This window comes from Pectinophora gossypiella, chromosome 18 (assembly GCF_024362695.1).
Source record: "Pectinophora gossypiella chromosome 18, ilPecGoss1.1, whole genome shotgun sequence".
Lineage (NCBI taxonomy): Eukaryota > Metazoa > Arthropoda > Insecta > Lepidoptera > Gelechiidae > Pectinophora > Pectinophora gossypiella.
The window spans coordinates 1,777,853-2,021,645 of NC_065421.1; the positions used below are offsets into that span (position 1 = coordinate 1,777,853).

The window sequence follows — 243,793 nt, forward strand, 5'->3', positions numbered from 1 at the left end:
TTTCATAGGTTTCGTATTTTGTTAAATGAGTCATTTTTATTCCGTATGGAGTATAAAGGAAATGAATAAAACAACACACGTAAATGAAAAAAAAAGCTAAAAAACGTTTATTTAATAACTTGTATTCCCTCCCCGAGCTCTAATTACTGCTTCCATACGGTTCTTCATCGATCGGATGAGAGTCACGATCACATGCTGTGGTATATTGTCCCATTCCTCTTGGATTGCATCTTGCAGCTGGCTAAGTGTTTCTGGGGCAGGATCTCTTGCTCGAATTCGTCTCTTTAATTCATCCCACAGATGTTCAATGGGATTCATGTCCGGGCTTCTTGCTGGCCATTCCATAATAGAGATATCGACTTCGTTAAGATAATCTCGTACGACGCCCGCGGTGTGAGCCCTAGCATTGTCCTGCATGAATATGAAGCCGTTGCCAATAAAATGTGCATAGGGCATCACATGAGGCTCGAGACACTCTTCGACGTACCGATGACAGTTTAGTGCAGGCAGACGTGGCCCAGACACGAAAGCAAGCTCTGTCTTACCGTCGGAGCTGATTCCTCCCCAAACCGTCCACGAACCGCCACCATAGCTGACCTTTTCTTCAATGCAGCATTGTGCATAGCGTTCTCCGTCTCTTCTGTAGACCTTGTTCCTTCCGTCGTTACCATACAGCATAATTTTACACTCATCAGAAAAGAGAACTTTGCTCCACTGTAGGTATGACCAATTTAGGTGCTCACGTGCAAAGTTAAGGCGCGCTCTTCGATGGTCTGCAGTTAATTTCGGCCCATTTGCTGGCTTATGCGGTACCAGTCCACGATCCTTCAACCTTCTTCTAATTGTAGAGTCACTTACAGCCACCCTTCGTACAACACGAAGCCGCTGCTGCAGTTGAAAAGCGTTAAGGCGTCGATTTCTTAAAGAAGTTGTTACAATAAATCGATCATCTCGCTCAGAAGTGACCCGATTCCTGCCAGATCCTGAACGGCGCGTGAACAAACCAGTCTCCCGATAACGTTTATAGACTCTATGAACAGATGACAGGCTTAGATGCAGTCTTGCAGCCACAACACGCTGACTAAGGCCAGAATCCAGCAATGCCACAACTTGGGCGGCTTCTGTGGGCGAAGTATCCATACGTTTTAGAAAATAAACCTTTTTTCAGACGTCCCAAAGTCACAGTATTGAAATAAAAAACAAAAAGTTTAAGGATAGGCGCCAATTTTTAGTTTTTAAACGCTAAATGTACTCCAACCCTAAACACACATTTGTCTCAAAACAGTGATTCATTTCGTTTATAAGATAAACAAATGAAATTCTAATTTTGAATTTAGAATTTTCGCTTATTACTGTAATGGCCAAACTGCCAGCTATACATTTATGTATTTTTTTTCATCGTATGAATTCTTTTTTGTGTTAAATTCGGACAGAAACAATGAAAACGGAAGTGTTTCGATTTTTTTGATGAGAAGTGTAAATTGAGGCGGCTTACTTGTCGACACCCCAATTCTGCTTCTATTCAGACGTCACAAACGTCGTTCAACCCTGGCAACACATTAGTTATCTGTCAAACACCAACTGTCAATAGGCCATCTATAAAAATGTCACCGGTAGACGAGTTTTAAAAAGTAGTCTAAACTTTTTAAAAATGGAAGTCAGGTTCCGTAGATAAAAAATAAATAACGCGAGATACAATCACAGTCTTCGAATTAAATATCGTGCCCAAAATGATCGCCCATGTAGAATGGTTTAATAATTATTTATACATATAATAAGTATAATAAGTGTAAAGAGACAAATACTGAGAATTATTGAGGACAGAAGAGGCAAGATGATTGGACACCTAATAAGACACGACGAATTCATTAAAAACATCATAGAAGGAAAGCTAGAAGGAAAGAGAGGAAGGGGAAGACCAAGAAGAGCTTACATGGAACAGATTAAAGAAAAGGTTAACGTCGTGTCTTATAGGGAAGTCAAGGAATTGGCCTTTGATAGACTGGAATGGAAAATGCTACACCGACAAGAGCGTGGCTCTTAAATTGATGATGATGATAATAAGTATTGTTTTCGTCGCACACAGCCTCCGTGGTCTAGTGGTTAGAGAATTAGGTTCACGATCTGGAGGTCCGGGTTCGATTGATGAGGACATTGGCGAAATCACTTTGTGAGACTGTCCTTTGTTTGGTAAGTATTTTGGCGGAGAGTAACCATTCTATTTTTTTCTACGTTTATAACTCTTCCAGCTTATCAAGGATCACCAGTGTCGTGGGACAGAAGAAAGGGTTTTTAATTCTGATAACGGATCCCGAATCCCTGCTAAATAATATATTAGGCTAAACATTGACTGTGATGGACTATACCGCTACTGACAGATTGTCAAAACTCCCTAATGGCCGAAGTTGGCGGGCCGTGCCTATAATTAATCGTTTCATGTATTCAGATTCATAGGCAGATATTAGATAAGATATTCACAGACGAATATTTATAGGTACGATGTTGGATGTTGTTAGGTGTGATAAAAAAAAATACAGTCGAATTGGGTACCTCCTTTTTTAAGTCGGTTAATATAATACTAGTTGTTGTCCGCGGTTTCGCGCGCGTTGTTTTTGGTAGCCGCGACGAGTCCGTCACTGGAAAATGTGTCTGTTTTCTTTTTACGTGACTTATGATGACAGGCACTACTTGGCCGGACCAATGGGGCGCTGCCCCCCCCTCCCGCCTCGGGCGCGAACCTAGACTCAGAGTGTCGCCTGAGAAGATTGCATTTGAACCTAATGGGTGCATAGCGATAAGTGCTGAATCTTCTTCTATCGTGTGGGTTGTGAGGTGGATTACCAAACTCATCAACCCTGGTGTCATGGTTGCTATTGAGCCGCCAAAGCCCCTTAACATGACTCATATAACATATAATATATAAGTAGTAACCGGGACTAACGGGTTGACGTGCCTTCCGAAGCATGGATTGTCTTACTTTCGGACAATCAGGTGATCAGCCTGCAATGTCCTAACCAAACCGGGATTCGAACCCGGGACCTTCGGATCGTGAGCCCAACACTCAACCACTGGACCACGGACGCTGTTAGTGCTGGATGATTGCCGTGGACCACGTTGGCGCACTCGTTATCGATATTCTGATGTATATTTCTGTGCCTGTCTATTGTAAATGCAAGGACCCCATCTTTACTATTAGCCTGCCGCCATCGCCATATTACATGGCGCGAACCCTGTCATTACAACAAAAACCCCAACCCAGTTTTTACTTTTTAAAATAAAACTATGGCAACGATGCATCTCAGTTAGTCATTATGTAATTAATACGTACGCTACCCTTTCAGCCCGCCAACGAACGAAGTTAATTTGAATTTGGAATAATTAACGTATGCGCGCGCAGCTTGCGGGCACCTGCGATTTTCCCGCCCGCCGCCATAATACTTTAATATATTTTTTCTTTTTATTTTTTTATTACCTGAATGGGACTGCAAGTTTAAAATATTAAATTAAATTAGTTAAGATCGTTTTGTTAAGCGATCAGATGTTAATTATTACGTTAATTGGCAACAAGCTGCAAGTTCTGTCGTAAATAAATGTCCTGTAGATATTTTCCTCGATGCACACGTTGTAATGGAATAGATTAGTACTTACTTAATAATGACTTATATTCTTAAGCGATATAATTTTATTGTTAAGTAGGTAATTAACGTATTTCTGTACTTAATGGGCTAGAAATATAAAGTGCTTGGAATAAGATTGGAAGCCGTTTTAGCCAAGTTGCAAAGCTTTATAGCCTTGCATTCCCAAGCCTATTATTATTTCCGATTGGGGTTAGAAGTAACCACAGAATTGACCATGTACCCTGAGTCACCACTTGTTTCTTCCATTCATATAAAAGTCTTCGCCGGAATACCACGCGGCCTACATAAAGTCTGTAAAGACGAATCACACACATAGCATTAACCTAAAGGTCAAGTTCCTAGTAATACCATGACATTTTGACAAACGTAGAATAAATTTCAAAGAAAAAAGTAACCAGTTAAATTTATGGTCAAACGGCAGCCATATTGTTTTAAAGGGCGCGGAGGTGCGTTCAACAGTGTACTGCAATTTGTCAGCGAAGGGCGTTCCGAACACCATAATTGGTGGTCAACGCTTGTAAAAAAAAATGTTTATTCGTAACTTATGCTGGAACGCCCTTGCCAATTATTTATTCCCCCAATTGATACCTCTATGGTACGCGTAAATGAATGATTACACATCGTATGTCATAAAACGAAATGTTATTTAACATCATCTTATCATCTCATCCTTCTTATCGTGTGGGTTGTGAGGTGGAATACCAAACTCATCAACCCTGGTGTCAGGGTTACTGTTGAGCCGCCAAAGGCCTCTGACATTACTCGACATGGTTTAATATTGGTTGATGAGATCGGCCATTGACCTCACAACATCGAAAATATATTTATTCAGTGGGTAACGTAGTTATAATTTGAATCGTCAACTTTTACGTAAATACCTATTGTCGAGAGTCTTATCTGCCAGTAACAACTGTAGTTTGAGTTTGAGTTTACGTATATATTACGTCGGTTTAATGACGATACATGATCGAACGAATTTCGCATGGTCAGGAGGAGGACCCGGTGGTGTAATGGTTAACACGCTCGTCCCGGCTTGACAACAGCTACGGGTCCAAGTCCCGTCCGAGTCAGAAAAAAACCATTTAATTTTCGCTTTACGTATGTATGTATGAGTTATGTATGGTTTAGTAGTGGATCAAGATACAACGACACCTGCAAGAACTTGTTTTCGTGAAAAAAAAACACAGCCAGTTTATAAATGTCCATTGACATCGGACCTACATGGACGTACTACTCGAAGGTATTTAAAAGTACAAACTAAACGGCTTTTAATTAAAACTTTATTAATAGTTTTTGATAGCATATCGATTACTTTAAGGTCACGATTGAAATTGAAGAAATGGTCGTAACTAGTGAATGAAAAATTACAGGCAATTTGAAATAATATCTGTTCAACAAATGTACATCCAAGACAATTACAGTAAATATAAATTACAAAAAAAAATATACGGAAATAGTAATTTTAAACACCTTTCATTATATACTTAATAAAGAGGTTCAGGACGATAGCAAAATAACGTATTTCCTTCAGTAGCTGTCAACCATTATATCAAATTATACTAAAAATCTTTGAATAAGTATATTTTATTTATTATAAACGGCGATATGAGTCACCAACTCGCCACCTAGGCATTCTCTATTCTTCTTCTCTTCTAATCTAATAATAGAATGTTGGGATGTGGGGATCTTTCACAAAAACAGTTTTTCATGCCTCGCGATCTTTTGCAGCCTCTGTAGCTACTTACCACCTATTATTGCATCCAAAATTGTCAACTCCCGAGCTGAGTTATGATATTAGAGTTTTCAATTACGGAGTTGAAATATTGGAAAAGATCGTACATGACTCCGGAATCCCGGATTGGTCGCCCTACCATCTATCTATCACATTGGTCTAACAAAAAGCGCAGATGACGCGTGGATAGAGTACTTAGTTCATCTTACTGTGGATGTACTGGCGGCCAATTGGTGGCCTTATTGCATTAGAAAAATCCCAATAATTATTACAAGTTTTTGAAAGTGAGTAGGTACATCTTACCTAAATAGAAAAAAGTTGCAAGTAAGACAAGGCTGAAACAACTTACGAACTTTACTTTAAAACAAAAAAGTTTTTGAACATCGCCGCGGCAGGCAGAACAAGTCCGCAGCGTACACCTTTCCTTTTAAAAAAAATATCAGTTTTAAATTAGGTGCTTCCTATCTTAGGGCGACATCTAAACTGCGCAGTGGCAGTAAATTACACGCGAATCTGGAGCGTCTGCGCATCTCATTGTATGCAGATGTGTCGTTCCGAACGCACCTCACCCATCTATTTTGCATCAAGTTTCGGCTCCGATATTTGCAAATAAGCGCTACTTGTACCTAATTATATAATATATAAGAACTCCGTCAGCTCCGCCACAAAAACGTTGAGATTATTATCGATTGCAAAATAAGGAGCTGATTTCATTTGAGGTTAGCTAGCTTACTCTAAAGCTCAGCGCTTTATGTAAATAAATGACAGCTAAGGCTAGACCACTTGAGCTACCACAGTATTATGCTATTATTGACAATAGTAGAAAACAATGGGTATCGAACCAGCCATTGTTCAAATCACAATAGCGTCGCTCATTACTCAGCGGCTCGTTAACGTGCCGCCCGAAGCGAAACACTAACTTTATCAGTCCCTTACGTCAAATATCTGCCGATCTCCTACTATATCTCTCTTGGACACAATCGACGGAAAATAAAAGCAAAATCGCAACATGACTTCTGAACGCACCGTGCCAGATGCGTATCGGCGGCCAAAAAACAAAGTTCGAATTTCGAATCTCGGTTGATATGACCAATGACAGGCGAGTTCCTTTTTCGAAATGCCCGCGTTGTCAACGCATAGACAAGAGAGGATTTGAATAAAGTTTCTTCATGTCTGATTTGAATGGCTGCATTTGAATATAAAGGTTGCTTATGTGTCGCCGCCATGCATCAAGCGCGGGGCTTTAAGTCTTCCGAGCGCTTTTTGGACACAAATAAGCGTCTGATAGCCGACGGTGCATAATGCGGGCTCATTTTGCACGGTCCTGGGGCAGAGGCGTTACGATTTTGGCGAATATCGCCTTGTATCTGATCGACGATTCGAAGGAGGTTGCGATGAAACTGGAATTAAATTCTCGTTTTGAAAACAACCCGGACAAGGAAAATGTGACTATTTAGTAATCTGTGATAAAATACTACAGATCACACACCTAATTAATGCCTTACAACAATGGATTAGGTACATACAAGTCAATACGACGTATTCTCCGCCACCGGGCGGTAATCACTCGCCCTATTCGCAAAGCGCTCCCTATTTGTCCGGCCAAGTAGTTAACGCCATCTAAAGCAACAAAAATCACCACCAACCGCGTCAGTGCGCGGGGCCGTGTGGAAATGAATGAGGCCTGAAACGCGCTAGTGAAGTTTTCTAAATCGGTTTCTTATTAGGTATGTTTTGAAATTACCAAACAGATAAGCCTAGAATGTTCTTTGCTGCTTACAGCAGGAGTCTTTTAAAAAGGGTTTTTAGTACAAGCATAGAATAAGGAATAATACTACGTATAGAACGGCAACCCTCCGCTCGCCACCAGCGGCTGAGATAGGTTTACCTCACCCCCCTCGAACGAACATAGTTTAGTCTTCAATCGTATGACGTCACACACACAGATACGCATGTAAGTACAATGACGTCAATGTGTGGTGTCTGTGTAAAACGAAGTTGTTTGTATGAAGTGTCCGGGGTGTGGTACAAGCACAGAATAACGAATAATACCGACTATATACAAAGTTAAAGAGCATGTCTGCAAGTGCCATTTGCGGCAAGAATATAAAAAACTAGCTTTTGCCCGCGACTTCGTCCGCGTGGCGTGTTATAAAAGAGAGATCTTTGTGTGTGTGGGAGAAAGGTTAAGAAATGCTTCATTTAATTACAGCCATAATTAAACTTTATATTTACTAAGTTATGCATGCATGCTAGATTGAAAACATCTATCTTACGCGGTTTAGATTTTTTCATACTTACAAATGTTCTTTCCCGCTAACTCCCGTTTCCGTACGAATTTTGCAATGTCCTGTTGCAACTAAGCTTTAAGTTTACTAAGGTACCTGCATGCCAAATTTCAAGCGTCTAAATTAAGCGGTTTAGATTTTTCATACAAAAGGATTTTCCCGCTAATTCCCGTTCCCGTGGGAATTTCGGGAATTCCTTTCTTAGTGCACCTCTACGGTACCTAAGCTGCGTCCCTTAGAAATTTCAAGTGCCTACGTTTAGCCGTTTAGGCTGTGCGTTGATATGTCAGTCAGTCAGTTTCTCCTTTTATATATTTAAAGATAATTTGTTCTTTTTTTATAGGTACGTGACAAAAACATTGCAGGATCTCTTGTGGGGTGACACAGTTTGTGGGGAGACACCTAAGCACTTCTATTCTTTTCACACTACTAATCATTCATAATTAGCTACTTACTACAAAATCTAGAGTGATCAACCCCTCTGGCCTTCCATCCCGTGACATCTATGGACTAAGAACCACATTAAGATAATAAAATAATTTAGAATATTTATAGCGTGTAAACGTCGATATGGGCAGGAGACGCCCACGACACCGAAACGAGGTATATACATTCAGTATGATAGCTTAACGTCTTGGATAATAACAATTTTATGTCCCCAGATAGGCTTTCGAATACATCCCGCTTAGGGACGGTACTGAAAAGTATCGGCGCCTGAAGGACGTAATATACGATCCCGATCACTCTAGCCATAGAGGCGGCCAATCAGCTCGCGACAACAAACACTTCAGAACCCCGATACCGAACCCGCCGGCGGGCGGCGTAGGCCTCGTTTTCCCGATACACCGCTTATGGCTATCGACCAACTAGGGTTGATTCATTCTTTCAAATAGAATCCTATCAGACGACGCCCTGAGCCAAGGTTCGTGCCCGACTGGGCACCTTCAGGCCTGTTGTCTAAAATTTTGTACCGGGTGGGAGTCCTCAGCGCTCCCCATTCCGTCCGGCCAAGTACTAAATGCCAATCCAACTACTATCGGTCTAATTTTAGCTATCCAAATAGCCGTCATTAGACGTAAATCATTATACGTTTGGGTATTTATCGCACAAACACAGAATATATAACTTTTTATTTTTACTTTATATTTTCGTGTCTTATTAAGTGTCCAGTCATCTTGCCTCTTCTGTCCTCAATAACTCTCATGGCCCCGATTCCTGCAGGCACCTCCTAATTTTATTTTAAGTTACACCCGTAATTTTCTTATCCGCCGAAAATGAGAGGGACGGATGATTGTCAACAAGTTAATTTTAAAACGAATGAATAACCCGGGCGAATAAAATAGTTTGACGTGCTGTCTACTTAACTCCGTCGGGTTATTGGCCGATGTAAAATTTTTAGACGGTTGTTTTAGATTTCTGCTTATAAGTAAAGTGTGTTCCATTTTCGTGCCTGTCGATTACCCGTCCCTTTCTTTTTCAGCGGATAAGAAAATGACAGGTGTAACTTAAAATAAAATTAGATGGCGTCTGCAGGAATTAGCACCAATATTTGCCTTAATGTTACAAGCACTTCCTCAATATTATTCTAAACTATAATTTTGGACACGTAGTACTAGCTGCAGTTGTAACTCTCGAATTAGTTATTGATGTTTATAGCACAGGAATAAATTTTCCTATTTTAAGCATCAGCAGCACGTTAATTTCCCTGTAATCTAGCTGTACAACATAGTGTTAAGTTTATTATACCCCTTTTGTATGTAAGTACAATAAATATCGCTTCTATGCTGTTCTGGGAGCAAATAAAAAACATAGAACACGTTCAGCTGCTTGTCTTCCCGGGCATGTCGTAAAAACCGACAGAGGGATTGCGTCCTCTAACATGATGGACTAATGTTATGGGCGATAGGCTGATCCCTTATCACCATAAGGTTCATCATATCCATCTTAGGACTTCGTATCAACAGTGGCTGCAAGTTGTCTTTGATTGCTTGTGGCTCTGCCCACCCCGTTTGGGATTGCGGGCGTGAGTTTATGTATGTATGTATGTACAATAAATAAATAAAGTTAAAAAATAAAGTAACACTTTCTGTCCAACTTAGGTACTTTTCCAACCTACCTAACTGCCAATATACACCACAGTGACACAGGTACCGCTCCATATTTCATACGGGCACAATTACACCCATTAAACGGGGCGCAACTCTTTGATATCATTTTTTTATTTATTATAGCAAACTTATTAGGATCCTCTGGCATTAATGATGACAGATGAGGCCCGGTCTCGTCGGTAAAGCGATCTGTGGATCCTTCGATTAAAATATATATGTCGGAGTTAGTTATGAATAAAGAAGAGAAATTGATCAAATTAGACACTATAATGAAGTTGCAACACTTCCATCATGAAGTTGCAACGCTCCGACGTCAGGTGGCGTACGAGCAGAGCGGAGTGAAGTCGGGAGTCACTACAGAGTCGTCGTGTCGAGCGGACGTGTACTGCCGTTCTAGTCGGGCAGTCTACCGCGAACCATCGTCGTGAACGGACGTGTCGAATAATTACGATCGGAACGTGGAGTGATATAGTCGCTCACCTATAACTTGTAGGGACGTCAAGAAAGTGTGATCGGAAAAGAGTACCTAGCAAGTACGTTCACATGTCCCGATGATTCGGTCCGAATATAGGAACCATGGGTGGTGGAGGGCAAGTAGAGGGCGAGTAGCCCCTTCGCGCTAACGTCCTTATGCGCACTAGATAACGAGAGACTGTGTAACCGTTACGAATACCGTGACGTTGCCGTGAGTGTGTACCTTATGCTGTGACTTTATTTAATCGTGATACAAAAACTATGTGGAAGTAAATAAAATGATTGTGATACTGATGACGGCCATTATTGTCTTCTAACGCCCACCCTCCATTCTGATGATGATGTTACGACCGACACCCGACCCACACTGTTACGACATCAGAAGCGGGATTAGTGGACTAGGATGAAGACAACGTGATGTGACGTTCACAACAAGACAATGCAAGTTTCGATTATCACAATCAGAAGAAGATTATGATGATTATCACATTCGTGTGACTACGTGATGAAGATGTAGTGTCATGCCTGACTTTGGAGATGAACCTGAATTTGAAGTGACCTGGACCTTGTTAATGATCGGCATCACTACATGCCGTAATGATGGGGTGAACATCACAATATTTCCGTAATGTATGCAGTCGTGTTTGGAAATTATGGTACCTCAACTTGGAAACTGTTATTACGGTGAGTCGTTTTCATACTGGAACCTTATTGTTATTGACTTCATTGCTATGTGAATGTTCGTTTCTAATAATGAGGAAATTGATTTAAAATTAACTTGGAAATTATTATTTCCGTTTGTTTAAAAAGAAAATTGACGAGACATATTGTGTCAATCCGTGTCAATCATACCGCGTTTTCCAATCTGTTTTCATCATCGTCAAATCTTTGTATTTTGGTCTAAAAATATTTCGAATTGGTGCAGACACGCTTAACCTGCGTGATTAAAGTTGTATTTTCTCAATCCAAGCAAAAAGAAATTAATCATGACACGATAATTAAGTCTCGTTAAATAACGTGTTTTGTAATCTACCGTCGTTCATCGAATCTTTTTAAACCGATTGAAAGAAAGTCATGAGAATACAATAACACAGTGAATTCTTTTGTTTCATGTCATAACTTGGTTCGGCAATTGGTGGATTGCAAGCGGAGATGAAAATGGCGCGGGCTGAGCTGTAGCCGTGTAAAGTGACGACATCATGGCAGCGAGTTGTATACCAGCCGGACTTGCTGCGCTGGTGCTGTTGAAGACCTAAACCATGTCACAAGACCAGTGGTTGATCTTTTATTGGAAATTCTTATAAGTCCTGGTGAGTCGTATCTGTTTTACCTGATTTGAAATATGGAAAGTTTTAATAGGATACAAACGAATATGGTGCAGAAAGTTGTCTTTTGTTAACTTTAGTTAAATTGGAAATCGTAATGAAGTGAAGTAAACATTGCGAAGTAAAATGATTTGGATTATGATTAAATGAAATAGGCTTAGAAAATGCCCGAAACAGAGTAAATCATTAGTGAGAAAATTGGAGCAAAACATTCTAAATAATGATAATACCGAATTGGTAATTGTTTAAGTGCGGTAATATTTCCTCGAGGTGTTGGTCGCTACATTGTGACTTTATGACTTGTATGTGTGAGAGCAGGGTGCTCTGTCGTTTTGTGGTCGTGGACCATGGTGGCCATCCCGGGAGGGGATGTTGTGACTCATGACTGTTTTGTAGCGTAACCGCAGTTTGGGGAGGAATATTACAGTCTGTTGTGCTTTGCAGTAGATGTGTAATGTTGGTTGATTTAATTGAGTAATGAAAGCTATGATTGACCTGTTTCGGAGCAACTCTGATAGGAAGCTGCGCACTTGTAGCGTTCGGGGCTGCAGCCACTTTTGTGCTGCTCGTCTTAGAAACTACAGGTATGCGGTCGAAGCCCAGATTTCATGTTGACTTTGTATTTGGTCATGACGTTGTACCTGAATCTAAGTCATGTTGAACTCCGGTAGAATTAGTCAAACGAATTAGAAATTAGTGATGTAGAAGAAATTGTGTAACCCATTGACCTGTTTCGGAGCAACTCTGATAGGGAGCTGCGCACTTGTAGTGTTCGGGGCTGCAGCCACTTTTGTGCTGCTCGTCTTAGAAACTACAGGTATGCGGTCGAGGCCCGGATGTCGTGTTGACTTTGTATTTGGTCATGACATTGTACCTGAATCTAAGTCAAGTTGACCTCCGGTAGAATTAGTCGAACTACACAAATTAGAAATTAGTGATATAAAAGAAATTGTGTAACGCATTGACCACTATTCTACCAACTACAATGTAAAGTTTGTGTGCTAGCTGTGTTGAGATATCGTCACTTGGTGTAAGTGGCATGAGTTGCTGTCGCTCGATTTAGGTGGCAGTGACGACTGTGTTGAGATATCGTCACTTAGTGTAAGTGGCATGAGTTGCTACCGCTCGATTTAGGTGGTAGTGACGCCTGGTTGTGAGATATCGTTACTCAGCTGATTTTAGTGTAAAGAATAATTGGATTTTCAAGATTGGTTGTTTATAGTGTGTGAATACTGGTCAATGGTCCGTTTACCGTGTCGGAGTAGTTGATTTATCATGATGTAATGTGAACTCGTGTAGAGTCACGAGTAGAGCTCATGTAGAGTCACGAGTAGAGCTCATGTAGAGTCACGAGTAGAGCTCGTGTAGAGTCACGAGTAGAGCTCATGTAGAGTCACAAGTAGAGCTCATGTAGAGTCACAAGTAGAGCTCATGTAGAGTCACAAGTAGAGCTCATGTAGAGTCACAAGTAGAGCTCATGTAGAGTCACAAGTAGAGCTCATGTAGAGTCTCATGTTAGGTCAGGAATGACCGAGCGAACTTGGATACTGTGCTGTGGTATGTTGTTTCAGATTCACACACGAGGACGTGTGTCGCGCAGGATGGCCGTGTCGGAGTTAGTTATGAATAAAGAAGAGAAATTGATCAAATTAGACACTATAATGAAGTTGCAACACTTCCATCATGAAGTTGCAACGCTCCGACGTCAGGTGGCGTACGAGCAGAGCGGAGTGAAGTCGGGAGTCACTACAGAGTCGTCGTGTCGAGCGGACGTGTACTGCCGTTCTAGTCGGGCAGTCTACCGCGAACCATCGTCGTGAACGGACGTGTCGAATAATTACGATCGGAACGTGGAGTGATATAGTCGCTCACCTATAACTTGTAGGGACGTCAAGAAAGTGTGATCGGAAAAGAGTACCTAGCAAGTACGTTCACATGTCCCGATGATTCGGTCCGAATATAGGAACCATGGGTGGTGGAGGGCAAGTAGAGGGCGAGTAGCCCCTTCGCGCTAACGTCCTTATGCGCACTAGATAACGAGAGACTGTGTAACCGTTACGAATACCGTGACGTTGCCGTGAGTGTGTACCTTATGCTGTGACTTTATTTAATCGTGATACAAAAACTATGTGGAAGTAAATAAAATGATTGTGATACTGATGACGGCCATTATTGTCTTCTAACGCCCACCCTCCATTCTGATGATGATGTTACGACCGACACCGACACCCACTGTTACGACATATATATACTTAGAACTTGTCTTTTGGGTGCGCGTGCGCTAGTTTTTTGTGAAGATAACATAACACAACATAAGCTCATCACTATACACCCGGGTGAGAGCCTTCAGCGCTCCCTATTTGGCCGGCCAAGTAGTTAAATGCCATCTGCGGCAAATTTACAATAAGCTACGTCAAAAAAAAACATGACAATACTTTCAAATACTACTATCCGAGTCGAGGTTTGCGCCTAACTGGGCAACCTCACGCCTGTTGTCTTAAATTTCGTCTGTACTGGGAGTACCAACCTCATCAACCCTAGTGTCAGAGTTACTATAGAACCGCCAAAGGCATGACATGGCTTATGTAACGACTACTTACTTACACCAGTAAGTAGTAACCGGGACCAACGGCTTAACGTGCCTTCCGAAGCACGGATCATCTTACTTTCGGACAATCTGGTGATCAGCCAGTAATTTCCTAACCAAACTAGGGACCACAAAGTAATTTTTGTGATATGTCCCACCGGGAATCAAACCGAGACCTTTGGATCGTGAGCCCAACGCTCAACCACCCACTGATGTCGTTAGCGGTCCTGTTGAATCTGTGCAATCAGCCAGCCCCCGCGGCCTTCATCATCAAATTATACCCTAATTACAACAATCAATCTCTCAGATATTGTCAATCGCAATTGATAGTCTGTGACGCCCCAAAAGTGACGTCAACCGGACACTTGAAACAGCCATAATTTGTAAACCGCTCGTTTTAAAGAAATAACGGATTTATAACAGCCGTACAGAAAGCAATCGAATATTTTACTTAACTGCATTTTATCTACATTTTATCGCGTTTAAGGGCTGCTAATTAATGGACTGTCTGATAATCCGCGTAAAGAACAAAATGTTATTGTGGTTGGACAAATGTGGTTCATTACCGCGCGATATTTAATTATCAAACCATTATTCTAGTGGCGACCGTTCCGAGAAGACTGCGTGAACTTCGACAAATGGTGGAAACTTTGGGTCGGACACGAATAATTTGGTTATTAGGGTTCTCCAAGTTGATGGTAGGGCTGGCAGAGGAAGACCGAGAAGGACTTACATTGACCAAATTGGAGATGTCCTTAGAAAAGGTTTAATACTATCTACTCTGAACCGGCGTGCGTGTATGAAGCGATTGATGAATGTGGAAGAAGCAAGAGAAGTGTGTCAGGATCGAAGCAAATAGAATTCTGTAGTCTCTGCTTACCCCGGTGGGAAATAGGCGTGAGTTTATGTATGGTTCTTTAAACAAAATCACGTTACTAATTTAAGAGCCACGCTCTTGTCGGTGTAACATTCTCCATGGTACTTTTTACGGAAAAATAGGGCAGTGGGTTCCTTATTGCCTTCCGCCCCGCAGTCCTCTATCTGAAGCGAGTGGAATGACTAAATAGTATAGGAAATTTCGTTATAATACTTTGTAAGTATAAATAGATAGATTTGTATGTTTCAAACTCACGGACATACCCGCACAACTAACTCCCATACGATCCTAACGATCCGATTGCTTTAACCATAGAGGCGGTCAATCATGTCGCCACTACAAACACTTTAAGACTTCGATACCGACCGCGCCGGCGTGGACGATGATTTCGCATATCGCTATCAGCCTACTAGAGTCGATTAGATTAAATCCTTTAAATGTAATCCAGGCTGGGCTGACACCCTCAGGCCTGTTGTCTTAAATTATGTAGCGGATGAGAGCCTTCAGCGCCCATTTGTCCAGCAAATAGTTAATGCCACATACGGCAAATCTACTATATGTCAACTTAAAAAAAAATAGCAGCTTATGTTTCAAGAAGTAATTTGTTCCAAGCAACATTAACTAAAAAAACCTGCATTTTAGTTGATCGATAAGGTCGATACGGAACCTTTAAAACTAAACAAAGTAGTGGCCAGTATTTTTCTAACAAAGACAATTAGGTAACCCGAACCCTGAGTTTTTACATTTCGAACGCACTGGTCATAGACAAATTAGCAAGATGCCATCTTGCCCAATTTGAATAGCGAACCAGGCAACGGAACTGTAGGAATAACTTCAGCTCTACCGTTACATTTTCAATTAACTTTTTTAAATGAGTACCTACATACATACCGACGTGCTCAGCGGTAAAGGAAAACATCGTGAGGAGACCCATATTCCCGAGAAATGCATTTTCAGAGATATGTGACTTAACCTATTGGGCTGGTTTTCCCTTTGCGGGTTGGAAGGTAAGATAGGCAGTAGGTTTTGTAAAAAAAACGGACCTGTCAAATCTTCTGGTTAGGTAAGCGGGCTCTGTGAAAAATGGGATAATGATGACCACTTACATACATTGCAGAGCCGCAAGTAATCAGAAGCTAGCTTGCAGCCACTTTTGGTACGAAGTCCTTATCCTAATATGGATATTAATAATGATTAACCATTATGTTAGAAAAGATACAATTCCTCTGTCGGCTTTTACGACATGTCCGATAAGATACTCTGCTGAACTTGTTCTACACAAGCAATAATACTTACTTTTGAATATTACTTTAACTTAGAAATAAACTTGCCAAAAGGAACCAACGTAAGTTATGCGCGCGAAGGAAACACGTTGTTTTTACCGCGTTTTAATTTAATTTTGAATTTGGAATGTCGCTGCGCGCGCCTCCCCGCTGCGTTCACAAATGACGCCTATACATCACTCCGATGATATCTCTTTCGGTTTCTGAACGAAGGCAAATGGCCGGTCGAAAAAAAAATTAACCCCACAAGGAATATTTTAAGATTATACGAATTCGATGGGAAATAGAACTGATTAATTCGGGTCATTTCCGATACTGATTCAATGATTATGATTCGAAATTCGAAGATCCGAATGTTTAATTCCGAGTAGAATTTGTGTACTCCTCTGTGCTTTAGAGAGCACGGCAATCTAATATAATAATTTCAACGCCCGCAGTTCATAAGCGGATGATCGTTCTAGCAAAATTATTTTTAAATACCCGACGGAGAGCAAGGGCTCTTCTTCTTATCGTGTGGGTTGTGAGGTGGATTACCAACCTCACCAACCCTGGTGTCAGGGTTATTATTGAGCCGCCAAAGGCATGACTCATGTAACGACTACATACTTAGATCAGTAAGTAGTAACCGGGACCAACAGCTTAACATACCTTCCGAAGCACGGATCATCTTAGCATCGGACAATCAGGTGAACAGCCTGTAATGTCCTAACCAAACTAGGGATCACAAAGTGACTTTTGTGATAAGTCCCCACCGGGATTCGAACCCGGGGCCTCCGGATCGTGAGACCAACGCTCAACCACTGGACTAGGGAAGCGGTTCAAGCCGCAGCAAGGGATGATGATGGGCCATCATAATGGGCCACGTGCTAGTCACCTCATATCCCTCTTAGGACTTCGTGTTCGTACCTATCAAAAGTATTGCAGGTTATTTACGGATTACTTGTGGCTCTGCCCACTCCATTAAGAATAAAAAAAAATCACATAAACACATACCTACATAAACAGCCTATATACATAATACGTCCCACTGCTGGGCTATTAGCTTCCAAACGTTTTTTCGATTCTGCTCCGCACCACCCAAATCCCCTGGTAGTTGCGGCTTCCGAGTACATTCCGTTTAGGGACGGTACTGAAAAGTATCGGCGTCCGAAGGACGTAATATACGACCCCGACGACCCGATTACTCTAGCCATAGAGGCAGCCAATCAGCTCGCGACACCAAACACTTCAGGGCCCCGATACCGACCCCGCCGGCGTGGTCGACGATTTCCCTCATTCAGCGCTTATCGCTATCGACCCACTAGGGTCGATTAATTCTTTCAAATATTTTTCCTCTCAGACAACGCCCTGAGCCGGGGTTCGCGCCCAACTGGGCACCCTCAGGCCTGTTGTCTAAAACGTTGTACCGGGTGAGAGCCTTCAGCGCTCCCCATTTGTCCGGCCAAGTAGTTAATGCCATCTGCGGCAAATCTACAATAAGTCACGTCAAAAAAAAACCACTGCTGGGCACAGGCCTCCCCTCATTCAACCGGAGGGGGTACGAAGCATACTCCACCACGCTGCTCCAATGCGGGTTGGTGGAGGTGTTTTTACCGGGACCAACGGCTTAACGTGCCCTCCGAAGCACGGAATCATCTTACTTTTTCGGACAATCAGGTGATTCAAGCCTGAAAAGTCCTTACCAAACAAAGGACAGTCTCACAAAGTGATTTCGACAATGTACCCATCGGGGCAGGTTATTTACGGATTACTTGTGGCTCTGCCCACCCCATTAAGAATTATGAGTGTGAGTTTATGAACTATATAAATAAAAAATCATCAAAAATTAATTAGCATATCGGTCTATCATTGAGTTATCTAATGCTACATTAAAATGCGATTAACCTCATCATATAAATGTATTCTACTAGGACAAAAATTCAGTTTATCAAAATGTCTCACAAAATCCAAATTTTTTTCTTAATTGTGGCTATCATTGCTTCTGGGCATGGTAAGGCAGAAATTTATATTTTCCATAAAAGTACAAACTTACATTAAATAAACTTATGCTTGGTTCGTAAGCAAAGACTTATGGGTTCATATTTGCTTCGATTTACGCAGATACTTCTCGTTTCCCTCACATTAATTATATCAATTCTAGTATACTATAAGATTAATATTTTAAACACTGGTTGGTGGTGTTTGCACCGGGACGCAAATAGGAAATAGGTATTTTATATTGTATAATTATTTTAATTCAATTTATGTATTAATGTGTGTCAGTCCTATTGACTTTTAATAAAGAAAATTATTAATTATTATTACATTATTAATTAATTTAATTAATTTGTATCACTTGCATCAAAGGCATTTGTTTTCCGAAATAACACTCAACAGTATCAAACTATAATAATGCTAGTACTTAAAAAAACTGGTATGTTACTAGAATTATCAAAAAAATCCTTTATTTATACTTTTTCAATTATATTTTCAGGTATAGGTAGTCGATGTGACTGCGTGCTCCCGCAACAAAAAGGACCATGTAGAGGTCGATACCACAGGTAAAATAAACATTACAATAACCATTGATGTGTGATATGTTATTATATTAACCAAATTGACAATAAGTAATTATTTTTCCCGGGAGTTAAAACTCGGTGTATAGTAAACGCCTACACACAATTTGTTAGCAATAACGTTCAACTCAAACCCTTCATGTGTTAAGCTTCAGGCGTTTTAAGTTTCTCTACTACAGACGCAATATTTTATCTATTTTCAGAGATGTCTTCAGGGTAGAGGAGAAAGGAATTATTGTTTTAATCATTATTTATAATTTTCAGCTTCTACTTCGACATGAAGACTAGGGACTGCAAGCCGTTCATCTGGTCAGGCTGCGGCGGCAATGGTAATCGGTTTTACAGCCTTGATGAATGTGAATTTGCTTGCAGTTATTATATGAAGTTAAATAAATAAATATTGACCCTCTTGATGTTGCTTATTTTAGTATTTTAATAATAAACCTTTCTCAAAACATATTATTTTATCTAGATCGTTGTTCGTAAATGAGAATTAAACAATGGAGCACACTGATTCTTGTGGCGAGAGCATAGAATATTTTAATATACATTGAAATGTATAAAATATTTTCTGAAAACTATAAAGAAAGATAACAAAAATATTTATTTTTGATTAGATTGAATATCCTATAGCCCAAAACTTGAAATTGCTTTTTAAAAAGAGTCCCTACTGTCAGTTTGACATTGACACTATTGACAGCCTGTCAGAGGCTTTTTGGCGGGAGGCGGGAACGGGACAGTTGCTTTCTTCATTGAATAATCTAAATAATTAATACGAAGTGGTGTTTTGTGGTTAATGATCGCATTAAGTTAGTCGGAAGACATTCGCGAGTGTTATTATATTGGAGTATTCAATAAACAAAGTGTATCTGCCTATTTTCGCTTCGTGTCAGGAAGCCGCTTCATAACTCAAAAGTTTATGCGGACTTTTGAGTTAATTCGTTTGGGGTTCGGAGTAGGAGTTAGGGGGCTTAGGTTTCATCATCATCACCTTTCATCATTTCATTAATCATCAAGAAAAAAAAATACGTCAGACATGGCTGTATGGGCATAGTTCCCTTTGCCTTACCCTTCGGGGAAAACCAAACCAAAAAAAAAAATGACAGCCTGTCACAAATGTCACAACATTCGAAAACGTAAGAGGATCCTCGCGAGGCTTATTCAAATTCGCTCCCCACCACGAAGATCAGCCAGCTTTCACCATGGTAGGAATCCGTTCCAACGGCACAGCCGTGTATCGCGCAGCCCGAGGCGCCGGCCGCGTCGTAACATAACTGTTTCTGTGTGTAACTTAGCTGTGGTTTGTTCAGGGCACCGCGATGTTTGCTAGGGTGACCTTCTACCCGTCTCTCCTGTACAATGTGTTCATGGAAAAGGTAACCAGCAGACGATGGTACGACAGGATGGACGACACCGTCATTCTCGGGGCTCTTCCCTTTCAGGGAATGACAAAACAGGTAAGTTTTGAGGTTATTTATAAAGTGAAATTTTGGTCTCGTTTTATAGGGTTTCATGTATGGAATAAGGGTCAAAAAGTTGGTACGAGTGTTCAGTAAATAATAATTAGTGTTAAAATATAATGTTTATGTTATAAAGTATGAGAACTGGACCAAAATAATAACTTTTTTTTATTAGTAGGTCAACTAAGTTACTACTTGTGTTATCGTTATTATATACTGTTTTATAACAAAAAGACACTAAATAAATTATCATATTTGCCGTCATAATTTTCTCAGTTTTTTTTTATTTAGTTATAGCCATTGTTTTAAAAATAAAGACAATGAAGACTATAAAATTAAAGAAGTATCCCAAAAAATATGGCTGGCCAAAGTACACACAAGAGTACATACAGGTCATAATGAAAAAAACAACATTTTTGCTGCATTTTCCTTTCTTCTAGTCTTTTAAACTTTTATTAAAAATGTTGTCTAAATTGGTGTAAAAAAAAACAGGTGTTTGATTTTTTTGTGTAAAAAAGAATGTTTCTAAAAAGTTTTTTTTTTTCAGTTGGTGGAAGAAGAGAATGTTAAAGGTGTAGTCTCCATGAATGAGGCTTATGAGCTGAAGATATTCTCCAATGACGCTGAGGTAATTACTCAAAATAAAAAGCATTTTTTTTTAATCTGGGAATCATCATAGAGCATATCTTATTGATAGCCGAAAGACTATGTTAGCTTTCATTTTAATTTATCATTTATATAATTTATATTTTTTTTATCTATCCACTTACCTACTACCAATTCGAAACATGTTATGGCTGAGGAGAATAAGTGGTGCATAAACCTTTTTTTCAGTGTACAATTATTTTTTTTATAATGCTTATTTGCAACACCTTAATAACAATGATAATTTAATTGCCAACAATCTAGTTTACCACTCTATCTCAAATTTTTTGTTTATAATACATAACACATAAACAGCCTATATACTCATTTTTATATACTCATTATCTCATTGGTCATCATTTATTAATTTATTACCTACCTTCATCATGGCAATGGTAATGTTTATACAGGTTAGTGACACCGTAACGAATACTGAGGCAGATGATTCAGACCACGATTCTGAGTATATATCAAGTAGAATTGTCCATTGCAAAACTCATGAAAAATTTAATGGTTTTTTTTATTTTCAGTTTCAAACTTTATCGATGGACAATTCCACTTGCTATCAACTCAGAATCATGGTCTGAATAATCCCTCAAAGTGTTCGTTACGATATCACTAACACCCTGTATATGCCTCTGCCATTGTACCCAAAGTTATTATGTAACCAGGCAATGAGAAAACTAGTAATGGTGCTAATTCCTGTAAATACCATCTAATTTTATTTTAAGTTATATCTGTCATTTTCTTATCCGCCGAAAAGGAAAGGGACGGGTAATCGACAAGCATAAAATTTATGGAACACACGTCAATTTTAAGCACAAATCTAAACCAACCGTCTAAAAATTTTACATCAGTCAATAACCCGACACGTTCATTTACTCATTCTTCCTAAAATTAAGAGCTGTGAATCATCCGTCCCTTTCCTTTTCGACGGATATGAAAATGACAGATATAACTTAAAATAAAATTAGACGGTGTTTCCAGGAATCGGGGCCAATATCACGTTAAATCTGTACAACGCCATCTGTATTGTTTTTGGGGAACATAGCCAAAAATGTTTCGCATTAAGTCGTGGTTCTGCTCACGTAAACTACCGTCCTACGTTTCAAAACACATGTACTTAGGCCCTATTTATAGAAAGGAGATTTACAATCAGAACTATTGTGCCTGTATCAGTTAGACACAAATATGGATCATCTTTTGCCCCCAACACAATGACACATCACACTGAATAACAAGGCATACATTATTCGGGTTTTGTAAAGGCGTAGCTATTGACAATATTCAAAGATTAACTCTCGCGATTACGATTTTTCCAACGTCTTTTCCTGAAGACACTGTAAGGTCAACTCTAATCGGGTAAAATATTTACGAGAAATTGCAACACTGGCGGGAATTTTAAAAACAGAATAGAAGAAGAAAAACGTTTTTAGGCGGGAAAATGTACTGAAGACTAGGCAGCATGGTCTTATGATCTTAGCCTGACCCACAAATGGGCAAAAAAAAAATGAGGCGGGAAATTCATTCGACGATGTGAAAAATGTTGGCTTGGCTGTTGTAGAATTATAAAATTGTTTTGTATGCTGGTAAACGGATAAAACTAGAAAAAAATATAAGGCGTTTGATTGTAACTATATTTAGAGGAGGTTTATACATGTTATAAAATTAACAAAGGTAAGTTTTATTATAATACAAAGTCATCTATAACATGGCAATTTAATTAAAACACAATGACGGGTTTTTACCGTATTTAAAGCAGGAACATCGGGTTAATATCGGGAGTCTCATATCCCTGCTTTAAACGAGGTAAGAACCCGTTATTATGTGTTTTAATTATGATAATATCCGCGTAACCTTAAAACAATGGCAATTTAAATCGGGGTGTTAGTGATTTTTCAATAAGGCGCTAACGTGGTTATCGCTCAACATATACATCAGTGGCCTTTACTTTGACGATATTCAATAGATAGATAAAATAATTTATTGAACACAATGGACACAATATACAGAAATAAGGCCAACAGATACAGGAAGGCACAACATGCTGCTTTAACAAAACAATCAATAATTGTTTGCTGTTAAAGTTTTAATTAAAGCCACATGCGAGCATACTCTGATGCAGTTACCGTAGCCGAAACCGGCTGGATCACATCATTAAGGAAGGCGTCGATTTTTCTGGCTTTTTTGTATGTGACCTTCCCAAAAAATGTTTTGTATTCCGTTTCCAGAAATGGCGCGAACACGGTGTCGAGTTCCTTCAGTTGGCGACAACAGACATCTTCGAGACACCAGACCAGGACAAGTTGTATGAGGGAGTCAAGTTCATCAACAGGTGAGCTGGCGTAATTTTATTTGCAGTGGAGCAGCGTGGTGGAGTATGCTGCATCCCCCCTCCGGTTGATTGAAGGGAGGCCTGTGCCCAGCAGTGGGACGTATAGGCTGTTTATGTTGTATGTTATTTGTAATGTAGAAGGAGGTTTATACGATCCTGACGACTCGATTACTCTAGCTATAGAGGCGGCCAAGCAGCTCGCGACAACAAACACCTGAGGACCCTGATACCGACCCCGCCTTCGTGGTCGACGATTTCCTTCATTCAGCGCTTATCGCTATCGGCCCACTAAGGTCGATTAATTCTTTCAAATATAATCCTCTCGCGCTCAACTGACGAACCTCAAGCCTGTTGTCTTAAATTTTGTACCGAGTGAGATCCCACAGCGCTCCCCATTTGTCCGGTCAAGTAGTAGGAAGTCACGTCAAAAGAAGGCTCGCATGAAGCCTGAAGAGGTCCAAGGACCTTATAACATTTGCGACTTGGCGAAGGCCAAAATGAGTAATGATAATATTTTTGTCTCCCAGGTTCCTGCCCCCGGGCAACAAGCTGCCCCGGCTGCCGGCGGAGCGCCAGGCTTCCGGCTGCGTGTACGTGCACTGCAAGGCGGGCCGCACGCGAAGCGCCACCCTCGTCGGCTGCTACCTCATGATGGTAACTATACTCTCTCTTTTATCGTATGGGTTGTGAGGTGGATTACCAACCCCATCAACCCTGGTGTCAGGGTTACTATTGAGCCGTCAAAGGCCCCTGACATGGCTCATGTAACGACTACGTACTTACATCAGTAAGTAGTAAACGGGACCAACGGCTAAATCAAAGCACGTATCATCTTTCTTTCGGACAATCAGGTGATCAGCCTGTAATGTCCTATAACCAAACTAGGGATCACAGACTAGGGGTAACTATACTGACGTCACAAAAACACCCCATTGAAACGACATCCGTGCTCCCATACAAGGTGTTAGTGACACCATACCTAATATGGGAGAGGATTCAGAACATTATTCTAAGAGTTAATATCAAGTGGATCCGATATGTGCCATGTCAGGCTCGATAATAACCCTGATACCAGGGTTGCTGATGCCACCTCACACCACACACGATATGAGAAGACTCAACCCTACAAACAAGACATTAAACCTTCACCACAATTCACAGAAACACGGCTGGTCACCCAAAGAGACAGTTGATTACATGAAGGCGCGACGACCACACATACTGCTCCACACCAAACAGTGGGAGGCTTTACAGATATTCCACAAACAACACATCGATACGTAGAACAATAAATGTATATAGTTTGTACCAATAATCTATATAAATTATACCAATAATCTATGTAGATTGTACCAATAATCTTTGTAGATTGTACCAATAATCTATGTAGATTGTACCAATAATCTATGTAGATTATACCAATAATCTTATATGGATCCCTATCTAGTTATGTAGGGTGTACCAATAAAATAACTGCTATAGATAGAACTTAAAGACGACTACGAAAATTAACATTTATACACCTTCAGTACCATGTCACATTAAACTTATTTGAAAAATTTAACCAAGTCAAAATGAAAGAATGTTAATGGTACATGTCTGTACGTATTAATATAAATTAATATTTACATTTTATAACTGCTGTTACTAAAGTATCCGAATTGTTCTAATGTTAAAATGAATTTTTAATTTATCATTGTTGTATCGGCGAGGGTATAGAGTTTAGGCAGAGAATAAAATATAATATGTACTCTTTCAGTCCCGCACCAATGAGGCTAAAAACTGGAAGCTCAAATGTAGGCGGCAGCACTGTTGAGTGTTCCTAAATTTTGACAGTTCTCCATACTGCCCAGCTAAAATTCGTGATAAATTGCTATAAAATGTGGGGGAACATGGAGTGTATCCCGTCTGAAAAATCAGGTACAAAGAAACAGCAGCCACTTGGATTCTTCTTTCCGATCTTTAAATATAACACTATATTTTTGCAGTTAAACTACGCGCAAAGGGTTATAGTGTAAAAATATATCCGAAACAATGTTTGTTGGGGAACTGTCAAAATTTAAGAACACTTAACAGTAGCGCCACCTGATGGGAGAAATAGGCAGTTTTTATCCACAATATTCGTATCGGATGCAGAGATAGATTTACTAGACGTCATTTGTCGGGAGAAGTTGTCGTTTCACCTCCCCTTACGTTCGTTGCGCGATCGAAACATTGGCCCCGATTCCTGCAGACACCGCCTAATTTTATTTAAAGTTATATCCGTCATTTTCATATCCGTCGAAAAGGAAAGGGACGGATGATTCACAGCTCTTAATTTTAGGAAGAATGAGTGAATGAATGAATAACCCGGGCGAATCAAAAGGTACGTCGCTGGTATGCAATCCGTTTGACGTGCTGTCTACTTAACTGTGTCGGGTTATTGACGGATGTAAAATTTTTAGACGGTTGGTTTAGATTTGTGCTTAAAATTGACGTGTGTTCCATAAATTTTATGCTTGTCGATTACCCGTCCCTTTCCTTTTCGGCAGATAAGAAAATGACAGATATAACTTAAAATAAAATTAGATGGTATTTACAGGAATTAGCACCATTATCCACCTTACAAATAAAAAATAAACCAGGGATGAACGTGAGGAGCGCGGTAGCGCAGCGGTAAACGCGCTCGGTCTGCGATTGTCGAAGTTAAGCAACTTTCGCAAAGGCCAGTCATAGGATGGGTGACCACAAAAAAAAGTTTTCATCTCGAGCTCCTCCGTGCTTCGGAAGGCACGTTAAGCCGTTGGTCCCGGCTGCATTAGCAGTCGTTAATACCCATCAATCCGCACTGGGCCCGCGTGATGGTTTAAGGCCCGATCTCCCTATCCGTCCATAGGGAAGGCCCGTGCCCCAGCAGTGGGGACGTTAATGGGCTGGTGATGATGAACGTGGGTTTCAGCCAAGCAAAATTCAATCGAATTGTATGATAATTGGATTCAATTTTGCTTGGCTGTCAAATACTTAAACCCACGTTCATCCCTGGTTTATTTTTTATTTGTAAGGTGGTAAACTTTCAACTTAACGAACCTCTGATCTGTCGGGATAAGTGTGTGATAGCAATACCCTTCAAATTAATTATTGTTTAATTGCCTTCTGGGCGAGCGAGCTCCATCTTAGGCCTCGTCAATGCCTTCGAGCAAGTCTGGAGCCAAGAGGAAACCCATCAAAGATAAAAAAAAAAACATATTAAACTACCAAAACAATTATCAGTGAGTAGTTCTTTCTGTGATGAGCTTTTAGTTCATGTTTTAATGTTACCTTCTTTTAAAAATGTTAAGCAACTAACTGAGGAAAGTAATGGTGTTGATTCCTGTACAGTCATGAGCAATCATGTACCCACTTTAGAACCCTGTCGCACTATCATATTTGTCATTTAATTAGACTTCGGTTTAAATTGACAAAAAAGTGAATGTGACATGGTTTCAAAGTGTATACATATTAGTACCCGTGACCGTAGACACCATCTAATTTTATTTTAAGTTATACCTGTCATTTTCTTATCCGCTTAAGAAGAAAGGGACGGGTAATCAACAGGCATTAATATGCAACACACGTAAATTCTAGGTAGAAATTTAAAAACTGCCAAAATTTTATATCGGCCAATAACCCGACAGAGTTAAGTTGACACACGTCAAACGGGTTGCACATAAGCGAGATGCCTATTTTATTCGCCCGGGTTATTCTTTCATTTTAAAATTGACAGTAGTCAATCATCCATCCCTTTCGGTTTCGGCGGATAAAAAAGTATAGGTGTACCTAACTTAAATTAAAATTAGGATGTGTCTGCAGGACTTGGGACCATTATCTGTGAGAGGTAAGTAGCCCTGGGCATTAAAGATTACTACGTATAGAACGGTCAGTCTGCGCCCCGCACCAATTAGTATCGGGCGCCGATTTCACCCCCTCTAGGTCTTAAAACGCCGTAGAGAATTAGAGAGAGAAGTGTGGACTATGTGTCTCGCTCACACTTACGCCGGGCTTCCACTGATGCGGAGATAGGCGGAGAAGAGCGGAGATGTGCGGATTTGACCAATCACAGCGTTCGAGAGAGCGAAAAACGAAGACGCTCTGTCACTCTCTCCCTCACAGTGATTGGTCGATTCCTGCACATCTCCGCGTCAATGGAAACGCAGCCTTATGCGTTAGGTGGCACCCGATGAGAATAAAATTTTTCTTTGTAGTGCCCGAGTTGTGACTAGGCGTCAGAAATGAATATGAATTTACAAAGTTATGAATTCTTTGATCGTGATTTTAATTCAATGACCAAATACGTATTTTTATTTGTTTAGTTAAAATTTTAAAATGCATAACTACGTAGATGACGAAGTAACTTATATAATTGAAAATATGACATCTTTTTGGCCTAAAGGTCTATGTAACCAGGCCAAAAATTCCAAAAAAAAAATGAAAATATGACGGATCGAATGTTGCCAAGTCTAAATAATTATAAAAATAGGAATTCGTTTTTGTAATAAATTATTTAACTAGTATCAAATGCCAATAATAGGCTAGTTTCCAACTAGTCAAATTAGTTACTTTTTTTTGACACGAAACACGAATTTACCATGGAATTTGCATGAAAAAGCACAGAACGTGATAATTATTATTATGTTTTTCTTGATAAAAATTCATAAATAAGTTTAAAAGAAAATGTTTTTCGACAGGTTTAGATTTGTCTTTATTTAGTAATCAGAATTTCATAATTTATCTTTGACCTAGGAAACTACCCAATTTATCACGTAATATTTTTACGGTATTAGTATTTATATTATGTACAGTCATAAGTAATACCATGTACCCACTTTCGAACCCTGTCGCACTATCATATTTGACATTTAATGAAACTTATGGTTTAATTTGTCAAAAAAGTTAATGTGACATGGTATCAAAGTGTATACATATTAGTACTCGTGACCGTACTGTGTGTTTGTAAATAAAAGGTATTTATTGAAATACAATGTTGAATATTTTTTTTTATATTAATAAAATATTTTACTTGTATGGAATCTTTTATTTCATAAAAAACCGGCCAAGTGCGAGTCAGCCTCGCGCACAAAAGGTTCCGTACCATTGACTTGGTGCACAACAGTAGATACACAAGTATTGTCTACCTGTTGTCATTATTGATATCTAGCAAAAAGGACAAAAAAAACGGTTTATGGGAGTCCCCCTTTTTTTAGTATTTGTTGTTATAGGGGCAACAGAAATACATAATTTGTGAAAATTTAAACTGTGTATCGCGGTTCCTTGAGATACGTGTAGGCTATTTAACAACCACTTATATTTTCTTGTTTATTATGTTAGTAATATGTGTGGGCTATATTTATGTTTAGTCTACCAGAAAAAGGATTTCTAGGGTAGATAAATAAAAATCTGGAATAACTTCATCATTTTATTTGTATAATAAATATTTCACAGCTAAACCTGCGCGCGGCACTTCACAGCACATTCAAATAAATTACTGCCGAACTACAAACGAGTAGCCAAATATCTCGGCAAACTAATACTTTTGTTATAAAACGAAAATAAATTAATTTTCAAATTGTGCTTCGCATTAAGTACCTGACATAGGGCGCGATTCTGGCAGACGAATATTTTTTAGTCTGGCAACTCTATAATAGTGTCGTCCTTCACTTATGACAAGTGCAAGACAGAGATAGAACTAGTTTTAGAACTGTCAACATTAAAATCACTTGTGTCTGCAGGAATCGGCACCGCTATCGCCCTAAATACATCTTACTATGCCATTTTTTTATTTGAAGACCCGATTTTCGCCGTAACAAATATCAATTTACGATGCCTACTTTTTTATTGATTACTAAAAAGTATAGAAAAAGTGGAAGTTAGTAAAGAAAGTGTTCGGATACACGCAAGGCGATTAACTCGATCTTGAAATAAAAAATCTGGCGTCTCATACTTCATAATCAGATGTTATTCTTATCAGTTACCGAGAATCTACTTTATTCCCTTAACATTTCATGAAAAAATATTAAAAATGCTAAAATCGACTTTTGTATAAAAATATGCATTATTAAAAAGTTAAAAGCTTTTTGGAATTACTAAATGTACGGGGCCCACGGTAGTGGTTTGAGTTCGGTTTTGAATATCTAGTAACAGATATTATCTCTTTGTAATCATTCCCTTTAAACCCCCTCCCTCGAAGCGCGCTTGATTTACCTCCCACGACGGGGCCACTTTAGTACAATTTAAGCCGTTAAGGAGTGAGCGAGAGAGCGCGGACTGTCTGTCTCGTACGTACGGGGCAAGGCGGCATTAACTCAAATTCTTTCTATTAAGGTCGCCTCTTTCCACATTTGTTCTGTATTTAAAAACTTCCTGTTTGTGCAATCAAGTATTTGTTAAGGGAATAAAGCAGACCATAGCTTAAGGATCCTTACGCCTTCTGCTCGGACTTGATCGCCCAGAAATTCCTAATCGTGTTTGAGATGCCCACATCGTGCGTGATGATGTAGAAGAGACCGCCCAGGGTCGCGATGGAGATGGCATACACCAGTCCGATGGCAATTTTGGGAATGACCGGCCCGAAAATGCTCGCGCGCACGTAATCAACTGCTATCGCCTCCAGACCCCTGGAAAAATAAGGTTAGTTTAAAAGCTGTCAAATTATACTTAAATTATGTATTAACCCCGATTCCTGAAGACACCTAATTTTATTTAAATTTTACTGTCATTTTCTTATTCGCCGAAAAGGAAAGGGACGCATGATTGACAACTGTTAATTTCATAATGAAGGAATAACCCAGCCGAATAAAATGGCGTCTCGCTTATATGCAACTCGCCTAGAATTAATTTCTGCCTAGAATTGACGTGTGTTGCATAAATACGCCTGTAGATGGCCCGTCTCTTTCCTTTTCGGCGAATAAGAAACTGACAGGTATAACTTAGAATAAAACTCGGATGTGTCTGCAGGAACCGGGTAGGCAAAGGCCTACACTGAAGATTTGACAGGTCCGGTTTTTTGCAAAACCTACCCTCCAACTCGAAGTGAAAACCAGCCCAACACAGGTTAGGTCACATTCCTCCGAAATTTCCCGGGAATGTGGGTTCCTCACCATATTTTCCTTCACCGCTGAGCACATTATACCTCTGACCCAATACGGTAGACGGCTGGGTCAAAACGGAATTATAAAATGCTAATCTAGAAATAGAAGCCAGTCTTATCTCCCTAACATTATCCCGTTTTTCACAGGGTCCGCTAACCTAACCTGAAGATTTTACAGGTCTGATCAGAAGCCAATCTGAGATGATCAAAAACCAATCTTAATTTTCGATTTCTGATGTCGTTGTAAAAAGTTCCTGTATCTGAGGCTTTAACATAAAAAGAAGAGAACCTTCTAACAAGGGGGCTCGCCTTTGCCCCCGTGGGCTTTGCCTCCGTGGGCTCCATCGTGGCCTCCGTGGCCACCATCCGAGTGGCTAGCCGACGGGGAACTAGACTTCGGTCGCTCCATGTTAAGCCACAACTTCCAAAACCCGGCCGATAGCCCAATATCGTTGAAGATCAAGTAGTAAAGTCCAGCCAGCTGCAATATTGTCAACGCGTAGACTACCAACATGGCTATTTTCGGCAAAAAGTGACCGAATAGGATAACTCTCACGTATTCCACCACCATAGCTTCAAGACCCCTAGGAAAGGAGAGGGGATGGGTTAGGTTCCGGGAAAGGAAATAGGTATTGGCATAGAATAAAGGAACGCCAGGCCTCCACGGTCCAGTGGTTGAGCGTTAGGCTCACGATCCGGGGGTCCCGTTTTTGTGATCACTAGTTTGGTTTGGATTAGGACATTACAGGCTGATCACCTGATTGTCCGAAAGTAAGATGATCCATGCTTCGGAAGGCACGAATAAGCCGTTCGTCCCGGTTACTACTTACTAGTGTAAGTAAGTAGTCGTTACATGAGTCATGTCTGGGGTCTTTGGCGGCTCAATAGTAACCCTGACACCAGGGTTGATGAGGTTGGTAATCTACCTCACAACCCACACGAGAGAAGAACGCCAGGGGCCTTTGAGGCTCAATGACAACCCTGACACCAGGGTTGAATAAGTCGAAATCCAAATCAGAAGAACTCTGACCGCGGCAGGCGCTGACGTGTGGGTTGTCATGTGGAATACCAACCTCATCAACCCTGATGTCAGGGTTATTACTGAGCTGCCAAAGGCCCCCGGCTTAACGTGCCTTCCGTAGCACGGATCATCTTACTTTCGGACAATCAGGCGATCAGCCTGTTATGTCCTAACCTCACTAGGGATCACAAAGTGATTTTTGCGCCTGGCGCAGAAGGGCCCTTTTAATTTGGATTGTCACCAATTATTAAAAAAAACTCACCAGAAACTATGGGCTGTGATGAGGATAGCCATAGCCGAGTCTAAGATCTTGTTGGGCACAGCGAGGGCGAGCGGGATGAGCACAATCAGGATGGCTGACGTGGTCTTCTCAATGACCCACATCTTGGCGTGGTCGTGCGGCGTCTCATCGCTCAGCCGGGCTGGGGACGTGCTGAAGGAACGCATCTGGGTGGTCACAGAACAGGGGGGTTAAAATGGCCACATCGAAGCAATTCATGATTGCAATTTCAATCAATTTACCTGTAATAAGTTTAATTCAATTTCTATATAATTATAATTTGCATTATTTTTCAATAATTGTTAATGCATTTACATTCAATTGGGTGGTTTACATTTCTTCTAATACAATTCTAACAGTTTCTAATTGTAACAGTTTACATTTAATAAAAAAAAAACTGGATTTTGTACTAAACATTAAAACAAGATTTTTTTACTTTGTAGATTTGCCGCAGATGGCATTAACTACTTGGCTGGACAAATGGAGAGCGCTGAAGGCTCTCAGCCGTTACAACGTTTAGGACAACAGGCCTGAGGGTGCCCAATTGGGCGCGTACCTCCGCTCAGAGCGTCATCTGAGAAGCAAAATATTTGAAAGGATTATGGGTCGATAGCGATAAGCGCTGATTGAGGGAAATCGTCGACCACGCCGGTGGGGTCGGTATTGGGGTCCTGAAGTAATTAAAAGAAGAAATTAGTATGGAATTTGTTTGAAAACATACCAGTGTATGTGTGTAGTTAATCATGCTTTCATGATTAGCTGCCCAAATAACAATGTTTAAGATCACTGCACTATCAAAGTTCACTTACAGCATCAAAGATAGGCGTCATCTTAGCATCCTTCAAGGCGACGGTGGAGGCGGGTAGGCAGGCAGACATAGAGCGGGGCACGGTCTGCGCGGCCAGACGCGCCATCTGCTGGCTGAACACTCGGCTGAAGCATGAACTGGGGGCCGCTAGTCGGGCTGCAATATTAATGGAAAATTAATAAACTCTACACATGATGTCCAAAATCCAAGTGCAAATCAATACTACTGCTATGAATAAAACCTATCTGATGAAGGATAATAATCGGCAAAATCATCAGTGGTGCTAATTCCTGCAGACGCCATCTAATTTTATTTTAAGTTATACCTGTCATTTTCTTGTCGGTTGGAAAAGTAAGGGAGGGGTAATCAACAGGCTTTCAGATCAGCCAATAACCCAACAGAGTTAAGTAGACAACACGTCAAACGGATTACATACCAGCGAGATGCCTATTTTATTCGCCCGGGTTATTCATTTGTTTTAAAATTAACTTGTTGACAATCATCCATCGCTTTCCTTTTCGAAGGATAAGAAAATGATGGATATAACTTTAAATAAAATTAGGCTGTGTCTACAGGAATCGGGGCCAGTATCTCCGTAGCATAACATAAAAATATATTTTTCGTAACAATTACATCAAATCAAATCAAATATACTTTATTGCACACAACATACAAAACAAATTAACACAGATGATGATAGATACAGTACAATCTGGCGGCCTTACTGCTAAGCAGCAATTTCTTCCAGGCAACCAGTGGATAGGAAACATTATTACAATTTGGTACGGGACAGTGCAACATCTTGTATAAAATAATAAATTCTATCAATAAAAAAAAACAAACAAATAAAAGTAAAATAAATAAATAAAATAGAAATATATAAATATAAATACATACATACATATACCCATTTATATCAGACGTATATATTTTAATTAAATATGACATTACATGTAGATATGACAATAGTTTCCTAACAATTAAAAAGGATATGTGAAAGGTGTGAGTACTGAAATGACAGCTGACAGAAATGAATGGAAGAGGAATACATGTTGTACCGACCACACCTACACTCAGATAAGGGCAGGAGGATGACTTATAGTACAGAAGCACCAATATGCCAGTGCAGAAGTGAAACTTTCACAATATAATATGGATGCCAATATAATAATAATAATCGTTCTTAACTCTATTACATGATTGGAACCACCTTTTAAGCTCAATAGCCAGTGCCAGGTGGCCCCAAGTATTTAAATAGTTCTTATAGAAAAAATAAAACTGTTACTGGCAATAAATACATTTTATTCTTATTCTTAACTTCTTAAGGTGACTACAAAAATCATATTCAATTTTTTTTTCATTACTTTTGTTATTAGGCAGTATGTCATAAGTTCAGAACCCAACTGATTTGTATAATATATTATAATAATTTTAATATGCACTGAGATTAAAATATTTAACCTATATTTCTATACAAAACAATGTTTTTAACCGGTCCTGCGATACACCTGTACGTACACTGCAATTTAGTAGACAGACAGACGTATGGTAACCAAATTTCTAACCATTACAAGATTCTCCGTTTAAATGTATATTTCATTTTTTCAAAATCCAGCGGCAGGATTGTACACAGCACACTAATTTATAATTTTGTAATTGCATAAAGAAGGTCATAGAAAGTCAATGTGAATCAATATAATGGTAAAATCTGGAGCACTAAAAGGTCTGCAAGTCCTAACCTAACCTACAAATTCATTAACAATAATACAAAGAGGCGCATGAAAAGGTAAGAAAATAATCGGGTCTACGGTAATTAACATACGACAACAGTAATTACTTCTTCATTAATTGCATTCCATTGAGAACAAGACAACAAAACATCTATTATGTAATGATAAATAAAACCCCTTTATTACCTGGCGCACGCAAAAACATGGATAAAGCCATGGTTTAAAAATATATCTCACAAATCACAGGCACAAATTGTATAGGAAAATGGGTAAATTATATTTTTGAAACACAAGATTCGATTTCGAAAATTCGAAATTCGCGAATGAAACGTCAATAGTCACGTTTCAGCTTCAATTTCTCGTGCTCATTGTAAATTATAAGAACGGATCATCAATAATACTGCTTTGTCTCTTTCGCACAAATAAATGTGAAAACAAACTGTGTCTAAAAAACATCAAACCATAAATGTTGCACTGTAAAATGTTTAAAATTCTACTATTTTTTAATTAAAATATGTTTCTTGCACACAGGATGCGCGATGCTCACCTGTAAAAAAAAAACATTGTTTATTATTTACTGTATTTATAAATGACTGTTTAAATGACTGCATTCTTAAATCAATACACGTACAAGCAAAATAAATTATATACATAATATTACTAAAAAACTTAATGTTTTTTACAATGGTATTGCAGTTTGGTTTGCCATGATAAAATATATTAAATACAGTGTAGTAATTAGTTTTGTACAGAATAAAACAAAATGTTAAATTCTTTATAAATCTCGTGCCAAATATATGTTTAATAAAATTTTATATACATTTAGTCATAAAATTAAGTCATTCTTAAATTTTAAAAAAAAAATACCTACTTCTGTAAAATTTGTATAAAATGATCGATGCATTGTAATCAAATTGGCAGTAATCATTAACTAAGTAATGGCAACTCGCACAGAATGACAATACATTTCGGTGATTTTGTTTGAAGAATTGCAGTTTTGTTTTCACATAAAAATAGGATAAATAGGGTTTAATTCCCTCATAAATTGAAATAAATACACAATGGCTACAACGCTGGAAGATAAGTCAATTTGGGAGGATGGCGAGGAGGCGCTGAGCGAGGAAGTACTCCGCATGCCAACAGACGAGATCATTAGCCGCACGAGACTCCTGGACAATGAAATCAAGATCATGAAGAGCGAGGTGATGAGGATCTCCCACGAGTTGCAGGCACAGAACGAGAAAATCAGAGAAAACACGGAGAAAATCAAAGTGAACAAAACATTGCCCTATTTGGTATCAAACGTCATCGAATTATTGGACGTGGACCCTCAGGAGGAGGAGGAAGATGGTGCTGTAGTGGACCTGGACTCGCAGCGTAAAGGCAAGTGCGCCGTCATCAAGACTTCCACCCGACAGACATATTTCTTGCCAGTCATCGGTCTGGTTGATGCTGAGAAATTGAAGCCTGGAGACTTGGTGGGCGTTAACAAGGACTCGTACTTGATCCTGGAGACTCTACCGGCGGAGTACGATGCGAGGGTGAAGGCTATGGAGGTGGACGAGAGGCCCACAGAACAGTATTCTGACATTGGTGGCCTCGATAAACAAATTCAGGTTAGTTTATTGTTTTTGTAATGGACTGTATTTTAAGTGATAAATACGAATTTTGAGCAAAACTGTTTGGAACATTACTCTTAAAAAAACTAAAACAACAGGTATAAAAGATTGTTTTCATCATTCTTAAAGCAGTTGGTATGAAAAAAGAGCCAGGTGTTCAATCCTATTGACACAAGTGCTTTTTTATTGTGTTACTGTCTGTTTACGGACACAAAACTCACATCTTTGTCCCTTAATGGGGCGGATAGAGCTGCAGGTTATCAGAAGACAAGTTGCAGCCACCTTTCATGCAAACTCTGAATTTGTGGAACTATGAGGTCTATGGTGTAAGTCAGTTTCTATATTGCCATATACAAATCCTATCCTGTGATTGGTTGAGACTGGCAACTCCTGTAGATTCATTGAAGTTTTAGCCAATCATAGAGTAGAATTTTATCTGTCAAGACAGAAACCGAATTACATGAACACCCCCTATTAATTGCCACTGATATACAATATTTATATTTATTAATTGTCAAGGGAGTGGAAAAAATTGGGATGAGGCCTTGCACTTTGATACCTGCTGACCAATGGAGGCAATGGAATTTGTTCTTTCTTATAAATGTATTGTATCTGGAATGGACTATTAAATATAAATAAAAATGTAACTCCACGAGGTAACTCGTGAGACTGAGATTTCGAGAACATTTGGTCTTACTAATTTACAAAAATCATTTTATGAAATATTCTAGGAACTAATCGAAGCAGTAGTCCTCCCCATGACGCACAAGGAGAAGTTTGTCAACCTGGGCATCCACCCTCCAAAGGGAGTGCTGCTGTATGGCCCTCCCGGCACTGGCAAGACCCTGCTGGCCAGGGCATGCGCTGCGCAGACCAAGTCCACCTTCTTGAAGCTCGCTGGACCTCAGTTAGTGCAGATGTTTATCGGTGGGTACTTTCTCAGGGCTTTACATCTTAAAATGAAAAATAAAATTAAAAAGAAGTCTCTTATAAGAGTTATATGTAATTTTTTTCTATATAAGTTTTCTTTAGTAAACTAATTAATAAATGGATTTTTTACATTATACAAAAAAAAAATACACAATACTAGAATAGAAATACATGACACATAGACTCAAACAAGAGTAAGCATTACTAGACACTCAATACAAAAAGTACAGGCAGGCAAAAAGACCACATCTTTGAAGCAAATAATCTAAATAAAGCAATACTTCCATCACAGTCCTACCCTTTGTTGAGTGTGCAGATTTACTTTTATATGCACAAATGTCAATATTGTAATTATGTCAACATTGCTTGAATGTGGACTTTCTGAAACCCCCTCCCCCCAATTCTTCTATATTCGTTCCTTCTTCTTCTACTTCGATACATCAACACAGGGGGTCTAAAAAGACCATGTTGTTGCAATTAATCTAAAAAAGCAACCCAGCAATTTGATATTAAAGTAAGTGTAAATGTCAATAAAAACAGGAATATTGCTTTTTAAATTGAATTGATTCAATGTGGCCTTTTTAACTCCCCAGTTTTACGTTCACTTATCTGTGTGAACGAGATTCAGTTGACAACAAACTCATTGTACAGGTGACGGTGCAAAGCTGGTTCGCGACGCGTTCGCGCTCGCCAAAGAGAAGGCCCCCGCCATCATCTTCATCGACGAGCTGGACGCCATCGGTACCAAGCGGTTTGACTCTGAGAAAGCCGGTGACCGTGAAGTGCAGCGTACTATGTTGGAGCTCCTCAACCAACTGGATGGGTTCACTTCTACTGCTGATATCAAGGTTAGTTGAGTAAACATTTGCCCCCGTAACATGCTGCCCGTATCATCCGCGACGCGATAAATAAACCAATAGTCTATTTTGTTTTAATTTGCATCCTCATCAAATAAGATACTTTTTAAAAAAGTCAAAACGAAAATTTTCTACTGAATTTGTATGGAAATACTGTCCTAGTGACCTCATCAATAAAAGTCATCATCATCAATTTAAGAGCTACGCTCTTATCGGTGCAGCATTTTCCATGCTACTTTTTTTAGGGAAAAATAGTGCAGTGGTTTCCCTCTTGCCTTCCGCCCTGCAGTACTCTGTCTGATGCAAGTGGGATGGCGCCCAGAGTAGTCAACCAAAAATTCGACAATAAATGAAAAAGAATTATGACATTGATTTTTGATCATCTTAGACAACAGTCTAAAATAGAAGACATTCTATTTCTAAATGAGCATTTCATAATTTATCTTTGCTCCAGTGCAATACCCTATTCTATTGGTTTATTAGGGCTGCCTGATGTTCATTTCTTATATTTTTTGACTAATATCTGTAAGGTATATTATTTATGCTCAATAAAGTATATTTATTTTTATCTATAAATGTATCTATAAATGTATAACCTTTTCAAAAAAAATGTGTATCATATGTGTTTTAAATTGATATTTTAAAATATCCAGGTTATCGCAGCAACCAACAGGGTAGACATCCTGGACCCGGCCCTGCTGCGCTCGGGGCGTCTCGACAGGAAGATCGAGTTCCCCCACCCCAACGAGGAGGCCCGCGCCAGAATCATGCAAATTCATTCCCGGTATGAATCCGATCATATTTTTAACAAACTACAATCAAACTCACGTGTCTCTGTAAGTGAAAAAGATACTTAAATCTTAAAATAACAGTCCACAGCAGTCCAAATACTGCAGACACAGAAACAATGAAAACAAAGAAAAAGTTAAATACTTCTTTATAAAAATATATAAACAAAGAAAAGAAAATGTTGTTACTTCCTACCACCGCGGTACGGTGTAGTACACCATCATATTAGTTGAGATAGAACTATACAGGGTGTTAGTAACATCATAACGAAAACTTTGAGGGATGATTGAGACCATGATTCTGAGTTAATATCAAGTGGAATTTAACGTCGCAAAAGTATGGAACCGACAATAATTTAAAAAGATACAAAAATTTTCGCGTCTATATCGACAGTAAACACCGTACCGCGAAAGCTAAGTAATCATATTGTAGATAAGTTTAAATAATCACTTGATAAATTTTGCCTTTCAGTAAAATGAACGTAAGCCCAGACGTGAACTTCGAAGAATTATCGCGGTCGACGGACGACTTCAACGGCGCGCAGTGCAAGGCGGTGTGCGTGGAGGCCGGCATGATCGCGCTACGGCGCTCCGCCACCGCCGTCACGCACGAGGACTTCATGGACGCCATCCTCGAGGTGCAGGCCAAGAAGAAGGCCAACCTCTCCTACTACGCATAGTGGCTGCACTCTAGATTTATTGTATACTTATATCTATCTATGTAATAAAAGTTTTTAATTATTTTCCTGGTTTTTATTTACCCGCAAAGAGAACACCACGCTAGATAAGTTCTGGGGTAGTTCTTTGAACACGGGAAGGCAATAATATCATTAGTAAACTCAAAAATACAAGGTGATAAATATAAGGTGATAAAGCCCTACTGAAGAACTACAGACCTATCTCGCTTCTGAGCCATGTCTACAAGTTGTTTTCGAGGGTCATTACGAATCGTCTCGCTTGCAGGTTTGACGACTTCCAGCCTCCCGAACAAGCCGGTTTCCGGAAAGGCTTTAGCACCATAGACCACATCCATACGCTGCGGCAGGTTATACAGAAGACCGAAGAGTATAATCTGCCACTTTGCTTGGCGTTTGTGGACTATGAGAAAGCCTTTGATTCGATCGAGACCTGGGCTGTGTTGCAGTCTCTTCAGAGGTGCCAAGTGGACCATAGGTACATCGAGGTGCTAAGGGACCTCTACCAAAATGCCACTATGTCAGTTCGAGTACAGAACTAGAGCTCTAATCCGATCCAACTGCAGCGAGGAGTGAGACAGGGAGATGTCATCTCTCCGAAACTGTTCACTGCTGCATTGGAGGATATTTTTAAGCTTCTGGACTGGAAAGGATTTGGCATCAACATCAACGGCGAGTACCTGACGCACCTTCGATTTGCCGATGATATAGTCCTAATGGCTGAGACCCTGGAAGACCTGAACACCATGCTCGAGCATCTCAGTAACGCATCCCAACGAGTGGGTCTTAGCATGAACATGGCAAAGACAAAAATTATGTCCAACGACCATGTCGCACCCACTCCAGTTCAGGTTGGGAACGTTACACTCGAAGTTGTAGACCAGTACATTTACCTAGGACAAATAATCCAGTTAGGTAAGTCCAACTTCGAGAAAGAGATCTCTCGTCGGATCCAACTCGGATGGGCAGCGTTCGGGAAGCTGCGGAATATCTTCTCGTCCAGAATACCTCAGTGTCTCAAGACGAAAGTCTTTGACCAATGCGTGTTGCCAGTGATGACCTACGGCAGTGAGACGTGGCCGCTTACTATGGGTCTCGTGAGGAGGCTCGGTGTTGCTCAGCGGGCAATGGAGAGAGCTATGCTTGGTATTTCCCTGCTGGATCGAATCAGAAATGAGGAGATCCGCAGGAGAACTAAAGTCACCGACATAGCTCGGAGAATTGCAAAGCTGAAGTGGCAGTGGGCAGGACACATAGCGAGGAGAACCGATGGCCGATGGGGCGGAAAGGTTCTGGAGTGGCGACCACGTGTCGGACGACGCTCAGTGGGTAGGCCCGCTACAAGGTGGACCGACGATCTGGTGAAGGTCGCGGGAAGCCGCTGGATGCGGGCAGCGCAGGACCGATCGTCGTGGAGATCCTTGGGGGAGGCCTATGCCCAGCAGTGGGCGTCATACGGCTGATGATGAAACTCAAAAATATCCAAGAATCTTTTGTAATTTTTTTTTTTAATATTTTATTTTTCAAAATAATCTGGGATATTGATTTCGGTAATGATTTTGACTTCCGATGTTCGAAGAACCACCCTCTTGAGTAAAAGAGCAATTATGGTATAAGTTAAGTTTTCTGTAACTGTGGCCGTGGAGCCAAGTAGACATCGCCATTAAATTAGAAATACCTATATGAGGTCTCCATGCTGATATGCTGGAGCTTAATTTTTTCTGTTTTTTATGTAAACCTTTGTGTATATATTTTTTTAGTCAAAATTTTATAACATTCTTTCAAAAAATTACGGGGTAAAATTAGCAAAATCCGTATTACGGGGAACTCCTGGTTCGAAATGGCAACACAAACTGTCATATGTGCAATGAAAAAAAAACTGTTTGAAAAATTGGGAAAATGCCTCTGTCAAAATTTTAGTTTGGTTGGTTTTGGTAGTAGTAGAAATAAACAAAATTTATTAGAATTATTAAAATGTGACTTTATTTGGTTTGAAGATACATCACAGACAAATTACCAAAAAGAGAAATTAGCCCTAAGTCGTGAGTAGAAGTGCATTTTATTAGACTTTTTGAATGACATTGGTGTTAAATAATTTGTGTATAATACCGCATTATGTTATCGATTTACGATTGTTATACAGAATGCGGTGTATTTCTGTTGTTGCTTCACGCTTCGACTGTCTTTCCTGCTTGTGGGATGAACATTTTAACTTCATAGATATTGGCTACTATGTAAAATTCTTTGTCTTTCATTCTTCTATATTCAAACCTATTTATTACACAAAAATTATATACTGTAATTATATTATATATCGCATATAACCCTTGGAAAATTCCTATAACATACTATTACAAAGTCTTTTAGATACCTATACTTAGTTTGTGTATTTTATGTATGAATGTGTATTTAAAAGTTTGTGTTTTCTGTTGGTTTGTGCGTAAGAGTCATGGAGGCGGAGCCGTGCGCGCGGTACAGTCAGGTATCGCCCGCAGACATTCCCAAAGTCCACACTAAACGCAACCAATCCCGTCCACACACCAGGTTTACTTATAAACTTGTACACTTATTTATTAAACATACTTACACAAGATCAGGCCTACCAATGACATCGTGAACCAAGAAGTCTTTGATGAACGTGGAATTAACGAAAGTAGTTTGTCAGGATTCTAGTAATTCCGTGGTCTCTGCCTACCCCAAAGGGAAATAGGCGTGATCTTGTGTATGCTTATTTATTTATTTATACAATCATCAATTTAAGTTTTGAAATCGAAATAAATACTAATCTTATTAGATTTAATATTTATGCAGATTTCACAACTTAGCACACTTTACTTTCACTTTAAACTAATAGAATATTAAAATAATTTTAATAATATTAATATTTACATTCTAATTAAACCTCTTGCTTTGCTGATTATAAAAATTTCCATAATTTCATGTCATTTTAAATAATTTTATCTAACTTAAAATTTTACTAAAAGGTTTTTGTTGAACCTATTAATATCATGATATCATCTTTTAATAATACTATAGTTATTATATAACATGCTAAAATCACTTTGACATTATAAGTTTATTTCCCACAATATTCATTCATCCTTTAGTTCCCACAAATCTAATCAGCCGGGTCTGCATGACAACCGCGCCGCGCGCGTTGCGTATTATATTGAGCGCGTCGACCAATAGCCGTTTGACGTACTTACACAAGATACTACGTAGATAGCATTCGTGCCATTTATTGCTCGATATAATTCGCGCCGCGCCCGGCGCGGTTGTCATGCAGACCCAGCAGGCATACATTATGTTGAACATACACAATATAAGCTCCCTACACATTATAGCTCAAGTACCTACCTACCTATACATATACATATTGATTCCTGCAGACACCTCCTAACTTTAATTTAAGTTATATATACCTGTCATTTTCTAATCCGCCGAAAAGCAAAGTGGCGGATAATCGACAGACTTTCAAAAACCCTTTAAAATTTTTATATATATTGGCCAATAACCCGACAGAATTAAGTTGACAGCACACGTCAAACAGGGTTGCATATCAGCGAGGTGCCTATTTTATTCGCCCAGGTTATTAATTAATTTTAACATTAATAATTGTCAATAATTCGTCCCTTTCCTTTTCATTAAAATAAAATAAAGAGGTGTCTGCAGGAATCGATAGTATAATAGCTTAATTTTCACCAGTGTTAGAATTTAGAATATGTTTCTGTATGCTTGGTTTATGCTAAAATGCTTGGCGAGGGCCAAGGCACAATTTCAAGGTGCCTATACCATACGTGCGTAGGAATCGCCATTTACGATTTCTCATTTCCGACAGAGCCGATTGTGATATCCGAACATATTGTACCCCTATCGATATACTCGATCGCAAATTTTCTATAGCTGCGTTATTTTGTGCAGAATTACATTTAGAAGGCAATTAAACAGAAACTTTGTAAAAAAAATATTATAAGGTTAGTGATTATTTAGAAGATATGAATGCATGGGATTAACTTTTTGGAAACTGATATTAGGCAGCCAAATTACTAAATTGTATAACAATATTTAATGTTATTTTTGAAGAATGTCTAGGGCCCTGTGCCATGGTTTTTCTTGCAGCTTCTTTTCCCCGGCTATACATATAGGTTGTGAGAAGCTGCAGTGGTTTTAGGCGAATGAGACGTTTGTTATGTAAAAGATGACAATTCAAAGTGCAACTACTTATGCTACCTACTGAATAAAGATATTTTTGAATTTGAATTGAAGAGAACATAATGCTATATGTATCTGATCCAAATATCAAGCTGCAATTATTTTTATTATATATGCCATGAGAAAATACGTAATTATCACGTTCTTCTTCTTTGCGAGTCGATGGCGATCGAAACTAAATTTTTGCTGACCAATAATTGGCCACGCTTACGGCATTGTCAGTGGCTTCGTACAGGTCTTTAATAATGCAGGGGCCTGTTTAATAAAACTTACAATTGTAAATTACAATGACAATTTGATGTACATTGCGGAGTGTGTGATCACGAATATTTTGCATATTTTGCTACGTAATGAACACCAAATTGTCGTTGTAATTTACAATTGTAAGTTTTATTAAACAGGCCCCAGGTGTTAGGGCACGTATTATCACGTTAAATCACAGAGCTATCTATATTCATTTGGGTAACGTGAACTGGAAAGTCTTTGATTACTCTTTTGCGGTAATAATATGCCTATGGATTTCAAAAACTAAACCCTCAGTGCCACCCTATAACGTAATGTAATAATGTATTTAGGGCTCTGTTTAGGCTCCTTCGTTACTGCAGCGCCTCAGGCATGTTTGCCGATGCTGGAGTCGACGACATTTACGCGGTAATTCGCAAAAAAGGTGGCTCATTAGTACGCATAGTGTAGTCTATGGTCTATGGACTGTAGTCTGAAAATAAATGTTTTTTATTATTATTTATTTATTTTATTATTATAACATCACGTCACTATGGGCGTTGCGGCTATTATTCAATACCTTGGTTACCTTGGTCGGACTATGGGTTGGACAGTGCCGAGCACACGTCTCGTGCTCGTCAAGTCGTCAGTCGCTCGTCGGCGTTCGTCCGTGACTGGCGGCCTGTAGACCTCTCCACTACCAATATTTACGGCGACATTACTCTCGCGAGTTAAATGATCAGTACTGTTTACTGATTAAATATTTGCGTCTTAATTCCTGGCGAATTTGAAATGGGAAAAGTTTTTGTGTGAGTTTTTTCTTGTTTATATATTTTTTTATTATAAGTAGTCGTTTTTTCTAATTTCTTTGGACGGAGTTTAATTACGGTAACAAAATACTTATATACTTTTTGTTATCTAATAAGAAATTGTATGAAAAGTAATAGTAGGTGTTGGTTTGCTATGATTTCTTATAATTTAATTGCTGATTATTTTATGTAGTAGTAGTAGTGTACTTTCTTGACAAAAAAAGTTTTTTTTTACTGACGATTTTTTTTATAAACGTTCAAAAATATAAACAATCTCTCCTTGGTCACCACCTTAACCCTACCTGAGTCATCATTACCGGGAAGACCATTAATTTCCACAACACAATCGTATGAACATACAATATGTACGTATGTATATGTATACACAGTACACACCCTTACTCCCTTGAGGGGTGAATTTCGAGAAACCCTTAACGACATACACCCCTACATTCTTCTAGCCCATATGTGATGTCCATCAAAATTTATAATAAACTGCCTAACAAATTAAAAGAAGAAAAAAGTGACAAAATCTTTATTAAAAAAATAAAAGAACTTCTAATTAATAAATGTTACTACAGCACTAGTCAATACCTTAATGATACTGATTTTACTATTTGAAAAGCTTCCTTCTCTCTTTTAAACATCTATTCTGTTGTGCCCGAAAGGGTCTATGATGTGAAACTCATATGTAACTTACAAACTTGTACACCATCATAGTATGCAAATAAAGAATATTGAATATATTGAACGAACACAAAAACAAAACAAATGAAGAATATATACACACAAAACACACATACATACATACAACACACACACACAACAACATAAACACAAAATACGTAATACAAAAACAACACACAAACAACACAAACACAAAACACATACAACACACACACACACAAACACAACACAAACACACACACGAATACATTTGTGTGGACATTTGTCCAATAGGTATGCTAGTTTCCAAGTAGTCAAATCAGTTACTTTTTACTAAACGTCAAAACTCGAAGTTACTATAGAATTGTATGAAAAAGCAACCCGTGACGTCATAGAAAAACGTAACAAAAGACTTACTATTACATTTTAATCCACTTATTATTACATTTATCTTTATTGAAATTCATAATTAAGTTAAATAGAAAAAAGAAAACGTTTTTTGTCACATTTAGATCTGTCTTTATACATACGAGTAATATAAACAGCCTATATACGTCCGCGTTGGGCATAGGCCTCCCCTCAATCAACCGGAGGGGGTATGGAGCATACCACGCTGCTCCAATACACAATGCATGTTCTTTATTCATTTATCTTTAACGTAGGAAGCTACCCAATTGTGCATTGGGTTCACGGGTTGGTTCAAATCAACCAACTACCCAATAAATAAATGTTGATGATGTTTCACAGTCGATTTCGACTACAGCGACAGCAGCTGGTGGATTCGTTGACGGTTGTCATTCAAGAGCTCGGAAAGTCTGCTCTCTGGTGTGCTCCGTGATGGCTCGTATAGCCAATTTTAGTCTGTCTTTGGACGTCAGTACCAAATATGACCGCAAATTGTCCTCTCGTATTTGTGATCCTGCCAACTTTGATAGGATTTACGGGCGAGTTGGGAGTTATGTCTCTGCTAGAGATAGAAGAATAACGTAATAATAAGTCCGACATTTTGTCACGTTTTTCTATGACGTCACAGTGTGCTTTTTCATACAAATCCAATTTTTCATACAGTAATTTCGTGTTTTGACGTTTAGTAACTGATTTGACTAGTTGGAAACTACCCTATGGGTGCGAGGCGGAGAGTTGCCGTTCTATACGTAGTAGTGATGTTCCGAATATCCGTATCCGTATCTGTATCCGCGGATATCCGAGATAAAAGAAAAATCCGTATCCGTGTCCGTTACTTTTCACGCGGATCTTTTACGAATCTTTTTCAAGTGATTAAGTAGAATTATTAAATAAAAAACTATAAAATTCCATTCAGATTGTTTTTATTTCTTAAAATCAAATATTTGGCACCTTCATATTGCAAACATTTAGATAGATAGATCTTTATAATGAAAGCAAGATAAAATATCACTTTTATAACAATGAAATAACTAAAACTTTAATCTTTTTTTTTTAAATAATAAAGATCCGTATCCGCGGATCTTTACACTAAATATCCGTATTCAGATCCGTATCCGCGGATATACATTTTTAACGATCCGGCACATCATTAATACGTAGTATTATTCTTTATTCTATGTCTGGGTTATCCCTGTCTTATACCAACGACATTAATAAAACAATAAAGAAAGAAAGAAGCATTTATTACTCCCGGACACCACAGACAGAAACAGACAGGTACAGTCATGAGCAATATAATGTACCCACTTTAGGACTCTGTCGCACTGACATATTTGACATTTAGTGAGATTTACAGTTCAATTTGTCAAAAAAGTTAATGTGACATGGTACCAAAGTGTATACATATTAATGCTCGTGACCATACATTACATTCAACACAAGACAGAAACCATACGGAAATCAATACAGAAATCAATACACAAAACAAAACAAAAGAAAACCAAGATCAAAAATCATTAACAAAGAAAAAAAGAAAAACAAACCACAATCATAAAAATAATAATAAACTAAAAAAAACAATAAACTATCAAATACGTGATACGTGGCCGTTATAAACAATAAATCAGAGTTTATGGTATTGTAAGCCATAATTCCATAGTAAAACGTGTATTGATGGCTCACCTTCCTTACAGGTTCATGCTAACCTGCATTGTTATTGTAACTACTTGGTAACTTGCACTTCGAAAGAATATGAATCGACACGTCATCTTCGGTCGCGGGCGTTGTGATAAGCGGCAGCGGTAGCGGAAACTCAAACTCAACAAAAAATATATTTATTATGTAACGCACCTCCACCAACCCGCAGTGGAGCAGCGTGGTGGAGTATGCTCCATACCTCCTCCGGTTGATTGAGGGAGGGCCTGTGCCTAGCAGTGGGACATATATAGGCTATTTATGTTTATGTTAGCGATTGATGAGTGTGGAGGAGGCAAGAGAAGTGTGTCAGGATCGAAGCAAATGGAATTCTATAGTCTCTGCTTACCCCGGTGGGAAATAGGCGTGAGTTTATGTATGTATGTATGTATGTTATGTTATTATGTAACGTAGTAAAACTTTGAATCGTCAATTTTTATATAAACATATTTGATATCGAACGTTTCTTCTGTCTAAATCTACTGCAGCTTCTCACAAACTGTATATAGACAAGGAAAAGTAGCTGCAAGAAAAACCGCGGCAAAGTCTTCTAGATGTGTTTAAAAATGACAGGTTATTGCGCTACTAGATAAAGAATTCTTTTTTTGAAGCTGGGACATTTGTGTTTGATGAGTACAGGCTACTTTAACTCATCATCTAAAAAAAAAGAAAAAAAACCTCAGAAAGAAATAAAAAAAAATCTCGGGAAAAGAAGTGTCGTGTCGAAGGGTGCACTCCTGGTTTAAGAATTTGACGTTTAGGCCCGTGCTAGGATTCGAGCGACATCACAGTGATAGTGTAGCGTTCTTTCTGGGTTTCTTCATTGATGGCGGGTTCATGATGACGCGGCGTATAAAAAAAACATCCCAGTTGGCTACCTAATCCTTTTTTACAGTCGTCTGCGCAGATCCATCGCTTTAGTGAGTCACCATAAAACTAACTATAGCGCGAACTGTAAAGGTGCGGCCACATCGGAGTTACGTATATAACCATCGCCCGTCATCCCTAGCGGGGTGGGTAACGCGAATATAACTTGTCACTTTTAACCGTTTGCTTACCCCAGTAGTGGTTTATATAAATTAGAAATTATCCTAGGTTCTTTCCCAATGTCTAGCCTATTAAATTTGTTATAACAAATTTCATCAAAATCGGTCTAGTAGTTTTGGCATGAAAGCGTAACAGACGGAAGCAAGAGGAGTGTCAGGATCGTAGCAAATGGAATTCCGTAGTCTCTGCTTATCCCGGTGGGAAATAGTCGTGAGTTTATGTATGTAGGGAGGGATTGCTCACTTACATTCAAATTCATAAATATCTTAATTCAGTAGGAAACATAGTTACCTTTGAATTGTAATTATTAAATAACGAATGTTTGATCCGCCTAAACCTACTGGAGGATTAAAAAGGCCACACATCGAATCAATTCGTCTGAAAAGCAATATTGCTATTTGACATTTGTTGGCATGTCGCACTTTTATATGCGCAAATGTCAAATTGCAATAATATTGCTTTTTAGATGAATAGCTTCGATGTGTCCTTTTTTCATTCGTTATGTAAAAAAATACAATTCAAAGTGTAATTATGTTTCCTACTGAATAAAGATGTTTTTGAATTTGAATGTAAGTGAGCAATCCCTCCCTACATATATAAACTCACGCCCATTTCCCACCGGGGTAAGCAGAGACTACGGAATTCCATTTGCTACGATCCTGACACTCCTCTTAATTCCTCCACATTTATCAATCGTTTCATACACGCCTGTATTAATATTATAAATGCAAAAGTAATCTGTCTGTTACGCTTTCATGCCAATAATACTAAACTGATTTTGATGAAATTTGATTGAATTTGGTACTTTTAAAAAAATTTACTGTTACCTAAATAACTTCGATACTTCGTTGTAAATACACCACGACCTTTTTCTATAAAGTAAATTGACTTTTTTCTTTTGTATTTTTTTTTCGCCTTGGACACAACTTTTTGTGCCCGTTTAATCGATGGCACATAATACAACACACCATGATTTGGCCTTGAGTTGAATATTTCATTTAATACCACCATGAGAATAGGCTAGTTTCCAACTAGTCAAATCAGTTACTTTTTACTAAACGTCAAAACACGAAATTACTATGGAATTTGTATGAAAAAGCACTCTGTGACGTCATAGAAAAACGTGACAAAATGTCGGACTTATTATTACGTTTTTCTTGATTAAAATTCATAAATAAGTTTAATAGAAAAAAGAAAATGTTTTTCGTTAGTTTTAGATGTGTCTTTATTTAGTAATCAGAATTTCATAATTTATCTTGAACCTAGTACACGACCCTATTCACCGTATGTGAATTGACCATTTAACCTACATTTCTATATTAAACTTGACCCGTTTATTATGAAAATCGATAAATCCATTAGTTAATTAAAAGTACAATCTTCGTTTGACCTGATAGATTACACAGGATTTTAGTGACACCGTAACGAATACTGAGGGAGATGATTCAGCTTATGATTCTGAGTTAATATCAAGTGGAATAGGCTAGTTACTTTTTACTAAACGTCAAAACACGAAATTACTCTGGAATTTGTATCAAAAGCGACGTCATAGAAGAACTTGACAAAATGTCTAACTTATACATACATACACATACATAAACTCACGCCCGTAATCCCTAATGGGGTGGGCAGAGCCACAAGTAATCAAAGACAACTTGCAGCCACTGTTGATACGGTGTTGTCTAACTTATAATTACGTTTTTCTTGATTAAAATTCATAAATAAGTTAAATTGAAAAAAGAAAATGTGTTCAGGCGCACACTCCATTAGCGCCTTGTCATTATTTAAGAGCAACGCCACACAAAAACATCGCGTTACTTTGCATCAGGAGCAAAAACTGCATAACGACACATCTAATTCGACCGTCATTGTGATAGGACATACGACAAGTAAACTTATTTCAATCGCATTATATATCGTTTCAATTGCCTCCACTTATGTTCTAAAACATAAATTGGTGGCCCATGAGGGGAATCTAAAAAGTAAAATCAAAATAATACATCAAAAAACCAACAAATACGACGAAGATTGGAGAACAAGGGAGATCGCCGGTCTGCCACGTTGTAGTCGGACTGGAGTACAATTGGATGGGGTTGCAGTCAACAATATTATCTGAGCAGCGAAATTGGACGAAGCAGTGATACAGCCAAAGTACCACGTCGTGCAGCGAAATTCGACAAAAGATAAGTGCCCTTCCTTTGTCCTTTCTAAAACTTCCATTTCCATCTTTTTCATCTAAATACCTAGGAATTCCTATAAAAATACATTGGATTAGTACTAAAGCTAATTCCACTTGCGCAATTATTCTATTTAAAACCATATTTTACCGAAAATTTGCGAATTTCATCATCATATTTTTCTACCACTACCGACATAAAAAAAAAATATATATAAGTATTTATTATGTCGGATTAAAATTTCTTTGCATTCTATTATAGTTAATAAAAAAATAAAACCTTAAAGGTATAATTATATAATTTGGTAAAATTACCATACACGTAGAAATAAAATAACATAATAAAGTACCTACGTGTATGTACCTATAAAAATATCGTAACTTTTATTTCTACGCATTTATCATAATTATATTAGTGCTAAATAGCCGTTGCAGGTTGTCTCCCGTCGACTTGCGACTCTGCTTACCCTGATAGGGGTCGGAGGCGTGAAGTTACGTTTAGCTATTTTTATAATTTTGTTCATATCAGCGAGTTTACTCCGTTCAATCTTATTGAGATAATCAGATTATTTTGCCGACTATTCCAGCTTTTCATCGCGGGACACAGTTCGCCTGTTACGTAATTTGTGGCGGCGGCCGCCGGCCGATCAGCTGTGCCTGCGCAACCGGTTTCCTAGACGGCAAGTGTCATCGAAGGAAGGAGCGTGAGATAAAACTTTCATTATATTGTTAAGAGGCAACTTATTAATTTTATTACTTTTAAATTCTTTGAAGTGCCTATTTCAATACTACACAATGATGGACAATTCTGCAAGCAATGAACAGCGTCTGAGGGAACTAAATGTAAAAAGAATTTCCATTAAAGGTCAAATCACTAAATTTAGAAATTACTTGAGTTCTTTTGTGATTAAGCCCGAGTTGCTTAATATTCAGATGGCTGAATTAAAGTTGAAGCTTGCAAAGTTCGAAGCATTGTCAGTTAGGTATGATGACTTGCAAAATGAGATTGAGGTTCTCAATTCAGAAAATATTCAATTAGAAATTGATGAGCGTGATAACGTTGAACGAGACATTGTAGCAAATATTGTAGCGGCAAAAACTAAAATTGAATCCCATTCTGTAAAACAAGAAAGCAATTGTTCAAGCAATAATAGTTCATGTCATCACGATCTTCAAGATGTGGGTTTAAAGTTACCTCAAATACAAATTTCTAAATTCGACGGCGCATATTTCCGCTGGTTAGAGTTTCGCGACACTTACGAAAATTTGATTCATAACAGCAATCGCATTACGCCTATTCATAAATTCCATTACCTGATATCATATCTAGAAGGCGATGCTGCTAGAATAGTTTCTAATCTGGAGGTGTCGTCGGCAAACTACGCAGAAGCGTGGAAGTTGCTGTGTAGTCGTTACGATAATAAACGAGTCTTGATCAATCACCACCTGAACTCACTTTTCAATGTAAAGCCGCTTCCACGTGAATCCGAAAGGTCGTTGCGATTTCTAGTTGACCATGTTACTAAAAACTTAAGGGCATTAGATAGCCTGGGTCAACCAACAGACAAATGGGACGTTTTAATAATATTCATGCTTTCTTCCAAATTAGATAGCGTCACTCTTATAAAATGGGAAGAACATTGTAATTCATTAGAGGGCGATGTACCAACATTAGAACAGTTCAAAAGGTTTTTAATAGATCGAGCTGATGTACTCGAGTCTCTAAATCGCAATAATAATAAACAAGAAAATAATACTATTAAAAACTTGCCATCTAATACGTCTCGTAATAATTACGTTTTACCAAGTAATCAAAGGCAGGGTCATACACCTTTTACAAGGTCATTTGCGAGCACTAACAAAACATTTTACAAACCAAACGCTACCTACATGTGCATAATTTGTAACGATAATCATAAAATTTATGACTGTCTAGTATTTAAGTCAAAAGGAATTGAGGAGCGTTTGGCTGATGTAGCAAAATATAAACTATGTATGAATTGTTTACGACAAGGTCATTTCGCAAGCGACTGCCGTATGGGTCCATGTCGCGATTGTAAAAAGAAGCACAACAGTTTGCTGCATAATCACTTAGAAGTCAGTAATAACAATGCAAGTCTCGATGCCGAAAACGAGTCCATTGTTAACTTTTGTAATCAAAATCCAGGACAAATACTTTTATCTACCGCTTTAATTGAAGTTTCGAATCCAGTAATTAGTCAAAAGGTTCAGGTTCGTGCTTTATTGGACTGTGGAAGTCAATCATCTTTTATCAGCAAAACTCTAAAGGACAAATTAGCACTCAAATCCAATCCGATTGACACACTAAAGGTCATCGGCATTGGTAACAATTGTTCAATCAAAGCAGTGGAGAGTTGTAATCCACAAATAAATTCTCTAAATAGTCAATTCAAAATAGCATTGTCATGTTTTGTTCTAAATGAATTAACTGGTTACTTACCAAAAAGTAAAGTTAATCTACATGATCTAAATTTGCCTAAAGATATTCAATTAGCCGATCCCAATTTTCATCAGCCAGCACCGATTGATGTTCTCATAGGGGCTGATATATTCTGGGACATATTGGGGAACGAACAACGTTCTCTCGGTGAAAACAAACCAAAGTTAAGAAGCTCTAAATTTGGCTGGATAGTGTCCGGTCCTACAAACATAAATAATTCAAATCAAAAAATTCATTGTAATCATGCACTTATATCTAAATCTACTCAAAATGAAATCGATAATAATCTCACTAAATTCTGGGACCTAGAGGAGGTACCCAGCAAACCAATATTAAGCGAAAATGATAAAGCTTGCGAAAAACATTTTTTAACTCACACTACAAGAGACGAATCAGGCAGGTTCAATGTAAAATTGCCCCTGATTGACACTCCAGATTGCTTAGGCGATACCTATAAATTAGCTAATAAACGATTCATGAACTTAGAAAAAAGATTCAAACGAAATCCAACTTTAAAATCGGAATACGCAAAATTCATTAATGAATATGGTGACCTAAATCATCTGTCTTTATCTACAATAAATAAACCGGAAACTTCATACTTCTTATGTCATCACGCCGTACTAAAAGAAGACAGTGAGTCAACTAAGCTTCGCGTCGTGTTTGACGGTTCCGCTCAGTCCTCCTCCGGCTATTCGCTGAACGACATACTAATGGTGGGCCCAAATGTTCAAGATTCGCTTTTCTCCATATTAATTCGTGCCAGACAATATAAATATTTGTTAACCGGTGACATCGAGAAGATGTACCGTCAGGTTTCAGTTTGCGAAGAAGATCGCGATTTACAACTAATTTTATGGAGGGAAGACGAGTCGCAGCCCATTCGTACACTAAAATTAAATACTCTCACTTACGGAACTGCAAGCGCGAGTTATTTAAGTACACGTTGTTTATGGCAGTTAGGTGAGGAGCACACTGACGGACTAATTAAAAATATTATACAAAAAGACTTTTATGTCGATGACCTCATCACTGGTGCCAATGATGAACATCAGTTGCGTTATATACAAAATTCAATATCAAAGGCCTTACAAGCCGGTTGTTTTAACTTACGAAAATATAAGTCTAACTTACCCAATTTATTTAAAAATATACAAACAGAACAAACACAAGATAAATTAACAATCAGTGAGTCATCAAGTACACTTGGTCTTGGGTGGAGTCCATCTACGGACACTTTCCACTTTCCAATAAAAACATTTTCTACAGATAAAAATAATATAAATAAAAGGTTCATTATGTCTAATTCATTTAAAATATTCGACCCGTTAGGTCTGTTAAGTCCAGTTGTGATACAACCAAAAATTATCTTACAAAGGCTTTGGCAACAAAAAATTGACTGGGATGAACCCGTCTCCCAAGCAATAAAAGAAGATTGGGAAAAATTCTCAAATAATTTAATCTGTCTTAATAACTTACATGTATCAAGAATTGTAGTGTGCGACGCACCTAAACTGATAGAAATGCATTCATTTAGCGATGCGTCTCAATGTGCGTACGGAGCATGCATTTACATGCGCACGGTCAATTATAATGATGACGTCACGGTCAGGTTGCTGTGCGCTAAATCGAAAGTTTCACCTATTAAACCCACTACTATGCCGCGATTAGAATTGTGTGCTGCTTTGCTCGCAGCCAGACTGAGCAAGTCTGTATTGGATTCTCTTCGGTATAGGCCGGGACGCATTGTTCACTGGTGTGACTCAAGCATAGTGCTTGCATGGATTAATAATGATTTAAAACTAAATAAATTGAAGTCTTTCGTTGCTAATCGCATTAGCGAAATATTGGAAAACACCGAGCAATCGTCATGGCGGTATGTGCCTACCGCGTCCAATCCCGCGGACCTCATCTCCAGGGGGGTAGACGCGTGCAATTTGGTGCCGATGGATTTGTGGTGGTACGGACCTGATTTTTTACAGCAAAATGAAGTTGCATGGCCAGTTCTAAAGCAAAATAAGTGCGATAATTTACCTGAAATAAAATCAAATCCAGCTATCATTACTGAACCGTTAATTAATTTCGAAAGATACTCGTCATTAAATAAACTACAAAGATTATTTGCCTACGTTAAAAGATTTTTATATAATTTAAGAAACCCTAAAACGAAACGTTTAGGTCCATTGTCAGTTGAAGACTTGACTGAGTCTTTCAACTCGCTTTGCGTGATGGCTCAGCGTCAATCATTTCCCGTTGAGTATGACTTGTTATCCAAAGACAAACCATTGAACACTAAATGTAAAATATTATCATTATCACCTTTTTTAGATAAATCCAATTTGATTCGTGTTGGTGGTAGACTAGAAGCATCAAACTGCAGCTATGAGAGGAAACATCCTATTCTTCTCCATTCAACACATCAATTGACTAAACTTTTGTTTCAACGGGAGCACATAAACAACATGCACGCTGGTCCACAATTATTACTTGCAGCGGTCAGGGAAACAGTATGGCCTGTTAGTGGAAGACATCTTGCTAGGCGTACGGTTAATAATTGTACTCGATGTAGGCGCTTGAGAGGTAAAACTTTAGTCCCTAAAATGGGCAATCTTCCAGCCCAAAGAGTAAACCCTGACTTTCCCTTTTTGTCTGTTGGCTTAGACTTCGCGGGCCCATTTCATATCCTAAACCGCAAGGGCCGTGGTAGTCGGCTTATTAAATGTTACTTGTGCTTATTTGTTTGCCTCCGCTATAAATGTATTCATTTAGAAGCGGTGAGCGATTTGTCAAAAGATGCTTTTGTAATGACACTTCGAAGGTTTATTGCGCGTAGGGGCAAACCAGCAGAAATATTGTGCGACAACGGTCGTAACTTTGTAGCAGCCGCAAAGGACGTAGGAACGTTTTTAAAGGATAGTGCGGAGCCGCTGTCTGATTTTGCAAGTCAACAAGGAATAAAGTTTACGTTTATACCTACTTACGCTCCTCACTTCGGCGGCATCTGGGAAGCCGGCGTAAAGTCAGCTAAACATCATCTCAGACGTGTCATTGGCAATAGCCACCTAACTTTCGAAGAAATTTCTACTTTGTTCGCGCAAGTGGAAGCTATATTGAATAGTCGTCCCTTGTGCCCCTTATCTTCCTGTCCTAATGATTTCCTCTCCCTCTCTCCAGGGCACTTCCTAATCGGAAGACCGCTGACTGCGCTGCCGTCACCGAGCTTTGAAGATTGCAATGAATCCCGACTGCAACGCTATAATCGCCTGCAGATGATTCGCCACCACTTTTGGCAAAGATGGCAGCGAGAATACCTCTCAGAGCTACAGCAGAGATTTAAATGGAAGGCCAATATGGATAAGTTAAGCGTAGGAGACCTGGTTCTACTCCAAGAAGACAACTTACCTCCATTGAGCTGGCGACTCGGTCGAGTTCTACGTTTATTCCCGGGACCAGATGGAGTATCGAGAGTTGCAGATGTCAATACCATTAAAGGATGCGTGCGAAGACCTCTGGTTCGTCTGTGCCCATTGCCAACCACTGAAGAACTTCGGGGTTGAAAGTCGCCTTTCAACGAGGCGGGAAGATGTTCAGGCGCACACTCCATTAGCGCCTTGTCATTATTTAAGAGCAACGCCACACAAAAACATCGCGTTACTTTGCATCAGGAGCAAAAACTGCATAACGACACATCTAATTCGACCGTCATTGTGATAGGACATACGACAAGTAAACTTATTTCAATCGCATTATATATCGTTTCAATTGCCTCCACTTATGTTCTAAAACAAAATGTTTTTCGTTACTTTTAGATCTGTCTTTATTTGGTAATCAAAATTGTATTATTTATCTTGAACCTATTACACGACCCAATAGTCCGTGGCTAAATTCATGAAATTTTTTGTGTTATTTTTTTAATTATTTTCAGTTCTATACTTTTGCGACGGAAAATTCCACTTGATATCAACTCGGAATAATGGTCTGAATCATCCATCAAAGTTTTCGTTACGATGTCACTAACACCTTGTATAGTATCTAATCTATGTACATACATACATGACCTCTCAGAGGTACATCCATCGCAAGATGAACTAAGTATCCACATTTCACCGAGCTTTCTGTTAGACCAACGTGATAGGTGGTGAGCCGTATCGCCGTCTATAATGGTCGAGCCAAGTAATCATCATCTCCCTAGCATTATCCAGTTTTTCACAGGGTCCACTTACTGAACCTGAAGATTTGACAGGTCTGGTTTTTTATAGAACCAACAAATGGTCGAGCCAACTAATAAAAAAACATACAATATACAAAAAAAAACTTATATTGTAAATCTATGTAAGATTGTACTATTGGACTGAATCAATGCAGTTTATTTTAAAGCGTATTGCAAATTCTGTTTTAAAGGCTATTTCCGTGGCCTAAAGGTCTATGTAACCAGGCCAAAAATTAAAAAAAAAAGGCTATTTCGCATGTAAGTACGGTATATTTGCGTGCCTAACACATATTTCAGCTTTGTAAAATCAATTTGGTTTACAATAGGCTAGGTTCCAACTAGTCAAATCGGTTACTTTTTACTAAACGTCAAAACACGAAATTACTCTTAATTAAAAAGCAACCTGTGACGTCATAGAAAAAACGACTGTATTAAAATTCATAAATAAGTTAAAAAGAAAAAAGAAAACGTTTTTTGTCATCTTTAGATCGATTTTTATCTAGTAATCAGAATTGGGTCGTGTACAAAGTTCAAGATAAATTATAAAATTCTGATTACTAAATAAAAACAGATCTAAAACTAATGAAAAACATTTTCTTTTTTCTTTTTAACTTATTTATGAATTTTAATCAAGAAATATGTAATAATAAGTGCGATATTTTATCACGTTTTTCTATGACGTCACATTGTGCTTTTTCATACAAAATTCCATAGTAATTTCGTGTTTTGACGTTTATTAAAAAGTAACTCATTTGACTAGTTGGAAACTAGCCTATTTTATAATTTATTTTTGACCTAGGAAACTACCTAGTTTTATAACAATGTAGGCATTTGCGCTATATCAATGCATGTAATTCGTTGGTTATGATTATGACAATGTCTACTATTAGGATAGCATACATACATAAACAGCCTATACAGGGTGTTAGTGACTCCGTAACGAATACTCAGGGGGATGATTCAAACCATCCAATTCAAACCATTTGTTTTCATGCTCTATGAGTGAATTTACAAAGGTTACGCTATATGTGTTAAGTTATAAAATGAATATTTATAAACAATAGTTAGGTACCTAATAAATTAGTAAGTGATGTCAAGATATGTTCCTACTCTATCGAATTGGTTATATAAACTGTAATGGTAGATGTAAGTGTTTTTAATAAATAAATAAATAAATAATAAAAATCATTCTGAGTTAACATCAAGTGGAATTTTCCGTCGCAAAATTTATGATGTTTTTTAGTTTTTTTTTAATTATTTTCAGTTCTATACTTTTGCGATGGAAAATTGTATAATAACACCCATACTTACTTGTATGGCTACTGTATGTACTTGTACGGGGTGCAAGTGACATCGTAACGAATACTGAGGGGGATGATTCAGGTGATTATTATGAGTTGATATCAAGTGGAACTTCCTGTTGGAAAATTCATGAAAATTTTTGTGATTTTTTTTAATTATTTTCCCTTCCATACTTGCGACGGAAAATTCCATTTGGTATCAACTCCGAATCATGGTCTGAATAATCCCGCAAAGTTTTCGTTGCGTCACTAACACTTTGGATCAGTCACAAAACGTACCATTCGCAAAATGTACCGCAGGCGAAAAACGTCGCATAATGTACCTTTCTCAAAATGCACCTATCTGAAAATGCACCCATCTCAAAACGTTCCAATCGCAAAATGTACCCTTGTACAAAAAAAGATAATTAGGAGTAGTCAAACATGCGTGCAAACATAATAATAATAAAAACACTTTATTGCACACAAATTTACAAAACATTTACAGGATAAACCTATTCTAAGGTGGGCAAAGGCGGCCTTATCGCTAAGAGCGATCTCTTCCAGACAACCTTCGGCAGAGGATATAGTACACTTATACAGCTGCAGTGTAGCGCGCAAAAAAGTAAAATAAAATAAGGGGAACAAAAAAAGTAATAGACACATCCCACACACACAAATATATATATAATTATGTATATATTTAAATTTGTTTGTTTTTTTATATAAATATATATTTATAGAAGCGATGCATTCATCACGACACACACATCGCCATAAGGTACTTCCACTTTTATTAGTCCGATGCTTGTTGTATCTGTATGCACCGTATATAAGTGTAAATTTTCCTTTCTGATTCGTAGAAAATGAAAAATCCTGATCCATAGTTACGAAACAAAAAGATTTATAGCCACTTCAAATAATTTTTAATAGACACACGAAACACTAAAGCCAATGTTTTTTTTTTTTTTTTTTTAAAAGTACCCACTTTTCTCAAAGTACACATGAAACACATTTTTTTCCAAAGACAAAGGAATACGGCTAATACAGCCTTGGTTTGTATCATTTAGTTGAAATTCAATTCCGTGAAAATATCTGTTTTCAGTACATGGATTTGGCATTACTTTTATTTATTTATCAGTATTTTATTTTTTCTACATTTAATTTGTTTTAACAGACTTCAAAAACGGATTACTATATTTTGTCACCGCAAAACTTCTAACTAGATGTGCCAAATTGGACGTTTAATGGTGCCGATTCCTGCAGGCAAACCTAAATTTATTTTAGCTAAGATTACGGTTTAAATGTCAAAAACTGAATTTGTATTCTGGCGGCACATTTTAGTTGACGCCTAATCTTAAATTTAGGAATGACGTTTCTAAATTACTCAATTTAGGTTTAGGCGACAAAAAGCTATTCTAGCAAACATTAATTTGACGTTAAACTCTTATTCTAAATTAATTTTATACGGTTTTCTAAACTTGCCCGATAAAATTAAACTTCTTAAAATTAAGTACATGAATCAGTTTTTCGGCACTTTTTGGGCGCTTTTTGTGAATTCCGGCCACTGATTTCACCTGCAGATCACGCGAAAGACCTTGCCGCTCTCAAAATAGCTTAAATAGCGATAAGGAATCTTCTAAATATACGAATAGAAGGATCAACGAGAAATTTTTGTTTTACGTGGTTCACTGCCCAAGACCAGTATAAGAAAGAAGACGGCGAGGAGGCCCCATCGAAACAAAAGACTTTTAGCCGGTATGATGAAGTCTCTGGCATGAGTTTCATCTTCAAAGTTAATCCAAACATTTACCTAAGAGGACAATTTAATTGTCTCAATCAAACACTACTCCCTACTCCTATCTCCGAAATAAAAACAAACATAATTTCACGCCCGTAATCCCTTCCGGGGTGGGCAGAGCTACAAGTAATCGAAATAGTAAATCGATTAAATTCTTATTAAGTTTTTCAAGGGTTCATTTTGCGATAGGTGCGATTCGCGATAGGTGCATTATGCGATGGGTGCATTTTGCGAAAGGTGCATTATGCGATGTGTGCATTTTGCGATAGGTGCGTTTTACTAAGGGTACATTAAAAATCGGCGGTACGTTGTGCGATAGGTACTTTATGCGACGAAACGCCTGTATAGCCGGGGAAAAGAAGCTGCAAGAAAAACCTCGGCACAGGGCCCTAGACGTTCTTTAAAAAAAATAAAAATAAACATAAAATAATGGTGCTAATTCCTGTAAATACCATCTAATTTTATTTTAGGTTATATCTGTCATTTTCTTATCCGCCGAAAAGGAAAGGGACGGGTAATCGACAAGCATAAAATTTATGGAACACACGTCAATTTTAAGCACAAATCTAAAACAACCGTCTAAAAATTCGCCCGGGTTATTCATTTATTTACTCATTCTTCCTAAAATTAAGAGCTGTCAATCATCCGTCCCTTTCCTTTTCGGCGGATAAGAAAATGACAGGTATAACTTAAAGTAAAATTAAGAGATGTCTGCAGGAATCGGGGCCATTGATATACAATTGAGTAATTTAGCTGCCTAATATCAGTTCTCAGACAGTTAATCCCATGCATTCATATCTTCTAAATAATCACTAACTTTATAATAACCTTTTTTGTAAAGTTTTTGTTTAACTACTGTCTTAAAGCAGTTGAAAGGCAAATTCTGAATGTCAATGGGAATCTTATTGTAAATCTTATTGTCTTATTGTATAGACGGCGATACGGCTCACCTACCACGTGGGTCTAACAGAAAGCTCAGTCAGGCGTTGGGTATAAGTACCCAGTTTATCTTGCGATAGATGTCCCTTTGCCTACCCCATTTGGGATATAGTGAGCTTATGTATATACCATGGTATAAGAACACCAGGGGCCTGTTTAATAAAACTTACAATTGTAAATTACAATGACAATTTGATGTACATTGCGGAGTGTGTGATCACAAATATTTTGCAGTTTCAAATTAGCTACGTAATGGTGCTAATTCCTGTAAATACCATCTAATTTTATTTTAAGTTATATCTGTCATTTTCTTATCCGCCGAAAAGGAAAGGGACGGGTAATCGACAAGCATAAAATTTATGGAACACACGTCAATTTTAAGCACAAATCTAAACCAACCGTCTAAAAATTTTACATCCGTCAATAACCCGACACAGTTAAGTAGACAGCACGTCAAACGGATTGCATACCAGCGACGTACCTTTTGATTCGCCCGGGTTATTCATTCATTTACTCATTCTTCCTAAAATTAAGAGCTGTGAATCATCCGTCCCTTTCCTTTTCGAAGGATATGAAAATGACGGATATAACTTAAAATAAAATTAGGCGGTGTCTGCAGGAATCGGGGCCAATGAACATCAAAATGTCGTTGTAATTTACAATTGTAAGTTTTATTAAACAGGCCCCTGGTATGCTCAATCCTATGACAAGCCGCCATTGCTACCCCATTGATGACGTAAGTGTTAGGTACCATTCATTTTTTATTTTATAAACAGTTTTTATTTTTTTTCTTTGGTATCTCCAACATTCCAAGGACGCGAATTTAATTATTGAAAATTAAGGGAATTACTGACTAATGTATTTAATTACTAATAATTGTCACGTGCTTATACATAAATCATTAAAACTGTACGTAAATCTTTTATTACATACATACATACATAAACTCACGCCCGTAGTCCCTAATGGGGTGGGCAGAGCCACAAGTAATCAAAGACAACTGCATAAAAAAAACATAGAACACGTTCAGCTGCTTTTCTTCCCGGGCATGTCGTAAAAACCGACAGAGGGATTGTGTCCTCTAACATGATGGACTAATGTTATGGGCGATAGGCTGATCCCTTATCACCATAAGGTTCATCATATCCATCTTAGGACTTCGTATCAACAGTGGCTGCAAGTAAATCTTTTATTAAAAGTAAAAAAAAAATTTGATAAGTAAATTAAAAACATTGGACGTGGGTAATTTATTTTTTACGAAATGGCAACGCAGGGTTGGATGACGTCAGCTGGGCTAACCTTGAAAATGCTAGCTGTCAGTTTTGAGCATACCTGGTGTTCTTATACCATGGTATATACTATACTCGTACATACATACATACACACACACATAACTCACGCCTATTTCCCACCGGGGTAAGCAGAGACTATAGAATTCCATTTGCTACACACACACAGTCATACGGTCGGTGGTCGGTTATACTCGTACAGTCTTGAGCAATATCATGTACCCACTTTAGAACCCTGTCGTACTATCATATTTGACATTTAATGAGACTTACGGTTTTATTTGTCAAAAAAGTTAATGTGACATGGTTTCAAAGTGTATACATATTAGTACTCATGCTCGTACATCAATGGTGGAAGGCTAGTGCATAATAGTTTTCCATGGCAACGGTGTTCAACCAACATTCTCCCCCAAATGTATATTGTCTTCCCTATTTTATTTTTTCACGCACACTGCCTTCAATACACATTCTCAAGTGATCGATAGTGCTAAGTGCCGGTTGTCATGGCAACGCTCCTGTTTTCGCCACAGAGTATCTCACGATTTTGGTAAAGTGGTTTCGCGCGCGGTTGGATTGGTACGTAGATAGGTAGGGAAAAGAAAAGAAATGCTATTTCTTATTAAGTAGGTCTACCTATTTTTTTTTTTGTTTTTTTTTTATTCGTATATTTGAGCTTTTGTGCTTTGATTGTTTTTAGTTTAAAGTTTATTTTTTGTGTACTTACGAGGCCTACCTTATTTGTAAAGAAATAATTTAAGTGTTTATTTATCCAAAGTTAAGGTCACTATTATATATAACATTTTACATTATTGCACAAACAATTTATTACAAAGTTATTAATATTTTTAATAATATTTAAAAAAAGACTAGGCATCCACCACAGGCTTCGTGAAAAAACAATTTCAATCAATTAATCAATTTGTTACAATAAATAATACCACCCCTTTCGTACTTAATAAAATAATTAAAAAAATAATAATAAACATAACATATACTCACGACTATATCCCAAACGGGGTAAAGTCAGAGGTACGATAAGCTGCAAAAGTCCAATCAGTTTCTTGCAAAGTAATAAATTAACTGGTTGCACTTAAGACCTGAGGAGCTCGGTGGCGCAGCGGTAAACGCGCTCGGTCTGCGATCGTTGAAGTTAAGCAACTTTCGCAAAGGCCGGTCATAGGATGGGTGACCACAAAAAAAAGTTTTCATTTCGAGCTCCTCCGTGCTTCGGAAGGCACGTTAAGCCGTTGGTCCCGGCTGCATTAGCAATTTAGCAGTCGTTAATAACCATCAATCCGCACTGGGCCCGCGTGATGGTTTAAGGCCCGATCTCCCTATCCATCCATAGGGAAGGCCCGTGCCCCAGCAGTGGGGACGTTAATGGGCTGATGATGATGATGATGACTTAAGACCTCCTGGTTACATGTCGTCGTAATAGACCAAACACACCTATAAAAACATAAATTTTATAATTATGACAACTAATGATTCATGATTTCACCATTGTTTACAAATAATTCGCTGGTCTCAGTGACTGCACTTTTGCTCTTTGATTGTACATCTACCGCAAGATGAACTTAATACCCACACCTCACCGAGCTTTCTGTTAGACCAACGTGATAGGTGTGAGCCGTATCGCCGTCTATAATGGTCGAGCCAACTGTGTTAACGAAATAATAAACAAATCATTTAAAACATTATGCTTACTTACCTAATACAATTTAAAACATTTACTACAACAAACACAATCATATAGGTACTTTGCGCCCGGATTAGTCAGAGGCGGGCTTTATTATGAGTGCAGTAAATAGCACAGTGCCGTGTATTTTAATGTGCTTTTTTTTTGACGTGACTTATTGTAGATTTGCCGCAGATGGCATTAACTACTTGGCCGGAAATAAATTTATTGTGCAAATTGTTTATAAGTATATTGTATTGTTCATTTTGTTTATTAATTAAAAAAAAACATTTAAGACATAACACCTTTCAAAACATAAAAGGAACACCAATGATTTATCGCCTATTTATATCGCAGTATTAAAATTAATCACTAACAACCTGTTACAAATATCTACACATAATTTCTGCCCACACCTTTAGTTACCTAATTCATCGTTTTTGTCCAAAGTTCTGGTCCATCGCGTCGCTCTGTAATAGTTGACAAAAACGGAGAACCGAACTCGCTACACGCATACGAATGCCGGATTACGCAACCAACCCACGCGGTTCAATAAACTTTTTGGAGATCCGTAGTTATAATGGCGAACAAACAAGAATCACGCGCTGTAAAAATATATTATTTTTTGTTTATAAAACTTAATGGGAAAAAACTGCTGTGGCTACCGCATTATAATATTTGATGATAAGTTTAAATAAATGCTTCTACGCTAGACAGGAGGAATCTACCCTCATTGCCCGAGCACGCCCACACTTACACCGTACACATACGCACGCATGCACGCACACACACACATACACACATTATACAAACATTATTTAATTGCTTATTTGTAAAACGTAAAGGTAACAAAACTTTCTTACCTATTTACTACTGTTATAGAAGAGCGGGGACTCCTGGTACAGGCATATTTTGCTTAAAAAGAGGCTCTAGTAGTAGAAAAGAAAATAAATACATTTTGACTTTGACGCTGTTCTGGAAGCAAATAAAAACATAGTACACGTTCAGCTGCCTGTCTTCCCGTCATGTCGTAAAATCTGACCGAGGGATTGTGTCTTCTAACATGATGGACTAATGTTATGGGCGATAGGCTGATCCCCTATCACCATATGGTTCATCATATCCAGCTTACATCGTATCAACAGGCGTTGCAAGTTATCTTTGATTACTTGTGGCTCTGCCCACCCCGTTAGGGATTACGGATGTGAATCTATGTATTTATGATAAGTTTAAATGTTACGGAACCCCAATACAATTGTCACGCAATATTTTTAACTTCGCTTCCTCCCACGGGTCGCAATTTGGGCCGGAGACAGTCGGCGTGTGGAATAGCTAATGATGCGCCTAGCGGAAGCTCTGTTTTTTGCTAAATATTATTATATAGGGGGGTTAAAAAGGCCACATTGAAGCAATTCATCTAAGAAAGCAATATTACAATTTGACATTTGCGCATATAATAATAAGTGCGCAATGGAATCAAATGTCAAAAAGCAATATTGCTTTCTTAGATGAATTGCTTCGATGTGGCCATTTTAACCTCCAGGTCTTAAAACGCTGATCATAGAGACAAGGCAGATTTGCCCTCAGCACTAAATTAGACACGCCATTACTTGTGTAATTGACAAAACGCTATCAATATTATGAACTGACTTTACTACGGACCTTGATATTTTTTCTATTTTCTTTTGTTTTAGTGTTATCAAAGATGTTTTATGTGTCCAAATCAATTGCTTATTTATATTCCCAACTGCGAAACATACCAAAAACTTCCAAAATACTAACGCTCATTCCTATATCGTCTTCATTTAAAATCCGTGCATAGTCACATAGCCAGGTCACAACACATCATAATCTAGCCAAGTTTACGAGCTCATAATCTACCATAAATCTTCGGCAAACATCGCCCGTCTGCCGACAAACGAGCGTCGACCTAAACTTGAAATTTACGACCCAATCTCGACAAACCCCGTAACCGAAATAAGTAGAATAGTCATGTCAGTTTGCACTAAAGAGACTTGGTGTATGCAATATCTGCCAACTACGGGTTAACTGTTAAAGACTAGATAGCCACTAAACATGCCAAGCATTTCGTGACTCAAGCCAAACTCAAACTCAAAAATATCTTTATGCATTAGGTACGTTTTGAATCGTCAACTTTTACATAACATAACCTAAACACGTCCCACTGCTGGACACAGGACTTCCCTCAATCAACCGAAGGGGGTATGGAGCATACTCCACCACGCTGCTCTACTGCAGGTTGGTGGATTTGTTTGGGCTAGAGCCCAGGACCAACGGCTTATCGTGCCTTCCAAAGCACGGACAGTTTAGGGACAACTAGGTAAACAACAACACCTTTTTGGTCAACTTTAACAGAAACATATTTTTTGTTGAACGTCTCATCCGCCTAAAACTACTGCAGCTTCTCATAACCTGTAGAGGAAAAGTAGTAGAAAAACCTCTGCAAAGGCATCTTCAATATCAGTTAATTTGACTGTTTATATTGGCTCCCGGGCGGTTATTCCTATGCACTTCTATCTTCCGATGCCCATACGATTAAAGACTAAAGTATGACCGAAGGGCGGTGAGGTAAACTTAGCTCAGCCGCTGGTGGGGGGAGTGGAAAGTTGCTCTATACGTAGATTCCTTATTCTATGACTCCGGCCTAATTTGCCAAAGGGTTAGGTTAGGTTATAAAGCTATTTTTACATAAGTTTTGCGCTTTTTTAGTGCCGGCAACGTTCCTACTTTGGAAGAACATTCCTGGTCGTAGAGTTCTCCGACTGTAGGATGTCGTGATGTGTGCCCCTCACGTCACGAATTCACGATACCTTCGTGTCAGAGCCTACGACGACACGCGACCGGATTGGTTTAATAAAAACGTCAGCTTTTGACAGTCTTTTTGTTTCGATATTTAATTTTTGCGGATAGGTACTCGTGGAAGCAAGATTGATTTGATTGAATTTGACATTTGCTCATATAAAAGTAAGTACGTAATGCCGACAAATGTCAAAAAGCATTATTGCTTTTTTGGAAAATTGTTTCGATGTGCCCTTTTAAACCCCACTTTATACTTAAAAGTACTCAATTTCATAACTGAACAATGTGATACTTCTTATTCGTAGTATAGGAGTAAGTTGTTCTGCCTTGGCTTCCCAAGGACACGAAATGATAAAATTCGTTACACGTGTAGTTCCTGAGCACATCCTTGACCCTGTGACCTTGTACAGGGTTAAAGCATTCCTTCCATACATCCCTTGCTATAAATGTTAATAGCGTAAGGACTGTTGTCTACTTGGATTAGATGCAGAACTCCTCTTTTTATAGAAATTTTTGACACTTGATTTAGGTATACGTTCGAAATACGAAATATGATGTATAATATACTAGCTTTTTATCGCGGGTTCGCTCGCCTCAAATCAGGCAAATAAAGGTACCTACCATCATCACATCACAAAATTAAAGCTAATAATAACGGGTTCTTACCGCGTTTAAATGGGGATATGAGACTCTCGCGCTTTAATTATGGTAATAACCGCGTAAAGTTAAAACAATGTATATCACATCATCAATTTAAGAACCACGCTCTTGTCGGTGCAGCATTTTCCATGCTTGTTTTTTTGTAAGGTACTTACATATCTCACAAAATACATTTCTTGGATATAGATAAAAGACGTTTCCTCACTAAAGTTTCACTATGTTATTAGATGATTAATCTTCAGAATTCTCCCAAAATGTACTCTTATGTCTACCTAACAAAAACCACAATATTTCCCGACGCAAAACTGTCACTACCATATCCCGTTGGTTCGTAAAAACGTGATATATCCCCCACACGCGGTGCGTATTTGCTCGTAATAAAATAGATTTAGCACTCCGACATTGTAGCTAATATCTCGTCGAAGGATTTCTTTACTTTGTTGGATATTCGCTGGAAAATCCGTGTTTTTATGTCAATCCTAATACAATCTTGTGACTTTGCAATGATTAAATGAATATGAATATGAATCTATAACATCTCGTCGGGCACTGGAATCCCCTTAGCATAGAACAAGGAATAATACTACGTAAAGAACGTCAACTCTCCGCTCCCCACCAGCGGCTGAGCTAGGTTTACCTCACCCCCCGGTATTACTTTAGTCTTCAATCGTAGGACGTCAGATGCGCGTGTCAAACTCAAATTCAAAAATATCTTTATTCAGTAGGTAACATAGTTACACATTGAATCGTCATTTTTTACACAACAAACGTCTCATCCGCCTAAAGCTACTGCAGCTTCTCACAACCTGTATAGCCGGGGAAAAGAAGTTGCAAGAAAAACCTTAGCACAGGGCTCTAGACGTTCTTTCTTTAAATACTGTTATACAATTTAGTAATTTGGCTGCCTAATATCGGTTCCCTGACATATAATCCAATGCATTCATATCTTCTAGATATTCATATCTTCTCGTATACGATAACGTCAATTTGTAATGTCTGTGTAAAACGAGGTGTTTTATATGAAGTAACCAGGGTGTACCCTTAGTGTCCGACCGAATTTTCGGTTTCGGTGAGTTTCGGTTTCGGCAGAAAATCCGCCGCCATTAATGAAATTGATATTCGTTCTAAGATGGATATGGTGGGTGAGACACCGGGCAAGTAGTTAATGCACAAAGTTGCGGCACGTTGGGTGGTGAATAGTGATGATGGAGTCCCGACCTGTCGGCAGAGTACTGGGCTGATTGGTGATAACGACGACAAAATAACATATTAAATTCAGCAGGATTATAGTTTATTAACAACACTTCACAATCAAATTATAACGATGCTCAGATATAAGATCAAATCCAAAATTAGAGGGCACGGCCAGAGCTAAACAGTATGGGTACCTAATATATTTATGTCGTTCTTATGAAGGTCGGGGATGCAATGAGTCAGTGTAAAATGAAAGGAAATGCGGTACGGTATGGAATGAGATTTTCGAAATTTAAAATGATTGACGGTCAGAACGAAAGGCCAGTATGTGCAGAGTACTCTGCTACAAAGTCATGCCAAAAACAGAAAAAGAAGGGTCCAATGTGACCAACATTTGAAACTCGACCATTAACATATGGCTAGAGAGCCTTGAGACACGTTTTCCCATCGATTGCATTGCATCGGACAAACATATGGCTTACCTTATACGTGCTACGTTCTATTACGTGCACAACCGGCCATTTGACCGAGTGACCACCTTGTGATCAATGGACAAAGAGTTATACTACACTAAACAACGATTCGATTGAAGGTTCCTAAGTTATTTATATGGTGCCGTAAGGCCCAGATGCCTTTTAAAATCGAACTCCCATTGACCCCAATTCCTGCAGATCCCTCTTAATTTTATTTTAAGTTATACCCGTCATTTTCTTATCCGCCGAAAAGGGACGGATGATTAATTAATAATTGTTAATTTTAAAATGAATCAATAACCCGGGCGAATAAAATAGGCAACTCGCTGGTATGCAACCCGTTTGACGTGTGCTGCCAACTTAATTCTGTCGGGTTATTAGCCAATATTAAATTGTGGGAGGGTTTCTGCCTAAAATTAACGTGTGTTCCATACATTTTATGCCTGTCGATTACCCGTCTGTTATTTGTTAATTTCGGAATAAGTACTTATTTTGAGTAATACCAGGAAAATTAAATAAAAAAAACAGAGCCTGCTACTGTTGTAGATGCGTCAAAAACACCTACTCCTGTGTAATCTAACCTGCGCAGCCACTCAACCTCAACACACCGAATCGATCAATCATAATTGCTTGCGCAGACGCATGCATTGTAAACACGAGAACTCCACGCGTGGCTGAGTAGCCGGGTCATGTCACTCAGCCATACCTGTTGCGGATGACACCGCGATTAGTCAACCAGAACGCTCGCGTTTACATTATTAGCTAACAAAACAAATACAACAGCCGCCATGGCCAAGGGGTTAGAGAGCTAGGCTCACGGTCTGGAGGTCCGGGTTTAATTCCCGATAGGGTCATTGTCGACATCACTCTTAGACTATCCCTTGTTTGTTAAGGACATCGCAGACTTAAATCACGGTATTGTCCGAAAAAGTAAGATGATTCCGTGCGATTTAAAAATTATCCCGTTTTTCACAAGGTCCGCTTACCTAACCTGTAGATTTGACAGGTCCGGTTTTTTACAGAAACAACTGCTTATCTGACCTACCAACCCGCGAAGGGAAAACCAGCCCAATACAGGACAGGTCACATACGTCGGGAATGTATGTTTCCTCACGATGATTTCCTTCACCGCTGAGCACGTGATAATCATTTATGATCCAAACATGAATTCGAAAACAAGTTCGACAATCATTGGTTTAGGCCTGTGATGATTCGAACCTGCGACCTCAAAGTGAGAGGCAAGCGTTCTACTAACTCTTCTGTTCTATCGTGTGGGTTGTGAGGTGGAGTACCAACCTCATCAACCCTGGTGTTAGGGTTACTATTGAGCCGCCAAAAGTCCCTGACAAGACTCATGTAACGACTACGTACATACATCAATAAGTAGTAACCGGGACCAACGGCTTAACGTGCCTTCCAAAGCACGGATCGTATTACTTTCGGACAATCAGGTGATCAGCCTGTAATGTCCTAACCAAACTAGGGATCATAAAGTGATTTTTGTGATATGTCCCCACCGGGGTTCGAACCCAGGACCTCCGGATCGTGTGCCCAACGCTCAACCACTGGACCACGGAAGCCGTTCACCAACTGGGCTGCCACTGCTCTTATATGAGTTATTATATGATTTAATTTTCTAAGCGTGCATGGAAAATGTTGAGTATGTTACAAATTTTTCGCGCTTACGCGGTTATTCGAGTACTAGGTAATTTCCATTTTTGTAAACACAACACATTTACAGTTTGGACAAAATTAATTACCTCCGTAGGGAAATAAATTACGCCATTATTTAACAAGGCCGTTGTCTGCCTGATGAGGTAACTAAACGTTTTACTAATTAAGTAGTAGTTAGGCTTATTTCTCGGACGTGACTCGTGTTAAAATTGTACGTGAAAATTTTCCCAAAAAGGGGGGTTAATAACCATCATTAATAAGTACCATTTTTCTTCCTAGATTGAAACCAGCTTATCTATCGGGAAGTTGTTTAACAAAAATGACTTCCGAATGTGATTTTTCAAAAAGACTCATTTGGTCCTGTAAGTCGACGATAAGCGAACCGCTTCTAATGCAACAAAATTGCAATTTGACATTTGCGCATATAAAAGTAAGTGCGCTATGCAAACAAATGTCAAATAGCAATATTGCTTTTTTTAGATGAATTGCTTCGATGTGGCCTTTTTAAGCCCCCAGGTTAGCCTTTAGTGGGTTTTACATAGTGTTTTTAGAAGCGGTTCGCTTATCGTCGACTTATATGGAAAACCACGTGAACGCCTTTTTGAAAAATCACATTCGGAAGTGATTTTTGTTAAACAACTTCCTAATAGATAAGCTGGTTTAAATCTTGGAACAAAAATGGAGCTAATAAATGGTAGACACCATCTAATTTTATTTTAAGTTATACCTGTCATTTTCGTATCCGCTGAAAAAGAAAGGAACGGGTAATCGACAGGCATACAATTTGTGGAACACACGTCAATTTTAGGCAGTCAACAACCCTTTAAAAATTTTACATTGACCCGACAGAATTAAGTTGACAGCAGACGTCATTTAGATCTGTCAAAGTACGTAAGCTAGTGTTGTGACGTTTATTAGCATAGTGGTGTATCAGTCGAGACTAGAGTGATCGATTCTTTTCTAACAGTGGGTATAATTATTTTACATTACTTACCTAAGTCATCGTGACCTTTAACAAATCATAAAATAAACACAAATCAACGTACACAACTACTTCCTGAAATTAAAAAAGAAAATTTCTAGCGCTTTACCCGACTTGCCTGGCCTTGCAGCTAAATAGTTCATTGTTTTTTCATCTTTTTTCAACGGCAAACTGCATGTGAGCTTAGCTATTTCCAGTCATGCCGTGCTCGCGATTTATAGCATGAATATTTACTTGACCACTTAATCGATGAAAAAAACACTTACTTTTTTCTTAAAGGTCGCATGCATTTCGTAGTTAAGAACGCGATTCGTGATAAATGTTTGCTATGCAAGTAACCTTGTCAATTCGTTGTTTTGATATCGCTTATTTAAATGCCAAAGCTTGCTTCGGAAGAACAGTAAATACAAAGGGTAAACGCTGTGTTTTGTACTATGTAAAAAAGAAAGTAAAAAAAAGATAAGAGAAAAGAGAAAGTAAAAGTAAAGTTTCGACGACTGTTTAAATAAAGGTTTGAATCGATAGATCAGGGGATATCGTCTAACTTCAACATACCTAAACTATTACTGAATCCTGGCGTTTCTGATTCGCTAAGACATACTTTTCAAGTTGTCGCTTTCAGCTTTCAGTCTCATCACAAGACCAGAGATAGGGGTTCTGTTGCGACGAATGTTATAGTTCCACAATAAGAACCTGATTCCAGGAAAGACGAAAACTAAACTGGCATAAGTAAATACCATATATAGCAACCCGACCTAACATAGTCTGCTACGGCAGATTCCTGAACGAGCCTCGCGCGGTCGTATGCCCGCGCGCTATCTGTCAAATTCATATTTATTCTTCCGGACGATTCCGATCCATGCGCACGCTATACGCGCTTTTTCTGTTATTACTGTAACAAATAGTGTGCCAATCTTGTAAAAACTTGTGTAATCTGAATATATCGTGTCAATCACTCCAATACACGCAAGATTACCCAGACTCTTTTACTTCAACACCTGGCTAGCCACCCACATATCTGGCGCCCAACGTGGAGCCCGAACCAACGACCCTGAGATTAAGAGCCAAGTAACTCACATATTGATAATTTCGCCAAATATGTTTTCCTATTAATCCATTGACGTCATTTCACCCCCAGTCCACATGCATCATCAGAAACAACCATTCCGTCTACTTCGGGCCTCCAGACAGCTGCGTGCGACATGAGAAAGAATGAGGAGGATCCCACCAAGGAGAATGATGGCTCCATCGCCGACTGGGTGTCCGGCGGGCCCATCGGCTCCAAGGGCGCCGTGCTCATCTTCCGCTCTTGTGTGCTGGCCTCCAGGTAAGACCAGTATCAGATAGGTCTTCCATAGGACCAGAACCCCATCAAGGAGAATCATGGCTCCATCGCTGACTGGGTGTTCGGCGGGCCAATCGGCTCCAATAAGGCACTGTGCTCATTTTCTTAAGAATAGAAGTTCTTTCTTCAGCAGAAGATGATACAAGCAAAAGGATAGCACTATATATCTTACAAGATGCCATTCGCTTTCTTGACGCTGAAGCATTTAAGACCTTTTCTCATAATATGCGAAGACTGTGATGTTTACAGTCTCAATTTCGACCAGTATAAGACCAGTAGTATGGAAAAACATCCACATAGATCAAACGTCGTATTGAAACCCCCACCGTTCTCGAGGATTCTTCTTCTATCACGCAATTGGCTTCTTCCGATTCTAAGCCTTGTCAAATAGATGTATCATCTGATAAACATGAAGAGTTCAAAGTTCTTCCCACTTCATCGAATCCCTTAAGACAAATCTCGATCTCACTTTATGATCTTCAGAGTATAATACCAACAACAGTGTAACACACAGACTTGACAAACGGGACTGCATCCCATCCAAATCTACATTATTTTTCGTCCTCTTCGCTGTTTCTCCTTATAGACATCCATCGCTAAACGTTGCCCTACAGAACCCCCTCAATGGAATCGACAACGAAGACGGTGGGCAACAACACGGGAACCAGCATCCTGCTGAACAAGGCCAAGAACATGGCTCGCCGGCTGGTGGCGGAGCCGCACGCCTTCACCGTGCGCCCCAAGAACATCATGCATGACGTCATGGAGACCTTCGGCAACAACGCCAAGATCCCAGGACAGGTATGGCGATGTAACACTCTCAAGTGATCCAAGTAACACTCACACACTACACAGGATGTAACTGCCTTCTTTATAATATGCCACTAAAAATGTAACGTTCTTTGGTACTAGGTACCCCTATGGCCATTTGGAATGAATGAGTCAGAATCAGAATCAGAATCAGAATCATTTATTCAACGTAATTATCATGGATAAACTTGTTGAAGGTCAATGTAACATTTTTGAATTTACGTCATTTCGCAAGGTGTTATGGCTGAGGAGAAGAAATGACAAGAAACTGCAACAGCAACACATCTTTTAAATCAATGAGGGTACATTACAAGTTATTTAATAACTAGAGGAACACATTCAATACCAGACATTTTTATCATTTAGGTAATCATTAATCTTATAATAGGCTTTTTTACATAAAGTAAGCTTCACGTGAGCTTTAAATTTGTTCTCTGACAAATTTAAAATATTATCTGGTATTTTATTGTAAAAACGTATACATAACCCCAAAAAAGATGAATTTAATTTACTTAATCTAGAATTTTGAACAACAATTTTATTTTTATTCCTTGTATTGTAAGTATGCCTTTCACAGTTTCTCGGAAGGAGAGATACATTTTTACGCACATACATAATGTTTTCATAAATATATTGACTTGCGACCGTCAGTATATTTATTTCTTTAAACAGCTCCCTTAAAGAGTCCCGACAACGCAGATTATAAATAGCGCGAACTGCCCTTTTTTGAATAATGAAAATAGTTTCTACATCAGCGGCTCGACCCCACAATAAAATACCGTAAGACATTATGCTGTGGAAGTAGCTGAAGTAGACAAGTCTAGCAGTGGGTACATCTGTGAGTTGTCGGATTCTTCTGACGGCATATGCTGCTGAACTTAGCTTGCCCGCTAGTGATACAATATGTGGGCCCCATTGAAGTTTTGAATCTACAGTAATTCCTAAGAAAACGGTGTGTTCAACAAAATCTAGTTTCTCGTCGTTAATTTTAATGTTATTATTTACTTTCTTTACGTTTGGTAGAACAAATTTAATACACTTCGTTTTCTTAGCATTTAGAACTAGGTTATTTACTGTAAACCAGCTTAGAACCTGCGACACAGCGCTGTTTGCTTCGTCAAGTTCCTCTAACTTTCTATCGATTTTAAATATAAGAGAAGTATCATCCGCGAACAGTACAATGTCAGCTTGGTTCTGTACTACATAAGGTAAATCATTTATGTACACTAAAAAAAGGAACGGCCCCAAAATGGATCCTTGAGGAACTCCCATTTGAACATGAGAGCCCGAAGAAGTCGTACTATTGATTTGTACCTTTTGTATCCTATCACCTAGATATGAATTTAACAAACTGAGAGCTCCATTATTTAATCCATAGTGCCTCAATTTCAAAAGCAAGGTCTCCTGATCCACGCAGTCGAATGCCTTAGACAAGTCACAGAATACTCCTACGGCATTCTGCGACTTCTCCCAAGCATCGAAAATGTGTCGAACAAATGTGACACTCGCGTCTGTTGTAGACCGACCCTTAGTAAAACCAAACTGCTGGCTGTGAAGTAAGTTATTTCGATTAAAATGACATAGCAGTTGGTCGAGAATAATTTTCTCGAAAATTTTACTAAGTACTGGTAGAATAGAAACCGGTCTATAATTCGTGGGGTCTGATTTTGTGCCCGATTTAAAAAGAGGTATAACTTTACTGATTTTCATTAAATTTGGAAAAGTGCTATTTTCAACACTCATATTAAAAATGTAAGCTAGATATGGTGCTAAGATATCAATAACAGAGCTCATCAATTTGACAGACAATCCCCATAAATCTTTCGAGGTTTTAAGTTTCAGCTGTTTGAATACTTTAACAATACTACTCGGATCAACGCGTTTAAAATCAAATAATTCAGTGCAAGCAGTAACATTACTTTTCAACAATATATCAGCTTGAACAGGAGAGGACCTGAGAGATTCTGTAGTTTTAACAGGGATGTTCGTAAAGAATTTATCAAAAACTTCAGCTACATCTTTATCTTGTTTAACTAACCCAGTGCTCGATTCTATATTATATTCTAATTCACGCGGTTTCGAAGCCTTTGTTTCGCTATTTATTACTTGCCAAACTGCCTTTATTTTATTATCCGCGGTCTTTATTTTACTACTAATATGCATCTGTTTGGCTGTATAACACACTCTTCGAAATATTTTAGAATAATTTTTGACGTAGCTTTTAAAACTATCAGTGTGTGTATACGTTTTTTCCTCATATAAAGAATAAAGAGTATTTCTACTTTTGCGAATGCCTACGGTAGCCCAGTCACTGAACTTGAATGATTGACTGTTGGTAACTACCTTTTGAGGAAAATTATTTTCAAATTCTTTATGGATAATAGTAAAGAAATCCCTGTAAAAATCGTCAGGATTGTCTGTATCAAAGTTTGGACAAGGTAAGTTACTTATAAGACTATTTCGATATTTCTCTATCCGAGTATCAGTGATGGGTCGTGTACGAAATTTAATTTTCTGAACATTTTTAAGTACTGGAAAACTGACCAGCTGCCCACTGTGATCTGACTTAAAACAGTTAAGGATACTGTTGTCTTGAAAGTCGCAATTGCAAAAAACGTTATCTAAACATGAGGCAGTTGTTTCTGTAATTCTAGTTGGCTCCATAAATATATTAACAAGGTTAAAAGATTTAAACAAACTTAGAAATCTAGTTGTAATTGAATCTACTTCATATAAATCAACGTTAAAATCTCCACACACTATAATGGCTTTATTACTTTTAGATATGACCTTCAGTACATTTTCCATCACTGATTCAAAAACTGTGAAGTTAGCACTGTATGGGGGTCTGTATACGGCTACAACAATATGTTTCTCTGTTTCTATACATGAAATCTCCATAGTGCCCTCTATCGAAAGTCCAGTAATATCTTTGCGTTCTTTATATTTTAAACTATTTCTGATAAAAATAAGGGAGCCACCACGTAATTTGATCTTTCGACAGAAAGCGCTAGCGAAATGATAATTTTTAAAACCGAATAACAATTCATAATCCTTTAACCAATGCTCTGTAATACATAAAATGTCAATAAAAAATGTCTCTAAAAATAATTCTACGTCTAATTCTTTGCCAGAGAAGCCTTGAATATTTTGGTGAACTAGTTTTAATATTCCAAGCTTCTCTTTTGTCTTATTGTCTAGTTTAAAGATGAAGTACCATTCGTGGTACATGGCTGACTACCGTCAATAAAAAGTTTTGTACTGTAAAAGACAGTACAGTCAATAAGTTTACTGCCTGGTCTGGCAGAAGTGTCTGTAATATAAAAAACTAGTACTGAACATATAATTTTTTTAAAGTACTTAGATAGATATATTCTATCTGTCGTTATTATACAATTTCGAATAAACTTATTCAAATCTAAATAAATAATATTACTATGATGACAGGTTCTGTTATAAAGGTGTTGGTTGAGAGAAAATATATAATTATTTTCCTCACTAGCTAATGTATTTGAGTATGGAAAAGAACAAATAATTAAGTTTCCACACTCAACAGTCATTAGTGACCTATGATACCTAGTCAATTGCTCTTTTGTGAGCCCTGTACTATTGCCTACTAAAAGAATAACGGTACGGAGTAAGAAGAAATCACCGTGACCTTAGGGGAATCGGAGCCTAATCGGATTCCTATAGAACTGCGTTCACTAAGATATTTTATAGTATATCATATCTGTATATGTTATGTTCCTAGTACATTGCTTTTGAAAGCCGTGTCGATGCAAATTGACAGCCAAAAAACCTTGTTTTAAGAGCACAAAGATAGCACGAGTGTAAAGAAGATAACTAGTTTTTGAACTATTTTTGGTAACTTTTACAGTCTGGGTGTAGAAGACAGCTTAGCCGAGCTCGATCTATCTATCTCATAGATAACACCAATGTAATGTATGACCAGTGTGTGCCATTTCCGGGAACATTCTCATTTTGGGAATATTCCCGGGCACGGCACATTACTGTATGTCATCAACATAATATCATTTGTGTGATGATCCAGTACGCTCTCTCTTTCTAGCAGGCGTACGTGGTGCGGCACGTGAGTTCCTCCGAGGTCCCGGAGACAGTCTCAGTGGAGGAGCAAGGCCACGAGACCCACGAGCACAAGCGGGACATCGAGGACGTGCTAAACGACCTCAGCAAGATCACGTTGAAGAAGCACCTCAATATTGAGAACACTACAGCAAATATCAAGCCGCCCGAAGACCCGCCGCCTCCCTCTAGCAATAAAGGTTGGTTGCCCTTGGTTTTGATTTCATGTAAGGCCATTAACCCGGCCCCAGGGGGGATAGAGTCATCTTCTCTGCCCTCCACTGAGGCGTTTCCTGTTCTGCGCGTCCTTGCCACAGGGGTAGGCTCCTCTTGCTTCAGTAGGCCGGAGTGAGATGAACCTTTGCCTAGGATTACGGGTGAAGACCTCAACGGTTGCAGAGGCGGAGATGAACCATCGGTACGGTAATGTAGGACGGAAGAGGCGAGGCGAGTCACAGGGACTGGGCGTCCTTGACTGAGGTCTATTATATACTGAGGTTTACTATAACTGTCAGTACTATTTAGAGACGCAGGACAGAAGTCCTAGTACGGCTTTGAAATATACTACTCTGGGCGCCATCCCACTCGCGTCAGATAGAGTATTTATTTATTTATTTATAAAACGGTACTGCAGGGCGGAAGGCAAGAGGGAAACCACTCTCTATTTTTCCCTAAAAAAGTAGCATGGAGAATGCCACACCGACAAGCGTAGCTCTTATATAAGTGTTCGTCAGTTCGTGACAATCTCAATTTGTCACACATTACGGCCGTGGTGATTTCCGTCAGTCTACCTTTTATATTCATTAGTTTAAAATTACAGACACAGACAAGAAGGGCAAGAAAGGCAAGGGAAAGAACAAGCGCAAGCAGTCTCAGATCCAGCGCACGCTGTCGCCCGCGCTCGACAGTGATGACTCAGAACACATGCTCGTCAAAGAGGTGGACAGCGTCAAGGTAATATACTACACGTAATTCTTCTCCAAAAAATTTATTAAAAAGCCAGGTTTCTTAAAACGTCCTCTAAACCGGCGAGCTTGCAAGAAGATGATTATTTGATGAGGAGAAGCGAAAGTGGTATGTAAGCTCGTAGAAAGAGGAAAGAGGCGTGACCTTAGTATGTATGTAATTCTTCTCCCGTGTGGGTTTGTAAGGTCTATGACCGATATCTCATTAGCCTTGTGTGATATTATTGAAGCACTGAAGGCCCCTGAAATAACAGTAATGAAGCATGGAATCACCATTCTTTTTGGGCTGTGAGGCAATTCGACCTGTCATATCCTAACCAAACAAATGCCAGCCGCAAAAATGCCTTAAACCTCTTTTGGAGACGAATTATTTTGGCATTTGAACTGGTACTGGTGGCATTATTCGTTATTTTTGATTTTTTTTTTTGTGGAATGCTTTTACAGATAGTCCAAAACGAAACGGAGATTGTATCATCCAATCACATTCCACAGCTCTTGATAATGTCCCAACTAGATCGCCCTAAGCATTAGCCCTCAGGGCCGTCTACAGGCCGCCCAAACGTTTCCACAGGTCCTAGAGTCCCAGAACATGCCGGCTCGTATGCTGAAGATCACGTACAAGCTGGTGAATACGGAGACGAAGCTGCTGCACCGGCTGCTGCAGGCGCACGGGCTGCAGGAGGCGGCCGCGGACAGCAAGGACTTCAATCTGCTGTGGGCCGGCCTGCACCCCAAGCCCGATGTTCTACGTTCAATGTCTCCGTACCAACGAGTCAACCACTTTCCAAGGCGAGTTTTTCCCGTACTTTCATTCTTTCTCCCCAGAAGTCGAATCCCACGAGAATGAGTAGCTGAAAATAACAACTCCTAAGAATAAATAATTAGGACCATTGGAAGCGAAATGCAGAAAAGAGAAACGTAAGTCTGAAACCGACGTATAATAATCTGTAACCAGAACTCCATCTACGTTCCGTGCGACGAAAGGTAATCAAATAATTGTAATTTCAAAGAATTACTGACAGTATTTATCTTTTATCGTTGAAGAGAAACAGAGTCTGATTCCTAATTCAAGCATTTTTTCAATCGAAAAGGCCATTGACGTGATTACGTCTTTCGAACAATTGATTAGAAAAAGAGGTAATAAACAACCTTTGCACGTACCACTTTTACGCCACTCTTCATCCAAACGAGATCTTCAATTTAGAAAAGTTTCTTTCCTAATATTGACGTTACCAGACGAAATCATAAACGTATTTTTTTAGTTTTAATATTTTAAATAAAAACCAAGGTAGCTAGAATACTGACAGTAATTCGGTAATAGGAACTGGCTGGTGACGGCCCTGTTGGAGCGGCACGGGCTGGTTGAGTCTAACGACGAAGATGAGCTGTGGCACCTCTTGTGGGCCAACATTCCCATACCCATTGAAATCCTCCAGAGCTTATTGCCCTACCAGAGGGTCAACCACTTCCCGAGGTAACCTTCCTACTCTTATCCTGCCACACTACCTCTACATCCTCCATCCTCCACCATGGTCAAGGGTGTTAACAGACCAATCGATTGATTGTCGATCGATGGCATCGATTGATGGTATATAAATAAATGGTAGCATGGATTGCTCAATTAAAGATACCAGACTTGTCGATCAACGTCGACCGATGAAATCGATCGATTGGTTAGTCGTTGATCGATGCCGGCGATCGACGATCGATGGATTGGTCTGGTAACACCCTAACACTTCAAGGACAGAACGTCTACAAGCAATGTCCAGGCAAGGTGAAGTGGTCTGTATCTATTTGCCGGCTACGCGACTATTTGAGCGGAATCGGCTTGCACGAAGCATAAACATTTACGAATCGCTTTGAGTTGTCACAGCAAAAATCGTCCACTCCGCTCCGAACAGCAGGTGTTTTCCCAGAAAATCTTGAACAAACGGACACGGAAATAAATTTTATAAGCGGAATGCTTATAAGAGTACCGTTTACTACTTACTGATGTAAATACATAGTTTCATGCGTCATATCAGGGGTCTTTGGCAGCTCAATAGTAACCCTGACACCAGGGTTGATGAGGTTGGTAATCGGCCTGGTGTCAGGGTTATTACCACACGATAGAAGAAGAAGAGTATTTATCATATTATGGCATTCCTATCAACAGATCGTACGAGCTGACCCGAAAGGACAAGTTATTCAAGAACATAGAGAAGATGCAGTACTTCCGCGGACTGAAGCACTTCGACTTCATCCCCACCACGTTCCTGATGCCGGCCGAGTACAAGGAGCTGTGCTCCACGCACTACCGCACCAAGGGGCCTTGGATCGTGAAACCAGCTGCTTCCAGTCGGGGGAGAGGCATCTATATTGTCAACTCGGTGAGTAACACCCGTATTCTAAGATCTACTGGACTCGGCCTCAGCTGAGCATTTTGGTATTCTAAGTTGACATTTACGCCCTCGACTTGAGAACTTTACTCACTGGAGTCGAGCATATCATACTGTCAACTAAATAATACGAATACAATGATATCATGCCTTATTGGAAAAAAACTCGAGATAAGGTTCAGGCTCCGTCTAAAAATAGCGTTTTTGGGCTGAGTTCAAGTAAGACCTTGAGGTCGCCTCAACTGACGACGGAGTCCAGAAAGGTTCGAGTGAACATCTTTAAACGAGACCACGTCTGCATAGTCAATCACCAGATTGTCCGAAAGTAAGTTGATCCCGTTGCATGATCCGTGTCAGACACCAGGATTCATGAGCTCAGTCATACACCTTAAAAAAAATCCGCACAGAGAAGCATCGGGTTACAAAAAACTCTTATTTTCAGCCCGAACAAATCCCAAAAGGCGAGAACGTGGTAGTAGCGAAATACATCGACAAGCCTCTCCTGATCGGAGGTCACAAATGCGACCTCCGTCTATACGTGTGCGTGACCTCAATAGACCCCCTACTCATATACCTGTACGAAGAAGGTCTGGTGCGGTTCGCCACAGTCAAGTACGATAAGACCAACAAGAACCTATGGAACCCATGCATGCACCTCTGCAACTACAGCATCAATAAATATCACACGGATTATATCAAGTAAGTTTTTGTATGGGTCCTCTTACCTAACCTGAAGATTTGACAAGTCCAGTTTTTTATAGAAGCAACTGTCTGTCTGACCTTCCGACCTGCGAAAGGAAAACCAGCCCAATACAGATTAAGTGACATACCTCCGAAACGAATTTCTCACGATGTGGGTTTCCTCACGATGTTTTCCTTCACAGCTCGCTGAACATGTAGGTAAGGTTTTGTATGCATTTGCTGCGATGAATAGGTTACCTACTAGCCCAAACACTTCACCAACCCGCTACGGGACAGCGTAGTAGATTACCGTCATATCCCCTCCGGTTGTTGAAGCGGGAGGCACATGTCCATTAGAGGGACGTTTCATCATCATCATCAATCAGCTCACATCATCCCACTGCTGGGTATAGGCCTCCTGCATTTTGCACCACCCTTTCCACAACTTTCCTACCGTTGCGTTGCAACGATATCATCCCACCACAGACCGCTGGTCTACCCATTAACTTTGGGACGTTTATAGGCTGATTATTTTTGATGTGCTACCTCGTTCATCAGATGCGATGACCCAAATGCCGGAAACATAGGCCACAAGTGGACGTTATCGGCGCTGCTCCGCCACCTTCGCAAGCAGGGACGCAACACCACGGCGCTGATGTCCGCGATCGAGGACCTGGTGGTCAAGTCCGTGCTGTCCTCAGCTCAGACCATCACAGCTGCGGCTCGGGTGTTCGTGCCCAACTTCTTCAACTGTTTCGGTGAGTCATGATGACCCGATAAGTCTGCTACTTGGGCACCTTTATGAGAGTCCTCTGCGGTCCGCATTTGTGCGGCCAAGTAGTCAAGATAGAGCGAGCCATGGCTACGCAAGCAGGACCGCCACACCACGGCACTGATGTCTGCCATCGAGGTCCCAGTTGTCAAATCTGTGCTGTCTTCAGCTCAGACATGTTTAGCTCAGTCATGTTCCCTGTGCGCTCCTTATTTGTCCAGCCAAGTCGTGAGGACAGAGCGCCGCGCTCGCCGCGGATAATGTCGCGGTTTTCGACCAATAGACGCAGCGAATGCTGTCTACGTGGATAGACATCGTACGGCTATTTGTTTAAGCCGCACGCGGCGCGAATTATACCGTATTACACCTTTAACCTTATTGGGTGAGAGCCCTCCTCTCTCCCCATTTCAAGTAGTCAAGATAGAACGAGCTATAGCTACGCAAGCAACACCACGGCACTGATAAGTAAGATAAGTATTTACTTTGTTATTTGCTTTCAGAACTATTTGGATACGACATACTGATCGACGACATGTTGAAACCCTGGTTGCTAGAAATTAACCTGTCTCCAAGGTAATTAATTGTATACATCTCTTGCTAGTCATCGTCTCCCTAGCGTTATTCCGTTTTCACAGGGTCCGATTACCTAACCTGAAGATTTGACAGGTCCAGCTGTGTACAGAAACGAGTGTCTGTCTGACCTTCCAACCCGAAGGGAAGACTAGCCCAATACAGGTTAGGTCACATACCCCCGAAACGCATTTTTCAGGTATGTGGGTCTCTTCACGATGTTTTCTTTCGATAAATGAATTTGATAACAAGTTCTAAAATCATTTGTTTTGTTATACCTGTGCTGGGATTCAAACCTGCGACCTCAAAGTGAGAATCAAGCATTCATCCAACTGGGCTACAACCGCTCCTATCTCTCGCTAGTGTTGCCTAAATTGTCGTGTTCACAGAATTTACATTTAAAATTCTGGAATTGGGACACTCTGGGAGTTTAAACATTCTTCAATTTGAATTCCTGCATTTTTTTTAAATAATATAGGCATTTGACCACAATATCACCTGATGGTAAGTGATGATGTGGTCTAGTGTGGATCACGCTTACCTAGAAAATGCCTATTCCCTCTAGCCGTGAAGACTCCCAGATTATAACGAGTTGGAAAAACAGACGACGGCAGTCTTTTGCTGTTCGCATCAAAAAGGAAGAGGCAAAACGTTTAGTGCGGATTGGTGGTATATCCACAACATGATAAGGATGAAATGCCTGCCAATGTAGTTATCCGTAGACAGAATGGAGTGGGTGGAATGAACTCGTGAAGTTCCTGCGCACACTCACCGAAGTGTATCCTATAAATTTTGAGTTAACTGTCTTAAATTGATTTTTCAGCCTAGCCTGCGAGAGCCCGTTAGACGCGCGCGTGAAGTCGGCCCTGGTAGCGGACACGTTGACCCTGGTGGGTCTACCGGCCGTGCCCATGTGCAAGGCGGAGACCTCCGCGCAGACCAGCTCGCTCAAGATGAGGATCGGTGCGGTCAGTACACGACACACGACAGCATAACATAAGCTGATGACCACAATTTTTTACCTTTTAATTCTGATCTCTCAGATGATCAGAATATCCTAAATTATATTTCAAGATTTAATCGACTCTAGTCGGCCGATAGCGATAAGCGCTGAATGAGGGAAATCGTCGACCACGCCGGCGGAATCAGTATCGTGCCCTAAAGTGAATGTTGTCGGGAGCTGATTGGCTTAAGATACGACATTTTTTTAACTTGATTGCGTCTAGGAGTGACACGTCGTTTGATGACCTCCACAACTTCTGCGTGCCACAGTGTAAAAGCTTTTGTTCAGGGGCGGTTAAAAGGGCCACATCGAAGCAATTCATCTAAAAAACCACTATTGCAATTGGACATTTGCGCATAAAAAGTAAATGCGCAATGCAAACAACTGTCAAATAGCAATATTGCTGTTTTAGATGAATTGCTTTGATGTGGCCTTTTTAACCCCTCAGTAGGCTCTGCATGATAACCGCGCCGCGTGCAGCGCGACATATCGAAGCTCTCAACCAATAGCCGTTTGACGTCCATCTACGTAGATAGCAATCGTATCGTTTATTGGTCGAAGCACTCGATATCATTCGCGCGGTTATCATGCATATCAGGACAAGCCTTTGCTCGAAATCAAATTGGACATCCGTTACAGTGTCGGCGAGTCCACTCAGCAGAGAACGTGTGCGTCAGAGGAGCGAACAAGGAGAAGGGCGGGTCCGGCGGCTCGGGCGGGCCGGGCGCGGCGGCGGGCGCGGGCGGGCTGGGCGGCGCGCTCACGGGCGAGGAGCTGCGGCTGGTGCGCGCCGTGCGGGCGCAGTACGCACGCAGGGGGGGGTTCGTGCGCATCTTCCCCAGCCAGAACTCCTGGCAGAAGTACTCGCAGTACCTCGGTGAATATACATATAACATACCCGCACAATAACGAGTACGTACATATAGGCAGAGGCAGACCTAGGAAGCGATGAAAAGACAACCTGGACGCATTTAAGACGGGTTGGAGAGAAATCGCTCAGGACAGGGAGAAGGCTAGTCTAGGCTAGTAAAAAAAAAACTACTTATAGAACGTCAATTCTCCGCTCCCCACCAGCAGCTGAGCTAGGTTTAATCTTGACACACTTATCTTGTTTCCTCCACTCCACATTCATCAATAGTTTTATACACGCAACCTGGTTCAGAGTAGATCGTCCTGAACCTTTACTAAGGACATCTCCAATTTGGTCAACGTACGTCCTTCTAGGTCTTCCTCTGCCAGCCGTACCACCTACTTTCGCTTTATATACTGCTTTCGTAATCCTATTATCCTTCATCCGTTCTAGGGGATGCAATCCCGATGTCGCGGGATCTCTGAGATCTCGCCTAATTTTTCAATATAAATTCTTCAATAATATTGAAGAATAAAGGTTTTTGTTTTCTTTCAAAAAAATATTTTTGTTTTAATTAACCTCACTATCACAAACAAGCTACGAATAAATAATAAGTCAGGAAGAGTAACAACGCTCACAATTTGACGCCACTAAAATGTACACTGAGTGGGCGGGGCTTAAAATGACTACTCGCACCTACTTCAATCTGCCTCGCGCCGTCACTAACGTATGTCATTGCTCGATTTATGCTATATTTCTATGGAAAAAACAGTGAAATATTATGTAAAATGTCGTCATGTGTAGTTAGTTGGTGTAGGAAACGAAAAAAGCGCAGCAAAAAGATAATTGGAATAACTTATCATCGGTAAATATAACATTTCTGTTCTCGTAAACACATTGTACTTTGGTTCGCATTATTCAAGAAGTTCCTAGCTTAATATTCAGATAGGTAAATTATAATTTTTAATACTATGCAGTCAAGTAATATTATCAATTTCCAGCAAAATATAAGTTTTTCAGTTATTTAGTCTTGTCGAAATTTCCTTTTTTTATTTTCCCCAAAAATGAAAACCGACTGCAACAATGGATAAAAGCAGTTCGTTACGAAAGAAGAGAGGATGATCGGCTTCCATCTTATTCCAGTAAATAATAAGTAACATTGTAATTATATTTATATATCATCCAAGTAAAAAATTAAAGTATTGAATAGTTGTTTTTACTAAATACCAATTAATTCAAAACACAAAACATGCAATATAATAATACTACTTGAATACATAATTCAGCAACACGCCTCATCCGAAATACAAAACACTAAAAATTATTAAATCCACCGTTAGTTTCGTCCATTTTTTACTTATACTCATCCATGCATTGCATAACAACATCCTTGATTTGAGAACCCCGGAAACACACGCACCAACCTCTATTGTGGTTGCTATTGATAACCAATCACAGCGCTTGTCGCAATGAAGCGCGTCACGGAATCGCTACTGATTGGTTTTATGGATTTACGATCTTTTAGAATGTCGTGGGGCCAATATTTCGCCGGCGTTTGTTCATAGTTACTCTTCCTGACTTATTATTTATTCGTAGCAAACAAGTAATTTTCATCGTTTTCAGCCATCCTAACTTTATATTTTTTATGAACTAGACGAGATCCCGAAAATTACAGGATCTCGCGGGATTGATATTTCCAACCTCGCGGGATTTCGGATTTGCGATCTCGAGTCGGGATTGCGTTCCCTAATCCGCTCACTGACTGACTCACTGATCGCGAACTGAGGTTTTAACATTTATGTAACTTTATATGTTGCAATGTGGTTTCCAGACCCTGTAACAGGCATCCCGGTGTGCTCGACGTCCCTCAACAACAACGTGCCGTACGCCGTGGTCCAACACAACTACAACCTGCTGGTCCACTCGCACGTGCTGCCACACTTCCAGCACGCCACCGTCGCCACCAGCCTCACCGACACGCCGCAAAGGTAATAATATCATCATCAGACCTCGTGACACCAGCTGCTTTATACAGTTTCTAGGAGGTCTTTCAGGTGTTAGTGACATCGTAGCGATTAGTACCATATACCTTTATGTTTTACAACTAAATATTAATGTAATGTGTGTATATCTTCATGTTGTAAATGTATATGTGTGTCGTAGATTTTACCTGAATAAACTTTTTTATTATTATTATTTTTAGTGTAATCGTAATTTTGAGCCTTCTGCATTTACGTATCTATGCCTCTTATCTCTGCCTTTGCAACCGTTGAGGTCTTCACCCGTATCCCTGGGCAAGGGTTCTACGTTATACCCCGTAGGTCTGGGTCCCTATCCGAACTCAACCAACATCTCACTCCGGCCTCCTGAAGTAAGAGACGCCCACCCCCGCGGGACGCGCCGAACAGGAATTGCCCCAGCCAAATTAGGTATAATAAACTTAAAAATATATTGATTCTGTCCGTAACATTGTTGAATCCTCTTGACTAGTAGTAAATGTCGAGACAGAACGACCGCACGCGGCAAAATCAACGAGGCGATAGCAGCGTAAGCGTGCTCTTTCAAATGAAGGTTCTGAGTAACAGAAAAGGATAGATAGAAGAGTAGGACGACGTAGTGCTGAAAGATATGATGCAACCCTTACTAACTAAACAATTGTATTCCTTCACAGGCTGAAGCGCTACGAGGCTGTGACGATCACGTCGACGGCGCCGCCCATCTGCCTGGGGACGGAGCCCTCGCAGCCCCACCACGACACGCGCCGCGCCAAGGAACTAGTTAAACGACAGCTTCAGGACGGCATGCGACTCACGTAAGACTGCTTTTTGCGTGACTTATTATAGATTTGCCGCAAATGACGACAGTGACCCTTCCTCAGACTCCGTTAGAAAGCTCTGTGATCTAGTTTTTAATCTAAATAAGTTAAATTGTTCCGTTTAAATATGTTATAATAGATTGTAGTACATGTTAAAGATCGATGGAGCTGGCATGTTTTAAAAACAAAAGTTGCTAAGAATAAAGAGAAAAAAAAACTTGACAGTGCTGACCCGGTCACATGAGACTCAATACAGGGTGTTAGTGACACCGTAACGAATACTCAGGGCAATGATTCAGGCCATGACTCTGAGTTAATATCAAGTGGAATTTTCCGTCGCTAAATTCATGTTTTTTTTTTAATATTATTTTCAATTCTATTTTTGCGATGGGAAATGCTGCCACTTCATATTAACTCAGAATAATGAGCTGAATCATCTCCCTCAGTATTCTTTACTATGTCACTTACACCCTGTACAGGTAGCCACACAAGTGCGTATGGGTGTTAGTGACACCGTAACAAATACTGAGGGGCATGATACAGACCATGATTCTGAGTTGATATTTGAGATTCATATTCATACTTATACCGGTCATAGGATGGATAACCACAAAAAAAAGTTTTCATCTCGAGCTCCTCCGTGCTTCGGAAGGCACGAAGCCGTTAGTCCCGGCTGCATTAGCAGTCGTTAATAACCATCAATCCGCACTGGGCCCGCGTGATGGTTTAAGGCCCGATCTCCCTATCCATCCATAGGGAAGGCCCGTGCTCCAGCAGTGGGGACGTTAATGGTCTGATGATGATGATTTGAGATTGATTTTGAGGGCAATCTCAGCTGAGTTTAGTTTATTAATACCACACATAGATACTTAGAGACTGCCCGCAAGATCATGCTCAAGTTCCTATTTTTAAATAAGAACTGATTAGAACTGTCACATTGACACGATCTTGAGGGCAGGTTCGAAGCTGAGTTTAGTTTATTAATACCACCCAAAGTGTGTGCAACTACTAACATCTTATGAGCTGCGTGTGTGGTGTTACGCCACAGACTATGGCTCATCTGACATCTTGCCCCGCGTGCCCTGATACTAAGCGAGAGGAGCTGATGAATCAAAATCAAAATAGTTTATTTGCTTTAAATAGTACATCAATATATAACCTCGTTATTGGGACTTCCTAGTAAACCTCATTTAAAGACCTGTGTCAGGAAGCCCCGCTCTTCCTAATCGGTATTACAACTTTGATAGTACATATTTATTTCTTTTAACAAAAACGCGCGAAAAAGCGGTATATAAAGCGAAAGTTGATGGTAGGGCTGGCAGAGGAAGACCGAGAAGGACTTACGATGATCAAATTGGAGACGTCCGTAAAAAAGTTTAGTACGATCTACTCTGGACCGGCGTGCGTGTATGAAGCGATTGATGTATGTGGAGCCAGCAAGAGAAGTGTGTCAGGATCGAAGCAAATGGAATTCTATAGTCTCTGCTTACCCAGGTGGGAAATAGGCGTGAGTTTATGTATGTATGTATGTTTAACAAAAATAATCAACGTTTAAATAAAGATAAATACTTATGAGATAAGATGTGTGTGTGTGTGTATGTGTGTGTGTGTGTGTATGTGTGTTTGTGTATTTGTGTGTGTAATGAATGCCACCGAGGATGCTTTCGGAGTGGCGGAATACTGGGCTGAAAAAATCTGAATGCCATCGAAACGATAAGAAGAAGAGAACATCTTATGGACAATCTTAGTCTGAATTTTTTTTTTGTGGATATCCCCCGCAGCATGGGCGAGGGCCGGCGCGCGTTCGGTCTGTTCCTGACGCACGTGCTGAAGCGCGTGTCGTCCCCCAGCAACGAGCTGGCCGTGGCGCACGCGGCGCTGGTGCTCAAGTTCCTCAAGCGCGCCTCCGCCAGCCTGCGCATGCCTTACAATGTAAAGGTGACACCCTCTAAGCATGACGCTTGCTTTTGTTGCCCACGCTTTATCAATATCAACGTGCATCTTGATGAAATAACGGGTTTGCTCCGCTCGCCTGTTATTGTAAATTCACATACATACGGTCACGAGCATTAATATGTATACACTTTGGTACCATGTCACATTAACTTTTTTGACAAACTGAACTGTAAGTCCTACTAAATGTCAAATGTGTTAGTGCGACAGAGTTCTAAAGTGGGTACATTATATTGCTCATGACTGTACATAAGAAGTTGGGGTAGGGAGAAACCACAGAATTCCACTTTCTTATTGTTCTTCTTCTATCGTGTGGGTTGTGAGGTGAATTACCAACCTCATCAACCCTGGTGTCAGGGTTATCATTGAACCGCCAAAGGCCCCCGTGTTCCAGTGGTTGAACATTAGGCTCACGATCCGGAGGCCCCGGGTTCGAATCCCGGTGGGGACATATCAAAAAAATCACTTTATGATCCCTAGTTTGGTTAGGACATTACAGGCTGATCACCTGTTTGTGCTTCGGAAGACACGTTAAGCCGTTGGTCCCGGTTACTATAATACTACTGATGTAAGTGAGTAATCCTTACATGAGCCATGTCAGCTGGTGCCTTTGGCGGCTCAACCCTGACACCAGGGTTGATGAGGTTGGTAATTCACCTCACAATCCACACGATAGAAGAAGAAGGCAACTCTTTACAGCACCATCTTTATTTTTTTGGGAACGTAGCCTGGATAGTCCCTCTTTAAAATAAAGCGAGGGTTTGTTGAAGAAAATCACATATATTGTGATTTTTCAAAATGGCGCATACGTAGTTTTCATCATAAGGTGACAAAATGCAGGTTTATTCGCACGCTTAAATACACAAGTTTGATATAACGCAATTCACAGCTTTTTCATACTTCAGTGTCTAACTTAGTCATTAAATAACACTACTACACTGATTCTGAGACTGATTCTTATTATTGCCGATCGGCGTGGGTTGAAAATCAGTGTTGCCCTCTGGGTAAATTTTCTTTGAACCCTGGCCTTTTTTGGTAAGCTGCGGCACCCATGTACCTTTATGTTTTCCAACTAAATATTTATGTGTGTATAATTAAAACACATAATAACGGGTTCTTACCGCGTTTAAAATAGGGATATGAAACTCCCGATATTTCCTGAAAACCAGCGCTGGATGGCGCCATAGCATGGCTCCATCGCAGCACAAGCTGAGCCATTTCCTTTTGGTCGTATTCGCAATATTCATATTTACCTAGTTCATATAGTAAATGTAAATTGTTACTGGCAATAAATTTATTTTATTCTTCTTCTTCTTTCGACACTGTTGCAAGTGCCATGATCACGGGACGACTGATGAGATTGGAGTGGAGTAGGTAGATCCATTATTTTCTACGGGCAGACATATCTGTCTACCCTCTTTCTTTGCCGCTTATTTATGTATTTGATATCGGAAGTTCGCAACCATCTACTCCAATCTGATTAGTCATCCCGTGATCATGGCACTTGCAACAATGTCGAAATATCGGGAGTCTCATATCCCTATTTTAAACGCGGTAAGAACCCGTTGTTATGTGTTTTAATTGTGATAATAACCGCGTAAACTTAAAACTATGTGTGTATATTTTAATGTTGTAAATGTATACAGGGTGTTAGTGACATCGTAACGAAAACTTTGAGGGGTGATTGAGGCCTGAGATGATATCAAGTGGAATTTTCCGTCGCAAAAGTATGGAATTGAAAATAATTAAAAAAAACACAAAAATTTTCAGGAATATTCAGACTGAAAATTCCACTTGATATTAACTCAGAATCATGGCCTGAATCATCCCCCTGAGTATTCGTTACGATGTCACTATATATGTATATGTGTATATGTATATGTGTCGTAGGTTTTACTCTTTTTTACTAATTATAACTTCCTCCATGAGACGCTGCAGGGTCCGCCGGCGAAGATGTGCGACAAGGACAGATGCGCGGTCATCGCGAAGCAGCTCAACGACTTCCTCTACATGTACTACCGCGAGACAGACCTGTACACCGACAGCGAGGACCACGACAACTGCGTCTCCAACATACACTTCGCGCAGTTCCTCTACTCCGCCAGGTAAGGTCAACCATACTGAGAACCAGAATGTGTCCGTTCATTCACTGCTAAGATCAAATCAAATCAAAATAATTTATATGCATCAAATGTGGTACACAAAGGTTTTAAATAAAATTCAGCAAGGTCACACACTTCACCATTGTCAGGCATTCATAATTTCAAAAAGGCATAACATATAGGCAAAACATAATATTTAATAAGTTCCAATTTAAAATTTATTTAAGTTATCATATATCATTATTGCAATATCCGCAGATTGCAAGTGAAAATAAAATTGGTACAACACACACACACATCACAGAAACGCCAACATGACTACGTCAGACATATAAGAGCGCATCTTAGACGTTCCCAGATTGGAGACTTATCGCCATGGCCGAATACGGCTGGAAAGGATATAGATATACATAGCCAATCTTGTTGGGAAAGATCCTCGCACATAGCGGGCCTGTGATCGCCGCAGATGGTCGGGCTTTCAATTCATCGCGCTTGGCATCAACCTCTAAGCGCCGTTGACGTCAAAGTGTGCTAGAGGCGTAGATTTACTACCGTAAATTGAACATCAGCGCTTAAAAAAGTGGGACGCAAAGTTACTGTTCATATAGCGACGTTGACAGTACTTTACCTCAGTGCGCAACTAGGCGCCGAACTGGCAACACGGGGAAATGCGTGATAAAAACTTGCAAAAATAGAAACTTACGATGGATGTACCTCTGACTACCCTAATTGTGATGTAGTCGTGAGCTTATGTTATGTTAAGACCCAGAGGAGGTGAGGTCGGTGCCTGATACTAATTGGTGCAGGGCGAAGAGTTACCGTCCCATAAGCAGTACATAGGTATAGGTAAAATATTGTATGTCATTACAGCGAGGCCGACTTAGAGGACGTGCTCCTGCTGCTGCTCCGCACGGAGGGCTTCGTGGTGACGTTCCTGGGGGACTCCCGCAACCCGTATTGCGTGGACCTGCCCGCGCCGCGCCTGCTGGAGCCGCCCGCGCGGCACGCGCTGCTGCGGCACCTCGCCTGCCTCGCGCCCGTCAACACGCGCCGCTACAGGTAAACCACCACCACCACCACCACCACGCACGCTTACACACGGCACCACATTTACACACATTGTACCTCACACTTAAAGTTGCACACTGTGCTTCACACTTACGCACTGTGATTCACACTTACGCACTGTGCTTCACACTTACGCACTGTGCTTCACACTTACGCACTGTGAGTCACACTTACGCACTGTGCTTCACACTTACGCACTGTGAGTCACACTTACGCACTGTGAGTCACACTTACGTACGCACTGTGAGTCACGCTTATATTTACACACTGCATCACACATACTCTCTACGACACGCTTACACAGTTAAACTAACACGCACTTGTTAACATACTTAAAATCTCGATACCGATACATTTATGCACTTTAATAATTAGTTACATGAACTTTAGTTTTTAAATATCATTCAATCCCTCTCGTTACAGGCCGTCTCCGGACACTGCAAGCCGCGTAGAATCCGAAGACACACCATCAACGGACACGGAGGCTCCGCCCCCGCCCTTCACGAGCTCGGACATCGTGCTCAAAGACTCCATGAAGGAAGAGAAGCCCCTCAACCAAGCGAGGGCCTACGCGCGCTCGTAGCATCAGATCCGGCGTAGCCGCTCCGAGCGTCGCGCTACGTAGCCGCGTAGCACGGCGTAGCGATCGCTACGCTGCTTCATCGAGTCACTATTCGATGTAAGCAAGTTTCGATATAAAAAGGTCAAACACAATTTACGTCGCAATACGATGTCGTGTCGTGGAAATAAACTATATACAATTTTGAGTAATAAATACATCAAACCCATTTAAACTTGTCAACATAAGCTCAAGACTATATCCCAATTGGGGTAGTCAGTACATCCATCGCAAGATGAACTAAGTACCCACACCTAACTGAGCTTTCTGTTAGACCAACGTGTACAGACAATGAGATAAACTTTTCAAAGGTACATTGATTTTGTATCGCATTATACTACGATTAGATGACAAGTCAAACTCGGCGACATCGTTTTCCACGACAGGACAGGTTATGCGACGAATTTACGACGTCTTACTGTACTCGTGTTTTGGCAACATCGGACACCACAATTGCTTGTTCTAAATTCTGCAGTATTTTACTCAATATAACGCCGCTATGACATATCTTGACGCGGAGTGCGCTTGCGTAGGTCTACTCTATTCCATTAGGGTTAAACCACATATTACGAAACCTCGCTGCACTTTTTTATACTTCTATCCTTTTCCTGTTACTCAGAACAGTCATTTGTTAGAGCGAGAGACAGCGAAAGCACGCGGCATTCGACGAGGCGTTAGCGTGCGGTGGCTGTTTTTCAATCTAGCATATCGTGGTCAGCCACGTATTTCAAACCGTATTTCAAACTGAAGTATCTGCAATATTTTACTAGAGAAAAGTGTGTCTTATTGACAATAGCAAAAGGTGTAAATCAGATTCGCCAAAATATTCACATACGTCAGTTAGTGACATCAGCGACCATATCTTTTTCTGGATAACTGAAAAGGATACAAGCGTAGGAAAATTCTATACATGTAACCAGGAGGTCTTAAGTGCAACCAGTTAATTTATTACTTTGCTAGAAACTGATTGGACTTTTGCACCTTATCGTACTTCGTAAGGAGAACGCGTACGCTTGGCAACTCCCGTCGATAGTTTCTCTGATCGTCCACCCAAAGGCAGTCTCTGTCTTCACTTGCAACTTTTTTCACATTCCCGAGAAATGCATTTCCGAGTTATGTGACCTAACCTGTATCGGGCTGGTTTTCCCCGGGTTGGAAGGTCAGACAGGCAGTCGCTTCCGTAAAAAGCCGGACATGTCAAATCTTCAGGTTAGGTAAGCGGACCCTGTGAAAAACGGGATAATGATTTGTAACATTTTTTGAGAGCTTTCTTCTCCTTGCGGCTATGCAACATTGATTATACTGCATTGATTTCAAGTTTTATCACATTATAAATACTTTGATCATATTTATAAATGCACAGTTCCATACAAAAATGAAACAAAATATCGTTCCCACGTCTATTCTGATAAACACCACTTTAAGTATTTCGAAAAAAGTGAAATCCGCTGATCCGCTCATTCGTTGTGAATGGTTTCGCGCGGTTCCATACTTACTGGTGTGTTTGATTTTTCCGCGCGGTTTTCTTCTAGTAATCTTTCTCCTACGTACTCAGTTGCATTATGTGTTCGTATCGAATATTCGCCTTTATTAGCAATAACTCTTAAATAATGGGTGTTATGTGAATAGTTGTTTCATGTTTACGCGAATATTATCATCATTAAAACACATAATACCTGGTTCTTGCCGCTTTAATATCGGGAGTCTCATATCCCTGATTTTAACGCGGTAAGAACCCGGTATTGTGTTTTAAATATGTGAACAGTTGTCAAGCAAGAAATATTTTTAGTTGAAATCGCTAGCGTGTCTTATGGTAGTTGTAATAGTGAATTATAATAAGTCTCAAGTCTATAACATTTAATGAATCGCTGCCAGAGTTCACTGAAGTATAGAAAAGCGGGGGTCAATATTTGAATACTTCTTCCAGTGTCAGTGATCTCACAGCCGTGTGGGTTGTACAAGAAAGAAGAATTTGAAAAAGAAAAGCAGCCACTGTTGTTACTATTGAAGAGTTTTTCGGGTTTAACGGGAACAGTTCCACTTTCGGAACCTGCCCGGTCTGAGGCTAACCTACAATCAATCACGTCAAAAAGTTTTTTTTGTTTTGAAAACGGGTGATCGTAAACAGCCTACATACGTCCCACTGCTGGGCACAGGCCTCCCCTCAATCAACCGGAGGGGATATGGAGCATACTCCACCACGCTGCTCCACTGCGGGTTGGTGAAGGTGTTTTTACGGCTAATAGCCGGGACCAACAGCTTAACGTGCCCTCCGAAGCACGGAATCATCTTACTTTTTCAGACAATCAGGTGATTCAAGCCTGAAAAGTCCTTACCAAACAAAGGACAGTCTCACAAAGTGATTTCGACCATGTCCCCATCGGGAATCGAACCCGGACCTCCGGATCGTGAGCCTGACGCTCTAACCACTAGACCACGGAGGCTGTTGAAAACGGGTGATCGCTGCAATCTAATAATAATAAATCCAAATTGCCTTTTTAAAAATTAACTTATATCGCAATAACAGTTATCTGTGACAGTTACCATTGTTGTGTATTGTCAAAAACCGGACCTGTCAAATCTTCAGGTTAGGTAGGCGGACCTTGTGAACGGGGTAACGCTATGGAGATGATGATGATTTACCTGTGACGTAGACAACCATCACAGACTCAGCTTATCAACGCTTTAGGCTGCGTTTCCATTGATGCGGAGCTGTGCGGCGATGAACGGAGATGAGCAGGAATCGACCAATCACCGTGAGGGAGAGAGTGACAGAGCATCTTCGTTTTTCGCTCTCTCGAACGCTGTGATTGGTCAAATCCGCACATCTCCGCTTTTCTCCGCCCATCTCCGCGTCAATGGAAACCCGGCCCCAGTGGACTCTGGAAGAACCTATACTCCGTTGAATATAGCTTGGTAACTTTGACAGCTGTCAGAGCGATTATTTCTGTCTCAGCCAAACGGTTGTGTGACCAGCAATAAATAATTATAAAAAGTTAATAAAGCTATAGAAAACTTTTATCCTAGCAGCAATATTGATGTAAATGTTACTTGAATTACATTAAATTGTCAATTTAATAATGTAATTAAATAAACAGATTTAAGATCACCAAATGCACGACAATGCAACGATCTAGTATTTAGAGAGTTTATTTACAAATTATGGATGTGAAATATGATTGTGGTTTTTCATAATTTTATTGTAAAGTCTATTCAAAAAGACTCGTTTCCGCTAGGCAACAATTAACGCGCAACGCTCAACATGTACGGCAACGTTGCACAACAGCGCGCGACGTTGCCAGCTGAGACGTAAGATGGCGGGCAGCTTGTTGTTTGTTTAGAGAGCATCGTTAGTTGAGCATCAATTGTTTTCGCGTGGAGACGTGACGCTCAACAACACTAGTTCCTCCGGCTACATGTTGTCAATCATGTACAGTCATGAGCAATATAATGTACCCACTTTAGGACTCTGTCGCACTAACATATTTGACGTTTAGTGAGACTTACAGTTCAATTTGTCAAAAAAGTTAATGTGACATGGTACCAAAGTGTATACATATTAATGCTCGTGACCGTAGTAGATGCGTAGACAGACAACGTTGAGCAACATGTTGCGCACCAAATGTTGCCAAGTGGAAGCGTGGCTTAAATGTACGAATATTGTAGAATACAAAACTACGATATCACTTTTAAAAAACTACAGCAGGTTCAGTTACTGTTAAGGCAATTTACATGTCTCTGAATTGCCACGTACAATGCCATAGAAAAGTTACCACATATTCTTCAAGCGACGAAGCTTGAGCCAGAATAGAGCCGTAGATATTATATTTGCTTTTAAATAATTATACTTATTATAGTGTGACTGCATGTATTATTATATTAAGCCGCACACACTGTAAAAATCTTATGTACTTAATGAATTTACTTGTCAGTTAATGAGCTGGGGGGTTAAAAAGGCCACATCGAAGCAATTCATCTAAGACACTGTCTACAAATGTCAAATAGCAATATTGCTCTTGTAAATGAATTGCTTGAATGTGGCCTTTTTAACCCTCTTGATAACCGATGCTAGTCGACGCGGCCGCGCCTATAGGCTATTTGCGCCAAAGGTTTTAGTTTATATTTCATGTTTTGGCTGAATGCAGCAAAGATGCAATAATTAAATGTAATTTCTGGTAGTTGGAAAACTTGCAACACCGTCCATTTCATATTCATGAATTATTTCGCGCTCGCCACTCTATGTGGCTATCATACATACATAGGTAGGTACATAACCAGTATTGTTAAATTGAATTTAATGAAATTAAATATAACATCTGAATTCTAATTTATTTTTATAAAGCATGTTATTTTAAAGTATTATTAGTTTTAAGTGAGCAGTGTTAAATATTTTTTTAATTATTTATTCGTAATTGACTATAGAGAGCAAAATTTATGTGGCGGAGTGGAGACTAGGCGAACTGTATATTTCCAGAATTGATCTCTAAAATCTTAGAAATATTATTTTACGATTTTGTTGACAATATAGCTGTTTGTAAAACATTTTTCTTTATGTATTTTCTTAATTTTATTTTTGTCTCCGATTCATATTTTTTATTGTAATGGAAATACAAAACTAATTTCACATTGCAGCGTTTAGTAAGCCAGTTTACAGTGTGTTTTGCAAACTTATAGGTATTTTCCCTTCATAAACCTCACTGACTGTGGTAGCCCTGCCAGAGTACCAGTGATAACTAGTAAACCCCCATCTGCTGGATTAAATCTCATGTGAAAATATATTTTAAATAAAGCTAAATAAAAATTGAAGATTGAAATTGGTTTATTTTATTAATCGACCTAAGTATCCTAATTCCTACAAAAAATGTTATTTGTTTGCTCAAGCATCATACGAAAAGCCCGTTGTACCGTAAAGTACTTTTCAGACTCTTTTTTTAAATCTAACCTAACCCTTTTTGGATCTAACCTAACCCTTTTTGGATCTAACCTAACCCTTTTTGGATCTAACCTAACCCTTTTTGGATCTAACCTAACCCTTTTTGGATCTAACCTAACCCTTTTTGGATCTAACCTAACCCTTTTTGGATCTAACCTAACCCTTTTTGGATCTAACCTAACCCTTTTTGGATCTAACCTAACCCTTTTTGGATCTAACCTAACCCTTTTTGGATCTAACCTAACCCTTTTTGGATCTAACCTAACCCTTTTTGGATCTAACCTAACCCTTTTTGGATCTAACCTAACCCTTTTTGGATCTAACCTAACCCTTTTTGGATCTAACCTAACCCTTTTTGGATCTAACCTAACCCTTTTTGGATCTAACCTAACCCTTTTTGGATCTAACCTAACCCTTTTTGGATCTAACCTAACCCTTTTTGGATCTAACCTAACCCTTTTTGGATCTAACCTAACCCTTTTTGGATCTAACCTAACCCTTTTTGGATCTAACCTAACCCTTTTTGGATCTAACCTAAGCCTTTTTGGATCTAACCTAAGCCTTTTTGGATCTAACCTAACCCTTTTTGGATCTAACCTAACCTCTTTTTCGTTTCGTTATTTTAAAAAGGGTTAGGCTGTGTCAAAAAAGCATTGCATGATCCTCAAGCAAACAAACTTATAAACACTACTTAGTTTTATGTAGTAGGAAAGATAATACATAAACAGCCTATATTACGTCCCACTGCTGGGCACAGGCCTCTCCTCTATCAACCGGAGGGGGTATGGAGCATACTCCACCACGCTGCTCCAATGCGGGTTGGTGGAGTAATATTAGGTATATTTCTCCATACTCGTTGGAGAGAACTGGGAAAAGAAAACTCGTTTTTATTAGTTTTATTGTTGAACTAGTTCTATCTGCATTTACATACATACATAAGACCAGGCTTATTTCCCATTGAGGTAAATAAAGACCACGGAATTCCACTTAAATTTTAATCATACACATCTAAATATATAAAAGGAGAAACTGACTGACTGACATATCAACGCACAGCCTAAACGTAGGCACTTGGAATTTGGAAGGGACGTAGCTTAGGTACCGTAGAGGTGCACTAAGAAAGGAATTCCCGAAATTCCCACGGGAACGGGAATTAGCGGGAAAATCCTTTTGTATGAAAAATCTAAATCACATAAGTTAGACGGTTGAAATTTGGCATGCAGGTACCTTAGTAAACTTAAAGGTTAGTTGCAACAGTATATTGCAAAATTCCCACGGGAACGGGAGTTAGCGGGAAAAAACATTTGTATGAAAAAATCTAAACTGTGTGTGGACTTCCACACACACAAAGATTTCTCTATTAAAACACGCCACGCGGACGAAGTCGCGGGCAAAATCTAGTTAATTATATATTTTTTACTATTTTTTTTCCAAATTTTGCATCGGTACACTTGCTGCAGACGGTAGTCCAAGCAGGAATTTTACGTAAATGCAGTAGAAATGTTGCAACTTTTTATACTCTAGTTCGACGACTGAACTAATCACCGCTGGGGACAGGCAGCCCTAGAAGGTACTACTACTGGGAATAATCCATTTCTCGTAAGCAGGGCTAAGATGCGCAACTTGATAAAATTATCGATCGATTTAATAATTTTGTCGAAATTGATAAGTTTGTTTTTTTCCCTATAATACGCGGCACGTGATTTTGTTTGTATTTAGACAGACCGACGACATGACTTATTTAGGTTCACATATTAGCACCAATCGACAATTATATCGTCAGAATAGATAAAATGACAAAATTTTATCACGTTGCGCATGTTATTAGGTAATTGATGTTTTGAAATCAAACAAGAAATACGACACAAAGTATTTTATTTCTCAGTTACAAATATTCAGGGTTGCACATAATATAGAGCGCCTCCATCGGGGCTTTTATTCCACTAATCCTGTGTGAGCCGTCTTCACTAGCCTCACACTGGAGCTGACTTCATCCGGGCGACCAGTCCCTGTTAAACAACAGCATATTAATAACAGGCCTACAACGAGTGGGCAGCCTAGCGTGGTCATCAGTGTCGTGCCAACCTATCACGCCACGTTACACTGGCTTGACACTCCATGCGTTCAACAATCAGCACGTTACATACGAAGACTTCATTGAAAACCGTACTGTTTGTTTTTAAAACCAACGATTATCCGAAGTACGAAAGGTCGTCCTCGTAATAGCAACTGTAGATGTGGTGTCAAGTAGATTCGTTTAATGAAGTTGATTGTGAAGCAGTTGAGACAATCGCATGCCGCCAACGGTTTGCGTCTATGTGCCGTACTTACGATTGCGTTTCGCCGTCTTCAGCCGTCGCCTAACGTATACGTGGTGACATGGAGCAACGTCATAGCATCGAGTATGCATCGCCGCCGGCTACGCTCGTGTCGTGCCGAGTTATGCCGCTCCTAACTATCTGAAAGGACTCGCACGCGCTTTCTTGTGAAAGCCGACGCTTGCACAACGTTAGGCACAAACATTTCGAGAGATGCACAGATTACAGAGCCAGTGTTCGCAACGTATTTACGCCTGTTTGCTTCCATAGGGGCGTAGCGAGAGTAGGAATGTGTATCGGTGACAACGTAATTAGAACCAATTAAAATATTACGAAGTGACTATTATGGGCAAGTACGCAAGACTAGATTATCAGCATATCACCGTTACTTCAACGTTTTGGACGTCCTACCTACTTTGAAGTAGTCTGTAACTGCGTTAATTGACTATATAGCACCGTTTCAATATTAATATATTTTTATTAGCTTACATTGCTACGCCCCTATTCCTAAAACTGTCAGTAATCGCAAGAGCTCTGTAATCCACGTGTGGAACGAGAGTGAGGCGTTCCTGTGGCGCAGCTGACGGCGGCAACCACTACTGGGAACGGGCCCTCGTTATCAAAGTATTCGGACATATTGCGGTCGAGAGACCTCACGTGTCTCAGTCCTGCAATAAAACCATAATGTAGAATAATTTAACATAAGGACCGCAACCACAGAAGCAGTAAGAAGCCAGAGGGGACACTGAGAAAGGCATGCATTGAAGATATATTTAGATATATTTTTAGTACCGAAAAAGGGATGATTAAATTAAAAATGTTCTACCAATGAAGATATTTAATCTAAAAGTAAATTATACAGCATAAATAATACTTTCTAAATTATTTAAAACATGTTCATGTCAGCATTTTATGAAATCGATCTTTATATAAAACTAATCGTAAGACAATATCGGATATATCGCGACCATATTGATCAGCGGGTGAAATGAAAACGTTCCGTTATGATTTATCCTCATTTATTTATTAATTCATAAAATGATTCACATAATTGTATTCGGATGGAGACTTACAATTCTAGCCGCCTTACCATAGTTAATCGACCTAACTGCGTGGTCGGTCGCGGGAGTGCGGAGCGCGAACGGTTCGCAAACGCACGCACGAGTACGAGCCGAGCTCAGAGCCGCCGGAAGACAACGGATGTATAGTGTTGACGTCGCGCGCTACCTACGACACTACCTAGCCGCTTGAGGCGGCGCTAGTAGCGGCGCGGGAGGCCGCCCGGCTCCCTACCGCCGCGCGCCGCGCCGCCGCCGCCGCTACATACAAACACACGTGAGCATGCGCCGCACGAACCTCGCATAGCGAACCCAAGACATCCCGCTTAGCTCATAGTGACCCGACCTCGCTAGCCTCCGCTCGACGAACGAGCCGAGTCGCTTACATTGAACATCATCGAACGCGCCAACACATTGATAAATGTTTTATCTAAGATAACATGGGAGTCATCATACGATTATACACTTATTTATCATCACTATAATCTAAGAGGCGTCCCACAAAGTTGACTATGTGAAAGGCTACACTGAATTGTACGAACTTACAGATACACTTATCATCACCGTTATTAGCAGTCCAAATTAGTAATACAGGTACGGTCCATAATGTTGTAGTTACATATTTCCTTGATTTGGCAGGCGTTGTGACTAAACTATGAATCACTGCTCACAATAATAAATCACTGTTTGTTACTCAATTGCAAACACTGAGTAAATGGACAAGGTAATTAATAATTATGAATAGTATTACATTTTCCTGTTTTAACAACTACATGTACTTTTAGAATGTTATGAGATTATTTTAAGGTCCATTTACACAGCAATTGCATTAGCTGGTATGGATGAATGTTTGGGCTTACCGTCCCATGGGTGGGTACTGCTGAGCATAGGGGTCCCGGTCGTAGCCGGCCGCGGCGCCTCCGCCACGCCTGGAAAATCACACATTCATGTTAGGAAAGTTCTGTAAACCTGATTGGCAGTTTCTATTTTCAACTGTATTTTTGTTTTATAAACTGTTGGTATTCCATGTAATAAATAAATCATTTGCACAAGTTTACCCGCAAACAAGAACATAATAGACAGCGTTTAATATTTGTATTCTCTGCTTGTTAAAAATGAAAATACCACATGCAATAGAATAGTGTGTGTGATTTTAAGGCTACTAAATAGGTAATTTCATTTAGTTGATGAATGACTTAGATTTAAATAAAGTTCAAAAGTTTTCAAATGAACACTATAAATTGTTTATGCAAGACTGCAAGTTCGTTTGTTTGGTATTTAAGAGATTGGAGTCGTTAGATACTTACATGGGTGGAGGTGTCCTTCTGCTGAACATGTCACCATTGCCCATACCAGCAGATCTTGGTGCTGGCCTGTCATATCCTGAAGACATTGGCATAGGGCCTCCTCGCATGGGTGCTCGTCTGTCGTATGTATCCTCAGGGTACATCGGCTGCCTTCTGTCGTCAGCATACATGCCTGACATATCATCTACTGGAGCGGCACCATATCCTCGTCTGTCATCTGGGTACATGGGAGCCGGTGCCGCATACGGGTCGCGTGAGCGGCCGTCCATAAGGGCGAAACCTCGCCGGTCCTCGCCCCCGTATCCGTTGTAGCCGCGGTCGTCGTACCCGCCGGTCATCGTTCGCTGGTCCATGCCGCGGTCGTAGCCGCCGCCGCCCATGCCGTTCCTCATGCCCATGCCACCGCCGCCCATCGGTGGCCCGCGCATGTCTCCACCACGCATGCCCATGGGACGGTCTCGCATGTAGGGCGCGTCGCGGCCGCCGACGGGACCTCCTCGCATGGGCCCGCCACCGCCACCGCGCCGGTCCATGGCGCCTCGCATTCCCCCTCGCATGCCGCCGCGGGGGCCACCGCCGCCGCTGCGCTGTCCGCGCTCCTTAATTCTCCCGCGCTCAACTGATATGACGCCGCCGTTGAAGGTGGTGTTATTCAACGCCCTGATAGCAGCCGAGGCCTGATCTTCTGTTTGCATGTGGACAAAGCCACAACGGTTCATGATGTCGCATTCTGTGACGACGCCAAAGCGTTCAAAGAGTTTACGGAGCTCCTCCGGCTTGGAGCCCTGCGGCAGGCTACCGACGAACACTTTCGTTTGCTGGAACAACGTAATTCATTAGATACCTTGATTATTTTATATCAAGTCAATAAGCATAGTTAAAATTGTTTAACTTACCGGTACCATTATGTTTATTTGTTTAATTTCACTCACTTATGCTATAAAATCACAGCACCGCGCAATATTCGTAACCTCACTCACTGTCAAGAACAAAATGGCGGTGGAAAATTGCAAGACCGCAAGACCGACGCCGACTCCGCGCCGGAATTTATAGTTTTCTAATTTGGGATTGGTCCATCACATCTCCCACCAATATTTCTTATTGTTCTCTATGCCACGTAATACTGAAATACGATTGGTTATTGTCACGTGATGCTATACATATGAACATACAACAACCAATCAGAAAGAAGCTATAGAAAACTCATTTGTTACGTTCAGAAATTAAAATGTGTTGTTTAATTCAAAGTATGCATACATTTCTTTTTATTTGCATTTGAAATAACAATGAGCATAAGAATAAATACAAAAAAACATTAGAATCAAAAATTAATCAGTAATATAATAAATAATCAATATCATAATATTCAAACTTAGGTTTTTTCGTTACAAACTGTCAGCAAATTTTTAAACGAAATATTAGTTTCGAAAGTAGAAAGCGGGAATTATTCGAATCAACTTTTATTTATTTCACTGGACCTGCTTAGCAGACTTTGCAATGCAATAAAACACTTAAAAATATATTCAATAAATCACTATGCTATAAACGTTATTAATTATTAAATCACACTGGGTTTAGTTACATTGGAATAGCAAATAAAATATTCCCCTTGCATGGAATTATCACATAATTTTAAATATTGTTATTACAATTTTTATCAACGTCATCTCAACGAGTCTAAATACACGGTAGCGTTATAAACAGATCTAATTAATTTGTTTACTTCGTTATTTATACAGTTTCTAACAAAACCAGCTAGATTTAAACTGTTAATGTTGCCGCATTCGCTGGGACTGCAGTGGAAGATTTCCAGAAGTCTCGTGGCTATTTTATCCGGGTCGTTGTGGTGGACGGATTTCGGCGATATCCCTTTGGCCCGCTTATACAAATGTTCCGAGGCAAGAGTGAGGTTGAATGACACGATGTCGTTGGTTCGCTTCAGTTCATTTCTCGACATCCGACCCAGTAGATAGCCTAGAAAATAATCGATATAAGCTGTAGCGACACTAGCGACAGATTTACATATATAAATGTACAGTGTATTTTGTGGTGTTTGTGTTTTATAATAGATAAGTTTAGACGTAAGATTTAATATGGGTCTGAGAAGCCTGCAATAAAACTTTATTTATTTTATTTCAGACCGTGTAATACTGATTTTGTCGGACTTTCCGTATGAATGAATTGAGTCGTTTCTAAAGATTTGACGCATGGCGGGAAAACTACGAATGATTACGAATTTTTACGAGTTTATCAAGGTTTTTGATGTGGAGTTTTTCACATTACATTCATTTGTACGCTATTTGTACGAAAGAAAATGAAGATATATGGATTGAGCATTGATTTTTTTCTACTTTAGATAAACTCACATCCATTATGGGGTTGGCAGATCCGTCATTTTTGGTATAGATGTACTTATAAGGATATACATGGCCAGCGCTTGTTTTTCATCACACAAAGTGAGTCAGCAAGACGTCTTCTGCGATATATCCTAAGTTTTAGTGCATCGAGCATAATGCTCGTACAAACAGAATGTCGTCCATTTATCAGCTTTAAGAAAATCTATACGTATTCTGTTGTTTCTTAAAGTTGATTTCATGCCAATTACATTCTGTAGATACTATATTCATTAAGCGATGTAAATTACTACAGTAAGTACATGATATAAAAACAAAATCAATGAGATTCAATTTGTTTGGAATTTTTCTCAGTTTTACAAAACATATACACAACGAAACAACGCATCAGGGAAAAAACGAGTCAAAAATGCTTTCCGTATTTGAATAGCATATCAAAGCAATTAATCTAAAAAAGCAACATTGCTATTTGTCATTTCTTTGCATTGCGCATTTACACTTACTACAATATTGCTTTTTTAAGTGAATTGCTTCAATGTGGCCTTTTTAAACCCTCCTGATCTAATACACAATGTAAGTAAATGAAAACTCACCTCCGAAAACACAAATCAATCCGATAAAGAAAACAATAGTAGCACATAATCGCTTTGTGACCTGCGGGGACGACCCCGTCCACGAGCGGTTTTGCTCAATGGTCATTTTATCACAGAAAAAAAAACAATATTTTATTTTTAAACAAACCGGCGCGGTTTCCAATGCACGTTCAGCCACTGGCCACAACAAATGTTCCCGCGTTCTGCATGCTCCCGTAAAGCGGCCGTGATTCCTATTTTATTTTTAGACAAGTCTCATGTTGTGTCTGCTAACGTCTGTCCATCAGTTTCTCGGCACAACCGCGCGACGGGTTTATGTGGTCGATGTTTTATGGTTTTAGTAGATGTACGAGTGGATTACCCACAGATCACTAAACAGTAATTTAAACATCCTGAAGCAACATTATAAGCAGCAGCGAACGGATATTCTGCGTCGCTAGTTGTCTAATGTGGATAGCACTTTTGTATTGAAAAAAATACGCGTAAAAGGCATTGACAAGACAACGTGTTATTTGATTCTCATGATTTGATTTTATTTGATTGATTGGGATTTTTATTCTTCTAACAAAATAGTATTTAGAAGCCGCTTCCATACTTTCGTAGCTTTCGTGGGATTAGTAAATAATCGCTGAAAGTACAATGTTCTTTATTTTTCTTTGGCCAATGTCTTTTTAGTGATTAGAAGAAAAAAAAGTAGATTTGTCTAAAATAACCACAACTTCATAAACAAATAATCATTTATTATAAACATGTCTTACATAAATATGTCAATGACTAAATTCACCATTATTTATACAATTAATAGCCTATGCATTAAAATCTATATCATAATCTTCTATATTTAAAAGCACAAAAACGTTACATTATAAATATATATATATTTTTTAAATCCGTTGAAAAATAGGCGCGAAAGTGTTAGACCGAAATATCTACAAGTAGTTGCACGGTCGCGTAATTTGCGTACGATCACACATAATAACACAGATGCAACATTCTTGAAAAAAACATAGTCGCGTTTACACTTTTTTTACACACATTCAATTTATCGAACACCCTCGCATACATTCTTCACATTTGCTTTATTTGGGTCCCGTATGTTTAAAATGAAAACCAAGTAGTTTTTTGGACTTCATCGCTAGAATAGTAAATACATATAATCATTCATTCATTAAGTTTTCATCTAATTCCTATCCTAACTCTACACTCTTATTCACAAATCTAAATTTCTTAAAACGACACGTGTAATTTAAAACTATATGGTCGTAAGGCCCAGATGCCTTTTAAAATCCAAATCCCATTGTTTAATTATTGTGTCTGGAAATCCGGGCGTTACGAGGTTATGGCAACACTGAAAATATTTAAGTCTCTTACCTAGGTGATTGGATATCTGCGTTTAATGTTACAAATTACGGCAAATTTCCGACATCGCTTAATCTAAAAAGTAACTCTAACCTCTGTTTCACCACTTACTGATAAACTGTCTGATAAGGTAACTGACAGTGGGGATTTGGTAGCAATTGCCCACTTAATATCTGGCTGCCTACAGCTAGCGAGGAGTGGTTGCAATACCACTGCCACTGCACCACTGTCTACCCCTTTGGGGATATCTGGCCTGCGGCCGAGTTTACACATTCTTTTTTTAGTCTACTCGCCTGAATGGTTTCACGAAACCGGGCCAGTTTACTCCGAACGAAGATCGAAAGGGTAATTTGGTCGTTTCTCACTTGATTATGCTACCTAACCCGACAGAAGGGCTATCGACCGGATAAATTCTGGATAGGCAGTCAAGTGGTGACATCTCCTAACTGGGCTACGACCTGCGCAGCCCTTATGTTCCAGCGACACATAATATACAGGGTGTTAGTGACATCGTAACCAAAACTTTGAGGGATTATTCAGGCCATGATTCTGAATTGATATCAAGTGGAATTTTCCGTCGCCAAAGTATGGAATGGAAAATTTAAAAAAACACAAAAATTTTCATGTTTTTTTTTTATTCAGAATCATGGTCTGAATCATCCCCCTGAGTATTCGTTACGATGTCACTAAGACCCAGTATATCTTATTAGCACTGCACAAGTAAGCATATACGTTGACGACACTACCACACCTCGAGCACTCCATACAAAAATCTCACTCTTAGCGTGAATAGCCTTACCGCGTTAGTGCGAGTGAGACCGACAGTCCGCGCTCCTTATCGGCATAAGGCCATTTAAGATTAAAGTAAGGCCCAGAGGGTGTGAGTTCGGCGCCCGATACGAATTGATGCGGGGCGGACAGTTACCGTTTTTCCTATGACAAAACACTATGCAAGTCATGAGCAATATAAAGTACCCACTCTAAGACTCTGTCGCACTAACATATTTGACAAAATTTGTCAAAAAAGTTAATGTGACATGGTACCAAAGTGTATACATATTAATGCTCGTGACCGTATTGTAGGCGGAGTAAGACATAAATTTCTGCTTGTGCAAATTACCGAAGCAACACGTAAATTCCTACTCGTGCATTTAGTGTTTAGACGGAACTTTATAAGTTTACACTAAAGAATATACACCCATTCATACATTTATAAGTCTCCATACACAGAGGCGTTACTAGAAGCACTCAGGAGCGGGAACTGTTTTTTTTTTTTAAATACGAATCTACATACAAATTTAGAATATTACAAAAACCCCCGCCTCTAGAACGCACACGGCCTCTGTGTGACTTTAAAAAATATTTTATAAATCATTTAAACACGTCACTGCTGTCCCATATTAAACAGCACTTTAAGGTCCTCGATGGTAAGCTTGCTGGCGTTGGTGTTCCGTGCTCCGGTGAGCACGTTCTCCGCCAGCTCGAGCTTGGCTTGCTGCAGCTTCCGGATACTCTGCTCCACTGTTTCCACGCACATGAATCTGTGGACAAAACAAATATATCATCATCATCATCACCAGCCCATTAACGTCCCCTCTGCTGGGGCACGGGCCTTCCATATGGATGGATAGGGAGATCGGGCCTTAAACCACCACGCGGGCCCAGTGCGGATTGGTGGTTATTAACGACTGCTAATGCAGCCGGGACCAACGGCTTAACGTGCCTTCCGAAGCACGGAGGAGCTCGAGATGAAAACTTTTTTTTTGTGGTCACCCATCCTATGACCGGCCTTTGCGAAAGTTGCTTAACTTCAACAATCGCAGACCGAGCGCGTTACAAATATATAAAATCACTAATTTAAGCGCCACGCTCTTGTGGGTATAGCATTCTCCATTCTTGTCTATCAAAGGCCAATTCTTTCACTTCCCTATAAGACACGACGTTCGCCTTCTCTTTGGTCTGTTCCATGTAAGCTCTTCTTGGTCTTCCGTTTCTTCTCTTTCTTTGTAGCTTCCCTTCTATGTCTTTAATAAATTCGTGTCCAATCATCTTGTCTGTTTTGTTCTCAATAACTCTCAAGATTTGTCTCTTTTGCCAAAGTCAGTCACTAATTTATTAAAAACACCATAGAAGGGAAGTTACAAGGAAAGAGAGGAAAGGGAAGACCAAGAAGAGCTTACATGGAACTTTTTTTACTAAAAAGAAACTGCTGGTGCACTTCTTAAATTTATTATTACTTAAAGAATAATGAATGAATGAATGATGTCCTTAGAAAAGGTTCAATACGATCTACTCTACTGTGAACCGGCGTGCGTGTATGAAGCGATTGATGAATGTGGAAGAAGCAAGAGAAGTGCGTCAGGATCGAAGCAAATGGAATTTTATAGTCTCTGCTTACCCCGGTGGGAAATAGGCGTGAGTTTATGTATGTATGTTAAAGAATAATGATGAAGAATAATAGGATTAAGAAAGCGGTATATAAAGCGAAGGTTGGTGGTACGGCTGGCAGAGGAAGACCTAGAAGGACGTTATGTGTGTATATATGTATAAAGAATACGTCACTTTTTTCTTCGTTTAAAACTAACCTAAAATCGAATCTTTAAACAAGATATGTTACAAAATATGACAGATGTGGTATTTGAGACAAATTTGTTTTAAAAACTTTGACACATTTAGTAATGGCGGTCGCCAGTCTGTCATGTTTCCATTTCATTTGGCAGCCATCCAGATCGTAATAGGTCATTGTCCAAGGGTGCCCATGTTTGCGACCTTGAAACATTACAATGCAATTGTTTTAAGTTTACGCGGTTATTGTCATTAAAAACACATAATAACGAGTTCTTACCACATTTAAATCAGGGAAATATCCGTCAGGGAAATAGGGAGTTCAGATGGTTCCGAACATTCCGTTACATAAACAACACAGATAGTACAGGTAAGCTTATCTCTAAACAAAGAGGTTTCTTCCAGCTAACCTACGTGACAAGAGAGACATTCAACGTATAATATTATATAGATACATACGCGTACAAATTATTTAGAAATTACTTATACTAATATAAAACAAAATGTTAACCTAAACCTACAAACCAAATTTAAATACATTATGTATAATATATACATAAACTGCCTATATACGTCCCACTGCTGGGCACAGGCCTCCCCTCAATCAACCGGAGGGGGTATGGAGCATACTCCACCACGCTGCTCCACTGCGGGTTGGTGGAGGTGTTTATGTATAATATATATTCTATAAATATATAAACATATTATATACTTTCTATATTGGTTTATAAATATACACATTGGTGCTAATTCCTGTAAAAACCATCTAATTTTATTTTAAGTTATATCTGTCATTTTCTTATCCGCCGAAAAGGAAAGGGACGGGTAATCGACAAGCATAAAATTTATGGAACACACGTCAATTTTAAGCACAAATCTAAACCAACCGTCTAAAAATTTTACATCCGTCAATAACCCGACACAGTTAAGTAGACAGCACGTCAAACAGATTGCATACCAGCGACGTACCTTTTGATTCGCCCGGGTTATTCATTTATTTACTCATTCTTCCTAAAATTAAGAGCTGTGAATCATCCGTCCCTTTCCTTTTCGACGGATATGAAAATGACGGACTTAAAATAAAATTAGGCGGTGTCTGCAGGAATCGGGGCCATTATATACAATACATATACCTAAATAAATAAGTAAATGCATACAAATACGACTAATGCAACATGTTACTCGTTATAATCTGACAGCCTTCAAGGCTAGAGTGAATAGGCATTTGCTAAGCGTAATCCACTCTAGACCACATCTCCATTTACCATCAGGTGAGATTATGGTCGCGAACTATAATTATTTAATAAAAAAATATATTTCATGATGTGTTCGACCATTTCAAGAAATGATCAATTCTAAGATCTGGCCACGACATATACCGTCTAGCAGACTCCAAGAATCCAGTTTGTACTGGCCGCCTGCCTAGGGCTATGAATTCCGAACACGATGGGAATATTAGACATCAAAGTAAAACGGAAACTATTAAAATAACGCGCGTGTGGAAAGATTTACCGCGCTATTTTCACAGCTAGTAATATTGACTGTTTAATAAACATGACATAAAGTCTATATACGTCCCACTGCTGGTCACAAGCCTCCCCACAATCAACCGGAGGGGGTACGGAGCATACTCCATCACGCTGCTCCACTGCAGGTTGATGTTCCACTCCATAGCTGGAGCCAACTGCTTAAGTTCCCTACAAAGTACGGAATCACCTTACTTTTTCAGACAATCAGGTGACTCAAGCCTGCAATGTCATTACCAAACAAAGGACAGTCTCACAAAGTGATTTCGACAATGTCCCCATCGGGGATCGAACCTGGACCTCCAGATCGTGTGCATACCGCTCTAACCACTAAACCAAGGAGGCTGCTGTTACATTTATTTCGAATATTTATAACAACATAAATATTTATGTCCTCCACCAACCCGCAGTGGAGCAGCGTGGTGGAGTATGCTCCGTACCCTCCCCGGTTGATTGAGAGGAGGCCTGTGCCCAGCAGTGGGACGTATATAGGCTATTTATGTAAATATTTATAAAGAATATTTCGCATGTTATACAAAGTTTATTTCGAAAGTTATCTTTGACTCGTAATAATGAAGATAAAGAAATGCTATTGTCATATCCACCTGCAAAAATTTGGCAACACCGCGAGTGTGTTGGAACAATGCGTAGATAACGAACTTTTGGAGCAAGCCTGCAGCGACGCCAAATGGAGTGCATGGACGGATTCAGGAGGAGTGGGGGTCATTGGAGGAGCTCGGTGGCGCAGCGGTTAACGCGCTCGGTCTGCGCTTGTTGAAGTTAAGCAACTTTCGCAAAGGCCGGTCATAGGATGAGTGACCACAAAAAAAAAGTTTTCATCTCGAGCTCCACCGTGCTTCGGAAGGCACGTTACGCCGTTAGTCCCGGCTGCATTAGCAGTCGTTAATAACCATCAATCCGCACTGGGCCCGCTTATGGTTTAAGGCCCGATCTCCCTATCTATCCATAGGGAAGGCCCGTGCCCCAGCAATGGGGACGTTAATGGGCTGATGATGATGATGATGGGGGTCATTGGGCGACAGGTTGGGTCACAGGTGGCTAGTGCAATTTTATCTAATTCTCTACGTAGATATGTTCTCTGCGTCCTGCAGCGCTAACATGCGCAAGTTGATTCAGAAGCACGGATCGTCTTTCTTTCGGACAATCAGGTAATAGGCCTGTTATGTCCTACCAAACTAGGGATCACAAGGTGATTTTTGTGATACGTCCCCATCGGGATTCGAATCTAGGACATCCAGATCGTGAGCTCAACGCTCAACCACTGGATTACGGAGGCCGTTACTGGTGAGTGACGCCCCCAGACATAAAAGCTGGATCCGCTCCTGATGGCGTGAGATATTTTGTCAAATAGTTGGCACAGACGGTCGGGGCAATTTGCTTCCAGAATACATCGGTACAGTCAACAGACACACGTAGACAGTGTGGCAGATCCATGGTTTAAATGGTTCGGAATGCATAAAAGTGGAAATTAATGTTATTAGCACCACACCATGGAATAAAGAATAATAATGGCCCCGATTCCTGCAGACACCATATAATTTTATTTTAAGTTATACCCGTCATTTTCTTATCCGCCGAAAAGGAAAGGGACGGATGATTGTCAACAAGTTGATTTTAAAAGGAATGAACAACCCGTGCGAATAAAATAGGCATCTCCCTGGTATGCAATCCGTTTGACATGCTGTCTACTTAATTCTGTCGGATTATTGGCCGATGTAAAATTTTAGACGGTTGTTTTAGATTTCTGCTTAAAATTGACGTGTATTTCATAAATTTTATGCCTGTCGATTACCCGTCCCTTTCTTTTTCAACGGATGAGAAAATGACAGGTATAATTGAAAATTAAATTGGATGGCGTCTGCAAGAATTAGAGCCACTGCGTATGTGTGCACACGTGACTGACTGATGTATGACTGTGTGTGTGGGCAAAATACTGTGGAGACTGATATCGGCACACGGAAATGGCGGTGGATTGGTCATGTCCTTAGACGACCTGTGGAACACCCGGACGAGCTCTGTCCTGGGGGCTAAAATGGCCACATCGAAGCAATTCATCTAAGAAAGCAAAATTGCTATTTGACATTTGTCTGCATTGCGCACATACTTTTATATGCGCAAATGTCAAATTGCAATATTGCTTCGATGTGGCCTTTCTAACACACCTGGCGTGCGCGTGGGGGCGCAAGGAGGCGGCCCAAAGAGACCTGGCGACGCTCAGTTGAACGGGAATTAAAAACTCCCGACATGTCCTGGGAGCAAGCTACATGGCTGCAAAAAATCCGCGGAGGAGTGGAAATCTGTTATTCAAGCCCTACATCACAACAGGTGATAAAGATTAGAAGAAGATACTGTGTATAGAACGGTAGATGTGGTAGCCAAGTAGGTTCGAATCCCAGCACCGGCCAAACCAATGAATTTCGAATGCATGTTTGGATCTTAAATGATTATCACGTGTTCAGCGGTAAAGGAAAACATGAGGCAATCCACATTCCCGAGAAATGCGTTCCGGAGGTATGTGACCTAACCTGTATTGGGCTGGTTTTTCCTTGGTTGGAAGGTCAGACAGCAAGTCACTTCTTTAAAAAACCGGATCTGTCAAATCTTCAAGTTAGGTAAGCGGAACGCCCCGCACCTATTCATATCGGGCGCCGAAATATTTACCTTACCCACTCTGGGTCTTATTTTAGTCTAACTAGCCGTATGCCTCTAAGGAGTAAGGGAGCGCGCGCCGATTGTCTGTTTCGCTCACACTTAAGCGGCTCACACGGTGAGATTGAGATTTGTGTAGAATTTTGACCTGCTACACCGCTAACGTGTCTCGAGACATCGGCGTAACATAGCGGATGCTGAAAAACGCTTCGTCGATGGACATATCACGCATCACGGGATATCCGGCTGACGTGACGCGACGTCACGTGACGTTTATTAAGAAGAAGACATTTATTAGGCCTATTACATTTAAAAAAAAAGAGTAGTAAAAATGTAGCCACGATAACTCTACACCGACTAGTGCACGGCTCTTGTAGTGTATTGATATTGCTATTTTGTCCGGCCAAGTAGTTAATGCCATCTGCGGCATATCTACAATAAGTCACGTCAAAAATAAATATATATTGCTATCCTTGTCTCGGGCGCATACGTCATCTGAATACAGAGCAAGACAAACAGTCAGTCAATGCAGGACGGTCTGTCTGTACAGAGTGATGGTGTGTTGGCGAGCCAAACCATGGCAGTATACAAAAGGTGTACTCTACAGCTCTCATATTGGGTAGTTTCCTAGGTCAAAGACGAATTATAAAATTATGATTACTAAATAAAGACAGATTTAAACTGGCGAAAATAATTTTATTTTTATATTTAACTTATTTATGGATTTTAATAAAGAAAAACGCAATAATAAGTCCGACGTTTTCTCACGTTTTCCTATGACGTCAGTGTGCTTTTTCATACAAAAAAGCACACTGCGTTACGTCTGTGTTGTGTTTTTTCCATAGTAATTTCGCGTTTTGACGTTTAGTAAAAAGTAACTGATTTGACTAGTTGGAAACTTTACTGACACCGTGAATGAATACACGCGTCTCTACACTGAAACACGAAGCTTACGTGTCATAACATAACTCAGCGTCACGCTTCTATCCCCGAAAGGGGTAGGCAGAGGTGTATACAACCATTCCTCGCTATGTTTCAGTCCCATGTAACAGGAGCGAGCCCATTACCATTGACCGAGCACAAATCCTGGAAACCACGTGATATCAATAGGCTAGTACAGAATAGGGTAGGCCAGACCGTACCATATTTTTTTTTTTTTGACGTGACTTATTGTAGATTTGCCGCAGATGGCATTAACTACTTGACCGGAACCGTACCATATCTAATTAGTCTTCTTCTATCGAGTGGGTTGTGAGATAAATTACCAACCTCATCAAACTTGGTGTCAGGGTTATTATGGAAAAAAAAAGCCGTCTGACTTATTATTATTATTGACCCGCCAAAGGGCCAATAACCAAACTGATTAGTTGAAAGGTTATTTCTTAAATGTAACCATCGATTCGGAATCAATGTAGATATGTGATATTGCTCATGTAACGAGTACACGCTCACATCAATAACCATAGGACCAACGTGTTAACGTGCCTTCCGAAGCACGGACCATTTTACTTTCGGACGATCCGATGATCATCATGTAATGTCCAAACCAAAAAGGGGTCACAAACTGAATTTTGTGATATGTCCCCACCGGGATTCGAACCTGGGACCTCTGGATCGTGAATGCTCATCTACTGGACCATAGAGGTCGTTTACGTCTACAGTACTAATGGTAAACGCATATCCCAGTAGTAAATATCATCCCTCAAGATTATTCCGTTTTTCACAAGGTCCGCTTACCTAACCTGAAGATTTGACAGGTCCGGTTTTTTTCAGGAGCGACTGCCTGTCTAACCTTCCAACCCGAAGGGAAATCCAGCCCAATACTGGTTAGGTCACATACCTCCGAAAATGCATTTCGTGGGTATGTGGGTTTCCTCACGATGTTTTCCATCACCGCTGAGCACGTGATAATCATTTATGATCCAAACATGAATTCGAAAACAAATTCGACAGTCATTGGTTTAGGCCTGTGCTGGATTCGAACCTGCGATCTCAAAGTATGTTTGCATGTCGATTGAATAGGCAGGCCCAATGCATATCCCAGTAGTACAAATACAGGGTGTTAGTGACATCGTAACGAAAACTTTGAAGCATGATTCAGGCCATGATTCCGAGATGACGTCAAGTGGAATCTTCGGTCGTAAAAGTATGTAACTGAAAATAATTAATAAAAACACAAAAAAATTCATGAATTTTCCGACAGTAAATTCCACATGATATCAACTCAGAATCATGGTCTGAACCACCCCCCTCAGTATTCGTTACGATGTCACTAACACCCTGTATATTTCGATCTCTAATTCAAATTGATGATTATGTGCAAATCTGAGAAACATTAAAAATAATCGTGAGTTACAGTCGCGGAATCTGTTAACACGACGTTATACGACTAATAATGTCAACTTCTAAGAATCGTTGACTGAGCGAGATGATACTTTCTTGGAGACATGACAAACAAGTGAGCAACCTGTTATTTCAGTAAATTAGTGCTGAATGAATTGACAGCCTCCGTGGTCTAGTGTTTTTTTTTTTTCCCCTTGTATCCCTGCCGCACAGGATAGGCAGGGACTTTTTGTAACTACATACATAGCTTATTTCTGCTGGTGACTTATATAACTATTTGCCCAATAGGGCCCTACACTGGCACACATTCATTCTTGTCCTCTATTACCATTCTAGGTCTAGTGGTTAGAGCGTTAGGCTCACGATCCGGGTTCGATTCCCGATGGGGACATTGTCGAAATCACTTTGTGAGACTGTCTTTTGTTTGGTAAGGACTTTTCAGGTTTGAATCACCTGATTGTCCGAAAAAGTAAGATGATTCCGTGCTTCGGAGGGCAAGTTAAGCCGTTGGTCCCGGCTATTAGACGTAAAACACCTCCACCAATCCGCATTGGAGCAGCGTGGTGGAGTATGTTCCATACCCCCTCCGGTTGATTGAGGGGAGGCCTGTGCCCAGCAGTGCGACGTATATAGGCTGTTTATGTATGTAGTGCTGAATGAATAACTCTGTGTATTTTTCAAGAATCACCAGGCAAGATTGGGGACATACCGTCGCGTTATTAAGAAAACCAAGCACGCGCCTTTTAAAAAACACTTTATGTGATTATCTTCAAGAAAACCTAGATTTTATTCAATGAATTTCGCATCTGGTAAAAACTGAGACCACAAATTTTAACCTGGATTGAAACTAGCTTGTTTATTGAACGGTTTTATTAACAAAAGTCGGCCTCCGTGGTCCAATGGTTGAGCGTTGGGCTCACGATCCAGAGATCCCGGGTTCGAACCCCGGACATATCACAAAAAACATTTTGTGATCCTAGTTTGATTAGGACATTACAGGCTGAACACCTGATTGTCCAAAAAGTAAGATGATCCGTGCTTCGGAAGGCACGTTAAGCCGTTGGTCCCGGTTACTACTTACTGATGTAAGTAAGTGTCGTTACATGAGTTTTGGCGGCTCAATATTAACCCTGAGGGTTGATGAGGTTGGTAATTCACCTCACATTCAATCAGGTTATCAGCCTGTAATGTCCTATAACCAAACTAGGGATCACAAAGTGATTTTCCTGATGTGTCCCCACCGGGATTTGAACCCGGCACCTCCGGATTGTGAGCGCAACGCTCAACCACAGGACCACGGAGGCCGTTGTAGTATTAGTGATCAATACCTGTATATGTGCACGGGCTTGGCCTGGCCGACGCGGTAGATGCGGTCCTGCGCCTGCTCCTCCAGCTGCGGGTTCCAGTGCGGGTCCAGCAGCAGCAGGTGGTTGGCGCCGCACAGGTTCAGCCCCACGCCGCCCGCGCACAGCGACAGCAGCATCACCTACAGTCAACAAAATGCTACAAACACACACACAATAACACAGTTACAATAAACAATACAGACAATACAATAAAAAAATATAAAAAAAATAATAATAATATAAAATAATAATAATAATATATAATAGATAACACAGTTGGCTCGGAAGCCGGAACTGTACCTCGAAAAATCATTCATCAATGTATTTGTTTGCCGAAAGTTGTATACAACACGACATGATTATATGGGTAATTCTTAAATACACTTCTCATCAAAAAAATCGAAACACCTTGCAAGTTTACGTTTTGTCAGGATTATCAGAAAAATGTGTACATTTAGGAATAAATGTTAAATGTCGTTTAATAGTGAGTAATATGAGCTTATCAAATCTTAATGTTAATGTTCTAAATTTAAATGAATTTTTCATAGGTTTCGTATTTTGTTAAATGAGTCATTTTTATTCCGTATGGAGTATAAAGGAAATGGATAAAACAACACACGTAAATGAAAAAAAAAAGCTAAAAAACGATATTTAATAACTTGTATTCCCTCCCCGAGCTCTAATTACTGCTTCCATACGGTTCTTCATCGATCGGATGAGAGTCACGATCACATGCTGTGGTATATTGTCCCATTCCTCTTGGATTGCATCTTGCAGCTGGCTAAGTGTTTCTGGGGCAGGATCTCTTGCTCGAATTCGTCTCTTTAATTCATCCCACAGATGTTCAATGGGATTCATGTCCGGGCTTCTTGCTGGCCATTCCTTAATAGAGATATCGACTTCGTTAAGATAATCTCGTACGACGCCCGCGGTGTGAGCCCTAGCATTGTCGTGCATGAATATGAAGCCGTTGCCAATAAAATGTGCATAGGGCATCACATGAGGCTCGAGACACTCTTCGACGTACCGATGACAGTTTAGTGCAGGCAGACGTGGCCCAGACACGAAAGCAAGCTCTGTCTTACCGTCGGCGCTGATTCCTCCCCAAACCGTCCACGAACCGCCACCATAGCTGACCTTTTCTTCAATGCAGCATTGTGCATAGCGTTCTCCGTCTCTTCTGTAGACCTTGTTCCTTCCGTCGTTACCATACAGCATAATTTTACACTCATCAGAAAAGAGGACTTTGCTCCACTGTAGGTATGACCAATTTAGGTGCTCACGTGCAAAGTTAAGGCGCGCTCTTCGATGGTCTGCAGTTAATTTCGGCCCATTTGCTGGCTTATGCGGTACCAGTCCACGATCCTTCAACCTTCTTCTAATTGTAGAGTCACTTACAGCCACCCTTCGTACAACACGAAGCCGCTGCTGCAGTTGAAAAGCGTTAAGGCGTCGATTTCTTAAAGAAGTTGTTACAATAAATCGATCATCTCGCTCAGAAGTGACCCGATTCCTGCCAGATCCTGAACGGCGCGTGAACAAACCAGTCTCCCGATAACGTTTATAGACTCTATGAACAGATGACAGGCTTAGATGCAGTCTTGCAGCCACAACACGCTGACTAAGGCCAGAATCCAGCAATGCCACAACTTGGGCGGCTTCTGTGGGCGAAGTATCCATACGTTTTAGAAAAAAAACCTTTTTTCAGACGTCCCAAAGTCACAGTATTGAAATAAAAAACAAAAAGTTTAAGGATAGGCGCCAATTTTTAGTTTTTAAACGCTAAATGTACTCCAACCCTAAACACACATTTGTCTCAAAACAGTGATTCATTTCGTTTATAAGATAAACAAATGAAATTCTAATTTTGAATTTAGAATTTTCGCTTATTACTGTAATGGCCAAACTGCCAGCTATACATTTATGTATTTTTTTTCATCGTATGAATTCTTTTTTGTGTTAAATTCGGACAGAAACAATGAAAACGGAAGTGTTTCGATTTTTTTGATGAGAAGTGTAGTTTGCAGAGAACCCAAAAAAAATTAAAATATGTTTTTATGAGTTTTTATGATGCAAATCAAAAGTTTATGTCAAAAGCATATTTTGGATGCATATGGACAAGCTTAATACCCTCAGGAATATTAAAAAACAAGGGTAGAAAAACACGGTTGTGACATTTGTGCCTCGGTCGTGACATCACTAAACATGGCTGTGACACAATACGACATGGATGTGACTGTTTTGCATTTTTCATTGTAACTGTTGCTGTTATTTTTTTTGTCATCTTAGTTTTTTGTCTCAATTGATTGGAGCAATTAGGCAGTAAGCAAACACTGAATTGGTTTAATCAAAAGTATTTATTTGGTAATCTTCTTTCTGATTATGTGATACTTAACTAAATCACAATAATTGAGATCGCGTCATAAAAAAGTTAGGAAACAAAAACCTTTATACTTATTGTACATTTGCCGCAAATGGCATTATCTACTTGGCCGGACAAATGGGGAGCGCTGAAGACTCTCACCCGGTACAACTTTTAAGGCAACAGGCCTGAGGGTGCCCAGTTGGGCGGGGTCAGTATCGGGGGTGCCCACCTCGGCTCAGAGCGTCGTGTGAGAAGAAAAATATTTGAAAGAGTTAATCCATCCTAGAGGGTCGATAGCGATAAGCGCTGATTGAGGGAAGTCGTCGACCACGCCGGCGGGGTCAGTATCGGGGTCCTGAAGTGTTTGGTGTCGCGAGCTGATTGGCTGCCTCTATGGCTAGAGTTATCGGGTCGTCGGGATCGTATATTACGTCCTTCGGACGCCGATACTTTTCATGAGGTAATGATCGGACGGATGCAAGTCGTGTAGATTTTCACCTTATTCCTAAGGGACAATTTACTACGCTTGTTAAGGAGACAATGAAGACTGCCCATTACAAACGCGGCGCGATCGCGCACACGTTTGATATGGGCCTTAAACGTAAGACTTCTATTTAAGACTACGCCGAGATATTTGACTTACTCCTCCCAAGGGATCGGCTTGCCAAACATCTTCATGACTTTAAGTTGACGGCGTGACCGTGGCGTGTTATAATAGCTTTTTGAAAAGTACACCGCTGCATTTTTCTCCGGGTTTACCTCGATTCTCCATTTGCGAAACCACTTGCCCAAGGCATTGGCCGCGCGTTGGAGAATTCCGGTCATCATAACTTGATCACGGCACGAAGAATAGATGGCTATATCATCCGCAAAAAAAGCTAGTTAGGTGTTAGGGGATTTGGGAATGTCACTAGTATACAAGGAAAATAGTAAAGGGGAGAGGACGGAGTTTTGTGGGACTCCGCCATGTATCGGGTGCGGTGACGAGAGCGTCCCTTCCACGCGGTAGCGAAAGGTTCGATTTGAGAGGAAGTCTCGTATGATGTGCACGAGACGGTCTGGCACTCCCAGTGAATAAAGCTTGTAGATCAAGCCGTTGTGCCAGACTTTGTCATACGCTTTCGCCACAGCGAAGAACAGCGCTCCCATAGCGACAGGTTTTTTAAGTTTAACCTACTAGAGATATGTTCAATAATACGATGCACTTGTTGAACGCAGGAGTGTTTGGTTCTAAAACCAAACTGCTCTAGTGGAATAAGACTATTGTATTCGGCGTAGTCCCGTAATCTAGCAAATATGAGCCGCTCATAAATCTTCCCCATGGTATTGAGGAGACTTATGGGGCGGTAACTTGAAGGTTCGTTTTTAGGTTTCCCAGGCTTTGGTATACCAATTATAATTGCTTCTTTCCACTGCTGTGGAAAGACGCAGTTGATCATGGCGACGTTGAATATTGCCGTTAGTAAACAGATGAGGGGAGCACCGAAGTTTTTAAGGACACGATTCGTGATACCGTCTGAGCCAGAGGCTTTTCGGGTATGAAGATTTTTAATGATATCTAGTACCTCTTCCTTAGTGACCTGTGGAAGAGAAGGATCGGTGGGAGGTACAGAAGCCCTACGCTGAACTTCAGAGTTCACCGTCGAGCGGTGCCTACGATCGATAGGGGGAATGCTGGGCGAACATTGGGCTTCGAGACTGTCGGTAAGGCATTCGGCTTTTTTGTCATCGTCAAAAGCGGGGGGTTGGTTAGGCCTATTGAGAGGTAAAACCGTATCCTTTTGAAGAGACCTAGACAGCTGCCAGATGGCCTGGTGGTGGAGCTCAATGCCGCTCAAAAGATTATCCCACCGATTCTGTCGCATGTCATTAATACGTTTTCTTACAGTATGCTGCTAGAGACGCAAATGACGGCGACATTCCTCGGTGCGATTGGAATCATATGCGCGGGTGGCTGCGTTTTTCTCCGTTGGCAGATCACGAATATCGGTAGGCAGTTTCCAGCGATATGGTCTTCCATCTCCGGAACCTGTTTTGAAGTTTCGTTCAAAACCGACCTCACGTGATCCGTGAGGGAGTTAATAGCTGTCGAGGCCTCCTCTAAGGAGGTTATTTGTACTGGGAACTTCAGGGCCAAGATCGTTGCTATTCCAGGTAAAGACCGTGTCTCCTGATATCACGCCATGATACTTCTTCTTAGTAGCGTAGCAAGGGGTATCAGGGTTTTCGTTATTTATACTAACAATTTGACCAACAAATATTTCTCCTTGAACTCAGTGAGTTTCGTTCCAATCCCGAAATCCACTTCCGTAACAATACCATACAACCGCCTAAAAAACCCCTGCCTAGTGTGGCTATGAATAAATTCCTTCCAAATATCTTGGAAGAGGCCCTTGCCCAGTACTGGGATCTATATGGACTAGTAAAGTAAGTACTCGTATGTAAGCATATCAAACAATAATATAATTTATAAATAAAAGCAACAAAACCCACTAAATTATTGAAATAAAAAAGAATGTCACGATCATGCATTATATGTCACAACCATGTGTTCAAAATGTCTACGGCTGTGACATTTTTATCATTACATGGTCGTGACAATTTGAAACGTGTTCGATATAACCCAAAAGCTATCCACGATACTGCAAATCTTAAGTAATTATTTTAAACTATACTGTATGACGTGCATATTATATTTCAAACAATAGTGTAACACTGATACTTAAGTTTAAAACTCTAACACGGCGTTGACGAGTTAAGGTTGTCCTTTTTTTAAAATGTAAAAGCAGATTGATTTTATACTGGTCTCAACGCTCTTAGCCATTTGCAATACTGACAAGAACATATTGTTGCCGTTCTAAAAAAACTTAGAAAGGGTTGCCAATGTCATAGATTTATTTCTACAGAGTATTGTAATTTTAAAGAGTCGCACACGGTTGTGACACAAAAACTGCTCACAAAATGTATGTTGTTCAAAATCATAAATAGTGTGCATTATTTATATATTTTGTTAAACAGTCTTATAGAACAAAGGTTCGTCTTGCATAGTTATTGTAATATTTCAAAAAATAACATGCCACATCTTCAGAAAAAATAATTTTATCTGCAATTCTGGCAATCTCACACGACACGTTCCGTGACATTTATGACTTCAAATTTTTTTTAATATAATATCTAATAATTTTATGGCAAAAATTATATCCGGACACGATACTAGAAGTAATTACCTAAGTAAAATAATTCAGGGGTCACTGATTTTCCTAAAAAACATATACAATTCTTACAACTCACAAAAAAAAACGTAAGAATAAGAATCACCCATATCGTCAGAATCTATAAAATGACCGTGACAAAATTTTATCACTTTGCGCATGTTAGCCCTACTGGATTGTTGAGGTTGGCTATCCACTCTTCTTCTACTATTGTGTGGGTTGTGAGGTGAATTGCCAACCTCATCAACCCTGGTGTCAGGGTTATTATTGAGCCGCCAAAGGCCCCTGACATGGCTCATGTAACGACTACTTACTCCACTCCACACTACAACCCATACTATAGAAGAAAATTAGCATATATTGGTAACAAAATAATAGAAAAATAATGATGCCTCCAGGTTCAGGTCTCGCCTGAGGACTTGACTCCAGTAGGGTCTGCATGACAACCGATAAACGCAGGGAATGCTATCTACGTTAGATAGTCGTCATATTGGTCAAAGCCCACGATGTGATTCGCGTCGCGCGCGGCGCGGTTTCCGTGCAGAGCCGGCAGGAAGGTTCTAGTCAACATCTTAGAATATATACAGGGTGTTGGTGACATCGTAACGAAAACTTTGAGGGATGATTCAGACCATGATTCTGAGTTGATATCAAGTGGAATTTTCCGTCGCAAAACTATGTAACGGAAAATAATTTAAAAAAGCACTTAAATTTTCATGAATTTTCCGACAGGAAAATCCACTTGATATCAACTCAGAATCATGGTCTGAATCATCCCCCTTAGTATTCGTTACGATGTCACCAACACCCTGTATAGTCCTCCTTGTCGTATCCGACAACGGCGACCTCAGTCTCTTCTCTCGTGCGCTCGAATGTGACTGGCAAAGCCAAACCTTGTTTTGAACACCCGGTCACATTGGAGGCAGAATAGCTGTCCATCCGAGTTGAAAGTGTAGTTACATATGGGTTTGGGACGATCCTTGCGTGTTTGGTGTTTTTCGTCAAACTTAAGAAGACATCAGAACTCAGCTCAAAATCGGTGCATTCCATGTGCGATATGTAGATTAACGTTGATCCCAACTCACGCGCACGTCACTTTTGGGGTCGTTGAGTTTGTCAATGAGCGGCGGCCGCGCCGGCACGGGCACGTTCCCGCTGAGCGTCACACTCTTCACCCCCGCCGCATGTAATTCCTTCTCCACCAGCCGGAGTACCGACGTCCATTGCGACACCACTACTGCTTTGTGATCTGCAACAATCATTTACAAAAATGTATATTTTATCCATTATTTTATTACAAACTACATATAAAAACGAGGACATAACTTCAGACCCAGAGTAAACCTGAAAAAAATAGGAAGGATTTATATTTTTTTTATTGTAAGTTCTCTCGATCTTCAAGTAGTGGCAAAAAGGTGTAGAGCTCATTTAGCTTAGTTTATAACATAAAACCGAGGAGCTCGGTGGCGCAGCGGTAAACGCGCTCGGTCTGCGATTGTTGAAGTTAAGCAACTTTCGCTAAGGCCGGTCATAGGATGGGTGACCACAAAAAAAATTTTCACCTCGAGCCCCTCCGTGCGTCGGAAGGCACGTTAAGCCGTTGGTCCCGGCGGCATTAGCAGTTGTTAATAACCATGGTTTAAGGCCCGATCTCCCTATCCATCCATAGGGTAGGCCCGTGCCCCAGCAGTGGGGACGTTAGTGGGCTGATGATGATAACATAACATAAACAGCCTATATGCGTGCCACTGGTGGGCATAGGCTTCCTCTCAATCAACCGGAGGCTTAGTTTATCTATGACAAAAATAATAATTTCGATCACCGAATGGTGTGGCTACACTTACGCCATCTATTGTCGCCGACCTAGGATCTATTGTCCCTTAAACACAAGTCTTCTTATCGTGTGGGTTGTGAGGTGGAATACCAGCCTCATCAACCCTAGTGTCAGGGTTATTATTGAGCCGCCATAGGCCCCTGACATGACTCATATAACGACTACGTACTTACATCAGTAACTAGCAACCGGGACCAATGGCCAATCATATGATCAGCCTGTAATGTCCTAACCAAATTAGGGATCACAAAGTGATTTTTGTGATTTGTCCCCATCGGGATTCGAACCCGGTTCCCGGATCGTGAGCACAACGCTCAACTACTGAACCACAGAGGTCGTTAAACACAAGTGGGTGTTTATACCTTTGTGTACGAACACGTTCTGGTGCAGGCAGTCCATGACGGCCCGTATCTTGGAGGACTGCCGGCTGAGGGCGAACACCGGGTTGTTGGGGGACAGCACGGAGCGGATGGCCTCCGCGACCGTGGTGCCTTCCTGCTCTGGGCCCTCCTCTTCCTCCTGTTCCTCCTCACGCTTGCCGCCGCTCTGGGGGAGTGACTTAAATTATTTATAAATTCTTTCTAAACTATACTCTACTGTAATCCACATAACATAAGCGACTATATCCCAATTGGAGTAGTCAGAGGTACAACCATCGCAAGATGAACTAAGTACCCACAACTCACCGCGCTTTCCGTTGGTCCCGGTTACTAAGTACTGGTGTAAGGATGTAGTCGTTACTTGAGTCATGTCAGGGGCCTTTGGTGGCTCAATTATAACCCTGACACCAGGTTGGATGAGGTTGGTCACCCACCTCACAACCCACACGCGAGAAGGACCGAGCTTTCTGTTAGACCAACGTGATAGGTGGTGAGCCGTATCATCGTCTATAATGGTCGCGCCTTTTTGTTGTGACTTATTGTAGATTTGCCGCAGATGGCTTTAACTACTCGGTCGGACAAATGGGGAGCGCTGAAGGCTCTCACCCGGTACAACGTTTAAGACAACAGGCCTGAGGGTGCCCAGTTGGGCGCGAACCTCGGGTCAGGGCGTCGTCTGAGAGGAAAAATATTTGAAGGAATTAATCGACCCTAGTGGGTCGATAGCGATAATGGTCGCGCCGACTGTGTGCGATATCACTGTAGAAAACAGAGTTGGCCAGAATGACAAGTCACCACGACGCGATAAATACCGTAGTTTTCGACCAATTCGCGCAATGAATTGTATCTCGTATTGGTCTAAGTCCGCGATACCCCTTACCCTTACCTTGCATGTACATAAGAGATGCCTGCATTTTTGAAAGCATCATTTCATAAAGCGTAGGGAAGTAAGTGAAAGACAACTTAGAAGACAGTACGCGAGAATGCTATAACAGCCTCCTTGCGGTGCCTATATTTATAAAAAAAATGGTCATAATTCTAAACAATTTAATTGAAAAATTAAAGGAAATATATAAGAATTTAAGCATGATTTAACTAAATGGTTATGACATATGTGTTTTTATAGTGTCAACGAATTCTTTGACTATAGGAATAATAATATAATTATATAAATATTTGAACACCTTAGACCGAGAAGGACTTACATTGACCAAATTGGAGATGTCCTTAGAAAAGGTTTAATACGATCTACTCTGAACCGGCGTGCGTGTATGAAGCGATTGATGAATGTGGAGGAAGCAAGAGAAGTGTGTCAGGATCGAAGCAAATGGATTTCTAGTCTCTGCTTACCCCGGTGGGAAATAGGCGTGTGTTTATGTATGTATGTATGTATCATGATTTACCACCAATTTATGAGTGTACCACATGTCACCATACGGTTCATCATAATCGGATTATTTCCGGCTCAAAAAGTATCTCTGCCCATTCCGTTAGGCACCACAGGCGTGGGTTTATAAGTAAGTATTTAAAAGCAGGTAATCCAAACACACCGGGGGTGTAAGTACATTCTACTGTGACATAATACGTAAAGCATCGTGTTTTAGTGTAGAGACGCGTGTATTCATTCATGGTGTCAGTAAAGTGTAATCATCACTCCGGTAGTTTCCAGCAGTGATGATGGTGAGATTTATCTGCCTGGTTATCACCATCATCATTCTCAGCTTGCAAGTTAGCTAATACTAACAGATTTCATCTTTCCAACTCATTATATCCATAAAACTGTATACTATTAGGCAAATACTTTAGATTTTTTATTGACCTTTTTATTGCATTGGAGATGACCTTAGAAAAGGGTCAGTACTCTGAACCGGCGTGCATGTATGAAACAATTGATGTGTGTGGAGGAAGCAAGAGAAGTGTGTCAGGATCGAAGCAAATGGAATTCTAGTTTCTGCTTACCCCGGTGGGAAATAGGCGTGAGTTTATGTATGTATGTGTATGTATGTTGAAACATTAGGTATAGGTTAAATACATGCACTGTTTTACTTAGAATAGGATCTTTAACTTTGTGTTCTTGTAAGTAAATAAATCATTCATTCAGATTATGATTACAACTCGCGCCATTCGCGATAGCGCAATCCGTTAAGGTCCCACATACGACAACTTACGCAAGCAGATAATCTAGACGCTTCTAGTCACAGCTTATTCGTTAAATTCTGATTAGTGGTTTAGAAGTTATACAGATGTGCATACACACATACATACATGCATAGCGGTCAAACACCCTCCTTTTGCTTAGCCACAGTCGGGTAAAAGCAGCTTTCACCTTAAATAAGATCAAATGACTAAGTTACCTTCCTCTTGCTGCGCGAGTCTTCTAGCGACAGCTTGTTGAGTTCAGCCAGGAGGTCCTGCCCACCCTCGTCGGGCGCGATGGCGTCGCTGGCGGTGTCCTCGTCCAACATGGCCGCTATCAGCCCGCAGTGGCAGCACACTTGACGCAGGCGCAGTAGCAGCACTAAGATCTCGTGGGACTTTACTGGTTTTGCCCCTGCAATTTTCAAATTACGTTTCACTATAAGCACACATACAAACAACCTCGCCCGGACACTTCATACAAACAACCTCGTTTTACACATTCACGTTATATTATCGCGTACTCAGCGGTGAAGGAAAACATCGTGCATTTCGTAGGTAGAATCAGAGTCATTTATTCAACGTAATTGTCATAGATAAACTTGTTCAAGGTCAATTTAACAAAAAATTTTGAATCTACGTCGTTTCGCAAGGTGTTATGGCTGAGGAAAAGAAATGTCAAGAAACTGCAACAGCAACACATCTTTTATATCAATGTAGATACATTACAAATTATTTTATAACTAGAGAAACACATTTAATATCAGGCTTTTTTTGCCATTTAGGTAATCATTAGGTAATCTTATAGTAAGCTTTTTTACATAAAGTATAGTAGGTATGTGACCTAACCTGTATTAGTAGCTTTTTTTTGTTTTTTTTTACTTATAGTAGATTTTCCGCAGATGGCATTAACTACTACGAGCACCGAAGGCTCTTGCCCGGTACAACGTTTAGGACAACAGGCCTGAGGGTGCCCAGTTGACCGCGAACCTCGGCTCAGGGCGTTGTCTGAGAGGAGAAATATTTGAAAGAATTAATCGACCCTAGTGGGTCGATAGCGATAAGCGCTGATTGAGGGAAATCGTCGACAATGGGTCGATATCGGGGTCCTGAAGTGTTTGGTGTCGCAAGCTGATTTGCTGCCTCTGTGGCTAGAGCAATCGGGTCGTTGGGATCGTATATTACGTCCTTCGTGTATTGGTAGCTAATGTATTACATTATTTAGTGTACTCATACCCTGTAGCGCGATCATCTTCTTGTGCATCTTGGCGTAGGCTGAGTCCACGTTAGGGGGAGGGGCTCCTAAGGAGTCAGCCGCCTTCTCCGCGCGCTGGTGCAGGAACTGCGCGAACAGCGTCTTGGAGAACACCAGCACCTTAAAGACAATACCGTAAGTAAACATGGCTTATGGCAGTAACTTAACAAGTCTATCGAAAATCAACTTCATTTTTCGTATGATCCGTGTTTCGGGAGGCACGGTAAGTGCGTAGTCGTTACATGAGTCACGCTTGAGCTATTTCAGGGGCCTTTGGCGGGTCAATAATAACGCTGACACCAGGGTTTGGGATGACCAACCTCATCAACCCACACGATACAAATCAGAATCATTTATTCAACGTAATTATCATGGATAAACTTGTTGAAGGAAAATTTTACATTTTTGAATCTACGTCATTTCAAGGTGTTATGGCTGAGGAGAAGAAATAACAAGAAACTGCAACAGCAACACATCTTTTAAGTCAATGTAGGTATACAAGAGTGTAGAAGATTGTGTAAACACGACATAAACTAGTGGAAAGATAGTTAGGTAACCATAGCAACTAGGTAACGATATCAGAGACAACTTACCACAGACTAATCAGTGTTGCTATATTACAATATGTACATTTGAAGAGCTCGGTGGCGCAGCGGTAAACGCGCTCGGTCTGCGATTGTTGAAGTAAAGCAACTTTCGCAGAGGCCAGTCATAGGATGGGTGACCACAAAAAAAAAAGTTTTCACCTCGAGCTCCTCCGTGCTTCGGAAGGCACGTTAAGCCGTTGGTCCCGGCTGCATTAGCAGTCGTTAATAACCACCAATCCGCACTGGGCCCGCGTGGCGGTTTAAGGCCCGATCTCCCTATCCATCCATAGGGAAGGCCCGTGCCCCAGCAGTGGGGACGTTAATGGGCTGGTGATGATGATGACATTTCGCGGAAACGCCGCGACAAAAAATATTTTCTCTCTCTCTCTATCTCTGTCTTGTCTTCTCAATGGATAATCTATTTATGATGGATTTACCTTCTGATAGACGTTCATCTCGTCCTTGGTGAGCGTGACCTCTTTGAGGTGCGCAGTGCGCTCGGGCAGGCAGTCCAGCTGACCTGTAGATATGATCCACTTGTAAAATCTGTCATAGCCCACGCTTACAGAGATATTACATCTATCCAACATTCCTCAATCATGATTTAGGATTAAAACAAAAATCGACCTTATTGTTACTGCACTGCGATCGTTATTTGAATACCGTGGGAATACCTTGGTAAAACCACTATCACACCATAGACAAAATTATAACCGACGAAGATTAGAAAAATCAACCTTATTATTACTACACTACGATCGTTATTTGTAGGGTCGTGTGCTGATTGATGAAATACAGTGGTAATACCATGGTAAAACCACTATCAGACCATAGAAAAAATTATAACCGACGAAGATTAGAAAAATTGTCCGTATTAATATTGCATTGTGATCTTTATTTGTAGGGTCGTATGCTGATTGATTCCGTCGGCACTAAGTAGAGTCGTATGCTGATTGACGGGCAATAATTTTGTACCATACTTTTGCGACGGAAAATTCCACTTAATATCAACTCATCTGGTGATGTGAATCATCCCTCAAAGTTTTCGTTACGATGTCACTTACACCCAATATAGGCTGTTTATGTACCTTTCTGCTGCAGCTGCAGTTTGGTGCGCCGGAGCAGGATGCAGCGCATGATCGTGCTGAGCCGCTCCTGGCCGCCCATGCTCTTGTTGTCGATCCACTTCTTCCACATCTAAAACAACGTGGCAATGACACTTTATGCAGCCCACCCAACGAACACCCAAAACTGCCAAATAGGGATGTAAGGTGGAGTGTTAGAGGAGACGAAGGAAAGCCATTGAAGTTCAATAGGCTACTTGACAACTTGGTCAAATGAGATACTTTTTACGAAACGTCAAAACGAATCTTTTCTTTGGAATTAGACTGTCCTGTGACGTCATTAATAAAAGCGGTCAAACGCCGTATTCAACAACTAAAAAGTAACTGATTCGACTAGTTGGAAACTATAGACTATTACCATAGAATAAGGAATAATACTTCGTATAGAACGGCAACTCTCCGCTCCCCACCAGCCTTGAATTTAGTCTTGAATTGTATGGCGTCAGATGTCACACACACAGGTGCGCGTGTACGATAATGTTAATGTGTCGTGTCTGTGTAAAATGAGGTTGTTAGTATGAAGTGTCCGGAGTGTGCTATTATAACTATTAGTTACCAGGTTGGCACACGCGCGGTTTGAGTTGGGTAAGATACTTACGGTAAGATCGTCAAACGGCGTGCACCGGAGAAATTTGAGGAGGGCGAACAAATCCAGGTCCTTGTTCTGTACCGGCGTGCCGGTGAGGGTCCAGCGCCTCTTGCCGCGCAGCGCCGTCACGGCGGCCGACGTCGCGGACTTGTGGTTGCGGACGATGTGGGCTTCGTCCAGAATCACGCGGCGCCAGAGCACCTTCATTAGGACGCCGTTCTGGAAAAGGGAACTGCTTGTTCATAGAGGCGGTTGAGAGAGGGTTCTGGGGCATGCAGGTACCGGTTTGGGTGCTGGGGTTTAAGGTCGCGGATGCGGGTGTTGGAACAGTGGATATTGGAGGGGGTTAGTTTTAAAGACCTGGTTACTGAGGAAATAATTCTAGTTAAAGAGTTCTTTAGCTACTTATCGAACAAAATGTTGATGGAGGAGAGTCCAGTAGTCGGACGTATATAGGCTGTTCGTGTTGTTACTAGCTCAAATTTTAAGTAAAGAAAGTAAAAGTATGTTTTTTGTAGAATTCAAATTCAGAAGACTGTTGGCAACATTAAACTTATATTTTTAGTACTGTGACAACTTTTGTCGCATAACTTCCGATAACTCTTGTGCTCCATTGAACTACTGAATCCTACTGTTTGTACGAATTTAAATTAAATTCAATGAGTTTTGGCACTCTGGACGTTTTCATCTGTCAACCTCATCTTCAAAATTCAAAAATATTTATTCTTCAAAATTGGCTTACATAGTTAGCGCTTTTTGAACGTCATATTATGTAACTAGCTATAAAACTACAACCACATCGGAAGCTGTATCGCTGAGGGAAAGACGTGGCCATAAAACCTCCCAGCACGGGTCCTACTCCTACTGTTTCATGTTTTCCTTTCTTTTTAGTCCAGTTTGTATTACATATAAACTTAAATACGACCTTCGGACCAGCCCTCGAAGACGGCGCATGTATAAAGACGGTCGAACAGCATGTTAGGAACGGCGGGGCATTAGCAGGGTTTGCAAGAGTCTGCGAAGGTTGTCATTGTCAGTGAGCATTACCTTCTCGTTGTCCCTCTGCAGGATGTTGTAGGTAGTGAGCACGAGGTCGTGCGCGGCCAGGCGGTGCGGCTGCGTGGCGCGCGCGGCGCCGTGGTGCAGGCACACGGAGGCCGCGTGCGGCACGCAGTGCTTGCCCACCTCGCCGCCCCACTGCTGCATCAGCGACGCCGGGCACACCACCAGCGTGCCGCCGCGCGCCACTGCAACCGACACTGTACTTGTACCACACGTAGGGATCGAGTGCCGCCGGCAAAGATAAACCCGTGCTGCCCAGTTGGAAGAAAACTTAGCCCCTCACTGTGAAGTCGCAGGATCGAATCCCACGGGCCTAAACCAACGATTTTCAAATATGTTTTAGGAATTCATGTTAAAATCATGTGGGGAGCCAGTTCGAACAACGGTGTTCACTAATGAGTTATTAATTTATCTTAAGTGCAATTTTACGAGAGTTGCCTCGTAGCTAATTTATTGAATTTTTTTTTTATTATTTTTCTTAAATAATGTGATACATTAATTGTGCTCCTACTTACAAATTACTATTAGATATAAGTTCATATTATTAATAGAAACTCTTTCCTGCAGAACTGTTTAAACAGTTTTGCAGAGCATTGACAAATTGTATTATTTAGTATTAAGATTTAATAAACAAATAAATTATAGACGCGATACGGCTCACCACATATCACGTTGGTCTAATAGAAAATCGGTGTGGTACGTGTCTCGAAGTTATCAGTTCTCGAATTTAGATAATCGAATTCATAATAATATTTAAATGCATCTTATCGATTTTATTTCTAGTCGAGTGAGTAATTGATTTGTAGCTTATGACTTTTTTTCGAATGGAAGTGTGTTTAGTATAAAGGGCGTAATTTTCACATTCAAACATGTACAATCAAAGAGCAAAAGTGCAGTCACTGAGCCCAGCGAATTATTTGTAAACAGTGGTGAAATTATGAACCATTAGTTGTCATAATTATAAAATTTATGTTTTTGTAGGTATTTTTGGTGTATTACAGAAACGACGGGTGACCAGGAGGTCTGAAGTGCAACCAGTTAATTTATTACTTTTTCTACTCCTCTACTTTAATCTGGCATTTAAATAACCAAAAAGTCTAATATAAGTACATACATAATTAAACTCTTTGAAAAAGTGTACGCTCTATGGCCTATAAAAGCATTGTTTACAAAGTGTAACTGTACTATAATGTCGCCAAAAAGCATTGTTGTTGTTTTTTTTTTGACCTGGAAACTGGCACCTTTACTTTGTTTGGTGCCATAGATATACTATAAAAAAAAGTATACATTTGCCGCCATTTTCCCGCGCGTTGGAAAATAAATTGGAAAATTTTTGTGTTTCGTTTAAAATTACGTCGTCGTAGAAAAAGTATTGTATGCAACGTTGTATAACTAGGTCAAAAAATGCTCGTGGCGTCTCTTATTGCGATGTTCGCCAAGGCTCACATCGCAACTCACGCCACTCGCATTTTTTGACCCTTCTTATACAACTGTTGCATAAAATACTATTATTGGGGGGTTTAAAGCAATCCACCTAAAAAAGCAATATTGCTATTTCAAATGTCAAGTGGTGTACGTCAGGAAACATGTCAGGGAGAATGAACTGACCAAGCTGAACGGGCTTAAAGAAGACCTGCAGAATATTAAAGTGACATTTATGAAGTTAAAGCTGCCTATTTCACCCATCAGGGGGGTTAAAATGGCCACATCGAAGTAATTCATCTAAAAAAGCAATACTGCTATTTGACATTTGCTTGCATTGCGCACTTACTTTTATGATTGGACCCCCTGATTGGACCTTTGCACCTTATCGTACATATTATATATCTATCACTCACACTTGCCAGTACTCTTGCCGTCGTAGTCGTCCTCGTCGTCCTCCCCGGCGCGCGACTCCTTGTCGCTGACGATCAGGGAGATCATCGTGATCGTCTTGCCCAGGCCCATGTCGTCCGCTGGTCATAAAACCATAATTAAATAACCTTATTAATTAAACTGTCTTCGTGGTCCAGTGGTTGAGCGTTGGGCTCACGATCCGGAGGTCCCGGGTTCGATTCCCGGTGGGAATAAATAACAAAAATCACTTTGTGCTGCCTAGTTTGGGTCAGAATTTTTTCGATTTTATTTTCTCTTTATGTATGTTATGATGTGGTCTGACCCTTGCCCAGGGATATGGGTAAAGTCCTCAACGGTTGCAGAAGCGGAGATGGGAGCCATTGGTACGGCACTGCAGGACGGAAGGGGCAAGTCACAAGGACTGTAACCTGGAACCTGACATAGAGCAGCAGTAACTGTCAGTACTATTCAGAGGCGGAAGACAGCAGTCCTAGTGCGGCTTTGAAATAAATTACTCTGGGCGCCATTCCAATCGTCAAACAGCTGCCCTACTTTTCCCTAAAATGTAGCATAGAGAATGCTATGCGTGGCTCTTAAATTAGTGGTGGTGGATGCGGCCTCACCGAGGATCCCGCCGGCGGGCCGCTGCGTCTCCCGCCAGCGCAGCCAGGCCAGCGCGTGCAGCTGGTGCGGCATGAGCGCCGAGCGCAGGCCGCGCGGCGGCTGCGCCTGCGCCCCCTCCCCCGGCCGCGACGCCAGCGACTCGTGCAGGTCGCGCAGCCGCTCCAGGATCAGGTTGCGCTCCGCCATGTGCGTCGCCATCGCTGGAGGACACCATATTATGTTATACCATTGCAATATTGCCATTTGACATTTGTTTGCATTGCGCACTTTTATATGCGCAGATCAAATTACAATGTTGCTGTTCTAGATGAATTGTTTCGATGTGGCCATTTTAACCCCCCAGGTCTAATTGTTTCAGGTCCTTTTGGACCGTTAACCATGTGGCGGGGGGGAGGGGGGGTCTTCCACGCCCTCTATGTATAATTTTTGGTTTAAATAAATTTAAAAAAATAAAAGTTTAGTGTCGGCCTCTCGATTTGGACGTCGGTTCGGTTCCCAGTGGGGATCATCATCATCCTTTATCCCACTCTATGTGGGATCGGCACAACAGGCATCCTTTCCTCCATTCCTCTCTGTCTGTGAGAAAACGTCTCAGTACTCACACTTTTCACACACATATCCTTCCCAGTGGGGATATATCACAAAAACCACTTAGAGATCCCTAGTTCGATCAGGTCATTGCAGGCTGATCACCCCATTGCCCGATAAGTAAGATGATTCATGCTTCGTGGGCATGTTGAGCAATCAGCTGGTTAGAAGTTTGTAGTCGTTACACGAGTCATGTCAGGGGCCTTTCGCCCAACATTTTCCACAAACAAATATATTTTTTTTTCACGATCACGATCTAGAGGTCCGGGTTCAATACCCGATGGGGACATTGTCGAAATCACTTTGTGAGATTTTCCTTTTGTTTGGTAAGGACTTTTCAGGCTTGAATCACCTGATTGTCCAAAAAAATAAGATGATTCCGTGCTTCGGAAGGCACGTTAAGCCGCCACCTTGAAACAAACACGAACACCTTCACAAACCCGCACTGGAACACCGTGGTAGAGTATGCTTCATAGCCCCTCCAGTTGCTTGAGGGGAGGCCTATGCCCAGCAGCTTAGGCCGTTGTATGTTATGTTGCCATTGGCAAACCAGTCACTACTCACCCTGCTTGCCGAAGAGGCGCGGCTGCACCTGGTTGCTGGCTTGCTGCAACTCTTCCCAGCTCAGACCCTCCCGGTTGAGCCCATCACGGGACATCTCCTCCATGGACGGATTCTCTGCAACATTAGCAAAAAATAATTAGAAAACCACAGAAAAAAATATTAGTGGTCCATGGTTGAGCGTTGTGCTCACGATCCAAAGGTCCCAGGTTCGAATCCCGGAGGAGACATATCACAAAAACCCACTTCGTGATCCCTAGTTTGGTTAGGACATCACAGGCTGATCACCTAATTGTCCAAAAGTAAGATGATCCGTGCTTCGGAAAGCACGTTAAGCCATTGGTCCCCGTTACTGTTTACTTATGTAAGTACGTAGTCATTACATGAGTCATGTCAGGGGCTTATGGCGGCTCAATAATAACCCTGACACCAGGTTTGATGGGGTTGGTAAACCACCTCACAACCCACACGATAGAAGAAGCTGACAACGCCCTTTTCTCTTATTTTCTTAGAAGAAGATGACCCTGTAAGTGATAGGGCTCTAGTCTCCAATACTGACAGGGTTGCTGAGGTTGGCCATCCTGCTTACAGCCCATACGATAGAAGAGAAGTCATCTTTCGTGTCCTCTTTGACCATTCTCCTTTATATACATTTCTCCATTCCTTAAAAGTTACTCTTCCTACTTCCATCCCTGTTCTGTTGCACAGTATGAATCCAGATATATACAAATATTTATCTATATGTATTATTAATAATGACCTTAAACTATAAATTGCCCCGATTCCTGCAGACACCGCCTAATTTTATTTTAAGTTATATCCGTCTGTTTCATATCCGTCGAAAAGGAAAGGGACGGATGATTCACAGCTCTTAATTTTAGGAAGAATGAGTAAATGAATGATTAAACCGAACGAATCAAAAAGGTACGTCACTGGTATGCAATCTGTTTGACATGCTGTCTACTAACTGTATCGGGTTATTGACTGATGTAAAATTTTTAGACGGTTGTTTTAGATTTGTGCTTAAAATTGACGTGTGTTCCATAAATTTTATGCTTGTCGATTACCCGTCCCTTACCTTTCCTTTTCGGCGGATAAGAAAATGACAGATATAACTTAAAATAAAATTAGATGGTATTTACAGGAATTAGCACCACTATGTCAATTATTTTATTCTAATTATTTATACAGAATTCCCGGCATATTTATTTTATCCATCACCTTTCTAATCCTTTTCCAAATTCCGTTCCTTGTTTTTCCTACTAATCCGTTTCCGCAACTTTGTTTATGGCAAATGCGCAAGCCGCGCGAAGCCAAAATCTAAAAAAAAAAGAGGAGTCACCTGGCTCGACTACCATGTTGGCGACCTTGTCTCCCTGTTCGCGCACGGCTCGCTCCAATCCCGTCAGTCGATCTATCAGTCGCGCGCCGCCGTCTGGTAAAGTCTCCATGTCCATATTTTCCAGGAGATACTAAAACAAACAGCATATAATAAAGCTACGAGTAACAGCCTGCGTGGTCTAGTGGTTAGAGCGCCGGGCTCGCGATCCGGAGGTCCAGGTTCCATTCCCGATGAGGAAATTGTCGAAATCACTTTGTAATTGTGAGGCTATCCTTTGGCTATGACATTCCTGTAGACACCAACTTAACTTTAACATACATACTTATCTCCTTAATTCTTTCCTATCTTTAGGGAATAAACTTAACACTATGATTTTGCAGTTAGATGCTGCGCAAAGGGTTATAGTGTAAAAATATAACCAAAATAATATGCTTGTTTAAAATATGTATGGGGAACTGTCAAAATTTAAGAACACTCAACAGTAGAAACCTGGGGGTTAAAATGGCCACATCGAAGCAATTCATTTAAAAAAGCAATATTGCAATTTAACATTCGAGCATATAAAATCAAATAGCAATATTGCTTGTTAGATGAATTGTTTCTATGTGACCTTTTTAACCCCCGGATGATGAAATAGGCAGTTTTAACTTCATAAATGTCACCTTAATATTCTGCAGGTCTTCTTTAAGCCCGTTCAGCTTGGTCAGTTCATTCTCCCTGACATGTTTCCTGACGTACACCACTTGGTTGGGGTAGCTGGGCGGCACCAGGTACGGCCTCATGGTCCCGTCGTTTCTGGACGTGGACTCCTCGGCCTTCGGTGACTTCCTTGTTGATGGAGACTTCTTGATGGATGGCGACTTTTTCAGTGACGGTGATTTTTTGTCGGGCTTCAGCTAGAAACACGTCATCAATGAACATTGTCAAACGACTGTGATGGACAGTCATGAGCAATATAATGTACCCACTTTAGGACTTTGTCGCACTAACATATTTGACATTTAGTGAGACTTACAGTTCAATTTGTCAAAAAAGTTGACGTGACATGGTACCAAAGTGTATACATATTAATGTTCGTGACCGGACTTATTATTCGTCGGCTTATAGTGAAAACCATGCAAGCGCCATTTTGAAAAATCACATTCAGATGTGATTTTTACCCGACTGCCGAAGGAAGAGGGTAATGTTAGAGTGCATGTATGTCTGTTTTTGCCTATCTGTAGCCGAAAAGGTTTGATGTTTTTTTTTGTTATTAAAACCTTGCTATAGACAAGCTAGTTTCAATCCTGCCCTCGCGGCATGGCAAATCAAATCAAATCAATTTACTTGCGAGAACACATGAAATACAAAAGGTGGTAAAACCCAACAGGGTCCACATAATATCAGCGTCGTGGTTCACGCCGCGACTTGTGCTGAGTGAGGCCCTTTTATCTCAGGACGTCCACCACCACCTTATGGTCATTTCGACAAACATCCGTCTTGCTTTTTTGTAATTGTTTTAGTGGAAATTTGATAATGATGTTGTTGTCTTTTTTTTGTGTGTGGCGTCCTTTTATAATAAACTTTTTCTATTCTATTCTATTCTAAAATAATTTACATAACAATGTTGTGTTCGGCCTGCATGCAGGCGTACAAATATTAAAAAAAAAATAAAGAAATGGTACATTGAAAAGAAGATTATTGAAAATAATACTTATTACAGAAAAGAAGAAGAAGAGAAGTGTTTCAGGATCGAAGCAAATGGAATTCTATAATCTCTGCTTACCCCAGTGGGAAATAGGCGTGAGTTTATGTATGTATGTATACTTATTACAAAATTTAATCCTAACCCACGACGACGCACGACGTCTTTATAGGTAGATAACTTTCGCTGCGGCTATTGGTCGAAGCACTCGATATAAATCGCGGCGCGGTGGCCGCGAAGACCCAGCAGGAGCATTCCATGGTCACATAACCGACATTCGTACTCCTTTTTTAAATTTTACTACTCTGTAAAACTTTAACAGTAAGCCATAGAGAGTAATGAATGATATTTCCTTTTAGCCTAACCTAGCCTTCCTTTCCTTTCCTTTTCATACTTTACGCAACTGTTATTTGTCCTCGGAACCGACCTTATTTTTATAACGGGTTTAAAAGTTATTGTTTAATTATTTATGGATACACAATGATTATATCATAAGCTTCTAAATAAACATTTACAAAATAGTCAATAGAGCCAAAAGTATAGTTCAACATTGTTACCGATTTCCATGGAATGCTACAGCAGATCAAAATTTGAGGTCTTATTTTTTACCCGCAAGTAAAATTAATTGAATGAAATAGAGGTTTTGTTAAAGAAAACATATCAGAATTTGATTGTCAAAACGGTGCTTACGTGGTTTTCTAAAAGACGACGATATAGTGGCACGCAGTCATGAGCAATATCATATACCCACTTTAGAACCCTGTCGTACTATCATATTTGACATTTAATGAGACTTACGGTTTTATTTGTCAAAAAAGGTAATGTGACATGGTTTCAAAGTGTATGTACATATTAGTACTCGTGACCGTACGTAATATTAACAAAGTATTTACATGTTTTGCTAATATTGCATTGGCCCCGATTCCTGGAGACACCGTCTAATTTTATTTTAAGTTATATCTGTCATTTTCATATCCGTCGAAAAGGAAAGGGACGGATGATTCACAGCTCTTAATTTTAGGAAGAATGAGTAAATGAACGTGTCGGGTTATTGACTGATGTAAAATTTTTAGACGGTTGGTTTAGATTTGTGCTTAAAATTGACGTGTGTTCCATAAATTTTATGCTTGTCGATTACCCGTCCCTTTCCTTTTCGGCGGATAAGAAAATGACAGATATAACTTAAAATAAAATTAGATGGTATTTACAGGAATTAGCACCATTATCATGCTAATAAATAAGTTAGGTAAGCAGGTATATACCGTGTACCTATTAGTGACATCGTACCGAATACAGAGGGGGATGATTCAGACCATGATTCTGAGTTAATATCAAGTGGAATAGTGAGGTAACGACCTCCGTGGTCCAGTGGTTGAGCGTTAGGCTCACGATCCGGAGGTCTCGGGTTCGAATCCCGGTGCGGAAATAACACGAAAACTACTTTGTGATCCCTAGTTTGGTTAGGACATTACAAGCTTATCATCTGATTGTCCGAAAGTAGGATGATCCGTGCTTCGGAAGGGCGTTGGTCTCGGTTACTACGTAATGATGTAAGTAAGTAGTCGTTACATGAGTCATGTCAGGGGCTTTTGGCGGTTCAATAATAAATAGCCTTCACACCAGGGTTGATGAGGTTGGTAATCTACCTCACAACCCACACGATAGGGGAAGAAGACAGTGAGGTTTCGCGCGAATAAAGTCGTGGGTAATTTAGTGCTTTATCATACTTACATTAGGGCTTTTACTCGCTCGCGGCTTTAACCCGTCGGCTGACGGACTTTTACTTCCACGTGGCATTTTGTTATTTTTTTATATCATTTCATGCACATACAAATATAAAAACAAACTACAGACTAAAATCAAATAACTTAAATAAAAGAAACACTTCAACTTCAACTTTATGGTTGTATGGCAACCGGTCATCAAGACTTTCACATCTGCTTAGTAAAGTAAAAGTGACCGCGACTTTGAAATTAATGATTAACGGTTATGTTTTTGCACAACTACCCTCGTTTATATATTTTTTGTATTGCGTTTCTTTATACGCAAATGACAAGCTTGAGATACTTTCATCTAATATTTATTACATCTAATATGACATAAAATAAATAAGTAAAAAGAAATATATTTATTGGCGTGAATCATCCTTCAAAGTTTTCGTTATGATGTCACTAACACCCTGTATAACATAAACCAAAGAAAAAAAAATCTTATGCACCATACCTTTTATTCAGTGAATGAATATTTAAAATTAAAGTCACAACCGTTTGTTTAAATTATGGTTAATTGTTTTTTGTGTATTTAAAATATGTATTGTTATTTATTTTTTAAGACAGCTTTTTTAAAGATTATATTTAAAGCACATTCCTATAATTATAAATTATTTAATATTAATATTCTCACGCTGCGCTGTATGGTTGAGTGATGGACTTTTTTTGTTACGATATATATTTAAGATCTTTTGTACGGTCAAGAGCATTAATATGTATACACTTTGGTACCATGTCACATTAACTTTTTTGACAAATTGAACTGTAAGTCTCACTAAATGTCAAATATGTTAGTGCGACAGAGTCCTAAAGTGGGTACATTATATTGCTCATGACTGTACCACTCTAGAGCGAATACATTTTATTTCCTTTTTTCATTTCATTTCCAATCAAAAGTAAATATTGTCAAAAACTTACGTCATCCTCGTCGTCGCTGCTCAGCGCTATGATCTCCGGCTTGGTGTCAATAATCGTGACGTCATCATCTATCACCCTCTCATTCTCCTTAGATGACGTCACAGAATCCCTCACGTAACTGGTTGATATAAACGTCACATCATCATCATATGTTTTCATACTTTTTTTCGCTGCTATCAGATTCGACAGTACTTTGTTTTTTAAGTCATTTTGTTTATTTTTTTTCTCGTATGAATGGTCGAGGCGTGTGTCGTTGGTGATGTCGTGAAGAGGGCTCGTGAAGGGTGAGCAGGAGATAGTGGAGGAGTTTTTGTCCTTCTGCGGTGTCTGTAAGGCGGTTGATACGTCTCCCAGCGAGGTTGTGCTGTTTGCTGAACCGCTGTCGTGGGATTTCTGTTTGAAGTAAAAACATTATCAGAAATCAGAATCATTTATTCAATGCAATTGGGTAGTTTCCTAGGACAAAGATAAATTATGAAATCTGATTACTAAATAAATAAAAGACAGATCTAAAAGTGTTTTTGGCTAAAAGTCTAAAAGTGTCTTATTTAAAAAAAAGTTTGCCACTTACCTCATCTGACTGTATGAAGTCAGAATCGTCGCTGTCATCATCCCCTTTAGGTATAACACCCATGATACTCATTCTCGTCGCCCGCGACATCACCATTTGGTCTTCATCAGGCCCGTCATCATCATCAGTTTGATCCCCAGCGTCATCAGTTTCCACGTCGTCATCACTTTGTTCCTTTTCCTCTTCACTTTGGACCTTTGGGTCATTACTTTGCACGGCTACATCAGTAGTTTTAGTTTCTTTACTTTTATTGTCTTGCAAATCTCTGCTATGGTTTACTTCTTCCTCACTTTGGCTACTTTCGTCATCAGTATTATCTTTATCGTCATCACTTTGGCCTTCGTCACCACTGTCATCTTTTGCGTCATCACTTTTAGCTTTTTCGTCATCACTTGCGTCACTATCCTCGCTCTGATCCATAATGCTAACATTATGTAACTTCTTACATATATCGGTTTTGCCACCATCAATCTTCAAAGGTGTATCTTTGAGACATGTCATTTTTTTATGCTTATCGTGTTCTATGATTATAGAATTTTCGGTGTCTGAGTCTAATAGCATCATGCGCTTGTTTTTCTTCCGTCCAATAATGGAGGTGTCGGATTCTGAAGACTTCGGCCGCATCGGCGGTCGCCTTTTCGGAAGGATTTCTGGTGAGGCTTCCTCTGTAGCGAAATAAAAAACAACACATACATATAGCTGGTGAGAAGCCTGTATACACCTCAGCCTACCCCGTTGATACAAACGTGATTCTGTTATGGTCACATACATACATAAACTCACGCCCGTAATCCCTAATGGGGTGGGCAGAGCCACCAGTAATCAGAAAACTTGCAATAAAACCAATCATTACTCATATTAAACTTCGGCACATACATACTCATGCCTATTGCCTGTGCAGAGATTATGAAAATCTACCTATTTAATCCAACGCCAGATTAGCCTTCTAATGTGATCCAGCCGATTTCGGCTACGGCGACTGCTTCAATTCCAACGTTCATATGCTTATATGTATAGCCAATCTTCTTATTGCTAATCTTATTGGAAAAGATCCTCGCACATAGGGGGCATGTGAGCACACCATTTAAATATGTACGGCCTCAGTGGTTGAGCGTTGGGCTCACGATCCGGAGGCCCCGGGTTCGAATCCCGGTGGGGGCATGACACAAAAATCACTTTGTGATCCCTACTTTGGTTAGGACATTTCAGGCTGATCACCTGATTTTCCGAAAGTAAGATGATCCGTGCTTCGGAAGGCACGTTAAGCCGGTTACTACTTACTGCTGTAAGTATGTAGTCGTTACACGAGTCATATCAGGGGCCTTTGGCGGCTCAATAATAACCCTGACACCAGGGTTGATGAGGTTAGTATTCCACCTCACAACCCACACGATAAGAAATTGGTCGCCGCAGGTGGTCGGGCTTTCAATTCATCACGTTTGACGTCAAAGTGCGAGTGTAAATGCTACAGGCAACGCGCACTGGGGGCCCACAGAACATCTCATGTATTCATCATAAACATACATACATATCACGCCTATTTCCCACCGGGGTAAGCAGAGACTATAGAATTCACTTCTCTTGCTACCTCCACGTTCATCAATCGTTTCGTACACGCACGCCGGTTCAGAGTAGATCATACTAAACCATCATCATAAACATAAAAAAAGAATGCCTATATACCCACTGCTGGGCACAGGACTCCCCTCAGTCAACCAGGGGCTGCTGTGCGAGTTGCTGGAGGTGTTTGGGGTATTAATTATGGAACAACGGCTTAACGTGCCTTCCGAAGCGCGAAATTATCACACTTTTCAATTATATTTTTTTGTCTCATGCTTAACAAAATGTCAATGAACCTTACCTTCCTCAGAGGAGCTCAGCACAACATTATTGGCTGACACCTCCAACTGTGAAGATCTTCTGATGCTATTACTCCTGCTTGTGTCTTGGTATGAAATGGATGAGGTGAAATGTGAGTTGCTTTTTAGTATACATTAATAACATGGTTATTGGGGAGAGTTAGAAATCAGAATCATTTATTCAACATAATTATCATAGATGAACTTGTTGAAGGTTAATTTAACATTTCGTTTCAGTTCAGTTACCAGGAACAGGCCACTATGCTAGAGGGGGTTCAATTGGGTAGTTTCTTAGGTGGGGACCTGTGGACGGTGGTCGGGGGACCGCCGTCCACAACATAGGTCCCGTGCTGTAGAGGGCTCCCCAAGTGTTCCGGGCAGCCCTCGGCGGAGGGGGAGGCGCTTGACGCGCTCCCATGGGCGCTGGGCCCCAAAGGGCATCCGCCGGCGGGGACGCGGTTGTGTGCAATTGCGTTCCCGTATCCCCGCCACAGAGCGGCAAGGAGGAACACCGTTGGGTTTTAGTGGGTATACCGGGTGGCGACACCCGGGGAGTCCCACATAACCACGTCCTCCCTCCCCCCCGGGCGGCGTGGTATGCGTACTGCATTTCCCAAAGTTAAAAAAAAGGGGTAGTTTCTTAGGTCAAAAATAAATTATGGAATTCAAGGCAGACCTAAAGCTGACAAAAACATTTTCTTTTTCTATTTAATTTATTTATGAATTTTAATAATGAAAAACGTAATAAATAATAAGTCCAACAGGACGTGTTTTTCTATGATGTCACACTGTGCTTTTTCATACAGATTCCATAGTAATTTTGTGTTTTGAGTTTTGACATTTAGCAAAAAGTAACTGATTTGACTAGTCGGAAACTACCCTATTCCTGGTTGGATCAATTTAGGAAAAGAGAAGCCTAAGATTTGTGTTGATTTTGTGGAGTATCTTTGCCCATTAATTGAATTGTGCACAGCAATGGAACATGTTTAGGGGGAGTATGTGGGTCAAAATATAATGCAAACATACATACATGAACTCACGCCTATTTCCCACTGGGCTAAGCAGAGACTATGGAATTACATTTGCTTTGATCCTAACACACTTCTCTTGCTGGCTCCACATACATCAATTGTTTCATACATGCACGCCGGTTCAGAGTACTGACCCTTTTCTAATGCCATCTCCAATTAAATAAAAAGTTCAAAAAAACAATCTAAAATATTAGCCTAATAGTATACAGTTTTATGCATATAATGAGTTAGAAAGATGAAATCTGTTAGTATTAGCTGACTTGCAAGCTGAGAATGATGATGTGATGACCAGGCAGATAAATCTCACCATCATCACTGCTGGAAATAACTTGTGGTCGAGCCCTGCTACTTTTCTTGACTGTAAATTTTGGTACACCTGGTACGTCTTCTTCTTCACTGCCATCTAAAAATATCAAACTTATTTTAAACAACAAATGCAATGTTATATAAATTGGCCATTAAACGAGTTGGGAAACTGGCAGGTATACATAATAAAAACGTAGCGTAGTATTCGTCCCACTGCTGAGGACAGGACTCCGGTCAATCAACCACAGGGGTTATGGAGCAATCTCCACCAACAAGATTCTAGATGTCATTCTCGATTGTCCAACTTACAGTAGTGGGCGACACTTTGTATCTTCACGATAGTGTAATAAGCTTTTAGACAACTTTAAAATGCCGAAAGCTAACTATCTTTACGTAAACCGTGGCCATAAATCGCACATGCTCCGACGGACTTTGCCGCTAGAATTTTGAATGAAAACTACAAAACACACTCTCTTACCATCAGAGCCCGACTCCGCGGACTCCGCCACGAAAACAGTCTGGTTCTTTACTGCTGGTGTTCTTCTAGGAGTGAAAGACTGATCAGCCACTAAGCTATTGTCAATAAATTCACTGTCCGAGTCACTCCCTAGACCAGTCTTGTCCCGATACTCGAAAAATGAACTCTCCATTTTATATACTCTCGTATAAATTAATAAATTCAAATTATTACAAAATAAAACGCGTATTATAGGGAATTCAAAACAAAACAGTTTTGATTTTTTTTTTTTTTGTTTTAGTTTTCCCCGAAGGGTAAGGCAAAGGGAACTATGCCCATACAGCCATGTCTTACGTATTTTTTTTCTTGATGATTGATGAAATGATGAAAGGTGATGATGATGAAACCTAAGCCCCCACCCTCGGAGTAGACTCCTACTCCGAACCCCAAACGAATTAACTCAAAAGTCCGCATAAACTTTTGAGTTATGAAGCGGCTTCCTGACACGAAGCGAAAATAGGCAGATACACTTTGTTTATTGAATACTCCAATATAATAACACTCGCGAATGTCTTCCGACTAACTTAATGCGATCATTAACCACAAAACACCACTTCGTATTAATTATTTAGATTATTCAATGAAGAAAGCAACTGTCCCGTTCCCGTCTCCCGCCAAAAAGCCAAAACAGTTTTGAAAACGATTGTCGTTGTGATCGTTTTGTTTCTGCATGTTGAAGATAGACCGATATAAATGACCGATGATGAAGTACGTAAATATGAATTATCAAAATAAAAATAAAAACCATATGACGAATTGGCACAATTTAATCTTATCTATATTTATATGATAAAATAAATGTGGTTTTTTACTTTAAAGAACTATAAATGCCTTTGTATAAACTTTTAAATACCAACAATAAAACGCCATGCAAGTGATGCACTTTTTTTTACTTTTTTTTGCGGTAAGCGTCAGGTCAGAAAAGCAAATAAAAATTTTGTTTTTGTGTTTTTGTTTATATTGCTCTCTATCTATATATCAAACTTACTTTCTTTTTCTTAAAAAAAAAGAACAATTGACAATGACGTTTGGAGATATTTTTAATCTGTGCTGTGGATCTTGTTGTTTGCCTGTGTACGCACGCATAAATAAAATTAAACATATTTTACGATATAAATTCCAATTAAAACTTTGCTGGCTCACTTATATAGGCTGCTACAATTGAATTTCAAAATATATTACAATCTTAGTGACTAAACATGACAGAAGTACAGTTACAAGAGTTCAAACTCGACCCAGATTCTGAATTACGTTTTGAAGTCGAATCTAAAAATGAAAAAGTGGTTCTAGAGGTATGTAACCTTGTACATTTTCAAGAAATAACCTTCATCTAACTGCTAGAGCCATGATTATGAATTTATTACTGATTTCATATGGTTACACGGTACCTTTTGTTTGATAGGTTAAGAGTGGGTATGCGGAGTTATTTGGCACAGAACTGGTTAAAGGCAAGCCTTATGAGTTCCATACGGGCGCTAAAGTAGCGGTGTTCACATGGCACGGATGTACAGTGGAGCTGCGAGGCAAGACAGAAGTCAGCTATGTGGCCAAGGAGACTCCTATGGTAAGTCCTACTCTGCCTACCTCTTTGGGATACAGGCGTATATGTTACGTTTTAATTTTAAACAGTTTTCATCCTTTTACTATAATAAAACAAAATAAAAATCGTCTTTATTCACCAATTTTTTTTTATAACCAAATGTTTTTATATAATAAGAACCAGATGCTTCTTAAAATCCAAATCCTATTGTTTAACTATTGTGTCTGGAAATCCGGTTTTTACAAGGCTAATTATATGTGGTTAATTATATATAGGCCTACTCCTTATTATTGTGCCACTCCTGTTTTATACTTTATGTATAAATACAAAAATAGCCTTTACGAGTATTCACCAATATTATTACATAGTTTTACGTTATTACTTCATTATATGTCGGGCTGTCCTAGGACATAGGCCTCCTCCTTATTGCGCCACACCTGCCTTTCAGGTTTATACTATGTAGTGAAGATTTAACATGGCAGTTTATCAATAAAATGTTATATTATATTGTGTAAGAAATAACATTATTATCATATAACACAACATTGTGAAATAAATACTTTAGGTCTATGTGGGAAAACTGTCTGGGTCGAAAAGACCGTCTAGTGGCAACAACTTCTTGTATATCTTGTGTAAAAGGTTATACTGCCATCTCTGATTTCTAGACTTATAAATAATGTAAACTGTTGTAATGTAAAATTATGAAGCTGCTGGTTTTCTGAATAAATAAAAAAAAAGATAACAAATCTGCTCACAGTAAAAAAAAACAAGAAAATTTGATGACTGACTAAATAATATGAAATATTTTCTATACTCAAAAGTTGCCTGGAAGAGATTGCTACTTAGCAACAAGGCCGCCTATTGTACTCTTTCTATTTCTTTTTTTATTTTGTATTTTCCTCTTTGTGTAATAAAGTATTTGTTATGTTATGACTAACTGACTGACAGTCTTAGGCAGACAGTCTTTAGACATATAATCGTGGCTGATTTTGCAAACTGACGTATCTGCAATATTCTCTTAAATAATTTGTGTCTTATTGACAATAACAATAGCAAAAGGTGCAAATTCGATTCGCCAACTATTTTGAGATACGACAGTTAGCGACATCAGCGAGAATATTTTGACGCAAGCACTTTACGAATATCCTTCTCATCATTCCAGGTGGTATACTTGAATGTCCATGCGGCGTTGGAACAACAGAGAGTGGCAGCAGAGCAGGAGAACACTCGGGGCCCAGTGGCTATGGTCGTAGGTCCCGGAGACGTGGGCAAGTCCACGTTGACAAGGCTCCTCCTGAATTACGCAGTCAGGATGGGAAGACGACCAATATATGTTGACCTTGACGTTGGTCAGGGAGGGATTAGTGTTCCTGGGACTATTGGTGAGTTGCAAACAGAAAAAAAAAACCGCCTTGGTCGGCGTGCGTGTATGAAACGATTGATGAATGTGAAGGAAGTAAGAAAAGTATGTCAAGCTCTGCTTACCCCGGTGGGATATAGGCGAGTTTATGTATGTATGTGTAATTAAAATAAAAAGAAATACTGTTTGGTGGGATGTTAAGTCAAAGTTTAATGTAAACCGCTTTGCAGTAGTAAAAAAGTAAATAAACAATATCCTCATTCCCCAGGCGCCCTCCTTGTGGAGCGACCAGCGTCAATCGAGGAGGGTTTCAGCCAGCAGGCTCCGCTGGTGTACCACTTCGGGCACAGCTCCCCCGAACACAACCTGGAGCTGTACAACACCATCGTCTCACGCCTCGCGGAGGTCATCGCCGAGAGATGCGAGAATAATAAAAAAGGTAACCGAACACTTTCCTATGCCTCTATCCTTTTCTGACACTCAGAACTGTCATTTGCTAGAGTGAGACAAAGTCAAACTCTAACTCAAAACTCCAAAATATCTCATTTGGTAACATATTTTTTGTCGAACGTCTCTTCCGCCTAAAACTACTGCAGTTTCTTACAACCTGTATACTTGAGGAAAAGTAGCGCCAAGAAAAACCTTGGCACAGGGCCCTAGACGTTCTTAAAACAAAAAAATATTGATTACAATTTCAGTAATTTGGCTGCCTGACAGAGGGCAGCAGTAACTATCAGTACTATTCAGAGGCGGAGGACAGGAGTTCTAGTATAGCTTTGAAATAGACTACTTGGTTTGAGAATGCCAACCTCAGTAGGAAGCTATTGATTTCAGCTCTCAGGCTTCGTTCCGGACACATCCCAACAAATAAGTTTTATCATTTAATGGGTATTAAACCTTCACCTCTGTGCCATGTCTGTCATATGGTCGATGACCTTTACCACGTTTTGTTGGAATGTGCCCGGAATATAGACGTCAGAAGAAAGGTTTTTCGTTCTCAAGGTGTGATTTCTCTTGGCAACGGAGAAGTCAATTGCTGGTTGGCAGAGCCACTATCAAATAAGGCTTTTAGTTTATAATATCTGGTTGAGCAATCCCTTGTCTAAGGGATAGGTACACGAAAGCACCTATGAGGCTGGCATGATCACACAGGGTGTTCAAAGCCTCGTTAAAAATAAGAATAAAAAAAAAAAAAAAAAAAAATAGACTACTCTGTGCGCCATCCCACTCGCGTCAGACGGAGTACTGTGGGGCGGAAGGCAAGAGGGAAACTACTGCCCTAGTTTTCTCTAAAAAGTAGCATGGAGAATGCTACACCGACAAGAGCGTGGCTCTTAAATTAGTGATGATGGCTGTCTAATATTGGTTCCCAGGCAGATTGAGTTGCCGATTGATTGATTTTCGACTGTTATTTCTGACTTCTTTAGGGAAAAATAGGACACTGGTTTCTCTCTTGGAATTCATGTTTGGATCATAAATAATTGTATTTTACATGATTGGTGCCCAGTTAGTGGCAACAGGCTCGCCCCCTTTTACATGGGACTTAAACATAGCTGGCGAGGGGTGGATGTACGTACAGTCATGAACAATATCATGTATCCACTTTAGAACCCTGTCGCAGTATCGTGTTTGACATTTAATGAGACTTATGGTTTAATTTGTCAAAAATATTAATGTGACATGGTTTCAAAGTGTATACTTATTAGTACTCGTGACCGTATTACACTTCCGCCTACCACTTCAGCATTATTATTTTGTTTCCAGCGTCAACGTCTGGCGTGATCATCAACACGTGCGGGTGGGTGAAGGGTGCGGGGTACAAGGTGCTCACACACGCAGCGCAGGCGTTCGAGGTCTGTATTACCATCTTACCTTTGTAAGCCTAAGCATAGAATAAGGAATAATACTATGTATAGAACGGCAACTCTCCGCTCCCCACCAGCGTCTGAGCTGGGTTTACCCCGGACCAGGGGGGTTAAAACGGCCACATCGAAGCAATCCATCTAAGAAAGCAACGTTTTGCGCATATAAAAGTAAGTGCGCAATGCAAACAAATGTCAAATAGCAATATTGCTTACTTAGATGAATTGCTTCGATGTGGCCATTATAACCCAAGTTCGCGCCTAACTGGGCACTCTGAGGCCTCAAACTGGATGACAGCGGGGGCGGCGCGGGGAGCGGCGCGGCGGCCGCTGTTCCGTTCTCGATGCCAGCGGCCAGATCGCGCGGTGTTGCGGCGGTATAGGTTTGTGTCTCAAATGATCGCGATGTCGAAACGGCGACATCGATTGTAGTTCTTTTGTTTCGTACGATTTATTATGGGCAAAAGAAGATCTGAATCCCTATAATGAACAAAGGAAACAAAGAGGCGAGTTTCATACGCAGAGACACCGCTCGACTAGAGCGCACCGCTCGTACCCCGCCCCCCGCGCCGCTGCCATCGAGAACACTTCAATATAAATCTTAGCATTTGAACGCGCCGCTCCCCGCACCGCCGCCGCCGCCGCGCCGCTGCCGCTGGCATCCAGTTTGAGGCCTGAAGGCCACCACAGTAGGGTTTACGGGCGTGAGTTTATGTATGGAATTGTTTTTTTTATTTGTTTCGTAGGTGGACGTGATCCTAGTTCTAGACAACGAGAGGCTGTACAACGAGTTGAAGAGGGACATGCCGAAGTTCGTCAAAGTTGTATACCTGCCTAAAAGTGGAGGGGTGAGTTGTAGTTTTTTTTTACTTTTTTCTTTACCGGTTGCAGAGGCGAAGATGAGAGTCATGAGTCGAAATAATATAAATATAAAAGTTTACGCACGCGTCGAATTGAGAACCTCATAATTTTTTGTAGTTAGAAAAGCGCGCTGGAGTTTGCTCTTTAGGTTAGTTTGGTTGATATTGATAAGTGCGACCTCAGTGGTCCAGTGGTTGAGCGTTGCGCTCACAATCCGGAGGTCCCGTGTTCGATTCCCGTTGGGGACATATCACAAAAAATACATTGTGCTCCTTAGTTTGGTTAGGACATTACTGGCCGATCACCAGATTGTCCGAAAGTAAGATGATCCGTGCTTCGGAAGGCACGTTATGCCGTTGCTCCCGGTTACTTACTGATGTAAATAAGTAGTCGTTACCATGAGTCATGTCAGGGGCCTTTGGCGGGTCAATAGTAACCCTGACACCAGCGGTCATGAGGTTGGTACTCCACCTCACAACCCTCACGATAGAAGAAGATAAGTAGCGTTAAAAATAATAAAGATAAAGAGATAAAGATTTTTATTGTGCATAAATTTAGGTACAGTTATAGATAATAGTTGCAGTTATAGTTGCAAATTACGTCTCACTAAATTTTGCCTTTGCAGGCATATACACATTTTACACAGGCAATGATATTTCATTTCACACCATATTTCATTATAACATAAGAGAAAGAAATCAATAATAATAATAATAATAACAATAAAAAATCAAAAAATTATTAAAGAATATATACAATGAATAAGTAGGTCTATGAAATAACTATTTAGGTTTCATTCAAAAATTCTTTGACGTCATAAAAACATTTCTGTGCAAGCCATGTCTTAAGAGCAGTTCTAAATTTGTTCATGTTCATAGTTGTAAATGACTCCGGGAGTTTATTGTACAACCGTATACACATGATGAACGATAATTAAATATGTTCCCAGGTGGTGGAGCGGTCGCCGTCGCAGCGGGCGGAGGCGCGCGACGCCCGCATCCGCGAGTACTTCTACGGCAAGCGGACGCCCTACTACCCGCATTCTTTTGACGTCAAGTTCACTGACCTCAAGATATACAAGGTAAGCAAATCTAAATCACTTATTCAGCGTAATTGGGTATTTGACTAGCTCAAAGATAAATTATAAAATCTTGTCGTTTCGATGGCATTCAGATTTTTTTCAGCCAAGTATTTGCCACTCGGACAGCATTTTCGGTGGCATTCATCAGCTCCTCTCGCGTACAGGTATCAGGGCACGCGGGGCAAGATGTTAGATGGGCCATAGTCTGTGGCGTAACACTACACACGCAGCTCAGGTCCGATCTGTTGAGAAAACGCCACCTGGACAGGTTGTCTTTACTTCGGCCAACCTGTGTGCGGAGTCTATTTAAAGAGCTTAAAACCCGGTGGAAGGTTCTCCGAGAGGGGGACAAATGGAGTAGGCAGCGTCGCTGCATCTGGCTTAATTATAAAATGCTAATCTATACAGCCACCCGCCAACAACAGCCTCCGTGGTCTAGCGGTAAGAGCGTTAGGCTAACGATCTGGAGGTCCGGGTTCGATTCCCGATGGGGACATTGTCGAAATCACTTTGTGAGACTGTCCTTTGTTTGGTAAGGAATTTTCAGGCTTGAATCACCTGATTGTCCGAAAAAGTAAGTTGATTCCGTGCTTCGGAGGGCACGTTAAGCCGTTGGTCCCGGCTATTAGCCGTAAAAACACCTTCACCAACCCGCATTGGAGCAGCGTGGTGGAGTATGCTCCATACCCTCTCCGGTTGATTGAGAGGAGGCCTGTGCCCAGCAGTGGGACGTATATAGGCTATTTATGTGTTATGTGTAATCTATAAATAAAATACAGTCTAACATGACCAATAAATGAATCTCCTTTTACTTTTCCACTTATTCTCGATTGTTATTTATGATTTAAGTAACAATGAGTACGACATTTGACCGCTTTTATTGATGACGTCACAGGACATTATTTCCATACAAACTCCAAACAAAACTTTCATTTTGACGTTTCGTAAAAAGTGTCTCATTTGACTTGGTTGTTAAGTAGCCTAAGATAAACTTGTTGAAGGTCGCCCAGTTGGTAGAACGCTCTCACTTTGACGTCGCACGTTCGAATCCAGCACAGGCCTAAATGAAATGATTGAGGAATTTGTTTTCGAATTCATATTGTTGTTCGTTATTTTTATTTTTATTTATTTATTTATTTATTTTGAGGAAGACTTACGGCCATATACATTTTCTAACATAATAACCAGACAATAACTAAAGGCTAATTACAAGTCTCCACCTAATAGTGGCTAAGTTATTTACCCTTTTACAATTATAAAAATCAAGAATTAAGTAAGTAGGTAGGTTAAAGCAGGTTAAGTAAGGTAGATACAAACATTTGACGTTCTCAAACTAGGTCTGATAAGTCACTTGTGTCTCAAAGAAAGCTTTCGCAATTTTTTGTCGCATCATGGATACTTAGAACAAAACAAGTCTAGATCGTACTCAGGTGGTAAGCTGTTAAAACTGTCAATAGATCGTATCAAGTAGGTATTATGCCTATAGTTAGTTCTCGCAAAAGGTGCCCATAAAATAGGACGTTGCCTCAAACTACGAATATTTGCGCGTAAATGCAATTTAGACAAAAGTTCCGGACAATCAATAGAACCATTGGCTATGTTCATTAGAAGTGCTATGTTGTTGGTATTGTATGGTGCTGGTGTGTCGCAGGTGGGCGCGCCGTCGCTGCCGGACTCGTGCATGCCGCTGGGCATGCGCGCGGAGGACGCGCTCACCAAGCTGGTGGGCGTGTGGCCGGGCGCGGCGCTGCAGCACCGCCTGCTGGCCGTGTCCTTCGCCGCCGCGCCCGACGACGACGTGCTGCACTCCAACCTCGCCGGCATCGTGGTCGTGTCAGTACCCCTACGCTCATGACCAATATAATGTACCCACTTTAGGACTCTGTCGCACTAACATATTTGACGTTTAGCGAGACTTACAGTTCAATTTGTCAAAAAAGTTAATGTGACATGGTACCAAAGTGTATACTGACCGTACATCACTCATAAACAGCTTTACACGTCCCACTGCTGGGCACAGGTCTCCCCTCAATCAACCGGAGGGGGTATGGAGCATACTCCACCACGTTGCTCCACTACAGGTTGATGGAGGTGTTTTTTTACGGCTAATAGCCGGGACCAACAGCTTAACGTGCCCTCCGAATCACGGAATCATCTTACTTTTCAGACAATCAGGTGATTCAAGCCTGAAAGTCCTTACCAAACAAAGGACAGTCTCACAAAGTGATTTCGACAATGTCGGGAATCGAACCCGGACCTCCGGATCGTGAGCCTAACGCTCTAACCACTAGATCACGGAAGCTGTTCCACCTTTACATTATACATTTATAACTAATACACTTCGATCATACAGTTGATGGTTTCATACCTCCAGTGCTGAGGCTGAGAGTAAAAAAAAATGTCTTCTATCGTGTCGGTTATGAGGTGGATGACCAACCTCATCAACCCTGGTGTCAGGGTTATTATTGAGCCGCCAAATTCAAATATATCTCTATTCAATAGGTAATATAGTTAAACTTTGAATCGTCAATTTTTACATAACGAACGTCTCATCCGCCTAAAACTACTGCAGCTTCTCACAACCTGTAGGTATAGCCGGGGAAAAGAAGCTGCAAGAAAAACCTCGGCACAGGGCCCTAGACGTTCTTTAAAAAATATATAAATAAAATCCCACCCGCAGCACGGCAGTGGACGTGGACCGGCAGACCCTGACGATCCTGTCCCCGCAGCCGCGGCCGCTGCCCAACACGGTGCTGCTGCTGTCGGAGCTGCAGTACATGGACAACCACTAGCGGTCGCTAGCCCCGAAGTACGGGGTCTTTCCAACTCACTCCCGTTACCAGGCGCATTGGTGATGCATCAATACGAAATATTAACTAGTGAACACGGGTTGCGTTGTCGCGCGCGGCGCGGTAACTACGCGTGGCAATGTAACTTTAGTTCGAATATCAGTAGTTCGATGAAATGTGAGTTGTTCGATGAATCCTTCGGCCAACCGTTCGTCGGTAAAAGAGGGGTTCGATACAAAGTTGACTCGGAAGAATGATCATTCGTTAAAAAGGGTTTCGAAAAATATTTCAGTCGAATAAGCATTCATCGAACTACTGACATTCGAACTAAAGTTACAGACCCACTACACGCGACTATACCATTATGTAACGTAGCAGAGTCCGAAACCTACGTCCGACAGTCGCTTCTCCGTCGAACAGAATGAAAGGTTCTGTCGGTGAACCGTTCGACGGAGAAGCGACTGTCGGACATAGGCTTCAGACTCAACGTAGCATGATTAGAATGAGAGTAGTATATCGCCTAGTGCGAAAGAGGCGTATCTCCCTTCTCTTTCGCATTAAAAGTATACAGTTTTGTGCGAAAGGACTAGAGATATGTTACTCTTATTATGCTACGTTAATTATGGTGTAATAGACTGCAGGTATAATATGTATGGCGAAATCGTCGCCCGCGCACCCGATGTTTACACGCGTAATGTAAGCGCAAGGGTAAAAGATTTACACAATGCGTATAACAGTAACTTAAAAGCGTATTTCGTATTTTTGAAGCACCTGTCGTTGATTTGTTTGTCTTCTAACCTGAAGACAAAGTGTAAGTGTGATTGTAAAGTAACCTTGAAAGTAAACGAAGAGACTTATTTGCAAAACGATTTAAGTGTAGTGATAGTATTATAATTTTGCCTTATAGTAAAAACCATGGTATAAGAAAACCAGGTATGCTCAAAAGTGACAGCTAACATCTCCCGCCCCGTGTTGCCATTTCGAAAAAATAAATTACCCACAACCAATATTTTTATATTTATTTTGCAAGGAAATTTTGAACTTTTGGTAAAAGATTTACTTACAGTTTTAATGGGTTTTTATACATGTGATAATGATAGTAGTAGTAATAAAATACATTAGTCAGTGGCCCCGATTCCTGCAAACACCGCCTAATTTTATTTTAAGTTATATCCGTCATTTTCATACCCGTCGAAAAGGAAAGGGACGGATGATTCACAGCTCTTAATTTTAGGAAGAATGAGTAAATGAATGTGTCGGGTTATTGACTGATGTAAAATTTTTAGACGGTTGGTTTAGATTTGTGCTTAAAATTGACGTGTGTTCCATAAATTTTATGCTTGTCAATTACCCGTCCCTTTCCTTTTCGGCGGATAAGAAAATGACAGATATAACTTAAAATAAAATTAGATGGTATTTACAGGAATTAGCACCAGTAATTCACTTAATTTTCAATAATAAAATTTACGTCCTTGGAATGTTGGAGATACCAATTGAATGGTAACATTTACGTCATCAAGGGCTAGCAATGGCGGCTTGTCAGAGGATTGAGCATTGAGCATACCTGGTCTTCTTATAACGTGAATAAGGCGACGTTTTACATCTTGTTAAGCCTTGCGGCGGAGCGCTGAGCGCTTCACTCTTTAACGAATAATGCGAATAATTATAATAATCGGGACCGTCTTGGTAAGTTAGCAAGAAATATAGTCGACGGTCCCAGCATGACATTGTAAATGTTCTCAAAGACTTTAGTTTTATAAAAGTGACTATGAGTGACTCGATTTCAATGAAATCTGCTGTAAATAAACGAATAATTGTAATTTAAACATAAAAGTATTTTGAAATAAACTTTTGTGATATTACTGATTTTCTGTACGTATTATTTTACACAAACACACACACATAAACAGCCTATATGCTTTCCTCTACTGGGCACAGGCCTCCCCTCAATCAACCGGAGGGGGTATGGAGCATACTCCACCACGTTGCTCCAATGCGGGTTGGTGGAGGTTATTTTACCACATATCATCATCATCAGCCGTATGACGCCCACTGCTGGGCATACTATATCCTATTTAACGCAGCATGATTGTAATGACAGCAGAAGAGAGAATAATACATCGTCTAGCTCGAAAGAGACGGAAGATACTCTTATGTTTCTTACCAAACTAAACAGCTTATTACAGGCTCTGCCTAGTTTGGGAACCTCTGTTCATTTTGTAATAACTATTGTACCCTACCCAAACATATGCCTTCTCTTTTATATATTATTTCTGATAATAAAACATTTTTGATTTGACATTTTATAATAATAATAATAATAATCATTTATTTCGGACTCATCCACATTGATTACATCCATATTTGTTAGTAAAATTGCAAGCTTACAAAACTAGTGTTAGTAACATACAAATATATTAAAAATGGCAAGTCCGGCAAGTAAGTCTTTATGAAAAAGATGAGAGGCATGTCACTTGAATCGTAGCTACGTTAAATAGGGTATAGTTTTTCGTCTGCGTGGATTTACAATGTAACTTTCTCCTGGTTAATGAATTTTCAAACTTGGTTCAGTTGTCCCAGAGCTTACCTTCTATAAACTCACTAACTTATAAAGTCTCATGTCCACTAGGAAACAACTGGGTCGGTTGACTGGGTCAAAGATAAATTATAAAATCCTAATATATAAATAGAAGCCAGTGTAAGATGAACAAAAAATCAATTTCATTTTACATTTCGACTTATTTTCGATTTTTATTTAAGAATTAATTAACAATGAGTACGACATTTGACCGCTTTTATTGATGACGTCACAGGACAGTATTTGCATACAAACTCCAAGGAAATCTTTCGTTTTGACGTTTCGTAAAAAGTATCTCATTTGACTAGGTAGTCAAGTAGCCTATTAACGGGCAACACGTAACATGTACGGCAACGTTGCACAACAGCGCGCGACGTTGCCAGCTGAAGCGCAAAAAGTAGCGCGGCTTGGTTGTTTAGAGATCATCAATTGTTGTCGAGTGCAGACGTGACACGCAACATTAGTTCCTCTGGCAACATGCCGACGACAGACGAGTAGTACAGTCATGCATGAGCAATATAATGTACCCACTTTAGGACTCTGTCGCACTAACATATTTGACATTTAGTGAGACTTACAGTTATGTGACACGGTACCAAAGTGTATACATATTAATTCTCGTGACCGTACATGCATAAACAGAAAACGTTGTTAAACAAAGGTTCCGCTAACTTTTATCATGTTGGCCAACATGTGGAAACGTAAACCTCGTAAATTGGATTGTGTTTTCGATATGATAGGCCAAAAGATCTAAAAAAATTCATAGTTTATTTACAAAAATAAAAGTAAAGCAATTATTATAAGGAAGACTAAAATATCTTAACACAATTTAGTGGTGATTACAGTAGACACCTCTCCTCTTATAAAGTTGTACCTGTCATTCTCTTATATATCGAAAAGGAAAGGGACGGGTAATTGTTAGGCTAAACTTTATGGGACACACCACACGTCACTTTAAGACAGAAATATTAACCAACTTTTTTTAAAATTTTACGTTTAGGCCGACAGAATTAAGTTGACGGAACATGTCAAATGGGTTGCTTGACAGAGAGGCCTATTTGATTCGCCCGGGTTATTAATTAATTTTAAAATTAACAGCTGTCAATCATCCGTCTCTTTCCTTTTCGGCGGATAAGAAAATGACAAGTGTCTGCTAAAATCAGCACTATGAACATCAAAATGCAATAAGTTCAGCATTCTCAAAAATAAATGCACTATTCTTTCAAGGTCAATCATTGTTGATTTTTTTTGTATACAGGGTGTTAGTGACATCGTAACGAAAACTTTGAGGGATGATTGAGACCATGATTCTGAGTTCATATCAAGTGGAATTTTCCGTCGCAAAATTCATGATTTTTTTTTAGTTTTTTTTTAATCATTTTCAATTCTATACTTTTGCGATGAAAAATTCCACTTGATATTAACTCAGAATAATCAGCTGAATCATCCCCCTCAGTATTCGTTACGATGTCACTTACACCCCGCGCAAGTACATACTGTAGCCATACAAGTAGGTATGGGTGTTAGTGACACCGTAAAGAATACTGAGGGGGATGATTCAGACCATGATTCTGAGTTGAAATGAAGTGGAATTTTCAGTCGGAAAATTCATGAAATTTTTTTTAAGTTATTTTCTGTTCCATACTTTTGCGACGGAAAATTCCACTTGATATCATCTCAGAATCATGGTCTCAATCATCCCTCAAAGTTTTCGTTACGATGTCACTAACACCCTGTATATCATTATTCTTAAATACAACAAGGGCATGATCTTGAGGGCAGTCTCAGCCGAGATTCGTTTAATACCACCCTACATCTTTTAAAAATGGTGTTTACGGCCAACTGGTATAAGTTTTATGTGGCCGCAATCTAACCCGATGAAGTTTTAGTTCCCAGGTGGACCAATCTTGGTTGATTTTGCCTCCCCCCATTTCTGCGCCCTAGGGCCGCCATTGCTCGCTGAGCTTACGTTTTGTTATTATTATTGTCAAAGCAAACCAATTAAAACCAGAGAAATCAACCGATAGTTTGACCTTGAAAGAATCGCATCCAGTGACGTGCCGTTCCGTAGTAATAAGGCACAAAACTTATGTAAAAATATTTTTATCACCTGGCCTTTAGACCAGTGGTTCCTAACCTTTTTAATGTCACACCCCTGTGAACAAGTATGGAAATTGCGTTTACCCCTAATTTAAAATAATTAAAACCACACAAATTCGAACGAATATATGTTTATTATGTAAGTAAGAAAATGCACGTTTAGGTAGCTAGTAACGGAGTTAACTAGTGTAAAGGTTGAAATTGCTTTGCATTCGCAAGTTTGACAATATTAGGTTCGGTTTCACTCAACGCGCATCTCATGTGATGCTCAACATTCAGACGGTTTCTGGCTTTTGTTTTTAAAGTAACAAGAGTTATAATACTATTTCGTGCCATCCCGTGTTACCCCCCCTAGAATTTCCGTTTTACCCCTGAGGGGGTAATTACCCCCAGGTTAGGAACCACTGCTTTAGACAGATAAGAACAGAGTACAGTCATAAGCAATTCCATGTACCCACTTTAGAACCCTGTCGCACTATCATATTTGACGTTTAACGAGACTTTCGGCTTAATTTGTCACAAAAGTTAATGTGAAATGGTTTCAAAGTGTATACATATGTATACACAACAACAAATATACAACGTCAAATATGATAGTGCGACAGGGTTCTAAAGTAAGAAAAGCAGCCAGTGTCTTTACTACAGACATACCTACATAAACAGTCCATATACGTCCCACTGCTGGGCACAGGCCCAGTGTCTTTACTATTACAGTTTTTCCCACTTTGGGAACATTCCGAGAACGGTACACCACTAATCACATCCATTACTTATATAATTGTATTGTGATCGTGTCATATGACTATGCCTTACAAAACGTATCATGAATAGAATGAAAGCAGGACAGAGATATAATACATCGTCTAGCGCGAAAGAGACGAGAGATATGCACTCTAATTATGCTACGTTTTATAGGTTATTATATTTATTATGTTGAGTTTTACTCAAGCACCTATTAACGATGGCTGTGCCAGCTTTGATACTCGCTCTCAATCACCATAACACGAAATTCTTCAATCAATAAGGGACTTTCCAGGCTACCTTCCCCGAAGATAATATAGATGGCGCTGTCCAGATTTAACGTGATAATTATCTATTTTCTCCTTACTCAGGTACATAAATTATTATAATATATTTATGAAATATATATAATATATAATTTATTTAAATGTGGTTTGTAGGTTTAGGTTAATATTTTGTTTTATATTAGTATAAGTAATTCTAAATATTTTGTACGCGTATGTATGTCTATCTATATAATATTATACGTTGAAAGTCTCTCTTGTCACGTAGGTCAGCTGGAAGAAATCTCTTTGTTTAGAGATAAGCTTGCCTGTACTATCTGTTTTCTTTGTATGTTTCTTGTGTCTGTTTTATTGTGTACAAACAAATAAATAAATAAACTTTCAAAAATATAACGCAATGATACATGCATATATAAAAATAACAGGGTATTTGGCTAGGTCAAAGATAAATTATAAAATGCTAATCTAAATATAGAAGCCAGTCTAAGATGATCAAAAATCAATCTCATTTTACTTTTCGACTTAATTTCTAATTTTATTTATGAATTAAGTAAAAATGAGTACGACGTTTGACCGCTTTTATTGATGACGTCACAGGACATTATTTCCATATAAACTCCAAAGAAAATTTTCGTTTTGACATTTCGTAAAAAGTATCTCATTTGACTAGGTTGTCAAACTTTTTTTTTAAACCACTGATACCGTTAAACCACAATACGGTTTGTCTCGGTACCAGTCTCCTCTAGCGTTGAAAAAAGCGGGAATTTTTCCCGTTTTTTTCAAATTCTTTCGTTTTTATACAAGTTTTATTCGAAAGTTTCAAGAAAAATAAATATGAAATATTTCATGTTTTTTATGAATAAAACGAAAAAAACCGGAAAAATATGAAAGAAACGGAAAAGTATTAATGTTTTTAGAAGAATATTTTTATTATATATAGGAGGGTCGAATGTTTTTTTTCTTGTTTTGTTGTCATACGCTCATACCGACCCACAGATACTTAGTTCATGTCACGCACGCATTACTGCAACCTAATTTTAGTAGTTAGGTACTTTTCAGTCTTATTGAATAATTTTAACAATTCACGTGCTAGTATACGTTAGATCAAATTTACATTTAATGCAATCTAAATCTTTTGAATTTGAGCCTTGTAATACTGATTCTTCAGAAAGCGACAGTGACTTTGTATCTGATTTGTGAGCAAGATAGAAATACAATATGCATTATTGTTTTAAAAATTTGGTGATAAAAACTTGTTTTTTTCAATCGTTTTTTTCTAATTTGTCGAATTAAACGGCGAAAATTAATTAAATACCCGTTTTTTTCCTAAGGTTTTTTTCTGATATATTTCAATGTAACAAACAAATAAAACGGTAAAAAACGAACTGACGTTTTTTTCACCGAAAAAAACAATTTGTTTCTTTCGGAATTTTCAACGCTAGTCTCCTCAGTTCGTTCGTCTCACAAACATCAGTAAGTTTTATTATCTAAAGCAGTCAAACTAACCTCACATAAAGAATAACAAGTTGCTATGTTCATCGTGATGATCAAATAAGCTATTGTTGTTTGATATTCCGATCAAATTATATATAGAATTATGTTACTATAAATACAAATATACTTTATTGCATCAAAATACAAAAAAATAGTTACAAGACTAGGTGCATGGCAAATAGCGGCCTTATCACTTAAAGAGATTTCTTCCAGATTTATTAGGTGAGTTGGGGGTTGCTACCTATATTGCTTCTCTTTATTTTGATGACAACAATAACGGGTGGAAGATGTATTATGCCTGGGTGTAAAGAGTCATAATATATACCCAAAAACAAAGATAAAAGATGCATATGTCTGTTATCCATCAAATTACAAGGTTAAACGAAGGATTTTTTTTACAGTGCCATCTTGGGAACGTAGCCTGAAAAGCCCCTCATTCGATCTCAAATCAATCTTTAATCTTACCTGATTGTATACAACGACAAAATTTGTGAAATGTAGATGAAATTACAATGAACAAAATGTATTATTATTACACATCGAAGTTTCGAAGAAGAAAGAAGATGGTTAAAAAGGCCACATCGAAGCAATTAACCTACAATTCAATATTGCTATTTGATATTTGTTTGCATTGCGCACTTAGTTATGTATGCGCAAGGCTTTTTGGCGGGAATGTGAATGCCTGCCGACATAGCTTTTTCATTGAATAATCTAAATAATTAATACGAAGTGGCGTTTTGTGGTTAATGATCTCAAGTTAGTCGGAAAACAAATAGTGTTATTATATCGGAACATGAGACATGGCTGTATGGGCATAGTTCCCTTTGCCTTGCCCTTTCTTTTTTTTTTGTTTTGGTTTTCCCCGAAGGGTAAGGCAAAGGGAACTATGCCCATACAGCCATGTCTTACGTACCTTGCCCTTTCGGGGAAAATAAAAACAAAACAAATATGTATGCGCAAATGTCAAATAGCATTATTGCTTTTCAGATAAATTGCTTCCATGTGACGTTTTTAGACCAGCAGGGGGGGGGGGGGGGGTCATTATGAGAAAGGGCCATTCTGCGAAAACAGCGTAATGGCGTCACGGTCGTAAGTTGTGATAGGGATAGGTCATTTGGGGCCCATTTGGCGCCAATAACCCTGAATGTTGTCGTTAACATGGATATGACTTCGATATTTTCGAGATTACGTTACATAATAATATTGTCCTTTTCTTGTATTAAATAAAAGTAAACTGTTTGTGATATCATAAGTACAGTTAGTAATATTATAATTGTAAAAAATTTACGATCCAGACCAAATAATGAATAATAAACTATTCGCATAAAGCGCTTCGCATCGTCCTTCATTATGCGCACTGCTATTGATTGGAATTCTTTGCAGTCTTCTGTATTTCCGAATGCATATAACCCGGGTGCTTTCAAGGCCATAGTGAACAAGCACCTTTTGGGCGAGCTCGCTCCATCTTCGGCTTCGTCAATACCTTCGGGCAAGTTTGGGGTCAAGAGCAAACCCATCAAAGGTAAATAATAATAATAAAAAAAAACAAATACGTAACAAATGACCAAAATAATTCACAAAATAAATATAAATGTTTAATAAAAAATATAATATTGTGTTTCGAGATTTACTGTGTCTGTTAGGAATTACAACCCCTCAACGGTATGGTGTAGATCTGTAGTATTGATCTACTGTAAAGTGATTATCATTAAATGCTGTAAAATATGAGGCTAGCATAACCGTCAAGAGTGGCTCAAGCCTCGATAAAAATAAATACAGGAAGCAAAGTCTATGGAATTCTATTTACTTCGATCCTGACAAATTTCTCTCGCTTCCTCCACACTCATCAATCGTTACATACACGCACGCCGGTTCAGAGTAGTTCGTACTAAACCTCTTCTAAGGACATCAGTTTCTTGCAGAGTAATAAATTAACTGGTTGCAATTAAGACCTCCTGTCGTTAAAACCCCTACAAAAACAAATTTTATAATTATGACAATTAATGGTTCATAATTTCACCACTCTGTACAAATAATTCGCTGGACTCAGTGATAGAACTATTGCTCCTTGGCTGTACGTCCAAAAAAAATAGATAAAATAAAAGACTTGGGAGGCATATCCATGTTATGACAAATCTCGCAAATGGCAATACCCATCCTGATCGCTGTTCATAAGGTACAAATACAGACTAAAGCTACAGACTAGTTCTGTCGGCGGTCCTTGCTGGGCTCGCCGGAGTCGCCGGAGTCCCAGCGCTGGGCGTGGGACTGCGCGAACTTGATGGCCACGCGCATCGCGTCCTGGACCATCTGCTCGCACGTTATTAGGCTCACCTGTGTAATATAATGACATAAATTGAATTTAGATTTAGAAAAGAAATTCGCGATGGCCTTTTTCGGAGAACGCAGTAGCGGTGTTTGGGTAGGGCGCGGTTGGGCGATCGACCAAGGCGCCGGATAAAAGTGGCGCCGCAGCCTGCAAAAGACATGCTGAAAAGAGAGCTGATAGAAAGGCCAGAAAAGTAACATTTTAGTAGTTTTTTTTTAATAAGTGGTTATTTTTTATTATAAATGATTATGTATTTTAGTATTTTTCATTATTATGCTTTCACTTTTTTCGTATGGGTTTGAATTGCAGTTGGAGGAAGGTGCCGTAGAAATCTCGCCCAGGGCGCTGGTACAGTTGCAACCGGTACTGGGAGAACGCGTTTGTATTTAGAATTCTACGTAGTCCGTCCCAAAGTTCTGTCACAGTTGGTGGAGGCATTTTAGTAGCCAGGGGCCGACGTCTTAACGTGCCTTCCGAATCACGGAATTATTTTACTTTTTCGGACAACGAGGTGATACAGCCTGCAATGTCATGGCTTTTCGACTGTGTCCCCATCGGGAATCGAATCCGGACCGCCAGATCGTGAGCTTAATGCAAATGCAACCACTAGACCACGGAGGCTGTTATAGACTCTGTTAACATCATTAATTTAAGAGCGCCTTGGTGGTGCAACATTCTCCATTCTTGTCTAGATATTAAAAGGCCAATTCTTTCACTTCCTTATAAGACACGACGTTCGCCTTCTCTTCAATCTGTTCCATGTAAGCTCTACTTCTTACCTTCTAGCTTCCCTTATATGATGTTTTTAATAAATTGGTCGTGTCTTATTAAGACATCCACTATGAAACTGTGTTATACATGTGTATAAAGCGTTACCTTGGTGGCGGTCATCTCCGCGTAGGTCGCGCAGTCTGTGGGCTCCAGCTGTGCTTGGAACACTGGCAGTACGCAGGTCAACCAGCTCGTCGCCGTGAACGAGTCTGTCACCAGCTCCTGGTAACAGAACGCTGTGTGAAACACTTCAGAACCCCGACACCGACCTCGCCGGCGTGGTTCACGATTTCAGTCATCAGAACATGGTCATACAATACTATACTAAGTAAGTAAGTTTAGCATTTTTTGCCTTGATTTTTCGGTAGTTTAGGAATATCGATTGGATGATATCTACGTACGGACAGACAAACTGTTTGCCAACACTCAACTTGGAATGACGTGGATGACCAACCTCATCAACCCTGGTGTCAGAGTGATTATTGAGCCGCCAAAGGCACCTGACATGACGTACTTACATCAGTAAGTAGTAACCGAGACCAACGGCTTAACAAGCCTTCCGTAGCTCGAATCACCTTACTTTCGGACAGTCGGGTGATCAGCCTATCAAAGTCTTAACCAAACCAGGGTTCACAAGGTGATTTTTGTGATATTCCTCCATCGGGGTTTGAAAGTGGGACCTTCGGAGAAGGAGTGTGTGACTTTTTTTCTTTTTTTTTTGTTATGTTGGTATCATTATATGTTTATTGCACCAGCCCGTGCTCCAATGAATAATCTTCTTTCACCCTAAGGTTGCCTGGCAGAAATTGCTGTTTAGTAATAAGGCCGCCTATTGTGCTTATGTTTTATTCGTATGTTTATGTCCTTTATATATGTTCTTGTGCAACATACATACATACATAAACAGCCTATATACGTCCCACTGCTGGGCACAGGCCTCTCTTCAATCAACCGGAGGAGGTGTTTTTACGGCTAATAGCCGGGACCAACGGCTTAACGTGCCCTCCGAAGCACGGAATCATCTTACTTTTTCGGACAATCAGGTGATTCAAGCCTGAAAAGTCCTTACCAAACAAAGGACAGTCTCACAAAGTGATTTCGACAATGTCCCCATCGGGAATCGAACCCGGACCTCCAGATCGTGAGCCTAACGCTCTAACCACTAGACCACGGAGGCTGTTCTTGTGCAATAAAGTATTATTGATTGATTGAGTGTGACATTATTGGGTAGTAAGATGAGCCATCAAGAGGTTTGAGGGGTCAAGAGTACTCCAAACCGGATGAAAGTGGAAGAAGCGAAATTGGTGTGTCAGAATCGTAGTTATTGGAATTCCGTGGTATAGAGACCACTTCAAACCAGCAGTAGGATCTAAGATGAGTCGTACCCGGGGCACATGGCACGCAGCAATGATGGTTCCCCCTGCGCAGCCCAGCATGAGCGCGGGCGCGGCGGGCGGCGGCTGCAGCGCGCGGCGCAGGTCGGCCGCCTGCATGAGGTACGAGCACCGCAGGAAGTGCACCACGAACCGCCGCCGCGAGTGAGACGCTTCGGCGAGGACCTCCCTGACTTCCTCTTCTGCTACTGCCCTGGAGGGATGAAGATTAAACTGTGCTAGTCATCGTCATCTCTCTAGCGTCATCATTATTCCGTTTCTCACGGAGCACGCTTACCTAACCTGAAGATTTGACAGGTCCGGTGTTTGAAGTCAGGTGAGGAAGTGTGAAAACTGTGCTAGATTATCGAAGCATATGTCGACGCCATTTGAAATTCTCTGGATTGGTCGAAGAAGGATAGAAACTTCTTCTAAATCAAATGAAGTCCAGAGATACCAAAACATTTCAGTGTTTCAGATCATTGTCATTAGCTTTTTTCAGAGTTATACCACTGAAGTTGTCTAAAATCTTAATGGGACGCTTTCGTAGATTTACCAGGGAGTTCAAAACGGCTACATCGTAGCTTCTGATATAAAAAAGAAATATCGCAGTGTCAACAAACGTTAAATAGCAATATTGTTTTTAGACGAATTATTTCAATGTGGCCTTTTTAACCCCCGAGGTACATAGAAGATATTTTGGCTAAAAACCTCTATAGCGCTTAAGGAGAAGCCACTTACTGCAAAGCAAGTTCGGTTTTGTTAACTTCAGTCTTCTTAATGCTGTCGATCAGCGCCAGACACTGCGCGTACTCCCCTTGCGGCGCGCCGCTGCTGCCGCATATCCTGACCAGCTGCTGCTTGATGCAGTTCAGCTCCTCATCCTTGCGCTCAGGGCTGACCAGCTCCAATACTTGCTGTAGCTTCTCAGCGCGACAGAATTGTTCTCGAGCCTGGGGGAGATAATATACTGATGAGTACACGGATGGTTCTTCAAACACTGGAAGACAATATAGAATAGAATAGAATAGAATAGAATAGAAAAAGTTTATTATAAAAGGACGCCACACACAAAAAAAAGTCAACAACATCATATCAAATTTCCACTAAAACAATTACAAAAAAGCAAGACGGATGTTTGTCGAAATGACCATAAGGTGGTGGTGGACGTCCTGAGATAAAAGGGCCTCACTCAGCACAAGTCGCGGCGTGAACCACGACGCTGGTATTATGTGGACCCTGTTAGGTGACGCACGAACATCGTATTCCATAAACATGTGTTAATGGTGTGTATATTCAAATTCAATTCAAAAATATACATTATAATATATACCAAATTATTTTAATAGAATTAGAGTGTACATAGACAAATATTATCGCAAAGATGTATACGTAAATACTTAAGGTTAGAATAAAAAAGAAAGTTATTAATATAGGTAAAACTAGTAAACAAATGTAATAATATAAACAAATACGAATTCCATGAATGTGTATTGTGTAGTCTGTCTTAGTACCTATCTATCGCGCGCGCCGCACCCCGATTCTAGCTCGGTCGGTAAAGTAGTTTGGTTACTACTAGTACTTACTTATAAACAAAATATTTTTTTCCATTCGACCGCCGCGCTGCCGAACGGGCACGACGTGTTCCCAAAGTAAAGCGAAATTATAAATTTGTAATAGAATTGCGTATATTAATTAAAAAGAAAAAATAAAGTGAATCAAATAAAGCAAATATACATTAACCAAATAAGAAACAATAAATTAAGTACGTCCAGTACACTCAACAACATCCAAAGTAAATAATGGAAACGTGCAGTCGTTTGAAAACCCCAATAAACAAATCCATGAGGTAAGCCAAAACAAAATATAGTGTTTTATGCTTAATGTACCCACCTATACCATCCACTAATATTGAATAAGTACGCACTTTTTATTTTTGATTGACGGACAGTATAATTAAGCCTGTGTATAATATTGCCATTACTTTTCAGACCATGCAAACATTACCCGACGGAAAATAATAATAATCATGACAAAGGTTGTGTCGCCGCATCCAGCCCGCTAGGAGGACTGCGCCACGTTGACGTGTCGAAACCAATTAGGTAAAATTTTAATTAGCTTAATAGCTGCATATCTAGGAGATAGCATTTGTACTTTGATTTAAAGCTGTAAATTGTTTTCAGACTACGAAACGGCGGCGGCAAATCGTTCCAGCACTTGGATGCGGCGAACCTGAAACTGCCACGAAAAGCGGTGGTGCGGTGACGAGGCACCGCGAGTGAGTAGTACGACGCACGGGTCCTGGCAGCAGTCACGTCGCGGGACCAAACTAGTTTGTCCGCAAGATATGGCGGTAATTTAAAATTAACTATTCCGAACATCAGCGTTGCAAAATGAAACTGTCTGCGATATTTCATTTTTAGGATTCTAGCCTTGTTTATGTAAGGTGTTACGTGTGTGCGGGGAGGAATTTTGAAGCAGAATCTAGCGCAAGCATTCTGTACTCTCTGAACCAGTTTTTGTGAGCGCGCCAGAAGCCGAGGCCCATACACAGCGTCCATATAATTAAATTTAGAGAGAATTAAAGAGTCGCATAGTTTGATTCGAATGGGAGTACTTAAATATTCTCGAATTTGGTACATTACTTTCAGTCTGTAAAAACAGTTGCTAGCAGTATTCGTAATGTGCTTTTCAAAAAGTAACTCTTCGTCCATTAGCAACCCTAGGTTTCGCGATTCAGACACTCGCTGTACCACTTCGCCCCGAATACTAACGTTCAACCCTTGACGCGTAATACCGTCTATCTGTTGTTTAGTTCCAAGAATCATATACTTCGTTTTACTTGCGTTAAGTACTAGGGTGTTCGCTTCTGCCCAGGTTGCAACACGTTCTAAGTCTTCTTCTAGCCTAATTTCCGCCAGACGAGTATCACAAGGCTTACATGAAGTGTAAATCTGTATATCGTCGGCGTAAACGTGGAATTTACAGTTCTTTATTTGTTTCACCACATCGGCGCTATAAATAATGAACATAAGAGGACCCAGTATTGATCCTTGCGGAACTCCCCTTTTGACGGTTTTAGAGTCCGACCTGACAGATGAACCGTCCTCGTTGCACAATTCGACAATTTGGGCTCTGTTTTCAAAATAGCTACTAAACCACTTTATGCTGTCTATGCTAAATCCGTAATAGTGTAGCTTCGACAATAGCATTGGAATATTTATACAGTCGAAAGCCCTGGAGAAGTCCAGCAGAGTCAGCAAAGTCCCCTCACCATTGTCACGCGCAGCCAGTATATCATCTACAACATGTAGCAAGGCAGTCGTGGTGCTATATCCCTTCCTGAACCCCGACTGTACGTAAGGTAGTATGTTATTCTTTTCCAGAAATTTTGTAAGCTGCAAGGCAACTACTTTTTCTAATATTTTGGACATACATGGTAGGATACTGATTGGACGAAGATCTTTCAATTCTGTGGCATTTGAAGATTTTGGTATCGGTTTTACCAATGCCTTCTGCCATAATGTAGGATACGTATTTGTTACTATGGAGCAATTAATTATATTGGTAATCACAGTCAACGTATCAGGCAGGGTAAGCAGTAGCATATCCAGCGAAATACCATCCATTCCAACAGCATTCGTTTTAATATTACGGACGACTTTCATAATATCACTTTCTGTGACCTGGCTTAAAGTAAATGTGTCGGACACACATTGATGACATTCGAAATAAGTCAATTGGGATATTTTTACATTATCGCTACCGGGTACATTTAGAAAATAGTTATTTATTTCGTTTGGGTCCTGGAAAATATTTGCTGGCAATTCGGGCCTACTTTTAATTCTCACATTTTTTTTAATATGTTTCCAAAGCGTACGCGAGTCATTTTCAGTGGAGTTAATATAATGTTCGAAGTATGCCTGCTTTTCCATATACAATGCCTCACTCACTAGCTTTTTTAAATCTTTATAGTATTTTTTATGGATTTCCTGCTTAGTAAGTCGAGCCCTGGTATGTGCCTGGTCCCGCTTCTTCATCATAAGTTTTATGTTATACGTTATCCACGGGTACTGTTCGCACTTTACTGATACGGTTTTGACGGGAGCATGGATATCGAACAAGTATGAAATCATTTCACTGTAGATGGTGACCATGTCATTTACATTTGTTAAAGAACTAACGTTGGTCCAATATAACGATGACAGATCTTTATTGAACATATTCAGATCGATGTCCCGTAATGACCTTCGCGTGATTCGACATGGCGCGGGTTTACATTTGGGGATATTTATTAAACATGTAAGGAATGCATGTCTTCCTAGTTCAGGGACATAATAGACATCAACAGAGCTCCCCTTTACATCTGTACAGACCAAATCGATGAGAGTCTCGCTGTGGCCAGTGAAGTGTGTTGGCTCAATAACAAGTTGATTTAAATTGTAACAGCTTAGGAAAGTATTTAACTTCTTGACGGAGCCGTCTCGATCAGCGACGTCCAACATATCGACATTGAAGTCCCCAAGCAGTACTGTATGATCACTCCACGAAAATGTAGACACAGTCTCGGACAGCGCCCCCAAAATCAAGTCTACTGTTACCCATTGTGGGCGGTATGCAGTGCCTATAACGACTTTTTTGCCGTTAACTGTAATAGCGAGCCACATCTGCTCGACACAACCAGACGGCGGGTGAGGCAGCACGCGGGCGGAGACGCCGCGGCGTATGTAGAAGCCGACCCCGCCACCGCGCTTGCGTTTGCCCGGCGGCCGCGGCTCGTGCCGCAGCCGGTAGCCCGGCACGGCGGGGGCGCACCCCTCCCGGCCTTCCTTCAGCCACGTCTCGTTAATAGCCATTATGTCTACGTCGTGTCGGTCCATAGCCACTAGAAATTCGTCATGTCCCGTTCCCAAAGAGCCAGCATTAAACAAACCAACTTTTAATTTGCGTGTTACAATCATTTTAAACACATTAAACCGGTGGTATACCCATATTCATTAATAATAATGAGGAGTGTGATTAGAGTTGATCGTGTTAATATATTTGTAGCGTAGTTTAAATGTAGTGTTGCTGTGTTGTTTCTTGTCTGGGTATGAACATGTATGTAATAAATGTATAATAATATTGTTTGTATATAGGATAAATTAAGTGATAGTAGGCATATACGATATAATAGCAAAAAACAAATATAAAGAATAATTTTCCATTCAATCCGCTCGGATATCCCCACCTGACCAAATGAGTCATAACGACTTTGTAAAGATACAATACACACACAAATAGTAACAAACAGTAAACAATGAACACCAGTAAACGACAGCAAAATACATTCAGTACAACCGGAAAATATCGTTACTTCATAATAACGGCTTCTTCCTTGCTGTAGCCGGGACCAAAAACCGATAGAATGTCGGCTTCCGATCGGATTCGGTGTCCAGCGGATCCAGATGCTCGACGACAATATATTTTTCCGTCTCTTGACCAAACAAACCGCCAGTCCAACCGGTTTGCTGCTTCGCGAGCCCGGTAGAAAAGGTGGCGATTAGTTTTGGTCAATCGTTCGTTGACGTAAAATCGTTGCGGGGCACCCTGCAGGCCGAGCCCCTCGGTGGTGGTAGTGCGGCGCACGCGCGCTGCTCGTAGCAGCGCATCGCGGGGCGCGCGGCGAGCTAGTCGCACGACGATGGCGCGCGGCCGCGGCGCTGCTCCCCGCTCCGCCGCGCGGGTGACTCCCACCCGGGCACAGCTCACCACTTCACGCTCGTCCAACGTCACACCAAGCTTGGCAGCGCAAAGAGCAAACAGGTGGACAGGGTTTTCTCCACCTACCTCTGGAATACCAGATAGCTCCACATCATTTAACAGGAGCTCCTGGTCCCTATCGTTAAGCTCCATTTTTAGTTGGGCGACTGTAGACTCCAGCGCCTTGACCACCCCACCAGCCTCCCCACCCTTCCTCTGCTCCAACTCCATCAGGCGAGTCTCCAGCTTGTCGAGACGCGCATCGCAGGCACCGACCGCCATCCTGAGCTCCTGCATATCCTGTCGGAATGCACGAATCTCGCCACGCGTTTGCCGCATCTCCTCCCGGAACTGCCGAAACTCCAGAGCTAGCTCGGACTCCCGGAACTCTGTGATGGTAGTGTCCAAGGTAGGTCCCGCCTGCGGGCTCTCCCCACACGACTGGTGAAGCGGTGGTGACACGGCAGGGGCTCTTACAGGGGTGCTATCCTGGTTTGCCCTCGGGACTTTGGATGTGCACTCAGGACACTTCCAAGTCCGGCCCGCCACCGCGCCAGCAGGCAAGCCGACACACGCGCGGTGGTACAGCTTTGTGCAGCATGCGCAATTAACGCCATCTACACTAGCCAGAAACTTCCCGCACGCACCGCACTTCGACTTTGACCCCACCATATCGATAGTCTAGTAATGACAATGTTTGCCAATAGATGCTTGTTTGTTTTTATATCATTACCGTAAACGCAAAAATATCCCAGTCTTTTGTTTTCTTGAGTGAATTTACGTGTGTTGGTGACATGTGTAAGAGCTGTGGGTTCAAGTTCCGTCCGAGTCAGATTTCTTTTCGATTTAAATTTTCTCTTTAAAGCCCCATCCCCCACTATAGTCGTGAGCTGTTTTTAAAGCTGGGGCCTGTGCAGGCGTTATTTCATGCACTATGACACTGCGACCTGTAAGATCTATTGTGATCGCCGCATTATAGTACCGAACCTATGATAAGCTTGACTATCTTCTTTGAAAACTACTAGTAGTTTATTCTCACCTCAGCGGCGGCGTGGCCAGTGATCGCGTGTATATTGGGGGCGTTGCCGCCGGCGCCCTTCACCAGCGTGATGAGGAAGTCTCCCAGCTCGCCCGTTGACGGGACGTGCGTGCCGCAGCATAGCTCGCTGTATGGACAAGATTCAATCCCGTTTTTACTTTTTATGGTTTGCGTGTGTCGGATGCCTAACGACCTGTGGGCTAAGATCACCACAGAATGGTCTCCGAATAGAGACAGACGCAGACCGAGGCGGAGATGGCGCGACTTCTTCTTCTATCTTGCCTCTCACTTTGAGGTTGCACGAATCCAGCACAGGCCTAAACTAATGATTGTCGAATTTGTTTTCGAATTCATATTTGGATCATAAATTTATAACGTGCTAAGCGGTGAAGGAAAACATCGTTTGGACACCCACATTCCCCAGAAATGCATTTTCGGAGATATGTGACCTAACCTGTATTGGGCTGGTTTTCCCTTCGAGGGTTGAAAGGTCAGACAGGCAGTTGCTTCTGTAAAAAACCGGACCTGTCAAATCTTCAGGTTAGGTAAGCGGACCCTGTGAAAAACGGGATAATGCTGGGGGATGATGTTTACCGTGAAGGCAGTGGGCCAGACATAGTGACGAGCCGCAGCCCCGTCTCGGGGTAGGCCTCCCCGGGGACGGTCACCACGTCGGGCTCCTGGGACAGCCCCACGCTGTCCAACACGCGCAGCTCGAGCCACACGTTCGACGATATTGATTTCCTGGCATGAAATATATTTGTCATCTATTTGTTTGTGAAACAACATTTTAGCTTTTTCTACATCCACAGCTATAAAAAACACAAAATTACTAAATAATACAAAAATATATCTCATAATTTCAGACTGAGACAATAACATCTTTTAATTTATACATATTTCCTCGCCTTATCGTTGTCTGGAAGAAGTCGCTTTATGCGATAAGGCCGCCATTGGCCTTGTACCTAGTTAATAGCCTTTTGTATTTCCTTTTATTTTGGTGCAATAAATGATATTTGTAAGATGTGGAGACTGTGGTAACTGAAGTGATTCTGAGGTTTCAAAAAAATCTGGAGCCATCGTTAAAAAAAGCCCACATTGAATCAATATTGCTTTCTGACATTTGTTGGGATTGCGTACATACTTTTATATGCGCAAATATCAAATTGCAATATTGCTTTTTAAATGAATTGCTTCAATGTGCCCTTTTTAAACCTCCCCTCCCCCTGATGGGCGAGGCATCACAGTACCGACTATTCTATTGAAAGAAGATTATTGAATTAAAAGAAGAGAACACTCACCTAACTAATTCTTCAGCTTCCTTAACAACCTTCGGCGACAGCTTCTCGCCGTAAACCGACAAATTTAAAGAGAGTCCTTTATCAGTTACACTAGAACCTATTTGACACACAACACTATTCGGAAGCGCTTTCCTTATAGCAGCGTTCAACAGATGCACTGCTGTATGATTCTTCATAATATTCAGTCTTTTCTCACTGTCAATTGACATTTCAACTTCGTCGTCACACAAAACGTAAGGTTTAACACACTTTGGATGAATATGGAAATAACCTTTATGAAATACGAAGTCTCTAATTTTAAATGCATTGTCCACGTTAAATGTCACACCTTCTTTTAGCCGTATAACACCGCTATCGGATGCCTGTCCTCCTTCTTCGCAGTAGAAATTTGTGCTTTCAGTTACTAGGTAATAAGGTTTGTTTTCAGCTGGATCCAGGCAGTCTATCCATGTAATATCTTCGTTGAGAATAGCAACAAGTTTGGTTCTTAAACTTGGGAAGGTGATTTTGCCGGATTTATTAGCGTAATCATATTTCGGAAGATCGTTAGTAGACTTGTAACGTTTCTTGACGAGTTTTTCTATCGCTTTGTCGAATAGGAGACCTTTGTTGGACGATTGTTCTTTAAGAGCAGTCTTGTGTTTGGCCTTGTGTTGGGCGAGAAGTTTCCAGAACGTTTTCTTGTCGATGTCCAAGTTGTTCTGTTTGGCTATTCGTTCTATGATGTCTTCTTGGAAACCGTGCGTGTCGTACAGTTTGAAGACGAGTTCTCCTGGCATGACGTTCGTCGTTTGTTTTGACATTGTCTGTGAAAAGCATGTTACGTTATATCGGCTCGTTATGACAACCCGGACATTCTATACAAAAGTCTATTATTACCGTGTCTTATTGTAACGGCCTCCGTGATCCAGTAGTTGAGCGCTGTGCTCACAATCCGGAGGTCCCGGGTTCGAATCCCGGTGGGGACAAATCGCAAAAATCACTTTGTGATCCCTAGTTTCGTTAGGACATTACAGGCTGATCATCTGATTGTCCGAAAGTAAGATGATTCGAAGGCACGTTAAGCCGTTAGTCCCGGTTACTATTTACTGATATAAGTGAGTGATCGTTACATGAGCCATGTCAGGGGCCATTGGCGGCTCAATCATAACCTGACACCAGGGTTGATGAGGCTGGTATTCCACCTCACAACCCACACGATAAGAAGAAGACCGTGTACCGCCTAGCACGTAAGTGCGAGCGAGACAGACATTGTTACCATTTAAAGCTAAAGTAAGACCCAGGGGGGGTGACGTCGGCGATACGAATTGGTGAGGGGCGGAGAGATACAACGGTATCTCATAGACGTCTCATCACGGTATTCATTATTCTATGTTGTGATGCAATTATAAAAAAATAATACGAATCATTGCTAATATCATAATAGTACAGACAGCTTAAAAGCGTAGTGCCTCAGGCATGTTCGCGGATGAGCGTGTGGACGGTTTCCCGGCGATCCTGCGCAAGCGATGTGCGTCCTTGTTGGGGCGCGTGCGCGCCAGTGGCAGCAGCATCCTGCAGGTGGTCGCCCACAGTCCAGACTGTCCGCTTGTGTGGCATCTCGTGCGCGTGGCAATAGGCGCATTATAAATCCTATTTGTTTTGTGTTTAGTTTACTAACCTACTTTAAGTGCTACTAACACCAATGGAACTCTTTGTTTTCCGAACTAAATAAATAAATAATAAAAAAGCCACATTGAATCGCTCCGTCAAAAAAGCTGTATTGCTATTTGGTATTTGTTGACCTTGCGCACCTACTTTTATATGCGCAAATGTCATGTTGCAATATTGCTTTTTAGATGAATTGATTCGAAGTGGCCTTTTTAACCCTTCAGTTCTTAGAGCAAAACCACCACAGATTCACGGTTACTTTTGAATTATTGAAATACCGTCATTCGGATTGCCGACGGGTTTCTCTTTGAAAGTGTCTCACTCACTGGTTTTGACCATGGCATAAGACCAGGTATGCTCAAAACTGACAGCTAGCATTTCAAGCAAGCCATGGTTTTGACAATGTCGAAGCCTGTGAAACCAGGAGGTTTCTGAGCTTCTGGAAGGAGTTAGGTTGGCTTACGTAGTCAACAATAGCACGCATAATGGGCCATTTTAGAGTCTAAATGCGGAAAACAGAGCCCGCTAACATAACAATGTCCCATCGAGAATTGAAAGCACTTCTAAAACATACCTCTTTAAACTCCTTATATCCTTGCGCGAACCCAGCCATCTCCACATCACTAAAGGCTTCAACCTCTGGATACTGCCTCACCAAGTCCTTCCACTTCTTAGCCATGTTACTCTTCAACCGGTCATACGAGTCCTGTTCGTGAGCTAAGATCAGCTTGGCGTCCTTTTCCTTGCTAATCAGCTCCGGGTAAGCTGCTCCCAGGGTTGCGGCGACTTCGTCGTATAGTGTGAACAGTAAGTTCTTGTTTTGGAATATTTCTGACGACATCTTAAAGGATTTTCGGAGTATCTGTTTCAGGTTTAGGCTGGAAAAGATGGGTTCTATTGAAATCATACAGTTGTTGACACCTCAATCTCTGATCAGACATTTATTTATTCATACGTAGTGGACTCATGGAATAAGCTTCCAGAGTCAGTGATCAGTGCACCATCGGTGAACTCATTTAAGAATAGACTTGACGAACATTATAAAAAACAAAAACCCAAGTGCAGTGACGTACACGCATCAGCTAATGCTGCTAGTGTACTTAATAAATAAATAATAATAATAATACATACATACATGTTGGAAAAGTGCAATTAGTGCAATCAAATCAAAAGTAATTTAATAAAATAATAAACCAACTTAAAAATCTGTCTAATAAAAAGTTACTAATTATAAGTATATTGTTGAATGCAATGTTGGAATCTAGATTTAAAGGCGGCGCAAGTACACATATTATTAAAAACAAAACATAAAAAAAGAATAAAAAGCTATAAATAAGAAACCCTCGTCCTTCCTTTTTGAAGTCATTTAAAAATTAGATGTTGCGTTTTCAGAGTTCCTTCCAATTCGAATTGATTGGTCCGTTCGGCTTATTGAATTTAAATTGGTTTCGAGTTCACAGGTCTTTTGATATCACGTACTTTACGGTGAGAAGGAGGACACCGCAAGGATACCCGGATAAAAATCAAATTTTAAAAATAATTTGGTTTTTTTAGATTTTAAAGATAGAAGAAAGAACAGCTAGTGATTTTAAAATATAGGAAGACGCCTTTGTTATTCTATCATAGATAGTAGTAGAAGCCTTTTGTCTGTCACATACCTCTGAACATATAGTGACTCGACCCGACTTTGCCTGGGTAAAGTTTTTACCCTGTCGTAGTTTTTGAGAAACCGGGGTCAAAACCGCATGCAAATCTGTTCAGTACTTTTCGATATTACTCCGAAAATACTGTTACCTATTAGCCGGGAAGACCCCGTCGGCGAGGCACACGCTGATCATGCGCGCGTGGTCGGCCAGCCGCCGATACGCCGCGTCCAGGGATGCGTCTGCGCCGTACCTACTGCTGTACTCCGGGACACCAACGCTGTTCTGAAAGTGGATCAATAACCAAACCAATTATATGTTTGTCTCGCTCGCACGTACGCCTTAGGCAGAATACGGTATAAATGTGATTTTTGTATGGACTGTCCGGGGTGTGTGTGGTTGAACCATCTACTACGAGTCTACACAGAGCCTAGACCAGTCAGAAATACTTGCAATTGAATCAACGTGGTACCTTCTCGATAGCACTGATGATGGGTCGGAACAGGTCGGTGTCGTAGTTGGAAGGCACTGCCTGCAGCAGCGCCGCCATGCGCTCCAGCCCCATGCCGGTATCCACGTGCTGCCGACGGAGACCCGTCACGGAGCCGTCAGATTGTCTGGATAGATTCAAATTCAAAAATATCTTTATTCAGTAGGTAACATAGTTACACTTTGAATCGTCAATTTTTACATAACGAACGTCTCATCTGCCTAAAACTACTGCAGCTTCTCACAACCTGTATAGCCGGGGAAAAGAAGCTGCAAGAAAAACCTCGGCACATGGCCCTAGACGTTCTTTTTTAAAAAAAGAAGAAGTAGAGGTGTTAGCATAATTGGGTTGTGTACTAGGTTCAAGATAAATTATGAAATTCTAATTACTAAATAAATACAGCTCTATAACTAACGAAAAATATTTTCATTTTTCTATTTAATTTTATGAATTTTAATCAAGAAAAACATAATAATAGGTCCGACATTTTATCACGTTGTTCTCTGACGTCACAGTGTGCTTTTTCATACGAATTCCATAGTAATTTCGTGTTTTGACGTTTAGTAAAAAGTAACTGATTTGACTAGTTGGAAAGTAGACTATTGTTGGCGATACCTCTTTTGTAGTCTTTTTAATTTTAAATTTTTTTCTATATTAGAATTTTTGTCTGTCTTAGTTTGTTGTCTTGCTACTAGCGACAGTGCTAATTCGAATTTATAATAATAAGTATGAATAGCTCACCTGTTGCACTGTATAAAGACAATATTCCAGATCTCAGTGAGGCTTCCATCAGGGTTGATGTGGTGTATCTCGGTGCAGGGACCACACGGACCCGTCGCGCCCATCTCCCAGAAGTTATCTGCTGCGTTCTGTGCCCTAAGGTGGCTTGCTGGTACACTGCAAAAACAAAAAAAAATCAATGTGGGTTAAGAATTATGATAATTGAGAATGTAACTGTACTACTGCCTGGATTATAAATGTCAAAACTTTTCTTTCGCTTTATAGTCTTGTTTATATTTTTAATGGTATAAAATAAATGCGATTTTTATGCACACTCTGTTTTATGTTGCCAACATTTTCACGCATTTGGACTTAGGGCCTTGTCACTGGCTTTGATGTATGGGATGGATGTACCTCTGATTACCCCAATTGGGTTATGGTCATGAGCTTTTGTTATGTAGTTAAGATATTAACTTAAAACGGAAATGTCTCATGTGAGAATAAAATATTTGATTGATTGACGCAATAAAAAAAACCATTAATATATATTTTACCCAATTTCCTTCCAAATGTCCCTGCACTCCCTGTCTTCAGTGAGATTGAGAATAACATCCCCTGAGAAGTAGGTCACTAGTAAGTTCTCAGGTTTCAGCCTGTAAGGTCCCAGCAGCAGGTCCCAGGCCATTTGACAAGCTTCTTTCTGGAAGGGAAAATATTATTTAGAAAGGTCTATAAACCTTTCCCTAATTCGGTAATTTCCTTGGTCAATTATTAAATAAACACAGATGTAAAGGTGACAAAAATATATTTTTTTTCTTTTTCACTTATTTATGAATTTTAACAGAAGAAAATAATAAATGTGACATTTTGTCAAGTTTTTCTATGACATCACAGGTTGCTGTTTCATGCAAATTTCATAGTAATTTTGTGTTTTGAAGTTTAGTAAAAAGTAACTGATTTGACTAGTTGTAATCTACCCTATTCAAAATTATAATTAATTAGTTAATTTAACAGTATGTAACATTAAAACATTAAAAAGTTTAAATACACCTGCATTTCCGATTAGAATCTAGGACTTAATAGAAATCCTTCTAATCAAATAATCCTAGAAATCATCCTAATAGGTAACTAATAGAAATTTAAATTAACTAATTAATTATAATTTTGAATAGGGTAGATTCCAACTAGTCAAATCAGTTACTTTTTACATAAAATACCTTGTAATAGTCCCCAAAAGACCAGTTACCGAGCATCTCAAAGAATGTGTGATGGTGACCATCAACCCCCACCACATCCAGGTCGTTGTGCTTCCCCCCCACACGCACACACTTCTGTGAGTTCACAGCTCGCGGGCACGGTGGCTCTACTCTACCCAGAAATACTCCTTTAAACTGAAATAGAATTAAAGGTGTTGTTTATAAGTTCATATTTGAGGAGTGAGTTACTAAAAAGACGCTAATTTCTAATGAGAATAAACACTTTTCTATATGGCACACAAAGTATTTCTAACTTACTTAGGACACTGATATTCCACTACATACATTGTGAAAAATATTATATCATAATATACGGAGGTAAATACTGAAATCACCAATATTTATAAACATAACCGTAATCTTAATAATGGTTTTATAAATATAACTTATCATAACAGTGTTTGTTTTCAAACATATCTTTGCCTTTCTGATTCTTATTGGAACTTTATTTAGATTTTAAGAGAGATGACGTGTTAACGAAATGCGTTATTTTTAAATACGACGAGGTTTTATCTGGTATTACCTGGTTCATCCCAGCATTAACGAAGGGCACTGAAGGGTCACACAGAGGCACCACAGAACTGGACTTGACGTGCTTATGCCCATGATTGTTAACAAAATAATCAATAAAACTATTCCTTATGAAACTGCTCGAAGAATTCGCCCGTACCCAGGCTTTTTGGTGAACCAATTTACTCGAAACCGGTATGCGAAACATTGTTATAGGTTAGCCAAAATTCTCCAACTTTTTATTTCTCCATGTAGATGTAAACTTTATAAAAGTAATATTGGAAAGAGGGTAACACGACACCGGTTTTTACTTTGGGGATCAATTGTTTTGCGCTTCAAGCTTGTTTTTATTGTGGTAAGCGACTTTTTTCTTCGCCTTGACTTTCAAATTAGCTGTCACTGTCAGCAATTGGTCAGCAAGTAAATTCTGTTAACTGTCAAACGCAAACCCCAATTCATTCAATCATTCACTTAGGTGCTGAGCTGACCGAATGAAATGAAACATCAGAGTAGGCTGTATGAGAAAATGCTCTTTGCTTTTCGTTCAGGAAGAATAGAAAATACCATAATGTCAGTTGTTATCGACTGTCAAAAGGTGCGAGAAATTTTCGAGAATAATATTTGGAAAGAAATATTTATTGAAATATGTAACGTGCAACTTAAACGTCTTACGTGGACTATTGCTAATGGATTTTAGAACTTCTAAAAGTCATTTCCAATGTTAACATTAAATTATTTTCTTGAAATAGTTAGATTTTGTTTTGACACCTAAGGGACACGTAAGTGTTGAGTTTTGGTGCAGATTTATGACTTTATGATGAACCGGTGGGGGATTTTGGTGTTGTTGTTGTGTGCGGTGTTGTCGGCGGCGGAGCTGCTGGGGCCTGACGCCCGCAAAGATGCCGAGAAGGGGTCTGAAGATGAAGACGAGGCGAGCGAAGTTATCGACACCAACACACGAGTAGACCCTGAGTATCTGAAGGAATTAACCGACGCGGTGAAAAAAGAGATCCTAACACTCCAGGAGTACGCCGAAGCTATTAAGAAAACGAAGGGGGTGATGAAAGAGGAGGAACTTAATAGAGGTAACTATTTAGTAACTTCAAAGGCTTCTGTATTGTTATGTATTATTCTAATAGAAATATATATTTATAATATAACTCTAAATTCGAATTGAATTACAATGTGAAATTATAGCTTTGTTACAAGTAACATTCATTAATTTCAATTACATTTAAATATAACTTTCCAGTACTTTTGCTTAGTAACAACATTTAGATCTTAATAGATTTAGTTTGTATAACTGTCCTATTACATTTGTATTGATAAGCAAATAGATTTTCCGATAGGAAATAAAGTTAGGTCACATAAAAAACAATTTGCCATCATAACAAATAAATGCTTAATATTGCGCTGTACAGATTTATATAATTGAAAAATAGCTATTTTTAAACAATCAGATGAGATCCCGGAAAACCACCTGGAACAAATGGAGTACACACTCAAGCTGCTGCGTAAAAGCCTGCTGAGACAGAGCGATCCATTTGGAGGTGACAAGAGCAGCGGTGACAACGATATTGAGGTACAAAAAAAAAAATAAAAAAAAAATCAAAGAGCAAAAGTGCAGTCACTGAGCCCAGCGAATTATTTGCAAACAGTGGTGAAATTACGAACCATTAGTTGTCATAATTATAAAATTTATATTTTTGTAGGTGTTTTAGGACATCTTAAGTACAACCAGTTTTTTGACATGAATACAATTGAGTAGGTACCATAGCCGACTAAGTATATAAATACTTGTATTTCAGTCTATGATGCCTCTCTCCTGGAGAAAGACACAAAAATATAGCCATGCTGACAAAAGTTAAGGTTAATTTATTATTATACATGATGTTCATGCATATTTTAATTTTATTTTATTTAAAGGCACATCAACAATACTTTTTTTTTTATTTTTTTTTATATATTTGGGATAACAAACAGTTACATATTATAATGTTACAAATTGTAATAGCTTAAAACAAAATTTATCTTAACATGCAACCAACTACATTATCCACAGCTTATGTATACAGTTTACATTTTTAGGATCTCGTTAAGATGCATGCTGACAGTTATACGTAAATGTAGGTATATAACAATAGGTACAGAGTTTCTATTTAAGTATATAATATTGAAATAAATTTCCCAGGTGGATGGCGCCGTGTTAGTAGACTCAACGTTATTTATGTAATTATAGGTTTTATTCTTGGGTGCGTCGAATTGATAAACTGAAACAGATCACAGTAACAATGCGCCATCCCTACAGTCCGTTTTTTTCTTTAACCTAACAGAAATCTTAATACAAGCACATTACATTTAAATCTAAATATCTAATGACTATATCTACTGCTTATACATATTACAGATGTGAACAACATTTGCACTTAATATAAATACAGTTCAGAATTTTTTTGAACAATTAGGTAACAACTATTAAAATTACAAACAATAGAATAAAAACTGGGTTGGCTGCAAGAGATCTCTCTTAGAGATAAGTCCACCCTTGTAAACGTCCATTTCTTGTTTGTGATGTAACTAGTTGTTAAGTGCAATAAAGTATATTATATTATATTAAAAAATCAAGTAATGTACCAACATAATACATGCAAATGCATACATTATTGCGTATAAGACCATGCCTATTTCCCAGTGGTGTAGGCAGAGACAATGGAATTCCACTTATTATGATCCTGACACACCGTCTTTGCTTCCTCTGCTCTTATCAAAGACTTCATTCATACATATGTAATGTACATAATGTCAATTAGGACCTGACGCCCTGAGCCGAGGTTCGCGCCCAACTGGGCACCCTCAGGCCTGTTGTCTTAAACGTTGTACCGGGTGAGAGCCTTCAGCGCTCCCCATTTGTCCGGCCAAGTAGTTAATGCCATCTGCGGCAAATCTACAATAAGTCACGTCAAAAAAATAATAAAAGGCTCCACCAATGTGAAGATGTGCTGAACCATGCCTTTTGTGTGTATATTTTTAAATATGTAGTGTGTGCATTAAAAAAAAATTGATTTGGTAGCTCAGTACTTTTTCTCATTTTCTCTTCTTCTAATCCTTTTATCCCCTGTTGGGATGTAGGCCTCGATTAACAGATTTCCCCTCCTTGCTATCTTTTGCAGCCTCACTTTCAGCCTTTTTTTCTTTTAACATACTACAACTCCAATTTACAGGTCATATCATGAATCAACTATAGTATTTATGTAATTTTAATTTGTTCAGCAGAAGTCTCATGAGAACCCTCAAGATATTCTGGACAGTTTGCCGCCCCTGCCGGAGGAGGAGGAAGTTGAACTCACTCCTGAACTAAAAGAAGGTAATATTTTGTACAACTGTCTGCATGTGACTCTGCTGGTTTGGACTTTATGGCAATTAATAAATATAGTGTATTGTATTCGAAGCTTTTGTGAAAAGATCACATCAAGTTTTCACTCTAAGGTGACAATATGCATCCTTCATTTTGGTTATTTATTTATAACTGCATTTTACGTGGTCCTGTGAATAGTCCAGCCAGGCCCTCTGGCAAGTGGTCACACCATGAAATTCAAAATGGAAAGAATAGAATAGAAGCTTATTGCAAGTCACAAGTTATACAAGGTGTTGTAGTTAATATACGTACATGTGACGCCCTGCTAGGGCAAAGAAGAAGAAGAGACCTTATAAGCTAGTTTAGATTACACTTAAAACACCACCAATAGTTAGTTATAACAAGAGCTCTTCCCTCACAGCCAAAGAGCTATACGAAGCAGCGATGGCGAAGCTCAACCGTCGCTCGCCGGAGCTCCGAGCAGCCATCTTACAAGTCAAACAGGCTGCCGACCAGGGTTATATACCCGCGAAGATCAAGTTAGCCTGGTCCTATTTGTTTGGTGAAGGCGTAGAACTCGACCTGGACAAAGCCAAGACCATCTTTGAAGAGCTCGCTGAGCAGGGGAACGCTGATGCGCACGCGGTGAGTGATGCTGTCAATAATCTTCCAATTGGTTTTTTCTTTTTCCAATTAATACAAAGGGTATGTTGGTAGTAAAACATGCGATATGTTGGCCGCTGTGGTCCTGTGCTACACCAGCTTCGAACTTCGAACCCTGGTACTGGACTTGAACCAATGAGTTATTAATTTATCTTACGTGCAGTTTTCACTAAGACTATAGAATAGAATAGAAATAGTTTATTAAAAAAAAAAGACAACAACATCATATCAAATTTCCACTAAAACAATTACAAAAAAGCAAGACAGATGTTTGTCCAAATGATCATAAGGTGGTGGTGGACCACGACGCTGGTATTATGTGGAATCTGTTGGGTGACGCACGAACTGATACGAACACGAATTTATAGACGGCGATACGTCTCACCTATCACATTGGTCTAACAAAAAGCTCGGTGAAGTGTGGGTACTTAGTTCATCTTGCGATGGATGTGTCTTTGACTACCCTAAGTAGTCATGAGCTTATGTTGTTACCTGTTGACTTATGTTTTAAAAGATAGATAGATAGATAAAATACTTTATTGAGCACAATGGACACAAAATACAGAGATAAGGACAACATATACAGAAAAGCACAACAGGACAAAGAGTTATTGTTATTTAATTGATGCATGTTGTGTGTTATATTATAACTTTCTATGATTGTAATTCTATTGTATTAAGCATTATCGAATTGGGCCTGGCTTGTAAGGGGCCGTCCGTTTTTTTTTTCTCATTTTTAACCCCCACCTCCCGCGTTTGACGAAAAAATAAATACTCGTGATATATTACTACACCACCCCCCCCCCCCACCCCGCTTGATATTTCGTGATTTTTTCATGGACCCCTCCGCTCCTCTCGAGCCTCGCATGATTAATGGACGGCCCCTAATGATAATGGCCCCGATTCCTGCAGACACCGCCTAATTTTATTTTAAGTTATATCCGTCATTTTCATATCCGTCGAAAAGGAAAGGGACGGATAATTCACAGCTCTTAATTTTAGGAAGAATGAGTAAATGAATGAATAACCCGGGCGAATCAAAAGGTACGTCGCTGGTATGCAATCCGTTTGACGTGCTGTCTACTTAACTGTGTTATTGACGGATGTAAAATTTTTAGACGGTTGGTTTAGATTTGTGCTTAAAATTGACGTGCGTTCCATAAATTTTATGCTTGTCGATTACCCGTCCCTTTCCTTTTCGGCGGATAAGAAAATGACAGATATAACTTAAAATAAAATTAGATGGTATTTACAGGAATTAGCACCAATGTGTTTGGATATGTAAATAAATAAATAAAATGTTATGTTACATTTCCCCCTAATCCTCAGGGTATGGGGTTCCTATACGCGACAGGCATCGCAGTCCCCGTGTCTCAAGCTAAAGCCTTAGTTCACTACACTCTGGGCGCTCTCGGCGACAGCGACTACGCGCAGATGGCGCTCGCGTACCGATACTGGGCCGGCGTCACCGTGCCCAGCTCCTGCCCGAAGGCCATGGATATATACATGAAGGTCGCTGCTAAAGGTGAGTCCTAATAGGCTAGTTTCCAACTAGTCAAATCAGTTACTTTTTACTAAACGTCAAAACACGAAATTACTATGGAATTTGTATGAAAAAGCACTCTGTGACGTCATAGAAAAACGTGACAAAATGTCGGACTTATTATTACGTTTTTCTTGATTAAAATTCATAAATAAGTTTAATAGAAAAAAGAAAATGTTTTTCGTTAGTTTTAGATGTGTCTTTATTTAGTAATCAGAATTTCATAATTTATCTTGAACCTAGTACACGACCCAATTATCTATATACATGAAGCGATAACAGCCTCCGTGGTCTAGTGGTTAGAGCGTTAGCCTCACGATCTGGAGGTCCGGGTTCGATTCCCGATGGGGACATTGTCGAAATCACTTTGTGAGAATGTCCTTTGTTTGGTAAGGACTTCTCAGGGTTGAATCACCTGATTGTCCGAAAAAGTAAGATGATTCCGTGCTTCGGAGGGCTTGTTAAGCCGTTGGTCCCGGCTATTAGCAGTAAAAACACCTCCAAAAACCCGCATTGAAGCAGCGTGGTGGAGTATGCTCCATGCCCCCTCCGGTTGATCGAGGAGAGGCCTGTGCCCAGCAGTGAGACGTATATAGGCTGTTTATGTATGTATGTATACATGAAGCGAAATCTCAGAAACTACAAGTTTGTGCTACGAGTCTCAAATTTTACAAGGAGGTGCCTTTTAGGATGTAGACTGCTTACTAAGACGGGATTTTGCGAAATTTAACCCAAAAGGGGTCGAAACTTTGTATGAAACTTCGCCATTTTTAAAGATAGACAACTAGTTGAATATAAACTTGTCAAAGGTCACTTGCAAAATTGACTTTCTACAAGTTCAAAATCGTTGCAATTCCTTAGTAGGATTGACGAGATGGCAATTCAAATGGCAATACATATTATAGATTAAGCTTCGTACGTAAAAATAATATTCCCTCTCATAAAGTGGCAAGCCGCGTGACGTTGAGCGGCGGGCCGGCCATCATGCGCACGCGCCTCGTGGAGGAGGCCGAGAGCGGCGGCGGCGGCGCGCTCGACACCGACCTCATAGAGTACTACCAGCTGCTGGCTGAGAAGGGAGACGTGCAGGCGCAGGTAAACACACACACTCATAAAACTAACTTAAAATAAGCTTACAAAAAAAAAACAAGTAAAATAACTTAAAAAAATAAATAAAAAAGAAAAATTAGTTTTAATTAGTTACCTGCAGACACCATCTAATTTTATTTGTTATACCTGTCATTTTCTTGTCCGCCGAAAAGGAAAGAGATGGATGATTGAGAGCTCTTAATTTTAAAATGAATGAGTGAATGTATTAATAACCCGGGTAAATCAAATAGGTATCTCGCTGGTATGCAACCCGTTTGACGTGGGTCAACGTAATTCTGTACGATTATTGGTCGGTGTAAGATTTTTAGAAGGAGGGAGACCTAAAATTGACGTTAGTTCCACAAATTTTATGCCTGTCGATTATCCACCCCTTTCCTTTTCGGCGGAATAGAAAAGGCAGGTAAAACTTAAAATAAAATTAGATGGTGTCTACCGAACTTAGCATTATAATTTTTAAATGCGTGCGTGAATGCGAGCGAATACGCAAATTTTCATTACCCAAATAACGTTTCCCAAAATGTATTGATTATCGACCAGCGTTTAATGTTTAATGTTATATAAATGTTTGTCGACTGTTTCATTTCTTGACTAACTTACCGCCATCATCAACAAACCAATGATTTTCATAATGAATAAAATGCCTGTTAAAAAAATTTGATTGGCGATCTTGTGGTAAATGGATAATGAAAATATACCTGACGAAATTATGCGTACTTATAATTTTGGCAAGTGAACTTTATGGGAAATGAAATTATGCGGAAAGCTATAGAAGCCCTATTTCCAGGTGGGACTAGGCCAGCTCCACTTCCAGGGCGGGCGCGGGGTGACCCTCGACATTAACAAAGCGCTGCACTACTTCCAACAAGCCGCCAAGACTGGCAACGCTGTGGCATACGCCTTCCTTGGCAAGGTGAGACTATCCACAGTCCTTCACTTCTCTTCGGGTACCAGGAAATGGTCTTGGGCTCATGAGCTCCTGGGGACGAGTCTAACAAAGAAACACTTTATATATCCCAGCCGGGTCTGCATGACAACCCCACCGCGCGCGGCGCGAATTATATCGAGCGCTTCGACCAATAGCCGTTTGACGTCCATCTACGCAGATAGCATTCGTATAGTTTATTGGTCCAAGCGCTTGATAAAATTCATGCAGATCCGGCTGGTTTGATCAGGACTTGTTCCAGGCTGACATCACCTGATCTTCTGAAAAATAAGATGGTTCCGTGCCTCGGAAGGAACATTTAGCCGTTGGTTCCGGCTACTACTTCTACTAGTAGTCGTTGCATGAGCCATGTCAATATCGTAATATGTGCGCTCTTATATTCGTGATGAGGGGTAAATCGATTATTTGGGAACACTAATACGAAGTTTCTTCTATGCTGTTCCGGGAGCAAATAAAAAAAAACATAGAACACGTTCAGCTGCTTCTCTTCCCGGGCATGTCGTAAAAACCGACAGAGGGATTGTGTCCTCTAACATGATGGACTAATGTTATGGGCGATAGGCTGATCCCTTTTCACCATAAGGTTCATCATATCCAGCTTACGACATCGTATCAAGAGTGGCTGCAAGTTGTCTCTGATTACTTGTGACTCTGCCCTCCCTATTAGGGATGACGGGCGTGAGTTTATGTATGTATGTACTAATACGAAGTCCTAAGATGGATATGATGGACCTCACAGTGATAAGGGATCAGCCCATAAAAATGTCCATCATGTTAGTAAGGACACAATCCTTTGTCGGATTTTACGTTATGCCAAGTTTTGTAATTTGAACTATTTTCAGATTTATCTAGAGGGCGGCGACGGCATTAAGGCTGACAACGAGACCGCTCTGAGGTACTTCAGGAAGGCGGCCGAGTTGAACAACCCTGTTGGACAAAGTGGACTGGGCATCATGTATTTACAGGTGGGTGTTCTACCCAGGTGTTGGCATATGTCATACATACATACACATACATAAACTCACGCCCGTAATCCCTAATGGATTGGGCAGAGCCACAAGTAATCAAATACAACTTGCAGCCACTGTTGATACGATGTCGTAAGCTGGATATGATAAACCTTATGGTGATAAGGGATCAACCTATCGCCCATAACATTAGTCCATCATGATAGAGGACACAATCCCTCTGTCGGTTTATTTATTTATTTATAGCCTTATTTCAGATAAAGAAGTTACATTTTAAAGTTTTTCCTTAAACCTTTTGCGATAGAATTAGAGTGGATAATTACGTAAAAATAAGTACCAGTCCTATGGCCCAGGATCCTTATCACACACATACGAGAGGGGTAGTCAGGATCCTTATCACACACAGATCAAAGGTTAATCTACAATAACCTATCTGTGTGCCTTCGGGCAAAGGCCTCCAACATTTCTCTCCATTCTTTTTTGTTATCTACGAGCTACGTACTAACGCAGAGCAAATATATAAATCTGGGCCAGGCTGAACCGGTGTAGGGCCAACCACGGAAAGTCGAACCATCACCTACATAAATTGGAGTAATGTAACGGCAGAAGCATATTTATGTTAATTTATTTGTGTCATTTTGTAATTTTTACTATTCGCATAATTTAATGATACTAACTTAGAATAATTCATATTACTAACAACTATAGGAATTTATATTTTCTGAAATAAATTATTTGAATTTGAATATTTGTTGCTTGATATTTGAATCACATTATGTATAGAATGATGTTGCTACATATTATATTGCTTCTCTTTATTTTCATCAGAATAACAATGGGTGGAAGATGTGTTGTGCCTGGGTGTAATAAAAAGGGTCATCATTTATACCCAAAACAAAAATAAAAGATGCATGTCTGTTATCCATGAAATTAGAAGTTTCAACGAAGAGAAAACTTAACAACGCCATCTATCGTGTCTTTGGGGAACGCCGATTGGAAAGATCCTCATTATAACTGTCGTTTTCAGGGTCGCGGGGTGCCGAAGGACAGTAACGCAGCGTTCAAATACTTCACGATGGCCGCCAACCAGGGCTGGGTGGAGGGGCAGCTGCATCTCGGGTTCATGTACTTCGGTGAGTGCAAACAGACATACAGGGTGTTAGTGACATCGTAACGAAAACTTTGGGGGATGATTCAGACCATCATTCTGAGTTAATATCAAGAGGAAATTTCCGTCGCAAAATTCATGGAAATTGTGGTTTTTTTTAAATTATTTTCAGTTCCATACTTACTGATGTAAGTAAGTAGTCGTTACATGAGCCATGTCAGGGGCCCTTGGCGGCTCAATAATGACCCTGACACCAGGGTTGTTGAGGTTGGTAATTCACCTTACAACCCACACGATAGAAGAAGAAGTTCCATACTTATTCGATGGAAAGTTCCACTTGATATTTATCATCCCTTAAAATTTTCGTTACCATGTCACTAACGCCCTGTATACTATACAGCACTGCCTACCCTTTCGGGGATACAGGCGTGATGCTGTGATAATTACCATATTTATTCAAAACGTCGGTCCTTGCAGGTGGTATCGGTGTGCGGCGCGACTTCAAGCAGGCCAACAAGTACTTCTCGCTGGCCTCGCAGACGGGGCACGTGCTCGCGTTGTACCACCTCGCGCAGATGCACGCGCAAGGGCTGGGTGTACTGCGCTCTTGTACTACTGCCGTTGAGGTGAGACTACCCACTACTTGTCTATACAAAACAAACACAAAGTGAAGAAAGAAAGAAAGAAAAAATATTTATTCGACATACTAATGTTTTCACAGATTAAAAGTACATAATACAATTATGACTGTGGGCGAAAAGGTTCTTGAATGGCGACCACATGTCGGACGACGCTCAGTGGGCCCGCTACAAGGTGGACCGACGATCTGGTGAAGGTCGCGGGAAGACGCTGGATGCGGGCAGCGCAGGACCGATCGTCGTGGAGATCCTTGCGGAGGCCTATGCCCAGCAGTCGGCGTCGTACGACTGTTAATGTTGAATACAATTATGAATGTATGCCAAAACGGTTCCACCTCAGCATAATGCCATAGCCTAGACTACGGCGCTGATTTTCAGAAAGCCTTGGAAATTAATAAAACCAAATAATTGTGTATTTGACTGCGTCAAAGATACAGGGTGTTAGTGACATCGTAACGAAAACTTTGAGGGATGATTCAGGCCATGATTCTGAGTTAATATGCGGCTCACGGCGGTTTAGTCGTGGTTGTCTTCACACCTTCGGGGCATGGCCCCTCTGGAGTGAGCGCTCTAGTCGGTAGAGACGCGGGGCGCGGGGGTGGGCCACGGGCCCCTCCGGCGAGTCAGTCCACCTGGTGAGTCCCTATTGAGGGAGGCCTGGTGAGCGACTCCAGCCAGACCCAACTCCAGCCCATCACGGCGGTTTGAGATCCTTGAATGGAATGTCCGGGGTGTGCTCATGCTGGTCCTTCTCTCCCCAGCTGTTCAAGAACGTGTGCGAGCGTGGCGAGTGGTCATCTCGGCTGATGCTGTCTCACGCGGCGTGGCGCGCGAGGGACTCGGACTCCGCCCTGCTGCAGTACCTGGCGCTGGCCGAGAGGGGGTACGAGGTCGCCCAGAGCAACGCCGCCTTCCTGCTCGACAATGGTATGGAATGGCTCATCTTTTCTTCTTAGTTAATCATCTTTACTTCTTGGGTATACTGCCGCGAAAATTCGCTGATAGTCACTGTTTCCGAAAACATCCCGCTTAGGGACGGTACTGAAAAGTATCGGCGCCCGAAGGACGTAATATACGATCCTGACGACCCGATACTGACCCCGCCGGCGTGGTCAACGATTTCCGCTCATTCAACGCTTATCGGTATCGATCCATTAGGATCGTAAACCTAAAATATGTTACGTCAGAAATCTGCCGCCAAAGGTTGTTTCGGGGTATTCTTCTTCTTCTATCGTGTGGGTTGTGAGGTGGATTATCAACCCTGGTGTCAGGGTTATTACTGAACCTTTGTGACTGAACTGAAATGTACAGTAAGTACATGTAAGAACTGTACAGTACATTTTTACATGATATTAAAAAAAAAGAAAATCATTTTTTTTGGCTGATCCCTTATCACCATAAGGTTCATCATATCCATCTTAGGACTTCGTATCAACAGTGGCTGCAAGTTGTCTTTGATTACTTGTGGCTCTGCCCACCCCATTTGGGATTACGGGCGTGAGTTTATGTATGAGTTTATGTATTTTTTTTGCGTGTACAATTTCGAAATGCACGGCAAGTTGTTGTTGTTTGTTGTAGTTCCAGGAATAAAAAAAAATCGGGTAAAAATTGAGATCACAATTCATACTAGCTTGACATTAGATCGAGACTAGCTTGTCTATCGCGAGGTTTTGTTGTCAAAAATCGCATTTAGATGTGATTTTTTTAAAAGTCGATACCTGGTTTGTTCGTGAAATACATAAGTAAAATAAATGGTGACGACAGGCGAGGTGCGGCTGTTCGGGGAGGCGGAGCGCTACCGGCGGGCGCTGCAGCTGTGGGCCCGCGCCGCGGCGCAGGGCTGCGGCGCCGCCCGGGTCAAGCTGGGGGACTACCACTACTACGGGCTGGGCACGCACCCCGACCTCGAGGCCGCGGCGCACCACTACAGGTGACTCTCGCTCTGGATTACGACGGTTATACAAATCCAACAGTACACAGCCAAGGTGGCCCATTTGGAAGAACGCTTGAATCTCCCTGTAAGGTCGCTTGTTCGAATCCAACATGGGCCTAAATTCGTTTTTCGAATTCATGTTTGGATTATAAATGATTATCATGTGCTCAGCGGTGAAGGAAAACATTTTGAGGAAACCCACATTTCTGTGTTGGGCTGGTTTTCCCTTCGCGGGTTTGAAAGTCGGACTATTTGCCTGCCTTAGTACTGTGATGATCCTGTATTGTAGAAATTATATATTTTTTTTGTTTTAATAAAGTGTTTGTAAGTATGAAAAGTGGGGTTTTCTCGGGTTTTCCTTGCAGCTTCTTTTGAGCGATACAGGTTCTCACAGCTGCAGTAGTTTTAGGCGGATGAGACGTTCGTTATGTGACGATTCAAAGTGTAACTATGTTACGGACTGAATAAGATATTTAGATATAAATATCTAGATTTTTATATCTATATCTAGTTTTAAATATTTAGATTTTTTATACATTGTTTTAAGTTTACGCGGTTATTATCATAAATAAAACACATAATAACAGGTTCTTACTGCGTTTAAAATAAGGATATGAGACTTCTGATATTTCGACACTGTTGCAAGTGCCATGATCACGGGATGACTAATGACAACACCAATCCACCACCACTCCAATCTCATTTATGTGTTTAAATAATCATGTGTTATAATTAAGACTTTTTGAATTTTCTTTTGACCACAAAAAAAAAGTCAGCTCGAGCTCCTCCGTGTTTCGGAAGGCACGTTAAGCCGTTGGTCCCGGCTACATTAGCAGTCGTTAATAACCATCAATCCGCACTGGGCCTGCGTGGTGGTTTAAGGCCCGATCTCCCTATCCATCCATAGGGAAGGCCCGTGCCCCAGCAGTGGGACGTTAATGGGCTGATGATGAATTATTTTTTGTTATTTTTGTATCGTTGCGGAGCAGGATAGCGTCGGAGCAGCTGCACAACGCGCAGGCGACGTTCAACCTGGGCTACATGCACGAGCGCGGCCTGGGGCTGGCCCGCGACGTGCACCTGGCCAAGCGCTGCTACGACCTGGCGGCCGACACGGCGCCCGACGCCAGGCTGCCCGCCGCGCTGGCGCTGGCACGCCTCAACGCGCACGCTGCGCTCAAGCAGCTCATGCACGTCTGTACCCGCTCACTACTACGCAACGATAGGACACCCGAGACGATGGCACGAGGGGGGGGTCTGTGCCCAGCAGTGGGATCACACAGGCTAATAATAATACTTCCAAAAAAATATGAAAAGTCATCATAAATTTAAGAGCCACGCTCTTGTCAGTGTCATTTTCCAGTCTATCAAAGGCCAATTCCTTGACTTCCCCATAAGACACGACGTTAACCTAAAAAAAATATGTTATTTAATTTATAGTTATAAAAAAAGAATATATTGGTGTTGATTCCAGTATACACCGTCTAAGTTTATTTAAAGTTACGCCTGTCATTTTCTTATCCGCCGAAAAGGAAAGGGACGGGAAATCTACAGGCGTAACATTTATGGAACACATGAATTTTAGGCAGATATTTAAAAAAACATCCTAAACTTTTATATTGGCCAATAAACCGATAGAATTAAGTTGGCAACACACGTTAAACGGGTTGCATATCAGCGAGAATGCCTGTTTTATTCCTCCGCGTCATTCATTTATGCACCCATTCATTTAAAATTAACAGTTGTCAATCATCCGTACCTTTCCTTTTCTAAAATATAATTAGGAGGTGTCTGCAAGAATTATACCATTAATTATAGATATAAAAAAACATGTTGATTTAAAAAAAAAAATTTCAGTGCTATTACAAAACAAACTCTAAGCATGAAGTTAATTTACAAGTATAAATCCGCACTACGGAAGTTGACGGATTTTAATGGAACTAATGAGCTATCCAAACTACCGTTCCCCAAAAACAATATAAATGAAAAATAAAGGAGAAAAAAATAAATATAAAGGAGATATATTTACAAAATTTATATATATATATATAAATGATATTATTCTCATTTGAATAGGTTGCTTATTCAAAAGAATATTTGTCAAAAACCCATCCTAAAGTATAAACAATAACAGTCCTTGTTCCAGAGCCCGTTGGCGGTGATCTTCCTGTCCGGGGACTCCGCCCTGCTGTCCAACTGGGACCTTTACCTCATCACGGCGCTGCTCGGAGCCCTAGGCCTCGTGTTGTACCTGCGGAGGCCGCAGCCTGTCAACTGATGAATGTTTATATAAATGTTGATATAAATATATTTATTCGCCAAAAAACAAATTAACATTACTTAGAAGTAATGTCACTCACACCTGAAATAAAAAAGAAGTCATTTACAAGAAGTAGAAGAATTATGAAGCATGAATACAATGAAAGCAGGACAGAGATATAGAACATCTTCCAAGTGCGAAAGAGACGAGAGATGTCACTATAATTATACTACGTTTTATAAGGTATATATTTACAACTCTAATGTGTAAAAAAATGTGGCGACTACGGTTTTGGTTATGGTATAAGAAAACCTATGGTATGCTCAAAACTGACAGCTGTCAATTCAAGGGTAGCCCAGCTGACGTCATCCTACCCTACGTTTCCATTTCGTAAAAAAATAATCCCACATCCAATGTTTTTAATTTACTTTGCCAGGTACTTTTAGTAAAAGATTTACGTACAGTTTTAACGATTTTTGTATATGTGACAAATAATAGTAATTAAATACATTAGTCAGTAATTCGCTTTATTTTCAATAATAAAATTTAAGTCCTTGGAATGTTGGAGATACCAATTTAATGGTAACACTCACGTCATCAAAGGGCTAGTAATGGCAACTTGTCGTAGGATTGAGCATACCAGCCGGGTCTGCATGACAACCGCGTTGCGCGCGGCGCGAATTATATCAAGCGCTTGGACCAATAAACGATACGATTGCTATCTACGTAGATGGACGTCAAACGGCTATTGGTCGAACGCCACGATATAATTCTCGCCGCGCGCGACGCGGTTTTCATGCATACCCGGCTGGTCTAATTATACCATGGGCTTAAGTTTACAATGAATGCAAGAAAGGGACACGAGATAGTTTTGAAACTGAGAAACTTAAATTGTCTGCGTCTGACTAATATACATTTTCTAGCTGAACTCAAAAAGAATAATCTTATAATGTACACTAAATCCATATTCTGTCGTGAATAGTCAAAGGTTTATTGTTTTAATATTGTTAAAGGTGATCTAGGTTTAATCGACTGTAAATAAATCTATTTGAAATATAGATTTTGTAAGATGATTCGTTAGTTTTATTTCCTTATCCTGTGTCCCTTAGGCTGCTTTTCCACCAGAGCTGTGCGAGGTAGCTAAGCGGTGTGCGCGGAAAAAATCCACCGATAGAATCACTTCATTTTCCTAGCCTCGCTCGGCTCAGCTCTGGTGGATAAGGGTTTAGTGAAGCGAGGTCCTTCTACATACAAAACAAGCGAGAAATGTGTGCGAAGGGTGTGCATCAAGCTAGCGGCCTCAAAAAAAAAATGGGCACGAAAAAATAAATTGACCATACCAAAAATTAGTACTCTTATTGAAAAAAATAGTACCTGTTGTAAAAAAAATAGTACCATCACGGTTCTGGATTTATAGCCATGTTTTATTGCACTTGCTAGCTTGACGGTGAGCGAAATTTGACGTTTTGAAAATACCTATTATCTGGGGAAGCCAGCGGGATCAAAGAACTGCCTTTATAACTTTGGAACCGTTGAAGTACTAATTTCGGTATTTTGCAGGGGGTGAGTACTATTTCGGTACTATTTTTTGGCGTTTAAATCAAAGCGAAAGACCTTGTCGTTAACTCTCGCCAAATTTCGCTCACCGTCAAGCTAGCAAGTGCAATAAAACATGGCTATAAATCCAGAACCGTGATGGTACTTTTTTTTTTACAACAGGTACTATTTTTGTCAATAAGAGTACTAATTTTTGGTATGGTCAAATTCTTGTTTCGTGCCCATTTTTTTTTGAGGCCGCTAGCTTGACGCACACGTCTGAAGGATGTGTTGCAATTAATTTGTCAAACTGAGATGCGAGGCGGCAGGAGGTAGGTGTTCGCACCGCTCCCACTACACCCCCCCCCCCCCCGCGTCGCTCACACATTTCAAGTTTCGCAACGCATCCTCGCGTTTGCGCATTTTGACAGCTCCGCTACACATCATCGTACGAGACCTTTACCTCTCACAGCTCTGGTGGAAACCCCTACATTTCCACAGCACAGCTACACATCCTCATACAACATATTTGTTTTTATTAATATTTTTACTCGTACAGCTCTGGTGGAAAAGCAGCCTTATCCTGGCACTGCCACTATCACGGATCGGGATTCTGCCTACACAGAAAAAATGACGATAATCTGTCGAAATTTGGCGCCAAATACCAGAATTTGTCGGTCTGCCGTTCAAAAGTTATAAGCATTATTTGGTAGCAGTGCTAGGATAAGGGACTCCCTTAACCTATCAACTTGATATTTTGGACATTTTAAAAATAAATATCACTTTATGCTAATCGTTTATTAACGTACTTATTTACGTAATATATTAAATAACATTAATTACAGTTTATGAATCGCTACATACAGATAAAGTAGAAAATATTTTTTTTCAGAAACTCTAGGGCCCTGCCAAAATCAACCTGGACAGGACCCTGGCTGGCACTTACCCTGTGAATTTGGACTCTTAGCTGCCACATTAAACTCATACATTTATTGGTGGCCATTTTTAATGTGTCAATTTTAAGGTAATACCTAGGGAAATAAAGGGCATAGTGATGTACCATGGATGTATCAGTCGAGATTTAGTCGATCGATTCTGTTGTAACAAGCGTAATGCAGTTAGTATTAGACATCAAAGGTGGCTGCGTCAAGAGTGGCTGCGGGTCACGTGGCCTGCCTCTCCAGCTGTTCGATCTTGCGCGCGATGTCGTCTGCTGAGAACGTGTAGTCGGCCGTCTCTTCCTGCTTGACGCTGTCTGCTCCTTTGTTCCTCTGGGAAAACATAGGCATGAAGGTGTCTTCATAAACAAACAAAAAAATGTATTTATTTCGGGTAGGTACCCATATTGTAAGATACAATTATGTCACTTTAAAATTAAAAGTTATTACAATAAAAAAATAATAATAATAAATTAAAAATAATAATGAAATAAAGTTAAAAATTATTAAAATAAAAACTAAATGTACTTAAAATTAAAATCATATTTATTAAAATGAAAAACCAACATGACATAGCTTCACGCTTGTATCTCCAGCAGTGTATAAAAGAGGTGGTTAAGCCACTTTCCTGTTTCTATCCTTTTCTGTTACTCAGAACCTTTATTTGCTAGAGCGAGAAAGAGCGACCGCAAGTGGAATTCCATCTCTGCTTACAACAGTGGGAAATAGGTGTGAGTTTATGTATGTATGTACTTAAAAAAATATATAACAACTAAGAAGTGTGTCAGGATCGAAGCAAGTGGAATTCCATCTCTGCTTAACCTGGTGGGAATTAGGCGTGAGTTTAAGTATGTATCTTTAAAAATATACATCAACTATCAATCTTTTTTTTGACGTGACTTATTGTAGATTTGCCGCAGATGGCATTAACAACTTGGCCGGACAAATAGGGAGCGCTGAAGGCTCTCTCCCGGTACAACGTTTAAGACAACAGGCCTGAGGGTGCCCAGTTGGGCGCGAACCTCGACTTGGGCGTCGTCTGAGAGGGAAAATATTTGAAAGAATTAATAGACCCTAGTGGGTCGACCGCGCCGGCGGGATCGGTATCAGGGTCCTAACAACTATCAACTAACTCACCCAAAAATGCGCGTACTCTGGCGAGATAGCCTGTAGACTGGCTATTCGCTCCTCCATCGCCTTCAATCGCTTGTATATGTCCGGGGAGACCGGGCCGAGGTTCAGGTAGTGTTCTATGGCCAGCACTCTCTCCGCTATGGCCGCGGGCAGACCGCACTCTTGCTTCACTGGCTTCTGCTCGGCCTGAACAGTCTGCGGGCCCCACTCGTTGTGGACTTTGCGAACTGGAAGTAAGGTTGATAGGCGAGTTACCAACTAGTCAAATCAGTTACTTTTTACTAAACGTCAAAACGCGAAATTTGTAAGAAAGAGCACACTGTGACGTCATAGAAAAACGTAATAAAATATCAGACTTATTAATACGTTATTCTTGATTAAACTTCGTAAATAAGTTAAATAGAAAAAAGAAAATGTTTTTCGTTAGTTTTATATCTGTCTTTATTTAGTAATCAGAATTTCATAATTTATCTTGAACCTAGTACACGACCCAATTATACATACATACATAAACAGCAACACAATTCCATATTGCTACTTGACATTTGTTTGCATTGCGCACTTACTTTTATATGCGCAAGTGTCAAATTGCAACATTGCTTTCTTAGATGAATTGCTTCGATGTGGCCATTTAAGCCAGTATGGAATTGTGACATTCGCTCTCAGTCCAGCATAGAAGCAAATCAATCTAAAAAAGACCATAATTTGAAAAAAAAAAATGTCTGTTAAAATATTTTTTGCTATTAGTTGAGTATTAAGGCCCCCAAGTAGTTACAGCCCAGGGCCCCACAAACTTACTTACTCTTCAAATGTCCCTTGGAGTCGCTTCTCCTGACAAACTGCGCCTTCACCCTGGCACAGGTCTCCTCCTCATCTCCTCTGCCGGGCAGGAAGTCGTGTATGTTGCTGATGTTCACCTGATAACATTTTGTTCGTTTCGTTGGTCCCGGTTACTATTTACTAATGTCAGTATCCGTTACATGAGCCATGTCAGGGGCCGTTGGCGGCTCAATCATATCCCTGACACCAAGGTTGATGAGGCTGGTATTCCACCTCACAATCCACACGATAAGAAGAAGACCGTGTGCCGCCTAGCACGTAAGTGCGAGCGAGACAGACAATCCGCGCCCGCTCTCCCTTACTCCTTACCATTTAAGACTAAAGTAAGACCCAGGGGGGGTGACGTCGGCGATACGCATTGGTGAGCGGCGGGGAGTTACCGTTCTATACGCAGTATTATTCATTATTCTATGTTGTGATGCAATTATAAAAAAAGAATACGAATCATTGCAAACATCTTAATCTCTTTCAATATGAAGTACAGTTCTTGGAGCAAAACCACGACAGATCCACACGATAAGAAGAGACCTGATATCACAACATAGCATCATAGTACGCAGAGTGTGTTGTACACAGGGTGTTAGTGACATCGTAACGAAAACTTTGAGGGATCATTCAGACTATGATTCTGAGTTGATATCAAGTGGAAGTTTTCATCGCAAAAGTATGGAACTGAAAATAATTAATAAAAACAGTAAAACTTTCATGAAATTTCTGACGAGACATTCCGCTTGATGTCAACTCAGAATCATGGTCTGAATCATCCCTATCAGTATTTGTTACGGTGTCAGTACCACCCATACGCAATTGTATGGCTACCTGTACGTACTTGTATGGCGACTTAGTTACATAGTAACGAATACTGAGGGGGGTGATTCATCTCATTATTCTGAGTTCAAGTTCAAGTGGAATTATCCATTGCAAAAGTATCGAATTGAAAATAATTAAAAAAAAAACATGAATTTTGCGACGGAAAACTCCACTTGATATCAACTCAGAATCATGGTCTGAATCATCTCCCTGAGTATTCGTTACGTGACATCGTAACACCCTGTATACACCTGAGTATACAAATGCACCTTTGAATAACCACAATACAATAGAATAGTATTTTATACACCCACTGAGCAGTGGCCAACCCAAAAAGATTAATTTGATTTACTTAATCTAAAATTTTGGATACAAAACATAAACTGCCTATATACGTCCCACTGCTGGGCACAGGCCTCCCCTCAATCAACCGGAGGGGGTATGGAGCATACTCCACCACGCTGCTCCACTGCGGGTTGGTGGAGGTGTTTTTACGGCTAATAGCCGGGACCAACGGCTTAACGTGCCCTCCGAAGCACGGAATCAATTTACTTTTTCGGACAATCAGGTGATTCAAGCCTGAAAAGTCCTTACCAAACAAAGGACAGTCTCACAAAGTGATTTCGACAATGTCCCCATCGGGAATCGAACCCGAACCTCCAGATCGTGAGCCTAACGCTCTAACCACTAGACCACGGAGGCTGTTAATTTTGGATAATGTTATCATAATATATGCAGTTACCTGATCTCGCTTCCTCTCTATGAAGTTCTGAATGCGCTTGTCCAATTCCTCAGGGGTCACGTTGATTTGGACCAGGTTCTTGTCGACCGAGTCCACTGGGGCAGGCGGGGGCCCTGTTGAACCTGAATATTGAGAGGTGAGTTAATTAGGATAATTCATCATCTCCGTTATCCTGTTCTCACAGTCCGCTTACCTAACCTGACGATTTTACAAGCGACTGCCTGCCTGACCTTCCAACCCGCGAAGGGAAAACCAGCCAATACTGGTTAGGTCACTTACCTCCGAAACGCATTCCTCGGGTAAGTGGGTTTCCTCACGATTCTTTTCCTTCACCGCTGAGTACGTGATAATCATTTATGATCCAAACATTAATTCGGAATACGATATCGAAAATCATAGATTTAGACCCGTGCTGGATTGGACAAAGGCCCCTGGCATGGCTCAAGTAACGACTACATACTTACATCAGTAAGTAATAACCGGGACCAACGGCTTAACGTGCCTTCCGAAGCACGGATCATCTTACTTTCGGACAATTAGGTGATCAGCCTGTAATGTCCTAACCAAACTAGTGATCACAAAGTGATTTTTGTGATATGTCCCCACCGGGATTCGAACCCGGAACCTCCGGATCGTGAGGCCAACGCTCAACCACTGGACCACGGAGGCCGTGCGGTTGTGATCGTAACCAGTGGAGGAAGTCTTTGGTCGATGGGTGCACATGACGAGGCCTGGTTCCAGATTTAAAACGACAGACGCGAAAAAGACAATAATGAGCGGGCCGCCCGCTTCGCTATCCACACCATCTGAATATGTAACATTTGGTTTTTTGGAATAAATCAAAGCTTGACGAAGCTTGTGCGGATTTTATTATGTATGATTTGAATATGCTTTCCCTTTTTTAATTATTTTTTTTTATATTATTTTATCAGTTCGTCAGTACTACTGACGAAGCTTGTGGTGGATTTACATTCTGTTTATTATTAATATTATTTTTAGTATTATTTGATTATCTGAATTAAAAATATATTCTTAATAAATCAAAGTCTACTTTCTAACTGGCTTGGTTACTTTCATTACTGTGCATGCTTAATTTGTAAATCAACCTTAATTTATTGCGATTAATTACTTGTTATTTCGTGTATAGAAGAATGTAGGAGGGATACTATGGAATCTATATTAGGTAGGTATTATTTGTATATAGAAATATTTCTGAATAAAAAATACAATTTTCAAAAAACAAACTTTTATTTTAATATTGCAAAAAATTATAATCACACTTAGATTCTAACGTATACCCTGCTACCTTCTAGTACACCTACGGTGCGAAAAAAACAGTGCATTCGTGCACAAAAATTGCAAATAAAATATTCTAGATTAAAAAAATAAACAACAAAATTTTGCTAAAAACCAAACAACCTTATAGAGATTATTAATAAAGTGATCAAAGTATAACAACAAAAATATTGCATTTATAATTCAATATTGGCCCCGATTCCTGCAGACACCGCCTAATTTTATTTTAAGTTATATCCGTCAGTTTCATATCCGTCGAAAAGGAAAGGGACGGATGATTCACAGCTCTTAATTTTAGGAAGAATGAGTAAATGAATGTGTCGGGTTATTGACTGATGTAAAATTTTTAGACGGTTGGTTTAGATTTGTGCTTAAAATTGACGTGTGTTCCATAATTTTTATGCTTGTCGATTACCCGTCCCTTTCCTTTTCGGCGGATAAGAAAATGACAGATATAACTTAAAATAAAATTAGATGGTATTTACAGGAATTAGCACCATTAGGTAACTAAATAGTATTTTTTAATATTATAACATGTATAATTTTATAAATTGGTTTAGAATCTCAAACTATAATGATTAGCATTCAACGCTCACTTATAGACAAACAAAGCCAAATCCCGTTTTTCACAGGGTCCGCTTACCTAACCTGACGATTTGACAGGTCCGGTTTTGTACAGAAGCGACTGCCTGTCTGACCTTTCAACCCGAAGGAAAACTAGCCCAATACAGATTAGGTCACATTTTTCGGTGATACGAGTTTTCGCATGATGTTTTCCTTCACCGCTGACGTGATAATCATTTATCACGTGAACAACGGTTTAGGCCCGTGCTAGTATTCGAACCTGCGACCTTACGGTGAGATTCAAGCGTTCTTCCAACTGGACTAGCATGGCTTCATATTGATTAAAATTAAATTCGATAATGATCAATAAATTCAACTGGATAAGGGTGTAACGTAATACTACTAGGGTTATACAGGATGTTAATGACATCGTTACGACAACTTTGAGGGATGATTTAAACCATAATTCTAAGTTGATATCAAGTGGAATTTTCCGTCGCCAAAGTATGAAACGGCAAATAATTAAAAAAACAATAAAATTGTCATGAATTTTCCGACAGGAAAATCCACCTGATATAAACTCAAAATAATGGTCTGAATCACCCCCCTCAGTATTTGTTACGATGTCACTAACACTCTGTATAGGGACTCACGCCACCCTTTACTAAAAAAACCAACAACATCCGCGCCACGAAAGAAGTCGACGGATTTTACAATAGACATCGTTTTTGCCTGTTGTATGAATTTGTATGTACTAGTCTATAATTTAGATTGCATTGGTTTATTTTTATTATATATATTTTTTTTACTCTTAAGTTATCGTACCCCCTCCGGTTGATTGAGGGGAGGCCTGTGCCCAGCAGTGGGACGTATATAGGCTAATTATATTAAGTTTATGTTATGTTTTAAGTTATCGTTGATTTAGCTTTTAGATAGCTTAAACCCTATGATGAAAGTTTCGGAGCGAAATTACTCAGGGAATATCTGTTTATAACATAACGTAGACTCACGACCATAACTCAATGGGGGTAGTCAGTGGTTCATCCATCGCAAGATTAACTAAGTACCTCATCAGCGAGCTTTCTGGTAGGTGGTGAGCCGTGTCGCCGTCTATAATGGTCTACGAAACTGTGTTTGATAATTCATTGATGCAAGTCCGGTACCGGAGTTTGAAGTTACGCTTCCCGATTGAGACCTAAGCCTGTGTACCACAGGACTACTGTGTTTTTTTATTTATTTAACCGAGCTTTCTCTGTGACATGTGGGTACTTAATTAATCTTGCGATGGTGTCTGACTACCCGAATTGGGGTATAATCGTGAGGATAAGCACCATCCCCCAGCATTATCCCGTTTTTACACAAGGTCCGCTAACCTAACCTGAAGATTTGACAGGTCCGATTTTTTACATAAGCGATTGCCTGTCTGACCTTCCAACCCGAAGGAAAACCAGCCCAATACAGGTTAGGTCACATACCTCCGAAAATGCATTTCTCGGGAATGTGGGTTTCCTAATGACGTTTTCCTTCACCGCTGAGAACGTGATAATCATTTATGATTTAAAGATTCGAAAACTAATTCAACAATTATTGGTTTAGGCCGATATATTCGAGAGGTAAGCGTTCTACCAACTGCGTAACCACGGCTTTTCATATCGTCACTGAAAAGGCAAAATTACATAAGCGCCAAAATAACCTAAAATAGTACTCCATCTTATGATATCTATTGCTAGACATAGAAATTGAAAAAATAATGTAAACTTACGTTGACGTCATCTAAATTGTATAAATGGGTAAAAAGTTATGATAAAAAACGAATAAAATACTTTAAACGGGTTTTTCTTGAAATGGCATTTTGGCGCTTACGTAATTTTGCCTTTTCAGTGACGATATAGTCGTGAGCATTTTGTGAAAGAAAAATAGGGTGTTAAGAGTGGCCATTTGCGGCAGCCTTATTGCTACTAGCCCACGCACACTCAGGGTTCTCCTTCCAGGAGGCGCCGTGCTCGTACACCTCGCGCTTCCATATGGCCACGCTGCTCTTGAGGCGCTCGATGCAGCGCGACACCGCGTCCAGCGAGTCCCGTCTGTGCGGGCTCGACACCGCTATCACGACGGACGCCTCGCGACACGGCACGTTGCCTAGTCTGCAACAGAAGATAAACTTCTTTATGGGGATTAAAAAGGCCACATCGAAGAAATCAGAATCATTCATTCACCGTAATTATCATGGATAACCTTGAAGGTCAATGTAACATTTTTGTATTTACGTCATTTCGCAAGGTGCTACGGCTGAGGAGAAGAAATGACAAGAAACTGCAACAGCAACACAGAAAAAAAATCCGGCACATCACTGTCAGCGACTGTATCTTGAAATTGACTAATCCTAAAATGATTTTTGTTTTTATACCACTCACCTGTGCTTAGGGAAACTCACAAAGAAAATTAAGTCGAATAAAAATTCTGACTCGGACGGTACTTGAACCCGCAGCACCTGTCAAGCAGGGAATAGCCTGTCCATGTCGGCTTAATGACGATACATAGATTGAAAGAATTTCTCATGGACAGGAGGAGGACCCGGTGGTGTAGTGGTTAACACGCTCGTGCCGGCTTGACAAGAGCTGCGGGTTCAAGTTCGAAACTCAGAAGTACATCAATACATAGACATGCCAACGATCACAGAAGAAATTGAAAAGTACAACAAAAGGCATAAGGAACGGTTGAGTAACCATCCAAATCCCTTAGCAACTATGCTGTTGGAAGCTAGCAACAGGGTGAAGAGGCTCAAAAGGAAGGATGTTCTTGGGCGCTGAGTACTATGGAGATGGTGGCATTGGTTGCTTTACTTCTAACTAATCAATTCACACACCAAATCTGATTAAAATCTTGCGACTGATTGCAGATATTTAAACAAAAAAACAAAAAAAAAAGATTGAAAGAATTTCTCATGGACAGGAGGAGGACCCGGTGGTGTAACGGTTAACACGCTCGTCCCGGTTTGACAAGAGCTGCGGGTTCAAGGCCGTTCGAGTCAGATTTTTTTTCGATTTAATTTTCTCTTTGTAATACAGCTCATTTCAAATAACCAGCGCTCCCTACAGATTGATCGAAGCTTCCCGGACATGGATTGTGTCCTTCGCTCCCCAGCGTGTTCATAATCCATCTTAGGGTTTCAAATCACTTTAATTTAATAATAATAATAATAAAAAATATATTTATTTCAGATTCTGCATCCATATTATGTTAGTAAAACAATGGCCCCGATTCCTGCAGACACCGCCTAATTTTATTTAATGTTATATCCGTCATTTTCATATCCGTCGAAAAGGAAAGGGACGGATGATTCACAGCTCTTAATTTTAGGAAGAATGAGTGAATGAATGAATAACCCGGGCGAATCAAAAGGTACGTCGCTGGTATGCAATCCGTTTGAAAGAAAGAAAGAAAGAAACATTTATTACTTCCGGACACCACAGACACAGACAGACAGGTACATTACATTTAACACAGGACAGAAACCACACGGAAATCAATAAATACACAGACAAAAAAAATATATAAAATAAAAAAAATACCAAAACAAAAAGAAAAACAAACCAAATTCATAAAACAATAATAATAAAACAAAGTGTCTAAATGCAACGCACTGACGGCCCGATCATCTGCGGTGGAGTCCGGAATAAAAGGACCTCGCTCAGCATAAGTCGCGGCGTGAGCCACGACGCTGGTATCTACTGACGTGCTGTCTACTTAACTGTGTCGGGTTATTGACGGATGTAAAACTTTTAGACGGTTGGTTTAGATTTGTGCTTAAAATTGACGTGTGTTCCATAAATTTTATGCTTGTCGATTACCCGTCCCTTTCCTTTTCGGCGGATAAGAAAATGACAGATATAACTTAAAATAAAATTAGATGGTATTTACAGGAATTAGCACCAATAGAGACTTACGAACTATGTTAGTATATTAAATTAAATGACATTACTTGGCCACACGGCGTATAGGTAACACGTGAGTCATAACCCAGTGTTTCCAGAATGGGCCATCCATTCTCTAATTTAATTTAATTCCATAATCTAATTTATTTTAAATTCATTTTGACAGGAGCAAAACTAGCTCTATCTCTTTCTTACGCTTATTGTAAGTGAAGGCACTAATTTAAAAGCCTTTTGACTAAAATTATACCACTTTTATGGCACGAGTTCATTACAATGACAGCAGTCGACGCGGTGCGAATTATATCGAGGGTTTCAACCAATAGACGCAGCGAACGCTGTCTACGTGGATAAGCGGCGCACGGCTATTGGTCGTACGTAACCCTCGATATAATACGCTCCGAACGCGGTGAGGCTGAATAGACACATACTATAGTATATTATCGCCCAGTACGAGAGACGAGACATACTTGTCACGTAAAGTTCGTGTGCGCCCAAATAGGCACCAGTATTTTCCTATTACCAACACAACTATACTGTGTAATCGTTGTTCATCGTCATCATCATCAGCCCATTAACGTCCCCACTGCTGGGGCACGGGCCTTCCCTATGGATGGATAGAGAGATCGGGCCTTAAACCATCACGCGGGCCCAGTGCGGATTGATGGTTATTAACGGCTGCTAATGCAGCCGGGACCAACGGCTTAACGTGCCTTCCGAAGCACGGAGGAGCTCGAGATGAAAACTTTTTTTTTGTGGTCACCCATCCTATGACCGGCCTTTGCGAAAGTTGCTTTACTTCAACAATCGCAGACCGAGAGCGTTAACCGCTGCGCCACGGAGCTCCTCGTAATCGTTGTTAGTATGTTTTTATTCATACCTACCTAATGTTTTTGTGCATTTACCCAGGTACCTATTACAGTAATGAATGATATAGCAATTTCTAAGAGGACGTGGGCAATTTGCTTTGCAACCGGCCTTGTATGTTTCAATTGAAATGTGTACGTGCACAAAGGAATACTGTTGTAAATATGCCGCTTGAATTTGATAGAGATAGTAATTTTAGCAAGTCTCGTACCGACGCAACGACAGCTTTCAACGAGAACCGGTTAGTTTAATGAGTAGCCTGAATAAATATACCTACAGTGACTTTCACACGACACCATAGAATAAAGAATAATACTACGTATAGAACGGCCATCCTCGGCTCCCCACACAGTTGATATTTATTTTCATACTGCGTTTACATGAAACAATGTAACAATAGGCTAATTTCCAACTAGTCAAATCAGTTACTTTTTACTAAACGTCAAAACACGAAATTAATATGGAATTTGTGTGAAAAAGCACACTGTGACGCACACTGATTATTACGTTTTTCGTGATTAAAATTCATAAATAAGTTATATAGAAAAAGAAAATGTTTTTCGTTAGTTTTAGATCTGTCTTTATTTAGTAATCAGAATTTATATTGAACCTAGTACACGACCCAATTATCGATACTACTCAAGACTATTGAGATAAATGACGCGGCGGTTCGACCTTGTATGTTATAAGTAATCGACATACTAATGATAAAAACTGATGAATAAAAAATGATGCAATCTCCGTGTGGGGATTTCAATGTAATTAAATGCTTATTTCGTCTGTTAACTTATGAAAGATAAGTGAGGAATATTTTGTACATCTCGTAATAACATAACTTACCCATACATACGTGCAGAGGTAAACAGTATGTGTTATGCTATGGTATTACTTAGGGGACGCAGGCGTTATGATAGCATAACACCATCCGAGGAAAGGGATGAGGTTATATAATCCTAGTAAAAAATAAAGCTGTGGTCTAAATTTATACCCGGAAAATAGAAAGAAAATCGAGGTTTGTTTAAAGAGAATCACAACAGCAGTCTCCGCACGTCAGTCGCGCCGATGTTACACGTGCCCCCACCGGGAATCGAACCCAACCTCTAGATCATGTAACTAAGACACAATCACCGCATCACCTGTTATCTCTTAGCAACCAAGAAGTGTCCTTTGCCTTGTACCTATAAACTACTTCAACCATAGAACTCGTATAATAAATAGACAAGCCATCTCTGTAAAAAAGTAACCGCGGCGCGTCTTGTCACAAGCGACGCACAGTGGTCCCATTTTGAAAATTTGTGGACATAGGACCGAAAGTCGGAATTTCGACCTGATTTGTTTTTTATAAGATAGCTCTTGACTAGACTAACAACTTTTATTCAGTAGAAAATCTCTAGGATTGATAGTTTTCGAGAAAAAAAATATTGTTTATTTTTTTGTATGGAACAAAATACATTTTATTTTTTTTCTAGAGTTGGGCGCATTTGGCGCGGGTTTCGCGTTCATAGGGTGTTAGACCAATATGTTCTGTACCAAAAACTAATTTTACCTTCTGCCGCCACCTGCCGCCCCGCGAATAAAGAGTGATTGAAAATCTCGAAATTAATTGCCGATATTTCGTAAACTACTTGCCTTAGCTGAATTATTTTTATGGGTTTGCTATGTATTACATTTTAGACAACTACTAAGTTCGTAAAAAGCAGCAAAAATAATAAAATTGAAACTTTTATTTTTTTTAATATGATAGCTGACGAGTTTCAGAAACTAAGGGAAATAGTATTATAAGATGCAAATCGGTAAAGTATATCCTTAAACCTTTCAAAAGGTTAGTCAAAACAACAAAAACACGCATACTTATGCATGCACCCTTTGAAGATAAACAAACAAATGAGTCATCATTATACTTTGCTCCGATTGGCTGTATTAGCTCAGGTAGCTCGGGCGCCGGGCGTACCGTCACGTAATGAGGTTCTAATCATGTGTATTAATATCACACACCTAATTGTTTGACCCCATTCTGTTCTTGAACCTTAACTGTGAAAGGATATAGAAGTTACTATTTGCAATGGCTGGTTTTGGAAGTTATTTAGATTTTTTCCTTATTTTAAGGGAAAGTGGTGATTTAAAAGATTACGATCTTTTACTAAATAAAATTGTGTCAAAGATACCAAACGAAATATCTGAAGGTGATCGTTTAAAAATTCGGGAATTTTCCCGAGAATTCACGAAGCGTTTAACTAAAAAGTGGATTGAAGCAAACAGGTGTCAAAAAACATTTATGAATCGGGAAGGAAATCGCAAGTGGTTGGGATCAACAATTAAATGGCCAATGTGTGACACATGTGACCTAAATGCTATTATGGCTATTCCTGGGGAAACACCTGATGAAGACACGGAGAATACGATTGCTGAGTTACCGATCGAATCTGTCAGCACTACAGACGCATCGACTTCGACTAGACAAGAGAAAAGGGTACCATTTACAGATTTAAGTAACAAGCAAAAGAAAAGACGGTCGAGCTCCTTTGTGGCTGAAAATACCGAAGAAGAACTTCAGTATTATTATATATCAAAGTTAAAGGAAAATGGGAAATCGGCTTTGGCAAAAATTATAGAGCATCTTAGCAATCACACTGATTCATTGGAAGAAGTATCAAAGTTAATATTTAAAAAAGCGGATAACCAAAAGCCCATTTGTGAAGATAAATCTTTAGCGCTCAGCACATCACTTGATCTATCAAAATGGAAATATCTGGTGCTAAGGAAGCTTCTTTTGGATGAAGGCTCTACTTCGCTGCCATCTTACCAGAAGCTTCTTGAGGCTAAAAAACGGTGTTACCCATCTGAAGAACACGTGGAAGTGACAGAAACAGGTGCTCGCATCAGGTAATTATCAAATGTTTTATTTAGAAGCAATTGCTATTCAGTATCTGAGTCCAATCAATGTTTTTTATTTTATTACAATCAATATTTTATCAATCTTTATGTTTTTACTTTGTAGGTTACAAGGACTATTGGACCACACAATCAAAAGGATTTTGCAAGACATGGGACCTATCAGAGCTTCTTCGGAGCTAAAATTGACATGGAAGTGGGGCCTTGATGGATCATCTTCTCAGAGCCAATATAAACAGAAATCATCGAATCTCGAATTTGATGATTCGGCTCTTGTGATGACAAGCATAGTGCCTCTGCGATTGGTTGACTCTGCAGGGATGACTATCTGGGAAAACCCAAATCCTTCGTCTACGTTTTATTGCAGACCTGTGAAGTTCACGTTTATTTCCGAAACTGCCTCAATTATAAAGACAGAGCACTTAGAAATGGAGCGCGAAATTTCAGAATTGGTACCAACGCAGTGTGGTTCTGTGGACATCGTTCATGAACTGCATATGACGATGATAGATGGGAAAGTGGCAAATGTCATCGCTGACGTCCCTTCGGCAGCAACGTGTCCCATTTGTCTGGCAAAACCAAGCGAGATGAACAATTTGGGACTTTTAGCCATGAAACCTATTCGCGATGATTTGTACCGCTACGGAATTTCGTCGCTACATATGAAAATAAGATGTATGGAGTGTCTGCTTCATATATCTTATAATATGGATTTTCAACGCTGGAGTGCACGAGGGGAGCACAAAGCATTGAAAGAGGCGAAGAAAAATGCCACGCAGCAAGAGTTTCGTGAAGAGACGGGACTCCTTATAGATATTGTTAAACAGGTACTTATTTTGTTTCTTTATTGACAAAGACCTTAAACATTTTGAAATTAAATTTTTCGTGTTTCAAATAATTTTATATTTTCTTGCAGGGTTTTGGAACAACAAATGACGGAAATACTGCAAGGCGCTTCTTCCAAGACTACAAAAGATCATCCAGAATAACCGGGATTGATGAAAATTTAATTCTACGGTTTGCTGTTATTTTACAAGTAATAGCTTCAGAAAAGAAGATCAATATTGAGAAGTTCAGAAGCTATTGCAAAGAAACGGCAGAATTATTTGTACATTTGTATCCATGGTACTATATGCCAGCAAGTGTACATAAACTGCTGCTGCATGGAGCAGAAATATGCAGTTACTTTGGACTTCTACCAATTGGTATGTTAGATAGTTTTAGTGATTTTAATGTACTATAATCTATTTACTATTTCGCGCTTAATTAAATATGCATTATTTTTACAGGAACCTTATCAGAAGAAGCCTCGGAAGCTCGCAACAAAGATTTCAGAAATGTGAGAGAAAAACACACGAGGAAAAAAGGAAGAATCGTTGCAAACGAGGACATTCTCCACGGACTTTTAATAAGTTCAGACCCGCACATTTCCCGAATAAGGCCGAAATTTTCAAAGGAAACTCATCAGTCATTATATGATGATGCTGTTAATTTGCTTCATTTGGAGGACCCTGACTTTGAAGAAGAGGAATGCTCTCAAGCAGAACCTGAAGACATTTCTGATCCACTGGAATAAAAAATCGATGGCTAGATAAAATCCAGCTCCCAGTTACAAACAGTCCTTTTCAGGGCTACAATACATCTTTATGTTTCAAACGACATCATGTACCTACTTTTCAATAGTGCGTTGGAAGTTACATCATTAGGTGCGGTCACAATACGTCCAAGCTACCTGAGCTAATACAGCCAATCGGAGCAAAGTATAATGATGACTCATTTGTTTGTTTATCTTCAAAGGGTGCATGCATAAGTATGCGTGTTTTTGTTGTTTTGACTAACCTTTTGAAAGGTTTAAGGATATACTTTACCGATTTGCATCTTATAATACTATTTCCCTTAGTTTCTGAAACTCGTCAGCTATCATATTAAAAAAAATAAAAGTTTCAATTTTATTATTTTTGCTGCTTTTTACGAACTTAGTAGTTGTCTAAAATGTAATACATAGCAAACCCATAAAAATAATTCAGCTAAGGCAAGTAGTTTACGAAATATCGGCAATTAATTTCGAGATTTTCAATCACTCTTTATTCGCGGGGCGGCAGGTGGCGGCAGAAGGTAAAATTAGTTTTTGGTACAGAACATATTGGTCTAACACCCTATGAACGCGAAACCCGCGCCAAATGCGCCCAACTCTAGAAAAAAAATAAAATGTATTTTGTTCCATACAAAAAAATAAACAATATTTTTTTTCTCGAAAACTATCAATCCTAGAGATTTTCTACTGAATAAAAGTTGTTAGTCTAGTCAAGAGCTATCTTATAAAAAACAAATCAGGTCGAAATTCCGACTTTCGGTCCTATGTCCACAAATTTTCAAAATGGGACCACTGTGCGACGGTGTGTAACGACACTGTACAGTCATGAGCAATATCATGTACCCTGTCGCAATATCATATTTGACATTTAATGAGACTATCGGTGTAATTTGTCAACAAAAAAGTTAATGTGACATGGTTCCAAAGTGTATACATATTGGGTAAATTGTATACTCGTGACCGTACAACCGATGTTCTGCTTTATTTGAGTATCCAATATAATAAATAACTGAGGCGTAGGGAAGCAACGACCCCATCACCCCCTGGTGAAAATAGACTAGTTTACAATTAGTCAAATCAGTCACTTTTTACTAAACGTCAAAACACGAAATTACTGTGGCAATTGTATGAAAAAGCACACAGTGACGTCATAGAGAAAACGTGATAAAATGTCGGACTTATTATTACTTTTTTCTTGATTATATGTTAAATAGAAAAAAGAAAATGTATTTTCTTTATTTTAGATCTGTCTTTATTTAGAAAACAGAATTTAATCATTTATCTTGAACCTAGTACACGACCCAATTCATCGGCGAACCTGGTGAATTCGACAGTGCAGCCAGTCTCCGTAAACCAGCTTGTGGCCAGCTGTTAGTGAGTGATGACAGCACGCAGCTGAGATCCTCCGAGAGTCGGTCAGGCTCCCGCCTTTTGTAGACTCCTTAGCGAGAGTCTATTTGTAGGATTTTAGCTCAACTTACCTATGGTAAATAGCTATTCCATGCACAGCAGGCCACTCCTGTCGCACCTCCTCGCATATGCTCTTCATTGCCTTCAGAGCCATCGGCTCGTACGCTTCATACTCCAACCGTAAGACCTGGGAACAGATTGGTGTTTCAATGGGTTGTGATATGAATAGAAACATGGCATATTGATAAATATTTAGTTATTACCTATATTTAAGCATGTCAAATCCCTTACTTTATCTGTATCATTATTTACTAATATTTACTAATCTGTGGTTAACGGTGCTGGTGACACAATTATTATCTCCTGTTAATCAATTCTATTATTTAAGTTTTTATTGTGAACACTGTTTGTTGACCCTAATAAGAAAAAAACATACATAACGTAACATAAACTCACGAGTATATCCAGAGAAAAATAAAGTAATGGAGGTTAGGGAGGATTTTAATAATAATTTACAGGATTTAGGTTCTTATTCATCATCATCAATTTAAGAGCCACACTCTTGTTGGTGCAGCAATTTCCATTACCATTATTACCATTTCAAATATTAAACGCGGATCGAATGACCAGAGGCAATGTTTAAAAGTCTATTATTTTTAAATAAATAAAATTCCAGTAAGACAAATCTACTATTTTATTTCTTAACTCTTTTACTTTCTTTTGTGCTTAGGGGTGGCCATCGGCTACCCCCTACACCCCCTTTGTTTAGAATATTATTATAGGGTGAGTCATTTAATAATTTTGTATGTTAAAGGTGTATGTTATTCTCATATTTCTTTAAAGTATCAATAGCATATCCACTGCCTACCCTGGTGGTAAATAAACGTGAGTTTATGTATGATGTATGTATCAATAGCATACAAACAAAAACTATTTTTGTACCAAAAGTACATTTGTTATCTTAAAACAACAATAAAGTTATCTTAATTATTAAAAAAAAACTTATTTGTCCCTCTTAAATATTATTAGGTTTTATCATTTGACATATTTCATAAATAATGGAAGAAATATTCACTGGTAACTTAAAATACGTTCTTTATTGCATATATAACAAAAAAAAGATGTAACAAAAGGAGGTAATTTCTAAAACAAATCTCTCCAACACTGTACTGTATAATAGGTGTTTTCATGAGGAAAGGCACAAAGGTGCTGAAGTAAAATAAAAAAATATATAATAACTGCTTAGTCTTAATTTTTACCAACCTTCTTATCTTCGAAATTATCTCGTGTTGTCCCAACAAATATAGACACGGCTCCACAGCTGTTATCCATTACCAAGTCACTGATAGTGTCCACTGATAGGGCATCTACCGTCAATTTTAGATGATCCATTTTTTTATTTACTTTTTTTTAATTAGCACAATGACTTGATAGTCTTTGCCTTTTGAAAAATTATCCTCCACTAAGGGGAGGTATCACAGCAATATTATCTGTCTCACTTATTTCAATATCTCTTGTTTCTTCACACACCTCTTCATTCTTCGCCAACAAAATATTATTCCTAATACTTCCCAAGTTGTATTTCTCAATAACAATGTTTAGAAGTTGTTGGTAGCTCAGTTTTTTAGGAAGAGTTATTGTTCCCTCTCTAGTGCCAGCTAAGTCCTTGGATCGGGCAAAAAATAATATTTTTACCGTGACGCAAAGATCAATTTCCATTATTTCATTCTGTAAAAGAATAATTCAGGTTTATTGCCAATGCCACAAATACACTTCTCATCAAAAAAATCGAAACACCTTGCAAGTTTACGTTTTGTCAGGATTATCAGAAAAATGTGTACATTTAGGAATAAATGTTAAATGTCGTTTAATAGTGAGTAATATGAGCTTATCAAATCTTAATGTTAATGTTCTAAATTTAAATGAATTTTTCATAGGTTTCGTATTTTGTTAAATGAGTCATTTTTATTCCGTATGGAGTATAAAGGAAATGGATAAAACAACACACGTAAATGAAAAAAAAAGCTAAAAAACGTTTATTTAATAACTTGTATTCCCTCCCCGAGCTCTAATTACTGCTTCCATACGGTTCTTCATCGATCGGATGAGAGTCACGATCACATGCTGTGGTATATTGTCCCATTCCTCTTGGATTGCATCTTGCAGCTGGCTAAGTGTTTCTGGGGCAGGATCTCTTGCTCGAATTCGTCTCTTTAATTCATCCCACAGATGTTCAATGGGATTCATGTCCGGGCTTCTTGCTGGCCATTCCATAATAGAGATATCGACTTCGTTAAGATAATCTCGTACGACGCCCGCGGTGTGAGCCCTAGCATTGTCGTGCATGAATATGAAGCCGTTGCCAATAAAATGTGCATAGGGCATCACATGAGGCTCGAGACACTCTTCGACGTACCGATGACAGTTTAGTGCAGGCAGACGTGGCCCAGACACGAAAGCAAGCTCTGTCTTACCGTCGGCGCTGATTCCTCCCCAAACCGTCCACGAACCGCCACCATAGCTGACCTTTTCTTCAATGCAGCATTGTGCATAGCGTTCTCCGTCTCTTCTGTAGACCTTGTTCCTTCCGTCGTTACCATACAGCATAATTTTACACTCATCAGAAAAGAGAACTTTGCTCCACTGTAGGTATGACCAATTTAAGTGCTCACGTGCAAAGTTAAGGCGCGCTCTTCGATGGTCTGCAGTTAATTTCGGCCCATTTGCTGGCTTATGCGGTACCAGTCCACGATCCTTCAACCTTCTTCTAATTGTAGAGTCACTTACAGCCACCCTTCGTACAACACGAAGCCGCTGCTGCAGTTGAAAAGCGTTAAGGCGTCGATTTCTTAAAGAAGTTGTTACAATAAATCGATCATCTCGCTCAGAAGTGACCCGATTCCTGCCAGATCCTGAACGGCGCGTGAACAAACCAGTCTCCCGATAACGTTTATAGACTCTATGAACAGATGACAGGCTTAGATGCAGTCTTGCAGCCACAACACGCTGACTAAGGCCAGAATCCAGCAATGCCACAACTTGGGCGGCTTCTGTGGGCGAAGTATCCATACGTTTTAGAAAAAAAACCTTTTTTCAGACGTCCCAAAGTCACAGTATTGAAATAAAAAACAAAAAGTTTAAGGATAGGCGCCAATTTTTAGTTTTTAAACGCTAAATGTACTCCAACCCTAAACACACATTTGTCTCAAAACAGTGATTCATTTCGTTTATAAGATAAACAAATGAAATTCTAATTTTGAATTTAGAATTTTCGCTTATTACTGTAATGGCCAAACTGCCAGCTATACATTTATGTATTTTTTTTCATCGTATGAATTCTTTTTTGTGTTAAATTCGGACAGAAACAATGAAAACGGAAGTGTTTCGATTTTTTTGATGAGAAGTGTATTAAAACTTTAGGGAAAGTAACTAAACTAATACAAATATTATATTTTTAAAATTTGTTCTACAATATACCTGTAGTTCTTCCAAATCAAACAAAAAAAAAATAAGTTTCAGAATGTTATTCTTTAAATTTTTTTCCGATAATATCTCACACAGCACACACACACACTCCGTATGACGGTTTCAATGATACTGGCTGGATACAAATCAGTCTGTCAATGGGCTCACGGTTTGGTAGATTCGACGGCAAATGTTTCGTAAATAATCAACCGAGCCGCTCAGCCGTAAAGTATAAATTAAGGTGAATTTGTGATAAATAATAATGACGCTCTATTTACAAATTAGTTATGCATACGTCTATTTACTCGACAATCAGATGGTATCGAAGAAATAACATTATTATAAGCTAAATTTTGAATCATACGCAATTGAGGTTATCATTTTATATTCACGCGTTACACGCCACTAAAGTTACTAAATATACTTACGGACTCATATTAATTATTAAAACTTTTAGCGATCACAGTTTTGAACGTATTTCTTTGTATATTATCCAAGAAAACTAAAAAACCATTCACATTCACCTTGATTTTTTTTTTTTTTGTTTTGGTTTTCCCCGAAGGGTAAGGCAAAGGGAACTATGCCCATACAGCCATGTCTGACGTATTTTTTTTCTTGATGATTAATGAAATGATGAAAGGTGATGATGATGAAACCTAAGCCCCCACCCTCGGAGTAGACTCCTACTCCGAACCCCAAACGAATTAACTCAAAAGTCCGCATAAACTTTTGAGTTATGAAGCGGCTTCCCAGCACGAAGCGAAAATAGGCAGATACACTTTGTTTATTGAATACTCCAATATAATAACACTCGCGAATGTCTTCCGACTAACTTAATGCGATCATTAATCACAAAACACCACTTCGTATTAATTATTTAGATTACTCAATGAAGAAAGCAACTGTCCCGTTCCCGTTTCCCGCCGAAAAGCCCATTCACCTTGAACTTGAAATACAAAACAACACGAGGTTTATGCAGAATGTTTTGAATCTTTTACAATTAAAAGGCTGTCAAAACGTAAATTATGTTCTTTAAGTAAATGCTTCATTATGTTATTGTTTGCTTTTTCCACGAAAAAATAATAAAAGTATAATTATAATGTTTTTTAAGTATTAATTATTTTAATAACATTGTATTCAAATTGTACTAAATAAGTCAAAAATAAGTACTAAATAACTTCATAAACGTTTAGATATTTTTTTTTGTAAAGTATTTTTTATAATTGGTACACGAAAATGAGATAGCAAATATTTTGTATAGCATTGTCACTTTCATTCTTATTGACGTAGCATATTTTGTAGTTTTGGAAAAATGGTAGAATTTGGTAGAATTAATATAATTGAAATGGCAATGTAAATATGACAGTTGTTTAAGTTTTGACAGTTGAATTAAAAAAACGGAATTTCAAACGGTTTTACAGCGGTGAACGGTGTATTTGTGTTGGATTGAACCGCTTCAGCTTTTTGGCAAGATTCCCTCGGGCGCGCTCGTTACATAAAATGAACGTCGCACTGCGTGCGCCACAAAAAGGTTAAAAATAGACTTTCAGAGTGAGTTGCGTGTTCTCCCGACATTTTTGTTTTCAAATGACATACATATCGCGTCGCTGCTTATATTACGTATTAGAAATCTAGTGAAACTCTGAAATCGGCTAACTGTAAACATTGGACTGATTTTTTTGTTTGTGTCTCCAGATTGACGGGGAGTGGACATTAAAACAGCGAGTGCCTATGTGGTGTATCTTCGACAGTTCCATGGACTGTTTTTCAAGTTTATAGTCAAGTGCAAGGTGAAGTGAATACGGAAAATGGCTCACCACGTGGAGCCTATGGACATAGACGGAAGTGTGTGTGATTTTGACGACAAGGAAAACAGTTTTCATCATAACAATGTACTTTCAAGGACGCCCTGTACTGAAAAAGGGTATGAAGAGCTGGATGTGTCGGAGTTAAACATGAAACTTCGGTATTCCATAACGCCGGCTGCGTCACCTATGTCTAAAAGCTACACAGCAAATTGCATTGACAGCAGAAAATGTGAACCAGAAAATTCTACTCTTGATAATGAAAATGGTAATATGACTCGGTCCTTGCATTCAACTTTAAATAAGAATGATACTATTGTTAAGACCCAGAAAGTGCTCCCTCTTCAGGCACTGCCGACTGATCAGGGTCATATTATTGATGGAAATAGAAATGCACTAAGACCTTTAGACTCTACAATAACTGTTGACAACAATATAGCAGTTACTATTAGTGGGCCAAATGATATTGATGAAAATATATCTTTACCAAGTTCGTCATCTTCTATGGTACATACTCCTGAAGCGACCACACCCACAAAGGACATACCAAAGGGAGAAGAGGGATCTCCTATTATTAGAGGACTTAAGAGTGTCCTTAACATGTTTAGACCTTCCCAGAGTCCTATACCACCCACTGAAGATGAAGTGAATGCTGGTAAACATGAAGCTGTCAGCCCACCAATTGTTCATTCACCGGAGACCTCTGACCGGACTCAAGCTGTCTCTGCTTCCACACCTTTATTTGGCCAGAAAACTAGAGACCCTTTGACAAAGAGAAACAGCCCAAACAGGGACAGCTTGGTTTTCAATGATGATCTTGAAAAAGAATTAAACTGGAAGGATGATTCCACTATTATATTTAGTAAGGAAAAAATACCAATACATAAATTATTCTTCCAACAATCCAAACCTGAATCTAAGACAGATATGACTAATACCATAGGATCCGGAACTGTAATTGAAAACAAACTAGATGCAACAGTGGAATATATGGAAGTTTCATACAATGACTCTGGTATATTGGACAAGACAGCAACTAAAGTGCCTATAGATATGCCAAATAGAAGTGATGTTATTACAACAGAATCTGACAGTGAATTTCAGGATTGTGAATCTACATTTACTAAGAATGAATCTCAACTAGAAGAGTCATTTAAATCCCAACAGGATGACGATTTACTCTCAATTGGCATGTTAGCTGGACCAAATATTCAACAGACAACAGAATCATTAAGTCTTAATGCCACTATTGAAACGTTAAGTGCTGACTTATCTGCAACATCTACTGAAACTGCTAAAGCAGAAAATATTCCTACTGAAAATTTACCAGCTCCTCTGAATACTGAAGCCATCCTGAATGAAGATCAGAAGGCAACTTCACCTAAGCAAGTTTTACCCAATGAAAACATAACAGCTTTTGTGCCAGAAAGCAACATCGTGGAATCAAATCAATCTATTTCTGTATTTAATGATGACATAAAAGTAGACCAAAACCAAACTGAAGTAGTGAAACATGAATCAAACATGAATTTAGTGACTAAACCTAGTCTGTCACTACATAATAATGATGCAAATGTTTCAGATGATATTAACTCTCCTGTTGAAAATGTAGTAGTTAGTTCTTTATCTCAAATTGCGTTAATTTCGGATCCGAGAGTTCTTCTATTTAACATACCACCTATTGTAGATAAGGAAGAAAAAGGCGATAAAGTCGCAGATGATGTTTTGAACACTTCCCCAGCTGACGTACCACTACCAGATGATGATGATATTGAAAAAATGTCATATTTACCCGTGACATCGACAGAAAATGTTTCTCTTCCTATCAAAGCTGATGACATTCACGTAAATGCTAATACAAATCAAGAAGTGGAACCAACAGTTGATAACCAAGAAAAAAAGATGAATAATTTAGTATTGAAAAACAGTGAATTCATAGATGTAGTGGAATTAAATCCTACAATTGAAGACAATATCAAGAAAGTAAGTAAGGATGTTATTACTGAAGACCAAAACAAACATGTAATAGAAGAAATCATTCCAGTACTCGAAAATACAGAAGTTGTGAAGCCCATTGACATTGAATCTATGGACATAAGCATGACTGAGGCACAAGGTTCATCTATATATAATGTAACTGAAGTGATTAACGGAGATGTAGTAATTGATAAATCTTGTATTCCTGAAATTGAGGCTATACCTAACACTATGATGCCTGACTTAATTAAAGTCGAAGACACTACATGTCTGCATACTGATGAAAAGCATGGAGAGCAATTGAAAGAAGATAAAGAGTTCACTCCTACAGTTGTAACTTTTGCTCCAGAAAATCAGCATTCTACTCTTCTTAAATCTATTGAAATGCCAGATAGTACTATCTCAGACAATATCAATGATAACATAGAACATATTAAACTAGAGGTGGAAGCAATAGTGGAAGCTGCCATTGATATTTTTACAGATAATACAAATGCGACTAATAGTGAAATTGCCAAGATTATTCCTGATGTCCTAGAAGTTAAAAATGAAGCAACCGTTTCTGCTGACACCCAATCTTCTGAAATGCTAAATTGTACAGAAACAAAATTTGCAGAACCTCAAGAGTTGCTTCCTGAACTAATCAAAGATCTTTTAGTGGAAAAACAACAAAGTCATTGTTTAATAGAAGAACCTTCCTGTGTTCTAGATATTCTTACAAACGCGTCAAGTGCTACTCCAACGAAAGAAAATGCTGGCCAAGTTCAAAGTGTCAAAACTGATGACTCTGTAGCAAGCAAGGACAGTAAAGACGAAGGCGAAATATGTCAAGAAATATCTAGTACTACGAATGAGATGCAGAATATACCAGAGTCGACAGTCGTTCTCGCTGAAGGCTGCTGTGCTGTGTCTACAAGTGCTGTTATCAAAGATCAGTTTACTAACGTTGTACAGCCTAAAGTAAACATAACCGAAGCAGTTGATCAACTTGATCTAAACACTTCTCATGTAATCGAACAACCTGATCTAAATACAACACAAGTAGTAGCCGAGATTGATAAACTTCTATCAGAAACTGTAGTAAAAGACGATAATATAATGGATCTGACCTCGGAAAAAAATACAGATCTGGGCGATAAAATCGAAACTGCAGATGAGGAAATTGTGGTCTCTGAAAGTAACAGTCCGTTCGTGGTAGTTTCCGCTGAAGATGAAATGAAAACAGAAGAAAATTTCGAAAATATAGAAAATCCCTTCGTCTCCAAAAGTCCAATTTCAAGCTCACCTCCCCTTTCACCTAAAATAGTATCAAAAGGTTATAACCTCAATTTCGACGAAATAGAAGATCCCTTTGCTACAAAAGTTAAAATTAGGGCGTCTCCCCCACCAGGTGCATCACCAAATCAGTCGTTTGAACAAATAAACATCGTTCCCGAGTTACCGAAAAGAGACATAAACAAAAACAACAGACGCAAGTCTCAGCCCGAAAGAAGGAAGCCGGTTGGTAATAATAAGAAATTGAATTCTACTTTTGCTGGAAGTTCTAAAGTTGACACAAAGTTATCTAATAAAAATAAACAGTCACCGATAGTTCCTTTGAAAGTTGAAAATACTGAAACTGACCAACAAGTTGTGCTGGAATCTGAAGTGGTGGAAGATAAAATGCCGATTATGGATGAAACAAATATTACAATTGATGCTACAAATCAACTTGACATTACTTCTACAGTAAATAAGTTGGATAAAACTCACGATACCGTCGAAACTTTGACGATTGAAGATAAAGTCCCGCCAACGGAACATACTATTGCTGCTGGAAATGAAAATAAAGAAACCTCATCTTCGGAACAATCTACATATTACTCAGCCGGTGCTTCGTCTTCAGAGGGCCTTGAACCTAAAAATTCCTTTAACATTCCTGAAATTAATGACCCGAATTTCAATCCATTTGCAAATAAATCAAGAATTTGCCAGTCGCCACCACCAGGTGATATTGACCCATTTGCTACGAAATCTAAAATTCGTAAATCACCACCACCGAGTCTTAACATAGCTGATCCCTTCGCTACTAAAAGCAAGATGAGGAATTCTCTTGAGCGTTCGGTTGTTACTGATCAGGACACTACTTTAAGTATTGAACCGCCAAATGAAAAAATATCTGAAAATATGGTAGAATCAGTCGCAGTGGAACAAGAAGAAAAAGATTCGTCAGATAACATTAACAATACCACTGCATCTTCAAAAAATGACAAAGTCAATACTGAAGATGAAGATACTGTGGAAGGACCTTTCCTTGAAGCACAAGACCTTAATAACGACGATAAAATGTCAGACTTTGATGAAGAAAACGTCGATATGATGCAATTCTCCGAACTGCCGCCAGAAAATAACGAAAATCCGGATGCTGGGGAGTTATTTATAGACGCAGAAGCATTCGAATTCCTTTTAAATCAAAACCAGGCAAACACTATAGCCGACAGTGGAAAGGAAAGCTTGTTCCTGAAATTCGATCCTCTGTTTGCAAAACGAGTGTCTTCTGATGGCGTTATGGCTGCCCTAAAAAATGTGCAGAAACGTCAAAGCACACCAAACAAAGTGGTGTCATCTCAGGCAGATGTTACTTTTGAAAAATCTCCTGTTCCTGGGCCGTCTACACTTAATGCCACACAAGATTTGGATATGAATAGTACAGCTGAAGATAGCTGCGATGACCTTAACATTACAGTATCGAAGCCAATGATGGTAGTAAATCCGGCTGTGAACCCAGTCGTTACGATGAGAAACAAGTCAATTACTCCAGTAAGAACTAATCGTCAGTCTCTTACATTCACTTCACCCGCCATAGCTGTTATTGACAGACTTCTTTCTATGAGCGCCAATAATTCATACGTGGCTCACGACGCTACCATCGCTGAAGTTCATAGAGATAGCGAAGCAGATTTGGCACTAACACAACTGCGCGAACTTCTGGCTGACAAAGAAATAAGCGTATACAACCTTCGATCTGAAAGCAAGGAACTCAAAGACAGGTTGTCAAATTTAGAATCTCAAATGAAGAGTTTGGAATCCATCAGCGAAGAGAGATTAAAAAAAATTAACGAGTTAACGGAAAAACTAAATGAGAAAACAAAGATCAATAAAAGTATGGCGAAGGTTGTCGAAGAATATGAGAGAACGATTGCTAGTCTGATAGCTGAGACTGAGCAGGATAAGAAGCGTCACGCTGATGAAAGAATACAATTAATAAAGGAAAGAGACGAGCAGACTGCACATTTGGCCAGCATGGAGGTTTCGTTTAGTGATCTCCATAGCAAGTACGAAAAGAGTAAGCAAGTTATTCTTGGTTTCAAAGCGAATGAAGATTCTTATAAGAAGTCGATTAAGGACTTCGAAGAGAACCTCGCAAAAATGCAGAATAATTACGAGCTTCTTAAGCAGCACGCGACGTCCAAACTGAACCATGCGAATGAGGAGCTGCAGAAGATCAACCGCTCACACGAGGCCGAGGTTCTGAAGTTGAACGCCATGATCAAGAGGAAGGAGCTGCATATCACGTCTCTGGAGGAGACGCTGCAGCAGAAAACAAAAGCAAACGAGGAACTGACCGCAATATGCGATGAACTCATAAATAAAGTTGGCTGAAGTAAAATTAGACGAATATAAACATTGCTATGTTATAGTGCCTGTGATCTGATCTAGACTGATATTTCGAGACGCGTCGCTTGTGTCCTTATCCGACGATAAGTTACAATAAGTCGTTAAACTAGTCTCAAAGAACGTGTGCCAAGTTTTCCTAGTGCCTTTCAGGTATTGATTCCCTTTATTTCAAGACTGCAACTTGTGATAAATAATTAGATATCACAGAATTTTCCAAAATCATGTAGTGTTTTGATGGATTTAAATTTAAATTAAGATAAAATTCATATCAAAATTATTTCCCATTTCATTATTTGAAAGTTTTATACTTTTGCATTATGCTGGCCATAATGCATGTGTATAAAATACAGACATATCATTGTGCACATTATGAAAATATTTTTAGAAATTATGGGATAAATGTATATTTTTTGCATGTTTAGCTGTTGTAATTGTAACCGAAAAGTCCTAAATATTTATTTTGTATGGAAAAATTTACAGTATAAATATTTTTAGGCCTTTGTATTTTGAACTGGAGTAATATTTTTGTAGAATTTATTCTCAGAGAAATTTAAATTATATGTTTTGTGTGTAGTTTATAGGAATTTAGAATAAATGAACCCAATTTTTATACAAAAAATTCCTAATGTTTGACATAATTGTGTGATCCCGAGTTAATTTTACCCTATTTTGTATAAGTTTGACATTGTATCTCAATATTATTTTCCATTCATAGATCTCTGTTGCTCAGTTTTATATCATGTTATCAGGGTTTGTTACATCGAATACGAATTATATGTTTTAGCACATCCTCAAGTACATGATATCATTAGCACAAGTTTTTACGCACGGGTTGTTGAATCAGCTATTTTTGTAAAATATAGTTGTTAGTAATTTTAATTAATAAAGTTATTTAGAAAAAAAATAACTGAAGTTGTTTCATTACAAATTGTGGCATTATAAATGGTATCTGCAACTCAAAACATTGTGATCACTATGTGGGATTGTTTAAACACTTCCGCTTTGAATAACTAGAAAGTGATAATAAACCCGTGTCTATTTATGGGTTAATAGCGGCTAACGGATCGTGTGTATTGAAGCGTAGCGTTACGGTCTATTATAGATGCAAAGTATTCAATTCTTGTGTCTATCTCTTTGTTCATGATTTATAGCTACACATTCATCATAGTAAACATATCACGCCCAATTTCTGTGCCATTCCGTACCATCCAGGCACATACCTGAGGCCATGCATCTCAGGTCAAACCATTTCTTTCGTAAAAGAGTATTCAACGGAAAAGGTTGGGTGTTCGTGCGTTGCTATGGCAACGAACGACAAATATTGTCAAACTTTTTCGGTGAACAGCGGTACGATCGAAGTGGTGAGTGAGAGTCGGGTGTCACGGTTGGAGTATGCTATGATATACGACGAGACAGTGGAGGTGAACGCGACAGAGATTGAGAGCCCGGAGAGTTCTGACGGGGAGGAAGTATTGAAGGCGGCGATGTCCAAGTTTAACCCCCCCGTGCGGCACACCGCGAGACACGACTTCGACTCCGAGAGCGAGACGGAGTCTGAAGCGGAGAACTTCATGAGAAATGTTTCTGGAGAAGATCAGGTAAGTTCAAATCAATTATCAAAGTGAAAACCACGTAAGCGCCTTTTTGAAAAACACGTTCTGACATCAGAACTTAAGTGAGTAAAATAAAATCTTTATTTCCTCTACAAAAATACATGGGAATATTTGTAGAGGCTAGCTGGAGCTTAAACTAGGATACACTTGTGTTTTAGTACTCCAGGCCTACACCACCAAAAGTCATGCAAGGTCAAGAGAAAATAAATGTTTAACTTAATTAATGATGTGATTTTCTGGTTCAGATTTACAATCCTGCTTCCGGATTTTCGGAAAACGAAATAAGTACATATCGATGGGGAATCTTTTCACGTTTAAAAATCGAATATTCATTTTTTTTAAAAACGTTTCGTTTTTGAGATTTAAGATTTTTATCGATTTTCTTTAACAAAACCTTGATTTCTTTCAATTAATCTCATTCCGGGTTACAAAGGGGTACATAGCATAGCGCAACGGTATACGACGAAGATAGATGAAGTTTCAAACCGTTCAAGAACTATTTCATATCTCTGCGCCAAGAAAAGAATGTATATGTTCAGCATAATGTGATATATTATGACTGTGGCGGCCTAAATCACCCACGCTATGCCCCGTATCTTAAATTATCTGTTTATCAAAATGATATTCGCAATGCAAATATTATTTTCACTAATAAATGAGCGTCTCGTCACGGTGCCTCTAGCTGCATAATATTTAACCCCAGACACTAGGGTTGCTGAGATTGGTCGTCCACTTCACAACCCACACGACCTTTTTTGAAAGTCCTTTTACGGCAGGTAAATAAGCGTTTAATTTTAGTAGCCGTGGTAGCCCAGTTGTTAGAACGCTTGCCTCTCACTTATAGCTCGCACGAATCCAGCACAGGCCCAAACCAATGACAGTCGAATTTATTTCGAATTCATGTTTGGATCATAAATGATTATCACGTGCTCATTGGTGAAGGAAACATCGTGAGAAAAGCCATAATCCCGAAAAATGCATTTTCGGAGGCATTTTCTGCAGTTGGAAGGTCAGACAGGCAGTCGCTTGTAAAAAACCGGACCTGTCAAATCTTCAGGTTAGGTAAGCGGACCCTGTGAAAAAACAGGATAATGCTAAAGAGATGAAATAAGCACTTCGCTTCGTCCTTCATTATGCGCACTGCTAAGGACTGGAATTCTCTGCCGTCTTCTGTATTTCCGAATGCATATAACCCGGGTGCTTTCAAGGCCAGAGTGAACAGGCACCTTCTGGGCGAGCGAGCTCCATCTTAGGCCTCGTCAATGCCTTCGGGCAAGTCTGCGGGACCAAGAGCCAACCCATCAAAGGTAAAAAAGCGTTTTAATTTTCAGTCGCCGGACCGAAGACCTGAGAAGTTTCCCCTGGAGAAGCCTCAGGACTTGCCGAGGCAGACTTCTAAGGAGAACGCTAGAGAGAGGGCTCGATCAGCTAAAAAGCGCGTTGAATCATCTAACTCTGGTGAGAGATAAGATATGGCCTACATCAATATTTACTTTGACTAATTTTAACTGAGAAACAGATAATTTAGAATAGAATAGAATAACTTTATTCCCAAAACAGTGAAGGTTACAAAAGCATTTACATAAATTAAGTTTAACAATTTGTGACTAGTAGCTAACACTGCCCAGGGAAATGGGACTGACTCAGCATATTGTTGCTAAGAGTATGGTAGGTACGAGTGCCCACTCTCACCAACACTGATATTCTGCCAGTACCCAATTTACTTGCTAACGCAGTTGGCTCGACCATTATAGACGGCGATACGGCTTAGCACCTATCACGTTGGTCTTACAGAAAGCTCGGTGAGGTGTGGGTAGGTTCCTAGATAGATTGTAAGATAAAACTTGAATACTTATAATTTTGACTTTCAACGAAGTTATCACTAATTTAAGAGCCACGCTCTTGTCGGTGTTGCATTCATCAGAGGCCAATTCTTTCACTTTCTTATAAGACACGACGGTCATCTTCTCTCTTAGGTATCCGGAGGTCCCAGGTTCGAATCGCAGTAAGTATACATATCACAAAAATCACTTTGTGATCCCTAGTTTGGTTAGGACATTACAGGCTGATCGCCTGATTGTCCGAAAGTAAGATGATCCGTGCTTCTGAAGGCACGTTAAGCCATTGGTCCCGGGTTACTGCTTACTGTTCTAAGTAAGTCGTTACATGAGTCATGTCAGGAGCTTTTGGCAGCTCAATAAAAACCAGGGTGGCTGAGGTTGGTCATTGTAATGTTTGTGTAAGACTTTTTGTGTTGGTTGGTGCACTAAAAGTATGTCGATTTCATACATTTCTTGAGTGTTTTCTTTAAATTTTAATCATTATTTATAGGTTTTTTTTAAACACTCGAGAATTTGGTATCGAGAATGAAAACAGTTCGAGAAATCAGAAACTCTAATCGTGCATTTATAATGAACGTTTTTAACAGAGACAGACAGCGCAGATCTGGAGGTGGATCGTCCAGAGCCGGCGTCAGGCAGCGGCCGCAAGCGCACCTCCGGCGTGGTCATCCCGGCGGAGGGGGCCTACGACCCCAAGCACTTCCAGGACCTGAAGGTGCCTACGGACATTGAGAACCTGTTCCAGTACATCATGAAGTGAGTATTTATTTTATCATCATCAATTTAAGAGCCACGCTCTTGTCGGTGCAGCATTTACCATGCTACTTTTTTTTAGGGAAAAACAGGGCAGTGGTTTCTCACTTGCCTTCCGCCTCGCAGTACTCTGTCTGACGCGAGTGGGATGGCGCCCAGAGTAGTCTATTACAAAGCCGTACCTACTAGGACTCCTGTTCTCCGCCTCTGAATATATTTATTTATTTATACAGAATTAAAAATAATGAACTACAGAAACTCACGCCCGTAATCCCTAACAGGGTGGGCAGAGCCACAATTAATCAAAGAAAACTTGCAGCCACTGTTGATACGAACTCCTAAGATGGATATTATGAAGCTTATGGTGACAAGGGCCTAAAGCTTATAAATTATTGATAAAAATGTAATTTACGCCTAATAACTTATTTAACCTAGCATGATTAGAATAAATACAGGACAAATATACAGTACCTAAGTAGGTATATTACATTGTTTGAGGTTTACGCGGTTATTATAATAATAAAAACACATAATACCGGATTCTTACCGCGTTATTATGAGGGATATAAGAGTCCCGATATTTCAACACTGTTCATCAGTCATCCCGTGATCATGGCACTTGCAACAGTGTTGAAAAATCGGGAGTCTGATATCGAGAGCGTGTTTATTCCGTAGTCAGGAAGTATATTTTTTTACTTAAATCTTATAAGTAATTGGGTCGTGTACTAGGTTCAAGATAAATTGTGAAATTCTGATTACTAAATAAAGACAGATCCAAAACTAACGAAAAACATTTTCTTTTCCTACTTATTTAACTTATATTAAATATATGATTCGCAAAGTCGCTTTTTCTGTCTCTATGTCCCTATGTACGCTTATATCTTTAAAACTATGCAAGGGATTTTGTTGCGGTTTTTTTAATAGATAGAGTGATTCAAGAGGAAGGTTTATATGTATAATAACATCCATTAAATAGTAGAGAAATACTGTTATTTTTGAGGTTTTTAATGTGATGTCGTAATTATTTCATTTTTTCCTCAACATTGCACCCGAGCTAAGCCGGGGCGGTTCCCTAGTTGACTATAAGGCCCTGCGCGCAAACTCCGGCGCGCCGGACTTTTTGCGCGTCGTGTGCGTTACTGCATATAATTGCATAGGTTATATTTTCACAGACTAAAAAGTGCGTCACGGATAGTCTGTCGTCTGCGCAGGGCCTAAACAGATGAGTTGGGTTTATATGGCATGCATGGATGACGCTACTCCCAGCGAAGTCAGTCCTTTCTTTGAAGTAGTCATTCGGGCTGAATGTCCTTTTCCAAAATGTCTCGTTTCTTTTTTAGACGACGTATGGTTTCTGTAATAGTTGCCCCGCAAGCTGAAGGTGCATTTGTAATCTTTTATTGTACTGGGTTCCACGATTGCATTCTTTCTTATGTATACAGGGTGGCCCAGAAGTTCACGTTCAAAATTAAACAATAGATAGAGGGACTCATTAGCTACCAGAAACACCCCCATGTATGTTCAGCGATTATTTACGGTTTAGGAGATATGACCCATTTTGTACCTTTTTCTAGATTTTCTACCTTACTTCAGAAATCATCATTTTGTCGCTATCTCTTTCTTAATAATTCTTTTATTTAACTTCATAACTATGCCTAAGGATATGTACCGCTACGTGAAAAAATGAAAACAGTTAAATCAAAGATAAAAAAAAAGTTATTGGAATTCATAGTGAGAATTCGACCAAAATTGTTACAGTTGTTAAAACTTCGCCGAAGAATAATAAACACATGATATTGTCATAGACCCTGAAAGTATTTCTAAAAACTGCTTCATTTAATAGGCTTTTAGAAACATCCAAAAAAAGTACCCTTAATAAGGGCATAAAACTAAGTAATTAGCCCTCAAAGATTGCAAGACAGACAGATTTGAAGGAAAATTTGACATTCTCGTACAATGTAGCTGCTTCTTTCTAACGTTGTTAAAGGTGCTCAAGGCACATAATGAAAAATAAATAAATAATAACGTAATATTCGAGTTATTCATTCTTATCTGTCAGTAACAGGATGTTGAGTGACGATGTCTGCCTACGTACAACCTCGCGGGTGTATCGCCATTACCAATTTAAATAAGTAGATAATTGAAATTGCATAGGCGGGCATATAACTCGAGGCAGACCGCGTAAAAGATGGTGTGACGACCTCAATGCTTATCGGAGGGATTGGCCGGCGATCGCGCAAAGTCGAGAGGAATGGAACAATCAAGGGGAGGCCTTCGCCCAGCAGTGGGATCGACAAGATCTGCCTCAGCCTACCCCTTCGGGGATGCAGGCCTGAAGCTATGTTACGTTATGTTTAAGTAGTTTAGTTCTTTCCTATCACGTTAGTCTAACAGAAAGCTCGGCAAGTTTTGGATACCTACTTAGTTCATCTTGCGATGGATGTACCTCTGGCTACCCCGATTGGGTTATAGTCGTGAGCTTATGTTATAAGCGTGAATTTATTTGAAGAGAAGTGTTTACAAGATCTCGACGCAAAGCGCAAAATACGGAAGACTCGACCGAAACCCTCCTATAACTACACACTCAATTCGTCAGGCCAGCTTTATTGTGTGCCGTGTGGACCTTCAAGTCGAAGTTCGGTTTCGCCAGCCACATCAGAGCCCACCACAACAACGACCCGGGATAGATATTTAGGAGTCCCCGCCGCCGGAAACGGTTTGGACGACATGATGATGATGATGTTATGCGTTTCTTTCTTTTCAGATACACACCCCAGAAGATCGACATAGACTTCAAGCTCCAACCATTTGTCCCAGAGTACGTCCCAGCGGTGGGCGACATCGACGCGTTTATCAAAGTGTCCACGCCCGCCTGCAACATGCGCGCGCAGCCGCTCGCCGAGCATGTGCTCGAGCACATCGACAACTTGGGTAGGTTCCCAAATAATCTCTTGCATACTGCCTAAACCCATAATAATCATAAACTGCCTATATACGTCCCACTGCTGGGCACAGGCCTCCCCTCAATCAACCGGAGGTGGTATGGAGCATACTCCACCACGCTGCTCCACTGCGGGTTGGTGGAGGTGTTTTTTACGGCTAATAGCCGGGACGAACGGTTTAACGTGCCCTCCGAAGCACGGAATCATCTTACTTTTTCGGACTATCAGGTGATTCAAGCCTGAAAAGTCCTTACCGAACAAAGGACAGTATCACAAAGTGATTTCGACAATGTCCCCATCGGGAATCGAACCCGGACCTCCAGATCGTGAGCCTAACGCTCTAACCACTAGACCACGGAGGCTGTTAAACCCAATACCATAGACTAAGGAATAATATTACGTATAGAAAGGCTACTCCCCACCAGCGGCTGAGCTAGGTTTACCTCACCCCCCCCTCGAACATAGTTAAGACTTGAATCGTGAAGGCAGCGCGCGGACCGTTGTTTTTATTTTTTATCAGTTTAGTTTAAGTATATGTTCGAATTTTGAAATTGGACACCTACGTTCTACGGTCTTACTTTAGTCTTCAATCGTATGGCGTCAGATGTCACACACACAGATGCGCGTGTACGATAACGTCAATCTGTAGTGTCTTTGTGAAACGAGGGGCCTGTTTAATAAAACTTACAATTGTAAATTACAACGACAATTTGATGTTCATTACGTAGCTAATATGAAACTGCAAAATATTCGTGATCACACACTCCGCAATGTACATCAAATTGTCATTGTAATTAACAATTGTAAGTTTTATTAAACAGGCCCCAGGTGTGATTCGTGTGTAATTTCGTGTTTTGACGTTTAGTAAAAAGGAACAGGGGGGTTAAAATGGCCACATTCAAGCAATTCATCTAAGAAAGCGATATTGCTATTTGACATTTGTTTGCATTGCGCACTTACTTTTACATGCGCGAATGTCAAATTGCAATATTGCTTTCTTAGATGAATTGCTTCCATGTGGTCTTTTTAATCCCAATGATTTGACTAGTTGGAAACTACTCGAATTACGATGTACGGTCACGAGCATTAATATGCCACTACATACTTATACTTTGCTACCATGTCACATAAACTTTTTTGACAAATTGGACTGTAAGTCTCACTAAATGTCAAATATGTTAGTGCGACAGAGTCCTAAAGCGGGCACATTATATTGCTCATGACTGAAATTGTGAGCTTACGTTTTCCTATTACAGGCCTGACGGTCCTGGACGAGCCGGCGACGGAACAGAGCGACTCCGCGCTGTTACACCTGCAACTACGAGCTATATCCAAGACCAACAGCGGTAAATCCACCGTCGTAAGTCAGACTTTATATACAATTTCTCACTTATAAATTTAAAATTACGAATAATTAAAACATTTTAAATTATTACACAAACACTGCAGGTCAGTCTAAAATACCGCCCCCTCTCGTACCTGGTTCAAAGGTGCCCATTATACTGGCCGCGTTACCGCGCACTAAGGAAATCTGTTGAACTAGGAACGAGCTGGCGCGGGGGTCACTACCGCGGTCCCTCAAGCGCCTCCCCAACACGCGAATAAAATCCTTGGCCGCCCAGCACCACACACCCGAAGTCTCGACGGCAAAAGGGATAAAATCGTGGGTCCGCGTTATGTCCCCGTATACTACTAAACTACTACATATATATACTATTTATATTACTTTTTTCGCGGGTTGTAAGGTCAGTGACCGATCTTACAACTTTAGAAAAAGAAAGGACGACTTTATTATTAGTGAACGCCACAGTAACAACACAAAAACTTTAAGTTGAGATAAACCTATTTCATGGTAAAGTTCAACAATGATACCTCATTAAAATAATCTTATTAGAATGAACGCTATGAGAACAGGGGGACCAAAAAAGGCTACATTGAAGCAATTCACTTAAAAAAAGCAATATTGCTATTTGACAATATACACTTCCTTTTTTACATTCATGGTGTTAGACATCGTAACGAAAACTTTGAGGGATGACTCAGACCATGATTCTGGGTTGATATCAAGTGGAATTTTCGATCGTAAAAGTATAGAATTGAAAATAATTTAAAAAAACTAAAAAAATCATTAATTTTGAAAAAAAAAACGGGAAATTACACTTGATATTAACTCAGAATCATGGTCTGAACCATCCCCCTTAGTATTCGTTACGATGTCACTAACACCCTGTATATGCGAAAATGTCAGATTCTGCAATATCCGACCAAAAGCCAGTCTCACAAAAATCATGTAAAATTCGTGAAGTTGAGTTTCATACAAATATTCTTTCACAGTTGACGAAGAAGATAGAAAACGCGGAGAAGAACTCGAAGGCGATAGACAGGTGGATAAAGGATGTCAGCGAGCTGCATCTGTCTAAACCGGCGCCTACCGTCTCTTACACGAGGTGAGTATACATATCATCATCATCATCAGCCCATTAACGTCCCCACTGCTTGGGCACGGGCCTTCCCAATGGATGGATAGGGAGATCGGGCCTTAACCACCACGCGGGCCCAGTGCGGATTGATGGTTATTAACGACTGCTAATGCAGCCGGGACTAACGGCTTAACGTGCCTTCCGAAGCACGGATGAGCTCGAAATGAAAACTTTTTTTTTATTGTGGTCGGGTGACCATTCCTATTTTATCATTAATTCTGGAAATGATGAAATGGGGGTAAAATGGATACATCGAAGCAACTCCTCTAAAAAGCAAATTGCTATTTGTCATTTATGGTTTTGCTGATAAGCCACGCCAAACAAAATGATCACAATCTTTTTTTCCAGCAAAATGCCGGACATAGACAGCCTAATGGAAGAATGGCCAGAGACAATAGAAGAAACTTTGAATGAAGTCGGCTTCCCGCCTGGCAACCTCGACTGCTCACTGTCACAATACGTTGACATAGTCTGTGGCATGTTTGACGTTCCTATAGCAGGGGATACTCTCAACGATCGGATACAAGCGCTTCATTTATTATTCAGCCTCTATTCTGCAGTGAAGAACTCGCAGTTATATGAGGAGCGCCAGGAGAAAAGTGAAGCTAATGTCTAGTGTGTAAGGTAGAATAAGTGACAAGCAAGAAATAAAATATTATAGTTTTAAATGTTGTACTGTTTGTCTCTTGCATCATCATCATCATCAGCCCATTAACGTCCCCACTGCTGGGGCACGGGCCTTCCCTATGGATGGATAGGGAGATCGGGCCTTAAACCATCACGCGGGCCCAGTGCGGATTGATGGTTATTAACGACTGCTAATGCAGCCGGGACCAACGGCTTAACGTGCCTTCCGAAGCCCGGAGGAGCTCGAGATGAAAACTTTTTTTTGTGGTCACCCATCCTATGACCGGCCTTTGCGAAAGTTGCTTAACTTCAACAATCGCAGACCGAGTGCGTTTACCGCTGCGCCACCGAGCTCCTCAATCTGTTACATAATTGGATAATATTCGCGGTAGGAATGTTGGGTAAATTCCCATTTATTTACCCTTCCTACCCACCTTAGATGGGTAATCTACCCAATTTTTTTTAATGGGAATTTTAATAATAAAAACTTTTATTTTGGACAAACTTCGATATACATACCCTTTCTCTTGCGCTTCTCTGCTCTCCTCTGACCTCTGTGGTCCAGTGGTTGAGCGTTAGGCTCGCGATCCGGAGTTCCCGTGTTCGAATCCCGGTGGGGAACAAATATTACTTTATGTTCCCTAGTTTAGTTAAAGACATTACAGGCTGATCATTCGAAAGGAAGATGATTAAATACACCTCTGAATAGCCTTTCCGGGATACAGGCGTGATGCACCCTTACACAGTGCATTCACTTATTTATTCATTTTTCCAGAATACCGGGTAGATTGCCCATCTCATGCTCATCTGTCTATAGATATAATGCAGAAATAATATTGCCATATGAAATAACAAAACTTACCTTTTTAGAGGAATCTTCGCCATGTCAATCAGTCTGTGTGCGCTTTACCCTCATTTGCGTTCCATTATAAAATTTATGACTACTAGCCCCGATTAGCGACCGAAAATGACAGATATAAAATAAAATTAGATAATAATAAATAAAATAAAAAGTCATTTATTTCTGAAAGTACATACTTAACAGTTGTTCGTGGATAGGACTTCCCAGTAAGTAATGAGGATACTTGAGAATGTCCCGCAACTTCCCTTAGGTCTTACTAAAAATGAAGATAAGAATTAGATGTCGGCAGAAATCAACATCAGTATTTGCATAAAAGAAAACAACAATAATACTTTGGCAATTTAACATTTATTTTCCTCCATTACATAATTCTAAACAAAATATACATCTTTCACGTCGATTATTAGCCATTATTAGCCTCATAGGACGAACACTAACGATCAGTCGGGGAAAACTTAGAAGAACAACAATACAATTAACCACATTCAAGAGAATCTATGCGGGTACTTAGTTCACCTCTGACTACCCTAATTGTGACATAGTCGCCTTATGTTATGTCTATAGTAACACGAACTGACAGAGCCAATTTTGATCAAAAGTCACCTACCCTACATTTGTCAAGAAATTTTAAAAAATAAGTAAAAGAACACAACCTTCCTTTTGGCGTTGACAGGTATATATAAATATGTTTATTATTATGGATAAAATTTAAACATCAACACAAAAACAAAAATTTAAATTAGGTGATCAAATTATAAGACGAATAAATTACTAAATTCAATTATTATTATTGCGTATGGCAGACAAAAATAAAAATATCCTGCGTGGATCATATATCCAGCGGAAGCTCCCCTAACCAAGTCTGCCGTATCCGTCACACAATGCAGCTCGGCTATACCACCTGGGAACCGAATTCAATGATCGCCTGTCGCCAACTTAGCATAGACTGTTTGATCATAGCTTGTGATTGTGATCAACAGTGATCGGATATTTATTTAAGCAAGGAAGGCTCTTAAAGTATGGAAATGGCTGCTTAAAACAATTTTATTTTGATAATAAAAGTCCCGGTTCTTGTCAATACCGATTTCGTGGGATTTTTTCAAATCAGTGCTATCCATATTAGTCAACCAGCGAACTTTAGGCAAATAAGCGCCCATGTATCCGATTCAATCACGAATCACGTGACATTTCGTCAATTCCATACATTTTTATTCCAAAAGTGAAAACCCTACCGAAAATTTTTAAATTTCTCGTAATTTGGGTTTGTTTTAATTTACTATTTTATATTTTAGACTGTTTTTTCTGTAATAAATATTTTGAAATTTGAATTTGGAAGCTTTATGGTTGGGCCGTCAGAAGTATAGTGTGCGCTGCAAGTTGTTCTTCTTCGTTTTTGCCCTGTCTAGATAATATAATAGTATAACAATAACACTACGAACATAATGTTGGGGCCAGCAGAAATTCGACACAGCACAGGGGCCATTTTTTAATAGGTCGCCTTCAAGACACGTTCGGAAATATATACCCATTTCACATAGCACATCAGAACTTCATTTGCAAGTTGAGACAGGTATATATTTTCGCGAGTTCAACGCGAGCTGTTCAAAAATAAGGCCCTTGTTCTTTTAACACTTTCACGGACACAGACCACCGGTCGTCGACTGAGTGGATTTATTTTTTTAAATTTAGTTTTAAATATTATTTGGCGACTGTCAGCTTGTTTGCTAAAATAGGGGTTATTATAGAAATAAGCTTTCGTAGCCACTTCGGATAGAGACATCGCTTGTAGTCGTTCTGTCCTTGAAAGTGTTAAACTCACGTGATAAAGAAGTTATAATAGTTAATTATTGCAATAATTTATAAATTATTTTACATAAATCTAGCCCTGTTAATGTTACCTCTTTGAAAGTGTTTTTTTTTAAGAATTTAATTCAGAACAAAGTTATGTAATAAAAAAAATTGTGATAATTATTATGTCCGGAAAGAAATTCAGTGACCAACGACCGATGACTGGAATGAGGACTGTGGATGTGTGGATTAATGACTGTAAGCTGATGACTGGTCTAACGATCTTTGAACTGAGAGCCGTGTAGGTGGACTCACTGATGACCGTGGAGTAATGACTATGGAAATCAGAAATTCTTGGTTCGAAAGGCACGTTAAGCCGTGGAACCCGCAATAAAGCAGCGCGGTGGAGTATGCTCTAGGACAGGTCTGTGCCCAGCAGTGGGACGTACACTGTTCATGATAATTATTATATTGGTGTTGAAATCAACCCAAAAGACGTTTTCTCAGGCAGTTGATGAGTACATAACACCTTACGGTCTAACGCCTTATTATTCCCATGTGAATTTGGTTTGGAAAATGCTTTATCACACATACTATGGCAGTAAAAGGCAGTATTTAAGGTGTTGACAATGGAGTATTTTCATTGAAACCCGTTGCAAAGAAAAACCGCACGATATCGTCAATTTTTAATGAGAAAATTTCCAGGCTGTGCTGTCAAGATTCAACGTGATAATTACATATTTTCTCATTACTCGGGTACATAATTAAATTATTCAAAAATACAATGTAATGGCAGAAGTATATATGCAAATAATTGTTGGTTGATATTTGGATCAAATTATGTATAGAATTATATTTCCAGGCTATGGGGTTTAACGTGATAATTATTTACTTTCTTATTACTCGGGTGCCTACATAATTATTCAAACCTACAATTTAATGGCAGAAGTATATATAAAAATAATTGTTACTTAATATTTCATCAAAGATCAAATTATGTTGCTACTTATATTTGCTTCTCTTTATGTTGATCAGAATAATAATGGATGGAAGATGTAATTGTGCCTGGGTATAACAACAACAAAGATAAAAGATGCATATGTCTGTTATTCATGAAATGTGACGTTTTGTTTTGTCTGTCTGTGTGCTTAATACCGTGTTTTCCTATTTCAGGTAATACAATACTTATCCCTGGAATTGACTTTGGATAAATTTATCAGACATTCTCTATGGACAAGTGTCTTTTCTATACTTGACTCTGGCAGTAATGGTTGTCTACTATACGACGACCGGTTGCCATTAACCATAAAGTTGAAGTTGAAGTAGAAGGTTAAACGAAGGAAAGTCTTTACAGAGCCATCTGTATTATTTTTGGGTACTGTATCCTGGAAAGTCTCTCATTGCTTGCGTCTTGTTTAAGCGGTGATTACAATTGTTACGTCATCAAACGGCTAACAATGGCGGCTTTTCATAGGATTGAGCACACCTTGTTTTGTTGTACCATGGTTTCGTGGACACGTTTTTTCTTTTTACGCAAAATGTAATCGCGAACGGGTTTGGGGACAACCGACCCTAAGAAACCTAAGAAAGAAACATTGTGCCTTAAATAAATTCAAAAAATCTGAGGTTTTCGACCGCATTTGTTATTTAACTGTATTTATTACTAATAAAACGATGTTTTAAAAGGAGTAAAGGAGGGTAAGAGGTGTTATCCAAATGACATGCGTTACGAAAAATTTGGACGGTACCGTTCATAATGCAACCAATAGTTAGGTACACAGGAATAGTGGCCAAGATTCCTGAAATCACCTCCTAATTTTATTTTAAGTTATACCTGTCATTTTCTTATCCGCCGAAAAGGAAAGGTATGATTGACAACTGTTAATTGTAAAATTAATGAATAACTCGGGCGAATAAAATATGCATCTCCCTCATATGTAACTCGTTTGACGTGGGCTGTTAATTTAATTCTGTCGGGTTATTGGCCAATATAAAAATTTGGAAGGGTTTTTTAAATTTATGCCTAAAATTCAAGTGTGTTTAATAAATTTTATGCCTGTCGATTATTCGTCCCTTTCTTTTTCAGCGGATAAGAAAATGACAGGTACCTATAACTTAAAATAAAATTAGATGGTGTATACAGGCATCAGCACCATTATTGGTGTAAATGTCAATTTCGGAGGATAATACTTAATTTTAATTTGAAAGTTCTAAATAGTGCCATCCTTTACTTATGCTTTGTGCAAGAAAGAGATAGTGCTAGCTTTAGAACTGTCATACTATAATCAAATTAGAGCCACCAGAATCGTTTACATTACAACTATAATTTTAGTAGAATTGTTAGGTTTTCTGTAATTTTGTGCGAATTTGTGTTGCCTTCATATGGCAACACTAGGAGAAAGGGTATAAAAAGGCGTGTTTGTCTTTCATTGGGGCTTTTTTGATTCGAGCACGCATCGAAGGCAGACGTACCATTTTGAACACGTGTACACTTGTGTTTGAGCACGCGTGCGTTTTGGAAATTTAGAGTAAGTAACCAATATACTTATTATTTATTATTTCAATGGTTGTTTTATTTATAGAGCATGTACCTGAGGCAGCTTTATGTATATCCAGGTATCCGTATGTTAGTTAATGATCATGTTACCGTGGTCTTACTACATTTCAGAAGTGGGATCGTATCCATATGTGTTAATCAGGATACACCGTTTTTGAGATATTTTACTTTGGAAATATATCTGTATAAATATATACATATAGGGTTATCTGAAGAATATTTACATGTTCCAATGTTTTCGAGTTCCAGATTATGCCTCTTGAAGACGAGATCGTTCCACGAAGACGACTGACGAGCCGAGACGAGCCGAGCCGAGCCGAGCCGAGCCGAGCCGAGCCGAGCCGAGCCGAGACGAGCCGAGACGAGCCGAGACGAGCCGAGACGAGCCGAGCCGAGCCGAGACGAGCCGAGACGAGCCGAGGTGAGCCGAGACGAGCCGAGACGAGCCGAGCCGAGCCGAGACGAGCCGAGACGAGCCGAAACGAGCCGAGACGAGCCGAGCCGAGCCGAGCCGAGCCGAGCCGAGCCGAGCCGAGCCGAGCCGAGCCGAGCCGAGCCGAGCCGAGCCGAGCCGAGCCGAGCCGATACAAGCCGGGAGCGCAGCCGGAGAGAGAGCCGGGAGTGCAGCCGGAGAGAGACGTCGCTTCACGCGTCGGCACAACGAGCGACACAGCCAACGACGTCGCGGCGAAGGGCAGGAGGTGCGACGTTCGTCGGCAGCTAAGGGAATAGAAAGGTCAGATAGCCCTACATTTTCATCTAAAGATGTTCTTAATATTGTTGAATCATTAGTTAACTTAAGATCTTAACCTAATCCGACAGCAGTCGCCACATCACATCCTTCCAGTAGTATTATGAACCATGTTACCCGAATTTGGACCCTCATCGAAAAGTCAAAAGATTGATACTTGGTTAAAGAAAGTTAATGAGTGTGCCACTGTTTACGGATGGGATGAGAACAACCGTTATCCACTTCGCAATGCAGAAACTGCAGGAGTTGGCCAAAGTTTGGTATGAAAGCTTCAATTCTATTTTGTACAGCTGGGCAGAATGGCAGCAAAAGTGGTTAGACGCATTTCCTTTTGAACATGATTATGGCCAATCCCTGGAGGATACGCTTAGGCGAAAGAGTAGGTTTGGTGAACCGCTAGAGGTTTATTATTATGAAGAATTAGCCATCGTGAACCGGTGTGACATCGAAGGGAAACGAGCCGTGGACTGCATTATCCACGGATTAAGTGACAAGACAATTAGATCCAGCGATAAGCGTTACGATGTACGCAGCCTGATCAACTCCATTTTCTGATGAGTAATAAGGAGAACCAACCGCCGCCCGATCGCTTTCATTTTAATAAAACAAAGTAGTCGACTGAATCCACAGCGGGAAGTAATAATGACAATAGGGATAAATCAGTTAAGACTTCAAAAAAATTCAAGTTACAAATTATTTTGTTTTAACTGTAGGGAAAAAGGTTACCCGTATCTTAAATGTCCTAAACCTCTGGTCCAATGTACAGGATGTCGTAGGTTCGGTCATAAAATGGAAACTTGCAGAGTCCCTTTTTTTTGAAAACCGTGATAATCTAGGTAACATTCCTAAAATCATGCGCATACTTACCTCTAAGTCGGGCTCAAAATATTTCAATACAGTTAGGGTAAATGACACCTCTATGATATCGTTTATAGATTTCGGTAGCGAAGTTTCGCTCATAAAACAAACAACGACACTGATTTTGGGGTAGACTTGTGATCAATCCCCGACTCCACTAAAAGTTTTGGTAGTGATTTTATTTTGTCCATGGGCAGGACACAGGTTAATTTATGCATCGACGGTGTTAGTGCGGATGTTTTGTGTCACGTGGTTGACAGTAATCTGCTCAATTGTCCGATATTAGTAGGACAGTCCTTCACCGAACAGAATCAGGTGCTGGTATTCAAGAATGCCAACGAATTGAGGTTTTATTATGATGATGAATTCCCTTTTGCTAACAGTGGTAGTGGTGATACTGCGAGTGTAAAGGTCGTCTCCGCTTCATGCGCAAGATTGAGTGGAGAGGCGATTATCAGAGCTCGTACTGATGTTGTGATTAATTGATATGTTAGGCTTAGCTGAAGAGTCGTGGGGAAGCCAAACCGAGAATTCACGATAGCCGGCGGGTTATACAAAGTAGAGGAAGGTCAGCTCTTTGTTCATATTACCCCATTGTCAGCTTTTGTTATATTGATGAAGGTGATATTATGGGTGGATGAAATAGAGTTCAGATTGTCAATCATATTTGTACATCACCCACAGACCTCGTTGGCGAGCATTTAGGTATAGAGCCTAAAGATGTTAACTTTAGCAAAAACGCTTGAAGAGCCACATAAACGACGTCTATTTTAACATTTTGAACGAATACAAGCATTGCTTCGCGCAATCATTAGAGGAGTTGGGATGTACAAATATGACTGAAATGAAAATTGAATTGAA

The 243,793-nt window shown here is 40.0% G+C and overlaps 16 protein-coding genes across 31 annotated transcripts; 10 read left to right on the top strand and 6 right to left on the bottom strand.

The window, feature by feature from the left end:
* Positions 1–19,995: 19,995 nt before the first annotated feature.
* Positions 19,996–28,347, top strand: LOC126375334 (phosphatidylglycerophosphatase and protein-tyrosine phosphatase 1). The gene is made up of 6 exons (XM_050022277.1): positions 19,996–20,072; positions 20,178–20,324; positions 20,875–20,955; positions 23,204–23,307; positions 23,835–23,961; positions 24,469–28,347. The coding sequence occupies exons 1-6, from the start codon at positions 20,070–20,072 to the stop codon at positions 24,589–24,591; spliced, it is 585 nt and encodes a 194-aa protein (XP_049878234.1). The 5' UTR covers positions 19,996–20,069; the 3' UTR covers positions 24,592–28,347.
* Positions 28,348–29,740: 1,393 nt separating this feature from the next.
* LOC126375336 (succinate dehydrogenase [ubiquinone] cytochrome b small subunit, mitochondrial) lies at positions 29,741–34,614 on the bottom strand. The gene is made up of 4 exons (XM_050022279.1): positions 34,435–34,614; positions 32,520–32,674; positions 31,693–31,877; positions 29,741–29,936 (listed from the first exon to the last, which is right to left on the bottom strand). Exons 1-4 carry the CDS (start codon positions 34,463–34,465, stop codon positions 29,741–29,743), a joined length of 567 nt encoding a protein of 188 aa, XP_049878236.1. The 5' UTR covers positions 34,466–34,614.
* Positions 34,615–35,189: 575 nt separating this feature from the next.
* LOC126375287 (26S proteasome regulatory subunit 6A-B) lies at positions 35,190–39,185 on the top strand. The gene is made up of 5 exons (XM_050022223.1): positions 35,190–35,864; positions 36,599–36,794; positions 37,449–37,645; positions 38,308–38,438; positions 38,915–39,185. Exons 1-5 carry the CDS (start codon positions 35,310–35,312, stop codon positions 39,120–39,122), a joined length of 1,287 nt encoding a protein of 428 aa, XP_049878180.1. The 5' UTR covers positions 35,190–35,309; the 3' UTR covers positions 39,123–39,185.
* Positions 39,186–41,035: 1,850 nt separating this feature from the next.
* Positions 41,036–95,595, top strand: LOC126375237 (tubulin polyglutamylase ttll-5). Of its 7 annotated transcripts, none has more exons than XM_050022146.1 (18): positions 41,036–41,179; positions 72,969–73,157; positions 73,790–73,976; positions 78,055–78,268; positions 78,889–79,022; positions 79,584–79,822; positions 81,189–81,402; positions 81,854–82,110; positions 82,651–82,850; positions 83,365–83,437; positions 84,258–84,402; positions 85,077–85,314; positions 87,119–87,275; positions 87,959–88,099; positions 89,884–90,040; positions 91,985–92,160; positions 93,028–93,216; positions 93,649–95,595. In XM_050022146.1, exons 2-18 carry the CDS (start codon positions 73,033–73,035, stop codon positions 93,806–93,808), a joined length of 3,006 nt encoding a protein of 1,001 aa, XP_049878103.1. In that variant the 5' UTR covers positions 41,036–41,179; positions 72,969–73,032; the 3' UTR covers positions 93,809–95,595. The 7 variants fall into 7 exon arrangements, with proteins under 7 accessions (XP_049878103.1, XP_049878097.1, XP_049878099.1 ...); XM_050022140.1 differs by lacking the exon at positions 41,036–41,179 and adding an exon at positions 44,212–44,380; XM_050022142.1 differs by lacking the exon at positions 41,036–41,179 and adding an exon at positions 44,212–44,380 and having other exon boundaries at positions 89,884–90,034.
* On the top strand, positions 51,056–56,576 carry LOC126375229 (uncharacterized). Its single transcript, XM_050022125.1, has one exon. The coding sequence runs from the start codon at positions 51,165–51,167 to the stop codon at positions 56,385–56,387; it is 5,223 nt and encodes a 1,740-aa protein (XP_049878082.1). The 5' UTR covers positions 51,056–51,164; the 3' UTR covers positions 56,388–56,576.
* A 5,040-nt stretch (positions 95,596–100,635) lies between the features above and the next one.
* Positions 100,636–104,523, bottom strand: LOC126375303 (RNA-binding protein lark). Of its 2 annotated transcripts, XR_007567553.1 has the most exons (5): positions 104,357–104,523; positions 103,461–104,278; positions 103,014–103,082; positions 101,109–102,414; positions 100,636–100,786 (listed from the first exon to the last, which is right to left on the bottom strand). XR_007567553.1 is itself a non-coding variant. In XM_050022244.1 (4 exons), the coding sequence occupies exons 1-4, from the start codon at positions 104,363–104,365 to the stop codon at positions 100,768–100,770; spliced, it is 915 nt and encodes a 304-aa protein (XP_049878201.1). In that variant the 5' UTR covers positions 104,366–104,522; the 3' UTR covers positions 100,636–100,767. The 2 variants fall into 2 exon arrangements, 1 of the variants encoding a protein (XP_049878201.1); XM_050022244.1 differs by lacking the exon at positions 101,109–102,414 and having other exon boundaries at positions 104,357–104,522.
* Positions 104,524–108,784: 4,261 nt separating this feature from the next.
* Positions 108,785–146,580, bottom strand: LOC126375235 (transcription termination factor 2). 2 transcript variants are annotated; one of them, XM_050022137.1, is made up of 20 exons: positions 146,328–146,580; positions 145,851–145,946; positions 144,515–144,598; positions 142,654–143,318; positions 142,083–142,475; positions 138,374–138,607; positions 137,712–137,841; positions 136,373–136,486; positions 135,220–135,420; positions 134,599–134,715; positions 132,746–132,945; positions 131,708–131,917; positions 131,074–131,182; positions 130,423–130,505; positions 129,380–129,518; positions 128,362–128,558; positions 125,990–126,173; positions 124,879–125,042; positions 118,199–118,356; positions 108,785–109,307 (listed from the first exon to the last, which is right to left on the bottom strand). In XM_050022137.1, exons 1-20 carry the CDS (start codon positions 146,497–146,499, stop codon positions 109,151–109,153), a joined length of 3,807 nt encoding a protein of 1,268 aa, XP_049878094.1. In that variant the 5' UTR covers positions 146,500–146,580; the 3' UTR covers positions 108,785–109,150. The 2 variants fall into 2 exon arrangements, with proteins under 2 accessions (XP_049878094.1, XP_049878095.1); XM_050022138.1 differs by lacking the exon at positions 144,515–144,598.
* An 844-nt stretch (positions 146,581–147,424) lies between these two features.
* Positions 147,425–157,725, top strand: LOC126375289 (protein CLP1 homolog). Its single transcript, XM_050022225.1, has 9 exons — positions 147,425–147,658; positions 147,769–147,930; positions 149,069–149,288; positions 149,535–149,705; positions 151,031–151,119; positions 151,875–151,976; positions 152,939–153,070; positions 154,722–154,903; positions 155,751–157,725. The coding sequence occupies exons 1-9, from the start codon at positions 147,566–147,568 to the stop codon at positions 155,860–155,862; spliced, it is 1,263 nt and encodes a 420-aa protein (XP_049878182.1). The 5' UTR covers positions 147,425–147,565; the 3' UTR covers positions 155,863–157,725.
* Positions 157,726–159,186: 1,461 nt separating this feature from the next.
* LOC126375240 (alanine--tRNA ligase, mitochondrial) lies at positions 159,187–182,274 on the bottom strand. 2 transcript variants are annotated; one of them, XR_007567548.1, is made up of 15 exons: positions 181,894–182,274; positions 181,332–181,505; positions 180,669–180,814; positions 180,136–180,291; positions 179,377–179,521; positions 179,056–179,189; positions 177,836–178,139; positions 175,612–176,417; positions 174,905–175,054; positions 174,311–174,437; positions 168,271–168,482; positions 167,542–167,743; positions 166,262–166,378; positions 163,970–165,390; positions 159,187–163,884 (listed from the first exon to the last, which is right to left on the bottom strand). XR_007567548.1 is itself a non-coding variant. In XM_050022150.1 (14 exons), exons 1-14 carry the CDS (start codon positions 182,086–182,088, stop codon positions 165,259–165,261), a joined length of 3,000 nt encoding a protein of 999 aa, XP_049878107.1. In that variant the 5' UTR covers positions 182,089–182,274; the 3' UTR covers positions 159,187–165,258. The 2 variants fall into 2 exon arrangements, 1 of the variants encoding a protein (XP_049878107.1); XM_050022150.1 differs by having other exon boundaries at positions 159,187–165,390.
* A 182-nt stretch (positions 182,275–182,456) lies between these two features.
* On the top strand, positions 182,457–197,474 carry LOC126375253 (protein sel-1 homolog 1). Of its 5 annotated transcripts, none has more exons than XM_050022171.1 (14): positions 182,457–182,965; positions 183,323–183,462; positions 185,151–185,244; positions 185,657–185,880; positions 187,228–187,423; positions 188,388–188,536; positions 189,336–189,461; positions 190,337–190,459; positions 191,490–191,595; positions 192,048–192,196; positions 192,970–193,135; positions 193,973–194,138; positions 195,131–195,335; positions 196,276–197,474. In XM_050022171.1, the coding sequence occupies exons 1-14, from the start codon at positions 182,695–182,697 to the stop codon at positions 196,417–196,419; spliced, it is 2,259 nt and encodes a 752-aa protein (XP_049878128.1). In that variant the 5' UTR covers positions 182,457–182,694; the 3' UTR covers positions 196,420–197,474. The 5 variants fall into 5 exon arrangements, with proteins under 5 accessions (XP_049878128.1, XP_049878130.1, XP_049878129.1 ...); XM_050022173.1 differs by having other exon boundaries at positions 196,288–197,474; XM_050022172.1 differs by having other exon boundaries at positions 185,154–185,244.
* Positions 197,475–198,720: 1,246 nt separating this feature from the next.
* On the bottom strand, positions 198,721–216,352 carry LOC126375302 (molybdopterin synthase catalytic subunit). Its single transcript, XM_050022242.1, has 7 exons — positions 216,220–216,352; positions 215,028–215,143; positions 206,233–206,405; positions 202,402–202,523; positions 200,812–200,926; positions 200,013–200,236; positions 198,721–199,208 (listed from the first exon to the last, which is right to left on the bottom strand). Exons 1-7 carry the CDS (start codon positions 216,346–216,348, stop codon positions 199,101–199,103), a joined length of 987 nt encoding a protein of 328 aa, XP_049878199.1. The 5' UTR covers positions 216,349–216,352; the 3' UTR covers positions 198,721–199,100.
* On the top strand, positions 210,330–214,328 carry LOC126375257 (uncharacterized). The gene is made up of 4 exons (XM_050022182.1): positions 210,330–211,943; positions 212,059–212,779; positions 212,869–213,157; positions 213,242–214,328. The coding sequence occupies exons 1-4, from the start codon at positions 211,123–211,125 to the stop codon at positions 213,526–213,528; spliced, it is 2,118 nt and encodes a 705-aa protein (XP_049878139.1). The 5' UTR covers positions 210,330–211,122; the 3' UTR covers positions 213,529–214,328.
* Positions 216,353–216,388: 36 nt separating the features above from the next.
* Positions 216,389–219,431, bottom strand: LOC126375346 (molybdopterin synthase sulfur carrier subunit-like). 2 transcript variants are annotated; one of them, XM_050022291.1, is made up of 3 exons: positions 219,362–219,431; positions 218,850–218,945; positions 216,389–216,684 (listed from the first exon to the last, which is right to left on the bottom strand). In XM_050022291.1, exon 3 carries the CDS (start codon positions 216,673–216,675, stop codon positions 216,409–216,411), a length of 267 nt encoding a protein of 88 aa, XP_049878248.1. In that variant the 5' UTR covers positions 216,676–216,684; positions 218,850–218,945; positions 219,362–219,431; the 3' UTR covers positions 216,389–216,408. The 2 variants fall into 2 exon arrangements, with proteins under 2 accessions (XP_049878248.1, XP_049878249.1); XM_050022292.1 differs by lacking the exons at positions 218,850–218,945; positions 219,362–219,431 and adding an exon at positions 218,434–218,587.
* Positions 219,432–219,819: 388 nt separating this feature from the next.
* On the top strand, positions 219,820–236,461 carry LOC126375292 (intraflagellar transport protein 46 homolog). 2 transcript variants are annotated; one of them, XM_050022228.1, is made up of 8 exons: positions 219,820–219,952; positions 227,206–227,458; positions 228,790–228,931; positions 229,902–230,070; positions 232,832–232,998; positions 234,266–234,369; positions 235,344–235,456; positions 235,838–236,461. In XM_050022228.1, exons 2-8 carry the CDS (start codon positions 227,258–227,260, stop codon positions 236,103–236,105), a joined length of 1,164 nt encoding a protein of 387 aa, XP_049878185.1. In that variant the 5' UTR covers positions 219,820–219,952; positions 227,206–227,257; the 3' UTR covers positions 236,106–236,461. The 2 variants fall into 2 exon arrangements, with proteins under 2 accessions (XP_049878185.1, XP_049878186.1); XM_050022229.1 differs by having other exon boundaries at positions 228,805–228,931.
* LOC126375228 (putative leucine-rich repeat-containing protein DDB_G0290503) lies at positions 219,846–226,767 on the top strand. Its single transcript, XM_050022123.1, has 2 exons — positions 219,846–219,972; positions 220,117–226,767. Exon 2 carries the CDS (start codon positions 220,230–220,232, stop codon positions 225,843–225,845), a length of 5,616 nt encoding a protein of 1,871 aa, XP_049878080.1. The 5' UTR covers positions 219,846–219,972; positions 220,117–220,229; the 3' UTR covers positions 225,846–226,767.
* Positions 236,462–241,108: 4,647 nt separating the features above from the next.
* LOC126375342 (anti-sigma-I factor RsgI8-like) lies at positions 241,109–242,055 on the top strand. The gene is made up of 2 exons (XM_050022285.1): positions 241,109–241,744; positions 241,820–242,055. Exons 1-2 carry the CDS (start codon positions 241,576–241,578, stop codon positions 242,053–242,055), a joined length of 405 nt encoding a protein of 134 aa, XP_049878242.1. The 5' UTR covers positions 241,109–241,575.
* Positions 242,056–243,793: the final 1,738 nt, after the last annotated feature.

Excerpts from the sequence above, each read along its gene's own strand:
- LOC126375334 (XM_050022277.1), top strand. Across the intron at positions 20,325-20,874 it reads TTCAGGGAATGACAAAACAG|TTGGTGGAAGAAGAGAATGT; the intron begins GTAAGTTTTGAG and ends TTTTTTTTTCAG. Across the intron at positions 20,956-23,203 it reads TATTCTCCAATGACGCTGAG|AAATGGCGCGAACACGGTGT; the intron begins GTAATTACTCAA and ends TTCCGTTTCCAG.
- LOC126375336 (XM_050022279.1), bottom strand. The coding sequence starts at position 34,465 with ATGGCTTTATCCATGTTTTTGCGTGCGCCAG. Across the intron at positions 32,675-34,434 it reads CATGTTTTTGCGTGCGCCAG|CCCGACTAGCGGCCCCCAGT; the intron begins GTAATAAAGGGG and ends TTAATATTGCAG. Across the intron at positions 29,937-31,692 it reads ATCACAGCCCATAGTTTCTG|GGGTCTGGAGGCGATAGCAG; the intron begins GTGAGTTTTTTT and ends TTATTTTTCCAG.
- LOC126375287 (XM_050022223.1), top strand. The coding sequence starts at position 35,310 with ATGGCTACAACGCTGGAAGATAAGTCAATTTGGGAGGATGGCGAGGAG. Across the intron at positions 36,795-37,448 it reads GTTAGTGCAGATGTTTATCG|GTGACGGTGCAAAGCTGGTT; the intron begins GTGGGTACTTTC and ends CTCATTGTACAG. Across the intron at positions 37,646-38,307 it reads CTTCTACTGCTGATATCAAG|GTTATCGCAGCAACCAACAG; the intron begins GTTAGTTGAGTA and ends TAAAATATCCAG.
- LOC126375237 (XM_050022140.1), top strand. Across the intron at positions 82,851-83,364 it reads CAACTTCTTCAACTGTTTCG|AACTATTTGGATACGACATA; the intron begins GTGAGTCATGAT and ends ATTTGCTTTCAG. Across the intron at positions 83,438-84,257 it reads GAAATTAACCTGTCTCCAAG|CCTAGCCTGCGAGAGCCCGT; the intron begins GTAATTAATTGT and ends TTGATTTTTCAG.
- LOC126375229 (XM_050022125.1), top strand. The coding sequence starts at position 51,165 with ATGATGGACAATTCTGCAAGCAATGAACAGCGTCTGAGGGAACTAAAT.
- LOC126375303 (XM_050022244.1), bottom strand. Across the intron at positions 103,083-103,460 it reads AGAAGGACACCTCCACCCAT|GCGTGGCGGAGGCGCCGCGG; the intron begins GTAAGTATCTAA and ends GTGATTTTCCAG.
- LOC126375235 (XM_050022137.1), bottom strand. The coding sequence starts at position 146,499 with ATGGAGAGTTCATTTTTCGAGTATCGGGACAAGACTGGTCTAGGGAGT. Across the intron at positions 142,476-142,653 it reads ACTTCATACAGTCAGATGAG|AAATCCCACGACAGCGGTTC; the intron begins GTAAGTGGCAAA and ends TACTTCAAACAG. Across the intron at positions 131,183-131,707 it reads CGCCGTTTGACGATCTTACC|ATGTGGAAGAAGTGGATCGA; the intron begins GTAAGTATCTTA and ends ACGTTGTTTTAG.
- LOC126375289 (XM_050022225.1), top strand. The coding sequence starts at position 147,566 with ATGACAGAAGTACAGTTACAAGAGTTCAAACTCGACCCAGATTCTGAA. Across the intron at positions 147,659-147,768 it reads ATGAAAAAGTGGTTCTAGAG|GTTAAGAGTGGGTATGCGGA; the intron begins GTATGTAACCTT and ends TTTGTTTGATAG. Across the intron at positions 151,977-152,938 it reads ACCTGCCTAAAAGTGGAGGG|GTGGTGGAGCGGTCGCCGTC; the intron begins GTGAGTTGTAGT and ends ATATGTTCCCAG.
- LOC126375240 (XM_050022150.1), bottom strand. The coding sequence starts at position 182,088 with ATGTTTCGCATACCGGTTTCGAGTAAATTGGTTCACCAAAAAGCCTGG. Across the intron at positions 180,815-181,331 it reads CTTTTGGGGACTATTACAAG|AAAGAAGCTTGTCAAATGGC; the intron begins GTATTTTATGTA and ends TTTCCCTTCCAG. Across the intron at positions 179,522-180,135 it reads GTCTTTATACAGTGCAACAG|ACAATCTGACGGCTCCGTGA; the intron begins GTGAGCTATTCA and ends GAATCTATCCAG.
- LOC126375253 (XM_050022171.1), top strand. The coding sequence starts at position 182,695 with ATGATGAACCGGTGGGGGATTTTGGTGTTGTTGTTGTGTGCGGTGTTG. Across the intron at positions 190,460-191,489 it reads TGGGCATCATGTATTTACAG|GGTCGCGGGGTGCCGAAGGA; the intron begins GTGGGTGTTCTA and ends TGTCGTTTTCAG. Across the intron at positions 192,197-192,969 it reads CTTGTACTACTGCCGTTGAG|CTGTTCAAGAACGTGTGCGA; the intron begins GTGAGACTACCC and ends TTCTCTCCCCAG.
- LOC126375257 (XM_050022182.1), top strand. The coding sequence starts at position 211,123 with ATGGCTGGTTTTGGAAGTTATTTAGATTTTTTCCTTATTTTAAGGGAA. Across the intron at positions 212,780-212,868 it reads TTATAGATATTGTTAAACAG|GGTTTTGGAACAACAAATGA; the intron begins GTACTTATTTTG and ends ATTTTCTTGCAG. Across the intron at positions 213,158-213,241 it reads CTTTGGACTTCTACCAATTG|GAACCTTATCAGAAGAAGCC; the intron begins GTATGTTAGATA and ends TTATTTTTACAG.
- LOC126375302 (XM_050022242.1), bottom strand. The coding sequence starts at position 216,348 with ATGGATCATCTAAAATTGACGGTAGATGCCCTATCAGTGGACACTATC. Across the intron at positions 200,237-200,811 it reads CTCCAAGGGACATTTGAAGA|TTCGCAAAGTCCACAACGAG; the intron begins GTAAGTAAGTTT and ends CCTTACTTCCAG. Across the intron at positions 199,209-200,012 it reads CAGAGTACGCGCATTTTTGG|AGGAACAAAGGAGCAGACAG; the intron begins GTGAGTTAGTTG and ends ATGTTTTCCCAG.
- LOC126375346 (XM_050022291.1), bottom strand. The coding sequence starts at position 216,675 with ATGGAAATTGATCTTTGCGTCACGGTAAAAATATTATTTTTTGCCCGA.
- LOC126375228 (XM_050022123.1), top strand. The coding sequence starts at position 220,230 with ATGGCTCACCACGTGGAGCCTATGGACATAGACGGAAGTGTGTGTGAT.
- LOC126375292 (XM_050022228.1), top strand. The coding sequence starts at position 227,258 with ATGATATACGACGAGACAGTGGAGGTGAACGCGACAGAGATTGAGAGC. Across the intron at positions 228,932-229,901 it reads CGTTGAATCATCTAACTCTG|AGACAGACAGCGCAGATCTG; the intron begins GTGAGAGATAAG and ends CGTTTTTAACAG. Across the intron at positions 235,457-235,837 it reads CCTACCGTCTCTTACACGAG|CAAAATGCCGGACATAGACA; the intron begins GTGAGTATACAT and ends CTTTTTTTCCAG.
- LOC126375342 (XM_050022285.1), top strand. The coding sequence starts at position 241,576 with ATGCCTCTTGAAGACGAGATCGTTCCACGAAGACGACTGACGAGCCGA. Across the intron at positions 241,745-241,819 it reads ACGAGCCGAGACGAGCCGAG|CCGAGCCGAGCCGAGCCGAG; the intron begins GTGAGCCGAGAC and ends AGCCGAGACGAG.